This window comes from Pleurodeles waltl, chromosome 1_1 (genome assembly GCF_031143425.1).
Source record: "Pleurodeles waltl isolate 20211129_DDA chromosome 1_1, aPleWal1.hap1.20221129, whole genome shotgun sequence".
In the NCBI taxonomy this organism is placed as follows: Eukaryota; Metazoa; Chordata; class Amphibia; order Caudata; family Salamandridae; genus Pleurodeles; species Pleurodeles waltl.
This window is the reverse complement of record NC_090436.1, coordinates 87,736,878-88,025,235: the sequence shown is the minus strand read 5'-3', so window position 1 is coordinate 88,025,235 and position 288,358 is coordinate 87,736,878. Positions and strand designations below refer to the sequence as shown.

The following is a 288,358-nucleotide window of genomic DNA, read 5'->3' as shown; positions in this document are numbered from 1 at the left end:
CTCTCCTTGAAGGAGGTCAAACCCAGAGAACAAAACCATCATTTGATTCACATAATCTCATCTTTGAACTTGATCCCTGTAATGGGAATGGCAAAGTTTGTCTTGTCTATAGAAACGTCAAAAAAGGTAAATTATGTTTCAATGGATCTCAAATTCTTAACAGTGTAAGTGTAAACGTAGTGCCAAGAGTGTTGTATTTGGGACAACACCCAGAATGAGAATGTCTGAACTTGTGCATACTGAGTGGGTTTACACTTGTTCATCGTAAGTAGGTAAATGGGGTCAGTTTAAATGTGGCACTGCTAGACTCATTGGATATTTCCTTTCATTCTTTTGACCACACTTAGTGTGCTGTTCCGATCCACTGTCAATGGACCAATTTTCGATGGTTGAAAACAGATCCTCTTTACTAACATTTCCTAATCCGCTATTCTTCATTCCATCAAAATTGACTACCCATCCTCCACCACATTAAATGTCCACTTTAAAGGTTCAGAGGGTGGTGGGTATTCAAGGAATGCGTGCCATGTGTTCCTCGCTGCTTTTAACAATCTACCATACTATAATGATTGTTTATGTAGAATATTGTATGTTTGTTGGCCCACAACCAAAGTGAACATACTGTTGGTAAACAGCTTCCATGTGTGTGCAGTCTCCTGTCAAATCGCCCCCTGCCCCTCCCATCACACACACCATTTCACTAGTCTCCCTTTTCCTTTTTCTTGCCTGTATCGTGAAACCTAAATTCCTGGACAACCAATGATTACAATTCCTTACTTATTGGCTTACCCAAAATCTAGCTATTGTCCCTGTAAATTCAGCACAGACAAAACCTAACTGGTATCTGGAAGAAGAATATCAGAACATATCACCACAGTCCTGATCACTCTCACTTAAACTCTGATTAAAATTTGAAGCTTATCCAAGTGGGTCTGTATAGTTTATAAGATTCTACACGCCATGGGAACAATTTGCCGAGGCTCGGAAATTGGTGATCTGAGATTCTTACTCAGTATAGAGTGCCAACACCATTTGAGTATGAACGCTGTTTTCAGAAAATATAAAATACTAAAGCAGTTATTAGGAATTTCACTTACTTATAAACAAGAAAAAAAATCCTTATATTTTATCTTAAAAAATAACTTAAACATCACTTTAAAGTTTGACTTATGACAAGATCACGTATTTGGTATGGAATGTATTATTGAACCTGAAAAGTCTGTAAAAATGTATAAAAATTGATATCCTTTGTGTGTGCCTTGATTAGTTTGTTTGTTTATGTGGAATCTTATTTTATTCCCCTACACTAAACTGTAAAATTGTATATATTCATATTTTAAGTAAGCTCTGTGAAACCAGCTCTACTTTGTGAAGCTGCCCTACTGGGCTTGGTCCATGCTATATATAAAAAGGCAAAATAAATTGTCTCTGGAATCTTTATGCTCTAAATCTATTATAAACTTTCAGAAAATCTCCTTCTAAATACATATATATATCGTCTGTGAAGAATGTCCAGTATATTAACTGAATGAAAGGTTAATTCAGCATATCACTTATTCACTGCTGTTTCGTTTCATGTGTAAGGTTCAGTGTTCATCTGAAAGTCATTATGTGTATCTGACCTAGTTCTAGAAACTTAGAAGATAATGATCATGGCCGTGCACTGTAGGTAAAGGATAATGCTGAATTCTATTGAACAGGGGTTCCCATAGAAAACCTTTTTACACAGTGCAGGTAAATACATGTATTACAGCACGTGGTCTCGCCGGGCCACAAAATGTCCGCTCCTTAGAGGGTTCTGCAGGCCGGCAGCACTAATCCTACATAATCCACGCATACAGAAAGCATCGGATTTGCAGCGTGCATATCACCTGTTTTACTTTCACTAATGACCGAGCTGACAAAAATCTCTGGAATGCACTTCTTAGTTTAAAGAAGACATTTATTATTACTTCACCACGAGGTTCCTAAAAAAATGAAGGCGATTAGTAGGTTGAAAAAACACACATTCACAGCAATGAAAGGAAAATCTATCAAAATGATTCTCATCTGCAAAGTACATAGCAAATATAAGTGATTATATTATAGCATAATTGCACAGCAAAGGATAAAGTAAAAATTCATCACCGTAGGGCTTGCCAAGCTCTTCATCGTTCTCATGCCAGCAAGAAGATGACCCCTGTTCAACTGCGAGAAAGAGATCCTCACCCTCATGGGAAAATGTCAGGCTTTTGACGTCCAATCCTGACCGAGGTCTCGGAAATTCCCTCGCTACTGAGCAGGGCCACCTCTTTTATAGTTTAAACAACCATGGAAAGAGCCTTCTGAAAGGCCCTCCCCTCTCAGATGGAAATATTCAAACATGCTGGCTACTGTAGGTCAGAGTTGGAAGAAAAATTTTGAAAACTGGCCAGCATTTCAAGGCTCTCCTTCCAAGGCCGCAACGTTCCCTGCACTGAAGAAAACAAAAAACATGTAGGTTTTTATCATAAGCTGTTCGTGTTCGGTGAGAGAAATACAGAGAAACAAGCTTAGTTTACCATGTGGAAAAACACAGCTCAACTGCAATGTCTAATGCCACGATAAAGCCAATAGGCAGCTAAACCGAATACAAAATGTAATCTGCAACTGGTGAACACTGAACAACTAATATGCACAGTGGTGCAACACAAAGTCAGTGGTCAAACACATCTATTTTTACTACATCACCTTGCACTAAATCGATGCACAACAATTTGACAAGTCGACGCCGCCCGCCGGTGTCTACAGGGGCCGCTGGGCCAGACTTTGGAGAGGTGACCAGCTGCTGGTGCGGCTTGTGGCGGCGCCTCATTGTCAAGGTCCAAGGTGCAACTTCCCGGCCCGAGCAGCTGTCAGCGTTCCCGAGCCGAAATAGGAGGGAGAAAGTGAGAGAGCGACCGCGTGGCAGCCCTCGGAGCACTGTTGCATGGGAGATCAGACCGGTGACCGGATGGGAGGCCTGCACTCGGCTGTGCTGTGAGGATCAGGCCGGTGGCTGTGAATGAGGCCTGCGCTCCCCTGTACACCAGGCATGGGTACGCTTGGTGGACCTGAGTATAGCGGAGCAGGAGCCATCCAGTACGTTGGGGGCGGGGGAGAGGCCCGGGGGCATCTGGGCAGATTGGTGCTACCCTTACAACAGACCCTGGTGATAGATTGGCAGGACATTATATGTGCTGAGGAGGGGATAGGAGGAACACATGCTAGATTTGGTATTACTCCCCCACCCAACGCCCCCAGGGCCCATCTTCGACTTGGGACAGCGTTGAGGGCCTGATCATGCCCCCTGCCATGGATGAGGAGGAGGAGGCAGGGAGAGGGTGGCTCCTTGGGCTACGACATCTGGGCCAGTTGACTGGGGCCCTCACCTGGCAAACAAAACATCTCCTTGAATTGGCAAATCTGTGGTAACAGACCCCTTCCTTATTTTCTGCCTGGGCTTCCCGTGCCATCTGAGACCATGGGCAAGACAGACCCTAAGCAGGCAAAACTCACATTTGAGGGCAAAAAGCGCATCCGTCATATGGAGGGTGAGAGATCCCATGGAGCAACTATGAACCCGCAGATAGAGGAGGACCCTGGCGAGTTTGATCTAAAGGAAATACTCCTTGATGTGAAAACCATTCTCAAACCTATAAATGACAAGTTGGACCTCCTGACTGCTCGCCTCGACCAGGTCAATCAACGTGTGGATACACATGAGTCCAGATTTTACTGCCTGGAAACCCGAATATCTGACATTGCCGATCAACATTCTGAATCCAAAGAGCATCTTTTAAAAATGGACAACATACTTGACATCATAAAAGCCAAGAATGAAGATTTAGAGGCCAGATCCCGTTGAAACAACCTCCGTATCACAGGTGTGCTGGAGTCCACTTCAATATCCAAAATGGAGGACTTTATTGAGAATATGTTACGCAGCCTGTTCGGCAAAGACCTATCTCCAGGGGCGCCAGCCAGACTGATAATCGCCAAACTCCTGAACTACCAGGATAGGGACACAGTTTTGTGTTTGGCTCCTAAAAAAGGCCCATTGCAGCACCATGGAAGTGTCATTTCCTTCTTTCCTGATTTCACACAGAATGTACAGGCTGCCTGCCTCAAAATCCTACCTGTGAAGAAACTTTTGCAGAAAGCCGAAATATCGTATGCAATGTTGTATCCTGCCAAGCTCAGAATTTCTGTTGAAGGAAAATCAAATTTTTTCACGGATGCCAGGTCAGTCCTGAAGTTTGTTAAACTTGCCGCCAAGAAACGCTGTCCAATGGGGCGATCGACTGGGGCTGCCGTGCGCACCTCCCTAAGTGACAATGACTGAGCCACTCACGTGGTCTTCCACTTCTTAGTGGTCTTCGAGTGTACCATGTCAATATTACCTTTGCACTGCATTTCACAAGGGCCTCAGATCTGGCGGCCGGCCACCCAGCACCTGCCTGGACCAGTCCCCAAAGTCACTTTCCCCAAGGGATGTTTCCCATACTTGTCTCCTTTATGCTGGGTTGGGAACGTTGGGGAGGAAGAAAGGTCCTTCATCTCAACCGCGTTTGGGGGTTGGTGTGGATGTTGGTGGGTCGGGATGTTTGTTGCTCAGTCCGGCATTATGACTGTTTGCTTAGGTTTTTTCTGCTGAGGTGCGTGATTATGCACTTTCCATACACGACTTATGACACCACATTGCAATACATGTATGAGGGACCCAGGGCCCACAAGATAGTACGCGCCACATTGATATGACCACCCTGAAGTGCCTGACCTGGAATGTACGCGGCCTTAATGATGCTAGAAAGGCTTGCCTCATGCATTCTTATTTAAAGAGACACAAAATCGACATTTGTTTCTTACAAGAAACGCACCTGGCTGATCCCAAATCCCACTGCCTGAAATCTAGAGGCTGGGACGCAGCTTACTCCTCAACATACTCACATTATGTCAGGGGGTCACAATACTATTATGCAGACGTCTAGCCTTGCAAATAACTCAAACAATACTCAACTCTGGCAGATATGTACTCCTGGCAGGTTCCTTAGGAAGACACCCCGTAATATTGGCGGCCGTATACGGAGCAAATGTGGACGATGCTAAATTTTACACCACACTATGGTCAAAGATACGCGGGCCCTTATCTGAGGTGGTGACTATAACATTATCCTGGAGGACCGACGGGATAGATCGGGTGGGTCCCGGGATCATCACCCACATGCCTCAAAAATGTTACACACGATTGTGACTGATAACCAGCTGCTAGACATCTGGAGACTTACACATCAACATGTACTCGAAGGTACATGCATTTTCACGTACCACGGATCGTGGTCCGGTATAGATTTTTGGATAGTATCCCCAGAGGCAAGGTCATGGCCGATTGCCGTTACATACCATCCTCATACCCTTTTAGACATGCACCAGTCTTGTTTGAGCTCCAGCTCCTCCACTCCACACCTCTCCCTTTCTCTTGGTGCCTACCTTCAGGAGCACTGTGAGAAGCTGTGTTCTGGGTAGATATCCAAAAGGAGAATGTTTTTTTTTTTTTCCCACAATGTAAACTCAGTCAAATCACCCTACATATTTTGGGAGGCCTTTAAGGTGGTAATAAGAGGAGCATGTATAGCTAAGCAGACTGGGGTTCTAAAATCCATCTGTACGTCACTGGCCAACCTCGAACGTGAGATCCGTGCCCTTGAGACTTGCTATTTTCAATCAAAGAATCTGTTGGCAGATATTAACTCCAAATTAACAGAATTCCAAGAAAAGGCCTCCTGAGAGGCTCAGTACCTACACAAGTATACTCAAGCGCGTAGATGTAGTGAGGGAGACCAGCCGGGCAGAACTCTGGTGAGATTACTACGCCCTATCCCAACCTCCTCCCATATAGCTGAACTTATTGACTCTTATAACAACTTAGTAACTACCACTCCGGCGATAATACAAGTCTTCTCCACATTCTTTGCTAAATTATACCAGGAAACCTCAGTGTTGGATGGACCAGAACTCACCAAAAACTTTGATACATTACAACTAGTGTGGTTGGATCGCGTTCACCGTACTTACCTTTAGGCCCCTATTACAACCGTGGAGATAACTCAGGTAGTTGCTGAGTTCACAGGTAATAACGGCTGGGCGCAAACGGTCTCGCCACTTCTTTCTATAAAGAGTATGCCCCTCTGCTGGCCCCTCACCTCCTGGCCATGCACCAGGCTTCTTTAGGTATAGGTTGCCTCCCCGCCTCACTACGTGAAGCAGTGATAGCCACCTTAATCAAATCGGACAAACCAGCATCACACTGCAACTCCTACCAGCCGCTCTCCTTCATCAACATAGATAATAAAATATACGCTAAGGTGCTAGCTAACTGATTACTATCACTCTTATCAAAAATCATTAGGCCTGATCAGGCTGGTTTTATACCAGGTAGGTCTACCTTCCATAATCTCTGCACTATCTTTGCTATAATGCATCATTTGGCTCCACACATTCAGGCAACAGCTGCTTTACTAGATGCCACGAAGGCGTTTGATACACTAGAATGGTCCTACCATTCTCCCTTCTAGCAAGAATAGGCCTTAGTCCCATATTCATAAAACAGATGCGTCTACTATACACCCTCCTACTGGAAAGAGTGCGTACAAATGGGACTGTCTCAGATCCCTTCTCAATTACTCTGGGGACGAGACAGGAATGTCCGCTGTTGCCCCTTTTATTCACCATCGCGATGGAACTATTAGCGGCATGCTTTCGGCAACACCACGCAAACGGGGAAATTGGCCTCACCTCCAGTGCCCTGGTGATCTCATTGTACGCTGACGATACAGTGTTTTATACCCGTGACCCACAAGACAATCTGACCCCATAATACAAGAGGTGATCCGATTTGGATGCTATTCAGCTGTTCAGATAAACTGGGGGAAATCTGTGCTATTTCCCCTTACAGATGAGGCTCTTCCTTTTCCCTCTGAGTTTCCCTTTCAATGGGCCGTAGAGCCGGTCCGCTATCTTGGCATTTGGCTGAGCCGAGATATCAAAACTTTGTGGCAAACAAACTACAGTAGGGCTATTACCTGGTTAGAGAACAGGATACCATTATGGTCCCGCTTCCTGCTATCCCTCACAGGCTACATTTCTATAGCAAAGATGGTGGTCCTTCCCAAATTCCTCTGTCTTTTCCTCCACATCCCCCTTCCCCTGTCACCTTCTTCAAATGTTTAAAATCCAATCTGAGCACCCTAGTCTGGGCGTGCAAGCAATCACGGGCCTCCTGGGAACTTCTTACTTTACTGCCGGCAATGGGGGGGGGGAGGTGGAGGGGACTTGGGGGCGCCAGAAATGACTCTTTATGCTTACTGTGCACAAGCGCAACATCTGCACTTTTCGGTGCACCCTACCCCATTTCAACCACATACCTCTATTGAAGCGGATAGAGCAGCACCGTATTCCCTCAGAACGTCATTATTTAGCCCTTATAAGACACCCAGAGCTGAAATTGACATGGTTTGTAAGTTGGGCATGGGAGGGGTTGTGCAGGTGAGCCAGACTGTCCCTACTACATGCGCCATCCATCTCACTGTTTGAGAATCCAACAATCCCACCCCTTCAGGAACCCGGCACCAGGGCCTGCGCTATTAAACATAACATTTCTCTCTTCGCAGATTTATACACTGATGGTCAATTCACTGCACAATTACCTGAGGTACAGGGCCCATGCCACACCCCGTTAGACACATTGATGTACTACCAACTTAGGGCAACGAGTCACACCTTACACCACACTTTCCCAACTGCACTGCCCACACTGCCATCACTAGAGATCGTTCTTTCGTCCTTGTCCTCTAGGCGTCTGATCGCTCATCTTATTACCTTCCCCAGGCTTCTGCCCCGCCTTTCACACCTGGTACCCGTGCCAGATGGGATGAAGACCTCTCCATAACACTCTCTGATGAACAATGGGGCTATTGCTGTGGTCAACTGGAACACCTCTCCCACAACCACAGATTCCACCTCATAAACTTTAAATAGCTTCACCCCTCTACCGATAACCCCTACAATGATTTTACACTGGGTTTAGCCCCAGATGCAAGGTGCATTAGATGCGGAGATGTGCAAGCCTCCTTCCTGCACTTAGCGTGGCTCTGCCCGCCAATAATAACGTTTTGGGAGGAGGTTTGCAGATTTACACACAAAATAACTGGACAGTGCCCCGCCAGGACGCCATTGGTGGTACTACTGGACCACATAACTCAAGTACTTGTTGAGAGAAGACACGTTACAGCGATGTTACTCCTGTTAGCAAAAAGGAGAGTGACCAGGGACTGGGGAAGGTGCCCAGCCCCTACAGTCACCGCCTGGTTACAAGATGCCAAATATTGCCAAGAACAATTAGATGCGTGCGGAGACCTGCTGCCTTCATGCTCCCGACCCAGAGATATATGGTTCCCCCTCCCCTCCAATCTTATCTATACTCGGAACAGACCGATTTCTCCCATCACTACGACAGGTAATACCACATCTCAGACAGTGGAACAAGCAACCGTGTAACCAACATCGCCAACTAACCCCTGTAATAACACCCTAGATAGTGAATGCCACCCACAAGCCGACTTTTGGCCATTTCTGGAAGACACAAACTAAGCACAGCTATTTGTCTCCTAAACTCTGCCTTATAAAACAATGACAATGATACCAGGTTAACGGCCCACCAATGGGACCTTATGTGACATGTTGTACCTGATGATGCATGTATGGAACTGTATTGGGTGTCGGCAAGAAAGCTTGGTGTTCACTGAATGCACCTCATAATTGTAACTGTTTCTTATGCAAAATCAATAAATAAAAATATATATTTTTAAATACACGTATTACCTGCATTGGCAATCAAAATATTTTAATCAGGCAGCAACCATGCATCAGGTGCCAATTTATCAGAGACAGTGTTTCTTAATTAAGAAGTCTTATTCCTACTGTAAGAGACCTTCCTCTTCCTAATAGAGTAGACCAGATTCATGGAGCAATAGAAGATCAGGACCATATCCTAGCATAATGTCCTTGCATATAAAGTTTGCTGCTACCTTGCAGTAACAATCAATGTTCACATTTCTTCAATGATGGATCTATTGGATCAAAAAAGAGTGCCCTCCTGCAGCATATTCATGCTGGTAATTATTTTCTTGTTTTCTAATTGAAGGGGTAGTGTCACTGGACACAGAGATCTGGTTTCTGGACAGAGCTCTCTACTGGCATTTTCTTACAGAAACCTTCACTGCCTACTACAGGCTTCTCATCACCCACTTGGGCCTTCCTCAGTGGCAGTACGCCTTCACAAGCTATGGAGTTAGCCCACAGGCAAAGGTAAGCCACTCAATATATTTATTTGTTGTAGTAAAAATGTAGCTTGCAGCATATGTTTTGGAATTGAATTTAAATTCTGAGAGTAAAAGTAGGTTAGTAAACCTGCTTTTATGAACAATAAATCTGGTACTGCTTAATTCAATCAATCAGGATTTGTAAAGTGTGGCTAACCGCCCAACAGGGTATCTTGGTGCTTGCAGGTCCCGTAGGCTCACTTAAAACATAGCAACACAACCAAATGCATGGCTCTCTGACCAACTTTGGCCTAAAACTTTGTGATTCATAACATTAATCCAAAAGTATTTCTTTCAACCCCATAAATACTGGAGATCTCTAAGATATGACTGAAGTGTGCTCTCTCACACAATGTGACACGCGTCATCATTGGCCACCTCATCCCACCCTGGTAAGATGATACTACCAGGGCAGACTGAACCTCAGGTGGGGCTATCCTGAGGGAGTTCTTGGACATTTTCTAGTTGAACAGGTCCAGATATCAGTAAAAATATCTAAGGATAAACCACGGACAGTACCCTGCAGTATCCTTAAGATGATTAAAAATTCCTACGAAGAGGAATTACCGTCGTGGTTCAATGTATTCAGTCCAATATAAATTTAGAGGTGTCCTTTGTTCCCTCTGTCTGGGGATCAGCATACATTCAATAACCTCAAGTGTTGCTTATTGAGGAATGCTTGTATATAAAGCCTTCACATCCAGTGTTAGCAGTAGCTCCCTATCTGGGTCAAAGGGTATCCCCCCAACTTGACTTGTTCTTAGAACTTTCTGAAGTGACTGTATGGGTAATAGGGGACAGGAGGTGAGAGAAAAGAAACGCTCCGCAAGTATCTCAACCTGCTGACCTCAGGAGCACAGGCTGATGGAAGGCGTGTGACAAGGACCCTTGGTCTGCAGTAGACTGACTATTAACCTCTGTTATCTTATAAGTCAAGGTACCATTAATCTATATTCTGGTGTACAACAGGATACAATGTCTTATGAGTTACAATAGAATGACTTGCTGGGAAGGTGGAAGCAGAGAGGCCATGACTAGCCCTCAACGACCAAATTCGAATGTCTGACTCCAACAGTAGAGATGCCAGGATGACTTGGAGTGTTTGATGTTGGAGCAAAAATTCCAAACATATAGCAAGGACACCTCAGTATCTGTGGAGAAAAGGGTTCACCTGAGCTGCCCTAACCACCTGAGAGAACCAAAGGGGAGCAACAAATGGTGCAAACTATGCATCTAGAGTAGAGAACCTATCCGCCATCTGTTGCCAGGCAAGATGTAAAGTTTTGACTGTCGCTCAAATCTTCCAGCTCTAACTGATCCGTAAGTGTCTGAAACCTCCCAGTTTCTTCTAGAATATTTGGTATTTTCCAGAATGTTCTGGCTCTTTGCACTCTATTTGGCTTTGACCCTGCCCCTGGGCTGTCTGACGGTCTCTAAGGCTGGCCTGAAGCAAACTTCTATTGTTGCGTCTGAGAAATGTGACCACATTCCTGCAGCATTAGACACCATTCCCAGAGAACATGAACGCCTGGATTCCTGATAGTTTATGACCTAAAAAAAAGCTATAATCCACTGCCACCAGTCAGGGCATACTCAGAGAGTGGTCAGTGGGCCCTACTCCTTTTAAATGACAGGTGGGAGAAACCAGTGGAGCTTCTCCCCATTTACCAAGTGTCTTCCTGAGAAGTGCCATATTTGCTGTTTGAAGACCAAAAACTGTGAAAAAGCAAAAATCTCGGAAAATATACTGAGACACATGACAATGATGGCACATGTGCTTTGCTGTTTCTGGATAGTCATTCCCTGCACATCAAATGTGAAAGCAGAAAGGAAGGTTCATGTTAGGTGTATTCTATTTCTACTTGTAGGATATTTGTCCTTTCTGCAGGGTCACTCTGGAGTTTCTCCTTTTGATGCCCTAGATTGTTTTACTGGCCTGCTAAACAGTCATAACGTGCCTGTGCACTCCCTTTTCAACATGATAAAACTGGCATACCTCTGATTAGCAAATTTAATTTACCTGTAAGTTCCTAGTATCTGGTACTAAGGGTACCCAGGGCCTGTAAGTTAAAAGGCATTAGTGGACTGCAGTACCCATTGTGCCACCTGCTACAGTGAAAGGGCAAATGTGACTGCCGTCCTACTATTTGTAGCCTAGCTGTTGCAGTGCCTAAGTGCAAATTCAACCTGTAAAAATAATCCCTTTGACAGGTCAAAACTTTCCTGTGGGAAAGTACCCTCTTTCTTGGCATGGACACCCCCATTTTCTGCCTGTTGTCAGTGTGTTATTCTGTATTTACTGGGAGCCTGCTAACCAGGACTCCAGTGACTATGCTCTCTCCCTTCTAACTTGGTAACTTAGTTACTTACACCCCACTTCTGATGGATACAACTACCTGTGGATTCCTCATCTACTGAATTCTCCCAATGTGCCAGCATTCAATGGAAATTTTCTTCCCAGCTCTGCACGTCGATGAGGACGTCACAATTGCCTGACTCCCACAAGACACCGTCTGATGCATTGAGGCAATAAGAGGTCCTCACCATCGTGCTGACGTCAGTTCCCTTTTTTCCGTGCCTTCGAGTAACGGTTTTTCTTCAGTCTCTAGGGAGCAACTGTTGCTTTGGTTGATACTTTGTTAAAAACATGTCTCCTCCACAGAAATCCGGTTTTAAACCCTGTAGGGAATGCGGGGGCCGTATGTCGGTTACGGATCCGCACAATGATTGCTTGTGGTGTCTCAGCTCCGAGCATGATGTGGAGGAGTGCGGTTCATGTCAACGAATGAACCCTAAGGCGCTGAAAGAGTGTGAAGGGAACCTGTTCTTGGCAAAGTCCAAGAAAAAGGAAAAGCGGCGGCATCGGAGATCGTCATCAAAATCTTCGAGGAGCCATAGGAAGCGACACCGTCATGGCTTCTGGCGCCGACACGAGTCACAATGTCAGTTGGAGCAGGGCCGGTCTCGATCCAAGTCTCCTTCAGGTCGGCGTCGAAAGTCCTGGGAGGTCAGCCCGACAGTGACACCTCAGCCACAGAGCCCTGCGGATTCACCGGCACCGTCGGTGTATGAAGTTGAGCCTCGCCAGAGCCCTTACGTCTCGCCGGCTTTTTCAGAGGCAAACCCTTCTCCGGCGCCACAGGAGTATACAGAGCCGGGGGCCGCAAGGATATCCAGCGCCGACGCCGCAGTATCCTAAGTTCCCGGCTCCAGGAGCAGATCCGGCGGCGTTCTTGAACGCGATGTTTACAATTTTTGCCTCCATGGTTCCTGGCGGTGCACCGGCTTGTCCCTCAGGCTCTTTGGCATTTGATTTGGACATTCCAGCTCCGTGCAGACCGACGCCTTTCATGCCTTTCTGTCCGATTGGAGGTGCAGGTCCGGCACCGATGTCATCGCCGAGAAGACCTGCGACGCCTGTGGCACCTGTGACTCTGGTGGCGCCGTCTGCTTCCCCACGGCTTCAGTCGACGCCGGTAAAGACGGCCCGCCTGTCTACGGCGCCGACGGATCTGGTGTCGGGCGAATCTGAAGATCACCGTCAACCGAGGTCGGCGATGTCAGCTAATTCCTTGTCGACGCCGAGGATAGAGGCCAGGTTGCGTTCAAGGAGAAAGGCCCTGAGACTGTTGGAGGAACAGGAATACAGAAGGCAACTCCTGGAAGGAGGGATCGAGGAGTCCCTGGGAGATTTCCAGGGCTTGGACTCCGCTAGTGGGCTGGACACTTCCCCAGAGTGGGATTTGGCATCTCCTGGGGAGTACACTGAGGAGGCTGCCTCGTTTCACTCGGTGGTTAGGAAGGCAGCAGACCTTTTAGATCTCCCGCTGCCTGCTTCTGAGGTAAAGACTAATATCCTCACAGAGGTTTTGCATCCGCTCCTCCCCTTTAATGAGGCCCTTACAGATCCCATCGTGGAAGTTTGGAAGAAGCTGGTGTCTTCATCTGTGGTGAATCAAGCTCTGGCCAGAAGATACAGGGTGGCTCCTAGGGATCCAAGTTTCCTATCCAAGCATCCGACTCCGGAGAGTCTGGTGGTGCAGGCCTCGTGTTCTGGATCCTTCCCTGGGGCCCCGTCGGACAGAGAGTCCAAAAAGATGGAACAGTCGGCGAAGAAAACCTTTTTGTCTTGCAGTATGGCCTTGAAGTCGCCCAACGCAACCTGTGTCTTGGGCAGGTACATCTATACCTTGATGGACGCGGCCAAGGCTGCGCAGTCTGATTTGCCTCAGGACGTGATGGGTCTTCTGGTGGATGCGCAGGCAGCGGTGACTCAGATCATCCAGACAGGACTGGATACTTCCGACTCAGTAGCCAGGGCAGTGGTACCTCAATAGCAACCTGGAGGCATGCCTGGTTGAGGTCGTCTGGTTTTTCAGCTGATGTACAATCGACCCTGTTAGACTTGCCCTTTGATGGGGACAAGCTGTTTGGCACGAAGGCTGACTCTGCCCTGGAACGATTCAAGGAAAGCAGGGCTACCGCTAAGTCGCTGGGCTTGCAGGCTTCTTCCACCACCCCGTTTAGATCCTTTAGGAGGTTCAAGGGGTTTGGGTGTGGTTCTTCCTTTCGGGATAGACTCCAGCCAGCAGGCCAGCAATCTACTACTCTCCCCTATAGGACCTATAGAGGGCTGGGTAGGGTTAGGACGAGAGGGGCCACCCAGCAGCACCCTGCCTCTTCCTCTTCCTCCGGAGGGGTGCAAAAGGGGAAGCAGCCTTAGTCCTCTATCCATTCCATCACATTCTTCTCCTGTAGGGGGAAGGCTAACTCGTTTTCTCCGTATGTGGGAGTCGGTCACATCGGACTCCTGGGTCATCAACATTGTGGGGAAAGGGTATGCCCTTCCCTTTCGGGAGTTTCCCCCTCCCAGCCCTCCCCGTTCATCCTTCTGTGCGGAAGACCATCTCCTGTTGTTGCAGCAGGAGGTTCTAGTCCTTTTATCAAAAGTTGCAGTGGAGTTGGTTCCAGAGCAGGAGAGGGGTCAGGGTTGTTATTCAAGATATTTCCTGATCCCCAAGAAGGATGGTCAGTTGAGACCTATCCTGGACCTGAGGGTTTTGAATTGGTTCCTCAAACAGGAGAAATTCAAGATGCTGACCCTAGCGCAGGTGCTTTTGGCGTTGAACGAAGGAGATTGGATGGTGTCTGTCGACTTGCAGGATGCTTACTTTCATATCCCCATTCTCAAGTTGCACAGGAAGTATCCCCGGTTTGTGGTGGGGTTGCAACACTACCAGCTTGCGGTCCTTCCTTTTGGTCTTACTTCCGCACCTCAAGTCTTCACGAAGGTGATGGCGGTGGTTGCAGCAAGTCTCAGGAGGAAGGGAATAGCGGTATTCCCTTACCTGGACGATTGGTTGATCAAAGCCAAATCTCCAGAGCTCGTGCTGCATCATCTGCGGATGACAACCCAGTTGTTGTTTGATCTGGGGTTTTCGGTGAACGTGCCCATATCTCACCTGGAGCACTCTCAACGCCTCCTGTTCATAGGGGCAGTACTGGACACGACATTGAATCGGGCCTTTCCTCTGCCTCAGCGGATTCAGGACATTCAGTTGTTGATTCCAATGTTTCAAAGTCGAGCGGCAGTTCTGGTCCTCAAGGTCCTTCGTCTGTCTCGGTCTGCTTGCTTCATGCATTCTGTTGGTCACTCATGCACACTGGCACATGAGGGCTCTCAGTGGTGCCTCCGCAGGCAGTGGTTTCAACACAAAGGGGATCTCGAGGAGTCGATAAAGATCCCCAGAGACACTGCAGCGGATCTACGATGGTGGGCTGCGGGCGGCAACCTTTCCCAAGGATGGCCGTTTTCGCTACCTCCTCCAATGGCCACGGTGATAACGGATTGTAGTAAGTTGGCTCTGTATGTACTATTTCAAAGTAAGAAATAGCATGCACAGAGTCCAAGGGTTCCCCTTAGAGGTAAGATAGTGGCAAAAAGAGATAATTCTAATGCTCTATTTTGTGGTAGTGTGGTCGAGCAGTAGGCTTATCAGAGGGTAGTGTTATACATTTGTTGTACACACACAGGCAATAAATGAGGAACACACACTCAAAGACAATTCCAGGCCAATAGATTTTTATATAGAAAAATATATTTTCTTAGTTTATTTTAAGAACCACAGGTTCAAGATTTACAATCAATACTGCAAATGAAAGGTACTTCACTTAGGTATCATAGGAACTTTGAATCAGCAAAATAGCATGTACAGTTTTGGCAAAAATGGCAATAAGCTATTTTAAAACTAGACACAGTGCAAATTTCAACAGTTCCTGGGGGAGGTAAGTATTTGTTAGTTTTGCAGGTAAGTAAACCACCTACAGGGTTCAAAGATTGGTCCAAAGTAGCCCACCGTTGGGGGTTCAGGGCAACCCCAAAGTTACCACACCAGCAGCTCAGGGCCGGTCAGGTGCAGAGGTCAAAGTGGTGCCCAAGACGCATAGACTTCAATGGAGAAGGGGGTGCCCCGGTTCCAGTCTGCCAGCAGGTAAGTACCCGCGACTTCGGAGGGCAGACCAGGGGGGTTTTGTAGGGCACCGGGGGACACACAAGTCAGCACAGAAAGTACACCCTCAGCGGCACGGGGGTGGCCGGGTGCAGAGTGCAAACAGGCGTCGAGTTCGCAATAGGTTTCAATGGGAGACCCAGGGGTCTCTTCAGCGAAGCAGGCAGGCAAGGGGGGTGCTCCTTTGGGTAGCCACCACCTGGGCAAGGGAGAGGACCACCTGGGGGTCACTCCTGCACTGGAGGTTGGTTCCTTCAGGTCCTGGGGGCTGGGGGTGCAGTGTCTTTACCAGGCGTCGGGTTCTTGGAAGCAGGCAGTCGCGGTCAGGGGGAGCCTCTGGATTCCCTCTGCAGGCGTCGCTGGGGGGCTCAGGGGAGTCAACTCTGGCTACTCACAGGGTCGCAGTCACCGGGGAGTCCTCCCTGTAGTGTTGGTTCTCCGCAGGTTGGGGCGGGGGCGTCGGGTGCAGAGTGGAAAGTCTCACGCTTCCGGCGGGAAACTCGTTGTCTTTAAAAGTTGCTTCTTTGTTGCAAAGTTGCAGTCTTTGTGGAACAGGGCCGCTGTCCTCGGGAGTTCTTGGTCCTTTTAGATGGAGGGTAGTCCTCTGAGGCTTCAGAGGTCGCTGGACCCTGGGGGACGCGTTGCTGTTGCAGTTTTTCTTAAAGTGGGGAGACAGGCCAGTAGGGCTGGGGCCAAAGCAGTTGGTGTCTCCTTCTTCTCTGCAGGGCTTCAGGTCAGCAGTCCTTCTTCGTCTTCAGGTTGCAGGAATCTATCTTCCCCGGTTCTGGGAGCCCCTAAATACTCAATTTAGGGGTGTGTTTAGGTCTGGGGGGTTAGTAGCCAATGGCTACTAGCCCTGAGGGTGGCTACACCCTCTTTGTGCCTCCTCCCTGAGGGGAGGGGGGCACATCCCTAATCCTATTGGGGGAATCCTCCATCTGCAAGATGGAGGATTTCTAAAAGTCGGAGTCACCTCAGCTCAGGACACCTTACTGGCCAGTGACTCCTCCTTGTTTTTCTCATTATCTCCTCCGGCCTTGCCGCCAAAAGTGGGGCTGTGGCCGGAGGGGGCGGGCATCTCCACTAGCTGGGATGCCCTGTGGCACCATAACAAAGGGCGTGAGCCTTTGAGGCTCACCTTCAGGTGTTACAATTCCTGCAGGGGGAGGTGAGAAGCACCTCCACCCAGTACAGGCTTTGTTCCTGGCCACAGAGTGACAAAGGCACTCTCTCCATGTGGCCAGCAACATGTCTGGTGTGTGGCAGGCTGGTAAAACTAGTCAGCCCACACTGGAAGTCGGGTATGTTTTCAGGGGGCATCTCAAAGATGCCCTCTGGATGTATTTCACAATAAAATGTACACTGGCATCAGTGTGCATTTATTGTGCTGAGAAGTTTGATACCAAACTTCCCAGTTTTCAGTGTAGCCATTATGGTGCTGTGGAGTTCGTGTTTGACAGACTCCCAGACCATATACTCTTATGGCTACCCTGCACTTACAATGTCTAAAGTTTTACTTAGACACTGTAGGGGCATAGTGCTCATGCACTTATGCCCTCACCTATGGTATAGTGCACCCTGCCTTAGGGCTGTAAGGCCTGCTAGAGGGGTGACTTATCTATGCCATGGGCATTGTGAGGTTGGCATGGCACCCTGAGGGGAGTGCCATGTCGACTTAGTCATTTTCTCCCCACCAGCACACACAAGCTGGTAAGCAGTGTGTCTGTGCTGAGTGAGGGGTCCCCAGGGTGGCATAAGACATGCTGCAGTCCTTAGAGACCTTCCCTGGCATCAGGACCCTTGGTACCAGGGGTACCAGTTACAAGGGACTTACCTGGATGCCAGGGTGTGCCAATTGTGGAGACAAAGGTACAGTTTTAGGGAAAGATCACTGGTGCTGGGGCCTGGTTAGCAGGCCTCAGCACACTTTCAAATCATAACTTGGCATCAGCAAAGGCAAAAAGTCAGGGGGTAACCATGCCAAGGAGGTATTTCCTTACACGGATGCTTGCACTCTAGGGTGGGGAGCTCATCTGGGGGACCTGGAGATCAAAGGTCATTGGTCTCCAGTGGAACAGATGTTTCACATCAATCTGTTGGAATTGCGGGCGATACGTCTGTCTCTCAAGGTCTTCCTCCCCTCCCTTTGCGGTCAGTCGGTCCAGGTCCTGACAGACAACACTACAGCGATGTGGTATATAAACAAGCAGGGAGGAGTAGGGTCGTACCTTCTCTGCAGAGAGGCTCTGCGGCTCTGGTCCTGGGCTCAGGACCATCGGATTTGTTTGGTAGTAAACCATCTGGCCGGAGTTCTGAACGTACGTGCGGACAATCTCAGTCGGCACTTCTCGGCTGATCATGAGTGGCGTCTCCATCCGGACCTGATCCTTTACATCTTCTGGATGTGGGGGTTTCCTCAGGTGGACCTGTTTGCCACTCGGGAGAACGCGCACTGCCCATCGTTCTGCAGCCTCCAGTATCCGGTGCAAGGAGCGTTGGGGGATGCGTTTCAGATGTCCTGGTTCGCCCAGTTGCTTTATGCGTTTCCCCCCATACCCTTGATCCCTCGGGTTCTGAGGAAGATTTGTCGAGACCGGGCCCAAGTTATCTTGATAGCTCCGGATTGGCCAAGAAGGGTGTGGTATACAGCTCTTCTCCCACTCTCACTGTGCCCTCCGCTCCGTCTTCCTCACAGGGCAGACCTCCTCCCGCAGTCGCAGGGGCAGGTTCTATACCCCCACCTCCAGAGTCTGCACCTTCATGCCTGGAGATTGAACAGGGCAATCTGAGTTCCTTTTCTCTCCCACCAGAAGTGGTGGACGTTATTTTATCGGCCAGGCGACACTCCACCAAATCTATCTATGCTAGCAGGTGGGCTAAATTTGTGACTTGGTGTGGGGAGAAGCAAATTGATCCCTTGCGTGCCCACTTGTCTGACATTTTAATATTTGAGTTATCCTTAGCGCAGGGGGGGTTGTGCAGTTGCGACTGTTAAAGGCTACTTGTCGGCACTGTCGGCCTTTCTGTGTCTTCCTAACCAACCCTCTTTAATTAAGTCCCCTATAGTTTTGAGGTTCTTAAGGGGCCTAACTAATAGGTTTCCTCCCACTCCCTTTATTATGCCTCAGTGGGATTTAAATTTAGTGCTAACATTTCTGATGGGTTCGCTGTTTGAACCGATGCATTCATGCCCCTTAAGGTTGTTGGTATTGAAAATAGTTTTCTGGTTGCCATTACAACTGCTAGGCGGGTGAGTGAACTTCAGGCGCTTAGCGTTAAGCCCCCATTCACTTCCTTTTATGTGGACAAGGTGGTGTTGAGAACCAAGGCAGCTTTCTTGCCGAAGGTTGTTACACCCTTTCATGTAGGGCAGTCTATATCACTCTCGTCCTTCTATCCTCCTCCTCATCCATCAAAGGAGGAAGAGAGGCTGCACCGACTGGGTCCAAAAAGAGCGTTGAGCTTTTACATTGATAGGATGAAAGAGTTTCAACTGGAGGGTCAGCTCTTTGTCGGTTACGTGGGGAAGAGGAAAGGCAAGGCTGTCCACAAGAGAACACTATCCAGGTGTGTCATTCTTTGCATTAAAATCTGTTGGATTTAGAGCCCATTCCACCAGGGCTAAGTCGGCCTCTTCAGCCTTGGCTAGAGGTGTTCCAGTGGTTGACATCTGTAAGGCCGCAACTTGGGCATCCCTCCACACTTTTGCGAAGCATTATTGCTTGGATTCAGAGGTTAGGAGGGATGGCCATTTTGCACGGTCCGTGCTGCAGGATTTCTTGGTTTGACCATTCAGGCACCCACCACCGAGTGCGGTACTGCTTTGGGACTCTATTCATTAGGTGAGGAATCCACAGGTAGTTGTATCCATCAGAAGAACAAATTACTTATCTTCGGTAACGCCTTTTCTGGTGGATACACTAGCTACCTGTGGATTCCTCACGGTCCCACCTGCCTCCCCGTTGCTTGTATGGTCATACCAAGATTTCCTTGGGTGTGCATCTGTATTTTGTAGAAATGTATATATCGATGCAATTGCATATTTATATGGGTATATATATAGATATAAATATGTGTATAAATATATGTCTATTTGTGTATGGTTATTTTTAGTTGATATTTTGCGGTTGTTTTTGATTAAATGATGATCTTAAATATTTGGTTAATGTATTCATGTCAAATATATGTTGTCGGTGGTCACCTGTTCGCCTCAAAGGCACGTAAAAAATGGTGAAAACTGAAGTCAGCACGACGGCGAGGACCTCTTATTGCCTCAATGACATCAGACGGCGTCGCGTGGGAGTCAGGCAATTGTGACGTCCTCGTCGACGTGCAGAGCTGGAAAGAAAATTTCCGTTGAATGCTGGCACATTGGGAGAATTCATTAGGTGAGGAATCCACAGGTAGCTAGTGTATCCACCAGAAAAGGCGTTAACGAAGGTAAGTGACTTGTTCTTTTGGCACACTGGTGCCCCCATGTAAGTCCCTAGTATAAGGTACCCAGGGCATTGGCATGTGTAAGGCAAAGTGTCTTAACTGTATCTGTTTCTCCACGGGTAGCCAGTGGAGCCGTCTCTGGCTCCCACTGGCTGATGAGGAGCGGGGAAAATCCAAGACAAGACGGGCCGCAGCATTCTAGATAAGCTGTAATCTGTGAAGGGTAGCCTTACTAAAATTTAGCATGAGAGCGTTACAGTAATGCAATTTAGAAATAACTAAGACTAGGACGACTGTGGTTTTAAGTTCATCCTGAAGAAATTAAAAGATTTTCTTAAGCATTTTCAAAGACCAATAGCAACATTTGATTGTGTGATTAACTTGTTGCTCAAACGATCCTGTCAAATATAATGCCAAGGTTCCAGGCCGATAGGCAAGATGTTGCCCACCAGCGTGGGCTCCATAAACTAGTGTCCATCCCAAAGAAAATAATTTCCGTCTTTTCTCCATTCATTTTGAGCCAGTTATGGCTCATCCAGCTATTAATCCTGCTCATGCAGTCATAGAATCTCTCTGCCACCTCCTCCCAATTATGGTTGACAGGAATCATTAACTGAGTATCGTCCGCGTAAGACACCACTTGGAAGCCGAATGAACGAACCAATCTGGCCAGAGGTGCGACAGAAAGGCTCCGTGTAGCCCCAGCACTCCTTCCTGCGACGCACAGCCCTCTGCGTGCTTCTCCTGCAGCTTGGGGCCCTTCTCCAGTAGTGCTGCGTGGGCTCCTCTGTGACTCTTGGTTCCTCGTCCAGTGGGTCTCCTGTAGGGGCATGCCCTGCTGGTACCCGGCAGCTCCACTTTTGCTTCACTGCCACTTCTTTGCCAAGGCTTGTTGGTGGCTTTTCAACGCCACTGACCTACTTCGATCATCCATCTGGCATGGGACGTCAATTGCATCCTCCAGGAACTCTTCAACTGCTCCAGGGTTGCATTCCTGACCGTCTTCATCCTACTGTCGACCAACTACTGCATCAACAGCTGGGTGGGTAGTAGCTCCTATTCCTCCTGGACTCTTCTGTGACTTCAGGACTTGGTCCCCTTCTTCGACAGGTCTTCCTCTTCAGGAATCCACTGCTGGTTTCTTGCAATCTTGTCTGGGTGTTGCATTTTCTTAATTTTCTTCCTTTTGGGTGGTTTGGGGAAAATCTAGTAATTTACTCCATTTCTCCTGGTCACTAGGGGGCACTATGGTACTTACCTGTGGGGTTTCCTAGTGCCCCCAGCTCCCCTCTACACATTCCACTTACCTAGTTTGGGGTCCTGTGTTGGCATTCTATTTTTTTAGGGTTGAGCGCTCAAAGCGTTCTGTCTCAGTTGTAATCTCCTTATGGGCTTGTAACCACGCCCATCAGTTTGGTTGGTTCGTGGGCTTGCCTTTTAAAATTTGCTTGATATCATTAGTGAAAGGCATGCATACGTCATGCTTTTTCCGGTGTTTAGCCCTCCTCGAGTGCACCGGGCAAATACTGAAAACATGCGAGGCTTCATGTTTTCCGTATGGTTTCTGGACTACCTTTTCTCTTTATTTCGTAGGCAGCGCGATCTCTCTGGGCAGTAGTCAGGCGCTTTGCATGACATCGACCCTGCTACATGGATAATTGCACTTTTGCCGGTTACATGGATAACTGCACTTTTGCCAATACGTTTCGCTGCGAGCAAACTTCTGTTTCCTTTTGTGTGTCTGCTTCGCGCTCATGATGGCCGTCAGCTCGCTTTTGTGAAACTGTTTTACTTTCAATTTTCAGTTTGTGGCAAGAAAAGTCTGGTTTGAAGTTTACAACGCTACCCAGGGCATTGCAAATGTTTGTTAGTATATGGTCTGGGCTCCCCTTGGGGTTACATGTATCTAATTGCATTTGCACTGTTTTCTATCACTTTCTATGCCTATTTCTGATAACTAGTATACATATTTTGTGTGTTTACTCGCCTCCTATTTGAGGTTTGCTTATCTAGTGTTTTGGTACTGTGTTAATGTAATAAAGACCCCTTATTTTAGTAACACTGAGTGTTTTCTTTCATGTGTGTTAGTGCTGTGTGACTACAGTGGTATTGCATGAGCTTTGCATGTCTCCTAGATGAGCCTTAGCTGTTCATCCACAGCTACCTAATAGGGGATACCTGGACCTGTTCTAAGGTGTAAGTACCTCAGGTAGCCACCACACACCAGGCCAGCTTCCTACAATTTCTTTTAAATGTTTATGAGCCACCCCTACGTAGGCCTTACTGTCCATAAGGAAGGGCGCAGGGTATTTGAAAGTACAATATTTAGGAATTTAACTTTAAACATGTCCTTACAGTTAAAAAGCCACAAACCTGTTTTCACTCTAACAATGCTGGCTGTTCTGTAGAAAATTATTGGGTTATGTTATTACATTTAATTTCGGTTAAGAAACCGCTTAAAAAATAATTAAACAAAATCTAGCTGAATGGTGAAGTCAGATCTTTATAAATATTAGGGAAAAAGTGCTTTTAGAAAGTTACCGTTACCCTGCCTATAGCTTCTGGAGGCCCGTTTGCATTTATTGCCCACTTATGCCAATGAATAACTACCTTTTGATGAGGTGTGAACATTGCTCCTGGAGCAGAGAACAAAAGCTGTGGTGTAGGGAGGTTTTGTAGTGCCCTTAACTGGATGGCCAGTGGGCTCTGCTTAGGAACTTATTTAAATTTTATGAGGCTTCCCCTGTCACAGACAAATGATAGCTGACACCGGGATGAGGCGCTTCCTTTGTCCCCCCAGGTTGGCAGGCAGGCTCTAAGTGCTGTGAGCATCCTTTTTGACATTACAGTTTCAAATCCTGCTTGACTGTCAAATCATGCTGGACAGGTCTGCTGGGGTTTTACATATTACTCTCAGGGAACATTTCAAAGGGTAGAAACATGATGCCAAAACAATTCTTGTGTATTTCCTATGTGGCAGCTATAGACCTTGAAAAATCTATTCACCCACACCCTATGGTAGACCTATTTTTAGGCACTGCTGTCCCATCGGACGAGAGCTCAGACTGGCAAAAAACAGATGTTCTCTTCATTCAGAAAGTGAATGAGCAATAAAAAGGCCTTTAAATCTTAGTTTTATCTTGTTTTATTTGCTTTGTATTCCGAGACAGAGGTCAAATGTCAGCTTATGTGTTTTTACAAATTGCTACTTATTAAATCCTGGACTTTGGTGTTTAATTTTCCTTCTGTGACTTCAACGTTAGAGGATTTTGTATAGTCGAACTCTTGGACAATTGTGAAATGAAAGGCTATAGGAAGTCCATTTTTTTCCAAACACATAATATTTAACTAGCTTGTAAATTAACTGTACACCTATTTCAAAATATAACCGCAGTTAGGAAAGAACATGTTTTGTAAGTGTGAGAGGAACAAAGAATTTAATAGGATAAAAACAAACCAGAACACTTGACTTAGTGATGTGCAGATGAAAAAATATTTGTTGAAACCCACATTATCTTTTGTACACTATATAGTTTTATCAGGAAAACTGCGTGTCATTGGGAAAGATTGTGGTCATTTCAATGGAAAATGCACGTAAATGACTACTACTTCCTGCTTTAGTAATATATTTATTGAAAGTGTTTTTTAAGGTTGAATACGTTTTTATTGGTTTTGAAGCTTATAACTATAAGCCAAACCCCAAAACCTCCCCCAACGAAACCTGACCCCTCCCATTTCCTCCTGCAACCTCTATCCCCACCCCTTTTCCAACCACCCTCCCACCCCTGTTCCACAGTGTCCAGTGTAGGTCCACAGCTTCCTGGACATCAATAAGCCACAGTGTCTCTCAGGTCATCTGTTGCATGGTGGTCTTCCGGTACTCGCAAAGATCTATAACAATCATCAGTGTTCGAGTAATAAAGAATTCATAGGCCCCTTAGCCGTTTTGGGCATGTAAGTTCCCTGAAGTCAGATAGGAAATAGTTCATCAAGGGACCCCATTGTTTGTTAAAGTCCTTCCATTCCGTGCCTCGTTAGCCAGTTTTTCAATCCCTCCATTTTGAAAATGAGGGTATAGCGTCTTGATCCCTCACCAACAACATTGTTTGCTTGGCAGCCAGCTGCAGTGAAGTTATGAGATGCTTCCTTCTGACTCCTAAAGGGTATGTGTGATCATCTGTTCAGCCCAGCAGTATAGCCTCTGGTCATTGTGTCAGCTCTAAGCCCGTAATCTGGTGAATCTTCCACAAGACTCCCTCCCAAAATAGCCTAAGCTTCGGACAGGACTGCAGACTGTGTGTCAGTGATGTCTCCTCCCCTCAGCTCCTCCTGCACCCAGCACTTCGTTCCCTTGTTATCCAGGCCAGGCATTATGGGCTGTTATGCCACCAATAGAGAGCCTGAGTGTCGCTTCCCTCCCCACCGTGTGTGTGGTTCCTTGGGTGGCGCGTTGATGTATCTCCTGCCACTGATCTGTGTCTAGGGTGAAGTTTGATTCCCTTTCCCATGCTTTTTAGAAGGCATGTTTGTCTTAGTTGTGTTGTGTGTTTAGCATACGATTAACCCGGGAGATCACATGGATGTTTTTGGGGATTGTAATAAGGTATTTCTCAAAGGGTATGGGTGGTCTAGTCACTCCCTGCTGCTGTCCAGATGGAGGAACCAGTGGTGTAGTTGCCAGTACCTATATCTCTCACCTTCGTGGATCCCATATTCCTCCTGAAGATCCTGAAACAGTTTGCTCTCACCCTCCTCAAACACGTCCTGTAGAGTTTTACAACCACTCTCCTGCCACACCTGATTTTGGGCCCCAAGTCTTCCCCAGAGTGAAGTCCTTGTTCCCCCAGAGGGGGGTGAAGGGTGAAGGAAAGGACGTGAGTCTCTTCCGTACCGTCCACTTATCCCAAATCTCTAATGGTGCTCTTGTTACTGGTGATTTAGGTAGAGGTTCACTGGATCCTTCTAGTCCACGGCACCTCCCACAGTGGGCCCGCAGTCAGAGTATGGTGTACCATGCACCACTATGCAGGTCTCCCTGCTGGTCCATTGGTAAATACATCGGATATGGGAGGTCACATTGGAGAGGTTGGGGGCTCCCGTCACTGGGTTGGAGTAAACTCTGTTGTCTCGACACTCTTGATTTCTTACCTTGCCAGATGTAAGTCTGCAGGCCTCCTTTAGTTCGACAAAGTAGTCTCTGAAGCCTCAGAGCGCCAGAGTTTGAAAGAGGTAGAAAGTCCTGGAAGGGATCGACATTAAGCTCCACTATCCGTCGCCGAAGTGAGAGTGGATTTTGTTTCCAATTGTTGAGGTCCAATTTCACAGATTGTTTTCAGTCTCTGGAGATTTATGTCTTTTGTTTGACACAGCCTGGGCACCAGGGCAATTTCCAGGTATTTTATATGGGCTGTGGCCCAGCATATCGGGGTGGATTGCTGTAGCTCTCCTGCTAGAGGGGTGGGCAAAGAGACATTGTTTCTTTTTTTTTTTAGGTTAATTTCAATCCCGGAGGCTGCTAGGTAATCTGTGAGTGCCGTTAAAAGCTGTGGAAGCGACCAACTGGGGTCTGTGAGCGAGGCCAAGAATGCAAACAAAGTCAGTTTGATATTCTGTGTCCCAAACTTGATATCCTGTATCTGGGTATGCATCCTAATCTTGGGGGCCAGTGGCTCCAGCGTTGGCCCTGAAGCATTCCGCCTTGTCCTTATCTAATGTGTGAAGTTTCTCATAAGGGCCCTTAATTACAGATGGTGCTGCAGATTTGTCTAGTTCTAAATAGATTGACCAGTAGCTTGCCTGGCCTTTCTCCTCATTAATAATACCTATTGTCAAGTTTTGCCAGGCATTAGGCTGTCCTGTCCGTCTTTAGTGTCCTGAGCTCGTCTTGGGTCATTAGGATTAGGTCATTAGGATTTTCCTCTAGGTCGTTTGGGAATGCATGTGCTTGTGCTCATCCTCAAGTGACTTCAAGTCGATCAAGAGCCGCTGGCACAGATCCTCCGAAGCTTTAGTAATCCAGCTGCCTCTGCTATAAAATGTCCCCTCACCACCACTTTCAGAGCATTCCATTGTGTCATTGACGTTGTGTTTAATGCAGTTATTGATATTATGAACTGTGCAGGGGTATTTGAGAAGAAAGCCCTGTACCCTCCAGGACATTGCTATCCTAGGCGGCCCCAGATGGGAAATTGCGAGTGAGTATGAGGATTGGGATGTATCAAGTTTGGTCCGGTGCGTTAGGCCTCTCTCACCTCCAGGGTACCCTCACACCCAATCCCTCCATAAGCAGTCCTCTGCCCAGAAGTGTATTACCTGCATGCAGGTCACAGTGGTGATGCCTGCACCCCAGTTGCCAGGGGGTACCTCCACAGCAGGTACATCCGAGGCAGGGAGCCCCCACTCACCTGCTGTATTTGTTCAAGCACCAGCTTAAACTCAGCCATATGGTCTTCTCTACACAGGACCCTCAGATGTATGGTGCTATGGACTGTTGTCCATATCGGGCTAGGTGGTTTCAGGGGGAGGGAGGGGGGACCGTTTGAGGTCACACTCGCTGTCTAGGTTGTCACCTGGTTGTAGGATTCTGAAGACTTGGCAGGTTTCCTTAATCTGTTTGCTCACCCCTTGATTGCCCCTCCTCTCAAACTGCAGGCAGAAGGGATACCCCAATTTGTAGCCTACCTGGTGATGAAACTTAGGCAAACATCACTAACCCTTATTCTAATAGCACAAAACTGGGTCAGACAACTGTGGTACTCCACTCTCTAGAGATGTCTGTCAGCCCTCATAAGAGGCTTCTGCTCAAGCCTCACTTTCTCACGCAGAGCTTATTTTTTGTTCCTTGAGAAAGACGGTGGCTGGACGGACGGCCCTTTGCTTGGCCAGTGTGATAGCGGAAACGTCCTGAAATATCTGGATGAAATCCCCATTTTAACTTATGGGGCCTTCCCTTCTTGCCACTTCAAGCAGGGCCTCTTTGTCCATATAGTGGCGAAAACACACAAGAATATCCAAGACAGATTGTGAATTTTGGGTTGGGATGGTCCTGTGGGCACTATCAATGCTGGGGCATTCCAGGTCATGTTCCTCTAGAAGCAGCTCTGCGAGGCCTTGAATATATTGCTTAATGTCTTTGCATTTTATCCCCCAAGGGACTCCTATAATGCAAAGGTTGGTGTTCTTGGGTCTATTTTCCAGGTCCTCTTGTTTTTTTCCTTTATTTGAATCACCTGGTCCTGTAGATTGATCAAGCGAGCTGTTTTCTGAGGTCCAGGCACGATCTTCTTGGGTGCTTTCAGGTAGTTGACTCTGTGACAGAGATAATCAAAGTTGGGGTCTGGTGGATGCCATGTCATAAACTTTGTGTCCCACTGTCTACAAAGCGTACCTGGACTGGGTCACTAAGGTCCCACCTGCCTCAGAAGCTACCAGGCGCCAGCCGTGTCTCAGTGCCACTAGCCAGTCGATGGGAGTGCCTCATGAGGGAGGGGACCAGTCCCAGGCCTGTATCAGGTTCCCCACACACAGCAGGCACCTACCTGCAAACCCCCTTACCAGTGCTCATAGTCAACATTACAGTTACGGCAAGTATATTATTTAAGGCACTAGACCCGCAGGTCTGGTAAAACACAATGATGATCTTTCGCGGCCTGCTGCTAGAAGGCCCTGCTTTGTTCTACCAGCCTTCTGTCTCGGGGTTTATTGAGGATACAGTGACTGCCTGGAACTGGATTTTAGTGTTGGGCTGCGGGAGGACATTTGGATTACCATAGTACACTCCCCACACACATCTTGAGCCCTCCAAGCCTAGGTTTAATGTGTTCAAATATGTCTGTTATCTTGAAAATGCCCAGAAGAAGGGAGGGTTGACCCTGGGAACTTTTACTCAGTTGGTTAGTGCCAGGCATAACTATGACATCTCCAGGTACCCTCTTTAGAACACTGCTGGACCTTAGGGAGATCAGAAGAGGACTGAACATGCTGTCTGTTAACTGAGAGGAGCCCTAAATGACTGGATCGGCTCCCTCTTATAGCCAGGACAAAGAAGTAGGCTCCAGGGGTGACTATGCTGGCCTCTTTACAAAGCTACAGGGACACAATATGCGGCAAGAGACCTTTTATGGCAACTGCCCAAATGACCTGGGCTGGACCCCCATGTTGGCCTCTGCTTGCCACCCTGTGAATCTAAGTGCATCCCATAAGGCCATCTGTGGCTTTGGAACTTTTCTGCTGTGGTGGACGTAGAGGTAAAATCTTTGACCAGGACAAACATAGTTGCTATGTCCAACACATATGCCATCGCAGTCACTGTCAATTTGCACCTAGGTCCCAGACTACTGCAACTGTGGACTACCGTTGGCACTTTATGCTTCTTGGCGCTATTCTTACTTAAAACCTTAAACAATCATATTTCCGATTCCCCTTATTGGATTTTTGTCATTTTTGTGTAATTCTATTTATTACATTTTACTATGTTTTTCCTAATTCGATTTGAAATGTATATTGTGTTGCATTTTAGCTTTATTACTGTTTTGGTATTGCATAAATACTTTACACAGAGCCATGTATTGGTCTAGTTCTGATTGAGGACTCAATTTACCTCGATTCTATTCAGATTTAAATATACTGGATTCAGCATATGGTAAAACACTAGGATGCATTTTATAACAAACTCAGAAAAGCACCACATCTGCTTGTTCCTATTAGTAGTGAATTCTGTAAATGTTTCTTGGGAAGCAGATGACCTCTCCCTGTTCCTCTGTACTCTTACCTTTAGAAAGCAGGGAGTGCCTAATTACCGTAATTCGGTCTGTCATAGTGTACCGTTGCTCATGCTACACAATATGTCTGATTATCTGTGCATGATTAAAACACGTTTCTTGGGCAAGTGAGAGAAACACTCTCAATGGTAGGCTTAAAAGAAAATGTGAAAATTCATGGTTGAAATTACCAGTTTTCAGCCCTGAAAACTAGAGGATGATACCCAAAGTACCTAATTTGTGGATTATATTGGGGAGAAAAAAATGCAGTAGATTTAGAGGTCGCCTAGTTAATAACTGCCACATTTTAAGATGAGGAATTTATGTTGCATCTTAAAGACTAAAATGTGGATCCTCAACTGCGTGAAAATGATTTGATTTGTTGATTTCAACTTCTATCTTGCTTTCTGCTTTTCAGCAATGGTTTAACATGTACAAGCCACTCACCTTCAACCCAGCTTTGCTTACAGAGGAGACAGATACCTTTGTGAATAAGCTTGATACTAACAAGGTTTTCAGAAGCAAGAACAAAACACCTGTCACCAAGAAGAAGTTACCTGCCCAGCCAACAGCCTCCCCAAAAAGTCATGGGAACACGGGTACTGTCAAGAACACATCTGTTTCAAGCAATACTGGAAGGAAATAGCAGATGCCTCTTTTGTCCAGCCCAGCTAGAGGAAAGTCTGACCCCTGAATTCTTTACACGATTTCAAAACACTGCGCTGCAGATGTGAACAGAGTTATGTTGGTGATCACAAATGTTTTAAAAAGCAGTTGACCTGCCTTGTGGCATCCTTGCATGAAATCTGTGGTTATCACTGGTCATCCACAGGGCCAGATCCATGCTAAATTTTCATCAATTTCATGCAATTGATCTAAATGTGAATCATTTGGATAGTCGGCGGATTTCTTGAACCTCTGACATAGGCTTTCATGGACCTACTTTCACAACGTCTGACTTACATTACAGGAATATGGAGGTACACCGTTTAATTTACTCGATTGGCACATCATCTAGTGTAAATGCTGGATGTTGAGACCCGTAAAACATTTTGGTACTCTTAAAGGCATTTTACTATTTCCATGATTGTAGCGTGTGCGTTGTAAGTAGTTCTTCTAGTCTTAATGCTGTGATGGTATCACTAATAGAGCTAGAATTGCGAACGTGAGGCCGTGTAAAGACTTAATATCGATCTTTTAACAATGTTTTAAACGTTTTGAAGTTATGTAAGATGTTTACAGATTACTCAAATAATGGTCAGAGTATGATTTACTTCCTAAATGATTACAAGAGCTTTAAAACATGATTGTTACTTATTATTTTGATCTTAGCAAAAATGGTGCTTCCAGATGTAGGTGTTGCTGCGCATCATTCCTTTTAATCTACAGAACATATAAATCCCTCAGCACCACCTCCTAAAGGGAGTAGCTGTCTGAATTTTAGTCTTCCTATAAACTGATGTTAAAGCCTGAGTGTTCAGAATTCGTTTTATGAACAATGAGTATTGCTGCAGGATAAAATGCCTAAGTTCAGACTTTTTCAGGCAAACTTGTTTGGGGTCAGGATGAAATATCTAGGATCTGATTTACAGAAGGGTGCTTAATGGGAAATCTGCCCAAATTATAGAATCAGTGAACCTGCAAATTGGTGTGTTGAGTTAAGACAACTGCCACACTCCTAACAAGCAGCTACAATATGCAGAATGAAACAAAGGCAGGTCCAGAGCGCAAAATTTAAACAAAGGCTACTGCTGTCGGAAAACTAAATTTTCTCTAGCCAAACTATAAATTAGGTGATAAGTCTGTTCATGCTAGTAGCTTAGAGTACCTGATTAAAGTGCCTGCTGTATGTCTGAAGGATCAAATGTTGGCAAAATAAATTACTGATGTCAGTACTCGATTGGCCTTGTATGCTATATCGTTAGACATATGCTTTGCTATCACACTGTATTAAAAGGAAGCATTGTTGAGCCCAATCAGCATTTGATTTGATAGGTTTGGCTTCACGCATTATAAGCTGATGTGCATGAACAAACATGGAAGGACATGTACAATTTTCGTAAGCAGCCTCTGAAATTCCAGATGAAACCTCCACATTCTCACATTATGGTGGTTTTTAGTTAATTTGATAAAACACCTGTATTTAATATTTCTATTTGAACTAGCCTCAGGGCTGACTTTGAGTATTTCAGATCTGCTTCTGTGCTCAGCTATAGTGGCAAAAAAGACATCACTTGGTAATGAACTAAAGACCAACTGTGACCAATGATGGTCCGAGATAGCTGGTTTCAGGCTTGGTTTTCAGGATGACCACTGCTAATGAGTTCCACTTAGATTAACTGCATGTACATTTATTTTATATGGCTATTCAGATAATCATCCATGTATCCAATCCTTATGGACATTTCTTAAGAGATATTTACTATAGATTACTGCACATGTTTTATTGAGAGAGTTCTGGGCATGATGACTGATTGCATAGTAAACGTTATAAATTGATAAGTACTTTCAGACAACACTAAAAACGAAAATGGTTACTCACTTGTAAAACTTTATTCATCTGCAAGTTGCCTCTTGGTACTATTTAACTTTTATTTTCAGGGTTGTTTTCAAATTAGAGTACTAAAAGTCCTTTATCTTGAACTAGAAAAGAGGCGGTGTATGGCACCGGTTGCTTAGTCTCCGTTTAAGCAGTTTTAGAAACCAAACACTTCAACAGAAGAAAAGGCACCTCTCACAGCGCTGAAAGACTTTGAATTCTGTGACATTGAAGATCAAAGGCCTTCCATTGATGTCAGTTTCCATATTGAAATATTACATTTTTCTGACAATTGTTGACAGTGATCCTAAAAAAAAACTGCTGACCATTTTTTGTTCAAGAATTGTATGGAAATCTTAAACGGAAATGTGAATTTTATTTCTTTATAAGCTATCTCCTATTCTCATGTGTCAAAATACAATTGTAGGTTTGCACTTACTATTGGACTAACTTTATTTGCATTGACCTTTACAAGCCTTCAGAAGGAGCACATCAAACACCAGCAATGATGAGTGCAAATTATATCATGGTTTCTCTACAATGGTTGGAAAATGAGTGGGTCACTTGCATAAAAGGTTGAACGGATCAATTCAAGTTTTCATGATACTCGTATGAAATTGTTTTTCTGAGTAGATCCATTTTTGTAGATAAAAGTTACAATGTCTCTTTAAGTACGTAGGTTATGATTAGAACTCATGTTGCTGGTTCCATACACGTCATTTTAGTCACTACAGAAAATATCCATTTTAAAACTAAATGCAATCCTAGAGTAAAAAGCAACCAAGAGATCTCAAGAAATGAGAAGTGATGAAGTCTGCTACAGCTTTTGAAACCTATCTTTATCTGTATATTTAAATATATATATTTGATTTAGAGTTTTAAATGTATTTATTTATTTATTTATTTATGTGCAGGTGTATTATATAGTGCTAAGAAAAAACAAAAAAACAAACTGGCTGAAGGTGACGGTGTGAACTTCGCACATCTATACAAGCTAGTTGCTTTTGAAAATAGGTTAGAGGGGAAAAATTAATGGTATCATAGTTTCTGTGGATGATTGTTAGGGTCAGGAAGGGCAGTAGTATGAGTGTTCATTAGATTTCATTGATCTGTTTGAACCTGGTAATGAGAAGAAACATTTAAAATGAGTAAGCCTTGGGGGATGGGGAAGAGGGTTGGTATTCTGATTTCCATCAAGTGTCCACTTACACTCCAGTTCTACATGCCATTGAGTCTTTGGTTGACTTGGCAGCATAGTTAGGGGGTAGTGTTAAGCCAATTTAAAGATCAGTGTTCTGAGATTAGTGTGGGAAGCACTCGTCCACAGTATTAACACCCCTTTCTTGAATGCCTGAACTTCTTGAAGTTGTATTGCAGAACCTATCTTAATAGTGTACATAATCTGTGAGTTTCATTTTGTTTACTTGGGAGGTTTCAGAAAACATCCTGATATTACTTTAATGTGTTCTGACCACACAATGTAATGGCATATTATTTCATGATGTGTACCCATGTTGAAGAATGATGTGTGATAACCCAGTACCCTGGATATCCTAGTATCCCTAAAATGTTAGGGTCAGGTAAAAAGTACCAAGAAAGGCATATAGTCCTTTGGAAATGATCAACCAGTGCTTCAATTGTATTTTGGTGCACAGGGCAGGTGATGGTGTTTAATTTTCTTAATTTATAATGTATCTCAGTGCCTCATTAAGATTGGCCACCTTCTCCCCATTCTAATGACAATAGTTCAGTGTCTGAAATGGTGTTCTGTAATACCACCACCAACACTCTCCAGTGGCTACACTATCTCATTCAGTTTATTCCTTTGCAAATTGCATGGTTCCAGTGAAAATAGAGGTAATGTTATACATACACTTGCAGGTATCATCACATGCCACTAATGTAGCTGATCTGATCTGTTGTAATTGCTGTGACAAATAAATTCTGAGTTGAAAAAGAGATCCTAGAAATATTAGGGACCACATCACTCTGAAAGGGGAAAGTCTTGCATATATATTCATTACATAGATGAGTGACACGTGCATTGCACTGCCTTTTTTCAATCATTGAACATAGACCTTTTGGAAGAAAATCCTGAAATGGGTTAGAAAAGGATGTTGGCTGCCGTGTGGCTTTAAAATAATCTTTCTCTGTGTGATTAATTGATACCTTTTAATTAAATCTCAAAACGAGTGCTAACATGGAACAGTATATTATTCGTTTTTAAGATCTAAATGGATGCTATTTGTAAATTGTTTGCATATCATGAAAGTGACCCTGCATAGTCGTGTGAGTTGTGTGTTCACATATGCAAGAATCATTTTTTCACTTAGATGCCACTTACAAACTACATACAAGCGAAATATATTTGTAGAATCCATCTCACGTCCATGAGATAGCAAGTTGTAAACATTGACAACGAAGATCAGGAGATGCTAGAGACTAGTAGGGGCTGTAGTGTTTCTGTTTTATGAGAAATGCAAACTGGGTCAGACAGAGTGTTCTGCCAGTAAGTGCATGTGTAACTATATGAAAAATGCAAACTGCTTAGGGTCAGAGTGTTCTGCCAGTAAGTGCATGTGTAACTATATGACAAATGCAAACTGCTTAGGGTCAGTGTTCTGCCAGTAAGTACTTGTGTAACTATATTGCAAAATCAGAAGGAGGATGGATCAGAGATCTACAGCTACTGATTTATCATCGAATTGCATCATCTTGTTATTTTGATCATGAACAATAAAATACGATTTACCTTTAAAAGTGCTAGTTTTTCCTTGTAAATATGTATATTGTGAATAGATCCGACATTCTGCCACTATCAACAATGTATCTTTCAAAGGTCTTCCATTCTTTGCTTTGATGTCACAACAGTGAGAAACTAAATTGGATTATTACTGCTTTGTGTTCATAATACTCCTAAAGAAAACAAATCGAACTGGATATTGCATCCTTATAGCAAAGAGAGCTTCCCCACATCCGGCAAAAACATTGCATTAGACCTCAAACAAAGGCCAAATATACCCTAATCGTATACACAAAAAACCCACGTTGTTTTTATATTGATGAAGTTATTTTAAACTTCAGACTAATGAAATAAAAATATCATAATTGTTATTCAAGTGTATGCACAATAAATAACTGAAGGTTTCATAAAAATGGAAATAAATATATTATCCGTTACAAACATTGCTCAGTGTTTTTTTTTTTACCTTTAATAAAAAAGAAAATTATGTTTGTGATGATATCTTTGTACGGACCCACGTGTCAGAGTGTAGTTTTGGTAGCTCTCCACAGTGGGGGCATGTTTTTCATCTCTGAGTTAAGGTGATGTTGGAGGCGGTACATTCTGGTTGGCTGAGGCGTGGCCCTAGCCAGTCAGAGCCTACCACTCCTGCCAGGGATGGGTGATTACACTCACTGTATAACCTGCTGTCACCTTCGGGTAGCTTGGCACAGGGCAGACAGGCTTATCACAGGGGCAATGTGTAAAGCATTGACACTGGTCTTCCCCACAGCAAATACACTGAGCTTCACAAAAGAGACTTCACACAAGGTGTATGTAAATAAAGTTTGTATTCAACACACACATTAGTTAATACAACATGAACATCATGTAAATCAAGGCATTAATCACATTTAGAAATGTCACTAGCTGCACTAGGCCTAATTTTGTTATACAATATTATCAGTATGTACACATGAGAAAAATAATACACTCCCTCCCAGCAAACTAAAGCGGGGCCAAAACTTTGTCAGCACGGGACCCACCCCAGCGATTATCCCAGTTCAATATTACACAGTTATAGGGTGCATCCCGGTTCACAACGATACCAGCAATGTGTACATACAGAGAATTGCAGCACTTTTAAATAGCACCGCAACCTAGGCTGCACAGGTAAAAACAAATATCCATTGTGATAGTCCTCTGATAAAGAAACAAAATGTATGGACACACTCCCACTACCTCCGCACAGACACGCGGTGCCACGGATATCAGGCAGGTTAGTATAACACACTCGCACACATTCGCTCCCAGTATTCTAATGTGATGCAGTGATATCTGGCAGGTTAGTGGTCACTGAGCTCACAGACGCCCCTGGGTCCAAACATTCCTCCACCCTCCAACCAGTTCCTACTGGCTAAACGGCCCACCCCTCCCCCCCCCCCACGAGCTGAAAATGAGAGCACCCTTTCCCTGGATTCTAGGTCGCTCGCAGACGGAGTTACAATTATTCAGGATTCTGGGGCGAAGGTGGGGGGAGGAGAAAGAGATACAGGCTGATCAGGCAACAGTCAACAAATGGAGGTTTGGCCACCACTTGAGAAGTTAATTCAGGGGTCTCTGCACTGTGCCTTCCGGAGGGTCACTTTGGGACACACTCTGTTCACAGTGGTGCCAAGCCAGGCACTCCAGTACACATGTAGTTACCAATTCCGTGCCTCCCTGGAAGGAGGCACATCGTCTGGTGTGCGATGGCCTAAGGTGCACCAGACAATTATGATCACACACAAAGAGTTATCAATGCCATACCACCCTGAAATGAGGCACACCGTCTGGTGCCTGATGACTTGAGTCACACCAAACAAATCCGGACATGCACAAAGAGTTATCAATACCATACATCCCTGGAATGAGGCACAGCGTCTGGTGCGCAAAGACTTGAGTCTCACCAAACAAATCCAGACACAGACGAAGAGTTATCAATGCAATTCCTCCCTGAAATGAGACACAGCGTCTTTGTGTGTGATGACTTGAGTCGCAGCAGACAAGTGCGGCCTCCAGGTGCAATACTTAGTTCCACGCCCACACCGCTTCTTCCAGGTGACGTCCAGCAGAGGATGTAGGTACTTAAGATTGCACTTCTTTCCAGATGACACAGGTAGAAGGTGTAGCTCCCTTGCGGAAGGTCTTTGATGTCCCTGAGACCTCCACCAGAGAATGGGGGCAAGCCAACAAGCATTTGGAGAGCACACTTCAGGGTGCCACACGGCAGCAACCAGTTTGCCCAAGCCAGCCACAATGCAGTAAGGGTGCCCGGTTCCATCCTAGGGCAGTAATTACTCCTGGTGCACAACAGATACTTCTGGCAGTGTGCACCACGTGATCTAGGGTCACTATCCCACGTTCCTGCAGTGTATCACCACTTTGCTGCAGTGTGGCACCAGTAGTTATACTGTAGTGTGCCTTTGAAGTTGGGGTAGGTTCAGAGGGTTCCCCTTTGAACCACAGATGTCGCCCCAGAATTTCAGTCCTGTCTTTCATGAGGCTGTGGAAGGCAGATCTCAATCTTTAGTAGGGCTATGATCTACCTCCAAGAGGCCAAGTGTCAGAACCTCTGCCTCATATAAATCCAGCCAGGCCCCCAAATGGCAGAGGCCTTTGTTTCAGTAGTGTGCCCATGTTTTTTAGCTGTTGCTGGGGAATGCACAGATGTGCTCCTCCATCCCCCAGTGTGGATTGGAGTTGAATTAAAAAGCACACAAAGAGTTTTAGGGCAGAGAAACACCCACTTTTTAAAGTGGCATTTTACCATGATTATTGACAAAGCCACTTTAACCAAAGAAAGGGATTTGTCAGGACGAACCCAGTGATAGTAATCAATAGGAGACTGCTCTGCTGCAATCCACTGTAGCAGCTAGGAGTTACTGTAACACTTCATCCATGTTTACCTACGGGCAGAGCAGCTCTCCTATGCAGTAAAAACACACATGGCTATTCTTCACTCTCTGGGCATATGGACCCTTGGGCACATACAAGCCTGCATTGGCCGGCTGGACACGTGGCTAAAAGCACCATAGGTGCAAGTGAGTACTCAGCCCTGCTAATGCATGCGGATACATGTTTAAACCACCAGTGGTACTGGTGCTCACACACAGACCAGCTCTACTTCCCAACATACGTGGGAAGGTCGTGTGCACATTCACATTGTACTTGCAGTGGAAAGTGCTCAGGGCCCTAAGGCCACTACGAGGCAATCAGCAAAACTGACTACAAAAAGCAAAAAAGTTTGGGGAAACACCACCTCAGTGTGTCAGGTCTAACAGGTGACATCATAGGTAACTCATGTTTTAATTTTGTTGACTGTGATGTCAGCAAAAGCGCGCCATGAAAAATTTAGTTTTTGAAGAGCTATTTCTTATCCATTCTGTAAGTTCTAAAGCAGGGTTTCAGGTTAGTCAAAGTCACATGATATCACATCTCAGTTAGACCTAATTGTTTAAATCAATCACGGATTCCAAATGTGATTTGTGTACTGGAAACTTTTGAATTTTTGCCTTTATTGTCATTGTTTTTTCATTTAATAAAATAAAGATTCTAAGCCACATTTGAATGTTAACAAGGGGAGTTACATGATATTTCTGTTTTAAAATATAGTTCTTCGTTTGAAGCTGTGATTAAATCCACAACAAGTGTCAGTGACCATGGAAAATAATTCAATTTAAGAGTATGTATATAAGGATTGCTTTATTGTATTATATATGAAAAACAAGGTACAGTCTATTTTCTTTATAGAATTTTAAAACACAACAGCTTTATAAGCTGTATGACAACACAGCATTATGGGGGGGCAGACCAGCCAAGATGGTGGGCGCGACGCCCTAGAGTTTCCATCTCCTGCCCGACAGTCGGCATCTATCCGTGCCCGCGCACCGGCTGAGAGGTTACACATCTATGCCAGAAATCCCCTAGGGGCCCCCGTTCGCACGCCGGCATCATGTGCTTCATCCTGATGATGCTGGAAGGCGACTGACCCGGGGACCACATGGGAGCCAGTGGCATGGCAGAGGCTTACTGCCTCTAGAATGAGCTGCAGCTGTAGAACAGGCAATCATCTATACTGAGGCACTGCGCTACTGCAGGGGCTGTGAAAAACCCGGGGGCCCTGAGCCACGACGGAGGCAGGGAAATCGGTCCAGCTCCCATGGAGGGTGGTCCACTTCAATGCGGCTGGGTGAGGAGCTGTGCAGAGGATCCTGAACAATTGACAACAGTAAGAACAAGAGTCAGACCCACCATTGAGGGGCGTCCGTCCCCCTGGCGGGGACGCCTGGGGACCACTGCACACCCAGTTGGACAGACCCTGACTGAATCCCAGCTTGGGGAGTGCGAAGGCCTGAGGGCTCGATCGAAGCAGCTGAAGGTGGCTAACTGGGGCAGTGTAGTGTAGGCGATGGCCGGCACTGCACTAAATAAATAATGGAGGCAGAGTCCTGACTTGTTGTTATGCTGGCCTGACCGGAGGCAGATGCAATAATGCTGCGGGTAGACACGGATTGTTCCTCTGTCTACTGCGGCTCCGCTGCGTCACGTCTCACGGCCCTCCAAGCCTTTTATTACCCGGGTCACATGACCACAGATTAAACCAATACACACACCCTTTGCAGGGTGAAACCCCACGAGGTGCGGAGGAGGAACACCTCCCCTCCAGCACCAAACATTGTTGGTAGTGCCAGGCGCACAGTTTCATCACTGGCGTGACACTACATTCCTCCTAAAAATTGAAAAACAAACAAATGGGCACACCACAGAATATCACATATTAAACATCCACCATATGGTCACGAAGTTTGACTGAGGGGGCAGGATTACGGCGCAATTGTACCTGGTATTCTCGGCTCGCCCTGTGCTTACAGACGAACCTGACACAGGGGATGACGTATCATCTGACACAGGCACAGGCATAACACCAACTCCACTCTCGACAGCGCTCCTCAGAGTCCTCGCCGGTGGTAACTGATGATAGGTCGTCATTGGATGCGTGAACATTCGCATCCACTTGAGACCCTTCTGGACAGTTACATTTCTTGAATAAAGACACATTCCTGGTCACCACATCATTTCCTCTTCGAGCCACCACCAACAACCCACGTCGCTTAACAACCCTCCATGGCACAGGATCGAAAGGCATGCGGAGTTTGCTGCCTGAATTGGTGACCTTGAGCAGTACCTGATCTCCCACTTTCAGATCTGACGGCCTGGCCCTCTGACAAAGGCTTGCCCATCGGTTGGTGGCAAATCGGCATTCCTGGACTTGAACAGGATCAATAGGATTGGGAACCCATGTCCTATGATGAGGTATGGAGTCCACAACCGGCCTCCCAAACACAATATGCCCTGGCGCCTTACCAGTTGTGGAATGGGGAGTTTGACGATAATTTCTCAAGAAAGAATATATAGCATATTCACTCGCCTGGCCACTGGCATGAGCGATGCGTAACACCTTATTTAGCGTACGCATAAAGCGTTCAACTTCACCATTTGCCTGAGGCCACCTCGGTGTGATCCTTCGGTGGCGAACACCAGACTTTTCAAAATAATCAGACAGCTCCTTGCTCTGAAACGGAGGCCCATTGTCAGCCTTGATCTCCGATATGAGGCCATGAGTAGCCATTATCTTTTCCAGACGAGGGATTACCACTTCCACAGAAAGATAGGAGATCACTTCCACTTCGGGATATTTGGAAAAGTCATCAATAAGAACCAACCTGTTTCGTCCATCCAGAAGACTACCGAAGTCCAGGCTGGCAGAAGTCCACGGAGAGGTTGGTGCGGGTTCAGTTTCCACAGGAGCGGATTGGTTTGACTCTCCTGACGCTTGACACTACTCACAGGTTTTTACCACTTCTTCCACCTGTTCATCCATGAGTGGGAACCACACTTTGGACCTTAACCGGTTCTTCGTTTTCACCATGCCTTGGTGTACGTTGTGAGCCAATTGTATCATGCGGGATGTGAGCAGCGACGGGATTACCAATCGGCATCCTCGGAGGAGGCACCCCTCAGCATCTACTGTCAATTCATCCCTCACATGGTACAAGCTCCCCAAAATCCGTTTCGACAAAGAATTCAAGGTGGGAATCTGTTTTTTTACCAAAAACCACTGATTACTCCGGATGGCTCGGAATACCTTTTGGAGACAGCCATCACTGGCTGTGGCTTGAACAATTTCAGCTACGGAGAGAGTTCTCGGCCAGGATCAGTCAGCAATCAACCTGACATATTCTTCTGTTTCCTCGGCGTCGTTGATCTTGTGATCAGAGGCAGCTCTGGGGTGTCTGGACACTCGCGGTGTTGGGAAGGCGTATGTCCACAGATATGCAGACTTGTCCGGGTTGCTTTGGCTTGCGCGCAACCACTATGGGCGATAGCCAGGGGGTCGGTCCTGTCACCCTCTCGATTATGCCAGCCTTCTCCAATTGTTCCAATTCCTTTTCTACTTGGGGCCTGAGGTGGAATGCTATTCTTCTGTGCCGGAGGGCCACTGGTTGGACGGTCTCATCAATATGCAGCCTCACCTCCAGTCTCCACAGCTCTGTCTTTGAAACAGTACCGCACCCAATCCTTTTGGGCCCGCGTCCACTGCGACCTTGGTATCCTTCTGTGGGTCAAAGTACCTTAACGTGGTGTCACTTGAAAGAGCACTCTTGACAGCCTCAAAAGCTTCCTGCTGAGCCGAACCCCACACCCAGGGCTCCGATGACTTTGTCAGAATTCGAAGTGGTTGTGTTGGATAAACCAGCCACAATAGTTAACCCTCCCTAAAAAACTGCTAACTTCAGTCACACAGGTCGGGGAGGAGCATCCTTAACATCTTTTACCTTCGTAGGGTCAGGAGCTACACCAGCAGCGGAAAAGACATAGCCAAAAAACTGAATGTGGTCCGTTAAGAATTCACACTTCTGGCGATGGAGTGTGAGACCCGACTCTTGAATACTCTGTAAGACTTTGCGGAGCCGAGAGTGATGCTCCACAACAGTGGAGGCATGAATCAAAATATCGTCACTTACATTAATCGTGCCAGGCAGATCCCTCAAAAGTTCTTGTATGGTGTTTTGAAACACCTCCGCTGCGCTTGATACTCCAAAACTCAAACATCAGTACCTCCTCAAACCGACATGGGTGGAGAAGGTTGTTATATACCTCGATTCCTTCGAAAGAACCAACTGGTGATATCCTGAACGTAAATCCAACTTGCAAAACCAACATGACCCACTCAGCTCCGCTATTCTGTCATCTATGGTGGGTGTTTGATGTCTCTCCCTTTCGATCGCGGTGTTGGGAAGGCGTATGTCCACAGATATGCAGACTTGTCCGGGTTGCTTTGGCTTGCGCGCAACCACTATGGGCGATAGCCAGGGGGTCGGTCCTGTCACCCTCTCGATTATGCCAGCCTTCTCCAATTGTTCCAATTCCTTTTCTACTTGGGGCCTGAGGTGGAATGCTATTCTTCTGTGCCGGAGGGCCACTGGTTGGACGGTCTCATCAATATGCAGCCTCACCTCCTTGCCCTTGAGGCAACCAATCCCCTCAAATACCCCAGGATACTGGGCTAAGAGTTCTGTCACCGCCTCCTGATGTATCCCAAACGCAAAAGTGACAACCCCCAGGTCCTCCGCCGTCGTGCAGAATAATAGCATTCCATGTCCATCTTCGGCTACATAGATTTTAGCACTAATTGGGTGAGACTCGTGTGCTACTGTTGCATGAAACATACCCTTTAGTGCTAACGGGGTATTCTGTCCATAGGCATACACTCTGACTTTTGTATTCGTGTTGGTAACGGGCTCATTTTCTTATATTCACTGGCAGCGAGAATATTTATAGATGCCCCTGTGTCGACAACAGCAAGAATGTCATGAGTATCCACCATTATCTGGCATCTAGGTAACCTTTTTGATGACTGGGCTGTGTTCCCAATAGTAAACAGCGAATGAATGACATGCTCCTCAGCCTCATAGTCATCCATGTCACTCCCTTGTTCTGACTTACTGGTTGTGATATTTACTGCTGCTGTTCTAGTGCGTGGTTTACCTGATCGGCATACTCTCACGAAATGACTGAGCTTCCCACACCCTGCACACTTCTTTCCTCTTGCTGGGCATTCCGTCGGTCGGTGTGGTGTGCCACCACAATACCCAAATTGTCTTGGCTGTTGTCTTGGCATGTGCAGCTTTGTCTTTGTTGTGAGTGCAGCCACCTCATTCAACGCCTCTTCTTTGATGGGTCTCTGCAGCGCTGCCTCCATGTGAGACGCCCTCGCCTTTGACAACTCCTTGGTGCGTCCCATCATAAGAATGTCAGCTAACGACCTCCCTGATTCCTCCAGGATTCGCTCACAAAGTTTTATAGATGCACACCCCTGTATTACCTGCCCTCGTATTTCTTCCGCTTCATCTGTGAATCGACAGATACTGGCCAGGTCGCGCAGCCGCAAATGGAACGAGTCAATGGATTCCTCCGGTTGTTGTCTTGCTTGTCTAAAAACGAAACGCTCATAGTCCGTGTTAGCAATTGGTTCAAAGTGTCTGTTCAGAGCAGCTATCAGGGTGTGATGTGTTTTGGGGGCGTCTTCTTGAAGATTCTTGGATATATTATAAATGTCCTTTCCCCCCAGATGAATGATCATTGCCCTCTTCTGATCGTCCTCCACCTTTGTTGCCTCAAAAAACAACATGACTCTTGCCACCCAGTCTCTCCATTATGGGGCTTGCGCTGACTGGGCTCCTTCCTCCACAAACGGTTCTATGGGTGGTATGACAGACATGATGGACGACAGGGGGGCGTGGCTGTAAGTGTAACGTGGACCTGTGGCATTATCGCAGGGCAGTCTTTACTGGGGCAGGATCTCCAGGCAAAATGTTTTTTTTTTTTTTTTTTTAGAAAACCACCTTCAGGTTGGTTGGATCAGCACTCACTCAAATGGGTCCTTCTCCTCAGGCACGGAGAGAGTGTGTTACCCTGTGTTGATCTGGGCTGGGGCAGCTCAGTTTGCTGGCACCAGGGGCTTTAGGAGTTTTCCTGCCCAAAGCATGTGTGCTGTGTCACATCCCAGCAGTCACACAATGCCCAGCATTCAACCAAAAGCAATAGTCTTGTACTCACTGCCACTTTCTTTTGGAAAAACAACTCCAGGTAGAGCCTTCTTGTGCTTCTCAGAGCATGTGGTGTGCACTTGGCTGCCTGCCAACTGGCCTGAACACTCCTATTTCACCCGGAGCGAGGCCACGGCAATTTCACTGTTGCCAGGCAACAGTACACAGTCACAAAGGCTCCCCTCGGCACGAGCACCGTATGCGCTGCGGCTGGCACGGGGTAGAGCACGTTGCAAGGGTTCTGGACCCTCGTCACCAAAAATGTAGTGTTGGCGACGGCTGGCACTACACTAAATAAATAATGGAGGCAGAGTCCTGACTTGTTGTTATGCTGGCCTGACCGGAGGCGGATACAATAATGCCACGGGTAGACACGGATTGTTCCTCTGTCTACCGCTGCTCCGCTGCATCACTTCTCACGGCCCTTCAAGCCTTTTATTACCCGGGTCGCATGACCACGGGTTAAACCAATACACACACCCTTCGCAGGGTGAAACACCACGAGGTGCGGAGGAGGAACAACTCCCCTCCAGCACCAAACATTATTGGTAGGGCCGGGCGCACAGTTTCATCACTGGCGCAACACTACAGGGCAGCAGCCGCAGATTGCGGCCAGCGCGGGGTTGGTGATCTGGCCTTCTCCCCCCTTCACAATCCAGCGGGGATAAAAGACTCAAGTGAGTCCTCTAGGCATATGGAACCTCTTCAGCAGCACTCTTAGCCTGCGACGGTGATCCCTGAGGTGCCAGGTGAGCGGTGACAAGGCCAGGGTATGCCACCTCACCTTCACAGTTCTGTACCCCTACAAACGTACCTTTAATTGGCCTACCCCGTGACAGAGACTACTACACTGCAGGAGAACTGCGAATCTGGACCCGCCATTCACTCCTCCAGGTGGGTGACTTTTTTGCGGAGGGCGTTCTCCTCCCGTTTGAGCAATTGACGGAAGAGAGTGGACTCCCGCTGGGCCAGTTTCTTCTTCACAGGCAGCTCCATCACACATGCGGTATCCTGCGGGGTCTCCAGTGTGGGGAGCCTGAGACACACCCAGTACTTCAGGCAATATTAAACATGGGGCCCGGCTGTCACCTTGCCACCAGGCTATACAAGCCCTTCCAAGAACTGACTGTCCCGTCACTTGCCACACTCCGTCATTAATGGGAGGATGAGTTCAGGAAGCTACTGGATGACAAAGAGTTGGAACTAGGGCTCTAATTTCCGAAAACAAGTCTCCCGTAACTCACGATTCAAGAACATGCAGCTCTTGATACTTCAAAAGGCCTACCTAACCCCCGCCTAACTACACTGCTACTTCCCAGACACACAATTTGCATGTCCCCGCTGCCAGGCCCCAGATGCAGAGCTTATTATACACATGCTATGGTCATGCCCGGCCTTCCAGCATTACTGGAGCGCATTCACACCACGCTACGGGAGATCCCAGAACTCCCAGATATATACACTGAGAATGCATGCTCCCTTATGTACAAGCGCAAAAAAGTAGCATATAGGCTGAGGACGCGCTTTGCAGCCCTGGCCCTGTTACTTGCCAAACGCGCAGTCACATTACATTGGCGCTCACCTTTGACCCCCTCAATAGAGGCATGGAGGGGGGCGCAAATGGGGCGCGGCGGAAGAGGAGGTCCTTAGATATGAGGAGGCCTGCAGGATATGCCGACGACCTATATCTCCACAGTGGGTTGCCCTCCACTCACATTTCCGACAAACGGGCGATAAAGATGACCTGCCCCCATGAGGAGTCCATTTACCCCACCTACAACAATGGCCTCCCTCCCCCAGGACGGGCGCTCCACATCGTGAAACCTCTCAATTCAATGTCAGGACCGGAGGCTCCGATTATGCTTCCCTTTCTTTACTACATATAAACAGCAGCCAATCAGATACAATGAAAGAAAAAGCAATAAACTACAAATCCCATGAACCCCAGATCGTAAGTCACATGGGCCAATCCCCAACCATTTAGCCCTTCAATAGTCCTTGCCACCATCTTAATCTCCTCTTTCTTTGCTGCTCGGCAGCCAGTTAAGTAAAATATTTTTTTCCTCCTATGATGCATGCTTAGCTGAGTGATTCTGTGTGTACGGCTCTGTTTCGTCCTGGTTGCCAAGGACACCGGTTGGCGGGCTGTCGGCACCGCATTGTTTTCCCGTTGCTTGTTTCCGTGGCAACGGTGTTGCTGACGACGCCGGCTCCCGGGCCGTCAGCAACGCGGGTTGCCAGGATCGCGCACCGCGCTCGGGCTCATTTTCTCATTTTTTAATTTTCTTGTCAAGGGAGCGCTCCGGCCTCGCGAGGCTGCGACAGCTGTCGCGTGCCTCTCAGCCTGTGGAGTGGGAGCGGGGAGCGGCCGCCATTTTAGGTTGGCCGCTAAGCCCCATTCTAGTCCTTCGGGACTCTGGCACTCGCGCGCATGCGCATTTCAACCCGCGCGTCTTTTGAACGCGAATTCTAAAGGGAAGACTACGATCCCTCATCTCGTAGTGGCTGGCAGCATTGTTTTGGGTGTAATTATACCCTTATAATATATTTCCAGTGTGCCACTGAGCTCCCTACGCCCTGGGGCATCAGAGTGTGTCCAGGGTCTTATAAATATTGCATAGGCTCTGCCTAGAGTGTTTGCAGGCGCCTCCCTCCACGCTTGATTTCGTTTTGCGCCTGCTGGGTTGCACTCCCCCCTTTATACAGATCACAGACTGTTGCCCTGTTGAAGAGTTACCATATAGTCTGCGCTATGGCGAATTATGATGCCTATGAGGAAGAGTTTGGACATGAGAACCCCTCTTCCTTGGAGGAGAGTCTGGTGGAGGCGTTGGACTCCAATGTCCAGCTCTCGATAAACAAGGCGGTAGCCAAAGCCCTCGGCCCTCTGACGTCTCACCTTAAGGGTTTCGCGCGCCAGCAGGGCTGGTTGCCATCTATAGCAGCTCCGGCAGAGACCCCCTCGCAACCGGCTAAGCCTTCAAAAGCGAAAGCTAAAACCAAGAAGTGGCCGCACTCGGAGGCCCTCGAACGGCTGTCAGCCACAGTTTTGGAGGAACATGGCTACAGCAACTCCCGCGCCCAAGAAGCTACCTCTGATAACTCAGAATGGGCCGGTTCCGACTCCTCTCAGGAGGTTTCGGATAGTGATTGGGAGGATAAACCCAGCCCCAGCAAAAGGAAGCATTCAGACCAGGGTTCTTCCCCCCAGGCGCCTCTCAAATTACTAACATTCGACCCAACGGAGATAGTGCACCCCCGTTCCGCCAACTGGACGCCCCTCCCAGAAGTGGCTAGTTATGTCCAGTCACACCTCCGTCAAAGTTTTGACAAGGACGTCAGATTGAGGCTGAGGTCGGAGTGCCCTAGACCTGATCTGGAGGGCAAGGTCTCCGACACACCAGAGGTGGACCCCACCATGGTGAATTTCTTAAAGAAGTGGGCCAAGGACCCCAAGAAAGGTCTGGACAGGGCCTGGCGGTCCTGTCAGGATAGATTATTGGATATTTCTGGCCCTTTGACCAAGATCCTGGAGATGGGAGTCCAGGCTAAGGAGGCCGGGGTGACAGTGGACCCGGATGTCCTCATTGGATGGGCGCAGCGTGCCGTCTGCCAGCTAGGCAACTCCAATGTGGCGATTTCTACAGAGAGAAGGCGCTCCATCCTCATGCGGATCGACCCTAAGCTCAACGACCTTGCATCTTCTGAGGCGGGTCCAGTGGCACAGGGTCTCCTTTTTGGTGGGCCGTTTGTAAAGGACTTAGCCAAGTTTGCGGCGACGTACACCACCTTAGACAAGGCTCACTTGTCTCTAAAGAAGGTTTTCCGTAACCACCTTTTTGGCAGGGCCGGACGATATAGAGCCCGTTCGTCAGGCCGCAGAGTATACCAGGGCTCCCAAAGGGACAGTTTTAATCAGTCCAGAGGAGGTTGGCAAGAGCAAGAAGCCGATCAAACCTTCTATCCCACCAGGAATCGTGGGGGTCGCCAACGATTCCGCAGAGGTTACGGCAGGGAACAGCAACGGAACAACCCTGAATCAGGATATTCCGGTGAGTCTCATTCCTTTATCAGGGGTGATTTTGGGGGGAAGGATCGGAAGGTTTATTCAGAACTGAAAGTTGCTGACTCAAGACTCTTGGGTTCTCGAGTCAGTCAGGGGGTACAAGTTGGAGTTCTACAGCTCCCCTATTCAGACATCCCCTCCTCAAGAGCTATTTTTTTCCCAACAAGATAAAATCTGCATATCAGAGGAAATTTCTGTTCTCAAGCAAAAAGGCGCCATTTGTGTGTCTTCTCCTCACCCCGGGGGATTCATCAGTTCTATCTTTCTTGTCAACAAAAGAGGAGGCGGTTCTCGCCTAGTGCTCAACCTAAAGACCTTCAATTCTTGGATTTTCTATCGGCATTTCAAGATGGAAGGCATTCATCTTCTTCGAGACCTATTGCAGGAGGGGGACTGGATGGTCCGACTGGATCTGAAGGACGCATACCTTTCAGTCCCTATCTTCGCTCCCCACCGGCGGTTCCTTCAGTTTTACTGGCTCGGTCAATGTTACGAGTACAAGGTCCTTCCTTTTGGCCTCTCCTCGGCTCCGTGGTGTTTCACCAAGCTGATGAGACCAGTGGTAGAGGCTCTTCGAGCTCGCAGCGTCAGGTTGATCATCTACCTCGACGATATCCTCATTTTGGCCCAGGATCCTCAGACTGTCTCCATCCACTTATCCTGGATGATTCATCTTCTGCAGGATCTGGGTTTCATCATCAACCAACCGAAATCCTGCCTGGTTCCCTCCCAACAGATGGAATTTTTGGGGTTCTGGATAGATACGGTGTTGTGCCAATTGATTCTTCCGCCGCAAAAAGTTCACTCTATAAAGAAGGAGTTGAGAGCGTCACTGCAAGGCCAGACAATATCATTGAGAACAGTAGCTCGGATTGTGGGCCTTCTAGCCTCTTCCATCCAGGCCATTTTTCCGGGTCCCCTCCACTACAGAGCCCTCCAATGCCTCAAAATACAACACCTCCAGAGGGGGTTGGGTTACTCGGATCTGACCCACCTCTCATCGGAAGCCAGGCTAGAGATTAATTGGTGGTTAGCCCACATGGAAGCCTGGAACGGCAGGGCGATTTTTGGCAACGCCCCGGATATTCTCTTGGAATCGGATGCCAGCAGGTGGGGTTGGGGGGCCAGATGCGGGTCCCTCTCGACAGGCGGCCGTTGGTCGGAGCAGGAGCTTCAGCTCCACATCAACTGCCTGGAGCTTCTAGCGGGCTCCTTTGCGGTCAAGAGCCTATCCCCGTCCAAGACGGACTGCTGCATTTTACTGCGGATGGATAACATCTCAGCAGTCAGGTATGTCAACAAGCTGGGAGGTACGAGGTCCCGGATGTTGGCGGAGATTGCGAAAGACTTTTGGCACTTTTGTCTGCAGCACCGGATATCGCTCGTAGCAGAGTATCTACCGGGCTCAAAAAACGCGGTGGCGGATTGGTACTCTCGTCACCTTCAGGATTTCAGCGATTGGAGATTACACCCGCAGGTGTTCTCCTTCCTCAATCGCAGATGGGGCCCATGTTCAGTAGACCTCTTTGCATCGCAGCTCAATCGTCAGCTTCCAAAGTTTTTCAGCTGGCGTCCGGATCCAGAGGCTTTGGCGACGGATGCGTTCCTGCAGGACTGGTCGACTCTCCTGGGCTATGCCTTTCCCCCTTTCAGCATGATTCCCAGGGTTCTGGCTCAGTCGAGACGCCAGTTGGCCGAGATTGTTCTAGTCACTCCGCTATGGAGGGCTCAGCCCTGGTTCCCCATGGCGTTAAGCATGTCATGCGAGATTCCGCTCTTAATTCCAGGCAAGCACAATCTTCTTCTCGACCCGGCGAATCTTGCACATCCCTTGATCACATCAGGCCAAATGAGGTTAGTAGCTTGGAGGGTTTCCGGGAACGTTGGAATTTGCCAGGCATTTCGGCACAGGCTTCGAACTACATTGAACAGGCCTGGGCGCCTAGCACTCACAAGCGATATGCCTCCGCATGGCGGAAGTGGGTTTCTTGGTGCAACGAACGGGATGCAAATCCCTCTCGAGCAGATGTCTCTCTGGTAGTCAATTTTCTAGCCTCTTTGGCAGATTCCGGTTTGTCTTACAGGTCAGTAAATAACTACAGATCAGCGATTTCAGCAGGCCATTTGCAGGTTAGTGGTAAAGAGATTGGGGAAGACCCCTTGGTGTGCAAGTTAATGAGAGGCATTAGGTTTTCCAGACCTCCCCTGGCCGGGTATTCGTCCTTGTGGGATGTGAACATTGTGCTTCGTCTCTTGCTCTCTTGGCCTCATAATGAGTATCTATCCCGTAAGCAATTATCGGCTAAACTAACCATGCTTTTATGCCTCATTTCTTGTAAAAGGGTATCGGATGTTCGAGATCTAGAGGTCAGAGGTAGAACTTTTTCTCCTGAAGGAGTTAGTTTTTCCATATCCCGCAGAACCAAGACTAACATCAGATCAGTGTCTTATCCGGCTTTTCCTTCTGACAAGAAACTTTGTGTGGTAGAGTGTATCAAAGCATATGAGGCAGCTACCAGTGAATTCCGAGTGGAACCTGAGGGACAATTGCTCATCGCTCTCCGTAAACCTTTTGGGCCAGTGTCATCGGCTACCCTGGCTAGATGGATGCGATGGTTGCTATCTGAGGCAGGAATTGACACCTCAATTTTTGGTGCTCATTCAGTGAGAGGTGCTATGGCGTCAAAATCATTTGATTTGGGATCTCGCCTGGAGGATATCATGAAGGCAGCGGACTGGTCTTCGGAGTCCACATTCAAGTCCTTTTATTATAAACCGATTGTGGATGTAGCGTCGGTTGTGGTGGCACAGCTTTGAACAAGCATAATCGGAGCCTCCGGTCCTGACATAGAATAAAAAAAATTTGAGCTAACGCGATAAGAATTTTCAATTCTATTAAGGACACGGAGGCAAGGATTATCCCACCCGGAGTATGGCATTACTGCGTAAGGTATAAGTACGCTGTTTTCAATAGTTTTATTGTGTCAAGACTAATTCCCATCCCTTAATGTTTGCCTTTTTCTCATGTTATGGATACAGATTTTATGGCTATGGTTCTTCTCCTAGGTAACGACCAGAAGCAAGCTTGAATTGGAGTTTTGATTCCACGTGGTTTGCCATCTTGCAAAGTCTTCTTCCGAAGATCTTCGTCCTGTCCAGGGAAGTTTCCGAGTTCTGGGCATTGTTGTTACCATCGGCATTGTTCGATCAGTTGGATTTATGAACTTTTTGGCTTTTGACTTTTACTTCAACCTCTGCAAAGAAAGAGGAGATTAAGATGGTGGCAAGGACTATTGAAGGGCTAAATGGTTGGGGATTGGCCCATGTGACTTACGATCTGGGGTTCATGGGATTTGTAGTTTATTGCTTTTTCTTTCATTGTATCTGATTGGCTGCTGTTTATATGTAGTAAAGAAAGGGAAGCATAATCCTCGCCTCCGTGTCCTTAATAGAATTGAAAATTCTTATCGCGTCAGCTAGAAAATTTTTGATCCTTCATTCTTGGCCCCCTAGATAGCGCAGTCCCCTCCCCGTGACGCTAGACCCCCCGTCCTGTTCTGTACTCACTACCAATTGCATTGCAGATGTCGACATGTACTGCCACATCCGCCCCCTTTCCCACCTGTTTACCCATAGTTCATCACAGACGCTGTAGGAATGCCAACAGTTCACACGGATAACAGGCACTGAGCGCCAGTGCTTAGTTTGTGCTTGTTGTTTCCGGTGCGGGGCACCAGCACTTATTTTTGAGGGCCGGAACTTATTTTTCGGCCTCAAGGATGTACTGCGAGCAAAAGACACATATGGGAAAGACGGAGGAAGAGACAAACGAAAAAGCGTCACAACCGTAGAAAGCAGGGAGCTGAAAGGGCAGGGAGTGGCTGTAAATAGATTGAAGAGGCCAGAGATGGCTTCAGGATTAGGCTGCTTTAGTATTCCGTGTTCGCACATGTAAATGCAGCAGCTGTGTGTTTCAGAGGAGGGCTATGTACACCGGCACGTTTTTATTTACAAATTTAACACTGCTGAGCTCCCGTCTACAGGGCAAGCAACTTGTCCCAGAATACCAGAGGTCCGATCTGATTGTTAATGAGGGTAACTCTATGCAGATCTCTTTTACGTATCATTGTACCATGATTGTACTGTTGCTTTGTTTAAGAATGAAAACCCAATAAAAACGAATTTAAAATGACAAAACTGAATTATTAAAAGAAAAAAGGAAATGTCCACACACTGCTGTCTATTCATTATCAGGTTCTAGAAACCCAATTCCATGGCCAATTAATAGGCGGATTTTCTCATTGGAAGAGATGAAACTGCAAGATTTACGAACAATATCCGCGAAAACTTCAAATATGTTAGAGCTGTGCACGTGGCATCCAGGGTTGAGGTCTTGTCCAGGGTTGAGCCGATGGACAGTAAAGTAACAATATATTACATCGGGGAGCGGCTGTCACTCGATATTGTGCCTTCTGCAGGAAAGCTCAGACAATGTTCTTTTGAGCTCCTGAGAAAGAAATGTCTGGTTCATCTGCCAGAAGAGCAGAACATTGCAGCAATGGGTCAGCTACTGCATTGAATGGATGTTGTGCACTATGATCGATGGCATTTTCGCTGATCACATGTGCACCTGAAAAGAAGTGCACTTTATAGGCCGGTGCTGCTAGTCCACTCTTATCTTTTTTTAAATATTTTTTACTTGTGCCGTATGGTTATGTATTGCATATGTTTGGCACAAAATTATTTGCTTATGGTGGGGAAAAAGGTGGAGGAAGTGTTGGGGAAAATGGATGCCAGTCTTGGAGTTTGACAAGTGTCCGACCTCTAACGTGTATATTGCAAAGAATGGCACCAACTTTTAGCAACATTTAGGGGGTGCTGTCGTAAGGACCACTTGGACCCAAGTTGGTAACCCCCGTTTTACCTTCTTTTTAAATCTCATATTTTATTTGTTTTAGTAAAACTGCTTTTAGCAATAATTTTCACATATTTTTATCAGCTTGCTTTTATTCTAGGAATACGAGCTGCTTGTTTAGTTAGCCCTTGCACAACATGTAATCAGTACTTTCTGTCCAAGGCTAAGAACACTACACACAAGTTTGTATTGCCCGTTCAGGAGACGGCTTCCAACACCTAGCATCAGCATTGCAGCAGGACTGTACTCCCAACACAGTATGGTTTATAATAAAAACAGTGCACTGACTTGTAAGGGACAGAGGGCATTCCGGCCATGACCATCCTGGTGCGCATGCTGGGAGACATGAAGCTAGCAGATGCTAATCTATCAGCCTCCCAGAATACCAGAGGTACGATCTGATTGACATCTAGACCATAGACCAACTCCTGACACTGTGTCCAGGTATGAGGTTGGGGCTAATCCCTTATATCAGGTCAGGCAGAAGCGTACGCCTGCTATGCTGTCAGTGTAGATTTAGGATTAGGAAGGAACCTCCAGAACAACATACAACATGGTTGGATTGTTTATATGCTTTACCATGTTTGTAATGCTGATTACTTAGTTTTGTTTCATACGCCTAATTATCGCAGCTCACTCTACATACGCCAGATTGCTTCAATAAATGTATTGAAAACTTATATTGCATCTTTGTCTGTCTCGCCTTGACATGGGTAATATCACAAAAGGGTAAGATCTGTTTCCACTGCTTCACTGGGGAGTCAGAGTGTCATGTTCAGGTTGCCGTATTTACCTTCCACCCCGATAGGTGTGGGGGTTCGGGTGAAGTACCGTGAGCTAGCCAGGAATTTGGCCACCAGATACTGATGGTGTGGATGGACTCAGTCTCTCACATTTTGAAGTTCTGCTGTCCTAAATACGCAGTCTTATTATCTGAGTAGGAAGTGTATAACAGTGGAACAACCAAGGGGATCTTGAAAGGATTTTGGATCCCAACCATCTTGACATGGTTGTTTCAAGACCAAAAAATGTCATTGTCTGTTAATCTGGTATATGAAAACGAATAAATGAGTTTCCCCAAATTTTCTCTAGTGACTTAGGTAAACCTAAAAGTTTTCAACACCATATCATTTTAAAAGGTGGGTCTCGAGGGGTGTGATTTGACCATGGTAAAAGGTGGCCGCTTGAGCGCTCTGCTCCGTGCAGCTGGAGGGCCCCGAGAGGCAGTGGGAGGGCTGTTGAGACCACAGAAGCGGGCAGTGATTGTCATGCCCCTGCAGCTGTGTCCTGAGATGACGTCTAGGCCCCTGCTGAGGTACCCAAGAACAAGGGGCTCTAACGCATTGGCAGTCCCACCAAGTATGGCGCAGCCGGGCCTCTGGTCATGCCTGGAACCGTGGGCTGTGATCACAGAAGGGGCCGCACCTTGAACAGAAGAGCTCTCCCTAGGCCTGTGCCCCTGCCAACAACCATTCACTGCTGAGGGGCCACACCCGCCACCTGCCTGGTTGCCCTGCTCACCCCTTGGCCTACCCGACTGGAGGGACTAATTACAAGGAGGCCCACTGCCTGCTTACTTAGGGGCTTGCCATCTTGCTGTTCTCACCTCCGGGATGCTTCCCCCCCACCCACGCATCACTGGAGGCCACCCCTGCATCATAGGCCATTCTCACAAGACTGTACTGCTACGTGGCTACTATACTTTGTGCTCCTATGGCCCCTTACGCTGGTGTGGTCCTGGTTGTTGTAGTGTGGCTCTCCTTCTCCCCCGGACCCTGGCCATCGTGCAACACCTCTCCCCCACCACTAGCCACACAGACTCACTCTGGCTCTGGGGGCATGTAAAATACTCTGCCTTCCTTACTGCTGTCACACCACCCTGAGGGTCACACACCCCCTGCTGGTGGCTCGGGCTTGCATGCTGCCAGGAGGCTGACCTACACACTCTACTCACCTGCAGTGGTGATGGGATACCCGAGACCGGGAGGCACCTGGCGGCTTTCCCACCTCTGGAGAGGCCTGCACTTGATCATCCGTCTGTCTTACCAGCTGACACCACGCACCTGACGCACAGTGACGGCCTGCTATCGTCATGGCCCCGGCCCAACCCCCTACCCACTTGGGGGCTTGTGATATGCACTCTCCTGCAACCTTGCCCCAGTGATGCCCTCTGGCAAGCCCTCCTCAAAGTCCTTCCACCAGCTGCTCTTCTCAGAGTCCGACCCACATCATCGACCATGGCTAGGTCCTGTGCACCAGGATGCGCCGGAGCGGCAATGCCCTATTATAGCCTGCTTCTTCAGTTATGAACAGGTGCACAAATCTTGACTGTGGCCCTGACCCACAGCCCATACGACTATCAAGGTCACACAATACACATAGCTGCCGATTTCTCAAGGGAGACCAATGACCGGAGGAAGGCATTCCCGGTTCTTCAACTTTGGCTCTGCAAAATGGACTTCAAATTTGGCCTGTTTGAACCTGCTCGGATGTGGATCACGAAGGTCCAAGGATTTCTATGACCCAGATGCCCAAGGCCTTTTCTTGGATGTATTGCAGAACAATTCATTGACCCCGCTGCAGCGGACTCAGAGACTGCCTCCCCCCCACCGCCAGCTTGCCTCACCCACAAAAGAGGCAGAGATGTGAAGAGGCCTGCCAGATCACAGGACAACAGGAACATGGCCCTCAAGGTGGTGGCAGACTTCACGAATGACCATTGCCAGGATAAAACAAGGTCTCCATTGAAATGCCATCACCCAGATGGCTGAAATGTATTCTTCGGTGTGGTGACTACTGCCCCCTTGCACCGACTACAGAGGGTCAGACCCTGTACTGTTAAGCCTCGTAAGGCTGAGTATACTATACTGTTAGAAGTTTGTAATTGTATTACATTTCCATGCAATGGTTTCCTCACCTGTATGTTTAACGCATGCCTTTATATTTCTGCATCTTACCATGCTCTTTTTGTACAGACTTTTTCATATCTATGAGTATGCATGCCTCCATATTGTTATACGTTATAGCACTCTAATGATGTTCTTCACTGTTCCTTGATGTTCTATACTGTTATATGCTGGTCCTGACTACCTGCAATGTTTTGTTTTGCCCCCGGCTGTTGATGCTGTATGCTCGTCCGGCTCCCATGGGCTGGTCACCCTCTGGCAAAAGGGCCCTCCCTTCTTCCCCTCTCACCCATGGGATGACATGCCCTGGCGTGCCTGGCTCTCCAGATACCTAAACACGACCCCTCCTACCCGGCCTCCCATTGTCATGACTTCCTTTTGACAACTTTGTTCCCTGCCTTTCCCCTTGGGGCACACGGCGTGCTAGCGCTTCAAGCCTAGACCTGCGGTTCACAGCTTCTGGCCCTCTCTAGGGTGCAACCTCGGCTCCGAGCCAAAATACCACCTCTCCCTTGCCTCCCCTCCTTACCCCCCTCCATTGAACTGACCACCCCTTAAGTCGGTCACTTCCCCATTCTCTTCGCCTGTAGGGCCCCCATACTCGCTCATCCTCCCTGCCCTCTTTCCACCTCCTCTTACTGACTCACTCTACCCCCTCCCCTCTACATACTCCTCCCTCACCCCCCCTGCAAATTCTGTTAACCCCTCCCCGTTGGATGATACACTACACCCATATTGATGGCATCTCGCACCCTTGAACTTCCTTCTTCTTTGCATGTGGCATCCTAGAACGTCCATGGCCTGATGCATTATATCAAACTCCAGAATGTGCTCTCCTACTTACACACAAATTGGGTAGACGTGCCCTGCTACAGTAGAGCCACCTCTCCCAGCTGGAGTCCGAAAAAATGTGTTGTGACTGGGTGGGGAAGGTGATCTATAGTAGCTGCCCGCTGTCGGAGGCGGCAGATCATGGCCCCACCAGGAAATGTGGAGTGGCAGTCCTCATTCGTAGGTTCATAGGTCCCTCCCTGCTGCCATCCTTAAGTCTTGGTAGGGCCTGTCCGGTCACTACGCTCTCGCCAAACTGAAGGTGGGTAAAAAGACGATCTGTGTAGGTTCTGTTTATGCCCCAACTGGTATGAAGAGGCCCTTTTTGCTCCAACTTACCCACCTGGTCACAGAGATTGGAGCTTCCCACTTCCTTCTAGGGTGGGGACTGGAACCTGGCACAGGACGTGGCACTGATACCCCTTGGACGTAGCCAGTAATGCAGATAGGGCCATCCTAGCGGCCTGAAGGGCATATTTATACTTGTTTTGCGCCAAATTTGCCTCATTTACTTTTACGCAAATTCAGCGCAAAACGAACTCCATATTTATACTTTGACCCTAGACCCGTCTAGCGCCAAATTTATGGAGTTAAAGTCATTTTTTGGATGTGGAAACCTACTTTGCATCAATGAAATGCAAAGTAGGCATTCCCGTGCAAAAAAATTACTCTGTGGCCTTAGTGCCATATTTACTCCCTTATGCTAAAATCACGCAGGGGAGGAAGGTAGGGGTCAAAAAATGGTGCAAAGCTTGCTTTGCACCATTTTTTAATGCTTGGGTCAGGGCAGGCGTTAGGGGACCTCTGTGCCTATTTCCATGGTGTTCCACCATGGAATAAGCCCACAGGTGCCCGCCCCAGGGACACCCACACCAGAGATGCAAAGTAGGCACTCCCGTGCATAAAATGAGTCTGTGGTTATAGTGCCATATTTATCCCCCTGTGCTAAAATCACGCACGGGAGGGAGGAGGGGTCAAAAAATGGTGTAAAGCTTGCTTTGCACCATTTTTTAACGTCTGGGTCAGGGACGGTGTTTGGGGACCTGTGGGCCCATTTACATGGTGTTCCGCCATGGAATAAGCCCACAGGTGCCCACCCCAGGGACAACCCCACCCACACCAGAGGGACAGCGGAGGATGGGGGACCACATCCCAGGTAAGTATAGGTAACTACAGGTAAGGTTTTTTGTTGTTGTTTATTTTAAGTGCCATTGAGGGCCCTGAGATGGGCCCCCTTCCATGGCACTGGGTGTAGTGGCCATGCCCAGGGGACCCTGGTCCCCTGAGCTGGCCATTGGGGTGGTCGGCATGACTCCTGTCTTTTCTAAGACAGGAGTCATGTGGTATGGATGGTTTTGTGTCAGAAAATGACTCTAGGCAGGTTAGAGTCATTTTTTTTTACTCTAACCTCCCTAACGTTAATTTTTGGTGCAAAACCCCCTTCTTCCATACCGCCAGCCCCACCCGACTAATGTAATTTGTTTTTATGCTAGCCTACCCTTTGCACCGGCTTGCACCATTCCATAAATATGGTGCCCGGCTGGTGCACAGAAATGGTGCAAGTCGGTGCTACACTTTTTGGTGCAAAACTGCGTTAGTGCAGTTCTGCACCAAAAAGTATAAATCAGGGCTTACTCGCTGATCATGGCATGGTGGACCACTCGCGCCTTGTGCTTCCGGAAGACCAGGAGTACACCTTTCTATCCCTGGTTCATGGAACCCAGTCCAGGCTAGATTCGTTTTTGGTTTCCCACTATGTAGTGGCTCTTGTCTGAGACTCCCGGATACTGGAGGTGGTGATCTCATACCAATACCCAGTTCTGCCTTGTCTCGCCAGGCAGGAAGCTGTGGTGCCTGAATGTGTCACAATACTGCACACCACCGGACTAGTCCCAGCTCGGGTTGCACATCTCCGCATACCTGGAGGACAACAGGGTGATATGGACGACAGCCAAGGCAACCATTCGGGCCGCCTGGAAAAAGCCTGAATGGACTTCAATGCTCTGTTCACATCCAAAGCCAAATATGCCCTTCAGAGGCTTAAAGGCCACCACTATGAACAGGGCAAAAAGGTGAGAAGTCTTCTTGCTGCCCAAGTTCAACAGTAGGAGGCAGCACATGCCATTCCCGCTATACGGTCTTCAGATGGCACAATATGTACTTACCCACAAGAGATTGTTATCGAACTTGCAGGTTTTTACCGGACCCTCTAGACACCAGAACAAGTGGTTGAACCAGAATGTTTGGAGGCCTTCTTTGCCGGTGTCTGCCTCCCTAGCTTCTGCAAGACCAGTTGGGAACAGCTTGCTGGGGAGATAAGCAAAAATGAAATTGCGCAAGCCATCTCTGACCTCCCTTATAATAAGGCCCCCTGGGAGGATGGCTTCCCCGTGGAGTTTTACATGTGGGCGGGTGGCAAAGTTGTTGATTACCCGAACGATGCCCTCTGCGAGGCGGATCAGTCGGGATCCCTAGGTGCAATCTCCAATAGGGTGGTGATAGCGGTCCTCCCCAAACCGGGGAGAGACCTCCTACTTTGTAGGAGCTACAGGCCCATATCCCACCTCAACAGGGACATTAAGATACTATCAAGCGTCCTGGTAGCTCACCTCCGCAAGGTGATCCCTTCCCTGATTCAACACACACAGGTGAAATTTGTCCCTGGCCGCTCCTCCAGGAACCATCTCCTCACCCTTGCCCATGCCTTATGCATGGCCAGAGACCAACAGACTGAAGCCCTCACCCTCTCACTGGACACTGAGGAGTTCAACTGGATTGACTGTGATACCTTTTCACAACCCTGCAACTCTTTGGCCTGGGGGCTAGCTTCATAGCTAAAATATGCCTGGATTATGACTCCCCTACTTCCCAGGTGAACTGTGGTGGCTTCATAATGGACCTCTTTCCACTTCGCAGAGGGAGCCAGCAGGGATGCTTGCTGTCACCCCTGCTATTCCTCTTGGGTATGGAGCCCCTCGCAGCCTCCCTACGCTAATCCCCACTTATATCTATGGTCTCTGTCCCACGAGGCGACTACAAGGTGTACTTCCATGCAGATGACATATTTCTCACCATCATGGACCTCCCCCTCTCTCTCCCGACATTGATGGGTATCATTGATGACTTTGCGGCACTGTCAGGCTACAGAGTAAACTGGGACAAAATCCAGACGTTGCCCTTATTATGCATAACCACTGTTGCAGTGATATTTGAGTACCCCTTTCTTTGGAAGCCTTCACAACTCAAGTACCTGGGATACTTATCAACATGGTGGCTGACAGTGTTGGCCATCTGATCACCCGAAGGAAACTAGACTTTGAAAAATAGTCACACCTTAGGCCGTCACTGTCTGGAAGGGTCCAGGTCGTGCGGATGGTGACGCTGTCTAGATTTACCTATCTTTTTTGCATGATTGCCCTGCTGGCCCCACTATCCATGCTTCAGTCTGTGGATAATTGTATCTACTTCTTGTTTGGGGCAAGGCTCACCCACGCCTCACTCAGACCAAACTCCTTGCGCATCGCTCGAGCAGGAAACTGGTCCTCCCTTCAGTTGAACACTATGCCCTGGCTCTTCATCTCTCCCAACTGGCCTATATGTTCCCCAGGGCGCCTGACCTGCCGCAATGGACAATAACAGAGTGGATGGTTCTGTCCTCCCGGCAGGGATTCTCCCACCTATACAACCGGGACCTACCTGCCCACCCTCTAATAATCCGGTTCTGCAGGCTATGACAAAATCTTGAAGGTGGGCCCATTGCCCATTTGGAGTGGATCCCCTCCTTCACAAACACGTGTCCCATGTAGCGGAACACCAGCCTGCGTATAGGAGGTATTCCTCCAGACATGGACACCCTTCTTGCAGAACCCCACGGGACCACCGGTTACACCCCCTCCGTCCCCATCACCATGATATGCATTTTTTTTCTGCCTTCCCCTCCCGTCCCACCTTTGTTGTCCCCACATCCCTCCTCTTCTCTCTCCCTTATTCCTTCCTGGCTTACCCGCCCCTCACTCTCCTGTCCTCCCCACCCCGCCCCCTCCCCTGGGCACTCCCCGAACTCACTTCTGCCGTGCCTCAAAGCACCCCCTCTTCTACTGGCAAATTGAACTGCGTAGGGCCTCAGCTGCGGGGGTCCAGGCCTGTTTGTATGAGTCTAAACCACTTTTGGGCATAAGCGAAGCAGCCCCCCCACTAATGGTGCGTTGTAAACCTATTGTCAGTTCCTTATTCTTTGTCATGCCTCCTATATGTCCGTACCCTTCCTATGTACTCCAGCTCTTTTGAAATGTCAATAAAGAATTGTGAAACAAGAATAGATAGGGCTCAACCAGTGATGCATAAGATATGCGAAGTGCCTATGAGTTTGCATGAGGGACAAATTAGAAGTCGAAAAATTGTGCAATCCAGGGATTATTGAACCAAATGAGGGTTTGGGGTGTCTTGCTTCTGTAGTTCTTGTACACAATTTGGACAAGTCTCTGAGACTTTACGTTGATTTTCGAGACTTGAATTCTAATGTTTGGGTTGATTGCCAACCATTACCCAACATTAAGATGCTAGCCACTCTTAACGGGGCAATGTTGTTCATGCCCCTAATTTGTCTGCTGTTTACCATCAAGTAAAACTGTGTGAAGATTCTAGACATCTTGTGTGAGAGCAGAGGGAGCTTATCATTATGTTTGAATGCCGTTCCAAACGTTAATGAATAATTTGTTTAAAGATGTAGAAGGCGTTGTCTATTTCCAGTATGACATTTTATTAATATATGGAAAAGGTGTGTATTAACATGATGCAAGTGTAAGAAAAGTACTAGAAATCATCAGTACTAGCAGTCTTAGCAGTCTTATAAGGATAAGGTGTAATTGTATGCAACACAGGATGGATTATCTTGGTCATTTTGTGTAAGGGAATGGTATGGAGTCCAAAGTCAAAATTGTGGAAGCCATTGAAAAAACACCCAGACTGGTCAACAAGGATCAATTAAGATCATTCTTGGGTCTTGTTGACCACTATGCGATTATTATTTGGAACTTTGCTAGTAAAACCTCATGTTTACATGAGCTCATGAAGAAGAATGTTAAATATAAGTGGAATGAAGAGTGTGATGAGGTTTTTGATTTGATCAAACGTGAAATTGTAGCTGCTAAAACTCTTAAACCTTTTAACACCAATGATACAAGCCTCATTTCTACTGATGCTAGTAATCGGGGATTGGGTGCAGTGTCAATGCAGAAAAGAAACAATGGATGAGAAGAGATAGTGACTTTTGCTTCTAGAGATTTACGTGATGCGGAGTCTACTTATTCTACGATTGAAAAAAGAAGTGCTTGCCTTGTGGTGATATACCCAATATTTTAAAAACATTGTTTGGGGGAATCAGTCATCCTGGGAATTGATCATAAACCACTAATGGATTTTTTCAGCACGAGGGGTGGTGAAGGAGCCAATCGCCAACTTGATAGGTGGCAGTATAGATTTCAGGAATTCCAATGCACTCTAGAATATGTTGCTGGTGCCGAAACGTTGCTGCCAATTGTTTGTCCCAATTACTCTTACGTGAGGAAAATGTAGCACTTGCTGATCTTGAGATGATGTGTATGACAAGCTTTGTGAATGCAATTATGGAAGGAGTGTATTCTGAGGAAGAATAGATGCAAGCTATACAGGATGATAGTGATGCGCCAATGGTCATTAACTATTCATCTCAGGGGTGGCTAGATATTAGATTATTGCTAAAAAGAGTTGCAGATGAACTGTCATTTGTGGAGGGTGTGTTGCCTAGAGTTATATTATTAGTGGTTCCCAATTGGTCCGCAATAAAGTGCTAAAATTAGTGCATGAGGGGCATGTAGGCAACGTGCCATTAAACGGACATTGAGGGAAGATTTCTAGTGGCCTGATGTTGTTGAGGAAGTAGAACACTTTGTCAGAGTGATAAAACTCAAGTAACATTTCCCTGCCCCAGAGCCTCAGTTACATGTCGTAATTTGCCATGGCATAAATTGGCCCTGGATGGTTTGGGACCTTTTAGAGTTTTAAGGGGTGGACCTCAATTTGTTATTGTATTGATTGACTATTTCTCCAACTGACCCAAAATAAAATTTGTGGATAATGTTAATTCAAGCGTTGTCATAGAGTTTCTTCAAGAAGTATTTTTGGGAGAAGGGTATCCCAAAGAGCTTGTAACTGAATATGGTACCAATATAGTTTCCAGAGAAATGCAGGAATTTCTGAAGTATGTCGGGGTAAAACATGTTAAAACTTCCTTTTACCATCCTCTTAGCAGTGGATTAGTAGAAAAGGTAAACCGCATAATCAAGAAACAGTTACATCTAGAGTTGGCTAATCGGTTGTGATGGAAGTCGGTTGCAATGGATATGCTGTGGGCCATGAGAACCACACACATTAGTACAGGCTTTTCATCCTTTACCCCATTGAAAGGAAGGATTGCAGGTTCCAAATTGAATAAAGAATGGATGAAAAAGTGAGTGCGTGGATGATAACAAATTTGCTGTGTTTGTCAGTGTCAGGAAAAAATATTGCTGGGCGGAAAATGAATCGATCACTTAATGTTAAGGTGGGAGACTGGGTTAGGACTAAAAAAATCTGGTCATATCCAGAAAGGACTTTCACTTTTCTAGGCTCCAGTTCAGGTCAAAGACATTAATGATCTTGTGGTAGTCCTAGAGAATGTTAAGGTCTGAATGGAATAAATCTAGTCCGTATCAGTCATTCCATGTTCAGTGTCAAGGTGTGTATGCTCTAAATTTGGGATGAATATAGGTGAATCCAAACATTCCTGTAGATGGGAAAATATTGATGGATCTCACAGATCTAGACCCATTCCAGTGAAATATAAGGATTTTGTCATGTACTTGTGACATATATTAAACATTTTCACCAAATTGCTTGTGCATGTTTTTTCATCAGTGTGTGTAAAGTTGGGAAAATGTCAGCAAAGTTGAGAAAATAAATATTTACATGTCTTTATTTGAAGTTATTATATCCACTGCATATTTGTGTTTTTGCTCAGTATATTTTGAATGTGAAGTTGTTATATTACCTAGTGGCAATCGCCACGAGGTAGTTATAGGTAGGACCTAGTTTCTATAGAAAAAGCAGTTTTTCGCTTACCTTTATCTTTGGTGCCGCTTGACGAATCTTCACAAAAATGTCCCCAAAAAACCGTCATGTCACGTGAGCTGCTGTCTGGAAAGTTTCAGGGTGATCCGTGAAGCGGGAGGTGAAATTTAGAGTGTTTCCAATGTTAATTCCCATAGGAAAAATTAAACAGCAATAGCGCCAAAACAACAATTACACCTAATTTGTCAGAAAGGTAGCTTTTGGTCCACAAAGAGCCTTTTTTGTTATTTGGTGAAAATCTGTTCAGTAGTTTTTGAGAAATTGAAGGAAATCCAGATTTGTATATATTGGAACACAAAGGATTCACGACCCCTCCTGATCTTGTGCTGAGATCTCATTGGCTGACAACACTTCAACAAGGAATTGTTGTCAGCCATGTTGGGACCCGGCGTCAGCCGAGTCCCACAAAGAAAGAATAAAAAAACAAAAGGGGCCAGGGTACGGACACCCTGACCTCATAGCTCTGGTCCTAGGGTTCCAAAGGGCCCCCTCCATGGCTAAAAAGCCTTTCTTTTTTTTGGATGTGGGGGGTCACACACACCCCCGTAGCCCTGGGGACCACCACCTCCCTAGGACTATAGTAAAAAAGTGAAGGGGTCTGTTTTGGACTCCCAGGCCCAGGGACCACCATGCTCCTCATGGCTTCTCCTGTATTGGAGGGGGGCTACATGCCCCCCCGAGGAGCCACTAATGGCCCTGGGGGCCGCCACCTCCAGGGCTGGCTCCTGCTATGTCCTGGGTGCCCAGCCCTGGGACATAGGTGTTTGCTGTGGCTTGGCTGCAGCTTTAACAGCTGCAGCCAAGTCACAGAAAACGAAGCCTGCTTTCTGACAGCAGGACCTGTTAAACAGGTCCTGCTGTCAGAAAGTGGAGTTCTCATCTCTGTTCCCTGCACACAAATATGAGTGCAAGGAACAGAGATAAAAGCATTGCTCCAGCAACCACCAAGCTGATACTTAAAGTAGCTCCTTGGTTGCTGGTGCAATGGGACTGTGTGGGAGGCCTTGAGGCTCCCCCTGCTGTCCCAGATATCCCGTAAAGGGGGCTATATATATACATATAGATATATCTCAAGTGTGAAGGTTACAGACCTTCACACTGAGCGTTGAGGGTTCGAGTCCAGGTGTATCCCAGGTCATTTCCCTTCTTTATTATTTTTTTTTTTTTAAGTGCAAATGTTTAAGTCTCATACTGAAGGATGATCTTACTCTCTTCAAATGACAAATACATTTTTCTTTTCAAATTGTGCAGAAATATCTCATTCTAAGTATATCATACATCAAAACCTGGAAAACTCTATCTCTCTCACTCGCGCCCTCGCCATGCACTGCAAATTACCCCACAAATTATGGCACTCATGACATCTTTGATAACATCATTGATAATATCAATGTAATATTTGCTGTAACATCTTTTATGAAAAAACTGCATGGGGGTGTGAGTTGTAGTTACCTTAAGGCATGAGTTATAGTTACTTGAAGTAACTAACTATAACTGATGAATCACTATGGTTTCAAACATTTAGAATCTGAGCCTAACTTCCCTGTAACCTTTGTTTTTTTAAGTGAATTTATATATATACATATATATTTTTAATAACATAATTTGTAATTGCACTTCATTTGTTTCTTTTGTTGCATAGCAAAGGGTGTGTGTTGGGTCTGGGTTTTAGAATGTGGCAGTTACAGCCTGGACCAGGGGACTGACAGTTGTGTACAAATAAACTCCTGCACTTACCTTTTGTGGTAGTGTCATCATTCCATCAAGGATTATCCCATGTATGAAGATTACAACAACACAAGATTGTGTTCCCATTGCCCAGGTCTAATTGTAAAAGGGAAGATGGAGGATGCTGAGAAGTTACAGGTGAGTGTAGAGATGTACACATTTGGCTAGAAGCTCCAATGACTCCTTACACACAAGTTTTTTTTTTCTCTTGATAGGATGTTCAGGAAACTCCATGTTCACCGCCACCCCCCAAGCAGTCAAAGGTACTTTGTTTTCTAGTAAGGGTATACCTGCACTGCAGCCTGTGCAGCGTAAGCCCTCAAAAACAAAATCAGTTTTAAAGTGTTGGTAGTGGCAAGGTTCACAAAGGGGAAAATGCCTTGAGTCAGAAAATGATAATGGGGAGATACTAGCAGAGACTGAAAATTATGTTTCTATGTTGTTTCTGTAATTTGGAAGTGCCAGTCATTCCTGATAAAGTGATGTGGGTAGCCTTACAGACAGTAGTTTCCAGTCAAGCCAAAACTTGTTTGAAGAAAATCTAGGTTCCAGTTAAGATGACCAATCTAGGTTAGTGGTAGGAGACTTGACTACAAGAGGATAGGTGATGGTTTTGGCAGTATCTCCTTGTTATTTCCCCTAGAAAAGTAGGACCCTACCATAGATTAGAGATATGAAATATGATTGATGGAGTGCAGGTAAAAACAACTATTTAAGAGTTTTTGTAGCAATTTGTAGACTAAAAAGGCATGCCTCCTCTTGAACTGTAATTCTTGTGTTGACAGTCCTGACTCCCAAATCCACTATGTTAAGTTTTGTGCAGAAATTGACATTTTTGGGTTCAGGAGAATGAGCTACTAGCATCTACAGTAAGGCTTCCCTAAAAAGAAAAGCTCCAACCACATGCAGTCCATGGCTTTTGTGAACATCGCACCCCAGCCACCAATACAAAAATGATTGTCTTTTATGAAGTTGTTTGTGTGGCTCCCAAATCTTCAATTCATGAACAACAAATGTCTCACTGCTGCCAAACTTCTACCAACTTCGACAAACCAACATGGTCAGTTTTACCCAAGGATGTTTGTCTTTGGGATCAAACCTATCGATAGCCTAGTTACAATTTAAATGAGCCTTCATCAGTCATACTTTTTAGGTTGAGTGTAAGCGTACGGCCTCTTGTATACTTTTATTATACTTTTCTTGTGTGGGCTTAAAGCCATTTCATTTGTTTGTTTCAGTGTCATTTAAAAATCCTTGCTTGTGGTCAGTTATGCCTCTTTGTCCCTCCTTTTACTCTTTGGGAGCAGGGACTAACTGCTGTATGATTACGCTTCGTCACGTTTATCTGTTCTTTGGGGGAATTATTTTCTTGGTTTCCTGCTCGTGTTCGGCAAAGCTTCCATTTTTATTTGAAGAGCATTCTTGCTTTCAGTTAATGTAGCCATGTTGTTCCTGCTTACATTTCACATGCTTTACTTAATCTAGCATTCTGTATAAGTGTTTGCTTTTTACAGGATGTTGCTGGGTGAGGGCAGGCGTTAAGGGACCTGTAGGCTCACTTCCATGGTCTCTGACCATGGAAGGAGTCCAGAGGTTCCCTGCCTCCAGGGACACCTCCTGCCACCCTTGCCCACCCCTGGAGGACACCCATGGATGGGGGGACCCATCCCAGGTAAGTACAGGTAAGTTGAGGTAAGCATTTTGTTTTTTAAAGGTGCATAGGGGGGCCTAATTTGGGCCCCCATACATGCCACTGTGCCCAATGACCATGCCCAGGGGACAGAAGTCCCCTGGGCATGGCCATTGTGCAAGGGGGCATGACTCCTGTCTTTGCTAAGACAGGAGTCATTTCAATGGGGGTTGTGCGTCAAAAAATGGCGCAAGTCCGGTTTGAGGCATGATGTTTGCCTCAAACCTGACTTGCACCATTTTTTGACGCACAACCCTCATTTTTCCCTATGTCGGCGCTGCCTGGTTTGAGTCATTATTTTTTACTCTGACCAGTCTGCAGCGCCGGCTAACGTCATTCCTTAGATAAGGCGCCCGCATGGCGCGTAGGAATGGCGTTAGCCGGTGGTCAAATATTTGCTGCAAACCAGCGCCGGCGCTGGTTTGCATCAAAAAGTATAAACATGGACCTTAGTGCTTCTGTAAAGCACTTCGATGCCTGCTGGTCAAGTTTGCACTATGTAAAACTGCAAAATAACCACAGTGATTTTGGAGAAGATTTTAAGCCATAAGTCATCCAGTACCAAGAATTCACATAGATGCCGAGCTTGAAGTCACTTTAAAATGTATACCCTGTCATCCTTTGTGGCATGGAAAGGTGCTTTCAGTCGGGTATTGTGCGGTGTCTGTCGGATTTCACCAGGAATTTTTACACACAGGCAAAAAGATGTTCCACACATTCTCTCTCTCTGTTTGGAAAGACTTAAAAAATATTGGTCATTTCACAAAGTAATATGCTTTATCCCACTTAGTACACCTACAAATCCACATTGCAAGTCACTGACAATGTACAGGCACATCCCTCCAAATTTGTTTACATGAGCTCATGAAGAAGAATGTTAAATATAAGTGGAATGAAGAGTGTGATGAGGTTTTTGATTTGATCAAACGTGAAATTGTAGCTGCTAAAACTCTTAAACCTTTTAACACCAATGATACAAGCCTCATTTCTACTGATGCTAGTAATCGGGGATTGGGTGCAGTTTCAATGCAGAAAAGAAACAATGGATGAGAAGAGATAGTGACGTTTGCTTCTAGAGATTTACGTGATGCAGAGTCTACTTATTCTACGATTGAAAAAAGAAGTGCTTGCCTTGTGGTGATATACCCAATATTTTAAAAACATTGTTTGGGGGAATCAGTCATCCTGGGAATTGATCATAAACCACTAATGGATTTGTTCAGCACGAGGGGTGGTGAAGGAGCCAATCGCCAACTTGATAGGTGGCAGTATAGATTTCAGGAATTCCAATGCACTCTAGAATATGTTGCTGGTGCCGAAACGTTGCTGCCAATTGTTTGTCCCAATTACTCTTACGTGAGGAAAATGTAGCACTTGCTGATCTTGAGATGATGTGTATGACAAGCTTCGTGAATGCAATTATGGAAGGAGTGTATTCTGAGGAAGAATAGATGCAAGCTATACAGGATAATAGTGATGCGCAAATGGTCATTAACTATTCATCTCAGGGGTGGCTAGATATTAGATTATTGCTAAAAAGAGTTGCAGATGAACTGTCATTTGTGGAGGGTGTGTTGCCTAGAGTTATATTATTAGTGGTTCCCAATTGGTCCGCAATAAAGTGCTAAAATTAGTGCATGAGGGACATGTAGGCAACGTGCCATTAAACGGAGATTGAGGGAAGATTTCTAGTGGCCTGATGTTGTTGAGGAAGTAGAACACTTTGTCAGAGTGATAAAACTCAAGTAACATTTCCCTGCCCCAGAGCCTCAGTTACATGTCGTAATTTGCCATGGCATAAATTGGCCCTGGATGGTTTGGGACCTTTTAGAGTTTTAAGGGGTGGACCTCAATTTGTTATTGTATTGATTGACTATTTCTCAAACTGGCCCAAAATAAAATTTGTGGATAATGTTAATTCAAGCGTTGTCATAGAGTTTCTTCAAGAAGTATTTTTGGGAGAAGGGTATCCCAAAGAGCTTGTAACTGAATATGGTACCAATATAGTTTCCAGAGAAATGCAGGAATTTCTGAAGTATGTCGGGGTAAAACATGTTAAAACTTCCTTGTACCATCCTCTTAGCAGTGGATTAGTAGCAAAGGTAAACCGCATAATCAAGAAACAGTTACATCTAGAGTTGGCTAATCGGTTGTGATGGAAGTCGGTTGCAATGGATATGCTGTGGGCCATGAGAACCACACACATTAGTACAGGCTTTTCATCCTTTACCCCATTGAAAGGAAGGATTGCAGGTTCCAAATTGAATAAAGAATGGATGAAAAAGTGAGTGCGTGGATGATAACAAATTTGCTGGGTTTGTCAGTGTTAGGAAAAAATATTGCTGGGCGGAAAATGAATCGATCACTTAATGTTAAGGTGGGAGACTGGGTTAGGACTAAAAAATCTGGTCATATCCAGAAAGGACTTTCACTTTTCTAGGCTCCAGTTCATTTCAAAGACATTAATGATCTTGTAGTAGCCCTAGAGAATGTTAAGGTCTGAATGGAATAAATCTAGTCCGTATCAGTCATTCCATGTTCAGTGTCAAGGTGTGTACGCTCTAAATTTGGGATGAATATAGGTGAATCCAAACATTCCTGTAGATGGGAAAATATTGATGGATCTCACAGATCTAGACCCATTCCAGTGAAATATAAGGATTTTGTCATGTACTTGTGACATATATTAAACATTTTCACCAAATTGCTTGTGCATGTTTTTTCATCAGTGTGTGTAAAGTTGGGAAAATGTCAGCAAAGTTGAGAAAAATAAATATTTACATGTCTTTATTTGAAGTTATTATATCCACTGCATATTTGTGTTTTTGCTCAGTATATTTTGAATGTGAAGTTGTTATATTACCTAGTGGCAATCGCCACGAGGTAGTTATAGGTAGGACCTAGTTTCTATAGAAAAAGCAGTTTTTCGCTTACCTTTATCTTTGGTGCCGCTTGACGAATCTTCACAAAAATGTCCCCAAAAAACCGTCATGTCACGTGAGCTGCTGTCTGGAAAGTTTCAGGGTGATCCGTGAAGCGGGAGGTGAAATTTAGAGTGTTTCCAATGTTAATTCCCATAGGAAAAATTAAACAGCAATAGCGCCAAAACAACAATTACACCTAATTTGTCAGAAAGGTAGCTTTTGGTCCACAAAGAGCCTTTTTTGTTATTTGGTGAAAATCTGTTCAGTAGTTTTTGAGAAATTGAAGGAAATCCAGATTTGTATATATTGGAACACAAAGGATTCACGACCCCTCCTGATCTTGTGCTGAGATCTCATTGGCTGACAACACTTCAACAAGGAATTGTTGTCAGCCATGTTGGGACCCGGCGTCAGCCGAGTCCCACAAAGAAAGAATAAAAAAACAAAAGGGGCCAGGGTACGGACACCCTGACCTCATAGCTCTGGTCCTAGGGTTCCAAAGGGCCCCCTCCATGGCTAAAAAGCCTTTCTTTTTTTTGGATGTGGGGGGTCACACACACCCCCGTAGCCCTGGGGACCACCACCTCCCTAGGACTATAGTAAAAAAGTGAAGGGGTCTGTTTTGGACTCCCAGGCCCAGGGACCACCATGCTCCTCATGGCTTCTCCTGTATTGGAGCGGGGCTACATGCCCCCCCGAGGAGCCACTAATGGCCCTGGGGGCCGCCACCTCCAGGGCTGGCTCCTGCTATGTCCTGGGTGCCCAGCCCTGGGACATAGGTGTTTGCTGTGGCTTGGCTGCAGCTTTAACAGCTGCAGCCAAGTCACAGAAAACGAAGCCTGCTTTCTGACAGCAGGACCTGTTAAACAGGTCCTGCTGTCAGAAAGTGGAGTTCTCATCTCTGTTCCCTGCACACAAATATGAGTGCAAGGAACAGAGATAAAAGCATTGCTCCAGCAACCACCAAGCTGATACTTAAAGTAGCTCCTTGGTTGCTGGTGCAATGGGACTGTGTGGGAGGCCTTGAGGCTCCCCCTGCTGTCCCAGATAGCCCGTAAAGGGGGCTATATATATATACATATAGATATATCTCAAGTGTGAAGGTTACAGACCTTCACACTGAGCGTTGAGGGTTCGAGTCCAGGTGTATCCCAGGTCATTTCCCTTCTTTATTATTATTTTTTTTTTAAGTGCAAATGTTTAAGTCTCATACTGAAGGATGATCTTACTCTCTTCAAATGACAAATACATTTTTCTTTTCAAATTGTGCAGAAATATCTCATTCTAAGTATATCATACATCAAAACCTGGAAAACTCTATCTCTCTCACTCGCGCTCTCGCCATGCACTGCTAATTACCCCACAAATTATGGCACTCATGACATCTTTGATAACATCATTGATAATATCAATGTAATATTTGCTGTAACATCTTTTATGAAAAAACTGCATGGGGGTGTGAGTTTTAGTTACCTTAAGGCATGAGTTATAGTTACTTGAAGTAACTAACTATAACTGATGAATCACTATGGTTTCAAACATTTAGAATCTGAGCCTAACTTCCCTGTAACCTTTGTTTTTTTAAGTGAATTTATATATATACATATATATTTTTAATAACATAATTTGTAATTGCACTTCATGTGTTTCTTTTGTTGCATAGCAAAGGGTGTGTGTTGGGTCTGGGTTTTAGAATGTGGCAGTTACAGCCTGGACCAGGGGACTGACAGTTGTGTACAAATAAACTCCTGCACTTACCTTTTGTGGTAGTGTCATCATTCCATCAAGGATTATCCCATGTATGAAGATTACAACAACACAAGATTGTGTTCCCATTGCCCAGGTCTAATTGTAAAAGGGAAGATGGAGGATGCTGAGAAGTTACAGGTGAGTGTAGAGATGTACACATTTGGCTAGAAGCTCCAATGACTCCTTACACACAAGTTTTTTTTTTCTCTTGATAGGTTGTTCAGGAAACTCCAGGTTCACCCCGACCCCCCAAGCAGTCAAAGGTACTTTGTTTTCTAGTAAGGGTATACCTGCACTGCAGCCTGTGCAGCGTAAGCCCTCAAAAACAAAATCAGTTTTAAAGTGTTGGTAGTGGCAAGGTTCACAAAGGGGAAAATGCCTTGAGTCCGAAAATAATAATGGGGAGATACTAGCAGAGACTGAAAATTATGTTTCTATGTTGTTTCTGTAATTTGGAAGTGCCGGTCATCCTGATAAAGTGATGTGGGTAGCCTTACAGACAGTAGTTTCCAGTCAAGCCAAAAGTTGTTTGAAGAAAATCTAGGTTCCAGTTAAGATGACCAATCTAGGTTAGTGGTAGGAGACTTGACTACAAGAGGATAGGTGATGGTTTTGGCAGTATCTCCTTGTTATTTCCCCTAGAAAAGTAGGACCCTACCATAGATTAGAGATATGAAATATGATTGATGGAGTACAGGTAAAAACAACTATTTAAGAGTTTTTGTAGCAATTTGTAGACTAAAAAGGCATGCCTCCTCTTGAACTGTAATTCTTGTGTTGACAGTCCTGACTCCCAAATCCACTATGTTAAGTTTTGTGCAGAAATTGACATTTTTGGGTTCAGGAGAATGAGCTACTAGCATCTACAGTAAGGCTTCCCTAAAAAGAAAAGCTCCAACCACATGCAGTCCATGGCTTTTGTGAACATCGCACCCCAGCCACCAATACAAAAATGATTGTCTTTTATGAAGTTGTTTGTGTGGCTCCCAAATCTTCAATTCATGAACAACAAATGTCTCACTGCTGCCAAACTTCTACCAACTTCGACAAACCAACATGGTCAGTTTTACCCAAGGATGTTTGTCTTTGGGATCAAACCTATCGATAGCCTAGTTACAATTTAAATGAGCCTTCATCAGTCATACTTTTTAGGTTGAGCGTAAGCGTACGGCCTCTTGTATACTTTTATTATACTTTCCTTGTGTGGGCTTAAAGCCATTTCATTTGTTTATTTCAGTGTCATTTAAAAATCCTTGCTTGTGGTCAGTTATGCCTCTTTGTCCCTCCTTTTTCTCTTTGGGAGCAGGGACTAACTGCTGTATGATTACGCTTCGTCACGTTTATCTGTTCTTTGGGGGAATTATTGGTTTCCTGCTCGTGTTCGGCAAAGCTTCCATTTTTATTTGAAGAGCATTCTTGCTTTCAGTTAATGTAGCCATGTTGTTCCTGCTTACATTTCACATGCTTTACTTAATCTAGCATTCTGTATAAGTGTTTGCTTTTTACAGGATGTTGCTGGGTGAGGGCAGGCGTTAAGGGACCTGTAGGCTCACTTCCATGGTCTCTGACCATGGAAGGAGTCCAGAGGTTCCCTGCCCCCAGGGACACCTCCTGCCACCCTTGCCCACCCCTGGAGGACACCCATGGATGGGGGGACCCATCCCAGGTAAGTACAGGTAAGTTGAGGTAAGCATTTTTTTTTTTAAAGTGGCATGGGGGGCCTAATTTGGGCCCCCATACATGCCACTGTGCCCAATGACCATGCCCAGGGGACAGAAGTCCCCTGGGCATGGCCATTGTGCAAGGGGGCATGACTCCTGTCTTTGCTAAGACAGGAGTCATTTCAATGGGGGTTGTGTGTCAAACAATGGCGCAAGTCTGGTTTGAGGCATGATGTTTGCCTCAAACCTGACTTGCACCATTTTTTGACGCACAACCCTCATTTTTCCCTATGTCGGCGCTGCCTGGTTTGAGTCATTTTTTTTTACTCTGACCAGTCTGCAGCGCAGGCTAACGTCATTCCTTAAATAAGGCGCCCGCATGGCGCGTAGGAATGGGGTTAGCCGGTGGTAAAATATTTGCTGCAAACCAGCGCCGGCGCTGGTTTGCATCAAAAAGTATAAACATGGACCTTAGTGCTTCTGTAAAGCACTTCGATGCCTGCTGGTCAAGTTTGCACTATGTAAAACTGCAAAATAACCACAGTGATTTTGGAGAAGATTTTAAGCCATAAGTCATCCAGTACCAAGAATTCACATAGATGCCGAGCTTGAAGTCACTTTAAAATGTATACCCTGTCATCCTTTGTGGCATGGAAAGGTGCTTTCAGTCGGGTATTGTGCGGTGTCTGTCGGATTTCACCAGGAATTTTTACACACAGGCAAAAAGATGTTCCACACATTCTCTCTCTCTGTTTGGAAAGACTTACAAAATATTGGTCATTTCACAAAGTAATATGCTTTATCCCACTTACTACACCTACAAATCCACATTGCCAGTCACTGACAATGTACAGGCACATCCCTCCAAATTCTTAATGTGTTTACATCTAATATTCACGCATAGTGATGTGTGTTTTCAATACTAGTAACACAGCAGCAGCTCACTAATATTACTGCAAATAACCTCAGTGACAGCCTCCTTTTTCTCATATGTGAGGTTCTATTTTGGTCTTAAAGAGCCTTTTTTATGGGTCCTGCATGAAACAAACACAACATTTCTCTGAAAATGTCAGTAACAGTCCCTCACACATCACCCACATTAAAAATAAATTACAAGAAAAAGGTACTAAAAACAATCTAAGAATTGTTCAAGGTCATCAGGGCAAGATTCTGCACAAATGGAAGTGCTTCAGTTAAATGAAGGACCACTGGCATTATGTGGCAGAGAGGACCAAATTATGCAGCAGTGTTGACCAATTTATGTTGCAAGAAAAGTCCAGTGATTCATTTACAATACCAATAGCTCTAACTCAAGCTGAGGCAAGACCTATTGCATTGCAAATGTTTCTTTATACTTGTGTTTTGTAAATAAAATGGCTTAATGGTGAGGGAAAATGTACAGCTACCTACAATAGATGTAAGCTGTTTAACACATTTTTTATATCAAATTCAAATCACAGCATTATATATTGGGTATACAGAACATATAGTAAATGAAGAATTCGAACAAGTATTTTTTTGTAAATGTGTAGTTGAATTCATGTCAGCAATAGTCCTATTCCTTTATTAACAGCCGACATGTGTTTCGTCACTAATTGTGACTTTTTCAAGGCATAGACATGTAGTCTGATGCACCCAGTCTTAATGTAGCTTCTTCATATATGTGAAGGCTGCATCGACTGCTCAATAGTAGCTTAAAGTCACTCCGTGGAGTCCATATATCATGTCTTCTAAGGTGTAACTAAGGTAAATAAATTCCAAAGCTTCCTGTTAAGAATAGGAGCAGACATTCATGGGACCTTGATAAGCCCATAATAAAGTATTAACCGCTAGCTATCCGCGTTCTCAAAGTCCATGCCTTTCAGGATGGACAGACTTTAGATGTATTTTCATAGTCCTACACACCCTCACTCTGCATGCTATACACATTATCCCATCTCACACCACTCCCAGTCCATTTGACACAGACGGGAAAGGGAATAAGCTACATCTCTCACAAAGCATCACCTAGAAAATTTGTTTTAGGGAATAGAGGTGCTGGAGTGCAGAGAGGGGGAATTTGGTAGTGAGAGAGAGTACTTACCGGTCTTCACTCTGCCTGAAATTCCAGCGATACCTTCAGTGTGCACTATGGACAACAACTTATCTTTCTAGAGCACTAGATTGAGGGGCCTAGAAGACCTAGTACTAGTTGCTAGGGCCTCTTGGTGTGCCATGGAAGGGGGGGGACTTACTTTTCCCCATAGGCCAATCCACCTCTTGTGCATGTCCTCTTTCGATAGCTTGCTGCGGGATACAGCATTCACTTATCCACGATTTTGGATCATATTTCTTTTCTCTGGCTCATGGATATTGCATAGACCTGTGCTTCAAATAACTAATCATAGTTATTTCCTCTACGATCAAAGTTGGCTCATTTTCTGAGACGCTGGGTTGTCATTTTCAAGATTTTCACCCAGAAGCTCGAAGCTGCTGCATTTTGTGAGTGGAAAATAGTTTGTGTGATATAAGGTATGCGTTTTGTAGTAGGATCTGCAGGTTTTGCTGAAGAATTGATTTTGAGCCCTTGTGTTTTGGTGGAGGTGTCTCCTCTCAGAAACCCCATCCACCATTGCTGTTCTCTGTCGCAAGTGTCCCGCTATCCCACTTTAGCAATGGACAACTCTAAATATGGCAGATTACTGTCTGCCACACCAACCCTAACAGAGGGCTGCCCATCGACACAGGACAGTGAACCAATGAAGGAGGACTGAAGGACAGCCAGTGATCCTTCCAATGTCATGACGGATGGCAGTCTGTCTGCCGAAATCCTAAATCCGGTTGATGGATAACCGCTGGCCTGACATATGGATCAGTCCTGCCTTGACGCAGGAACAATGGGCCATACACTAAACTCTAGATTTGATTAGTTGGAAAGAACAAAACGCAATTATTGAAATGAGATACGGGTGAAGTATCCGAGATGTAGCGATCAGGCGCGAAGCACAAAATTAGTTGGGATTCGTTTTGTAGAACAAAGCAATTTTTGCAAGGTATCTTTATAAGAATAATCTGCTAGCTGTGATTATCAACAACTAAGAAGGGACAGCAGCGACACTGGGAAATTTTGTGTCAGATCAGTACCTATTTCTTGCGCTATTTCGTGGCTCCTACTTTGTTTAATTTATATATGGAACTACTGAAAGACTGTCTAGAAAAAGTGTTTAAAAAGTAGAAGATGAGAATGAAAAGTTATTCAACTTCTTCCCTGAAGCTCCAAAAGTCCCTATACATTTAGTAAAGTCTTTGTAGACACCAACGAGCGTGTTCAGGTTGTGAAAATGCTTTCACAACTCACCGTCAAGTCCACGGGCAAATTTCCTTGTAGCCACTAGTTTGTTGGTTTCCTTACAGATGGACACAATTGCCCCTATCCCCAGGATCTTTCACGCTCACCTGGCTCACGAGAAGAGTTCCAGCTGTTGAGGGGGACCCCATTTGTCTCTCTGAGTCTGCAAGGAGCTAGCTTCCGTAGCCCCTTGAGAAGTTTTGACGTGCAGGGTAAAGCTAGAGACACCATTCCACATTTTGTAACAGGCGATGGGAGTTCTTCCGGCACGCCAAAGGTCGTACTGTTTGCTGCCTTGTCCAGCTCCCTCTGAATGATGTTAAGGGTTAATGTTGTGTTAGTAAGCATCCTGTCATATTCATTGTGTGGTCAGTTGAATAATTCATATGCCACTTCTGAAATTGTAGGTAATTGAATGAGCATCCACACGTTGCTGGTTCCTTAATAGTTTTGTGCCTGCTGAAGCTGGCCATATTTGTGATCTACAGTAAAGTTTTTAAAGCTTACTTTGGCTTTGCGCACTCAAAGATTTACTCATCTATGATTGATGATGACTACTCTGCATATTAACCTAAAGTTTTCACAATATCTCCCCTACGTTTTTCTACAGTTTGACCCAGTCCTGTCCTACAAAGTTGCCTCAACGTACAAACAACACCACAGAGCCTTGGGCTACATTTTCCCAAACTAACTGCTCTGAGCATTGCTTAACTTACTCACTGTCTCCCATGTCCTCCAAATACACCCCACTCAACACCTCAGAGGATCAAAGTGAAAAGCCTACCCCTTCTAGACACATGCGCACCCAAACTTGGGTATAATGGCTCATCTGTGTCTAAAGTATGGCTCGGGAGTGGGATGGGCTTATAGGAAAACTATTGTACAAAGAAGGTTTTGAGGTTTGTCAGTTAGCCACCTCTCACCAGAATGAATGAGGTGTGGAAAACAGCATTTGAGGGGAAATGACACAAAAATATAAATGTCCTACAAATGAAAGATTCATAGATACCCAGGCAACCTTATCACCAGATGGCAAGTCAGAAATAATTACACAATCAAATGTTGGCATATAATAATGCTGCCAGTGAGTGCATTTTTTTAAATGTAATATTAACAGTGGTGGCCGCCGCCCATCTCAAGGGGTGGTTAGGATGCCGGGGGGGAAGGGGAACAGATAATTAAAAAAACACTTATCCCTCCCACCAGAGCCGCCGTCTCCTGCTGCCTCGCTCCTCTGCTGTTCTGGTGTCCCAGCATTCACAGCCTGAGAGCAGCATGAGAGCAGCGTCAGGATAGGTCTGAGCGGCTTGGTCTGCCGCTCAGACACTGCCCTGGGGTCTTTGCAGTTTTTTTCCAGCCTGGCTGTTCAACACAGCTAAGTGGAAGAAAACTAAGTGCGCATGTACGCACTTAGTTGCCCTCCATTCTTCCTCCGCCCTCCCATGGCCCAGCCCCGCCCCTTCCTTCACATGCTGGCTGAGCCAGCAGCAGAAAACTGAAACGATAATGATGTATCATTTTAGTTTTTCTGCTGCTGGCTCTTAACTGAATATTAACCACAACATGAATGAGTATGAGGCAGTGGCATGAACATCTACATTGCACCTGGTTATCCCAAATCTCCAAGGTCATTGGCGAGTACCATGCTGACTCAACAATGCCCACATTAAGGGGTAATACTTAAGGACTCCCTGAAGAGTAGACTCTACTTCAGTTAATTCATCAGAACATTGTGATACAACCTAAGGTATGGAACAGGGATCGGACTGGGCTCAGAAGTTATAAAAGCCGTCTCCTTTGTTTGTTATAAATATACATTTGGAAAGGACGTACAAAAAAACTCCTTGTTCAGACTTGTGTATGCTAACATTCCATTGACTACTATAGCAGCTAGTGAGGGAAACACACAGAAGATGATCTAACCCTTCACTGCCCTAGTTCTACTTATCCTGTAGCAGCCAAAAGGGATGATCTGGAGAAAAGATATCAAACTGTTTTTAAGATCGTTCATTCGTGTGACCTGTGAGCACACCAACTCTTCTGAACTTTTTTTTATTGTCTGTAGTAGTCTACGGCCTTAAATGGTGGCAATATGGTTTTAAGCGTCCATTACATAATAATGCTTGGAAAAAAATGATTAAAAGATGCAGGCCCATATTTATATTTTTTTAGCGCCGCATTTGCGTCGTTTTGTGACGCAAAATCGGCGCAAACTTACAAAACACAATTGTATTTTGTTCGTTTGCGCCGATTTAGCGTAAAAAAACAACGCACATGCGACGCTAAAAAAGTACAAATATTGGCCGCAATTTCTCTGAAGCTGATGGTATAAGCACCATGATTAGGGACAGGTCCAAACAGATTGACAAGCTTGTTTCAAATACCTACGGCATACATTGAGGAATTATTAATCCCTCTTAACACGTATAAGCATACACAGAAGACATGTCCCTGCAGGAAGATCGGCTTCTCTCGCTGGCTGTGGGTGACACTGTTGGCTTGCATAGCACTTGATCTATCAGCAGCAGACGGTATTGTAGACCATGAAAGAATGGTATGAACCCTGGGCTCTTTAGCAAGCTGTGAGTGTATCAGTTTTTTTTCAAAAGAGTTTCATTAAAAAAAATTGCAACATAATCTTAATTGGATTTAACACATATGATATGTTAAATATCTCATGGCTCACATTACACTAGCCTCTTTTTTCATATGTGTTTCAGACAGGGGATGTGATCCTACCATTTGGTTTGAATATTAGTCTGTACTGGGGTAGGTGCTTGAGGTCAGCTGCATGTCACCCAACCAATCCTCATTATGCCACACATAAGGCATTTAGCAGGCTAGCTCTGTAGGTCCAGTGTTGGACTCTCTAATGCCATTATTGTCACACCCCAGGCTTGAAGTGAACACCTGAAGTTCCATTGTGGAGTGATGCCACAACTGTTCCTCTTTCCTTATAAAGAATGCACTGTGCCTGATAACCAATGAGCTTGTTCTACCTCTATTGGTGCTGTGCCTTAGGCTAAGCTTGTGATTCCTCCAGCTGGTCCCATTGAAGCACCAGCTAATTCGACCTATTTGCAATACAGACTGAGCATCTACATTGTTAATGCTCCTCTTCTTACAGGTCAAAAGCAACGGGAAGTGCTCAGAAACAAATAAAACATTACATTTTTATATCTGATTAGAGGAAAAGAAGAAGTCCCGTACAGGTTGCATAATCCAAGATCTAATCACCAAATTAGGCCAAATCTGAAATGTACCTGTCAGGAAATAACACAGGTTATGGATCAAATGTGATGGCCATGTGACACAATATAAACACACATAAATTACCTTGATTCCCTCTTATAGAGTTTCTTCTTATTAGGATTAGATACAACATAAATACCTTGCATTTTCTAGAGGTCAACCCCCATTCTATTCCAAGAGGTGTATAGCGAGCCCTTCTTCTTCAATGTTTTTAAGATCTGAGCATTGTCTAGGATGTCGAGGAGGACTTTCTATTCTCCTCTAGTACTCACACTTGCATTCATACTTAAAACAGTCTTAACAAGGTCAATGCAAAGTATGAGATAAAATAGAATTCAGCTTAATTCGTTAGTTTATCACCTACAAACACAGACATCGTAAAAAAGTCAGAACATTGAATTTAACATAGTCACAATCTTTATTTAAAGCCTCGACTATACAATTTTTAGTAGGCATATAAAACTTTTGAGTTAAATGATCAGTTAACACCTGTACATCCACAGTTTTATTCTGTAAGAATAACACAAACATATTCCATTCTTATTTTGTGTCATCACTAATGCTTGGGAAATGATGTGAAAAAACAACCGGAAATACTTGAATGTTTTTTTCGACTTTCCTCATTAACTAAGGTTGTTCAATATCTTGACTATTTCTAAGGTAAACCACTGAAAATCTGTGTTCAATATCCCTAATCCAGCTGAAGCAGTGACTGCCCTGGAGGCACGCCTGAATTGAAGGTGCAAAGAGTTAAATCTCCGGTTCTCCAGCTGAGTGGTACAACAAGTAATTACATCACAATGTAATTAGGGACTTTCAAAGTGACAGTCATTTCAGTGCAATTGGCTTGAGTAGCCACCTATGCAATTAATAATACTTTAAGTTAATGGGTACGATTCACGTAGAAACTTAAAGAAGTTAGGAACCTAAATATCCTCTTGTAATGTGCCTATTGTACCGACTTTAGGGTAGTTGAACACCTACTCCTGCCAAGGTTTGGTTCAAGTAAGTAAAGCGGGGGTGCATTTTTCTACCTAAAAAATGTTTTCCATGTAGAAAAGCCCTTTCCTCACTTGTCCATTGAAATATGTACAACCTACATGCACTTTGCTTTCAGGATGGGAATGGCCATGCAAAACGTGTGTGAACAGCCACAAGTTCCACAAAGTCCCAGCTTACTGGTAGTTCCCTGGGAGCATACATTGTTTCATCCTAAATCTACACTTGTTACTGCATATATTCCACTGTTGGCAGCAAGTAGAACTCTCAATTGGAAAACTTGTCAAACTGTATTTTCCTACCTATTATATTGGAATATGAGTGTAATCTGGGGAAGAGAGTGGTGTTGTGTGGGCTGAGCATGTGCAAGCTACAGCAGAAGAATTTAATAATTTTTATTTTATATAGTAGCCACTTTTTTGCTTTACATTATTTGAAAGGCGCAAGCTGGCATGTGGCATCCTTGTTGTCTGCTATTGCTGTTAAATTGTTAATAGAGCTCACTAAAAGGGTGATCCCAATATAAAAGTCAATGTCCTTCCAAATTAATCAGATTCTAAAGTGCATGAATGTGTCTTCAGAGGAGCACAGCAATATTGAAAATAGACTGGGGGCCAGATGTACGACCTTTTTGTTTTGCAACTCGCAACTTGCAATCAGTTTGCGAGTCGCAAAACAAAATCTACAACAGTGTTAACCAGTTTGCGATTCCCAAATGGGTAGCAAGAACCTGTGTCATGCGGCAGGTCACAATTTGCAACCGATTTAGGATTGGCTGCATTCACGGGGATGGTGGCTTGCTGGGGTCAGCAGACCACCATGTCTGTGACTGCTTTTCAGTAAAGCCGTATTTTTTTTTTATTCCAGCCCGTTTTTCTTAAAGAAAAATGGGCTGCAGCATTTCAAAAATGAAAATTGAAAGTTTTGTTTTCATTTTTGCAGAGTATGCAGTGGTCTGTAGGACCACGGCCTGATCTGACAAAACATTTTCGCTACCATTCCTGTTTGCGAATGGGTTAGCACCAATTTGAAATTGGTGTTACCTGGGTTGTTTTGCAACCGCAGTCACGGTCACAAAACAATCATACATCCCCCTGAAAGTTGTAATTAGGAAGGGACGCCCCTTCCTAACTGAGAGTCGCAATCCCTATTTTGTGAGTCAGTAACTGGATACCGACACTCACAATAGGGATCGTACATTGTACAAGGCTATTTTGTGGTCACAAACTGCAATTTTTGCCTTTTGCAACCGCAAAAAGTGCATCATACATCTGGCCCTAAATTACATGTTGAGGTATGAGGAGTATGCCAGTGAAATGGCTTCTGTGTATTTTCCAATAGCATTATTCCTGAATGTCAGTATGTGGGCATTTTCAAAAACGTGACAAACATTATTAACATTATTATTATTGTTACCACAATGTGAATTGGTTTTGTTGCGTTCATACAAGGGGATGACGGCTGCTCCCTTTCAGCCCTGCCAGTTTGCTAACTTGAACTCATGCTTACATGTTTCTTGGTGTTTTTTTATGTGAATTAATCATAGACCCCTCTATGCTAAATGCTTCTGCACAAAAGTTGAATGCAATCATGGCAACATGAAATCCCATTTGTTGGTAGGAGGAATGAATACCGAAGGGTGCATAAGGGGATGACCGGGAGTCAGAATTCCAACCCTCCTAGCTCCTCTCATAGCGCTTACTATTAAGAGAAGGCTGGATATCTCTGCTCTGGTGAAGTTATTAGCACCTTTCATACCATGAATGTGCTGGAAATATTTGATGAATATCAAGGTCAGGTCTACATCTTAACCAGATACTGGATCCTTCCTCATTAATCATTAATGATTGTGATATATGATCTCAGTGTGTGTGTGTGTGTGTGTGTGTGTGTGTGTGTATATATATATATATATATATATATATAATCTCAATGTATGTATGGACGTACATAGACAGATAGACATTACACAGTGGTAGTCTCCAATGTGTAGTTATAGTTAGGTCAGAACTTCCATAGGAAGAACGTTTTTTGTTTTGCTATTAACTTTGGTGCGGCTTAACAAGTCTCCATGAAGCTTTCTAAACAAAAAAAAAGGTAGTCTGCCTAAACTCCTTCCTGGTAAGTTTTGTAGTGATTTGTCAAGCGGGAGCCAAAAAAGAGGGATCCAGAACGTTGGTTTCCCATGGTAATTCCCATAGGAAACATCTGTTGCGGATACGGAAAAAACAGCTGAACGAAATGATAGAAAATTTGGCAAACTCAGAAAGATTTAGTACTCAGGGTGGCCATGAAGGGTTTAGATGAGTGTCCTGCATTACTGACAATTCAAAAATGTGGGCCTCTGATCAGTCTAAGGAGCCTTTTCTCTCTTTAACAATTTCAGTCCTGTGGGACTGGTACTTGTGTACCAAGAGATCTGATTGGCTGGCCTCAACTCAGACAAAGATGTGTGGCCCCCATTACAGGAGTCGGGTACTTAGTCCCTGTGTCCTGAAATTGAAAAAAAAAAAAAAATATATATATATATATATATATTTATTTTTCTTTTTTTCTTTTTTATAGGGAACATCCTGACCCCTTGGCACTTATGGGTGGGGTGTCAGAGGAAACCCCCAGGGGTCAAAACCTCAACAAAAAAAAATCATACTTCTGTATTCTCACTAACTCCATCAGGCTCCCCATGAAGTACTGTGGTATTCCTGTAGGAGCTGCATCTTAAGGTTCATCCCCATGGTACCGCAGTATCCCACAAGGTTCTATGGAGATTTGAAATGCCATCAATGATGTCATTTAACATGTCATGAGTGATGTAACATTCGATGTGATAAGCACTACACGGTGAGCCGATACTCCTTGTTGTTTGCACTCACTATATGGAAAATAAACTTGAAGCAACAGCAATACCTGGAGACCATTCATTCTTGGTCGAAAGGGGAAAAATGAGGATTTACATATATATGATTTGTTTAGTTTTCCTTGAAGAAATAAGATAAATCTACAGACCCTCAATATCGCCTGTACAGTTTACATGCTGCCATTGAACTAATCCACTTGTCCCTCTTTTTAATCACACACATTGCCTCTGTTAACAGAGAATTTCCTGGATAAAAAGACCAATTTATGAAAATGTCCAAACCATGTACACATTGATGAAGTCACTGCATTCATTTACATTTTTAGGATAACATAAAGAAAGCACAGAACAGGACATGTGTGGAAACATACTGCCTGGTGACTGTCATGCTAGCTGATGTGATTGGAAATTCTGGTGTTGCCATCTCCTCACTCCAGATGTTGGTTTTGCTTGAAAATGTCTAATTTTGGTTCTAGTATCCCATATTTATTTCAATGGAATAAGCAACTTTCTCTGCACCACCTTGTGAATCGAGTGTTTTCTGTCCTAGACAGAAATTTGGGAGTCACAATCACACGTATGAATCAAGACAATTTGGAATTAGTTTCCATATTCATGTTCAAAGATGTGAATTGTGTCATTAGTCCATTTCCACAAAGAGCTTCCCTGATTGTTTTGAGGAAACTGCACATGTCACAAAGGTTGACACATAATATCAGTGTTGTGACTATCCTTGGTCTCTGGACATTTTGATTCTTTAGATGCTTCAGGCGGGTGATGTAATTCTATGAAGAGTGTGTAGATTAATGCACCTGTGACACTTCCCACCATTGGGGCTACCACTGGGACCCACCACCAGTTATTACCAGCCCTAGGAAGAAAAAAGACACAAATTTAATTACCATTATCTAGTCCAAGCAATGTTCTATTCTAATCAATCTCACAATTAACCAAAACAATTGCATTAATATATAGCATAGGGTAAATTTGACAGCAGCTGCTCTTGTGCTATTACATTTCATGCAGCTCAGGGTAGTTACAAAATTCATATTTTATTTGTGGAACTGGCCTTTCCAAGATAGTCTACCGACAACTTTCATTCCCTGTTGCACTTCTGCGATTTGATTAATTTTGTTACAGTCAATAGAGTATGACATGTAGCAAAATGATTGATTCAGTCTCCAAAGCTGGCATGTATAACATTTTAACAAATTTAAAATGCCCATAGGCAAGCATACATATATAAAACATAATTAATATTAAGAACAATTAATAGTTTTTTGGTAGACAAAAAAAATTGAAAAGTGATTTTCCAACAGGATTTCAATATTTCCCTTTGACAAACCCCTGGAAAACACTTCTAACTTTTGATCAGTTGCTCCCTTCTTGTTTTATTATAGACAATTTTGTGTGCATGAGAGGGCACGTACAACTGGTCCCAATGAATAATTTGTATTGCGCTTCCCTTTACCTTGAGTTGTGTCTTCTTCTGGGGCACTACATGTTCAGTACAGCAGTACATATTTCTCCTGCACCATAATTTTGTCAAGTTCAAATGACAACCTTGACTTTGAGTCTTCATTGTGTAAAATCTATATGCTTTATTGAAACTAAATTTCATGCCTTATTTTTAATACGTTTATTTTTTTAAACATTGTTTCTTCTGAGATCCCCTGTACCACAATGCATTTCGAGCTCCTTTCCTTCCTCATGAGTAAAACATTAAGGCTAATTGGTATAGACAAAACAAAACAATGTGTAAGAGTCATCATTTCAAACCCCCATATGCAGGTCTGGATCTTTTAGGATTTATAGATCTTAAATATTCCATTTTGTCATTAATCATTCCTTCATCTTCTGCTCCACCTAAAATGATCTTAAGTGCTTTTTCAAAATTCGCTGTTGGGTTGCAGTTCAATTCCATGTTTGTGTTGTCAATGTGGTTAAAATGATGAAAGTTAACACATGAAAATGATTTGGAGTAAAGGATATAGGCCCATATTTATACTTTTTGCCGCAAAACTGCACAAACGCAGTTTTGTGGCAAAAAGTATAGCGCTGGCTTGCGTCATTCCATAGTGCCAGGCGGGCGCCAAATTTATTGAATCCCGCAAGCAGGTGCTAAGGGTGGGGTAACATCTAGAAAAATTACGATTGCCTGGTGGGGGTGGGGGTACGGGGGAAGGGGGTTTTGCCTTATAACATGAGGCTAGGCTGGTTAGAGGCAAAAAAATTCTGTTAACCAGCCTAGCGTCATTTCCTGATGCAAAACCATCCATACCACATGACTCCTGTCTTATGAAAGACAGGAGTCATGCCCACCACCCCAATGGCCAACACAGGGTACATGTGTCCCTTGAGCATGGCCATTGCACCCAGTGCTATGCAGGGGGTCCCATTTCAGGGCCCCCAATGGCACTTCAATAATTTTTTTAAGACACTTACCTATACTGACCCTCTTAACTGGGATGGGGTCCCCCATCCTCTGGTGTCCCTCTGGTGTGGGGGCTTGGGGTGGGCACCTGTGGGTTCATTCCATGGTGTTTGACCATGGAAATGGGTCCACAGGTCCCCTAACGCCTGCTCTGACCCAGGCGTTAAATAGTGGCGTTAAGTGGCGCTAAGCAGGCTTAGCGCCATTATTTAGGCCTGCCTCCCACCTGTGCACCTTTTTTGCATGGGTGGATGAATAAGGTGCTAGAGGCTTTGAGTCATTTTTTGGATGGGAATGCCTACCTTGCATCTCATTGACGCAAGGTGGTTTCACACATCCCAAAAATTCTGTTAACGCCTATATTTTGACGCTAGACGGGTCTAGCGTCAAAATATCAATATGGAGTTAAGTTTGCGCCGAATTTGCGTACAACAAAATGACGCAAATTTGACGCAAACATAGTATAAATATGCCGCATAGTTTTTACACAACAAGGGCTTTGAGTCAAGGTTGTCATTTGAATATTTGTATTTAAACTTGAAACAATTATGGTATGAGGGAAATAAGTACTGCTGTACTGAAAATGTAGTGCACCAGAGGGAGACACAAACCAGACCAACAGGATCTCAAGACTGAATTCAGGACCCCTTAATCCCAGAAACCCAGAAGCCAATTTCTAAATGTGAATTCCTGGTAAAAAGTTAGCTTGCATACACCTCTGTTAGTTTATTCACTGCAAAAGCCTACTTTCTGAATATCTACCACAACAGAGTACAGACTCAGCTTGATTGCCATCTTTAACTAACAGACTTTACTTTTGGGTTTCTTCATATCCCTTGAATACACAAATTATCAAAACCTCCGCTGGAAGATTATTACTCTTTTTGTATTCTGTGGACCACATCTCACAGTTTATCAGACACAGGCATTAAAACCATCAAAGCACTCTGCATCATCATCATCATCATCTGTCAACGTGGCATTTCCGTGGAATTATGAACACCACCTTAATCAGGACAATACGATAAAAACAGTAAATTGATCTGTATTGTCAACCAACTAATGTACTTCTATTTCTATTTCTACTTCTATTTCCTTTATCCTTTTCAAGCACCCGTTAGGTTCTCTGTCCTGCCTTCTATGTAGTTGCAAGGAATACTTTTGTTTGATAGAAAATGCTTGCTCTCAGATTCCTTATTTTAGTAGCAACAGGTCCTTCTTTTTAATTTGGAGCCAGATTTGGCCAGATCGCTGTTGGATGCCCGTATCGGTAATAGGGATGGTCCATACTGATGGAGTTTAGGGATTGAAAACCTGCCTCCATAACAATAGGAGAAGACTCCAAGGCTGTCTAGGAGGAATGCACAAAGCCCACTGTCACCCATGCCCAGTAATGTGACCCATAAAAAAGGCTGCAGGCACCAAATGGCTAAAGCAAGAGTGGCATTTTCAGAATTGCAATTTAAAATCCAACTTCACCATAAGTTATGATTTGAAATTTCAAATCGAGGGAGAACAAACTTGAAGTGGCTACCTTTGGAATTTGGAAATTGCACTTATAAAAATGTAAAAAGGTAATCTCAGTGTCATCCTATAGGAGAAGTAGGCCTTGTAGTAGTGAAAAATGAATTTAAACTACAGGACATGCATAACATAAAAGCACATGCAACTTTTTAAACACACTGCACCCTGCTCTTTTTGCTGTCCAGGGACTCCCTAAGGGGTATTAGCAGGCCAGTTTGGGCCTGGCAAAAGGATTATTATGCCAGGCTGAAATGGCAGGTAACACTGCACACACACAGGCTGCAATGGAAGGCATGGGGCATTTTAAAGTGCTACTTAAGAGGCCCACTAGTAGCATTTATGTAAGAGGCCCCAAGTAAATGTAGTAGCACTTTACTATGGACTTATATGCCAGTTGGGAATAAACCAATCTAACAGGTTTAGAGGAGAGAGCATATTCATTTTAGCACTGGTTAGCACTGGTTAGCTGTGGTAAATTGCACAGAGTCCTGAGGCCAACAAAAACGAATTCATCAGAAATAGGAGGAGGAAGGCAAAACAATTGGGGATGACCCTATAGAAAGTGTCAAGTCCAATAAGAACAAAAAATGTAATCCAGAGCATATTCTAAAAGTGTGCATTTGTAGATAAAAGAATTAATCTTGGCAGGAGTGTTGTTGAAAAATGACTGCTGGAATATTTTGGCACGCATATCTCCTGAATGGATCAACCGATTTCACATTTATTTAGCAGTCAGTTCTCTATAAAACACACTATTTTCCATATGGAACACTATTGTATATCTGAATTGTGCTAAAGCACCAGTGTAAAGAATTCACGGCCCTAGCTAGAGTCACATTTTTTAAATGAAGAAATATATCTGAAAGGGACCATGGTTCGAATAATAATGACCTCATTGCAGGTATATATACTTGCATAAGAGAGTGGTGGTATGACTGAGGGGATAAGTTATTCACGTAATGTTTTGCACCTCTATAAGTGCTATTGCAGTATGTAAATGGTGAGATTCCAACCTAACTGGGAGTTAGTGGGACATGCACATTTATGAAGTGTTTGTTATTTGGGGACTGTCTGTATGGAATGAAACAATGGAGAGAGGTTTTAAGTTAGCTAAGGGAGATAGTGTTCCAAACCACAAGGAGGATCACATACAGTCTGGTAGAAATGTATTTTTGCCAAAAACAAAAACTGAGGCCCAGATTTACAAGCGGCCTGTGTCACCGATGCGTCATTTATTTTGACGCATTGGCGGCGCAGGCTGCTGACACATTTCTGCAAGGCCTCGCAAAGCCACTTTACGTGGCTTTGCATGGCCTTGTAGATATGGAGTAAGGCAAATTAAGTCGCTGTGTTGCCTTACTTTGCATCGGGGAGGCGTTTCCATGGGAGTTCCCTGCAACATAGGCACCCTTGCACCATGGTGCAAGGGTGCCTGCATTGGTGCACAGCAGCCATTTGTTGCCAGCACAGTGCAAAAGGACAGGAATGCACTGTACCTCATAGATACTGCGCATTCCTGCCCCTGTGTTTTGGCACAGGCCAGCGCAGAAAGACGGCTTGGGGAGCTGCCCTGCACCAAAACAGTGTAAATTTGCCCCTGAGAGACTAACATGTCTTGATGCTTATGCTAGAAGAAGCTTGACTGCTCGATGTGAAACCATAGGCAAACATTTTGTTATAACAGGAACAAGCTCAATCCTTGGAGTCCCTCATGTTGGCCTTCAGAGATGGGCATCCCCCTTCCTAAGAAATCAGTAAAAAGCCTTGGGGTCTTCATCGACGAGAATTTCTCTATGAAGCCCCAGCTAGAAGTGGTAACCTCTTCCTGTTTCTTTCATCTTAGAAGAATCAGGAAAATTAGTACATTCCTCATCGCATAGGCCCTGATTCAAGTAGTCATGGCCCTAGTCATCTTCAGAGTTGACTACACTAGTTCTCTTCATGTAGGGCTTAATTGTAGGCTCTAAGTGGCCCAGAATCGAGCAGCCAGATTAATTTTTCATCAACCCAGACACTGCCACATTGCCCTCCTGATGAGGAAATTGCCCTGGCTTCCTGTAGAACAGAGGACTGTCTTTAATACGGGCTGGATTATTTTTAAAAACCTCAGTGGAATAGTCCAACTTTCATATCAGAGCAAATTCAAAAATATACTCCTAGTCGAGACCTAATATCTATCCACATTAATTTTATCAATATTTTGAAATTCCAAAAGAAGAAAATGGCAGGATCCAGATTCTCAGTTCTGGCCCCTCTCATCTGGACTGTCCTACCTCCTGAGATAAGATCCACCCATAGTTACCTGAGATTCAAGCAACTATTAAAAACATGGCTCTTCAAACAAGCATATCATTAAGCTTTGCTGAGTAGTACACAATACTCCTGTTAGCCTAGCACCAAGAAACCGCTCCGGTGCATTTGCGCATTAAAAATTTCAGTAACATAACAAAATAACACTATCTTAGTATTCTGCAGGAACCAAGTTCTCAAAATTCTTTAAAAGTCCAGACTTCCCTTTGCAAGCCACAGTCTGACAAAGATGGATATATATTGTTTTTATGATGGAAAAAGTCAGCCGTATCTCCATTCTGGGCACATTCTTTCACCTTATTTAGGTTTGTTTTTTTTATTTTTGACTACTTGTACTAAATGATGTCTCTGATTACATTATTTTTGCATATACAGTGGTTAGGCCAATGACCCATAACTTTAAATTATCTTTGGTAATTTAATCACCATTCATTCAGAGTGTTTAAGTTTAGTCCTTGGTGAACCATTGTTTTATATCCCTACTTACCCACGTTCCCTTAACATAATGGACTGCTCTTGTTTCTTAGGAGCCTAACCGTGTCCAAAGCACATTATATATTATTAATAATACTAATAAACCTACTACTAACAATAGACATTTATAGAGTGCAATGTTCACCTTACAGGCATTCTGGCTCTATGTCACCCTTGCTGGATCAGCAACAAACAGGACCTACCCATCCTTACTTAGAAACCATCTTTCCTGACTAGTTCTAGATATAAAACTGACTACTCTCTAGCCAGGTTTTTAGACCCTTCCTGAAGTAACTGAGGTTCATGCTGGCTCTGAGGGGATCTGGAAGCTGGGAGCTCGTTCCATAGTTGAGCTGCCCCCACCTCAAAGGTCCTGCCACCAGACCTCACTTTCCGGAATTTCAGGACACATAACAGGTTGGCAGAAGATGAATGTAAGTTCCTCTTTGGCCTGTAGAGCCTACATTTTCTTTGTATCAAAATGGGTCCTGTTCCATGTAAGGACTTATAAAACACACACATTGATTTAAAGACAATTCTTTCTTTCACTGGGAGCCAGAGTAACTCTCTAAGAGAGCCTGGTGATGAAGCATATCTGGATTTGTCCAGTGCAAGTTTTGCAGTCATGGATTGCACTCTATATAATCTTTTAAGTATGTAGTCGTGTGCGCCCATTAGGAGTGCATTAATCACTTCTGCTAAGGATAGTACACTGAACCACTAACTTTGTTGCTGGCTGTGGCAACAATGGTTTGATTTTCCTAAGATTCTGCAGTAATCCGAAACAGGTAGCTTCAATTTTATTAGTGTGTGTCTCCATGAAGAGCCTATCACCCACATATGCTCCTAGGCCAGAATTTATTCAGGAGTGTATAAGGCTCTTTAGAGGGTGAGCAACATAAACATTCAGTTTTCTCCCCATTGAACATTAATGAGTGCTTCTTCTGCCAGCTTGCCATCTCTTTTAGGCATTTATGGACCCCCTCCACTGATGTGTGCCTGTTTTTACCCAGTGACAAAATTAATTGTGTGTCACCAGCATAGTTTACAAAGCTGGCACCATATGATCCTATGAGAATCAGTAGTGGGTGCAAATGTATATTAAAAAGGATAGAACTCAACGCTGATCCCTGAGGTACATTGTGTTACAGTTTTCTTAAAATCTGAGTAGAACGGGTTGTTGAATTTGGTGGTTGACAGTGTCAAACGCGTCGGACAGATCTAAAAATATCAAGACCTCTGTTTGACATCTGTCTGCCATCTCCTGCAACTCATCCATGATGAGAATCAAAGCCAAATAGTTTGATAATTTCTTGCTGACATATTTCTTTACTATTGTTACTGGGTAAGGAAGTTGTGATATTGGACAGTAGTTGCTGAGATCATTTGAATCTGCTGTTGGCTTCCTCAACAGTGGGTAATTAAGGCTTTCTTTCATGCCTGTGGCACTATGCCTGCAAATCTTTAATAGGCTCAGGTATAACTCATTCGCCCATTCATTCCAAATTCTAGATGGTATCAGGTCCAGTAAGGAGCCTGAGGAAATAGTCAAGGCCAATTACTGAATTTCCTCCTTGCTCATTGGCTCCATACTTTCTAGTTTAGTGGCCACTAAATCTGTTTTTTCCACCCTGATGGTCTCCTTACCTTTAGAAGTCTATCCAATGTGTCTATATTAATGTCCTCTAAGACTATCTCAATTTTCTTGATAAAGAAGTTTGACAAATTATTGCACAGTTCTTGTGAATGTTTTAATGTTTATTTAATACATTCTGGGTTTGCTGGATCCCTTACTATGCCAAAATCTTTCTCGGCCTATTCAATGCTTCTACAATAGTTTTTGTGTAATAGTTTTCTTTAGCCTTTCTTATTTCATTTTTATAGTTATTCAGTGCATTTTTAGTTGTACCCTATCGTCTTCTGGGTATACCTTCTGCCACTGTCCCAAGTTCCTTACATTTAATTTTAATCTCTTTTAGAGTTTCTGTATACCAGGTGCTGATGGTTTGTGCTGCTATGTCACTTTTATATAGGTATGATTGTGTCTAGAGTTCATTTAATTGATTCCTGTAAATAATATAATTGTCATCTACTGCTGCCCTTTCATGATAGCATGCCTTTGTTTCAAACATCTTCTCTTCCTTATGGTTCTTTAGTTTGTACCATGCTCTACCCTGTGCTACCTTTCTTGACAGTCTCTCTTCCACAATTGTTTTTGTTCTTTTTATTTTGAAAGCTATGAGTGCATGATTTGACCAGCTTAATTGGATCACGTCCCTAACTAGAATTACATTTTTTGAGGCAAATAGTAAATCAAGGGTATGTCTCCCTTGGTGTGTTGGGACACTAATAAGTTGTCCTATTCCTATATTTTTGCATGAATGTAAACGTTCTCTACACTGGGAAAGTGTACTATCTTCTGCTCAAACAATGAAGTCGCTTAGCACAAAGAAGTCAGAGTGTGTTAGGGCGAGAGTAGTGACAATTTTCAGTAATGATTCTATGAAATTGTTTATAGACCCTGGAGGTGGGCAGCACAGGACTCCTGAGAATGCCTTTCCACTCCTTTCTTTTAGGGAGAAGCCCAGCATTTCTACCCCCAGTATTTTGTCCACTTGTATGATGGTTATATCCCATTTTTCTTTAGAAATAACTGCTACTCCTCCTCCCCTTTTATCAGCTCTCGGTTGGTGAATAGCTTTAAAACCCAGGGGGCAAGATGTTCTCAGATCGACACTGGAGTCTGGAGGAATCCAGGTTTCTGTAAAGAAGATGATATCCCATTCATTTGATTCCAAAAGGATATTAAGCTCTCCTATATTGCTATAGTTCTGAGAGGTTGTGATTTCCTCCTTGTGCTCAGGGTTCCCTTCTCTAATCCTTTCCTTAGTACCAGCTGATCTAAGCTGTTTTAATTTCTTACCTAAGTATGTGATCCTTACTGGTTGCCTCAGCCCCTCTGTGCCAAAACCTGCAGCATGACTGGTGCTGTGCACAGTTGGTGCACAGACAGGCGTAGATGGGCTTGCCTTTTGGTGCACCTTTGACATGTCATTGTAGCGCCTGCTGTGCGGCTGCACAAGCTTCCTCTTTTTATTGTCCCTCCTTTCATTTAAACAACTAGACCGCTCACTATTCTGTGAACTGCTTGCAAGGTCGTTTCAACATTTACAGCTTTCAGAAAAAAAGTTTATTTTTTTTGATGATGCAACTTCTTTCTTGTTCAAGAACTGCAGTCCACCTATTAGAGTCTAAGAAAAAGTCTCCTAAGTGTCAAGAGTGTCATTGTGATGCTGGACTCACCAAGAATAACAAAGTAATCCTCTACATAAGTATCAGGTCATCTCTATTGTATTTCTTTCATAGGTCTGTAGAGTGCAGTGGCGGCTCCACCGCTATGGCAGAGGAGCATCGCCCCCCGCCAGCAGCAACCGCTGCAAATCCTTTTATATACCTTTATTATCCTTTTATTGCTAAAGTGGTAGGGCTTTGGGGATGACGGGGTGAGGGGAGTGCATTGTGCACTCACTTCAGTACATATGTGTTTGACCGGCCGCCTTGGGCCGGCCAAACACACATGCGCACTGTGCTCTTTGCAGCCCTGCTCTGTGTTGCGGGCTGGAGACAGCAGGCACAGGCTCCCAGTCTGCCTGGCAGCGCCCTGGCTGGGTGCGCCCAGGCAATCCTAACGCTGCTCTGAACAGGATTGGCCGCAGGGTAGGCTGGGAGCCTGTGCCTGCCTGCTGAGGAGATGGAGGAGTGGCGGTGCGAAGCAGAGGTAAGTTTTTTAAAATATATTTTTTAATGTTCCCCCCAGCCCCTGCACGCCGCCCCACCCCCTGTCATCCCCATGAGCCATGACTGGTAGAGTGGTTGTTCAAATGTAATCACAGGTATTTTCCGTGGACTCAAAAATGCTACTTCATTCCTAACAACATTCATGGGATGATATAGCATAGCAACTGAGGTTGAATTATCTTGAAACAGACAGAGGTTTTGTGGTTGTATGGGTGTTTTTTCTTGATTCCAGTCAGAGTGGAAAGCAGACAGCGTTGCACAAGTATTTGTCTAGCCATCACTCTCTTTCTTTTCAATCAAATCAGAAACATGTCTGCCCCAATTATGCCCATCAACAAATGTTTTATCTGCCAATTCTTTTGAAGCATATTCAAGATCAGGGAGTTTTGGAAGTACTAATAAACAGCTTGTAGGCAATGTCATCATCTTCCTAGAAGAACAACTGCTAATTTCTGCTGAATTCCTTGTCAGCATAATTGAAGAATGAAATTCAATTTTTTTTTAACTATTGCTTTTTCACTTTATGCACTGGGGTTGTGATTAACACAAGTGTTTGCAAAGACAACAGTTTTTAAGGTGTGAGTGATTACAGCACCAATATCATGAAAACAAGCCACAGTCGAGTTCCCTGGGTTAGTGGAGAATGAACACTGAACGTATTTAGGGCCAGATTTATGGAAAGTGGCACTGCACAGAGTGCAGCGCCTCTTTCCCTGCACCCCTTAGCACCCCCCTACCGCCACCATGTGTGCGCTGTATTTACAATACGGCGCACCATGGCGCAGGGTAGGGGGCAATAGTGTCAGTTTTTATGATGCTATTGATGTACTCTGCAGGAGTAGTGCCAAAATATTGGATGTACAGCATACCGTTTTGAAATCCGTCCTGTGATTCAGACGAGTTGTTAATGGCGAAGAGTAACTGTATGTTGTCTGCATAGTTGTTAACTCTGACATTCATTTGTTTTAAAGAATGAACTAGAGGGCAGATATATAGGTTAAACAGGTGTGAGGGCAAGAAGGATCCTTTGGGTACTCTGCAACTCAAGTGAACCCTGGATAAGCTAAAGGAAGTCAACCGAATCAACTATAGAGAGGATGACAGCTTCAGTGCAGGGGGCTGGCCAGAAGCCCGATTGGTGAGAGTCAAGGAAATTGGAATCCTCTAAAAGGAGCAGAGATGACGAGCGACATGAGCCCCTACAACCTTTGCTAGATAAGGAAGCAAGGAGATAGGATGGTAGTTTTTCAGGACAAGTGGATCTTTGCCTGTTTTTTTTAGGAATGGTACGACAATGGCCTCTTTGCTTAGCTAGGAACAATGCCTTGGCTGATTGATGAGTTAAGAAGGGATATAACCGGGTCTGAGAATGCAGAAAACACTGTATTTAGTATTTGGGCGGGAATGGGGGGTAGGGTGCAAACATCCTTGGGAGATCCGGACTCCACCTTAGTCAGCAAGTCCACAAGTCAATCTTTGCTGATAGCAGAGAAGCTGGAGAGGGTCATACGACTTCTGTCACCTGAGGGGACACAATTGAGCGATATGCAGTAAGGTATGCTATCTTTTATCAGATTGATTTTATCAATGGAAAAAGAGCTGAGGGCATCACATAAATCCTGAGTAGGTATTACAGGTTATGTCACTCTATCTGGGTTTGATAGTTTGGAGACAATTTTAAATATCTCCTTGGATTTATTCTCTGAGTTAAGTATTTTATTAGTGAAAAATGTGGACTTAGCATGCACAACTATTTTCTTATACTTTTTTAGGAGATGCATATAGGCTTCCTTTTTACCCAGATGAGTAATTATTTCACCATTTAGGTTCAGCCGGGGAAATTCTAGTTTGGCTGATTTCAGTTCCCCAGAGAACCATTCGGACGATTCCTGGTGTCTGTCCTATTTAGCTTTGCTGAGGGGGGCATGTGAATTGCTGGCTTCTGTTAGCCACTCAGTGTTTGCTTCCTCCTGTCTGGTGATGCACATCATGATCCCAGTGTTCACATGAATATCTTAGATGGACCTGAAATTGTAAAAATCATTACACTACACAAGACCAATATCTTTCTGACTACTCTATGAAATTCATTGCCTACATACAAAATCAGATTTGTAAACCCAGTCAACACCAAATAAATATCATCTTTGATATCTATAAAACAGACAGCTTGAAGTCCTCTGTGCAAGCTAAAAAAGGCAAAGTAGCTCATAGAAACGTCAAGCTGGCAAAAACAATGCCTAGGAAGCAACCTGAATTCCTAATAGATCAGTTGTTCTTAATGTTTTCACTTAATCATTACTGGAACTCAGGGACCCCTATTGAATACTTATTGGAATCTGGAGACCCACTGAGTCATTTCTGGAAGCAGAGTACACTGGTCTGAGCATTTTTTATGATTTGAGCCGCATAACAATACACAGGGACTTCTCATCGTCTATCCTGTATTCTGTTTGATGCACCTGCACTACTCCAACAAATCAATCTGAGAATAACAACTTAATTTTTAGCCTCTAATTTCAAATTCCTTCACTTGTCAAAAACATTTTTGGCATTGTCACTTGAACATTTCTTTTTTATTTATTTTCACTTCATAAATCTGTTAATATTATTTAATCTTCTAGGCAGTTGTAGACCCTTGAGTAGGCTTCGTGGACCCCCAGGGATCCCCAGACCACAGGTTAAGAACCAGTGTACTACATAATCGAAAGAAATAAGAGCCTTTTGATATACTGGCTACACAATTAGCATCAGTGACATATCATGGTAAAGCTGTAGTTGCACAAGAGGAACGACTAAGATGCTCATACTCAAGTGCTGAAACTACAACAGAGTCACTGCAACCCTGCACCCAAAAAGAAACTAAAACAAACGTTTCTTCATGCGGCAGAATGCAGAAAGAGCTTTCCATATGTACTGTAGACAGATTTTTTGTGTAGGCTTTGTGTTTGGCAAACAAACTGAACTGTGAACAACAATAGGTTGCATCTCATATGGGCAATATTTCCATTTTCTTGACATACGTGGTATGGCTGAGGCTTTACCAATGAGTGTTGCACAGCCCTACCAGCCTTTCAAGATCTGCCAAAAGTGACCCCGCATTAAAGTTTTCAGGTACAGATAAAATACCTTCCTGGACAACTTATATTAATTACCCAGAAGTGACACCGGCCATTTTACCCTTGTCATCCTTGTGTTTATAGAAAGGAGAACAAGTGTGAGTAAGGCCAATCTTTTGTTATTTAAACAGAAAACAGGGATTTAGATAACATCTCTCCAACTTTGGACACCTGTCAACTGCATGTGCAGAGTAGCCTACCACATGGACATATGTGGGACCAGGCTCTTCATAACTCACATCAGCTCATCGACTTAAATATCTTTGGTTAGACCCGAGATACAGAGGTTTTGCCACGGTAACCACAATGGACCACTCAACCATCTGCAGATGGCAAGTCAGGAGAACTGATCACGCATAAGTAAAAGTGGATGTGTTTGAAGTGCAAATGTGCAAAGGCTGATTTATTCTGCAGTGCTCTTTGTTTCTGTCGTGGTTGCAAACTTCACCATTTTTTATTTGTTGAACATACTTTTTAAATGTTCTATTGAAATAAACCTTTAAGTTTTAAACTTAATCAATTTCATTGCTCTATTAAAACCTAAAGTTTACCATAAACAGAAAGTAAAAAAGAAAGAGAAATCAACTCAATATTCCATAGTTACCTTGGCTTTTATTATGGAAAATACTTACCATATCTAATTTACTTTCAAGTATTACTGTAATTAGGAGGGTTTCTTGATATTTGAATGTAGGTATGCTGAAACTCCCTACTTCTGTCATTTTACTTTGTATTATAATGGGCTTATTGTTTAAAACAAAAAAATTTCCAATGTTATTAAGAATTTACGAAATCCTGCAAAAATGTTGCTAAATCGTTATTTTTAAAGAATATATATATATTTTTTTTTTAAAGAAGACGACGTGATATTCATTGATCTATTCCAAAGTTATATGTGAAAAATAAATTCCACATATAACTTCGGCCACAAGCAGCCATTTTCCCAAGTGGCTGCTTGTGGCCCTTTGTGCCAGTTATTTGGGCATAAACAACAATTCTGCAAATCTCAGCTAAACAATTGTGCAATTCAGGCTAATAGTGGGACCTATCCTCTGGATTAAAAGGTTCACTTTATAGCAATATTTATTCCAACTCTTAAATTATATTAGCTGAAAGTTCAAAGCTCACCAAAAGACTTCCAGTCCCCAGCCTGCTATTGCAGTGAAGATCCTCGGCGGAAGGTCTCTGGCTGGGTTGATAGCATATCCTGAATTCATCCCCATAGCCATGCCAATTAGTACCACCAGGATTCCAACAAGAAGAGCTTGAGTTCCATTCAAGGCCGGGTTGTTCCTCTGGTCATTGATAGCCATAATACACAGCAAGAGTGCTGCAGTTCCAATCACCTAGAGAAGCAAAACCAACAGGTTACAATAGAATATTTCAAGACATGAAATCACACTGATCATGTTTTTTTAAATCTTTTAGGCTAACAGAGTAATGTATCTTCCTCAAACATATGTAACACGTACAGAAAAACCTCCCAGAAGTTCTAACCCATGATATTTTTTAGGGTCAAGCCTGCGAGTGCAAGTGCTAGCGCACGAGTCTCGCTTGCGAGACTCTGTTGTGTTCCGTAAAGGGCCTGGAGCCCGCCTGATGCTCACCATTTGTTGTCTTACGTGTCACTCTTCTTTACAGCCTTGTAATTTGTCAAGGCATGCCTGGCATCATTTCCTTTCCTCTGTGTGGAGCAGGGATCAAGCACTAATTGATGCAATTTAATTAGAGCACGTGCGCTGCTCTCGACGTGATCGAGGTGCTGTTTGTTGTTTTTAATTTCAAGTGTTCCGCAAACAGACGGTTTACTTTCTATTATTTTGCCAAGTCATCTTTCCTCAGTTTCTTCTCATGTTTTCTTTTCTTTTTGCTCGTGGGCGCTGTTGTCGAAAGATGACAATTAATTTGTTTGAAATATGGGAGACCTATCAATCAATCAATCTATCAGGAATTTGTAAAGCGCACTACTCACCTGTGAGGGTCTCAAGGCGCTGAGGGGGGGGAAGGATGCTGCTACTGCTCAAACAGCCAGGTCTTGAGAACCTATTGCATTGCAAATGCTTGTTTTTTTTGTTACAGGCCTCTTGTTAGTCATGACCAAGGACAGTGTAGCATGGTGCATTGCATTTAGGTTTATGGTGCAAGGCCTGGTCATGGCTGCAAGCACAATCTAAACATCCTTGTAGGAACAGTAAATGACGTGCAGGTTTGCAACCAGGTTCTGGATTGTGTGGTATTCTTTATAAAACTGCAGAGGGTAGGAGGATCATACAGACAAGGGACTCCAAAGTGACTTATGAACAATTCCTATAATGTTCATGATGAAGGTAAATTGAGAAAGCTGCCATTACCCATAGAGCACATCATAGAGAGGACATACTTTTCAGTATACCTAGCTGTTTGTATTAACAATTGTGAATTCCTTTATTGTACTTGCTTACAGCACACTAAAGCCTCAGAAAAGCACATGTACACATGTTTGAAATGCACTGCCATCTTGTTATCCCATGTTGTACAATGTTCGATTAAGCATAGTTTCATTCTGAAGCTAACACAACCAAGCGAGAACTGCAGATTTAGTGAGCTCAGACTTTTTTCCATAGCATGTTATATCTCTTCCTCGTAGTCTTCTCGCATTCTTTCCACAAGCAGAGCCCAGCAGCTGCTCCTTAGTGTCTACCTGAAGTTACTGTTTGATCATGTGTCCTTTCCTCTGCTTCTTGCATTGGAAAAAAATTATATAAATGTAACGCTGAAATGTATAGAATTTATCATGAGATGCTCCAACTAATTAGAAGGTGGAACGCTGGTCAATTGAAATGGCAATTGATACTTAAAATAGTTTTCATGCTTTCTGGCTAGTTTTGCATTAACCCCGCCTTCAGGTATATATCCTAGTATGTGCCAGATGTAATGCCCCATCCCCGGTATGGATTAAACCCTCATCGACTGACTGCCTTACCAGGCCATACCATTCCCTCAACCCACACCTCTCCTGAAACGTGCCACAGGCTTGAATGCATTGGCTCTGTTACTGGATAGCTGCACCAGAGACAGCTTATATACTCCTTATCCCCGTTATTGCTAAGATTTCTTTAATCAGCCTTTTTTGCAAAGTGTAGGAAAGTCCTCCTTTTTGCCCTGGTCACCCCCACACTTTTTGGATAGGTGCTGGTGGTTACTGACTCTTGGCTGTGCCCTGGGTACTGCTTACCAGTCCCAGGGCCAGTGCTCTGTGTAAAGTGGATATGCAAATTAGGCTAATTATAATTGGCAAAGTTAACCTACCTATAAGTCCCTAGTATATGGTAGGGCATGGAGGTTTAGGGACCCCAACATAGGTAGTGCCCCCATAGGTGCACTGACGAGGTGCCCAGTGTCATTTTAAAGGCAGGCCTACCTTGCTGGCTGCTTTTAAATTAAAGTTACATGCAAATTCGACTTTGGAATTAAAAGTAGTTCCAAAGTCTTAAACTACCTTATTTTTACATATAAGTCACCCCTAAGGTGTGCCCTATGTGCCCCTAGGGCTAGGTGCCATGTAACTATAAGCAGGGAACTTATAAAAATAGTTTAATAAGCCCTGATGAGGTAAAACAGCCAAATTTGTTTCCCCCTCATTGTAGTGAATGGACTCCATAGGCTAGAATGGGGAGACTTTATTTTAATTTTAAAAGTCCCCTTAAATGACAGATACCAAGTGTTTGGTATCAAATTAATTGTTATAATAAATCCCACAACTTCCAGTTGTTGGATTTAATATAACTTGTTCAGGTAAAGAGTTTTAAACTTTACCTAAAACGTTGCCAGCTTCATCCCTGCAGTGTTTTTGCTGCTGTGCTCTGATTGGCCAGCCTCTGTCAGCCTGGCCAGGATGCCTTGATGAGGTGTGAAGTGGCCTGGCTTCACACAAAGAGATGTGCCTGTGTGTGGAGATCTCCCCTCAGCAGATGGTGAAGCAGGAAGGGGGAGGGCTGCCTAACTGGTCTTCAAAGGCAGAGAAGGACACTTGGAGCAACCCAGCAATATCCCCACATCCTGCAAACCCAGACAGTTTTTTTTGCCCCCTTGATTAGATTAGGAGAGGGCAGGAGAGGGGTGTGTTTAGGATTTTTAGCCACACCAGTGTGTGGGCTCAGCCAGATGTAACCTCCAAAAATCACTTTCAGCCATGATGGATTTTTGAGGAATGTTGCCTCCTGGGATTGATTTTTGCCACACTTCCCAGGAAGTGGTCATCACAGGGGGAAGGACCCTGCACCTGATTGGAGAACCAAGACCCCCCTGGTTTTCACCCAGGAGCAAGGATAAAACTGGCAGACCTGCACCCACACCTCAGATCCCCATCAGATTCCAACACGGAAGAACCACAGGAGAAGAAGGACTGCCCTGCTGGACTCCTGGCCTGCACCTCGACCCTGCACTCTGAAGGACTGCACCAGCTGCACACTTGGGCTTCACCACAAGAAGGATTTTGCCTGGCTTCAACTGGTTCAAGAAGGGACTCCCTGTTTGCTACAGGTGAAAAATTGCTAACCAGAGTCCCCTGCACCAACTCCTGAAGAAACCAACCAGCTGACCACTGTCCAGTGGCCAAAAAGGAGTTTGCGCCAGGTGCATTCTGGGAGTTGTAGTCCACACCCCCAAGGATCATCTGAGAGTCTCTGGAGCCTTGGGGTGAGCTGTGGACCCCAAAAGAACCGTAAAGGAACATCTGGGAGAAGATCCAGAAGTTTGGAGCAGTTTGGAGAACTTTTGGAGAAGAGTTCCAGGAGGTTGGATTGGACTGGCAGGTTCCTCCCGCTGAAGAAAATCTTCAGAAAAACGACTATGTCCGAAGGTAAACTTTTGAAAGGGGCCTCCCGCGGGCTGTAGCCGAGCCGGGCTCCATCGCCGTTGGCCTTAAACTTTGACTTTGCCCCGGTCGAGATGCGACCAGATGACCAGATTGGCGCTTTTTGTTTCTAGGCGCTAGAAAACAATAATTCTTTAAAAGTTCATATCTCCGGTTCCCCTTATCCGATTTTATTCATTTTTGTGACATTTTAAAGATAAGAATATAATCTATTTTTATAAATTGTTTTTGGAATTTTAAACTGTTTCCTGTGTTTTATTTAATTACTGTTTTGTGATATTTGAATGCTTTACACTCCGTCTCCTAAGTTAAGCCTTGTCGCTCGTTGCCAAACTATAAAGGGTTGAGCTGGGTTTAATTAACTGAGACCTAACTGGACCTAAGTGGAGGTTAGTGGCCTATTGCTCAGTGTAGGTACTTACCTGCCCTTACCAATAACCCATTTTTCAACACAAACATACTCAGAAATGACTCAACTTCATGCTTGCACAAACGTGTATGTGGAGGGTAAGGAGTATGTCCAAGATAACCCTCGTTGTATTGCACTTACTATGAATCCATGGGGCAGATGGCAAAACAAGGCTCAAGATCAGCTGGGAAGCACGTGCAAGTGACAACCCAAGATCAGCTGTGCAGCAGGTACAAGTGACAACCCAAGATCAGCTGTGCAGCACGTGCAAGTGACAACCAAGATCAGCTGTGCAGCACGTGCAAGTGACAACCCAAGATCAGGTGTGCAGCACGTGCAAGTGACAACCCAAGATCAGCTGCAAGTAACAACTTAAGATCAGCTGTGCAGCAGGTGCAAGTGACAATCCAAGATCAGCTGTGCAGCAGGTGCAGGTGAGAGCCCAGATCAGCTGTGCAGCAGGTACAAGTGACAACCCAAGATCAGCTGTGCAGCACGTGCAAGTGACAACCAGGATCAGCTGTGCAGCACGTGCATGTGACAACCCAAGATCAGGTGTGCAGCACGTGCAAGTGACAACCCAAGATCAGCTGCAAGTAACAACTTCAGATCAGCTGTGCAGCAGGTGCAAGTGACAATCCAAGATCAGCTGTGCAGCAGGTACAGGTGAGAGCCCAGATCAGCTGTGCAGCAGGTGCAAGTGACAACCCAAGATCAGCTGTGCAGCAAGTGCAAGTGACAACCCAAGATCAGCTGTGCAGCAGGTACAAGTGACAACCCAAGATCAGCTGTGCAGCACATGCAAGTGACAACGCAAGATCAGCTGTGCAGCATGTGCAAGCGACAACCCAAGATCAGCTGTGCAGCAGGTACAAGTGACAACCCAAGATCTGCTGTGCAGCACGTGCAAGTGACAACCAAGATCAGTTGTGCAGCAGGTGCAAGTGACAACCCAAGATCAGCTGTGCAGCACGTGCAAGTGACAACCAAAGAACAGCTGCAAGTGACAACCCAAGATCAGCTGTGCAGCATGTGCAAGTGACAACCCAAGATCAGCTGTGCAGCAGGTGCAAGTGACAGCCAAGATCAGTTGTGCAGCAAGTGCAAGTGACAACCCAAGATCAGCTGTGCAGCAGGTGCAAGTGACAACCACTAAGAAAATCGAATTCCTATATCGGTGTTGTTGAATGCTGTTCACCTTGCATGTGAATTAAAAAGATATTTCATAGTCATCTCAATCGGTTAGTTAGTGTCAACCTTGTACCCACGTCTCAACCCTGGCCCCTTTTCTACTCTGCGGATGATATGTGCTGATATGTGTAGAAACTGACCTTACAGCTAACTCTCTTCTGCTTTCTCTGATTGGAGAAATTGATGGCTAAATGCTAGGTAGATAGACAAAGTTGGACCTCCTTCGTGAGTATTCAAATTTTTTTTTCGTGACTACTCTTGCCCGAGAAATAAGTTAAAACGAGTGCATTAAAAGGTAGGTGCACCGTGTTTCTGGAATTTCCCTGTAAATCAGTAGTGTGTAGGAAGAGGGCTTTCTTCATTTGGACTTTTTTTTCCATGTAGACGTTATAGCACAACTGCAATGTATACCAGCAGGAGGTGTCATTCAAATCTGTTATTTTCGTATTTTTTGTGTGACAGGCTATGCACCTTTGTGAATCGCTAGCAAAGGTGAACTCTGTGAGACTCATGGGCATAGGCCTGCAATTTGCAAACAAATTGTTTTCTTTGTAAAGCGTATATAATAATATACCCATATCCTGGATGCAACGCACATCTTCACTAAGACTTATTGGCTCTATATCAGGCAGTTTTACTGGCCTTCCCTTGTTTAAAATCCATGTTCACCATCTGAATCCTTAGCTGTCAAGTGTACCTATGTCCGGTGTGACATATTTCGACAGTCCTTATATTTTAGTCAATAGCATTTTATATTCTTGTGTAGTTTTCTCTTTTATCCTTAGAGGTACGGATGTAAAAACACCCAGAGTGCTGTCGCCTAAAAAGCCATGAGTGGCTGATTATGCGATGCATGACAAGAGGACAACAAAAAAAAAACAAGCATTTGCAATGCAACGGGTCTCACATTTGCTCGAGTTAGAGTTATTCGCGTTTTAAACTCCTAACTGGACTTTTCTTGCCACATAAACTGAAAAGTAAAACAGTTTCAGATAAGCGAGCCCATAGCCACCATAAAGTGTGACAGAGACACACAAAAGGAAACAGTAGTTTGCTTGCAGTGAAACCGATTGGCAAAAGTGCAATTAGCCATGTAACAGGGTCGATGTCATGCAAAGCGCTCGACTACTGCCCAGCAGGATCGCACTGCCTGCAAAATAAAGAGAAAAAGTAGTCCAGAAACCATACGGAAAACATGGAGCCTTGTATGTTTTCAGTAGTTGCCCGGTGCGCTCGAGGAGGGCTAAACACCGGAAAAGGCATGACGTAGGCATGGCTTTCACTAATGAAATCAAGCTGATTTTAAAAGGCAAGCCCACGAACCATGGGCGAGCTTAAAAGCCCACAGATTATGTGCTCGACCCTATACAGTAACAACCAGTATTTATGTTGGGGAGCTAGCCAGTCCATCAAATGTGTGCCCACCATGCAACCTTGGACAGGAACCAGCCATATGCAGTGCAGTCTTTTTCCTGCTCCAATAGGAGTTGGGCCTCATCAGTAGAGTACAGCTTGAGCTCTATGGCACAGTGAGCACAGGACCACGTCTGGCCATACCCATCACACTTAGGGCTTCGCACTGAGGACAACAAAAATGTGATGGTTGGATTACTTGAAAAAAATCCACCCACTGGTAACTACTCTGGGCTCTGATCCAGCCCATCCCTTCTTTGCTCACCTTGCTACCTGGACTAGTTTGCGACACAAAGTCATATCTAGTTGCTGGGATGAATCCAAGCAATCCACCCACCTCTTTTTTGTTTTCCTTCGGTGCAGGGCGTGAGAGGTTACTGTATTAAATACCCTACCACCTCTTCAGGCCTTGGATAGTGCATAACATGCGCCTTTGAATCTTTGGCATTTTGGGAAACAATGTATACAAGTTTCCAAATGAGTATAAACTGTATTTATTTTGGGTAAAAAGTGTCAAACGCCTGCCTGGCAGGTTCAGTGTCGTTATTTTTAGAATATATAGGTTTTAAAAGTGTTAAATGTGTGAGCTGGACCAGTGTTCAGAAAATAATTGACAGGGGTATGGTAAGGTCTGGGGACAGTGCCAAGGGCGAGCTATGTGTATGGGCGCGCACCTTTAGCGAGGGAGAGTCTATCCTGTGAAAGTGCCTGCATTAGATCAGATACTTCCGGCTACTATATTGCCACAAATAGCATGCATTACGTGTAGACCAGTGGTTCCCAACATGTGGTCCGGGGACCCCTGGGGGTCCCCGAAGCCCCCTCATGGGGTCCGCGACTGCTTAGAAAATGTAATAATTGTAACAGATTAGGCCCCCAGCTTTCAGTAATTACTTAGTGGGGGGTCCCCGGATTCCAATAATGATTCAGTGGGCGTCCCCAGGTTCCAGTAATGGTAAAGTGGGGGTCCACAGAAGTCAAAAGATTGGGAACCACTGGTGTAGACTGTTCAGATAAAGCTTTGTTATGCGTAGATAGGATCAGTTGTAAAACAATGTGTTATATTCAGTGTGTGGTTTACATTCAGTGGAGCCTGAGGCCTCTACCCGCTCACACTGCATGCCACCAGGATGGACCAGGTCAGGGTGCTGATGGAGACATGCTACAAGAATGTGCTGTTCAGGGGGCTCCGTGTCCTACCTGTTACTGTCGCCGACACAAGGGTATCCAGCAGACTGCTTGAACACTGGGGTGCGAGAATGGTGCTTGCAAAGTTCTCTTCCTACACTGACTTTTTTGGTGGTATGAACAGACCGTGCGGCTAGAGGTGCAATGCCTGGAGTGGGGGGAGCGGGAAGTCCTAACACCTGTTTGTCTGTGTATCGGCCCTGGTTATAAGAACACACACAGCGTCTTGGATGCTCCTCCCAAGCACTTAGCTCTTTGAGAAAGTCAAATCAAGCCACTGGGAGTCCACGGATCCCGACACGGCCACAACAGCAGCTGAAAGGTTTGTTACTAAGGATGCTTGAGTAGTACGACCACCTCAGCACTTGTAATTAATGTACTGAGGCCCAACCTCCGGCTTAGCATTGACCTGGAGATGAGAGCCTGAGCTCTTCGTGCGGTGCATGTAACGTGTGGCATGCGCGTGTTGTCAGGGGCGTCATAGAGGGTGCTTGTTACAGAGCTTTGCTTAAACAAACAAGATCCCTCAGCATCAGCAGTGATACATATGGTTCTGTATACCTAAGGTGAAATGCCCAGGACCCATTTCTGTGTTCCAACCAGTTGAAGCGTCCATCATTACTTTACAATGTGTCTGACAAAGTGCCACTCTTATGTTTACAAGCATATCTCTGACGCAGTAGGTCTTGTGTTTTAAGATAATTCCCAATCGCTGTTGTACACATAGGGTCTGCTATGCATTGGGTGGTAACAGAAAATCCTCAGATTTCTAGACAAACTGCAAAATCCAGAAAATAATTTACTGGCAGCATTTCCTTCAAAACGCTTGCCCTTTGGCCAGCTCGAGTTGGATATTATCTTGACAGCACAAACTGGAAAAGGGCCTTATCAGACATCAGGGATATTTAAACTGAGAGGGACATGCAGTAATGTACTTGACATTTAAAGCTATTCTACCTCTGAGGCATTAAAAAGATATCTACATCATCCAGTTCACCCACTGGAAAAAACAAGACAACCAAACAAGCTCGAATGTGATCACTAGAGTAATAAGCATTTGGTACAGCTGCCTGCATCGCTCACCTGGTCCACAAACCCGCCTCCCAGAGACAGGTACGGTTCAGGGTAGGTGGAAAAGATGCTTGCCGTGGCACATGGCCCTGTCACTGTAAGGTTTCCTCCACAGTAGTTAATCAGTGCCTCTGAAAAAGAAGTAAATAAACACAACTTATACCACCTCACTGCTTTTACAGTCAGTGATTGGTTGGCTTGCATTGAGCTGAGACACCTAATACTAAACTGAGCCCTGAGCAGCTGTGCAGACTTTCACCCAGCCAGATCAGCAGAGATGCACTAATCATTAACATGTCCCATCCAGTTACCTTTAAGAGTCCGGTTCTTGGTGTGCAGTGTCCAGTTGTATTATGAAAAGCCCTGCCTACACTTTCAGCAGAGAGGCCAATGACTCACTGGGCCCAGAATGGATCCCACTTAGCGTAGTGATCTACTGTGAAATCTCTAATGCCTCTTGTTGTGACCCAGCACCTTTACCAAAGTCTAAAGTTACCCTGACAAATGCACGCAGCAGTCTGAAGATGTTGCTGCGCGGATTCATTATGCAATATTTTTCTACAGCAGTGAAATAAAACACTGAGGCCCTTATTTATACTTTTTTAGCACCGCATTTGCGCGCTTTTTTACACTAAAACGGCGCAAACTTACAAAATACAATTCTATTTTGCACGTTTGCGCCATTTTTGCGTCAAAAAATGACCCAAACGCGGCGCTACAAAAGTATAAATATGGGCCCGAGGCCCTGATTTATGCTTTTTTTAGTGCCGCATTTGCGTAATTTTTTGATGCAAAAGTGGCGCAAACTTACAAAATTCAATTATATTTTGTAAGATTGCGCCACTTTTGTGTCAAAAAAAGTATAAATCAGACCCTGAATTGCCACCAGATTCTGTCCTTCCTGCAGAGGCAACGGGTTCCGGCTAGCACCTGCTACTGTGCTTTGAACGAGTACGAACAGAGGCAATTGTTGGGACTCACTGGGGGGCTTTTTAAGTCTTGTCTGGATACATCATTAGTCTGCTTGGTTCATCTTTTTACTCCTAAATGGTCTGAATCTAGATGCTGTCTACTTCCCTCATTTGCACCACTAAATATCTTAGGCCACTGGCCACCTTGCATCTAAATATTTCTTCCCGCATTAGGGTACCCCTAAATAGTCTTCTTAATGTATATTTAATACCCTTACCCCAGGTGCCTAATGCATAAACAAACCTGAGGTACTTTGACTTTACACTAGTCTCACCTAGAGTGCTCCATCCGCTGTCACTGCTCTAATCAACATTCCGGTCATTCAAGCTTCCAGCAGGACATCACTACTAGCATCTTTCTCCCCCCTTTTATCTTGCTTTCCCTAAAACCTCTGGTCTCCTCCCAGTCACACAACCTCACCTTCTTTCACTTGCAATCACCATTCTTTGAAATCAGCCACCACCCACCACATGCACACTTCAAGAGTCGTTTGTGGGACGCCCACACTGGCTGAAACAAGGCACCATTCCTCGCTGACCACTTCCAGATAATGTCCCCTTTGCACATCACTCTCTTTCAATAATTCCCCTAGTTAAAGGCCATATTATCACTCTGCATCACTCCAGGCCACTTGACTCTCTCACTCTTATCATCATCCTCGGAGCCTTTGACCTACGTCTGAGGGACCATTCTCAGAAGATGCTCCTCTCCCAGTTCCACTCTGATCAGACTCTTAACAACGCGCACTCTGCAGCCACACATGACTAAGGGAAACATCTGGACCAAGTATTCATCTGCAACACACTGTTTAACTCTCTTCCCAGCACTGACCCTTCTCTTTTTGAGCATCTGGTCGTGCATATTCTGATCAGAATCCTTGCCGTCCTCTCTCCGTTTATGTATGTATGCACATATGTATGCATGTATGTACATATGTATGCATGCATGTACTTAAGTGTGCTGTATTTGTATATTAACCCAAGGCAAGAGTCAGCAGAGCGCTGTACAGGAACACAGGCAGAGACAGGCTCAATAAAGGATGGAAGGGGTAGCTGGGTTCTGAGAGCAGAAGGGGACTGTTACTGCATTGTGTTGTAACACGGGGTTGGGGTCCTGATGGTTACCGCAGTGTTTATTTGGTAACAGAATAAGCGTCAGTGCCGAAGCTCTGCTCAGAGGCTTTGCAACTAAATGTTGGTGTGCTGAATACCAAGGCTGCGTATACCCAAATCCACCTCATGCATCTTTAATTCACTACCAGACACTTCCTGCCCCTTCATCTCACTTTTGGAGGTTACTGCTTTCACCCTTTGTGACAGGTTTTCTATCTTTCTCTTCCCCCCTCTTTCTGCTTTCTGTGTTTTTTTCTCCCTGTAAATGTCTGAATTGGAAAAATAAATCTTGGTCCCAAAAATAAGCGCTGGTTGTCCCCAGTGGCAACCTCCGGCTCAAATTAAGCACAGGGATCTTGTTCCACATCCTGGATAAAAGAAAACACATCTCAGACACCTTGCATCTCTTCTAAGCAAAGTCCACAACAATCTCACACCCTGCAACAATCTATATCGTTTGACCACTTCACTAATGTTGTGAAGCAAACATTTGATTCACAATATCTTTTGCACCCTTTCTCTCTCGCACATTTACCCTGTATCTAAAACAAACAACCCTCAGGCATCCAAAGTAGGCTGTTTTGAGCTATCTTTGCCCCCTAGAGAATAACAAATCAACTTAAGTTAAAATCATATTGTCTTACTCCATTCGTACTCGCAAATACTCCTTTCCAATATCAACACCCTATGCATGCATATCCCACACTCTTACCTGTCAGCTATCAATTTTGCTACTTCTCAAAAATCACTACCACTAGAGCAATTTATGCCTGACTATTCACTGTCTCTGACCCCTTGATCACACTCTACACTCACACATAACACCACTTCACCTGTGCAACTTATCTATAGGTGATATCCAAATCCCTCAGGCACTCCTTCTAAACTTGTTCTATGTTTAAGTACTTTATTCACCCAGTGCTCAATTTGTGAATAAAAAGGTGGCGGTGCCCAAAGCCCTCCTCTTAAACACGTGGCTGCTGCAATTAAATGTGCGAACATGGAATACTGAGGTGGCGTAATCCTGAAGCCCTCTTGGGCCGCTTCAATCCATATAAAGCCACTCCCTGCCCCTTCAGCTCACTCTTGCACCTTTCTATTTTCTCCTTTTGTGACGCTTTTTCGTTTTTCCCTTCATCCGTCTTTCCCATATGTGTCTTTTGCTCGCAGCAAATGCTTGAGGCCGAAGAATAAACCCCGGCCCTCAAAAATAAGTGCCGGTGCTCAGCACCGGAAACAACAAACACAAATTAAGCACTGTATTCCCCACTCCCTTCTATCTAACATCTATCCTTCTTGTTTCAAATCAGCGCAAATCCTACCTCTTCTTAAATAAAAAACTTAAAACCCAGCCCTCCTTTGCCTTCCTATTATTACTCCCTATCGCAATGTCCTTATTTCTCAAAAAATTTCAATCGCTTGTTTGTAGAGCCTTTCAAAATACCTTACAACTAACAACCTGCTCAATCTCCTTTAGTTTGGTTTGTGTTATTCTCAACAGAAAAAGCTCTCATAGAACTTATACACTCCTCGCGCTTATGTCCTTATACACCATCACCTTTCTGCAGCTTCATATCTTCATATCTTACATGCTTCCCGCAAACCCTCAGCATCACCAGTCCCACCCTAACTTGGTTCTCTGTCTACCTCTCTGAGTACCATTTTGCTGATGCTTGGGACACCAAGCTATAGTCACCCACATCTCTACCTGTTGGTGTCCTTCAAGAATCAATTCTGGCCGCTTTTTTTGTCTCTTGACATCATTCCACTTAGTGACACCATCTACTCTTTTACTTTTTATTGTCCCCTGTCCACTGATGACAGACATTACTTTCTCTAATTTCCATCTCTTTCCAACATCCATGAACACATATGTGTTGCGCTATTCTTTGCCTCTGTACCACTCCACTGCTCCCCTGCTGAAGTTGTCTGAAACTGAGATCCTGTATGTTTCTTCCTTGTATACCATCACCTAAATTAACCCACTACCCCCGAATAACTACCCTTTTGTCTTCTCTTCTATAAGCCTTGGTGTTCTATTTAGCCTACCTATGCACCTGGACTCTTTTATCACCATCACAACCCCGTCACCGCACTATCAAGTTATAAATATATGAAAGATACATCCCTTCATTCCATTCCACAGAGCCAAAGCACTGATTAACTCAGTGGTACTTAAGATGCTTAGATGACTGGAACAGGTAGTAGGACTTCCCCACTACACTTCACTCCCACTGGATAAGGGTCCCACCCGTGCCACCAGAACTCTACACAGCTTATCAAGGTACTAGCCTACTTCTGCTTATTGTCACCAAGTCGGACGCCTTTCTTCCAAAAACAGGACACTGCAAACAGCTTACATGAGTATTCAATGCATATCTCCAAAGTACCTTTGCAACTCTATAACAGCCACTCCTGCAATCTAAGAGCTAAAATCTCACAGCATCCAAACTTCGAAGCTCTGCATCTAGATTCCAATAAATTCATCTTCCAGACCCCTCCACTGGAACACTAGTAGTCCGAACATGTTCCTCACTCCAGGACTCAAAGTAGGCCCAAAGGGCCATCTCCAGGTACTGGTCTCATCACCAAGCAACAGTGCACCCTTCAGTAATTGTAAATGTGTATATTATTGCCTGTAAGTAGCAGTAGATTTAGACATGCCTGTCTATTGCCTTTCTCCACTTTCCATCTGCAGATTGCTTCACCTTTGCTCATTGTCACAACTCAAGTTTTGTTTTATGCTTTCTACCATATCAACCCATCCTCGTTTGTCCTATGTACCACAGGTATTCTGGTGCACTACATTTGTGACAAAAAAAAGCAGGCCAGGTATCTCATTTGAAGGTTACGTAGGCATTTCACACATTTAACAACCAATTTATAGGCAGACAACTGTACCATAATAGAGAGAGAATATCACTGCAGCAGCAAGGAACGAGCCCACACACTGTGCTAGTGCATACACTGGCAGCTTCCTCCAAGGCAGGTTTCCAAGGATGCAGTTTGTTAGGGATACAGAAGTATTCATATGCGCTCCTGAAAAGACAGAACAATATAATAGTTTATATTGACTCCTGGTGGCCATCAGACCTAGTACCCACACCCACTCCCTCCAACAGCGTAAGAAACCTCAGAATCATCATTGACAACAAGCTCACCATGAAATCACAGATCAGCGCTGTCTCCTCCGCCTGCTTCCTCACTTTATGCTTGCTACGCAAGATCTTCAAGTGGCTACCTCTACACACGAGATGCACAGGGACACAGGCCCTCATCACTATTTAACTGGACTACGGCAACGCCCTCTGTGTAGGAATCGCTATGCACCTCCTACAGAGACTTCAGACCATACAGAAAGCCGCAGCCAAACTCATTCTTAGCCTTCCCGATGAACTTACACCGCACCCTACCTCAGGCAACTCCACTGGCTCCCTGTACAGAAGAGATGCCATTTCAACCTGCTGACCATGCACAGAAGGCTCTACACAAACAAGGACCCGCATACATTAACCACTGCCTGAACTTCCACCAACCGTTGAGAAGACTACACTCTGCTTCCCTTTCACTTGCCCATACTCCCTGCATCTACCGCAGCAGAAGTGGAGGATGCTCCTTCTCTCACGTTGCAGCTAAAACATGGAAACCCTCCCCACACACCTCCGGACAATCACCTCACTTCTGGAATTCCGAAGGGCCCTCAAGACCGGGCTGTTTGAATAAGCCTCCAGGACCTGCAAGTGCCCGGATCGGGTCATTAGCTGTGCTTTATAAATCCTGATTGATTGATTGATTGATTAATTGATACAACACACCTTGCACAGGAAAGTGAGTTAGCATTGTTGCTGAGTTAATATATTTATTTTAATCTCAAGGGGCAAGTAATGGAACTCGCTGAACTGAAAATAGTTTCCTGCTCTTTTCAGGATTGCTTCTCACATCATTTCTAGAGAATTGCTCTTAGGGTTTCACTAAAAGTCTATGAAATTCTTAAGTAAAGGAAAGGGAAACTCTATGCTAGGATTCTTGTGGGAGAGTCTTATAGGACTGCTGCAAGAATGTTTGTAAGAAATAGCACTAATTGTTGGTTACAGTATTGTTCTATAAAATATTAGCAAAACAAAATTTTATATAAATGTATAGGATGCTTTTATTTAGGACCTGGGGTGCTTTTTACTTCATATAAATGTTGAATGTAATTTATTTTTAGAAATGACTGTGGTTTCCTGTCATAGACTGCACACTGCTAGTACCTGCAATGCTTTGTATATAAATCAACCATTCAACCATTCTCTGTGTGACCTCTCCATCACAATCATGCATACCTGAAAACTTTCTAACTTAGCCTCAAGGCACCATATAATGTCTGAGGTTCTGACTGTACTCTCAGTACTAATCGGTTGCCTTGTTCCTAGTAACTGGCATCCAAGAGGCAATAAACAGAGCTGGTTGTGCAGTTCTTCCCTAATTATCTGATGCACACATTTCAGCACTTTTAATCATAGCTGCAGAAGCAATTAAGAAAGCATCATTATTGTTTCCACCAAATGACATCTCAGACTCAGTCTCGTTAGACCCCCGATTCTTACACTGGGATGCCCAGTATACAGAAAGGGTTTTCCAGTAGTTTAGTACCCAGTAGGACCCATCTTTTAGAAGATTCCCTCTCCATTGTGAATGTAGGCCAACAACATGTGCTCAAGCAAATGCCTTCCGTGACTTTCAACCCCCATCAGGGACAGCTGAGCATCTCTTTTACAATCACAGAATAGAGGGGTCATATGTACTAACATTAGGGATACCGATTTCCTAATTGCGATTCAGTATTCCTAATGTATGAAAATCCTTTGAGTTTCATTAGCGATTCCTAGTGGGTCGCTAATAGGCCTACCTGATGTATAATAATAAGGTGGGTTGCAATTTGTGACCCATTAGGAATCGCTGCCATCACAGGGACGGTAACGTGCTGGGGTTAGCAGACTACCATGTCTGTGATTGCTTTTTAATAAACCATTTTTTTAATGCAGCCCGTTTTCCTTAAAGCAAAACGGAATGCGTATAGAAAGAAAAAAATAATCTTTGTTGTTTCATTTTTAAGAGTAGGACTACTGCTGTGGTACCACTGTCTGCTCTTAAAAGATATATTTTTTTACATTCTCAAAGGGGAAGGGGTTGCATAGGGACATCTTCCCCTTTGGAAATGGTTTACTATCAGGTTTAAACTGGAGGTAAAGTATTACTGTTTTGCAACCGGAATTCGGATTTGAAACAGTAATACATATCATACCAATTCGGTATTTGGAAGGGACACCCTAAAGACGCCCCTTCCATATACCGAATCGCAAATGCAAAATGTGATACGGTAACAAGTTACTGAATCGAATTTTCTATTTTGTACATAAAAAAAAAAGCATTTTTCCAGCCGCAAATGACTGACTCTGCAAACCAGGCCATTTGCGACCAGAAAAATGCTGTGAAGATCTGGCCAAAAGTCTTTTTGGGAGTAGAAAAGTGTGAGCAGCAAACCTAATAGGGATGTCATTCTTTAGTTGGCACACTTGCCAAGGCAGTTAAGATGGCAATGCCAAGCCATTCAAGGTCAGCCTTTAGAGGTTCAAGGGCTGATTCTTTGTGGCCCAGTGTTTCCACACCTGAAATTACCAGGTGCAGGAACACTGGCCCAGTGTTAATGGATGTGGTTCTGCATCGGATTCCGGGGAAGGGGCTGCGGGCACCGTCTGCCCCCACCAGGCTCCTTCCTCTGTGTTGGAGAATGGAACACTCCTCCAAGCTACAGTAGAGTTCACCCTGGCCCCACGGCCCACATTACCCCCTCTGCTCCACTTTACCACCGGTTTAGAGCAACCTGCTTATAGCATAGAGAGAAGAAAAGTTTCCAGAATTGGGAATAACGATTTGGAAAAAGACCTGGTCCCATGTTATTCCATACATATGGGAATCCGGCTTGTAGTTACATGATGCAAGGGTGCAACTACAATCTGGAAGCGGCAAATTCAGCACTGTGCAACTTGTAATAAGGCTCTCAGTCGTCTATATTCTTTAAATACAAACTATTTCAATTTTTTAAGCAGTAGTTTTACACCTAGTTTGGTAGTAAAGGTCAGCACAAATTTGGAATAAAACTCCCAGAACCTCAAGAGCAAAAGTGATATCTCTCAGTCTTTGACTTCACCTCCTTAGCAGTGTCAGAATGCAGCCCAGGATGCTGCTTCAACTGAAGCTCCTTGCAAGAGAGTGACTGATTTTGTAAAACTTTTCTTGTTTCAATTACTTAAAAATATTACAATTAACAAACAACTGGGTAACAATTTATTATTTTAAATGTACATAATTAATAAATACAAATATGAAAAGGTTTAAGATTTTAAAAACAAAAGTATCTTTAACAGTGGAAGTTATTAATTATTAATAAAATGTAGTCTTTAGAAGTGGTGGTGTTAATTAGCCGTCGTCTCTTTATTGAGCCCTAATTTTCAGTTCCTTGAGAGCTTGAATGGTATGTTTACATATTTGCCAAACCAAGCTAAACGGGTCGGGCTGTTAGTTCTCAGACAATAGCTCAAGGCTTCTTGGCAGGTTGAAATTCCTTGTTTTAGAAACATTGACTTTAATAAGGAGTGGCATACTGCTAGAAATTCTGGGCAGCAACATAAGAGATGTAGCATGGTTTCTCTCCCATAGTCACAGAGCCTACATGTTTTTGGGCAGGACCAGCTTGACTAATTGGTTCTATTCTCGTGGATCGGCAGATCCCCTAGTCTTGCTTGAAGTATTAGGTTTCTCAAGTTTCTGCTTACGGCCTCCATTAGGTAGGGCTGCACCTTTGTCCCTTCATACAAGTTAGGAGTTACATGAGCAAAGGCAGCGTTATGAATCTTCTCCAGGTCTGCCTTTTCAAGAGGGCCTGCACCTGTTAGTTAAGAATTGATTTAGTAGCCTGCTGCCTAACAGGGAGGGTAGTTATTGTTTTCAGGTTAACATTTAGGTCATTGGCTGCCCAAGAGTTAGTTGATCTAAAATCTCCTGAAGGGCCTTCTTTAAGGTTCCTGTATTGGCTTGAGCAATTGTGCAGTATTATTTAATATTATTATACTTTACAATCAAGGTTTAGGGTAATCACTCCAAACTCAAGATGTAGCAGGATCACCATGTATGGTTTGGTCAGTTTAAGATTCTCCAATTTGTAGTGGACTGTAGTTTGTCAAGGGGTGGTAGTAATTTTGCTTGCAATGCTCTTATAATGGTTTCTGCCGTTGGCTTGCGTAAATGTTTGCATAGTTTACAAAGTGCAAATATCACTTGTGTACTTTGGTCTTATCGTTTCCATGAACCATACACTGAGATAATTATATTTAACAATGTGGTTACTTTTTAGTTGGCCTAGCCTCCAGGACTGTCTAGATTTATTATTATATTTTCCAGAAAGCATGACCTTTGTCTTTCCAACACTGGCCACAAGTTTATTATTTTCATTATAGATATCTAGCCGTGCATGCTGCATGCCTACTTTAGTATGATCCAGGATGAACAAGTCATCCTCATACTCAAGTATGGGTAGTCTATGTGAGCCAATCCCAGGTGGCATTGATTTTGGCTTCGATATGGCTTGGCCTAGGTCTGCTGTGTAGAGGTTGAACAACATGGGAGCTAGTGCACATCCTTGTTTCAGACCTCAAGTTGTTGATATATGAGTGGTGGCCATATTCCTGTTTCCTAGCTTGGACCGTGCAATGTGTCTGAATACAAGGGAATGATAGCCTTTAATTAAGTCCCATTTTGAGAGCTGGAACCAGAGTTTGTTTCGATGCATTCCGTCAAATGCTGCAGACTAGTCTATAAAGCAAGCAAAAAGGGGAGGGTGGAAATGCAGGGAAATGCTGAAGACCAGGTAAGACAGGGTCGCCCTTTTCTTTATCTATGGTAGATGACTTTTGCCTAAAGCCCGTTTGATAATAAGGGATTATATTTTCACCTGGGGTTCATTCCTCTGAATCTCACAGTAAGATTTTCGCATGGGCATTTGCCTCAACGTTTTATAGAGCAATAAGATTGTAACTTGATGGATCAGTGTTCGTGCCTATTTTTATGAATGAGATGCAGAATGGGTTCTCTCCAGGAGTGTGGGACTTGAGTGGTTTGGAAACACTGATGGTAGAGCCTAGTGAGAATATTGGCACAGAAACCTATGTCTGCTTTAAATAAAGAGCCAAGAAGACCATTAGGCCCTGGTGCCCCGTTCTCTCTGGTGGTTTTCAGTACCATACGGACAGATGTTTTGTTGAACAGTTTGGCTTCACTTTTATATTGGTTCGTATGTTGTTGTTTTTTTTAAATCTCTTTCTTGCTTTATATGTACAACGTGTACAACTGACATCTGACTTGAGCTACATTAAGCATGTCTACGCTGGTCAAGCAGAGGTACAGTATTGAGAAGGGAGGGTAAGTAAGGAAAGGAGTTCCGAATCCCATGACAGTTGATTACAATGTAAAACATCTGTGTATAAACAACCCCAACATTACAACATATTGCACAATACTAGAACGTATACAGCAGGTAAGTACATTTCAATGAGTAGTATATGTGGAATGTCTCTGATAATCTGCGTCCAGTCTGGTGAGGGTGTTGGTGGCACTTAGCTTCTGTGTCTGGGTATTAAGCCATAGGCCTTTCCTAAGACGCTGTGTAGGGGCTGTGCTCACCTTCTGAAATAAGGCATCTTGCTTCTCTGTGGGCCTCTAGTACCCAGAACGCCGTCCCAGGCCTAGAGAATTGCCAGTTTGTACCCAGTTTACTAATTTAACTCGGCTAGATGTGCTTGGTTAATCTAACTAATATGTACTGGTCTGCTATGTCTAGCTCAGGGGGGATGAATATCATTTTTGGCCTCAATTCTGACTATAAAATTATTCAAGAGGCCCAGTCCTATAATCGTCACACCCCTGTCATTGAGAGAATGAAGTGCCTGTGCCTCAGCCCTAGTCCACTGCAACAGGTCGCCCGCGATCCCACTTGCTTTGTGTGGAGGCTCCTGTGGAGAGTACAATACAACAAGGATATAATATGTTTGGGACCTAGGCCTAATAATACATTGTGCAATATGGGTGAAGTTATAGGTTCTGCGTCTCTGCTTCACCAAGTATTGTGTATAAGTTGTTTTAATGCGCAGTAGGTTAGGAACCACCCTGGGCCTATGTCATAAGTGTCTTCTAAGTCCGTATACATCATAATGGTGCAGTCTTTAAAAAGATCACCAATGGTATGTATTCCCAGTGCTAACCACGGTTCTAAGGTGTGGTGTCTGTGTAGCTTCCTTGCACCCTGAATATCAAGCAATGGAATCTTGGGCGAGTAAGTTGGAACTGAGTCCCCTCCGCACCAGCACATGCAGGCTACTTCGATCAGGTTGTTTCCACACGGAGGAGGGAGTGTATGTTCCTGTAACCATGTCAGTAAATCTGTCCTTCCTAGACTGTCTTGTACCATCAATGTCTCCATATTGGGGGAGTTCTGTAGCCAGGTTAGCGGCCATTGTAGTTGCGCTGCCGCATAATATAACTCATAATTCGGCATGCCTAGGCCCCCTCCATGAGCGGGTGATGTATTTCAGTGAGCGCAACTCACCAACGTCCATTCCCTCAAATTAGTTCTAGCATCAAGCCATTAAGGGTCCTGAAGAATGAGCGAGGTGTTACTAACAGGAGTGCGGTGAAATAATATAGCAGTCTAGGGAGTATTATCATTTTCCAAATTGCTACCCGTCCCAGGGGTGACAGTGGAAATGTGCTCCAAAACACAAAAGATCCTCGGATCAAGTGAACCGCTTATCCCAAATTGCCCTCAATTAGGTCCTCCTTAGTATGATATATTTGGATGCCAAGATACTTAAAAGTAACACAGCACCATGGTAGTCTATGTGCCGGGAGAGTGGGCCGCAAGCATTCCGACACTGGGATTAACGGGAACAAGCAAGATTTTGACCAATTCACGTGCAGGCTGGATAGATCCCCAAATAAATCTAGTAATTGCAAGAGGTCTGGAAGTGACAACGCACACCTATGTAAATATATTATTGAATCGTCGGCATAGAGAGATACTATATGTTGTTTGCCTAAGTTGGGTATCCCCCATTGTTGCACCCATAGTCTAAGTTGAGCCGCTAGAGGCTCAATCGCTATCGAAAATAACAGTGGCGATAGGGGGCACCCTTGTCTGGTGCCACGGCAGATGGGGATACTATCAGACATGACCTGGCCTGTCTTTACGCGGGCTATAGGATTAGAGTACAAAATACCAATCCAACTTAAAAATCCCTGACCAAAGCCCATGTTGCACAGTGCATCCTTTAAGAAAGGCCCCCAAGGGTGTCAAAGGCTTTCTCAATATCCAAAGACACCACAACTCTATTGTGTCCCCCCTCTGGAGTGTCAGTCATTAAGCCCAGGAGTCTCCTAATGTTTAAGAAAGTGTTCCGTCCAGGGATGAAACCTGATTGATCTTCATGTATCAAGTGTGCCATCAATGGGAGCAACCGATTTGCAAGGACCTTGCCCAATGTAGGAAGGCAGCCTCTTTCTAGCCTTGTTACCCCCACTTTTGGCCTGTTTGTGAGTATATGTCAGGGTGTTTTTACTGTCTCACTGAGATCCTGCTAGCCAGGACCCCAGTGCTCATAGTGGAAACCCTATTTTGTCAGTGTGTTTGATATGTGTCACTGGGATCCTGCTAGCCAGGACCCCAGTGCTCAAAGTTTGTGGCCTATATGTGTTCCCTGTGTGGTGCCTAACTGTATCACTGAGGCTCTGCTAACCAGAACCTCAGTGTTTATGCTCTCTCTGCTTTTAAAATTGTCACTGCAGGCTAGTGACCATTTTTACCAATTCTGATTGGCACACTGGAACACCCTTATAATTCCCTAGTATATGGTACCTAGGTACCCAGAGTATTGGGGTTCCAGGAGATCCCTATGGGCTGCAGCATTTCTTTTGTCACCCATAGGGAGCTCAGACAATTCTTACACAGGACTGCCACTGCAGCCTGAGTGAAATAACGTCCACGTTATTTCACAGCCATTTTACACTGCATTTAAGTAACTTATAAGTCACCTATATGTCCAACCCTCACTAAGTGAAGGTTAGGTGCAAAGTTACTAATTGTTCAGGGCAATTTCCCCGGACTTTGTGAGTGTGGGGACACCATTACACACGTGCACTACATATAGGTCAATACCTATGTGTAGCTTCACAATGGTAACTCCGAACATGGCCATGTAACATGTCTAAGATCATGGAATTGTCCCCCCAAGCCAAATATGGTATTGGAGTGCCAATCCCATGCATCCCCGGGGCTCCAGCATGGACCCAGGGTACTGCCAAACTAGCTCTCTGGGTTTTTTTATGCAGCTACCGCTGCTGCCAACCCTCAGACTGGTTTCTGCCCCCCTGGGGCTTGGGCAGCCCAGTCCCAGGAAGGCAGAACAAAGGATTTCCTCTGAGAGAGGGTGTTACACCCTCTCCCTTTGGAAATAGGTGTTAAGGGCCTGAGAGGAGTAGACTTTCCTGACCTCTGGAAATGCTGGACACAGATGGTGCCCTCCTTGCATAAACCAGTCTACACCGGTTCAGGGATCCCTCAGCCCCTGCTCTGGCACGAAACTGAACAAAGGAAAGGGGAGTGACCACTCCCCTGTCCATCACCACCCCAGCGGTGGTGCCCAGAGCTCCTCCAGTGTGTCCCAGACCTCTGTCATCTTGAATACAGAGATGTGAGAGCACAATAGAGACCTCTGAGTGGCCAGTGCCAGCAGGTGACGTCAGAGACCCCTCCTGATAGGCTCTTACCTGGTTAGGTAGCCAATCCTCCTCTGAGGGCTATTTAGGGTCTCTCCTGTGGGTTTCTCTTCAGATAACGAATGCAAGAGCTCACCAGAGTTCTGCCAAGGATCGACCGCTGACTTCTCCAGGATGCCTGCAAAACCGCAACAAAGTAGCAAGAAGACTACCAGCAACATTGTAGCTCCTAATCCTGCCGGCTTTCTCCACTGTTTCCTGGTGGTGCATGCTCTGAGGGCTGTCTGCCTTCACCCTGCACTGGAAGCCAAGAAGAAATCTCCAGTGGGTCGACGGAATCTTCCCCCTGCTAACGCAGGCACCAAACTTCTGCATCACCGGTCCTCTGGGCCCCCTCTCACCTTGACAAGCGTGGTCCCTGGAACACAGGTGCTGGGTCCACGTGACCCCAACAGTCTAGTGGTCCTTCTGTCCAAATTTGGTGGAGGTAAGTCCTTGCCTCCCCACGCCAGACAGTAATCCTGTGTACTGCGTGATCCTCAGCTGCTAGGGCTTCTCAAATCATTAAATCAAATCATTAACATTTATAAAGCGCGCTACTCACCAGTGCGGGTCTCAAGGCGCTAGGGGGAAGGGGTTACTGCTGCTCGAAGAGCCAGGTCTTGAGTAGTCTCCGGAATGCGGGGTGGTCCTGGGTGGTCCTGAGGATGGTGGGGAGGGTGTTCCAAGTCTTGGCCGCCAGGTAGGAGAAGGACCTCCCACCCGCCGTGGAGCGGCGGATGCGAGGGACGGCGGCGAGAGCGAGGCTGGTGGAGCGGAGAAGACGGGTGGGAGTGTAGAAGCTGAGGCGACGGTTGAGGTATTCTGGTCCCTTGTTGTGGAGGGCTTTGTGTGCGTGGGTGAGGAGACGGAAGGTGATCCTTTGGCTGACGGGAAGCCAGTGCAGGTGTCTCAGGTGTGCGGAGATGTGGCTGTTGCGGGGTATGTTGAGGATGAGGCGGGCGGAGGCGTTTTGAATTCGTTGCAGACGTTTCTGGAGTTTAGCGGTGGTTCCTGCATATAGGGTGTTGCCGTAGTCCAGGCGGCTCGTGACGAGGGCGTGGGTCACGGTCTTTCTGGTGTCGGCGGGGATCCAACGGAAGATCTTTCGGAGCATGCGGAGGGTGAGGAAGCAGGAGGATGATACAGCGTTGACTTGTTTGGTCATGGTGAGAAGTGGGTCCAAGATGAAGCCGAGGTTGCGTGCGTGGTCTGAGGGGGACGGTGCGGTGCCAAGGGCCGTGGGCCACCAGGAGTCGTCCCAGGCGGTCGGGGTGTTACCGAGGATGAGGACTTCCGTTTTGTCTGAGTTCAGTTTCAGACGGCTGAGTTTCATCCAATCTGCGACGTCTTTCATTCCATCTTGCAGGTTGGTCTTGGCGCTGGTGGGGTCCTAGGTGAGGGAAAGTATCAGTTGAGTGGCTTCTGTGCACTTTTGCAAGACTTCCTTCATGCACAGCACAGCCCAGGTCCCCCGCACTCCATCCTGCATTGCCCAACTCACTGAGTTGACCTCTGACTTCATGGGACCCTCTCTTGTTGTGCTGAGACGACCGCCGTGCTCAGATTTCTTGAATGCCTGTTCAGGTGCTTCTGCGGGTGCTGCCCGCTTCTGCCTGCTTCTGCGTGGGCTCTCTCTGTTGCTGAGCGCCCCCTCTGTCTCCTCCTCCTCCTGATGCTTCCTGGGCCCTGGCAGCACCCAAAACCTTCAACCACGACTCTTGCAGCTAGCAAGGCTTGTTTGCAGTCTTTCTGCGTGGAAACAACTCTGCATTCTCCAGCACGCCGTGGGACATCTTTTGACCAAAGGAGAAGTTCCTGGCACCTTCCATTGTTGCAGAATCTTTGGCTTCTTACACCCAGAGGCAGCTCTTTTGCACCTTAGTGGGCTCCTGCCCCCCCCCCCCCCCCCCCCCCCGGACACTTGCGTGACTCTTGGACTTGGTCCCCTTTCTTTGCAGGTCCTCAGGTCCAGGAATCCGTCTTCAGTGCTTTGCAGTCAGTTGTTGTCTTTGCAGAACCCCCTATCTCGACTTTACTGTCTCTCTGGTAACTTTACTCCTACTTTTCAGGGTCTTGGGGTGGGGCATCTTGGACACCCTGAGTGTTTTCTTACACTCCCAGTGACCCTCTACACACTACGCCTGTGGTCCATTCGTGGTTCGCATTCCACTTTTGGAGTATATGGTTTGTGTTGCCCCAGGCCTGTATTCTCCTATTGCATTCTATTGTGTTCTACAGTGTTTGCACTACTTTTCTAAGTGTTTTGCTTACCTGATTTTGGTTTGTGTGTATATTTTGTGTATATTACTTACCTCCTAAGGGAGTATATCCTCTGAGATACTTTTGGCATATTGTCACTAAAATAAAGTACCTTTATTTTTAGTAACTCTGAGTATTGTGTTTTCTTATAATATAGTGCTATATGACATAAGTGATATAGTAGGAGCTTTGCATGTCTCCTAGTTCAGCCTAAGCTGCTCTGCTTTAGCTACCTCTATCAGCCTAAGCTGCTAGAACACTACTAATCTACTAATAAGGGATAACTGGACCTGGCACAAGGTGTAAGTACCACTAGGTACCCACTATAAGCCAGGCCAGCCTCCTACACCCAACAACTTACAGTCCAAATTAAGCAATGATAGGGGTCTACAGGATCGCACATCCAGGGGGTCGCGGCCTGATTTGGGTAGGACCACTATTAGCGCTTTGTGTTGAGAGCCTGTAAATTGCCCCCGCAGTTTTGCTTCACGCAACGCCTCCAAGAGTGGTTTAGCTAAGTGTGTGGAAAACGTATCATAATATTCCACTGGTAACCCGTCCGTATGGTTTTTTTTATTGCGAGATAATTGACGCAGTGCTGTTCAGATCACGTCAATCTCTATTGGTTCATCTAATTCCGTCTTTTGTATTGGAGTAAGTTGAGTGAGGGGGAGGGCATTGAATAAATCTGCTAATTGAGTAGCTGGGGTCTCAGGCCCTGCCGCATAAAGCGTACTGTAGTAGTGCTGAAATGGCATCATTTATAGCTACTTGAGAATTGACTACAGTTCCTGAGTCAAGCCTTATGGCACCTATAGGGGTGCGTTGGTGCTCTCCTTGAGTTAGCCACGCCAGCAGACTACCAGGACTACCAGGACGGTCACCCTCCACATGTAACCTAGAGAGGTAATGTCAGTAATCGTATGTGCACAAGTGCTTGTCAACCTCTCTGTATTGTGCACGTGGTTCGCGAAGAGCATTGAGGTCTAGTGTGCCCCGTGCTGCTTCACATTCAACGCTGTGCAGTTCTGTTCCCAGTGAGGTAATTTGTCTTACCAGAGTGCATCTTATTCCCCCAGTGACCGCGAGGCAGTGGCTCCGTACAACTGCCTTGTGAGCATCCCACTCCACTGCAGGTGATGTGGCGGTCCCTTCATTTAACTCAAAGTATTTGGAGATACAATCAATCAGTTCTTGATGGAATGGAGGATCCACCAACATACATGCCAAGTAGGTATGCAGACGTGCAGTCTGCCCCAGTGAAAGCTGACCTGCAGTGGGCAGTGGTCTGATAGCATTCTGGCTAAATAGTCTGCCTCCAAAGCATCGTGGGCCAGACCTGCCGGGCCTAGAAGCAAGTTTGTACGGATATGTAGCCTATGTACTAGGGAATAGAAGAAATATTCCCGGTCCTGAAGGTGGAGTAGATGCCATATATCATGGAGTCCCCTTTCGGTCATCCAGTTGAAAAAGTCGTGCAATCTTGTCCTGCTGGGAGCGCCTGCCAGTGGTGAGTGAGATCTGTCCGTGTCTACGTTTGGTAGACAGGTAAAGTCGCCCCCACCATTTGCAAATAGCCGTGGGGTCTTGGAAGAGTGTGGGTGTGATTGACATAAACAAAATTCCCTTTGCTTAGAGTTGGGGGCATATAATCCAGCTTTGGACAGTGATTTACTATCTATGGTGCCCTCCAACAGCACATATCTGCCCTCCTTGTCTACTGTGTAACATTCTATAGCACAGGGAACCTCAGAAGCCAACCACATTACCACCCCTTTGATGAATGCTGATGTTATCGTACTGCATGCTTGTCCCAGCCATTTAGTTTTAATGCTATGCAAGTCCCTATCTGTGAGATGCGTTTCCTGCAGGATCACTATGTGTACCTTGTGGCGTTTTAGGAAAGCGTGTATCTGAAGGCGTTTAATGGGTTTGACCATACCTCGTACTTTCCACGTTAACATGTTGTAACTGTCAATCTTCATTTTTACATGAATATGTGTTTCGATGTGTGTGCTTGTGTCTTATGGTCTACTGTTATTGCCACAGTGGGAATCAGTATACAGATTAAGTCTCTATCTGCTTTCCAAAGTACCCATCCCTTTCTGTCACTTGTCGTCAGTGTCAAAAACCATGTAAAAACATAAAACTTATCAACAGTATTTAACCCTTCAGGGCGTCGGCCAACAGGGCCGTAGCCACCCCTTAGCATGTAATTGCAACATTCGCTATAGATAGTAATAGATTGACAAATGTCCGTTCGGGAATCCATGTGAGGGAGGGCGTAGGCATACTGAGTAGATGTCATATCCGTTTTGGCCCAGTTCAAGTACTGTTGGTCCCTCCCCACCCCAGTTTCCTGTGTTCGCCAGTTAGTTACACATGCTACTTGAGTACCAAAGTCCCATGGAGACTTCGTGCAAGCGGTCAATTATGCTCAGCTGGTTGGAGATCTGAGCCTCTCTCAATGTGGCATTGAGTCTAGGACCTGAGCACAGGTATCCATGCGTCCGAAGTCAAGTTCACTACTGCTCACAGCCTGGAATTGGAATGCCGTCTCTAAAAGTTGAAGTATAGTATTAGAGGTCATCTGCTGTGCGCGGAGTAATATCAGGACCTAGTATAGAGGGAATTGTGGACCTGCTTGAATGGCCCATCGACGAATCAGAGTCCGATGTTTTGTCCTCGCAGACGGTAGCATACAGATTCGATGTAAGTTGGGTTGCCTCGATTAGTGCCTGTGGTTGGCCCTCTGCTGCTTGAGCCTTGGATGGGCGCGTCCTGGCTCCAGATCTCGTCTTGCGCCGGGGTTGGGGTGTCAGCCAGTCTCCAGCTATAGGATCCTCACGATGCCGTATAACCATGCCCTTGGCATGTAGCCACGTCCGTGCATCTTCAGGTGAAGGGAAAATGTGGGTTTTCCCCTCGTCCACCACCCGCCGTTGTGCTGGGAACAACAATGAGTAGCTGATGCTGTGTTCGCGGAGAAGCTGTTTGACTTTTATATATGAATTTCGCTTGCATTGTACTTTCATCGTGTAGTCAGGATAAGCTGTGATGGTGGTGTTTTCAAAGCCCTGTGTCCGGAAACTCTGAAGGAACAGATCACGATCCGGGACATTGCGGAGATGGGCTATTAGTGGCCGAGGCGAAGCTCCGGGTTGTGGCGGCCTGCCCGGAATCTGGTGTGCAAGTTCTATTGAGAAGTAGGGCGGTACTCCATTCATCAACACTGTAGCCTTTAACCATTGTTTGAGGAAAAGTTCGGCATTGGGTGTCTCTGCGTGCTCCGGAAACCCCAGAAAGCAAATGTTATTTCTTCGTGAGCGTCCCTCCGCCCCCTCTGCTCTGCGTTGCAGGGAGGAGACCTCTGATGTTAGTGGCGTCAGCTGTGTCTGAAGGTCCTTAAGTGCTGGTTATACCGTTGTCAGAGAAGTTTGCATTTTCAGTCACTCTTTCGGCTAATTTGCGGTGATCTACGCGGAGCAGGTTGACCTCCTGTATCACGGAATCGATTTTTACCTCCAAGGTCGCTTTAGTGTCCAATACTGCCTGTAGGAGCTTGTCGAATTGGGAGGAGTGAGCCTGTAGTGTTGCGTGCATTTGTCGGACGGTTATTGCACTATCCTTAGTGGTTGCGGACAGGAGCGGCATTGTTCCCTCAGTGGGTGGTGGCAACCGAGCTGCCTTTGGTTTTACCATGGATGCAACTAATTGAGGTGCTTCAACCCCGGGCACGCAGCCCTCCAGCCCCCGGCACTCAGCAATAAGGTATTAATTGTGAAGTCCTGGGTGATTCTAAGAGCAGCAGGTTGAACCCCCGTGTAGAGCTGTTCCCCTGCCGCTCAGTTCTTCTGTCCAGGGGGATTACACAGGCCCGAGTGCCCTGAGTTCCCGATAGCTGGGCCTTTCTGTTGCGCAATCTCAATATCCTGGGGAGCCTGCACTGTGTCTCGGTTGGGCACCGCACAGCAGGCCCAATGGCAGGGCAGTACTCCTCCGGGTGCATCTTTACCAGCCTAGCCCAGTGCCCCACTCAACCGATGGGGTCAGAGGGCCGCCCTAACCATCTCTCATTAACTGTAGATAGTTCTCCCAGTTCCAAGCAGTGCGTGGCGGCCTTCCACCAACAGCGCCCCACGCCCTCTATGCGTATAAGCTGGGTAACTACAGAGGAATTTGTAGGCCTTCGAAGGGCCCCCCTGTCCCCAAGGGGAGGTCTGCCGCCCTGGATGCACGCTCACCTCGGTCTTGGCCCCTCTGGCCACAGCAGCTCAGCTAATGTGCGCACCTGCACACAATGGCATACAGCACTGCCTCCCTCTTCCTCGGATTGGTATGGTGCCTCCCGCTCACCACCAGTTCTGTCTAACGCTGCCTCTGGCACCACCGCTTCCGGCAGTTCCAGCTTCCTCAGCCCGCAGGTTGCGAGCCGGCGATTGAATCTGCGGTGCTCCGTCCTCCAGCTGCCCACTCCTCACTCATATAGACCACGGTCGGGACCCTTCTCCTGCTCCGCCTCTGCCCGTGCGGGCCTCACGCTCGCCGGGTGCACAGTCTGTCACCGGAGAGTGGATCGGGTTTGTTCAGGGCAGCTCTGTTTGCCCGGGTCCCTCAGGACATAATTTCCAGCATTTTGGGGGTCTGGGTGGGGCTCTTCTGCAGGATATTTTCTGGGCCTGAAACAGAGCTATTCAGCAAGCGTCCACTCCGGTTGCCATCTTAGCCATGCCCCCCCATATGTTGGTTATCTGAATTCTTGCCCCCACATGGATCAATCCCATTCAAACAGGTTAAACTACATTTCCCTGTAGTTCAGTTTCAACAGTGATTTTAGGAGCTGTGTCAGCTGAGTTGGGTAGCTTGCCCTCACTTCCATGGTGCTCAGTGTTCAAGGTAACAGTCTCCCATGTTCTGAAACCCTGCAAAGCTTTTTCATTATATAGTCAACAGATGTATTCGGTCCACTTTGCCATGGAGACTCTTTTCCCCCTTATATAGACTTTGTTATTGATTATTAAATTGAGATATTGCCAACATTTTGCTTGATTATTACTGCTTAAAAACGAGTATATATTTAGCCTCTCAGCTTTCATCTATTTGGTCTTTGCTAACCAGAGTAAACTGTTTTGCGCTTTCCTTATAGAACTTAATCATTGCACAACCTTATGGTTTTTATCTTTATAGTATACATTATTGTCTGATCTTAAAGCTGTATTGCTTTTCTGTATGTCAGCCATATACCAAGGTTTTTTATCAGTGGCCAAATGTTTTTAGGAGCTCTCCCTTTTAAAACCTTTTACAATGAATCAACAGTTTCGTCCCAAGTTGACTAAAGAGTTGTGCCTAAGGCAGAGTTGCTCCAGCTGTTTATCCAGCAAGTCATTAGTTTTCAGTTATTGACCCGAGTTAGGCCGATCTTATTCCACTTAAGCCTTCATATTAATTCTTCTCCCTTCTTCTCCCTGTGAAGAGCCCATTGTGTTTGTCTATTCCACCACCTGGGTCTCTAGCTGAAGCCACATTTTTTATGCAAAGTGGTCACTTTCAGCTTGGTCCATGACCGTGTCATCCTTGTACAAGTCGTACATACCTCTACTCACAAATGCATAGTCCAGCGTTGAGCTGTCCCTAACTGTTTGTAGAGGTTTGCCATGCAGGCTTATTGGCGACTGGAGTCCTTGCACAGAAGTAGCATTGTACATGTCAAGGCAGCCATTCATTTTTCTTACAAGGTTGTCCGAAAGTATTGATTGTAAGACAGTTGGTTGTTGTTGCCCTAGATTGGTCAAGCTGAAGTCTCCTGTTAATATAGCCTGGAAGGATGAATATCTACAAAGGAGTTCATAGAGAGCCTCACAAAAGGCATCTACTTTTAATTTTGTATTGGTCCTGTGTAGATTTAAATAGACATTAATCAATAAGATGGTTTCTATCCTTTCTCATATACAACACCCGTTAATTGTTATTACTTGTAGCAAGAGGGAAATTCTCTGTTTTGAGTTCCATTAGTTCCACCTTCAGAGTGGTGAAGTGCTAAACTGACAAACTCCTGACCAAAATGAACAGTTTTTATAGCTGGTTTCTGTACTTCGTAAAACCCTGCCATTGGGACTGGTTCAACTGCTCGTGTTTCCGCAAGAATCTAATGTCATCACTGGTTATGAACTTATAAGCTTCTGATTGTGCGAGTTTGCGCTATAGACCTACTTTGTTCCAAGAGTTACTGATAACTCTGATTTATGGGGCATGACCCTCTTTTTGTATTTATGGTTTACGTTGGCAGTAGCCCTGGATTCTAAGGTTCCACCAAGTTTCTGAAGCTATGCGCTCTCTCTTGTTTTGGAGATGATGTAAGGAATGTGCTTGAGGCCTGGCCATTAGCGTCGATGCTTTCCAGCTCAATCTTGAGTTTTTAGGGGAGACTGTTCAGTGACCACTGTACACTTATCTGTTGGTCTATACAGAAGCTAATCTGTGTTTGCACGTAACTATGCACCTTAGGGTCTGGTGCACTGTTTGCACCCTTCAATATACTCATGGGTGAGCTCTCTATTAGGTCTGATACCCTAAGCACTGTTTGAGATGTGGGCAAATTTCTTCGATTCAACTACACAAATTTCGATATTCCACTGTTCGAATATTGATCTTTCACTGAGCACTTCTGCCATATGCACTGTAGTTCAGGAGAGTGTGCTTTATGTGAAAATGTTGTATGAAGTTACAGGAGAGGGCGATTAGAGTCATGAGTGAAAACGTTTGAAGGACAATGGATAATCTGTCCAGGTAGGAAAGGTGGCACAAACAAAAATAAGGCTACAGAGAGGAAACAACAATTCCCCAATTAAAACCACAGGTAGAAGCTGCTGGAAGCACCAGGCAGAGGTGAGTGCTCAAGAGAATCACCAGGTTTGAATTAGCACACAGAAGTATTAAATTAGTGGATCTGCGGTTTAGTTGAAGAGCCAGGTCTTGAGGTGCTTCCTGAATTGCGCAGCGATGGTGATCGCTTGCGGTGCAGAGGCAGGGAGTTCCAGGTCTTTGCAGCGAGGTAGGAGAAGGATCTTTCTTCATCTGTGGTCTTGCGGATCCGTGGGATGGTGGCCAGGGCCAGTTGGGCGGAGAGGAGATGTCTGGTGGGAGTGTAGAAGGAGAGGCGGTGGTTGAGGTATGCAGGTCCGGTGTTGTGGAGGGCTTTGTAGGCATGCATGAGAAGCTTGAAGGTAATTCTTTTGTTGATAGGTAGCCAGTGAAGGTCTCAGGTGGCCAGTGATGTGGCTGAGGCATGGGATGTTCAGCATGAGTCTGGCGAAGGCGTTCTGGATGTTCTGCAGTTTCTTTAGGAGTTTCTGGGTGGTGCCGACATAGAGTGCGTTGCCGTAGTCGAGTCTGCTGCTGATGAGCACATGAATGACCGTTTTACTGGACTCAGTGGGAATCCACTTGAAGATATTATGAAGTAGGCGGAGCGTGTGGAAGCAGGAGGATGAAACAGTATTGATTTGGTGGGTCATTGAGAGCGAGGAGTCCAAGATGATGTGGAGGTTTTGTGTGTGGTCCGTGGGTCGGAGGGGGGGGTGTTCCTAGTGCCACAGGCCACCAGGTGTCATCCCAGGCGGAGGGGGTGGAGCCCAGAATGAGGACTTCGGACTTGTCTGAGTTAAGCTTGAGGCAGCTGCCCTTCATCCAATTGATGACTGCCTTCATCCGGTTGTGGAAGTTGCTCTTGGCGGCTGTGGGTTCATCTGTGAGGGAGAGAATCAGCTGGGTGTCGTCGGTATAAGAGACGATGTTGAGTCCGTGGATTTTGACGGTGGCTGCAAGGGGGGCCATGTAGATGTTGAAGAGGTTGAGGCTTAGGGAGGATCTATGAGGCACTCCTCAGGTGATCTCTGTGGGGTCTGAGTTGAACAGTGGAAGTATGACTCTCTGGGTTCAGCCGGTGAGGAAGGAGCGGATCCATTCTAGGGCTTTGTCGTGAATGCTGGTGTCGTGGAGTCTTGCCCAGAGGGTGTGGTGGGAGACAGTATCGAAGGCAGCTGGGAGGTCCAAGAGGATGAGGGCAGCAGTTTCGCCTCAGTTGAGGAGGGTGCGGATGTCGTCTGTAGCGGCAAGGAGAGTGGTCTCAGTGCTGTGGTTGCTTCTGAGGCACAATTGGGAGAGGTCCAGGATGTGGTTTGTTTCTATGAACTCAGCGAGTTGGGCGTTGATAGCTTTATGGATGACTTAGGCTGAGAAGGGGAGCAGCAAGATGGGTCTATAATTCTTGAGGTCCATCAGCAGAGGGTTTCTTCAGCAGGGGATTGATCTCTGTGTGCTTCCAATCTTCCGGAAAGGTGGCGTACTCGATGGAGCAGTTGATGGTGCGGCAGAGTTCGGGTGCGATGGTAGTACTGGCTCTGTTGAAGATGTGGTGAAGGCAGGGATCCGAGAGTCTCCGGAGTGGATGCTCTTCATGATCTTGAGGGTGTCTTCAGAGATGAGGGTGGTCCAGCTAGGCATGGTCTGCTGGAGTCTGGAGCCATTGGGTGGTTGCGGGTGGGGTGGGTGGTTCTTGGGTTGAGAAACTGTCATAGGTTTCCTTGATCTTGCGGTGGAAGAAGGTGGCAAGGTGGTCGCAGAGGTTTTGAGAAAGGGGAATTCGGCGAAGAATTCTTTGCTGTTGTGTGCGTTGGTGTTGATGCGTTTGTGTATGGCTGCTTTCTTTATTGTTCTGATGAGGTGGTGGTGTGCGGTGACAGCAGATTTGAAGGCTGTGTAGTCTACCACGATCCTGCTGCTCCTCCATCTTTTCTCGAGCCGTCTGCAGGTGTGCTTGGATTCTTGGAGGGCGAGGGAGAACCAGCTGGCTTTCTTGAAGGGCTGCTTGTCTGAGGGTTTCCTGGGGGGAGCCAGTGTGTTGGCGCAGTCAGAGATCGAGTGGTGGAGGTTGGGTGCTGAGGTGTTGGCATCCGTGTATGTTGGTGGTGGGGTTTTGCTGAGGGAGGTGGTGAGTTGGTCTTCAGTGACCTTGTTCCAGCTTCTGCAATGATCGCGATGGGCGTGGTGGCATACAGTGGGTTTGGTGAAGGAGAAGTGGACTCAGTGGGGGTCAGTCCAGTGTGGCTTGGAGGTGTTTCTGAAGGAGATGTTGGTGCGTGTGGAGAAGATATTGGAGATGATTGTAATGAAGTCCATTCCAGCAGATCTCCTGACCCTCAAACTGAGGAAAACAGTGGTGTGGTTATCTTGTTATTGGAAGCAGTGCTTAGCAGTGAGATGGATAAAGAAGTGTGAGAGATAGGCACCCAGTCTATGGTTTTTAGTAAGGTGGCAGCTTTTAGCAGCTCTGCAGGTCCCTTTTTGGTATTACGTATGTTCATAGTCCACTTAGCTGGTTACTGTGCTGGGTTGTCCATTCTGAGATATTTTGTTTAATGTTTATGGTCCTAAGCAGGTGTAGGTTAAAGGGAGAAGTGGTGGGGAGATCTGCTGGGATGGACTTTATTTAATATCCTCCCATAACTGATTGTCATTGGAGATGCCAAGAAGTGACCATAGTATGTAGCTAGTTGGGACCTGCAGTTGTGGACTGAATTAGAGTTCTTCAGTTATTCGATGCCTGTTAAGAGGGTAATGGGTGATTTATTGCCATGGACTAGTACACTACTGAGTGATGGATAGACCCTTAGCAGTTTTGTCTTATGTCAATGTAAGAGAGCAAAGCAGTAAAGGGAATTGTTAGGCAGTCTGTATGAACTACAATTGACTGTCTGATTGCTGAGTGTTATGATATTAGTTTTAGTGTGGGTTATGTATTGTATTGTGATTGCATTACATAGCACTTACTGCCCCTGACGAAGGATTGCAGTGCTTAATGCTGGGCAGCCCACTGCTCCAGGTGCCAGTGCTGGTGTTTTTGTAGTTATTGTTGGTTATTAGGATTAGTCTTGTGCTCTACCAGAGCCATTTCATGCCTTTATTCCAGCCTCTATGTGGAAACTGGAGTAAAGTATATTGGAAATTCAGTGTGACATTTAGTGGGAGAGGGTGGTATGGGAATTGTATGCATTGGTTGGTTTTAGTCATCATAATCAGACTTAACTCTGAGTTGTGAACTTTTACAAATTCTGATCGAAAGTCATCTTCCGTTATGTTAACCTTTCAGCCTTTTTACTCATCTGTATTTTCCAGGTCCAAGATTCAAGTGGACCAACATAATATGCAGCTAAGAACAATTTAATCAGTTACATTTTCAGTCTTACTCACCTGAAACTCCACCCGCCACAAGTATGCCCATCGTCACACCAAATCCAAAGGACAAATTAATACTTAAATACTGCCCAAATTCCTTTCTTCCAAGAACAACCTGGGCAACCGAACCCAAGCCGAAACTCTGAAAAAAAAACAAATGTAACAATTACTGGTGCTAAAAGCAGAGGTTAAATAGTTACCTTTGTCCTTCCTTGGAGTACAGAAAGAGATAATGATATGGAGTCATATTACTTGCTCCTTTTTAGGTTTAGTCTAGAAGCAGCTTAAGCTATCTAGCCAGCCCAATGGATTCATAATTAGGTCTGACCTAAAGACAGCTTTACCTGTTTGACCAACTCCGTATTCAACAAGTCATAAATAAAAACACATATATATATATACATATCTAGAGGACCTTTGGGTCACCCCTCTTCACCTATTGGTCTGTTAAATTGTCATTTACTGTTTGCTTCTTCCAACCTTGCATATAGCAAGGGGCAGTGGGCCAGCTCACTTCAACTATTGTCTCTCTTCCAATGTGAGTGAATGCATTTTGCCTGACCACGCGGACATCTGGCTAAAAACAGTGCTATGGTTGGAGGGTCAACCTCTTCTTTAATTTTGGTTTGTTATCATTTTTATTTTTTTACTTTTAAACTTGTCATTGCAATTTCAAAAAAAGAAATTGCATGCTTGCTAAAATCATGCCTATCGGTTTTGACAATGGTTGTCTTTCTTGCATTCACTTAAAATTTGTATTTTAAGTTTTTACCATACCCGGGGAGAATAAATGTAGGAGGGAAGTCAAAGACAACCACAGTTATGCAGTGGGCAAAGGTCATTTTAAGGAATGTGAGATACTTTATGGCAATACAGGAAAATGAAAAATGATAGTTTAAGGTCCTCCAAAATCCTTCAGAAAAGTGAGTCTGAGAAAACTCCATAAGCTATGAAAGCACAAACCTGCTGCCCTTGCTGTTTCTGAATCGGAAACGACATTGCATCATTCTGTCTATTTCCACCCTTGATCCATGCAGTACGGAAATAGAGTTACTTCCAAATATAGAGTTGTGTCGGTAGTAAGCAGTGGGATTAAGTGTGGGTAGTTCAAAGTGCACACCCAAGTGACAGCTAAACTAGTTGCAAGGAGTTTATGAAGAGCTGTAGGCAATCATACAAACTGGAGGTCCTGATTTATGTGCAGGCAGGTCGCAAAGGGTAGGTGAAAACTGTTTTTTTAAACCTGACAGTCACTTGGCGATGCGACATGTGAACTAATAGATCATGTCCCAAAATGTCCACTTGCAGCATCTTAACAAATGACCTGCCTAATAAATATTAATTAAGCAGGTTCTATTCATTAAGCACGTTGCAATTTGCGACCTCCCCTGTCGGTGGCTGCAAATGTATTCATGGGGGTCTGCGAGGAGCAGCGAACCACCATCCTTGTATTTTTTAAATGGAAAACATTTTGTAAAGCAGCCAAGTTCTACTTTAAAAAATGCATTGGGGAATAGATTCGGGCAGGGGGGAGCAAGCAGTAGTCCCAGTCCCATTTGGGCAATATTTGGATACAATTTAAGATGACAGTGATTTGTATCTAACATACAGATATGCAAATATCCATGGAGTACTACACTAATTATGTGTGAGTGTGGGGAGGGGCAATGATCACGAGAGACAACGCCCCCCGTGGGCCTTCATGCCCCCGCCCTACCTCAAAACAGGCAGCTGCATGTATGGTCCATGCCATGCCATTTTTCAAAAGTTAGAAACAAAGGCGTTTAATGCTAACCAGAGAACTAGCGTTCAATTTGTGCAGAGAGATCAAACTGCATAAACAGGCCTTGTGGGTATGCCCCCTGTTTACTTTTGCAAAGTGGTTCAAGAACAGTATCAGCAAAGCCTTAAGCAGTGTTTTTTGAAGTCATCTGAGGTCCACTGTAGTTGTAAGTCTGGATTTATATGTTTGTACTGTAGTAATAAACGAGTGAGAGTGTTTACTAGCATGCTTTTTTGAAATAGCAGTTTTCATTGGACTCGCTTCATTGGCATGGCATGTGTGCATATTCACTAAGAACACATTTACAGTACAGCTGGGGGTATGAAACAAAATCTAAAAATAAATCTCGATAGGCCACATTAGCATTAAGAAAATGACGCTAATATGGTGAAAGGAGGCGCTAGGGGCTCTTAAGTATGCCCCTTACTTTTTAAAAACATATTACTTAAGGAGGGGGTACATTTACAGCAAGGGGATGCTTCCCACCTCCTTAGGGCTCCTTATTTTATTTTTTTTCAGGACTCTGGGACTAGGCCCTGAATACTTTAGGAGACTTTAGGTCACTTTTTGACACTCTTGAAACTTGCCATGCCAAACACAAATCGGAGAAAAAGTTCCAGTCATACCTGAGTTTGGCCATAACCCAATATTTAATAAGCAGCCTCCATGACATAGCTAAGTAAAACCATAACAACCTTAATTTAACCAATGTCCATTAATAGCTCTGATGTGCTTGCAGTACCTTCAACAATCTCTGAGCATAACCTCTCTCTGATGTCTAATCTACAATCTATTCATAAAATATGGATTCTGTTTGCATTCAGGGTCCACTGTAAACTCTAGCTCGCTGACAGCAGCTGCAACTATTTATGAGAATAATCCCATCCTCTTCTTTAAACAACAGCCCAGTCATAAAAGTTTAGCATTCTAATTGCAAATTGCACTTATTGTTAGCTTTGCCTTATTAGCAGAGCTCTGATATCTGCAGGTTTTTAAGTAGGCAAAGCTGTTTTATCTAAAATTATGTATTCTTAGTGCATATTTAAGTAATCGTTTTACTCAGACAAATAAACAGTATAGACAAGTATTTCTCTTCCTGTTTTCAATAACCCTTTCTCTGAAAACATAGCTTTCATGCTAAGTGCACGCAAATAAACTTACGTAATGTATTTTCATATTATTACCCAATGGTGATCCTCACTGAGTAGCTGTAGTTAGGGCCATGTTTCCACTGGAAATTGATTTTTTGGTTTGCTGCTAATTTTGGTGCCATTTGCTGAATCTTCGCAAAACTTTCCAAAAACAAAAGTCCTATCCACCACAGCCTTTTCTTGAAAAGATTTGGGGTGATCTTTTAAGCGGAATGATGAGAAAAAGGGGGGGTTTCCAAAACCTGTTTTTCCATGCTATTTTCTGTAGGAAAATTAAACACAACCTCATTCAAAATGGCCGAGAAGAAGTACACCAAATGTGACAGAAAACTAGATCTTGGATTAGAAAGCGTGTTCTGTGTGATTTGGTGTAAATCCGTTCTGTCATTTTGGAGAAATTAGGGCCTTTTTTTATTGCACCACGGATCTGCTGAGGATTCATGGATCTATGGCTCTAACAAAAAAAATCAGGCTCCCTCCCTTTTTTAATCTGAGCCCCCAGGGGTGGGCCAGGGCCTGAGCGATTGTCAGATTTATTTTTCACAGGAAAAGGACCTCCTTCCTGAGCCTTTTCAGGCCACTTAGATCCCACCCTCTTGGGTCATATATCATTAAAAGGGGTGGGGATACACAGACCCACATTTTGAGCCTTCATTAGACACCAGGGACCCCATTCTGTTGGAGCACTTTAATTAAAAGTGGGGAAGGACATGTGGCCCCCCTCTCTGAGCCTTAATTAATCCCAGGGAACCTAATCTCCTTGGGTAGCTATACTTAATTAAGGGATGGGGCATGCGCCCCTCCTTTCCTGGCCTCTTAAAGATCCTAGGTTCCCCATCCCCCGGGGTGAAAAGCTTCATTTTGGGTGGAGAGGCATGTGGCTCATGTCCTCCAGTCGGTCACCGGACGCGGACACCACATGCCCCAAGCCCTACTTGAGCAGAGTCCCTGGGACCCCTTCCTCATGGGATAATGCAGTTCCCTACCTGGGATACTGCAGACATCCTCTGCCCGCACCCTTCTAGGCAGGGAACACAACTTAGGTCCTGCCCAGCCTGTAGCAAATAAAAATGCTACTCCCGCCTGGGTAGGAGCAAAGTGGCTTAGCTGGCTCCTGCCAGCACCACAAATGGTTCTCATGACAGTTGGATCTCCCAATTGTTGTGAGGACCATTTGGATCCAAGTTGTTTCCCCTGTCTTTAGCTTCATTTTAAATTTCATATTTTATGCGTTTTAGCTGCACTGCTTCTAGCAGTGACATTTGACACACATTTCTCGCATGATATTCATCTAGGAATATGTGATACGAGTTGCTTGTTTAGTTAGCCTTTGCTCGACATATAATCAGTACTTTCCGTTCAAGGCTAGGAACACTGTACAAAGATCCTAGCTCTTGTGTTGCTTGTTCAGGAAACAGCTTCTAACACCTAGCCACAGCACTGCATCAGAGCTGTGCTTCCAATACAGTATTGGTTTATTATAGAAAGGGTCCACTGACCAGAAGGGGCAGAGGGCACTCCAGCTGCTACCGTCCTGGGTTGATTGCTGTGTTCGACATGCAGATCTACTGGCGCTAATCTACCGGCTCCAGAGAGGATTTCCATCACTACCTTCAGGTATGGGGCCAGGGCTAGTCCCTTAGATCGGCCCAGGGAGAAAAATACCCCGCTATGCTCTCAAAGTAGTCTTAGGATTGTGTAGGACACTCTAGCATCTCTAGATCTTCTGGAACACATTTATCATAGTTGGATTATACATTGCCTTCACCCTCTTTATTATGCTGGTTACTTTACCTTGTTTCCTCTGCCTGATTATCACAGCTCATTCACTTTATACAAGATTACATGCCTTTCATTAAAAATATTTAAACCTCGGTTCATGTAGCTTTTGCATCTTCGCCTGGGCATGCATGAATGATCCAGAGAAAGAGTGAGATCTGTTTCCATGACTTCCTTGGGGAGTTAGAGTGTCATGTTGAAGTTGCCATAATCACCTTCCGCCCCACTAGGGTTAAAGGTTCATGTGAGGCACTGTACGCTAGTCAGGAACTGGACCGTCAGTTTCCAATGGTGTGGACGGACTTTGGGACTGATTTAGATATTAGTGGATGGGTTGCTCTGTCAAAATGATGATGGATATCTCGTCCGCAGAAATCTAAATTCCATTATGTCCTATGGGATGTAGGTTTCAGTGGACGGGATATCCGTCACCATTGTGACAGAGTAACCCGTCCACCAATATCTAAATCAGGCCCTTAGTCTCTCACATTCTGATGTCTGCCGTCCTAAATAGGCAGTCTTGTTATCTTAATGTAGGAACCATTTAACACAACAATTTGGCAAAATATGGGTGCCACGGAATGGCACTGGGGCATCCACTCTAAAGAAAGAATGCTGTCTCCCATCGGCACCCAGTATGGGCAATGGCTGTGGAGGCAGCAGGGCTGCTGGGTCTTGGTGCTCTCTCTTCGGGCCCTCAAGTTATAAAAACAAAAAAACAAGTGTTGGCCCCCCTCCAAAAAAGGACCCAAATAATTGTCAAAAAGGCCAAATAAAAGAATAATAAATGAGCAGCATGAGTTGCTCATTTATTATTCATCACTCTGACAAGGAGTGCCCCCATGATTCCCTAGAGCTTTTCAAAATGATTTTCTTTCTTCCTGGTCATACCCCTAGAAGAAAGGCTCCACCAATCATTTGTTTAACTTTGTGGGCGGCTGTAAGGTGTGCAGAAGCACCCCCAGCAACATTAAAAAACATAGGGCCTGATTACAACTTTGGAGGAGGTGTTAATCCGTCCCAAATGTGACGGATATACCACCAGCCGTATTACGAGTTCCCTAGGATATAATGGACTCGTAATACGGCTGGTGGTATATCCGTCACATTTGGGACGGATTAACCCCTTCCTCCAAAGTTGTAATCAGGCCCATAGTAATTCTCATGGGACATTGCATCCACAACCCCAGAAGAGTTTACCATGTTTTTTTTTAAAGCACTGAATACTCTTCAGCTAAAGTGGAGGGCCGTTTTGTGGTTTGTTCAATAGCTGCACATGGTGGCCTGAAAGATGTCGAAAGAAGACTTAAAGACATGTTTAATTTTTTTGGGACAAAAAAATGCTTTATTAAAAATAACTTGAGTCAATATTACTAAATATTGCAAGGTGTGAAATTATGATATATACATTTAATTATAGTTAGTGGTGGCTTTTTGACAAAGCCGATAGGCCTGCTTTATGTATGTTGATGTGATGATAAAGCCAATGCCACTATTATGTTGGTATTTTGAGCCTTTGAGTATTTCTGCCTTACTTGTTTATTCCTCCCAGACAGCCACACAATAGAGGGATTAGGTGTGCCTGGATGGGCCATCAACAGGCAGGATGGGGAGGAGGAGCTGGGCACAGCCTCACTTGCAAATGAATAGGCTGTGCTCTGCCTTCACACAAAGAACTTGCCACCCCTGCATTTTTCTTCCAGCCAGCTTAGAGCCAGGACAGGGGAAGCAGGAAACCTCAAGCACTTCAAAGGGATTCTCGAGAAACTACTTTAAAAAAGGCACCAGGTATAACAAAAATAGGACCCTCAGTACTTCAGTTCAATTTCTTGACCTGTGGAAGGACTCTCCGAGAGCTGCCTGCTGCTGTGGCCTGCTGTACACACAACAAGACTGCTTTGCTGCACCTGGAAGGACTGGTTTGCTGCTTGGAGAATACCTTGTCCTCTCAGAAGTCTGCCTTTGAGCCCTGTTCCACTCCTTGAATCTTGGACTACCAGAGTGATGCCAGGGACTAGTTGGCTGGCTTCCGGATCACAGCCTTACAAAGGCTCCAACCATCTTGAACCCACACCTGGAGACAGACTGAGTGAGTCTTAACCCTGAAGTGGTGGCCCCCGAGTCCTGGAACCTTGATGCTAAAGGTGCCTATACAGCCAAAATTTAAAACTTGGGACTTAGAACATTTTTGGCTAAGAACCGCTCTGAGAACCAAGAGGTGACCGAGATCAACTTGCTTGTCTATCTGCCCAAGGTGCATCCCAGGTCAGCCTAATTTCGCAGCAGCTCCCGCAGCAGTGAATCAGGTTCAGCGGTCCTTCGCCAAAGGGGTATCCGGCCTCGAGGAACTCTCATCAGCTACAGCCTCCAGCTTTGCCCTGCTGAAGATTTTTGTCCTCCAAGAAAGAGACTAAATATGAACGAAGAAATCTTCACCAGAGCTTCACTCAGCACCTCCCTGACGACTATACCTCCTCTTCAGACACCACCTGCAGCCTTGCCCTCCTGAACTTCTACCTTCTCAGTTAATTTTTGTCAAAATTGTATCTAAGTCTGAAGGTAAGCGCCAACTGGGCCCAATCCACTCTGTATCTGACTTGCACTCCATGCGATTGCCGCTTTGATCTTTTAGGCCCTAGTTTTTACCTTAAACTTTAGAAATTCATAACTCAGATTCTATCTACTGATTGGACATTTGTCATTTTAATGTAAAATGATTGAATAAAATATACTCTATTTTTCTAAACTGGTGTGGAATTTTCTTGTGTTGTGTTTTCACTTTATTACTATTTGTGTGCTGCATAAATATAGACAATCTGTGCTACTGTATTTAGTAGGAACTTGGAAAACCGTATCATGTGGGCAGGTGACTCATAGGGCAAATAAGATAGAATATTTAGAGCCCACTGTACTAAGTTGGCAAAATGTACAAGAAGTGTATATATGGCTAGTCAGTTAGAATCAAATAATGTATGCATACAGGCATTTAACAGTTTTGAGCACACTATGAGTAAATCCATGTTTTCTTCACAGGTAAACAATTGCAGCTTTTTGTTTTTTCAGTAGAATCACCGATGCCCATACAATGCCAGTGCCAACACATGTTTCGTCAAGGCTGTTTGCATTGAAGCTGACTTCTTCAGGGCTAGCAGTCCTGTCTTATATACATGACACGTGTTCATGTATCTTTGATATGGGTATCCTTATTATCTCAATCTTGTAAGCACAAACTTAATCATTCCTTAATCTGGTATGTTAGTTCCTGGGATAGTCCTCCCTTAGCCACATGGCGTCTAGCCAGTAAATAATTGTGTGGGAATTTATGCCATGTCCAACTTCTCAGGAGAACATTTTGATAGTTGTATACACTTAAAAATGACCACACATCACAGACATTTAAAATGAAGGTACTGTAATGGACGTCATTTGATAATGGTGTAATGGCCTGTGAGTATGTCCATGATGACACGGCTGGAGCCTCAATATATATAAGGAAGCTTCAATAATTGAAAGGGAGAATTGTCTAGTGGCCTTTAGTTGGCTATGAAGTCAACCTTGACAATTTTGCCCGATGTCGAGTGTTACTTTAGTCTCTGGCCCAAGAAGCATTACATTAAAGGGGATCTAAAGCTAGAAAGCAACCTCGTTTGACAAAGAGATTCTCTTCAATAGGCACATACATCAAGTATTATCAAGCAAGACCAGGAGACTTGAATTGTGCCTTAACTATTATTATCATGGTCTTGTAAAGCATGCAGCTACCCAAACAGGGTTTCCTGGGGCTGAGCTATAGAAACAGTAATAACCAGATACCAATCTAAAATAACCATGTCTTCAAGTTTTTGTGAAAGGCAAGTAGTGTTGAGCAATTTCTTAAGGCATCTGGGAGAGAGTTCCAGAGCTTCGGACCCAGGACTGAAAAGGAGCGCCTGCCCATCCCGGCCAGATGACCAAGACACTATAGCTAGAGCCCTATTCTGTGATCTCAGTGAACGAGCTGGCTGATAGGGCAACACCAGCTCCTAAATGTAGTGAGGGCCAGATCCAGCTCTAGTTCTGAAAACATAGCACAATACATTAAATTGAATGTGCTTTGTGACCTGAGCCAATGAAGCTCTTAAAGGAGATGGGCAACTGAAGCCTGCTTTGGGAGGTGGAACAAAGTCTTGATGCCGCATTCTAAGCTGTTTGGAGGTGGCGGCTAGACACTTGATCTATTCCTAAATAGAGGATGTTGCTGTAATCCAATCTGAACAAGATTAGGGTTTGGATTACTGTATTTTGGGCTGACAGGAGAATCATCCAGATGATCTTTTTCAGCCTCTTGAGCACAGCGAAGCACATAGAGGTCAGCTTCATCACCTGAGGCTTTCTTGATTTTCATCCAGTACAAAGACCAAGTTCTTAACCTTAGAAGACAAGGTAGGAAGAGGCCCAAGAGAAGCAGGCCAGTGTTGGGCCCCCAAAGGTGAGGATTCTTACCGAAGATCATCACCTCCATCTTATGCCATCATATTTGAGAGAGTTGTTACTCATCCAAGTGGCGATTAGCCTCAAGCCCGGTTAGGAATGGAGGGACTTTGGCCCTTTGCAGATGAGAAGGAAAAGATGATTTGAGTGTCATCTGCATAGGAAAAAAGGGTCAAGCCACAACTCTCCACTACTTCTGCTAATGGACAAATGTAGATGTTAAATAACAGTGAACTAAGCCCTGTGGGACACCAGATGTTAGAGAATTGAGTTTCTGACACTGCGTTAGCCAAAAAACCCTGAAATGTCTGATTATACAAGAATGAAATTAGGCAGGCCAGTTCAGCTCCTTCAAGTCCCAAAGCTGCCAACCTCTCAATCAGGCTATATTGGGATATAGTATCAAATGCCACTCTAAGATCAAGTAAAATGAGAGCCGCTGTTCATCATCACCCGTACTACGCCACAACCTACAGCTTGACTGTGAAGGATGTCAAAAATGTTGGGTCTCCACATGAGATGTTAGCAAGGCTTTTACATGTTTCCTCAAAATCTTGGAGAGACAGACCAGCAAAAAAATAGGACAGAAACTCAATCAGATGTTCAGGTCTAAGTCTGGTTTCTTTAGGAGTGTGAGAACCATAGAGTGCTTCCAGCTAGCGGGGTCAAAGCCCTCATGAAGGGAGGAGTTAGGAAGGTTCAACACTACCTGTAGCAGTTCTGAGTCTACAATAACGGGTGTAGAAGATGGTAAGGAATCTAGCAGCGAGCCAGATTTAATAGAGAGTACAATGACCAAGAAGGTGGAGATATCTAACAGGGGCCACACCTTTAATGTAGAGGAGGGGTTTATCAAGGGCATGTAACTATTAAACTCAATGTAAGTGGGGTTAACGTCACAGCCCAGAGCAACAGGATCCAACACAGTTGCTTTGCCATTAGAGTCCTTAGCCAGCTGCAAGTGAATATCAGCTACCTTCTTAGTGAAAAAACTGAGTCAACTCCTCGCACTGAGATTGCAAGAGCGGAGGAACAGTGAACGTCTGACTAGGATCTGAAAGCTCTTTTACCACATTAAAAAGCATCTTATGACAATATTGGTCCTTGATAATTATGCCAGAGTAGAATATAGTGTGCGCTTTCCTATAGATCCCATGATAGCCTACTACCAAAATTAACCTTGGAGGTTAAACAAGCCAAGCAATGCCTGAAGAACGGAATTAAATGTAAGAATAAATATGAATATTGGTACAGTTGGGAGAAAATGCAAATGATTATTGCCGGTAATAAACATACTAAGTTCTGGATATTGGTGAACGTGTGTTGTGTGGATGGACCTAAAGGTACGAAGGAAGTGGGTGCAGGACTGAACAAACTGATGAAGCATATCTCAGCATTGTATTGTAAAGCAAAGGATGAAAGCCCATTCGTTTGTGGAACCATATTTTGTTATTCACATTGTATTCTAAATATCAGCATTGAAATTAAATGTTTTAATGACACTGATTCTGAAGGCTGATCAACTGATATTATTAAAGTTGAAGGTATGTAAGGGGTTAATCTATTACATTATCTTTTAGGCATAGTTTTGAAATTAGAGATGGTCCCTGATAGTATGAGGGGTGCCAAAATAAGTCTTGTTTTTAAGGAGGAGTTTTATTGATGTTATCATTAAAAAGGAATACTATTATAGAAGTAATTTATTGAAAATTGCATTTACAAGCCAGTTGGTCAGGAGCACTCCAACAAGTTCTAACTTGGATTTTCTTCAACGGTTGTCTGACAGCATATGAGGGAAATAAATATCGTCAGGACCGAATATAGTGTCAAAAATAATGAGGACCAAAATATCGAGAAGGGAAAACCAATGAGGTAAGTATAGATTTACTATTCTTAGCCTTGAAGATATATATATCGTCAATGTACAAATATGCGGAGTTAAATATAACCACGGTTTGCTTACCCATAGAAATTTAACTTCATAATATTTTTGTCCTGGACATCCCTGATTCAATATTTTGGTCCACACAATATTTTTCTCCAATATTTTGTGCAAACACATTCTCAGACTTGCCTGCTCCTGCTATTGTTATTGCAGAAGGATAAGAGCAGTATTCAGAAAGACCACAGTGGCACCATAATATATAAATGCACCATTCTGTTAAACTGGGTGAAAACGCTAGATGCTGAATGGTCCAGGAGTCTATAAAAGGAGCAGCCGTATTTACAAATCTGCCATGTGGCGTAGCTTGGTCTGTAAGAGTGAGGGGGTGTGAGCTTCAGGTTTCAGGACAATCACAGTGGCACTTAATGTTAAAATACATTATACCACAAGCAGAGCATGTGAGAGGGGCTTAAGGGGCAGTGGAAAGGGAGAGGAATGCGGATTGGTAGGGGTACTAAGTGAGGGAAACCACAATATTTTGTAAAGTAACTGAATTTTTGAAGACTTTCAAAACACAGAAAGGGAGACAGGCCGTTTGCATTTTTGTATGTAAGCATGTATGTAATCTGTATGTAAACATTTTTGGTGAAACCTCACCTCACCATACCCGACTAAATGCACCTGTACACAACTATTTACCATAAAATACATTTATTAGTGGGGGTGTAACACCCCAAACACCCCCCTTAAGCTACGCCTCTGCTGCCATCAAAAAGCCGTCAAGGCATCGTCTTTGCTGACTGACTTAAATGCTGTAGCATTAAAACCTTCCTACCCATGTGTTATTTTGTGTGATTTATGGGAAATGCAATAAAGAGCACATAGATATTAAAAAATGCAAAAACAAATGTCAATTGTCTTTACTCTGTTCCTGTCACATATAAATTGTGACATTTAGCCCCTCATTGCGAGTCTGGTGGTCCTAGGACCGCCATACTCGCAGAGGCGATCGGACTGCTGCCAAAGGAGCGGTCCAGTCTCCACATTATGACCCTGTCGGAGCCACCACGGTCCGACCGCCGGCACGCCAGGTTGCCGCCAGTTGACAGCCTGGTGAATCCAGCGGTTTTAATCCACCAGGGCAGCGCTGCAAGCAGCACTGCCCTGGGGATTACGACTTACCTCTCTGCCAGCTTTTGCATGGAGGTCCTACAGCCATGCAAAGACTGGCAGAGACGGGATGCCAGGGGCCCCATGGGGGCCTCTGCACTGCCCATGCAGTTGGCATTGCACCGCCCCCCAAACTCTTAATAAGGGCCTTAGTGTGTCCTGAACATGAAACCGGAGTGCCAGTTAAACCCAATGGTTTCTTTTAAAGGCTTAGAAGGGCCCTATAAGGAAGTAGGGATGCGGAACGGACAAATGTGGAGCTGTATTTGAAAACGAGGGAAAATGTATTCAGTGTTTTCTGAATTCAGGTCAGTTGTCCATTTGCAAAGCTGAATTGCCTTTTTAGCCTGTATTATTAACAATTTATGTAGACAGTTAAAGAATGTTATTTATTTTTGTAAACCTATATTTGATTTTACACCTGAATAAACTACTGTCCTACTGCTATTTGCACAAAAAAAATCAAATAAAGCTGGGAGCCCTTAATATAACGATAAATAGGATGACAAGATCCCTATATAATTCATGATGTAAGACTACACAGCTCACCCATTTGTGAATAATGACATGCACAGCAACACAGAGCTTGCCTTTAGTCACCAGTATGTCATTTCTTGGTCAGGGGCCCCTTCAAGCATTCTGAACATTCGCAAAATGTGTACAATTGTGCTTTTTAGGTCATAGCCTACCAGAAAGCACAGCTGTATGGTCACGAAAGTACATCTTAGGGACATTCTGAAAACGTCTCTAGGAATGCCCATTGCTTACCATTGGCTTTGTGGTTTGTTATTCACATTTGTTTGCTTTCTAGTTCCTGGCTTTATTTGTTTCAGGCTGTCCAGCATGTCCCTCCTTTTGAAGCATAGCCTGTTTACCCCTTCAAGCATGCTCAACATTCGCTCCTGTGGATTTAATTCAGAGAATGCCACATAGTGCCACCCTGAATACCGTGTGGATGGGTTTTGGGAAAAGATAAGTAATCGCGAACAACAGCCGCTATTGCAGGAGATGTTGTGCCCATTACTCAGTGTATTCTGAAATGCATGAATGGATTTTACTGTCATCAAGCATTAGGTTTCCAAGGAAAGGACTGGGCCTGAAACACGGAGCCAGGAGTGCCAGCTGCAATAAATCAGATTGAGATAGCATGGTGACTAGTAGGTTATTCCTTGCACTTTGCTCAATTTGTGTTTCCAGTTCATATCTTTTGCTTACATGAAATCGTGCCTAGGACTTTGCCCTATGTAGGCGCTTCTGAATGGCAACCATGTGACTTTGTTGCCTTTTCTTTGTTAGATATCATTTAGTGAAAAAATAGGCTTTCTCCATCTTCACGTTTGACTGGCCATATTTTTTATGCGTGTATTATTTGAATGAGTCGCTTGGAAAGGGTGCAGGAAGTCAGGGGATCAACAATGTGAAATAGCATGGAATATGCCACCCATCCCAGGCCTTATCCCATTTCTTAGGGCAGCCCCTACTTTGATACACAACTTGTTCTGCCACGCAACACCAATCTAGATCTGCTTCCCAGTCTTTAACACAAGGAGTTATGGCTGTTCCCCAGACCCTCGCTATGTTACGTTTAACCACCACAGTGGCTACCACCAGCCAAATCTTCTTGTACCGGTCCAGCTCTCTTCCCCAGTTATGTTCAGGAGATGCCACTGTGCCATCAGGATGTCACAGTGTCCTTTACTCGGGATCTGCATGCCGCTGAACAAAAGGCCCACCTTCCGGCGTCACCAACTCAGACAGCTATTATAGCACAGAGTTATGGTGAAGCCAGTCAGGGGGAAGGGAATTTGGGTAGGGAACAGCAGGGAGAGAGACCTGAAAAGAAAAGGTTAGAACAATATGCATTTACTTATTCCTAGAAATACAGCTTATTAATAGACTCTTGACTAAATGCGTCTCCGAGATATCAGATGGAGACACCTTTTGGAAGTGAGGGCAAAGCCCCTTCTTTGTAACATGGAACAAGAATAAATTACGACCTCAGAAACAAGAGATGGTAAGAGTTTTGGACTATGATTACACTCAGAATATCAATCCTATAACATCTCTACATTCACAACATAAACTTTTGATCATGACCTAGAAAATCTCAAAGAAGTAAATATGCTTTTCACATCTTAAGCTTCTCAAAGAACAATGAAAACTATAATTTGCTTATCTCCAAAGAATACTTTTACATTCACATCCATAAAGACCAAAAGGTTTTTGGTCATTGAACTTGAAGCGCTTTACTTATCACACCAGGAAGCGCTTTTACTTGTCTTGCCTTAAAGCGCTATGCTCATTATACTAAGAGGGGGCTTTTACTCAAGTGGCCTAGATCACTTTGATTGTTGAGCCAAGAACCTTTTACTCCTGTGAATTGAAGCGCTTTCATTGTTGAGCCAAGAGCGCTTTACACCTGTGAACTGAAGCGCTTGAATTGTCGTGCCAAGAACACTTTACATCTATGAACTGAAGCGCTGGAATTGTCGTGCCAAGAGCGCTTTACATCTATGAACTGAAGCGCTGGAATTGCCGTGCCATGAGTGCTTTACATCTGTGAACTGAAGCGCTTGGATTGCTGTCCCAAGAGCACTTTACATCTGTGAACTGAAGCGCTTGAATTATTGTGCCAAGGGCGCTTTACATCTGAGAACTGAAGCGATTGAATTGTCATGCCAAAAGCGCTTTTCACCTGTGCTCGGAAATGCCTTTGATCGTTGCGCCAAGGCCGCTGTACTTTAGAAACTGAAGATTCTTTGCTCGTTATGCTAAGGGGTGCTTTACCTTTTGGAAATAACAACTTCCTCCAAACTTGGGTTCAGCAAGGCCTTACCGCTACGAGTACGACCTACTTGTTTTTTAATGTAGCATGGAAACAAGGATACTTCGGTTGGATGACACTCTGCCATTCATGAACTCTGTTCTTCTCCAGAGAAACCCCCACGAGGTCTGGCTGCATCGAAGTCTTCAAAATAGTGGGCAGCGTGTTTGGGTGTGGCTGGGCTTTATAGGCCTGCAATACCCCAAGATGGCTGCTGCCTCTAAAAACATGGGAGTTGTAGTCCCTTCATTGAATAGCACAGATAACTGCATCTTGTCCGCCAATGTCCTGATCCTGCAGCTCTATGAGTTTTTCCACAGGGCAGACTATGCTGATGGTCACCTTTGGAACAAGAGGGGATGACAAGTGGTGCGCATAAAGCGCCGCAGAGTCGCGCAGCGCAGCATCGGGCGAGGCCTGGACCGCGTCTGGCCTTATTCCTGACACAGGAGTACAGTCAAACCAGTAACCTGAGCCATTATTTGTGTCACTTCCTTCCAATGATGCTGTACCACTGGCTAACCCCATATTATGTGAAAACAGTTTCCATCTTGACAGGAGCCCCTAAGACACTAGGCCATCTCACACTGTCACAGTTTATGCAGAAGTGTTCTAGAGTAGTAGGACCTATGAAGTATCCACAACTGAAACAGGCAAAACTGGGCTCGTCTCACCACCTCCCTAGGGCTCTGTATTGCCTCAGCCCAATCATCGTTCTCGATCGGCCCAATATCTCTGTCCCACATCTTTCTCAGAGCCTGTAGCGGGTCAGGGGAGTTGTTGTTCATTAGCTTTTTGTAGATGAGAGCGATAGCTTTGTCAGTTATGGGGTCTAACAACAGGCGGTCATCCAATGGAGCCACCTCAGGCAGTTGCTCCCCCTCTGAGATATGCTGTTGGAGAGCATGTTGCAACTATAAGTATTGGTAACGTTCAGACTCTGGCAACTCGTACTGCTGCTGTAGTTCCTCAAACTTAAACATGGCCGGACCCCACCAGACGTCGCCCAAGTGTTCTATGCCTAATATAGTCCATCTTTTAAAGCCCTGAAGGTCGCCCATCTCCCTCAGGAAGTCACTGTCCCACAAGGGTGTTCTGTCCTTTAGCTTCTTGCCCCACCCTAAGTGTCTTGCGGCTTCTTGCTAAATGCTCACCACTGTCTGGGTATGTGTCGGTAAGGCTTGGCCCTACCTTCTCCAGTAGAGGACCTGCAGGTATCCCCTACTTCCCATCACTTCTTGGTCCACATGGAGGGCTGGTTCCGAGTGGTCGGCAAACACCGATTCGTTGACCACTACTACTTGCGCTGCCCAGTAGTACCTGAGGATGTCTGGGACCACCAGGCCCCCATCCTATACTCCTCTCTGGAGTTTACAGAGCGCAATCCGCGAACTGCCCCGTCACACAGCAACTGTCGTATCTCATGGTCAGTTTTCTTTTTAAAAAGTCCGATGGGACTTTATAGTGATTGTTTGATAGGATGTACAGTAGTCACGAGAAGGTCATCATTTAAAAAAAGGCTGCTATGCCCTTCAGCGACATAGGTAGTGTCCTTCAATGAGCAGCATTCCCATGGAGGTGTTGCAGCTGTGGGTGTAAATTGGATTCTAAAAACTCTATGGGATATCGTGTAATACGTATGCCAAGGTGTTGAAATCCTTTCTGTACAACTGGAGCCGTACTGCCCAGCAGGAGTCTAGAAGTTCCTCCCATCAGCAGGAATACAAAGGACTTGTCCCAGTTAATCTGGTATCTGGAGGATGCCCAAAAATATAAAAGCTAGGTAAAATTCTGTCCAGTGTGTGGAGGGGATGGGAGGCGTAGAGTAAAATGTTACCAGATTAGGAGTTACTCTCCTCCCAGTCACCATACATACCCACTCCGCAAATGAGAGGGTCCTGTCGTATCCAAGTTGCCAGGGGCTCAAGTGCTAGTGCAAAAATCATGGGGGATAAAGGGCATCCCTGTTGGGCACCTTTATGAAGAGCGAAGGCCCGGGACAGAGCACAGTTGACTTGTATTCTTGCCATTGTCCTCCTGTATAGGAGCCGGACACAACTGCAAAATCTAAGGTCAAAACCCAGTTTCTCTAGTGCTGCGAGAAGGTAGCCACATTCAATACTGGCAAATGCCATTTTTGCACCCAGTGACAGGACAGCTTGTTCGGATCCCGGTGCCGCTGTAGTGTGTAGCACTCCGTATAACTGTCACAAGTTCAGCTGGGTCCCCCTATGCGGCATAAAGCCCAGTTGGTGGACCACTGTTGTTATGACCCTCTGCAATCTGGTCACCAATGCCTTCGCAAATACCTTAGCCTCTATGTTTAGTAACAACATGGGCCTGTATGAGCTGCATTGCTCAAGAAGCTTGCCCTTGTTTGGAATAACCATAATTGTTGCAGTCCTTTGATCTAATGGCAGAGATCCCTCTTTCTGGGCCGCTTGGAACATGTCTAGCATATGGATTACCACCTTGTCTGTCATTTATTTAAACAGTTTTATTGGCAGGCCATTTGGTCCCTCCGCTTTCCCTGATTGCAAATCTCAGATGGCCCTGGCTATTTCTTTGACTGTCAAGTCTTGTTCTAGAGTGGTCCTGTTTTCGGGTGACAACGTTGGGATAAGGAAATCCAGGAGGAGGCACAGTGCAGTCCTCCTCAGACCAGGAAGTCCTGGTGCTGTATACCTCCTCATAGTAGTTAGCAAATGTTTCAGCTATCACAGTACTGGTGGTCATTTGGAGCACTCCCACAGCATCTCGGACCTCCAGGTCCCAGTTTTGTCCCCAGTCCCTCCTGTCTAGCCGTGCTAGCAACTTGATGGCTTTATCCCCAATGTCATATAATCATCACTGACTCTCTAATGCATGGGTTTGTACCCTGTTCTCTACCAGGTCACGCAGCTCACGCTGCTTAAATTTGAGCTGAGGGCTTAACTGAGGGCTACTCTCCACCTCCCTTAGGGCTCAGGTTTCTAATTTGTCAATCTCTTGCTGTAGGGTCTCAGGGCCCATTTTCTGGTCTTTGTTTTTGGCTCCAATCAGGGTTTGAGCATGACTGCTCATAACCGCCTTGAAGGCCTCCCAGAGTATGCCTGCTGAGTCTACAGTACCCTTGTTTTCTTTGTAGTAGTGGTCAGTTCGTTCCCTTAATTTATCTCTTAGGGCTCTACCGTTTACATGCCAGGTGTCCTCCTGACGAGCAGTATAGAGTCTCTAACAGGACACTGAAGGGTTACCTCCACTGGAGAGTGGTCTGATATTCTATGGGGTTTGTGTACCGCATCTTTGAATTTGCCTGTGTGAAGGTGTTGTATGAAGATGTAATCAAGTCGGGAGTAGCTCTCATGCTGCTGACAGACAAGTGAATTGCCTAGTTTGAAATGTGTGTACAGCACAAGTCCACCAATCCAAGTGTGTCTATGAAAGCTCCTAGGGAGCTAGACTCGCCTGTAGCAGATGAGCTGGTCTCCCTGACCATAATGGTGTCCATCATTGCATTCATGTCTCCCACAGGAGAAATATCCCAGGCGGCATCTCCAATAGCATGGCTCTGAGTGCTGGAAGAGTTTCCACATAGTCTAGGCGGTACGTAGGCAGAGTAAAGGTTGAGGGTATGGTCCTCCCAGTGTCCAGTCTGTGTCAAAGACCTGCCATGTGGATCGCTTCAGGTTCCGCGGGGAATAAGGGTAGTGACTTTTTAACGAGGATGCCCACCCTTTTAGAGTCTGTTGTGCAGCCCGCATGTGCCAGAATGATATACCCCAACTGGCTGAGTGCTTTATACTCCACTCTATGACACTCCAAAACACTTGATGACACTCCTCTCTATGCCACTTCATTCTAGGCTAATCCATGACAATCTATTACCCTCTACTCTATGACTCTCCACTCAATGACCCTCCACTCTACTCCACTCGATGACAAACCACGACTATACTCCAAAACACTCCACTTAACAACATCCACTTTACACCACTCAACTCCACTCTATGCCACTCTACGCCACTCCACTGTATGACACTCCACTCAGTGCAACTCCCTCTATGCCACTTCACACCACCTTGCTCCACTCTGCATCACCCCGCTCTGCTCCTCTCCACTCTACAACACACTACTCCACTCTGTTCCACTGCTCCACTATATGCCACTCTCCATTCTACTCTCCTACAGCACTCCACTCTGCGCCACTCTAATCCACTCTATGCCCCACTGTACTCCACTCTACTCCACTATATTCCACGACATTCCATCCACTCTACTCCACTTTACTCCACAACACTCCACGCCACTCTACTCCATGACACTCAGCTCTACTTCACAACAATATACTCTGACACTTCACTCCTGGACACTCCACTCTAATCCACAACACTCTACGACACTCCACTCTACTCTGACACTCTATTCTAATCCACAACATTCTGCTCTACTCTACTCTATGACACTCTACTCCCCAACATTCTACTTCACTCCACAATACTCTACTTCACCCCCACAATACTCCACTCTATGACAATCCACTCCACTCTAAGACACTCCACTCTTTGACACTCCACTCCACTCTACGACACTCCACTCTATGCCTCTCCACTCTAAGATGCTCCAATCTATGGAACTCAACTCTATGCCACTCCACTCTATGCCACTCCACAGCACTCACCTCTATGCCACTCCACTCTACACCACTCCACAGCACTCCACTCTGTGCCACTCCATGACGCTCTAAGCCACGGCACTCTATGGCACTCTAACCCAGCCTACCACAGTCCTCTCCACTCCATGCCACTAACTATTAGCTTTTCTGAAAAGCAAAATGACTAGAACACATTGGCAAAGACAAAAGCTCTTGCATACCCGAGACCTATTGACTTTGGTAATACTTGCTAACCTGTATGTAATCTGTATTGTAGTACCCCCGTTTCACACATACAGGCACCTGTGCATATACAGACATTATGTGCATGTGCAGACACACATAATCAAGTAATATATGGAAATACAGATGCAGTCAGACAGCACCAATATTGTCACTTTCAGACATAGATGGATGGATGGATGTTTAATAGATGCATAGATGAATTTATGACTGTAGGTTTATACATGTATTTGTAGATGGATGGCTGTGAGGACTGTAGGAGGCTGGACTGGCTTGTAGTGAGTACCAAGGGGTACTTACACCTTGCACCAGGCCCAGTTATCCCTTATTAGTGTATAGGGTGTCTAGCAGCTTAGGCTGATAGATAATGGTAGCTTAGCAGAGCAGCTTAGGCTGAACTAGGAGACGAGTGAAGCTCCTACAGTACCACTAGTGTCATATGCACAATATCATAAGAAAACACAATACACAGATATACTAAAAATAAAGGTACTTTATTTTTATGACAATATGCCAAAAGTATCTCAGTGAGTACCCTCAGTATGAGGATAACAAATATATACAAGATATATGTACACAATACCAAAATATGCAGTAATAGTGTTAGAAATCAGTGCAAACAATGTATAGTTACAATAGGATGCAATGGGGACACATAGGGATAGGGGCAACACAAACCATATACTCCAAAAGTGGAATGCGAACCACGAATGGACCCCAAACCTATGTGACCTTGTAGAGGGTCGCTGGGACTGTAAGAAAACAGTTAGGGTTAGAAAAATAGCCCACCCCAAGACCCTGAAAAGTGAGTGCAAAGTGCACTAAAGTTCCCCAAAGGACATAGAAGTCGTGATAGGGGAATTCTGCAGGAAAGACACAAATCAGCAATGCAACAACGATGGATTTCCAAACGAGGGTACCTGTGGAACAAGGGGACCAAGTCCAAAAGTCACAAGCAAGTCAGAGATGGGCAGATGCCCAGGAAACGCCAGCTGTGGGTGCAAAGAAGCTGCTACTGGACAGTAGAAGCTGAAGATTCTGCAGGAACGACAAGGGCTAGGAACTTCCCCTTTGGAGGACGGATCCCTCACGCCGTGGAGAGTCGTGCAGAAGTATTTTCCTGAAGAAAGACCGCCAACAAGCCTTGGTAGCTGCAAATCGTGCGGTTAGGGTTTTTGGATGCTGCTGTGGCCCAGGAGGGACCAGGATGTCGCCAATTGCGTCTGGGGATAGAGGGGGCATCGAGCAAGACAAGGAGCCCTCTCGGAAGCAGGCAGCACCCGCAGAAGTGCCAGAACAGACACTACGAAGTGGAGTGAAACGGTGCTCACCCGAAGTCACACAAAGGAGTCCCACGTCGCCGGAGGACAACTTAGGAGGTCGTTCAATGCAGGTTAGAGTGCCGTGGACCCAGGCTGGACTGTGCACAAAGGATTTCCGCCGGAAGTGCACGGAGGCCGGAGTAGCTGCAAAAGTCGCGGTTCCCAGCAATGCAGTCTGGCGTGGGGATGCAAGGACTTACCTCCACCAAACTTGGACTGAAGAGTCACTGGACTGTGGGAGTCACTTGGACAGAGTTGCTGGATTCAAGGGACCTCGCTCGTCGTGCTGAGAGGAGACCCAGGGTACCGGTGATGCAGTTCTTTGGTGCCTGCGGTTGCAGGGGGACGATTCCGTCGACCCACGGGAGATTTCTTCGGAGCTTCTAGTGCAGAGAGGAGGCAGACTACCCCCACAGCATGCACCACCAGGAAAGCAGTCGAGAAGGCGGCAGGATCAGCGTTACAGAGTTGCAGTAGTCGTCTTTGCTACTTTTTTGCAGTTTTGCAGGCTTCCAGCGCAGTCAGCAGTCGATTCCTTGGCAGAAGGAGAAGAGAGAGATGCAGAGGAACTCGGATGAGCTCTTGCATTCGTTATCTAAGGAATCCCCAAAGACAGACACCCTAAATAGCCAGAAAAGAGGGTTTGGCTACTTAGGAGAGAGGATAGGCTAGCAACACCTGAAGGAGCCTATCAGAAGGAGTCTCTGACGTCACCTGCTGGCACTGGCCACTCAGAGCAGTCCAGTGTGCCAGCAGCACCTCTGTTTCCAAGATGGCAGAGGTCTGGAGCACACTGGAGGAGCTCTGGGCACCTCCCAGGGGAGGTGCAGGTCAGGGGAGTGGTCACTCCCCTTTCCTTTGTCCAGTTTCGCGCCAGAGCAGGGCTGAGGGGTCCCTGAACCGGTGTAGACTGGCTTATGCAGAAATGGGCACCATCTGTGCCCATGAAAGCATTTCCAGAGGCTGGGGGAGGCTACTCCTCCCCTGCCTTCACACCATTTTCCAGAGGAAGTCCTTTGTTCTGCCATCAAGGGCCAAGCCTGGCTGGACCCCAGGAGGGCAGAAACATGTCTGAGGGGTTGGCAGCAGCAGCAGCTGCAGTGAAACCCCGGGAAAGGCAGTTTGGCAGTGCCAGGGTCTGTGCTAGAGACTCGTGGGATCATGGGATTGCACCAACAATGCCAGGATGGCATAGAGGGGGCAATTCCATGATCTTAGACATGTTACATGGCCATATTCGGAGTTACCATTGTGAAGCTACATATAGGTAGTGACCTATATGTAGTGCACGCGTGTAATGGTGTCCCCGCACTCACAAAGTCCGGGGAATTGGCCCTGAACAATGTGGGGGCACCTTGGCTAGTGCCAGGGTGCCCACACACTAAGTAACTTAGCACCCAACCTTTACCAGGTAAAGGTTAGACATATAGGTGACTTATAAGTTACTTAAGTGCAGTGTAAAATGGCTGTGAAATAACATGGACGTTATTTCACTCAGGCTGCAGTGGCAGGCCTGTGTAAGAATTGTCAGAGCTCCCTATGGGTGGCAAAAGAAATGCTGCAGCCCATAGGGATCTCCTGTAACCCCAATACCCTGGGTACCTCAGTACCATATACTAGGGAATTCTAAGGGTGTTCCAGTAAGCCAATGTAAATTGGTAAAATTGGTCACTAGCCTGTTAGTGACAATTTGAAAGAAATGAGAGAGCATAACCACTGAGGTTCTGATTAGCAGAGCCTCAGTGAGACAGTTAGTCATAACACAGGTAACACATTCAGGCACACTTATGAGCACTGGGGCCCTGGCTGGCAGGGTCCCAGTGACACATACAACTAAAACAACATATATACAGTGAAAAATGGGGGTAACATGCCAGGCAAGATGGTACTTTCCTACAAGGACGAACAATGGTGTAAGTGTGAATAGATGGATGGAAGTGGTCAGATCCAAGTGTAGGTGATTGGATGAAATTGTGGTAGTGGGTGGATGGCTATAGTCATGGAAGGGGTGGATGATGGCAGTGTGGGTGTTGGGATGTATAAATCTGGATAGATGTGAGCAGATGATGTAGTTGGATCAACAGGTAAAACAGATGTGTGCATCGATTAAAGTTATTAGTTAACGAATGGGTGAACATATGACTAGGTTTGTGAACAGAAGAGTGCTTGAGTGTAGGTAGATGGTTGCATAGATTAATTTATGAGGTTTTGTTTGGATGAATACATAGGGCGGCTGAACAGACAAATGCATGCGTGCCCTGAATAAATTCATGGATGTGAAAGGATGGAGTGGTTAATGGATGAGTGTAGGTAAGTGTCAGTAAATTTGTTAATGGATGGATGACTAGGCACGTGGGTGTGGTATGTGGCCCTGTGGATGAATGCATGAGGTTGGCTGGATGAACAAACTTATTTAGGGTCTTACCTGATTCCAATATATGACCAGCACATTAAACACAGATCTAAACCACCCTCTTAACAGTATTATACCATGAGGTTTGCTGTACATATATAATCTTAATCCTTGCAGACTGGCAGTCCCATTTGGGAAGATGTGCATCACAGAGTAACTTCCAACCCAAGAACTAGCTTTTGCAAAGGGATATGGGTTCCCATACCAAGTAGAAGTTGCGGAATGGGGAGGTGGAACCGCAGTGCCTAGCCCTGGCTGCGGTAGACAATGATATTACATCTATGAGTATGCTTGACAATATCAGACTTGTTTAATTAACATAGTATCTACATCCAGGATATTAGCCAACACAATCTTAGAACTGTATGTGGAAGATGAACTTAGGCAAGCAGGGAGGGGCGAAGCGTAACCCAGAAGGTAACCCTCTCAACTTCTTGCATCGGCCTTTTTCACTGCATCATGTACCGGCCCATAATAAATACTATTATTAGTTGTTTTTAGGTCTGTCTGGGCAGCGCAGCTGTATGGAAGACATACTGTCACCAATTTTTTCAAATATGCATTGATTGGGCTTTGGCTCCACCCGGAAGGGGTGGATCCCTGCTCTCTCACTTCATGCTACTGGCCATTTGGTGTGTCAGTCTGATTTCCAAGAAGTGCCTCCATGGGAATGCATGAGAGAGCCACTGTCCTACCTCTAAAAAGTACACTCAGAGTAAGATAATGTAACTGTATACATCTATAATGTTCAACATTCCTTTATTAGGTTTTGTGGCTGTGACAATGAGATCTACTGTTGTGTCATGTTCAGTTCCATAAGGGCCATTGTACTGATTCTAGCAAAATGTTCAATAAAACAATTGAAACAAAAAAGTATACTCAACCATCATGCTGTTCTGTTAAGTTCAGTTCTTTATCTTCTATATATGTTCTATACAGACAACAATGCTTTTTGCTACTGTTTCTCAAGCACTGGCAAAGACAAATGGCAGGCTCCACTGCCATAAACACCATTTATTCATGCAGCGTATTTAAAAAACATTTATAAATAGCTGTGTTTACATGCTTTGGCACATTCAGGCCAGTCTTGTAGGCTTTGCCAAGGCTTGCTCGTCCTGCTTCCAGTCTAGTATTTTAGGTCCCAGGTGCTAAGACATGGCATCCAACACCAGCCTGCTAGTCACTGTTTCATCCCTGCCCAAGTGGATTCTCTGACTTTAATAACGAGGATCCTTCAAAAATGCACCTCCCAAGTCTACTATAGCTGGGGGCCAAACGCGGCGGAGCATTACTCACAAGGTCAGAGTGAGAACAGCAAACACAGGGCGCCAGACAGAAAAGCCAAGACCAAATAAGATAAGCAGACCCAGAGGACAGAGTGAGAAAGTATACTTGTGGAACAGCAGGCCAATCACGGACACCCCTCGAGAGGGTAGAAATGGTACAGTCCCAAATATGCAGACTCACCTGGTTCAATACTGGGCGCATGTAAGACTCTTGTGATCAGCAGAGACGTAACTTTTGACTCAACAAAAATATATGTTGATTAAGGGCGGTGGAAAACCCATCTCAGTAATAACTGGAATGCGCTATCTGAGAATCTCAGAGGTGTTGCAGGACACTGGTGCAGTGCTTAATTTGTAAATAGAAACGTGCCAATGCCCAAAGCTCTCCCCAAAAAACACGCGGCTGCTGCATTTAAATGTGTGAGCACAAAATCATGAGACAGAGTAATCCTAAAGTCACCTCGGGCCTCTTTAATCAATTTACAGCCACGCTGTCCCTTTAGCTCACTCTTGCAGCTTTCTGCTTTCTCCCTTTGTGACGCGTTTTCGTTTTTCCCTTCCTACGTTTTTCCCATGTGTGTGTAGTGCGCGCAGTAAATGCGTGAGGCAGAAAAATAAGAGCAGGACCTCAACAATAAAGGCCGGAAACCACCGGCTCAAATTAAGTCCTTTACCTGCCATTAATAGAGGCCTGTCAAACCTTTACGTTTTAAACAGCTCTATCCAGAAGTCAACAGCTCTTTGGTGTCATGTTACAGTTTTACGCGCTATAAAAACTAGCTGGTTTGTTCAAATGATTCACGTCTACACTAAAATATAAATCCATTTGAAGCGGCTTTTAAATCTACCATGGGTCAGCGCTGTATTAGACTGTACATTTTGATTTTGTTTCCTTTTATAGGAAAATGTGGCACCTTGAATTCTGTCGGTCTCACAGGGTAAAATCCAGTTAAGTTCCCGTTTTGGGAGTTTACCTTGAATGCAGATCTGCATGTTTTTTTGCACAAGCATTCCTTTGCGAGTTAAAAATAAATATTCAGTTAGGTTTCCCAAAGTGACCAATTTTTGGGTCGGCGCTGTAGTGTCGGCGCCTTCCGACACTATATTGAAATGACGACGCGGCACACACAGTTACTGGGTTTAATGTATCGTGGCCGGGGGCGGTCTGGCAGCGAGTATTCAGACGGACACGACTGCCTGCGTTGCTCCGTATCGCCTGCCTCGCCTCCCACGGACACGCCTTTTATTTTATACTAGCCCTGATGACATCAGGGCAAACCAACAGTAGCGGTGCAAACGTGGGGGGAAAACACATGGGGAAAGGAATCATAAAACCCCTTCCACACCCAATAATAGTAGTGTCCGAGTACCAGTTTCGTCCCTGATACACGACACTACATTCATCCAAAAAATCAAACAAAAGAACAACACACACACATATGAGTCATCCATCAATGAGATGGTCACGCAGTCTTATAGAAGGAGTCGGGTTGCTGCGCAAATTGTATTCCATAGCACCTGACCTTCCGAGGACAGGGCTCTGACTGAGGTCTCTACAGGAGACATCATCTTGGACAGGGGTCAGCCCTATACTGTCCGAGACAGGCAAACAGGGATCACCACCAGTGTCTCCATCATGTAGGGACTCCACATAGTCATTCATAATTGGGGAGCCTGGGTCTTGAGCGCCACTGGCCGGAGGATAGAATTTCTTGAATAGATATTTTACGGGTGACGACAACAGCTCCCCGCTGCGCCACGACAGAGGATTCATTCCGACGGACAGTCCAAGGAACCGTACCAAAAGGCATTCGGAATTTACTGCCAGACAATAGTTCCTTCAGCAGCACTTTATCACCAGCCTTGAGGTCGGAACTCACAGCTCGTCTCCTGCGGCTTGCATAGTTGTTTGTTGGCGACCGTCGCTCGAGGACTTGATCACGGTTTATAGTTGGTGGGCCCTAGGACCGGTGATGTGGGATGGAGTCAACCACTGATCATCCGAAAACCACATGTCCAGGAGCTCGGTTGGTAGTGGAATGAGGGGTGTGGCGATAGTTACGTAAAAATGAATAAATGGCATAGTCGCTGGATTGACCACTAGTATGAGCGATGAGTATCAGTTTGTTTAGGGTTCTCATAAAACGCTCCACTTCCCTATTGGCTTGGGGCCACCGGGGCATAATCCGACGATGTTGAATGCCAGTGTTCTTAAAGTACTCTGCTACTTTTTTACTCTGAAAGGGCGGGCCATTGTCGGTTTTAACCTCAGTGATGAGACCATGGGCGGCTACAATTTTCTCCATACGAGATATCACCATTTCAGCTGTTGCAGCAGGTATGATCTCCACCTCTGGATACTTGGAGAAGTCGTCGATCACAACCATAGTGTGGCGACCATCTGGGTGGCTCCCAAAATTGAGACTGCCCGACACACATGGTGCATCAGGGCTGGGTTCAGTCTCAACTGGGACTGGGCGACTAAGCTCTCCAGAAGCTTGCCACCACACGCAGGATCTTACCACTTCCTCCACTTGCTCATCAATGAGAGGAAACCATACTTTAGTTCTCAGTTGGCTCTTTGTCTTGACCATGCGCTGATGTCCATGGTGAGCCAGCTGCACCACTCTTGCCGTGAGAGACGACGGTACGACCAACCTGCATCATCTGAGCAGACATCCATCCGCGTCCATGGTAAGTTCATCTCGAACATTGTACAAACTTCAGAGAATGCGCTGAGAATCAGAATTTAGACTTGGCAGTTGTTTCTTCACAACATACCATTGGTTGGTTCGGATAGCAGCTAACGCCTTTTGGAGGCACTCGTCACTTGCTGTAGCTTCAACTATCTCACTGACTGAGAGAGGCAACGGTCTTGATCATTCCGAGACATACTTGACGTATTCCTCCGCTCCTGGGCATCACATACTTCTTTGTCTGAAGTTGCTCGCGGGTGTCTGGATAGATAATTTGCTGGATTTTCAGACCCAGGGCGACACTCCAACGACACCTGTAGTCCTGTAATTGGAGCATCTACTTCTCTATCTGGGAGGAGGTTTTGACGCAGTGCCATTGAGCAACGGTAACAAGGGTTTGTGCTCAGTCGTTACCACGAAGGGGCGTCCATAGATGTAAATGTGAAAATGTCTACAACCCCAATGCACAGTGATTGCTTCTTTTTCTATTTGAGAATATCTTTGTTCAGTCTCAGTTAATGATCTGCTTGCATATGCTACTGGGGACCAGTTCCCGCTATCTTGTTCCTGGAATAACAAAGCACCTAGTCCTTTTGGACCCGCATCAACTGCGACCTTGCTCTCTTTACTGGGGTCAAAGTACCTCAGGGTGTTATCACTGAACAAAGCATCCTTGATGACTTCGAACGCTGTCTGTTGAGCCGAGCCCCAAGTCAATGGCTCAAATACTTTTGTCAGATTCTGGAGTGGCTGGGTGAGAGTTGATAAGTCCTTGATGAATCGGCCACAGTAATTCACCATTCCCAAGAAGCTTCTAACCTCAGTTACGCACGTGGGCGGAGGTGCATCTTTGGCGTCACACACTTTTGCTGGGTCAGGTGCAATGCCATTGGCCGAGAATATGTATTCAAAAATCTGTATTTTGCTTCTCAAGAATTCATATTTCCGGCAATGCAACGTCAGTCCAGACTCTTGGATTCTCTGCAATACGCCTCTGTGGCGGTAATTATGTTCTGCAATAGTAGGTGCATGTATCAGAATGTCGTCACTGACATTGAGTGTCCCTGGCAGATCAGCTAATAGTTCATGTATTACGTTTTGAAAGACTTTAGCATCACTGGAGATTCCAAAATGTAAGCGTTTGTACCTCCTCAGCCCTACATGGGAGGAAAAAGTTGTGATGTATTTTGACTCTTTTGACAACTCCAGTTGATGGTACCCTGATCGTAGGTCAAGTTTTGAAAACCAGCACGAACCGCTAAGTTCACCAATGATGTCGTCGATCATAGGTGTCAAATGCTGTTCACATTTAATGGCGGCGTTAGGGAGGCGCATATCCACACAGATGTGGACTTCGCCAGGTTGCTTGGGTTTGCGGGCGACCACAATAGACGAAAACCACGGAGTGGGTCCTGTCACTCCCTCTATAATGCCCGCTTTCTCAAGAAGGTGATCTAGCTCTTTCTCTACTTGGGGTCGTAGGTGAAGCGCGATGCATCTGTGGCGAAGGGTGACAGGTTGCACAGTCTTGTCGATATGTAGTTGCACCTCTTTGGTCTTCAATCAACCAATCTCTTCAAATACTCCTCGGTACTGGTTCAGAAGCTCTGTTATCGACTCCTGGTGTATACTGAGTGCGAAAGTGACAACCCCCCAGTCTTCAGCAGCTTTGCAGCCTAGTATCATTCCGCGTCCTTCTTCTGTCACGTAAACCTTAGCTAGGATTGTCTTAGATTCATGGGTAATGGTAGTGTTGAACACTCCTTACAGGGCAAGTGGCGTGTTCTGTCCATAGGCATATACTTTGACTTTAGCTCTGGTCAGTATTGGAACCGGGGTCATTTTGCAGTGTTAGTCTGCAGCTAAAATGTTGATTGAGGCTCCTGTGTCAACCACTGCCAGAACCTCATGGGTGCCTAACTGGACTTGGCATTTCAGTAACTTTGTCGATATATGAGAAGCGTTTCCAACAGTGAATATTGAATGAACCACGTGCACGTCAGCTTCATCATCATCCATGTCACTACCGTGTTCAGACTGGCTTGTCGTCACGTTGATGGAAGCCTTTCCGGTCCGAGTTTTGCTTGACCTACATACTTTTACAAAGTGGTTTAGCTTCCCACAGCCAGCACACTTCTTACCCCTAGCCGGACATTTGGACGGTCTGTGTGAGGGTCCGCCACAATACCCACATTGCTTTGTCAGTGGTTTGTTTGCGCGGTATCTTGTCTTGTTTGTGGCTGGAGCTACTGTGTTGGAGGCTTCTTCCTTTATTGGTCTCAGTACGGTTGCTTCCATATGAGACGCTCGGACCTTGGATAACTCTCTTGTGCATCCCATTTGGATAATGTCGGGTAGGGACCTTCCTGGCTCCTCCAGGATACGTTCTCTAAGTTTTATTGACGAACACCCTTGAACAATTTGCCCTCTTATCTCTTCCGATTCGTCGGCGAATCTGCACGTACTGGCTAGATCTCTCAGCTTCATGTGGAAAGAGTCTATTGATTCTTCTGCTTGTTGGCGGGCTTGCCTAAAAACAAACAGCTCATAGTCCGTATTGGCCATGGGCTCGAAATTTCTATTTAGAGCGGCAATTAAAGTGGTGTGTATTTTGGGGGCATCTTCAATGAGGTTTTTAGATACTTTGTAGATGTCTTTTCCTCCTAAATGTAAAATCAAGGCGCGCTTCTGAGCATCTTCTACCTTGGTGGTCTCAAAATATAGTAGGACCCTCTCCACCCACTCTTTCCACTTAGGGGCCTGGGCAGATGGGGCCCCATCCACGATGAAAGGCTCAACGGGTGGTATGGTCGACATGACAGCAGTAATTAGGTATACTTATAGTGTTCTGATACAGTCTTGGAACCGAACCACTATCTCTGGCATTCACTGGACTGCTATCAGCACAGACAGCCCTGGTGCTGAGCAGTGCAGGTGCAAAGTCACTGCTAGTGGCACTCACCGGGCATCTTCAGACACAGATAGGCGTGATGCTGGGCTGGGAGGTGGGCCCTAAGTTGAGCCGTCATGCTGTGGGCAGGAATCTGCGCAGATGCCCCTTCACAGTGATGAGGAGTAGCTAGGGGCCAGCTGCAGCAGAGAAACCGGCCTCATTCAGAGGCCGCTGGGGGCACAACACACCAGGAGCAATGCGAGGGCTGAGCAGGATGTGGTGGGCGGGGCCGCTGATATAGGCTGCGCTGACATCAGCATGTTTGGGCCGAACACGCACAAGTTGCCTGTCACCAAAATAGAGAATCGCGGAACCTCCGCGATCCTCAGCAGCAGCAGGGATCCTTCAGCGACGGCATGGCAGGCAGACAACGCCTCTGCGCCACGGCCCACATGGCATGAGCACCGCAACGGAAAGCAGCCGCCACGGGGCAGGAGAGGGCGGTAAGTCGCACCACACACCCTCATCGTCAATGTAATGTCAGTGCCTTCCGACACTATATTGAAATGACGATGCAGCACACACAGTTACTGGGTTTAATGTATCGTGGCCGGGGGTGGTCTGGCAGCTAGTATTCAGTCGGACACGACCGCCTGCGTTGCTCCGTATCGCCGGCCTCGCCTCCCTTGGACACGCCTTTTATTTTTATACTAGCCCTGACGACATCAGGGCAAACCAACAGTAGCGGTGTAAACGTGGTGGGAAAACACATGGGGCAAGGAATAATGAAACCCCTTCCACACCCAACATTAGTAGTGTTCGAGTACCAGTTGCATCACTGGTAGCAGACACTACAGGTGCCATAAACTGCTTAGGAGCTTGAAGGTGATACTGTGCTGAAAACAAGCCATTATCCCGTGCCTTTCTCCCACCGGCACTCGACTTTGTAGGCCTTGATCTATGGAGTTCACATGTAGAGCGAGTGCCACCCACATGTGGAGCTCTGTAAACATGCCTCAGGTCTGTCACTGCAGTGTCTGTGTGGGCAGTTTGGAACTGCCAGTTCGACCTGGCTAGTGCATCCACTTGCCAGGCCCAAACCTTCCCTTTTACTACATGTAGGGCAGCCTTAAAGTAGGCCCAAGGCAGCCCCATTGGCAGGATGCATTGTATATAAAAAAAAATGAAATGATATTGAAATACTGCCAAATTTGTTTTTCTTTATTATAAGGTCTATCTCTCCAATAGGTTAACATGGAAATTGCCTTGAAATATCTTTCACATGTAATTTCTCATTGGGAGCATATAAAGATATGGAAATTGGGGTCCCTGAAGTCACAATTTAAAAATACATCTTTTGGTAAAGATGGTTTAATTGGTTTTTAGATTGTAAGTTTGAAAATGCCACTGGCAGACAGCTGCAGGGGACTCTGGTCAGAGTTAAAAAGGGTTAATAGAGCCTTATTACTTTCTGCAGTTTCCAGGGATGTTGCAGACTGTTCGGGTCCGTGGAGGGCACTCTTTTTGAAGGTATTATCTTTTTCTCCAGCTTTTACCCATCCAGTCTACTCCAGAGGTATACATCCTCCCATACATCTTAACAAGATACTCTGCACCCTGTACCTTCTCTCTGTTTTTAGGTCTAACATTAGCCAACACCTTCGGTTTTTGGTAATTTAAAAAAAATTAAAATAAACTTAATATAAGTAGTTTACCTACCGCAACTTACATCATGGCCAGTGGGTCAGCAAACATGAGCCTTTAGTTACTGCCTCTGTGACTGATGGAATTCTGTCCATGCCCGGTGTTGTTACCCACTGACAAAGTAGTCCCTTTCAGCGCCAGGGACTTGTGGGTCAGTGTGGACTTTCACTTAGAATTTTCCACTTACTTTAACTTTTGCAAGGACTTCCCTGGCCCTGCTACCAACCCCTCCTGTCACTTGTAGTGCGTCGCCTCCCATTTGCTGAATGTGGTGGCCATGTTTAAAAATGTTTTTTATCATTCCAAAACTGGCTGCACTTGCAGTCACATCTGAGTGCATGCACATGCAACAGCAGCCATCTTAAAATTCTTCAAATGGGATTTCAACCCACTCTAAATGGCCGACCGTGTATGCATGTGCACATGCCTACATGTGCAAGGATGTCCTTCTTCGACTGTTTTTTAAACACTTATTACAAAAACAGTCATAGGCAGTCACCAATTGTACATATGTTTGAGCTCAAGAGCTCTAATTATTAAAATGTATTTAATTACATACAAATCACTCCAAGAATAAAAAGCAAATCCAATAGGCTTGCAGCTTATCCCAGACGTATCATCTTTGCTAATGCTTGTTCTCCGTCTTATTATGTCCTTGCAAACCCTACGTATGCCAGTGACACAAAAGGCCACAATTTGTAATGAAATACATGTAACAACACACACCCTTTTGTTCCATTCCAGGACATTTCTTCTCTATGTATTTTGCCTTGTTGGCTGATCCAAACTATGAATGACCCTTGCAATAAAGCAGAGTGGTGACTCAAAGACCCTCTTTATGGATTGGAGCAGTGTTAATCCATGATCAGGTTTTATCAGATTTTAATGCTCCTTGCTGGACCAGTTTCTCTGTAAAGCATTCTAAATGACAATTTCACTTTAGACATGTAGAAGCCATTTGGTTCTAGAAGAATGACAGACAGGGAAGGCTCTAAACTTAAAGGTTTATTTTCAGATTATAAATCACACATAAAGCAAGTAATATTGTCAAAATAAATTAATTGATAAATCAGAGTGCAGCGCTCAGCCAAAGTACAGAATCAATCAAAGAACTCAGGTCAGCAAAATGCAAATAGGAGAGCAATCCGGCATGGATAGACCCCTCCAAGGTTTGTAAGAAAAGGCTCCTTGGACATCCAAAAGGAGCATAGTTTTAATGGTTTCTGGACAATTAATTTCATATATTCAGTACAGTTGTACACGGTTCCCACAGAATCCCACAGTAGAAACCAATCAAAATGAAACAGTGGCAATAAAATAAATTTCAAAAGTCTCTCATAATTCCACAACATGGAGACTCTCACGGACACTGCCCGTATTAGTGCCAACACAGCTAGGTAAAACCCTAAACCTGTATAATTCTGCTAAAACTGCATTGTTTGTTGCCTTGCCTGTGAAAAATACATTCAAACGTTTTTTTACTGAGGTATGAAAATACAGGCTTTCCATGTAATAAGGAACATTGGCAGCAAACGTCACAAACAAAACTGGGTATGAGGCCTACAATTGCTATGTGAGCTAGAGTTCGATTTTCATTAGCGTTTATTTTTCGAAAAACAAAGTTAACACATACATGAATGGCCCTGGGTACAGGACAAAAAGAGAGCGCTTGCTGAACACAAGCTATTGTATGAGACACCTCATGTTGGCAGTTGTTTGTGTGTTTGTGCAGCATGGAGCAGTTACAATCGTGAGGCTTTTTAGTTAGTAATATGTACACTCTGTATGTGCACATGCGACTGGAAGACTTCCTCCTGGACATCGCCAATGGCAATTACACACACACACACACACACACGCACACGCCATAGGATTTTGCATTGATATTGTCAGGAAGAAGAAGTTGGGGGTATCTTATGGAATCACAGGGGAAGGCTTACAATAATTAAAATGTGGTCTGTTGCAGTACTTAGATGTCTCAAAAAAGGGAACCATGCATTTCAGATGAATTCTGATGAACTAGTGCTACAACTGGGGTTCACACCAACTGGGCAAGTTCATTAACAAGAACAAGGAGCAGAGTACGCATGGCCATGAGTCCAATAATGCTGAACACAAGTTAAGGTACTAAGCTGCACACAGAACAGGGACTGCCCACTCTCATGAGGCAGCCATCTTGGGAAGGAACATGAGCAATTAAAGTGACAATGCTAGTGTTTCTGCAATGTACGGTTATGAGGATGTGGAAGAAGAGGATTCTGGGTTCTCTTCAGAGGACTGGCATACACCATAGATATTGCTGTTTATTACAACTGGCTGCATAGTATGGGAAGTTCATCTTCAGCCTCAACACATTGCAACAATATCTATAGCATCTTACCAAAAGTAATGTGACAATGTCGTGAATGTTGGAGCATGAATGAGTTCTTCTACCCATTAATGATGCAACCAACACACATCCCTGCAAGTGTATCTCAGTCCTGCTATGCAGCATTGCCCTCCCAGGCCAGAAATGGCCCTACACACAGCTCTGTCAAGGAACATCAATCTTGACCTGCAGCAACCTTGGACCCTATGTTACTTGCATCAACACACTTTCATCCACACACAGGTTAGTAAATGCAGCTTAATACTGACTTGCAGAACTCCAACGGTCGGAGGACTCCTGTTGTAGTAATGAGACTGTTGGATTGTGGGCAGCACCATCACCGAGTATGGGGACTGAGTCTGATACTGCACTGCGTGACAGCTGTCGGCCTAAACTTTCCGGCTAGCTAGCAGCACCTCATCTGTACCAAAGGTAGAAGTGATTTGGTGCTGCCTAATGCATGACACTCAGACTCCTCAGGGAAGTAGTGGTAGAACAGATCGTACCACTTCCTCTCAGTTATACAAGTCTTATACATGCAAAGACAAACTGAATCAGGATTTGGTTCAATAGGTTCTATTGAAGCAACTGCATTCCATGTAAAAATGCATGAATTGCGATGATGAGGATGATGAAACGCAACACTATTACCACAGTGACCAGGAAAGTGAAACACAAGAAGTATCCCACGATATTGTCACCATAGTGTATCTAATATCCCTACCTATACTAAGGCCCTCATTACAACCCTGGCGGTCGGTGATAAAGTGGCGGTAATACCGCCAACAGGCTGGCGGTAAAGAAAATGGGATCACGACCACGGCGGAAACCGCCAACATAGACAGCCACTTTAACACACCGACCGCCAGGGCGGTAGCAACAAACACCGCGGCAGTCACCGCCAACAGACAGGCGGAAGACAATGCACCGCCGTATTACAAGGCAGCAATCTGCCAGCTTTTCCGGGGCAGTACCAACGACATCAAAAGCACGGCGGAAACAGTACCCAGAAGGGGAACCACTCACCTTTCAACATTCAACGAAGAACCAGGACGCCATGGAGCCCGAACTGCAGGTCCTCCCCATGCTGGTGTATCTGTAATACACCAGGAATTTCAAAGAAGGCGGCGGCGACGACCACGGTGAGTACTGCACCTAGCACACAGGGGAGGGGGGGAGGAAAAAGAGAGTGACACACACATGCAACACGCAACACCCCCACTCACAACACCATACGCACAAACACATGCAGCAACATTACAGTTACACCCCGTAACCCCTGGTAGAACACCATGACAAAAGGAATTGAGTCAAATCTGTGATATTTAGAAAATGCATAGAAAGTTAACGACTGTAAACAACAGTTTATACAAATATTTGCAATATGTACAGAGGGCCGTACACAGTCCATTGCAAATGTCCTTGCACCAGTGGCCCAAAAAATCATGGGTGAAGCCCACACTTGACTCCTGTCTCAAAACGGAGAGAACACTGCAGGGGCATCAGGTCGAAAAAACACAGGCACCAAATGGGGAAGGGTAGGTGGGGCACCTCAGCTGGAAGATGGTACTACGCCACTGCTCCTGGAGGGGGCAACATACCCACAAAGATGTCCTGGGGAGTGCAAAGCCACATTCTCTCAAGTCTCTCAAGTGGGTGGTTTGCCCATTGCTTGAGCCTGGGGAGTGCAAATTCACAGTCTCTCAAGTCTCTCAAGTGGGTGATTTGCCCACTGCTTGCTCCTGGGGAGTGCAAAGCCACAGTCTCTCAAGTCTCTCAAGTAGGTGGTTTGCCCACTGCTTGCTCCTGGGGAGTACAAAGCCACAGTCTCTCAAGTCTCTCAAGTGGGTGGTTTGCCCACTGCTTGCTCCTGGGGAGTGCAAAGCCACAGTCTCTCAAGTGGATGGTTTCTTCCACTGGTTCTGGAGCGGGCTTTGTGCCCAGTCTGCTTCATCCTGCCAAGGTGGGGCTGAGTGGATGCATCTCTCCATTGGTTCTGGAGGGGGGCTTTGTGCGCAGTCTGCTTCATCCTGCCAAGGTGGGGCTGAGTGGATGCACTCTCCACTGGTTCTGGAGGGGGCCCTGTGCCCAGTGAAGCTGCACCGGGTGTGGCAGTTCCCATTCCCTCATCTGGGTGTCTGAGGAATGAGATGTGCAGGGAACAGGTAGCATGATACTCCATGGAGGCAGAGCCAGACTCCATCCTGCGGTGACTTAGGCTGCAAACTGCTGGTAGTGCCAGTGCTGGTGGTCGTGCTTCAAGCGGTGGGTGCAGGTTCCAGGCCGTCTCCTGCAGCCTCGGACGGCTGCCCACTGGGGATGCTGCTGATGTCCGATGTAGTGGCACCGGCTGGGCATGTGGCGGTGCATATGGCGGTGCAGGTGGCGCTGCCTGTGGCAGCGTCTGTGGCGGAGATGCTGCTGGTGCTGCCCATGGTGCAGGTGCTGGTAGTAGTGGAGGGAGACACCAAGCCGTCTCCAGCAGCCTCGGATGGCTGCCCACTGGGGATGATGCTGTTGACTGTCGTTGTGGCAGCAGTGGTGTAGGGGGCGGTGCAGGTGGCGGTGCTTACCGCGGTACAGGTTGCTGGCCTGTCAGGACTAATGGTGGTCACCAGTCCCTCACCTGGAGGCTTCGAGCCCTGAAGTGCCTTGCCTTTGCTTATCTTCCCTTCCCCACCTTGGTAGACGCTGCTGGGACCTTGGCACTGTCCTCTTGTTTTTTGGATGAGGCCTTGCTGGGTGGGTCGTGCGTCTTGTCTGTGCTGCATGCTGGCCCCTTCTTAACCTTGGCAGGTGGCGGAATCGGCTGGTCTTTTGCATTGGTAGGTGGCATACTGCCAGCCCTGATGGGTGCCCCCTTCGATCCCCTCGGACTTGCAGCAACCACAGCGGACACCGACTTGGTGGCTGAGGTGCTGGCCTGGGATCTTGACATCCTGGCCCTAGGGGAAGGACGGGGGGCGTAGGGAAGAGGTCAATGTTAGCCAGGAAAGGTTTTTTAGACACACTGGGACGGGAAAATGGAGGGGGTGTGGGAGTGGAGGAAGAGTTAGTGGTTGTAGGAGGTGTACGTCTGCTGAGTTTGGGTGAAGGTGCATGGGCTGGAGGCTGTTGTGAGGTGGATGGCTGTTGAGTGGGTGTGTGCCTGTGTTTGTGTACTTTGGGAGGAGGGCTGACAGACACACTGGGAGAGGACACAGGGGACCTGTGCATGGTTGTGGGGGTGGTGATTGCTTGTGAGTGGTGCGTTGTGATGGGCGTGCTGGTGATGGAGGTAGTGGGTGAAGATGTAGTGCATGCAGGTGTGAGTGGAGACGCTACTGGGAGGGAGGTGGACGAAGAGGAGGAGGGGGACACAGTGGAGGAAGTGGATGTTGGTATGTTTGCATGGGTATGGTGCTTGTGTGAGTGCCTGTGTGATGATGTGTGGTGCTTATGTTTTCCTGAGCCACCTTTGTGTGTTGATGTGTGTGCATGCTGGTCTGAAGGTGTGCTTGGGATAGGGTGAGGTAGAGGGTAATGGGTCGGGGTAGTGGAAGTTGAAGGGGGGAAGCTGGACACAGGGTCAATGGCTGCCATCAGTGCTGAGGCCAGAGCCTGAAATGCTCTCTGTTGGGCCAGCATGCCAGAATGAATGCCCTTCAGGTATGCATTTGTTTGTTGCAAATGCCTCTCAACACCCTGGATGGCATTCAGAATGGTTGACTGCCCAACAGTGAGAGATCTCAGGAGGTCAACAGTTTCCTCAATGAGGGCAGCAGGGCTGACTGGGGCAGGGCCTGAGATGCCTGGGGAGAAGATGCCCACCCTCCTGGGTGAGTGGGCACGGGAAAAACCCTGAGGGGCTGCTGGGAGGGCGGTGCTGGTAGGGGGGTGGTGGCTGTACTTGTTGTTGGTCTGCCACCGCCAGGGAGCTTCCATTGGAGGAGGAATCGCTGTCACTGGTATCCCCTCCTGTCCCCGTTGTGGAGCTCCCCTCGCCCTTGGTCCCACTGGTGCCTTCACCCTCAGTGGATTCGCCCTCATGGGCCATGTGGGATGCAGCTCCCTCCATTGCCGGTGCCTCTGCTCCTCCGCCAGATGATGCTAATGCACACAAGGACAGGGTGACAAAACAAAAAGGGGGGGAGGGACAGAGGATACACTTGGTCAATGGCAGCAAACACAACTACCGTTGGCATACACAACACACAGTGATCTGCCCTATACACTAGGCCATGCCCAACCAGTCAATGAGGTAGTCACCAGCCCATGGTGTACAATGCCTAACGCCCGCATCTGCACACCTGACACCCACAGGACCCTGCCCAGTAGTAGTTGGCCATTTGTACCATTGGGTAGGAGTGCTTCAGAGCCTGCACACAAGGGACTTACCCTGACATGATCGCCCTGGCCTAGGGGCACCCACAGCCCACATCCCCCACCCAGCTAGCTCCTAAAGTGCGCAAAGTCATCTTTCAGAATTTGTACTCACCCCCTTGTGGCTGCTGTTTTGCCCTCAAGCGCCCATCCAACTCCGGATAGGCCACCGCCGGATGCGGAACATCAGGGGGGTCATTGTGCGAAGGACACCCCTTTAACGCTGGGAGGCCAGCCCCAGCTGGGCCTCCGCCGTCTTCTTGGTCCAGCGGCTCAGGTCCTCCCATCTTTTGCAGCAGTGGGTGCCCCGCCTGTGATAGACCCCCAGGGTCCACACCTCCCTGGCGATGGCACGCCAAATACCCTCTTTCTGGTGGGCGCTGACCTAGAGGAAAAGGACATCGGAAAATGTAATTACTCACCCGTCTGGACCGGCATACTCAGTGCATCCCAGTTCCCAGCCATGCCCTGATGCACATACACTGACTACCTCTCATGCAGCACTCATGCCAGGCACCTCAGCACCCCCCAACATGTGGCTTACATACACACCACTCAAAACATGCATTGCCCACACATCTTGCTCTCAGTGAACTCACCTGTTTGTCTGGAGGACCGTAGAGTAACGTGTAGTGAGGTAGGATCCCATCCACCAGTTTCTCCAACTCCTCTGCAGTGAAGGCAGGGGCCATTTCCCCAGACACTGTAGCCACTGTCGCTTCCACACTCAGGTCACAGCAGCACTTGCAGTGTAGGTCCTCTCCTGTTGAAGGTCAGGTAGCAAGTGAGTGAATAGCTAGAAAATGGAGGTGACGTCCGCGGCGGTGCGTACCGTCAACGCCGGCGTATATCGCCATTGGCTCCTGGGACCCATAGGGCCCAATGAAAACCAATGCGATGTTGCACGGCAGACATCGTCCACCTACCGTGACGCAGCAGAACGCCAGCGCACTTACCTTATTTCCCCTTGATCCTCCTCGCAGGTCAGGCAGCCACCATTTCAGGGGGGCACATGGAATGACACCTAGCTGCATCACAGCACATATTGGCACATCTACTGACTCTCGACTTCACACACTGCTTCTGTGACATACATTCCAAAACAGTTGTGCCATCTATGTGGAAATATGACCTTCTGCTCACTGTTCTCCTCCATAGGCTACAACCGCTGAGGCAGATGATGAGATGGCGGCATCCTCCGGTGTACAGACCCCTGGTGGACCTGGCGACAATGGAGGACAGACACATTATCATCACATACAGACTTGATCGTGCCACAATCCAAGAACTGTGTGCCCAATTGGAGCCAGGCCTGATGTCAGCTATCCGTCAGCCCACAGGAATCCCCCCTCTAGTGCAGGTCCTGTCAGTGCTCCATTTCCTGGCAAGTGGTTCCTTTCAAACAACAGTGGCCATGGCATCAGGGATGTCTCAGCCAATGTTCTCCAACGTGTTGACCAGATTGTTGTCTGCCCTGCTGAAACACATGCCCAGCTACATCGTATTCCCCCAGGTGGAGGATTTGGCCACATTGAAAGCTGACTTCTATGCCCTGGGACATATCCCCAACATCATTGGTGCCATTGATGGTACACATGTGGCATTTGTCACCTCGCAGAAATGAACAGGTCTACAGGAATAGAAAAAGCTATAATTCGATGAATGTGCAAATTGTGTGTTTGGCATACCAGTACATCTCCCATGTGTATGCCAAATATCCTGGCTAGGTGCATGATGCCTATGTCTTGAGTAATAGCAGCATCCCTTATGTGATGGGGCAACTCCAGAGGCACAGGGTGTGGCTATTAGGTGAGCCCAAGGTCCCCACACAGTATAAGTTGGGGTCTGAGTATGGGGTTGTCCCTAAGGGTTAGTGTGTGTCTAATAGTTGTCCCTTGATATTTACAGGTGACTCTGGTTACCCCAATCTCTCATTGCTACTGACCCCTGTGAGGAATCCCAGGACAAGGGCAGAGGAACGTTACAATGAGGCACATGGGCGTACAAGGAGGATTATTGAGAGGACCTCCGGCCTGTACTACTCACCCAAGAAGGAGTGCCAGATCATCGTGGCATGCTGTATGTTGCACAACCTGGCCTTGAGATGCCAGGTGCCTTTTCTGCAGGAGGATGGGCCTGGAGATGGTCTTGTGGCAGTGGTGGAGCCTGTGGACAGTGAGGGAGAGGAGGCAGATGAAGAAGATGTGGACAACAGACAAACATTATACATCAGTTCTTCCAGTGACACACATGTAAGAGACTGTAACTCAACTTCACATTTCAGTACACTTTGGACATTGTACATGGCAGCCTCTTACCCTCTGTCTATGGACACTGACTGTTCCCTTTGGATTCCCTTTTTTCAGATCTGTGTACCCCATTCTGGCTCCTGCTATATGTACTGCTGCCTTCAACTGAATCCTGTGGTATAATTCACAGAACATAGACTTTGCAATGCTTTGGGAATGTTGTAAGAATATATCTTTCCAATCAGAACACTGACTCCAGTATGGTTTATATTTCAAGGGTGTTTATTTTTTGTGCTAAATAGTATGGGGTAAGTGCAAGGGGCTGGGGTGATGGTGGAGGACGGTCCAGGGTAGAGTCCAGTCTCTTGGTATCACAGGTGTATTGTCCAGTAGGGCATAGGAAAGGGAGTAATTGCAGTTCAAAGTGGACAGGGTGACAGAGTGGGATATAAGGGTGACAATCAGGAGAGCCCTATTTCCTGGTGGGGGTCTTGGCAATGTTCTCTGTCCTGTGCCTGGATTGCAGGGACCGTTTGCGGGGTGGTTCTCCTTCTGCAGGGAGTGGGGTGCTGGTGGCCTTTTGGTACTGTGGCGGGCCTCCTGTCCACTAGCGCCGGCGGAGGTGGAAGGCTGTTCCTCAGTTTGGCTAGTGTCAGGGGCCCTTTGTTGTGCCACTGCCTCCCTCATGGTCTTGCCCATGTCAGCCAGCACCCCTGCAATGGTGACCAGGATGGTGTAGATTTTTGTGAGGTCCTCCCTGATCCCCAGGTACTGTAACTCCTGCAGCCGCTGGGTCTCCTGTAACTTGGCCAGTACCATGCCCATGGTCTCCTGGGAATGGTGGTATGCTCCCATGGTGTTTGAGAGTGCCTCTTAGAGGGTCGGTTCCCTGGGCCTGTCTTTCCCCCTGTCGCACAGCAGTCCTCCCAGCTTCCTTGTTGTCCTGTGCCTCTGTCCCCTGAACCGTGTGCCCACTGCCATTGACCCCAGGTCCCTGATCGTCCTGGGTTTGTGGGGTTGCCTAGGGTCCCTGTAGTGGTGGACACACTGCTGATTGACGTGTCCTGGGAACAGAGGTAAGGGCCCGCTGGATGGGTGCTGTGGTGCTGTTTCCTGAGGGGGGAGGCTCTGTGGTGGTTTGGGACTGTGGCAGGGCAACCGACTGTCCAGAGGTCCCTGATAGGCCAGGTTGGTCATCGTGATCCAGGCCTGCAGAGCTGCTGTCATCATTGCTGGCCTCTTCTGGAGGGGGGCTGGATGTAGCTGACACCTCCTCTCCGGTGACCTTGGGTAGGAGTCCTGTTGGGATGCAAATGCATTGTTATTGTATCTGTGTGTGGCATCTTGTGCAATGGGTGTGTTTCCCTGTATATTTGTGCTTTCCCTGTCGCCTTGGCCTTGTGTGACTGATGATTATGTGGGCTGGGTGAGTCTCTCTAGTGTGCATGCTGTGGTGATGGGTGTCCATGCAGGTCTGTGATGGGTGTCCATGCATTGTTGTTGCATGCAGGGCTTGGTATTGGGATGGGTGGGTTGTGATAGTGGAATATATGTGAGTTGGTGGAGAGATGGGAGTGAGGGAAAGTGTGGGGGTATGTGATGGCATGCAGGTAGGGTGGGGATATAATGGCAAAGATTTGACTTACCAGAGTCCAGTCCTCCTGCTACTCCTGCGAGGCCCTCAGGATGCATGATTGCCAAGAGTTGCTCCTTCCATGTTGTTAGTTGTGGGGGAGGAGGTCCACTGCCAGTCTTCTTTACAGCAATCTGGTGTCTTGAAACCACGGAACGCACCTTCCCCCGTAGGTCATTCCAACTCTTCCTGAAGTCATCCCTGGTTCTTGGGTGCTGTCCCACGGCGTTGACCCTGTCAACGATTCTCCGCCATAGCTCCATCTTCCTTGCAATGGACGTCTACTGCACCTGTGATCCGAATAGCTGTGGCTCTACCCGGATGATTTCCTCCACCATGACCCTTAGCTCCTCCTCAGAAAACCTGGGGTGTCTTTGGGGTGCCATGGATGTGGTGTGAGTGATATATATGTGGATGTTCGAGGTGATGTGTGGGGTGATTTGTTGGGGTGTATACTGTGATGTGCGTGGATGGTGTATGGGTGATGGTGTTCTGTGCCTCTGATTGAGTGGGTGCTCTTTGCTTGTCTCTCTGTGCTTGGTCTCTTTTTTTTCATTGTAAGGGGTTGTGGGTAATGTGGGTGTGTGTTTTATAGTGGCATGAGTGTGAGGGTGTGGTATGTGTATGTGTGTCAGGTGTGTGTAATTTGAATTGCCCAATGTGGTGTGGTTTTGTAAGTGTGTGTGTATTTTGAGCGTGGTGGTGTGTACCGCCAATGGTTTACCGTGGTTAAAAGACCGCCACGTTGATTCGTGGGTCGTGATACTGTGGGAGTATTCCTGTTGGCGTAACGGTGTGGCTTTTGCTATCGCCAGTTTATCACTGACCTTTGGTGTGACTGACTTGTGTGGGTGTCTGCATTGTGGCAGCATTCTCTGTGTGGGTCATAATACCCGTGGCGGATTACTGCTGCGGTCACAGTATCTTGGCAGCCGTTGGCACGGCGGTAAGTGGCATTTACTGCCAGGGTTATAACGAGGGCCTAAGTTTCTACATGAGAGCAGATAGAAGTGCTATCCCTAATCTGCCAATTTAGTCCCAGGAAGGAAGCCCAATCCCCATACCTGTGTTAGAGGTAAAGAAGAGGTCTGTTAGTCTGCTGGGAGTCCTCCCATGTAGACAAAGAGGAAGCATGAGGTTTCAGCAGAAACTGCACCAATGCGAAGCATGAGATGGCATGCTGACTGGAATGTCTCCTCTGATTTATTTTGGGCAGCATGCTGTTTTAGAATTAAACATGTTCTTCTGAGAACAGCCCTGATCTGATAATGCGTCTTTTCTGTGTAAGGTAGACATTGAACGCTCTGGACCGTCAAAACGCAGTAAACTATCATGTGCAGTCTTGCAGTGAGCGCAGGATGAAATTTTGTGCAGAGAAATTAATAACAAAATTCTGTGTAGAAGGGCAGAATATAAAAATAATAAATCATTACCACCAAAACTGAAGCCTTGCTAACATAATGAGAGGAATAAAATGACAAGTGACTAGGTGGGGGGTGCAGGCCTCAGACCCAAGCTAAAATAAATGCCCCTACATAAATGCTAATATAACCTCAGAACACAACTGCTTAGTATGTTTATCTCACTCTGACCCGCCTTGCCTCACTTAGTCTCACTCATTCTCATTTAGTCCCAGTCATTCTTGCTCACTCTGACTAACTTTGGCTCAGTCTCACTGATTCACACTCAGTCTCACTGATTCGCACTCTCAGTCTCACTAATTCTCTAACTCACTCAGACTCTAATTCACTCAGTCTGAGTCTATCTCAGTCTTACACACAGTAACCCTCGGTTGCACTCACTGTCATTCATTCTCACTCGTCCTGTCACTCACTCCTTCACTGACTCCCTCTCTCTTTCACTCACACACACCAACACATGCTCACACATACACACGCTGTCTCACACAGATACACACTGTCACTCATATCCAGGCAGCATTTAAAAGAATTTTTATTACCTTCCTGCATGCACAGGTCCCATTTGGACTCCTGCTGTTCCATTTCCTCTCTCTGCAGCCTGCAGCGCAGAACGAAACAAATCTCGGGCCTTTGCTGTTGCAAATTCAAGGTTTAGGTCCAGATGTAGCAAAGGTTTTTACCCATTCTGTGTCTATGGGAAAAAGTGTTTGTACATATGGCCCTTCATTCTCTGCATTTTCACCGCACCCTTTCCCAGCTCAGTGACGAGTTGGGAATGGGTGAGGTGACCCGGTGATTGTTGTGTAGCTTTAGCCTGCAGTGCCTGTGTCTACCTCAAGCAGTGACGCTTTAGCACGTCAGACATGGGGAAGCACTGAGGCTGCCAGGACCCTGAGGGCAGGGCTGGGGCAATCTCTCTGGTGCACACACTTTCATGCACCGGTGCCAGCCGTCAGGCCGGGTCACTGGCTGCCTCAGGCTGTCGCTGGACCCCAAGTAGGTTGGCATTTCTTTTAATTATACCAACAGTAAATAATAACAGTGTATATTATTCACTGTTCATATTATATAAACGGCCTATAAAAAAAAGGAGGGCGTAGCCCTTGAGCACTTAAGGGAGAGCTGCCACTGTGGACATTTGACATAGATAAAATACTTTGCTATAGAAGAGTGAGACCCATAGTCACCTATTGCTTGTAATTGCTAACTTTTGAAAAAGATTAGGTGGGCTAGCGGGAGAGCAAAGTGTGACTGAAATGGAAAAAAGACTGGAACTAGATCTTATTAAGAGAGGTGGAGAGATTACCTAGCTCAGTCTTTCTTCTTTATTCGGGCAGACTGACATCATCATCATACATAGGCTACAATAGTGGTAGTGTTAGGACCAGGAGTTACTTTAAAATGAATCTGCAAATGTGGGGTCACAGATTAATTTTCTGCCATAAAAACAGACTTTGGAAGAATTAATTTGATCCATATATGGTTCAGTAAAGTGGTTTCCTTGTTACTGTCATTATTTATGCAACACCAAATGGTGCATCCCTAAGGGCATAAACCTTGGCCATCTTTAATAAAAGTTGTCAGATCAGATGTATCTTCATCAGGATGCTTTTAATAGCCTTGTGATCCATTGCGTTCCACAGACCTGGTAGTCTCTGCAAAGTGTGGCCACACTGTGATCGCCGGCTATATACTGGCTATAGTTTTACTTTTAAATATGCTGGGCATTCACTATGGACTGCCTTTTGACTAAAACAAGAATGTTAAATTTTACTGTGGCTGAAATTGGCAACTTTAGTCTTCTAATCACAATTTATTTGTCCATTCTGCCGCTTCTGTAAACCAGCCGCAGCCTGGTCTAGGCAGCCCTCTTACTGAGTATTGCAGGAGTTGGTGCTACTGAGAACCAAGGTCATGACCAACACCGCCCCCGGCTGAGCTGTTTGAAGTGGTAAGATGACAGCTGCAGTTGGAAGGTGCTTGCCTTCAAAACATTCAGAATACACTTGTTCATTGTGATAAATCATGCAAACCATTCCTCTGCATTTTTTTAGTGTGGCCTCCAATGATTTTGGCCAAAGAAACAATAAGAATTATGCCCCACCGAGGCCCATTACTAATGCTTCTTTTTTCAACACATTCAGAGACAGTCGGCCATATTGGATCCAAATTTGTATTTCCAGCAAGCGCTCCGTAATGTGACTATTTCCTCTCCCCACCATACCACCAGCTATGTGCCATCTGTGTGCATCGGGAAATAAACCAGGTTCTCCCTCAATAACTGTATCTTTGGTACAGGTAGATGTGTAAAGTGGAGGGAGAGATGAATCATCACTGTGGGATCACACAATTGACCTGTGTTACACATTGTTCCAACTGGACAAGGGCTATACCCTTAAACGGCGAGGGATATTTTTATGTAATTTAGGAGGAAGAAAAATATTTAAAATGAAATTCCTATGTGTTTTACATAGAAGGTAAAACAGTGGTAAAAAATAAAGTCTTGTATTTGTTTCATGGCCAAGTGTTTTATTGGAATTATGGAATCTGGACATCTGTTTTCTAAGTAGAGTCTCTACATGCATTGTAGATTACTATTATTTTTGGTATTACTTTGGAAGAAAAATATTCACTCGATCTTCTCTACACTACAAATTAGTTTGCTGAATGTTATCAAGAGTCATCAAGTTGTGGTATAAGCAGGATATCTGTGCATGCACATTCTTAATGTGGAATGCCTATATTGAAGTTTCATTGATCGAAAATTACCAGATTAATATTAATAATCCTGCCTTAAATAGCAATTAATAGTCCTTAATTCACTCCTTATTAGCAATCCCAGATTGCCAGATATTGGAACTAAGCTAGAGAGATATTCATTTTTTTCCCTTTTGTCTCATGTCTTTGTTCTATGCCCAGGGTCCATGCTATGCTTGCACCTTTTCACATCAATAACATTGTCGGGCCTGCTACCCAATTCGCAGCCCCTGCTGAATCAGCGAGAGAGAGAGTGAGAGAGAGAGAGAGAGAGAGAGAGAGAGAGAGAGAGAGAGTTTTTTCTTGTTACAAGCTAGGTAACTCAGCGTTTCATCCTAGCAAAGTGGGTAGAACACCTGTTATTTAGAGTACTAACAGTTTGCAAAGGTGTATGAATTGCTGTATAAGAGTTACAACCCAAACTCCCAATAGTAAATAATACTTCATTCTACATACTGGCTTGCCCATTTGTGTGCAAACTGGGGTCCAGTGTTTGTGGGGTATGGAAGGACACTGGGTCTGAGCCTGTGTTTTTGAGAAGGGGTGATTGTATGATACCACGTACAATATCAGGTAGAGGACAGTGGTTATTTTGCAGGGGAGAGGGGAGTATGACATGATCTTACTTATGAGGTGTATGGGATCCTTAGTAAGACCAGAGCGGCCTGGCACCGGCATGTAGGTACTCCCCTCGGTATTCCCTTTGGAGTGAGTGTGACTACAAGGGAAAAAAAAAAACCGTCACTAGCCAGACCAGAGGCCATCCGCCCCCGACTCCGGGGTATTATAGACCTACCACACCATGAACTACCTGTTCAGGTGTCGCGTGGGCTCTCATTATCCTAAATGAGACTACTGGATTTCTAGGCAGCAGGATCGATAACGGTGTGGGGGACTGAGTCTGACCCACGTGTAAGGAACTCTGTCACCCTAAATCCGGTTGTTGCTCCGGCTAACTAGCAGTGCCTCATTTCTCCCACGGGGAAGAAATGATTGGGCAGCCGAGCGCATGACATCTCTGGAACTTCTCAGGGAAGTCGTGGTCACTCAGATCCAAACCAACTCTCTCATTCACAATATGGTCTCATATACAAATGACAAAGACAGTATAAGTTTTATATAATGTTTTAATAAAACGACTGTATTTTAGATATTAAGGCGTGAGCCGCAATAACCAGAACAATACAACATAGTAGGATGGATATAGTAACCAGGAGAGTAAAACATAGAAATAAAGCTATCATAATTCCTAACCGTTTCTACTCTCCCTCTGCTTGTTCTATTTAGAGCACAGCATGTTAAGCTTTCAGCTTGCCTTTCTGTATCACTAGGGAGACGGATACACTCATACCTGAGCAAAGGCCTGTGATCTTGGTTCAGCATCTGCAACGAGGCAGTCAGCATCAAGTTGTGGTTCCCTGGTCGGAATCTCCCTCTTGCGTGTACTGGGACAAGGAAGTGATTTTATAACTAACATGTCAACGTGATCACAAAATGTCCCTACGCAGGAATGCCAAGTCTAAACTCTTACCACGTCTATCGGCAATGTACCAGACTGTATCCTTGACTGAAGCACAGAGTAAATATGTTATGGAGAACTCCAGTGCTGAAGTATACAAAACAGTGTCATATGAATAAAAAACAACACCGTAGAACTGGCTATTTGAAAAATAACAGTACGAAGCCTAATAAAAAGCATGTAGAGCAAAATGCACAAAGGCCTAAAGCCTGAAGCTAAAGCGCAATGAATACGTAAAACTAACCACACTACACAGGTAGGCCATTTATTATTCACTTTGAGCACTTCACCTATTGCTTGTGCTCTGACCCTGGCGAATGCCCCTGACCTACCAGCACTTTGTGAGGGCAGAAACATGTTGGTCTTATGTATTTCTTTTTAGACTCTAAGAGACATTACCCTCGAATGAGCCTCCTCCCCTGTTCTTAACCTTATCAACATGCACCCCCATTAAAACTAATTAGTAGCAACCGGTGACATGTATGGTAATTTTATTTTCACCCCTTCTGGATCTCTGTAAATTATCCAGTCAGTCTAATTTCAGCACTCCCTCTGGTTCCTTTAACCAAGAGGTTGAGTGCGCCCAAGTAGTATCATCTTACTTGGGTGGGGCTAGGTGGTCAAATGATGAAGCAAGACACTATTATGTGTGTGAGACCACCTAGTCCGTAAGGGAACTTCCCCCCCTCCCCCTGTAGAACAACATAGTACCCCGTTGCTGGGACACTTTTCACCCATGCCTTCCCCGTTTTATAGCTTAAGGCGACCTAACTGACACCGCCTACTGAGGGAACACTGACCCAATTCTACCCTCAGTCTCTACTACCCCACACCTTTAGTGATTATATATCCTTAGTAAGACACCATGCTCAGGGCTGTGGTGTTTTTAGAGAGTGTGGCATGGAAGGACTCCAAATGTGTCACACTGGGTTTTACTGGGGGTAAGAGGGAGTTGTTAAAGTGTAATGGCACGTTTGACTCTGTGGTTTTTTAGGTTTATGACTGGATGGAAGGTAAGTGGTTGTAATTTATTTTGGGGGGGAGAGAGGTTTAGGCCAACCAGACGTACATTTTTGGGGGCAAGGAGACAGGAAAATCAGGTATGGGACGTTTTGGGATTTGGGTTAGCATTTGCAAAGCATCCAGGTATGGGGCCCTTGTTATAGCGTGGAAAGATAGAAGGACAACTGACTATTAGGATGCGTTTGGAGATGGGAAGTGGTAAGACATGCAGGTATGGAGTGGTATGGGCACAAATGTGTTGGAGGTGTGCAGATGCTCTAGGAGTCTTTGCTGTGTGTGATATTGTGGCCAGGTATTAGCTTCCCTGGGAGCTGGGGACAAGGGTGCAGGCATCCTCAGTGTGGACAGAGCCAGGTGTTATCTGTGTGGTCTTGGCTTTAGAATGTTACCACAAAGCATTGTACACAAAATCTGCTTCTGTTTTTAGAGTAAACATGATTATTTAAACATTGAAAATTCTTAGCTGGTATAGTTAGCATCATCTTAAAGGCTGAAACTACTCAGAATGAATACATGTGAATAAAATCAAGAGCTACAAAAATACAGAAAACACAAGGAGCCACAACATTTTACATGTTTTTGTTTCTGTGCTGCAGACGTTTCTTATCACACACACACACACACACACGCACACACAGATTCTCTCTCTTACCTGCCTATGTTCTGTTCGTTGAAATTCAGACCACAAAAATAAAGAATTAAGCAAACAAAAAAACTCATATCAACTTCACCTAGGTTGGCGTCCACTGGCCAACCATGTGAGAAAAAAACACATTAGGCTTTTATCTGTATGTGACTTGTATAAACGGTGAATTGTGTGCCTGCTTTCAATTAAGGATTCATTTTTTAAATTCAATTGTGGAACTAATACCTCATTAACAGGCTTTATCGCACACCTTTCCAGGTGATATGCTTTTAGTTGACTTACAGCAGCTGCCTGAATCAATAGTTCATTTTGCCGAAGAGAGGTGGGTGTAGATTTGGTTTAAAGAACTGCCTGTCATAACTCACGGGCCAGAATTTCACAACCGACTGCATTTCAACATTTAAGAAATGTTTCATAACTGAGGCTGTTTTCTGGGTCACCCAGCTCTGCGAGGTAAGCGTCCGGACCACTCCCTGCAACTGGGAAAAGTTTTTATGGTAAAATGTTATTCTTTTGAGTGTTTCAGATACACTCGATATTTAAAACATGTTTACTTTATCATTACTCCTTTGCTCTGGCAGGGTTTAAAGGGCACAGCTCAGGTATTTACATGAAAGTAGCGCATAGGTCCCGATGCGCCACTTTTCTTGCGCCCCCTACCGCCACCTAGCAACACCATGGTTGCTCTGTATTTACAATACGGTGCACCATGGCGGTCGTTAGCACTATAGCATCAACATTTTTGAATGGTTACCACCATCCTCATAGGTGTTGGTAAAAAAACAAATGTTTTGTGATCGAATTTCTTACATAGCACTGAAATTTGTGTTTTCTACATTTGAAAAGACATTTTTCATATGCCTCAGCACGACTCATCCTTAACCTCCCTCGCCACGAACACATCTCAGCCCACCTCAGAGACCTCCACTGGCTCCCCGTCGGCAAAAGGATCATCTTCAACCTCCTGATCCACGCTCACAAGGCTCTCCACGACGCCGGACCTGCCTACCTGAACGAGCGTCTCAACTTCCACGTCCTGACACGCCAGCTCCGCTCTGCCAACCTCACCTTCGCCACTGTCCCCCGCGTCCACTGTACCACAGCCGGTGGCAGATCCTTCTCCCACCTTGCCACCAAAACCTGGAACTCCCTCCCCGTCAACCTATGTCTGACCCAGGACCTCCTGACCTTCAGGAAGCATCTCAAAACCTGGCTCTTTGAGCAGTAGCACCCTTCCCCCCCCACAGCACCTTGAGACCCTACCGGGTGAGTAGCATGCTTACCAAATAACTGATTGTTTGATTGATTTTTGCGGTCAGAAAGGGCCTGATTCCTGATTTTGTACATATGGCACTCAGTTTCACGTCTTATTAGACATTGACTAATGTGTGCCTGCACTATCTTAAATTAATTAATGGGATTCAGTCTTGTCGATGGAGGATGGTATACTCTTTCATACTTTAACTAGCCCCCACCTGTGCACCCCAACACACAAATTACTTAATATGAGTTACTGCTTGGACATTTGACGTCTGGCTCCATTTAGAACAATGCATGATGCAGTCTCTTTGCTTCACTGCCCTTAAGAGAAGTGGTTCTTAGCCCGTGGTCTGAGGACCCCTGGTGGTACGTGAGGCCTACTCAGGGGGTCTGTGCCTATTTTACAAAATAAGATAGTATTAAAATGAATAAATTAAAAGTAATAAAGTAAATACAAAGAAAGAAGAAAACTGGAAATGTGAAAACTTTCTCTGTATTTGATTGTGAATTAAAAAGAAAACAGTATTTGAGCATTTTTGATGTTTACTTGTTTCTATGTTTTTGTGTATTGTTTTAAGATTCAAATCACAGAAATTGCTGAGGTCACGGGTACCCGGCTTCAGTGGAGGTCTTCAGATTCCAGTAATGATTTGTTAGGGGTCCACAGAAATCAAAAGATTAAGAACCGGTGCTTTACAGCATCCCGCCATCCTAGTGCCAAAAAGTAACAGAGTGCCTTCAAAGTGGACTGAGATGAACTGGTTTGTGGAGGGTGGAGTTTGATGGGAAGGGCAAACACATCAGCCTCAAGTATTTAAAAAAAGGGTCTGTTCTCCGCATACTGGATTTTTAATTGCAAAGGGGTTTGAGAAGATTTCTGTAAACAAAACAGAAGAACCAAATCACAATGTTGTAATGATGATAGCTGGAAAATTGAGGAAGGATTGAGCTATCATCATTGGTGAATGGCATGTCAATTTCATATTTTAAAACTTCCATGCCTGATCCTCTGGCCCTTACGGAGGAGAGTTCTGTGCCTGCTGCAAATGGACTTTCTGTCACCTGACAGGGAAACAGTGGAAGAGCTGTTCCTCCTTCTTACCTTTTGACAAAAAAGGGGGAGCTGGCTTCCTAGCCTGGATCCAGATGATATTTGGACCTGCATCTGCTGGCAAGCCTGCCACTTTCTTCTTTCTCAGTTCCTGAGAGATCAGGAACTGAGACGGTCCTTGAACCAGAGGGAGCTGTTGATGAGAGATGAACTGCACAGCAAGAACTGTCTTCGTTAGACCAGCCATGAAAAACTACATATGAAATTGGTTTTGGAAAGCCATTATTGTGATTTGTGCGTTTTCCACTATAGAATGGGCATTTTTCCTGGAAATTGCTGTTTCTACACTTATTTCTGTTTCTATAGGGATATCCAAAATTTGGCCTGTTTTGAGGGGAGAAACAGTGGCAGGTTTTACCAGTCAAAATACATCCTCAGAAAACTGAAGTGCGGTTCTACCACATGCAGAATTATTGCACATGTCAAAGTCACAGCTCACCAGAAACTTCTGTTCCTGGCCCAATAGGAAATTACAACCGACTCTCAGTCAGACCTTGAGATTTATTTACCCTGCCTTTACCTTTTTTGAATCTTTGAACTTGCCGTTACTTCCACGTCATGCCAAAGGCCCATTCAAAAAGTCAGTTGTTGGACTCGGGTTGGCCTGCAGCCTCTGGAATACCCTCCTTCTGGATCATACCTCCTGGTCACAGAACCTGCTACTTCAACAACTTTGAGCTGGACGTTTGACATTTTTGAGGTGGATGTACCACAAGATATCTCAACCACACATGTGCTCTACCTCACCTCCATGGGCATTTGTATAGTACTTCATCACAATATCTGATGCCATCAACCACCTACCACTGTTGTGCAAAAAGCAGAATTTAGTAGGGGTGTCAGTCAGAAAGCTGGGTTCAGTTGCAGTGTTAGTAACTGACACCAAATGCCAATTACCTAGTCGGTTGTAAAGGTTTCAAAACCAGGCAGAGCGAATAGCCACTAAACTGAAGAAGTGGCAACAGCTCTCCCCTGAATACTATGAGCGATGTAGCAATGGCTTGTAAATGCCTGTATCAGGCAGATTTCAGTTTCAGTGTTTGACGATTGCTGAACATACCTAAAATGTGCTTTTATGACAATCTCTTTCTTTTCAGTCTTCCTGTCAAGCTGTTTTAATGATGTTAAGGGGAAAAAACTAATCTATAGGCAGTAGGCGTCTGGCAGTAATTGATTTTTCACATTACTAAGTACACTGAAAGATGATCTCAGTGCATAGTTGCTTGGCAAAACCTAAACTGTGCAGATGCCTAAAAAACTTAAAAGGTTTTATTTTTGGGTGTGACCCTGTAATCTGCTGTAAGAGGCTCAAAGGGGAAGGTGACCATAGCCGTTTGTACATTTCATGGCTGCACCCCCACAAAACCATTGCCAGATAGATCAAAGAGTTCCTTAAAACATCCTAGTGTCATCTTTGAATAGTCTGGACCCAGCTCTTCAAAAAGGGCTGGCTGCTGCAAAGATCCTCTGCCCCAGTCTGCAGGATGAAGGGTTGAGTTTCCAAGCTAATTTCATGAAACATAAGAATGTATTGGCTAACTTCCACCAACATGTGGGAATGGAATGGAGCAAACAGTTAGAAATAGGTGTATCTTTACACCGTGAACACCAGTGGGACCTCCCTTTATCACACACCTCAAGGAGAACCAATGCAAGTCTCTCTAAGGTTGGCAGCAAATATGAGTGACAATGAAGCCCACGAATGGTAAGCAATGGGTGGGCTGAAAGCCACTTGTTGTATACGGTATCTCTCACAAGCAAGATCGCATGCTCTGTTGCAGGCGAGTCCTAAAATATGATATTCATACATACGTAGCGTGACTTTGATCAGCTCTCTTCATCTATTTCTCTCTTTAAGATTCAGCCATATTTTTTTCCACCCACCATAGCATGCTTCATGGAACAATGGTTCAACCCACTTCCGCAATTGGCTGTCTTGTACAGTGAGTGACAGCATTCTTCCTCACATGTGCAAATATGCCTGGAAAGAAGTCCCAGAACTACTGGGTCAGTAATTAGTTTTTCTTAGATTCTTTACTCTTTTTTATTTTGTAGTCATACTTTTTATGTTGATTAAAACTAAAAAGGGGTTCTGCACCTGATTCATGTACACCTGCCTTCTAGGAAGCACCCACAGTGTGGTTTTCCATTAAAATTATATGCTATGGTTAATTCTTTTTAAATTTAAAAATTGTGTTGCAAGCACAATGTTGGCAGTGCCATGCTTCCTTTTTTCTTGCTTCCACAGAAAAATTAAAAATGAAATCATCTGACCAGCTTGCCAGGATCCGTACTATAGGCTTTGTCAGAGTTGTTTTTGAACGTATATTTAGCATTGTTACAGGCACATCTAAGATCCACAATTTAAATGCAAATGATATTGAAAAAAAATCAGGGATTTTCTTAAGGCTCTCATTTAGAGGAGCACCTGCCAAAAATGCAGGTACACCGTCCACCCTCTTCTTTTATCTCCTGCACATTTAGAGAACCGTGGAGTGCAGAGTCTCCATTTGTAGGAAGCACCATTTCGACAGTGCAGATGGTTGTGGAAATGTCATCAGCGCAGTGCTTAATTTGTGAAATAGTAAGTGCCAGGGTGCTTGTCAAGAGGCCACTGCAGCTTGTACCACCCATTTCCTCAGCCAATGCTGCCAAGAACTTTACCACTAGAACTACTAAACATCACACTTCTACAAGTGTGCTGAATAAGTCTAACACAGGGCACCCAACGCTGTAAGAATGGATTCTGCTGCGCGTGTTAGTCATTTTTATTGTAAACTGAATTACAAAACAACTTTTGTTGTGCTCATTTCAAAATTAGACAGTGTCATCATGTGGGAACCCATCACAATTGCAGGTCCTGACAATAAAGTGCCAGTGCTGAGCCCTGGAAACCACTGACCCAAACTAAGCACTGTGCCTGAGGCCTTTCTTTTATACACAGTTGTGCCTTTGAAGTGGGGAAAAGCTTCTAGAGGCATGCCTTTGAAGTGCACAGGTGTCCTGCCTTCCCTACAATGGCTCCAGACTAACTACAGGGGGTATGCAGGCATTTATATGGAAACAGGACACTGCCTATTCAAGTATAAGTGTGGCTGGGCCCAGCTCCTTCCTCCCATCTTGCCAGTGATGGCCTAACCAGTTGCACCTAAGCTCTGATTGTGTGTTACTATCTAAGAGGAATATACAAAGCCCAAATGCAAGCTACACTCATTTTTGTGGCCAGAGACAGGCTACAGGCACCAAATGGTTAAGGAAAGAAAATGCCAACTCTCTAAAAGTGGCATTTTCAGTAATAAGGCAACTCTGATGTTATTGTATGGGAATATAGGAGTTGCAGTAGTGAAAAAATAATTTTAGCGTTTTTCACTACCAGGACATGTACAACTTTTTAGGGGTGCATGTCCTACTTTTTAATAAACTATACCCTGCCCTTGCAGCTGTCCAGGGCCTACCTTAGGGGTGACCAATATGTACTGAAAAGGAAAGTTTGGGCCTGGCAAAAGGTTTATTTTGCCAGGTCAAAAGGACTGTTTAAAACTGTACACACAGGCACAGCAATGGCAGGCCTGGGGCATGTTTAAAGGGCTACGTAAATGGGTGGCACAATCAGTGCTGCAGGCCCTCTAGTAGCATTTAATTTACAGACCCTGGGCACATGTAGTGCACTTTACTAGGGACATATAAATAAATGAAATATGCCAATGGGGTATAAGCCAATGTTACCATGTTTTAAGCAGCGGGCACAAGCACTTTAGCACTGGTTAGCAGTGGTAAAGTGTGCGAGTCATAACACCAGTGAAAACGAAGTCAGCAAAAACAGGAGGTCAGAAGGCAAAACGTTAGGGGAAAATCACACCAAGGATGCCAGGTCTAACAACTTTCAATTGGGAGCAGGTAGGAGAATTGTGTTTGGTGTCTAAAGAATTGCAATTTAAAAATATTTTTTATGGTAAAGTTGGATCCTAAGTCACAATTCTAAAAATGCCACTTTTAAAAAGTTGGCATTTTCTTTTCCCAACCATTTGGTGCTTGCAGTCTGTATCCTAGGTCACATGACTGGGTGTAGCTGGCATTTGGTCTTTGTATATTACTCCCAAACAGTGAGACAAAGGGGGAATAGGTCTTGTCAGGATGGGCTATCTCTGTCAGGATGAGTGGGAGGAGCTGTTACCTACCACACTTACACATCACAAAGATTCTGCATCAGCACACCCACAAAGCGTTTCACACTAGCCTTTTGTGGCCCCAGACAAGCTGTGGCCAGGCAGTGAGGAAGGAAATCCCAGACACCTTAGGGGATGGAAAATTTCAAAAGCTTTTCTCACTTCAATGCTGATGCCAAGGATAAGTAGTGGCCCCTCAGACTCAACTCTTAAGTACACATCTAGACCCGAGGAAGTCTCAGAAGAAGTTCTGCTGTGCTGCTCTGGTGCAAAAGGGACTGCTACTTTGCTGCTCTGCTGCCTGAGTGAGAAGGACTGGACCTGCATCTCAACCCAGGCCCACAAGAGTGGCTCCAATAGCTAGGTGGCTGGTGTTCTGATCAGAGCTTCAGGAAAAGAATAGGCACAAACCCTCTTGAACCCTGGACTCTCCCTGCTGTGAGCTCTAACCACCCAGGTGGTGTCTCCCCAGTGCCGGACCCTTGGAAGTGGGGATAAAGGTGCTTTGCCAGCCAACCTGTGGTCTCCATCAGACCTGGCACGAAGCAATATGAAGTGATGCGGAGCCCCGCAAAGCATTGCCGCACAGGTGCCAGCCTCATTGGAATCAACACAGAGTGACGCAAAACTCCTCAAAGCCGCTCTGCACAACTGCCAGCTTCATTGGAACCTACGCAGAGCGACTTAAAGCCCTGCCGAGCTTTGCCGTACAGCTCACTGGATCCAAAGCAGAGTGAGCTTCATTGGAACAGATGCTGTGAAACCTCTCAAAGCAACACTGTGCAGACCGCGTACCAAGGACATAAGGTACTTTGGAGGTCATTTTGACCCTGGCGGTCCGAGACCGCCAGGGCTAAAATGACAGAAGCACCGCCAACAGGCTGGCGGTGCTTCCTGCCCTATTTCGACCGTGGCAGAAGCGCACGGTCGCACCGCCGGGGCCGGCGGTTTCCCGCCGTTTTAGCCCCGGCGGTGATAATCCTCCAGGGCAGCGCTGCAAGCAGCGCTGCCCTGGGGATTATGACACCCCTACCGCCAGGAAGAGGCTGGTGGTAAGGGGTGTCCTGGGGCCCCCTAACAGGGCCCCGGCCAGCTTTTCACTGTCTGCTTAGCAGACAGTGAAAAGCGCGATGGGTGCAACTGCACCCGTCGTACGGCCGCAACACCGCCGGCTCCATTAGGAGCCGGCTCCTATGTTGCGGCCTCATCCCCTCTGGGCCGGCGGGCGCAAACTGGGTTTGCGCCCGCCGGCCCAGCGGGAATGTCATAATGGGGGCCGCGTGAGTGCGGCCGCATTGGTGGCCGCACGCCGGTTACCGCCTGGCGGGCGGCGGTAGCCGCCCGCCAAGGTCGTAATGACTCCCTTTGTTTAGTGAGCCTAATGGGCCTAACTTGGTCCCTGTATCCGGCTCATGCTCCATCATGGTCAGCTTGAACTTGTGACTTTGGCCCTGTCTGGTGTGACAAGATAACCACAGTTGGTGCTTTGTGCTTTTAAGCACTCATTTTACCTAAACCTTTTGCATATCTCTGTATCTACTGGTTGGGTTTTTGTTGTTTTGATGTCAACTAATATATTCAATTTTACTCCATTTTTCTAAATTGCTATGAGATATTTCTTGTGTTGTGTTTTCACTTTGTTTCTGTTTGTGTGCTGCAAAAATACATTACACAATACCACTAAGTTAAGCCTGACTGCATTTGTGCCAATCTACCAGCGCGTTCAGCACAAGTTAATTTGGAAGTTGCTTGGTTTTCATCCTGACAAGAATTGGGGTTGCTGCTTGAGTAGAGTTTCACCCCCTCAGCTAGTACCCCAGTTTGCTAAACCTGTGTTAAAACTGTACAGAATCGTGTTGCAGTGGTTTATTTCATACAAACTGTTTCAACATTGAATGTCGTTATGTATTTCTAGCATTTTTGGGTTATTTGGTAAAAGTGCTAAATTTCAGATGACTGTTAACTCCTGCTCCTAAGCGCTGCGCAGAGCAGACAACAACATGTGTCAACAAATAACATTCTATTGGGGAACAGCACACCAGGACAGATGCAAATCTTATTTCTTCCTGCCCCCACCTCCTTCCCCTGTATAACAGCATGCTCCTTCAGAGCTTTAGTTTTCAGAGATCTGAGGATTGCACATGTTCTTCTACAAACATCTACCAAAACCTCTCTCACTGTATTCATTACAGTAAATCTGGTTCCAGTAGCAGAAAAAAACCAATGTTTCCTCTGGATGGTTTCAGTAAATAATCATCTGTTTGATAGGATGGGTCTTTCTACTAATTTAGTTCTGTAAAGAAAATAGGCTACTCACCAGCACTCTCTGAGAAAAACCCACACTATCACTTGTAATCTAAAATCAGTTGTAAAAACAGCAGAAAAACATTTACAAATCCAACAACTGTATCATAACCCATATAAATATTAAATACTCTTTCATGTACTTGCAAAAAACTTTTTTTGTCTTTTTATTTTTGGGTTTTTTAATGGAAATCCAGCGTGCTTAAAGTTCAGGTAGTTACTAGTGATATCTCATTAGCAATACAGGATATGGTGCAACAAGGCCACACAGTTCTGGTACAGAAATAGAAAATCAAAGGGCTACATGCATCATCGTACAATTAAAGGCAGTTCATAGGAGATCATCTTCATCGTCATCAGAAACCTTGTCCAACAACAATAGTCCTCCTAAGCTGGACTCACTGCAAGGCAACTGCTGAACAAACTTTTTTTGAGAATTCGATCTGTCTGTTCTATTTTACGAACAAAGATGGGACCTTTGAATGGTCCACCATGTGTGGTATTTAAACACAGATTAGGTATGTGGGGGCGGTGGTCCACTAGTCCCTCCATACCCACCCACCCATAGACATCAGTGACTGGTGTGGCTCTCACCGATACAGGTAATTCTTATCTCGAATCATGGCCCCATACATTTCTTGACAGTGATTCTTTCTCCGTCCACAGGTTGGCCAACTTCCTTTGGGCCAGTGAACTCCCTCTCGCCCCATGCTCTCTTGGGCCAAGTATGCCACTGACTCTATATTGGATTGTTCTACACCAAACGTGGCACCCTAGAATCCTCTATTTCTAGATGTCTAGTTCAGAAGTAAAAAAACAATTTTGTCGCCAACCACATTCCAAGATTTTGTATCCACACTTAGTAGTCACAAGATCTGAGAATTAGCGAGTGCCAGTTATTCTTCAGTGAACTGAGAAGCTCATTTTAACTTGTGGTATAGAGTCAAGGGACATTGTGACTAAAATCTTAAATTAATTCAGTAATATACCAGGCTGACCAAGCTACTAAAAGAACATAGAAAAATGAAGCCTCAGTTAAATTGTCAGAATGGACTTTAGACCAAATAAATTTTTTTCTCTGCTCAGACATTGATTTAATGAAGGGTCACCTGAAATCAGTGCAGAAAAAGTGACAGAGTAATCATTTAGAGCCAGCGAAAGAGAAAGAAGTTTTCCGATATTCATCGAAAGAAAAGTTTAAGTCAAGATGTAAATCAATGTACACTGGAGAGCGTAGAGCAGTTGGCTTTCTGTTCAAGTCCTAAAGTGCAACAAGGGCTAAGAATACCCTTTCGCTTATCTCCCTACAGAGATGGTTCCTCATGGAAACAAATTACAAGGAAACCAACTGTTTAGTCATCCATGGTGAGCCCAGTGCTTAATTTGAGACGGTTGTTGCCACTGGGGGCCACTGGCACTCATTTATGGGAACCAGTGATTTTTTTCTGCATCTGATGTTTCCTGAGAACAAGAGAGGGAACAACAAACAAAGCAGAAAGACGGAAGACTAGAAAGATTTAAAAAATGTTGCAAAGGTAGAAAGCGGCAACCTGCAGAAGTGAGATAAAGGGGCAGGGAGTGTGTGGTAGTGGATTAGAGCGGCATGAGGTAGATTTAAGAATAAGCAGCCTTGGTATTCGGAGGGCAGTATTTAATTGTACATGCCGCTGGCTTTTGAGCAGAGCTTTGGGCAGCAGCGCTCATTATTTTAAAAATTCAGCACTGCTCAAACACCACCACTTCAGTACACTTCTGGACATGTGGATACTCTGCCAGGAAGATGGTCTGCTGTGCTGGTACAAGAACTGCCACTCTGCTGGACTGCTGCTCTGAATGAACTGCTGCCTGCTGCCCTCTTGCCTGGGTGAAAAGGACTGTACCTGCATCTCTTGAACCCAGAGTGACTCCAAGGGCTGGTTGACTGGCCTCCTGATCTGAAGCCTCAGTGACATAACAGGCTTCCAACCACCTTTCATCTGCACCTGGACCCAGTCATCTGTGAGTCTACCTTGCCAAGTGGTGCCACCCCATTCCTGGGCCCATGGAAGTTGGTGTAAGCTGCTCTGCCAGTCTGTGGTTCCAGCAGAACTGACATGTCTTTCCTGCTGCGTGGCACAACCCCAAGCAGAACCAATGCATCTCCTCTGCTGCGTGGATTGGACTGCTGCAAAGACTTGCAACACTGCGGCAGCCGGCATCACAATTGAAACTGCCACTGTACAACGCATCCTCAGTGCAGGCCCTTGCATCTCTCATCGACGGCTGCCTCAACAATAATGACGGGCCCCGCATCGAAGCTTGCAGCTCTTCAGAACTGATGCATTCCCCTAACTGCACACCGCATCCTCGACGCTGGACTTCACTTCGCAAGCCATGTCAATGGGATCCTCGAAGATGATGCAACAGGACCTCGATTCACATCCTCGCTGCATCTCGGAACCGATCCATCGCCTCGGCTGCCCAACGCATCTTCAATTTGGATTCATTGAGTGCTCTGCAAACCAGGATTAAAGGTACTTTCATTCAGCTGGCCTAACGGGATCCCTGTAGCCCACCCACACGCCATTGTGGGCAGCCTGAACTTGTGGTTTTGTCCCATTCTGTTGCGACCAGATATCCCCAGTTGATGTTACGCCTTTTGGTGCTATTTTCCCTAAGAACTTTAAATTTAAATCTCTCTGGTTCTACTAATTGGGTTTTGTTGTTTGGTCTAGTTTTATTCATTAAATTGAGCTCTATTTTTCTAACCTGGTGTGGAATCCGTTTAGTTTGGTGTTTTCACTGTTTTAGTGTTTGAAGTGTTGCACAAATACTTAACACATTGTCTCTCAGTTAAGCCTGACTCCTCCGTGACACACTGCCAGGGGCCTGAGCACGGCTAATTCGGGGTGTGTTTGTGCCTTACCCTGACTGATACTGTGGTTGCTGCTGGACTAGAGCTCACGCCCCAGTCAACTTGTAGCCCAATTTTAACAAAAATTATCACTTATTAAATGTAATAAAGTAACCCAATAGTCTATGAGAGAGGCAGACCTTGCAGTAGTGAACATCAAACCAAAGGGTATTTCACTACCAAGAAAGTAAAAGTTAAAAGTACGTCATACTTTTTAAATACACTGCACCCTGCTCTATGTGCTGTTTAGGCCCTAATGTAGCGGTGACTCATACGCATTAAAAAGGAAGGAATAGACCTGGCAAAAAGTTTATTTTGCCAGGTCAAAATGTCAATTTAAAACTGCACACAAAGGCTCTCCAAAGGCAGACCTGAGACATGTTTATAAAGGAAAAACTTAAGTGGGTGGCACAATCAGTGCTGCAGGCCCACTAGTAGCATTTAGTTCAAAGCCCCAATGCACAGGTAGTACCACTTTAATAGGGACTTACAAGTAAATTAAATTTGACATTTGGATGTAAGCCAAATTGCACAATGTTTAAGGGAGAGAGCGGAAGCAATCTAGTTATGATTGGTAGTGGTAAAGTGTGTAGAGTCCTAAGGCCAGCCAAACCAGTCAGCAAAAACAGGAGGAATGAAGGCAAAATATTGGGGAAAACAACGCCAAGGATTTCAGTTCCAACAACCAGTACTGACACCAAAAAAAAATACGAACACATTGTCTTTGACTCAAATACCCAGAGAGAGTGGGCAGATTTAATAAGCTTTTTCACAAATGTAAGTTACATTTGTTCTTGGCACAACTCAGAACTTTTTCATGCATATGTATGAAATGATTTCCAAATTGTGAAATAAATGTAAATTCATGCCTGTAGGCTGAATCTGTGTTTATGTAGCATCTAGCACCATTTGTTCACAAGGCACATGTGCTTCTGATCTTGGTTGAAATCATTAGACTTCCTCAAGGGGGTGTCAGGGGAGTTGTTAGAAAAGTGCAATGCAAATGAGAAGACCCATGAATCTTTAACCATGTGGGGGCTTCTCAATGTGCACCAGTGAAGGACACTCGATGGAGACCCTATGTAACAAGCCGGATTAATCTCTAGATTGCTGAGAGACTCTTTCAACCCTGTTTTAGTAGACTTAATATATGCACCCAGTTTTTGGAAATCACTCTCTGCGGAGCCGCAGGATGAAGCTGGGTTTATATACGGAGATTTCTATGCGACTTTCTCACACTGTGGTAGACATTTCATAATCCCTTGGATCTTAGTCCATGGCCCCTGAGTTGATACTTGCCCAGTTTGAGATTGAGCCTGGGTTCTTGATCCTCTTGCTTTAATTCATTGGATTCCCCCCTGAGGAAGGTGGCTCCTGAAAGGTGCGGTTTCCACCGAAACGTGCGTTGGCGCAGAACACTGGACTCAGAAGCGTGCAGCACTAAGCTGAATGTTATAATGAGGCTTTGATTTGTCGCAGTATTTTTTGTATGTTTCAGCAGAATCAATCATAGTGACATCAAAGGAATAGCCTTTAAAATGTATGAGAAAATAGTAGGAGAAACGTATGATGGGACAATAGCAACTTAACAGACTTCTGTCTATAAGATATATACATATTGTGCGGTACATTGTTGATTTACTCAAAGAAAAGAGTACTAGTCCAATGATAGGATTGAGACCTTAAGAGATATCTCGGATGGAAGTTTTTTTTAGGGTTAAAGAGTGAAACTGTTGTATGTTGATGGTATGTGTGGTGTAGGAAGTTGGCTCTGTATATACTATCTTAAAGGGAGAGATAGTGTGCACAGAGTCCAAGGGTTCCCCTTAGAGATTGATAGTGGCAAAATTAGATAATTCTAATGCTCTATTTTGTGGTAGTGTGGTCGAGCAGTAGGCTTATCAGAGGGTAGTGATAAGCATTTGTTTTACACACACAGGCAATAAACGAGGAACACACACTCAAAGACAACTCCAGGCCAATAGTTTTTATATAAAAAAATATATATTTTCTTAATTTATCTTAGAACCACAAGATTCAAGATTTGAAGTAAATACATAAAATGCAAGGTACTCCACACAGGTAAGTAAGGAACTTTGAAGTAGAGCAGCAACATACACAGTTTTAGTTAAAATGGCAATAAACTTTTTAAAAGTGGACACAGTGCAAAAATCAACAGTTCCTGGGGGAGGTAAGTATTGGTTAGTTTTTCAGGTAAGTAAGACACTCACAAGTTCAGTTTCCTGGGCATAGGCAGCCCACCGTTGGGGGTTTAAGGCAACCCCAAAGTCACCGCACCAGCAATACAGGGCTGATCAGGTGCAGAGGTCAAAGGAGGGCCCAAAACACATAGGCGCCTATGGAGAACAGGGGTGCTCCGGGTCCAGTCTGCCAACAGGTAAGTACCTGTGTCTTCGGAGGGCTGACCAGGGGGGTTTTGTAGAGCACTGGGGGGGACACAAACAGGCACACAAAACACACCCTCAGCGGCACAGCAGCGGCCGGGTGCAGTGTGCTTAGCAGGCGTTGGGTTTTCAATAGAAGTCAAAGGATGGACCTGCGGGTCACTCTAGCGGTGCAGGCAGGGCACAGGGGGGCTTCTCGGGCCAGCCACCGACTGGGCTAGGGAGAGGGTCGCCTGATGGTCACTCCTGCACTGGAGTTCGGTTCCTTTTGGTCCTGGGGGCTGTGGGTGCAGTGCTTGGTCCAGGCGTCGGGTTCTTTGTTCTAGGCAGTCGCGGTCCGGGGGAGCCTCTGGATCCTCTCTGCATGCGTCGCTGTCAGGGTGCAGGGGGGTCTTTTCAGGTTACTCATAAGGTCGCAGTCGCCTGGGAGTCCTCTCTGCAGTGTTAGTTCTCTGGAGCTCCAGCTAGGGGCGTCGAGTGCAGAGTGTCTGGTTGTGGCAGGCTGGCAGAAACTGATCAGCCTAGCACCAGGAGTTGGACTGGTATTCAGGGTGCATCTCTAAGATGCCCTCTGGGTGCATTTTACAATAAATCCCACACTGGCATCAGTGTGCATTTATTGTGCTGAGAAGTTTGATATCAAACTTCCCAGATTTCAGTGTAGCCATTATGGAACTGTGGAGTTTGTGTTTGACAAACTCCCAGACCATATACTCTTTATGGCTACCCTGCACTTACAATGTCTGAGGCAGAGGTCTTCAAACTGGGGGGTGGGCCCCCCTAGGGGGGCCTCGAGTGATACCATGGGGGCCCCAGACTCTGGCCAAAATAAATATTATACAGATAACAGGCTTTTTTTAAATCAGAAGCATGTTATTCCAGTTTTAAAAAGGTAACAGTACTTAACTGCAATGTTTAAATAGGTTTAGACATATTTAAACATTGCCATGTTTATAAAATAATTGTGAAAAATTCTAAGGGGGGCCCAATGATTTTTATTTTTCAACTGGGGGGCGCAGCATTAAAAAGTTTGGAGACCTCTGGTCTAAGGTTTTGCTTAGACACTGTAGGGGCATAGTGCTCATGCACATATGCCCTCACCTGTGGTATAGAGCACCCTGACTTAGGGCTGTAAGGAGGCCTGCTACAGGGGTGACTTACCTATGCCACAGGCAGTGTGAGGTGGGCATGGCACTCTGAGGGGAGTGCCATGTCGACTTAGTCATTTTCTCCCCACCAGCACACACAATCTGTAAGGCAGTGTGCATGTGCTGAGTGAGGGGTCCCCAGGGTGGAATAAGACATGCTGCAGCCCTTAGAGACCTTCCCTGGCATCAGGGCCCTTGGTACCAGGTTTACCATTTACAAGGGACTTATCCGGGTGCCAGGGCTGTGCCAATTGTGTGAACAAAGGTACAGTTCAGGTAAAGAACACTGGTGCTGGGCCCTGGTTAGCAGGGTCCCAGCACACTTTCAATCATAACTGCCATCAACAAAAGGCAAAAAGTCAGGGGGTAACCATGCCAAGGAGGCATTTCCTTACATGTGGTATGCTTGGTATAACTTATTGGTCTATTGATGTTTGAATGGTGATGTGCAAGATACCCACCAAGAGAGAAAAAAGAGCATCTAACTTTTTGTAATGTTATTTTGATTAACAGTGTTCCTTAATGTGATTATATTTTTGAATTCAAATATATGCAATTGATTGAGAGTCTGGGCAATATTATACAAGTAAAATTATCCAACATCTTGATATCATTTTGAAATTTTATACTGCTGTTAGGTTGATCCAACCTTATTTGGTATCAATGGAAGCAAGGAGTTACCCCATATTTAAGAAATAGATGGAGTTAGCAGTTGTTGTCTTTTCAACGATGTGGGGGATTCACTAACAGTTTGCAATACCTTTCTTACACTTCTAGACTTTTATATGAGAGCATAATGCATTTGGGATGTTTTAGGGCCTGATTTAGAGTTTGGCAGATGGGTTAGTCCATCACAAATGTTACAGAGTAACCCGTCCGCCATATTACAAGTACCATTGTATATAAAGCTATTGTACTACGGTGGATGGTATATCTCTCACGTTTGTGACAGAGTAACCCATCGTCTGAATCATTATTCTGGAACCAACACAGTGAGCACATGGCTTGCCCATGTTCAGGCCAGGGCCACCACAAGGGGGAGCAGCAAGGACTATTTGCACTAGGTCCCACCCTTTTTAGGACGTAGATCACTGACAGAATATCGGAAACACAAATATTGTGTGGACATAATATTGTGCCAAAGATATCAAGGACCAAAATATTGAGAAGGTAAGTGCAAATAGATATAGACTATTCTTATGCAGCAGCTGCCGAATAATGCAAGAGGAGGGGCAGGGGACAGAGAAGTGGCAAAAAAAGAAAAATAAATAATAACTTCTCTTGCCTCTATCCCTGCCGCCTGGCGCTCTTCTTCTTCAGGTGTCCCAGCATTCACTGCTGGGACAGCATCACGGGCTCCCCAGCAATCCTGGTGCGGCTTTCATGCACAACCTTGCATGAAAGCAGCGCCAGGATTGGTCTGAGCAGCAATAACTGCCGCACAGACACAGCCCTGGGGTCTGTGCAGTTTCTCCAGCCCAGCTGTATAACACAGGTGGGCTGGAGAAACCTAAGTGTGCATGTGTGTTTGGCCGGCCTCAGACGGCCGGCCAAACACAGATGTGCACTTAGGTGCGCTCTCCCATCCTCCATCCTCCCACCTCCCGCGACCCAGCCCCGCCCCTCCCTGCACTGCTGGCTGTGCTAGAAAAATAAAACGATCTATTGTTTTATTTTTCTGCTGCTGGCACAGCCAGTGGGGCGACGCTCCATTGCCACAGCGAAGGAGCCGCCCCAGTTTTTAAGTCCACAGTAAATATAAATATGGACTATTCTTAAGTCCACATCTACGTACCTTGATGATATATACTGTCAAGGTACCTATATGTGGAGTTAAATATAGTAAAACTTTGCTTGCCTATAGAAAGTTACCTTCACAATACTTTTGTCTGCGATATTTTTGACACAATATTTTGCCAACACTATAATTTTTCACCAATATTTTGTCTGCACACCCACGTCCCCACACTGCCGCTCCTTAATCGATTTAGATAAGCACAAAAGAAGCATTTTCAAAGTAAGTTCTTGATAAGGCAGGAAACTTTAGAAGCTGCTAAGTATCTCCTTAAAACTAAAGAGGGGTCCCGACTTCAATTTTGTGACCTTAGACACACAATAGCGCCTGAGAAGGCTGTTCCGATCAGCTTTCTGCTGGGTTTAGTGTGGGTGTTGTATGCAGGGGACACTGGGGGGCCTCCTTGAGACCTGAACCAGTGGTGGAATATCCTGTGGGGAGTGAGCCACACAGACCCCCTTCTGATGGCGCGACGCCACTCTGGCCCCGTCTGCCGCACGTCCGTTGTCGCCTGGCCTTCTTACCTTCAGTCTTAATAGGAATGGGATTAATTTGTACCCCAACAAGAGTGTTATGAAAATTAAGATGTGGCTGATCACAGGAGTTAGTGGCCCCATTGGAATGACTAGATCGGTGGTAAATATGTGGATCGGGAGTTACTCACCCAAGGACTTTTCCTGCTGAAAGCAGGCGAGGTCTCTGGGTAAAGACTATTGTTGTCCTACGGAGGAGTAGATTTCTTCCGCCTGGTAGACAGGGAATCGCTCTCATGGCCACATTACCACTGCCACGGTTTTTGCCATGATATAAGCCCCTCTGTTACAGAAGGGGGGGGTGAGTTACTCAGTCGTACCAGGGTTTTTTAAAAAGCACCTGTCCTTAAGGTGCCATCATATATGAGGGATTTCGAAGGAAACCGGTACTTCCGAAACTTTTTCTCCCAGTAATTCTAATTTTTGCGTAACGACGCTCCGCGTATCATAATGTTGTTTTTAAATGGCACTACAGTGATTATAATATGTAGACACTGGCTTTTTACCAGCAGTCGACGCCTCATTTCGTAATCAGTGGTTTATCTGAGTCTGTCTGTGTTCCTTGCGCCCGCGTCAGCAGTGAAAGTGTACTCTCACGGGTGAACTTTGCGCACCTCTGTGAGCATTCCGCTCTCTTCTGGGCGACCATCCACAAGGATCGTACGTGGTTTTAGTCCCATCCCATCAAAGGCATGCGGAAACTTGAGGAACAACCTCTGCGAGTGGGTAAGGTTGCCAAATCGCTCCATTTCCACACGCACCATGCCTCCAGCGCTAAGTTTTCATTTAAGGAAACGATGCACTCTGGGAGTTGTAGTCTTTGGAACTAATTGGACTAGCGCGCAGTGAGTTGTGAGTGGAAAGCCCAATGCTGGAAAGATTTTGTAACGTTGACATGACGGCAAAGTTTCTGATAATTCCAGCGGTAGATCGAAGAATACTTCTCGAGAGGAATTCTTTCTCTACTCGACGGGCACCGCCCCAAACCCTTAAAGCTTGGAGGGGCTGCATTATATATACTGATTGCACCACTGCTGATGTAATTTAGCGCGTAGATTTACACTACTTGGCAAGGGACAAGATGACATTTGCACAGCCTGATCAATGCAAACATGGGATTTAGCTCAGTTGGTTGGTTGATTGACGTGGCGGTGCAAACGTCAGTGCATTTTTTCAGCTATGTATATGTTGGTGTAAAATTGCATTAGAAGTAAATTGCACTTGAACCAGTGCAATCTATGTCCAGAAATGTTATTGCAAGTCAGATTACACGAACACCGAAATCTTACTGCAAAATTGCACCAGGCGATGCAATGTAGCTATTACGGAAACTATAGCGTAAAACAGCACCAATACAATGTGCCTCAACTATTCATAATAGCCTTATGCTAGCCAAGAAGGCTGCTTCCAAGAAGTTCTGAGAGGTCATGCAAGCATCCAGTTATGTTACCTTAAACGATCCAAGCAAATTCAATTCACATTCCAATAGCATTTAAACTCACACACACAGTGGCGTAGCATGGGGGGTGCAGGGGGGCCGGCCGCACAGGGCGCAACATCTGGGGGGGGTGGCGCGCTCGCACTCGCGAGTGCTAAAATCCACGGGTTAGGGGGCGCAAATTACTTGCCTTGCCCCGGGTGCTGACAACCCACTCTACGCCACTGCACACACATTCTTAGTCTCAATGAGAAAAAAACAATATCCCTGGCCTCACAAAACTAACCTGTTCATAAACACTTATTGGTTGCACTTTCTTTTCATATACTTAAAGCTGCCAAGGTTAACATGTTTATAATTTTAGTGTAATTATGAGTGACATTTCAGTGACTAAAAGTGACACTTTTTTAGAAGCAAACTCAAGCAATGAAGACAAGAGAACCATATAAATATCATAATATAGCGAGAATCCTATACCTCCCCTTGTGCACCAGCGTCTTTGATAAACACTACTTGGAGCTCACATAGCAAAATGAGAAATTGGAACTAGAAGGATTTACCACACTTCAAGACATGGTTCTTTTGCATGACAATCTCAGACTTTGAGGTAATGCGGGAAAATTACCGAAATGCGGTATTCTAACGCGAGATGCGTGGCACTTGGCAGGGCTGTATACTTTTCGACTGAAATCCCAGCAATTTGACCGCATGCCTGTGTAACTCAAACATTAATAATTACACAAAACATACAACCTAACCGCGATAAGGCAGCAGGCACGGTCAAGGTTGAAAAAAACACCTCAGCCACAGGCAGAAAGGGAAGCTCTTCCTTACCATCATGACAAATGTGGACAGCATCTCGGCCATCGCCTCCCTGACCGTCTGGTTCTTGATCCGTAGACATTTCCTTACTTTTGCGCGCATGGTACCTGCTGCCGTCATCGCGCGGCGAGGGCTCGGGTTTCCTTGGCGGGTCGTCGGCTGCAGAGGAAGGAAGTTACACTTTGACACTTGCGTATGACAGCTCTGACTGTCCCTGGTTAAAGGCTAACAACACGTGCCCCTACCTCAGGGCTCTCCTTCCAAGACAAGCATTGTGAATATGTCTCAGATCTGGGCTGCTGCGCTCTTCCGTTGTCCGCTTCAACAGCTCCAAGGTCCACTCTGGGTTTGATCCTCAATCATAAGAGAGCGAGGGACATAAAAGGGGGGTGTGTTGGAGAACTCCTCGGTCATCTCTGATAGTGAAAAGGCAACCACGTGCGCTCCCAATGACTATCGTGGACTACGGCTCCGTTCCCTGGAAACCGCGAGCAAGTTCTTATCAGTGTTTACACCTTCAGCTCACGGATGGCTTCAGCAGACCACGCGTTATTATGCGCTGGGGAGGAACGGGCTCGACCCTTAAGCGTACTTAGATTCAGGGTGTGAGCATCGGGGGGTCCAGGTTGCAGGAGTCCAGAGATGTTTCCGGTAGATGCTTGAGGGACTGCGTGTGCTCGGGAAGTCACCACGCCTGAGGATCCCAGTGGGACTGAACAGAGTGACTGTACCTCGGATGTTTATGCTAAGGAAGGTTTTGGGATAGGTGTGTTCACCTGGAGGTGCCGAAAGCAGTGCCTCATTCGTGGATCAGTGCATGTTTCTTGTTAATGACTTGGCCACCAGCCTGGTTTGCATCCATGTATGTACTCCAGAGCCTCTCCCACGAGCAGAGCCTTTGATAGCCCGAAGGATTGGCTGGTGTCCCTGCAGAACACAAGTGTAAAGATTGCCTTCCGTATCAGAGTACGCTAAATGGGTTTTCTAACTTTCCAAAGTTCAGGCAGAACTATTGAAAACATGTCACTCCTGTCTCGGATGGATGTTTTTTTTGTGGTGTCAGCATAACCCACCGAAGAGCTCCTTTTTTGCGATACACTTTCTTTTACTGTACACTGAAAAATAGGTTGAAGCGCAGGATGTATCCTACAGTTATCCACGGACCACAGCAGGATTGCCGGCCTGCAGGCGAGGTGCGGCAGCAGCCAATTAGAATGGTGCAAGGAGTTACAAAGTGGTGCAATGCATGCATTGCGCCACTTTGTAAATCTGGGGCCAGATGTAGGAAAGCATTTGCGAGTCCCGCATTTTCCTATGCAGAAATGCATTCTGCGAGTCGGGACGAATCGCAAAATGCATTTCAGAATCGCAAATAGGAAGGGGTGTTCCCTTCCTATTTGCGATTCGGAGTGGTATGCAATACCATTTGCGACCGCATATGCGGTCGCAAATGGTGTCGCAGTTACCATCCACTTGAAGTGGATGGTAACCCACTCGCAAATTGGAAGGGGTCCCCATGGGACCCCTTCCTCTTTGTGAATGGAGCCAAAACTATTTTTTCAGGGCAGGTAGTGGTCCAAGGGACCACTACCTGCCCTGAAAAAATACCGAAACTAAAGGTTTCGTTTTTTTTTTTAAGTGCAGCTCGTTTTCCTTTAAGGAAAACGGGCTACACTTAAAAAAAAAAAAAACTGCTTTATTTAAAAGCAGTCACGAACATGGAGGTCTGCTGACTACAGCAGGCCTCCATGTTTGCGAGTGCCCATAGTCGGTATGGGGCCGCAATTTGCGACCCACCTCATTAATATTAATGAGGTGGGTCTCTGCGACCCCATACCGACTCGCAGACGGTGTCTGAGACACCGTTCTGCATTGCAAATTGCGACTTGCAATTTGCGAGTCAGAAGGACTCGCAAATTGCAAGTCGCAATTTGCAATTTTCCTACATCTGGTCCCAGGTGCGGCGATTTTGGCCTCGTTGGGCCACATTAGCATAGAAAAATGACGGTAAAGTGGCGCAAGGAGGCGCTCTGCCCTCTTAAATCTGGCCCTTAATCTTTTAGACCATATGTGGCATCAGAATACACCTTATTCTTGCACTGTGATGCCTCCTTTCCATAAGACCACAGCAGTGTTTTACCCTTTTCCACCAGCTTTTGTTTTTGCTATTTACTAACTTCACAATGTGTTTAATGAAGCAGTTCACTCACTCAACAATTCCATTATCCATTTGGATGATGTAACAGTAAATGTAAGGTTGATTCCTGAAAAAACAATGAATCCATCATCAAGATTGCACTTGGGAAGGTTTCCCTCAAAATACCTCATATAAAAACTCATTTACAGATTTGGCATCCACTTAGCCTACAATTTAATCTAAATCCTATTAGAAAACAACTCCACTAGGACTACGATATGCTTGCTTGAACAATCTTCTCACATAACAGGTGCCTTTAGGTGAAGCGCAACTCCCTCCCAAGGTACGTTAGGACTCCCTTTAGAGCTTAAATGTGGCCTCAAAGATTTCTCTGACTTGTATGCTTTCTAACAATCAGTGCAACATCTTACAGATCTTTCAGTTTCTAAATCCACTCTGGGCTACCAATAAAGTCCTTAACTCATTTGTGTGTGCAATACCTTTACATCCTTCATGATAATCCTTGTGTGGGTGGAATTACTTTTACTCTTCTCACTAAAAATTGTCCGTCATCACCAAAATTCACCTCTCACCTCCCAATGTGCCCTTAGCACTTATATCCACATACCTACAATACACGTTCCAATGAAGACAGACCAGCCCATCAAAACGGGAACAGCATCACTAACAAGGAATGGAACACTGCCTTCAACACCCACCAGCCTAACACAGGATCAGCCTTGTAAAAGTCATCAAGAATTTCAGCAAATTGGATCACCTCATGGTGACTCTCTGACCACCTCAAGCATACTAATACAACAAGATGTAGACCCCAAGTCAATTGCTACATAGAGGAACTCAGACAGATGAAACACCATTGCCAAAAACTGGAGCTCAAAAGGGGAATGAGCCACAGCAATGCACACTGAAGCATGTTTAAATCCACCTTGAGACACTACTAACAAATTATCCTGAGCACTAAACATTACACTTTGGCAGATCACATTGATTCAAGCACCAACAAAAGCAAAGAAATCTTCATCATTGGGCAAGAGTTAATCTCACCAGCAACTGCCTCAAACTTGATCACCCCTAGCAGACCACTGCAACAAACTCTCTTGATTCTTCAGTGTAGGAAAGTACCATCTTGCCTGGCATGTTACCCCCATTTTTCACTGTATATATGTTGTTTTAGTTGTATGTGTCACTGGGACCCTGGTAACCCAGGGCTCCAGTGCTCATAAGTGTGCCTGAATGTGTTACCTGTGTAGTGACTAACTGTCTCACTGAGGCTCTGCTAACCAGAACCTCAGTGGTTATGCTCTCTCATTTCTTTCCAAATTGTCACTGACAGGCTAGTGACCATTTTTACCAATTTACATTGGCTTACTGGAACACCCTTATAATTCCCTAGTATATGGTACTGAGGTACCCAGGGTATTGGGGTTCCAGGAGATCCCTATGGGCTGCAGCATTTCTTTTGCCACCCATAGGGAGCTCTGACAATTCTTACACAGGCCTGCCACTGCAGCCTGAGTGAAATAACGTCCACGTTATTTCACAGCCATTTTACACTGCACTTAAGTAACTTATAAGTCACCTATATGTCTAACCTTTACCTGGTAAAGGTTAGGTGCAAAGTTACTTAGTGTGAGGGCACCCTGGCACTAGCCAAGGTGCCCCCACATTGTTCAGAGCCAATTCCCTGAACTTTGTGAGTGCGGGGACACCATTACACGCGTGCACTACATATAGGTCACTACCTATATGTAGCTTCACAATGGTAACTCCGAATATGGCCATGTAACATGTCTATGATCATGGAATTGCCCCCTCTATGCCATCCTGGCATAGTTGGCACAATCCCATGATCCCAGTGGTCTGTAGCACAGACCCTGGTACTGCCAAACTGCCCTTCCTGGGGTTTCACTGCAGCTGCTGCTGCTGCCAACCCCTCAGACAGGCATCTGCCCTCCTGGGGTCCAGCCAGGCCTGGCCCAGGATGGCAGAACAAAGAACTTCCTCTGAGAGAGGGTGTGACACCCTCTCCCTTTGGAAAATGGTGTGAAGGCAGGGGAGGAGTAGCCTCCCCCAGCCTCTGGAAATGCTTTCTTGGGCACAGATGTGCCCAATTCTGCATAAGCCAGTCTACACCGGTTCAGGGACCCCTTAGCCCCTGCTCTGGCGCGAAACTGGACAAAGGAAAGGGGAGTGACCACTCCCCTGACCTGCACCTCCCCTGGGAGGTGTCCAGAGCTCCTCCAGTGTGCTCCAGACCTCTGCCATCTTGGAAACAGAGGTGCTGCTGGCACACTGGACTGCTCTGAGTGGCCAGTGCCACCAGGTGACGTCAGAGACTCCTGCTGATAGGCTCCTTCAGGTGTTAGTAGCCTATCCTCTCTCCTAGGTAGCCAAACCCTCTTTTCTGGCTATTTAGGGTCTCTGTCTCTGGGGAAACTTTAGATAACGAATGCAAGAGCTCATCCGAGTTCCTCTGCATCTCTCTCTTCACCTTCTGATAAGGAACCGACTGCTGACCGCGCTGGAAGCCTGCAAACCTGCAACATAGTAGCAAAGACGACTACTGCAACTCTGTAACGCTGATCCTGCCGCCTTCTCGACTGTTTTCCTGCTTGTGCATGCTGTGGGGGTAGTCTGCCTCCTCTCTGCACCAGAAGCTCAGAAGAAATCTCCCGTGGGTCGACGGAATCTTCCCCCTGCAACCGCAGGCACCAAAAAGCTGCATTACCGGTCCCTTGGGTCTCCTCTCAGCACGACGAGCGGGGTCCCTTGAATCCAGCGACTCCGTCCAAGTGACCCCCACAGTCCAGTGACTCTTCAGCCCAAGTTTGGTGGAGGTAAGTCCTTGCCTCACCTCGCTGGGCTGGATTGCTGGGAACCGCGACTTTGCAGCTACTCCGGCCCCTGTGCACTTCCGGCGGAAATCCTTTGTGCACAGCCAAGCCTGGGTCCACGGCACTCTAACCTGCATTGCACGACTTTCTAAGTTGGTCTCCGGCGACGTGGGACTCCTTTGTGCAACTTCGGCGAGCACCGTTTCACACATCCTCGTAGTGCCTGTTTCTGGCACTTCTCTGGGTGCTACCTGCTTCAGTGAGGGCTCTTTGTCTTGCTCGACGTCCCCTCTCTCTTCAGGTCCAATTTGCGACCTCCTGGTCCCTCCTGGGCCCCGGCAGCGTCCAAAAACGCCAAACGCACGATTTGCGACTAGCAAGGCTTGTTGGCGTCCTTTTGGCGGGAAAACACTTCTGCATGACTCTCCAAGGCGAGAGAAATCCGTCCACCAAAGGGGAAGTCTCTAGCCCTTTTCGTTCCTGCAGAAACCTCAGCTTCTTCTGTCCAGTAGAAGCTTCTTTGCACCCGCAGCTGGCATTTCCTGGGCATCTGCCCATCTCCGACTTGCTTGTGACTTTTGGACTTGGTCCCCTTGTTCCACAGGTACCCTAGATTGGAAATCCACAGTTGTTGCATTGCTGGTTTGTGTCTTTCCTGCATTATTCCTCTAACACGACTACTTTGTCCTTAGGGGAACTTTAGTGCACTTTGCACTCACTTTTCAGGGTCTTGGGGAGGGTTATTTTTCTAACTCTCACTATTTTCTAATAGTCTCAGCGACCCTCTACAAGGTCACATAGGTTTGGGGTCCATTCGTGGTTCGCATTCCACTTTTGGAGTATATGGTTTGTGTTGCCCCTATCCCTATGTTTCCCCATTGCATCCTATTGTAACTATACATTGTTTGCACTGTTTTCTAAGACTATACTGCATATTTTTGCTATTGTGTATATATATCTTGTGTATATTTCCTATCCTCTCACTGAGGGTACACTCTGAGATACTTTGGCATATTGTCATAAAAATAAAGTACCTTTATTTTTAGTATAACTGTGTATTGTGTTTTCTTATGATATTGTGCATATGACACTAGGTGGTACTGTGGTAGCTTCACACGTCTCCTAGTTCAGCCTAAGCTGCTCTGCTAAGCTACCATTATCTATCAGCCTAAGCTGCTAGACACCCTATACACTAATAAGGGATAACTGGGCCTGGTGCAAGGTGCAAGTACCCCTTGGTACTCACTACAAGCCAGTCCAGCCTCCTACATTCAGGACCAAAATAATTTTCAGCAACTTCAACTCAGAACCAGACTCAACAGACCTCACCGAGAACCAATGCTAACCATATGCCGGACATCACCTAAGAAGAAAATGCTGCCACCATGAAGTCCATCCACTTAGAGGCCCCATTGTACCCCTTACCCCAACACACCTACTCCAGAAGACTGCAACCCAACAGACCGATGTCACACCCATTCTGAATGCCTCCACCTCTTCTGTGACCTTTCCAGATGATTAGAAACACATAACTGTCCTCTCATGGCTGAAGAAACCCTTTGCGGACCCTCCAACATGAACTCCTTATAGACTGATGTCTCTGCTACCATTCCTAGCCAAAGCCTTGGGGAAAATCATCAACATATGCCTCACCGAATACCTCAATAATCACCAACTCCTCAACTCCACTCAATCTGGTTTCATATTCAACGACAGCACAGTAACTGACCTCATCACCACCACGGATGACATTTGGATGACTCTGGACGGAGGAGACACTGTAGCTCTCATCCTCCTGGATCTCTCCTGCAGTGTTTGACACAGTCTCCCACCCCATCCTCAACCAACGCCTCCTAAGACATCAGAATCCAAGAACAAGCACTCCAGTGGATCTGTCCTTTCCTGATTAGAAGGGCCATGTCAGTCAGCCTGGCACAGTAACCTCAGACACCCGTAACCCCACCTGTGGAGTTCTGCCAGGATCCTCTCTGAGCCCGACCCTCTTCAACGCATATGTGATCTCTCTAGCCAGCATCATTTGCTCTCACAAAATCAACATGCTCTCCTAAGCAGACAACACACAACTCATTCTCTTCCTCACAGACAAGACGCCTAGTACATGGATCAGTTTCAATGACTGCATGACTGAAATTGTCCACTGAATGAAGACTAACTGTCTGAAGCTAAACACTAACAAGATTGAATTTGTGATCTTCGCGAAGAGCACCTCACTCTAGAACTCCACCTGGTGGTCAATAATGCTAGGACCATCCCTACCCTCCACACCAGGAGCCTCAGCATCATCAGAGACAAAAAACTCAACATGACTGCCGAAGTCAATGTCATCACTGCCTCATCATGCCATACCCAGAATCGCTGAGGAAGATTTTCAAATGGCTCCCAATCAGCACCTAGAAAACCAAACACACAATCTTGTCACAAGCAAACTGGAAACAGGAAAACACTCTTTTAACATCCCATTCCACACTCACATCACACTACACCTGAAGGTGCTCTACTGGCTCCCTAGTCACAAACGAGCACAACTCCTCATCCACACTTTCAGGACACTTCATAACACTGACCTTGCATACCTCAGCAAAAGCATCTGCTTTCACAACCTTCCAGACACCTCTGCTCATCCGAACTCCTATGCACTGCTTGAATTCCACAAGAAGCTGAAGGCCTGGCTTTTTGAGTTGTCCCACTGGGCCCTGGGTGTGCCTAGACTCACACCTGCTCAGCACCAGGATACCCTGCTGGGTAATAGTGCGCTCTTGAAATCTACATAAGATAAGATAAGATAAGATAACATAGCATAACATAACATAACATAACATAACTATTCTTGACTATACTCCTCACCTTTTTGAACACTTCATCCTGCTCATAGGCAATCTCAGTCCTCAGAAATACAAGCAATACTGAACTCATTCTGCATTTCATCATCATTTTCCAGTATAGGTTAAGCCTTCCTACTGAGAAAATTTGTGGTCACATTCTTTGCTTCTGAAACATATTACAGCTCATGCAGGAAGACCTGAAGGCAAATAGATTGCCTTAAAATCCTTGCTGGCGCTCCGAGCAGACCCTCCGTAGTCAATCATTTTGTCAATAGCTAATGATCATTTCTGAATGTGAGTTTTCTGCCGCTAATATGCCAACAGCAGTGTTCAAGGGCCCATACACAGGCTAACGTCTCCATTCTATTAATGAATGCTTCTCCTCTGTTAGAGATACTGAGCTGGAAGCATATGCAATTATAATCTTCATCCTTGCATTATTAGTCTGAGCTAGCATCACTCCCAATCCTTTACTACTGGCATCCATTATAACAAACGTATTGAGCTTAGGGTCAAACCCTGTAGATTTGGTCTGCTACAAATTGCAAAGTTTGTCTCCTCAAACGTGGTCTAGTTACTGAACAAGATCCTCAAGTGGTGTGTTCTTTTCAGAATTCTTTTCAACACATTTAGAGAAGAGCTCTGCAATCTTAAAACAACCTCAGGTATTTCTTGGACTAGGGAGAAGATGCTTTTTTGATACCTTCTATGAACTCCTCCTTTGGTCTGATTGCCCTATTACTGATTTTGTGACAAACAGTTAACATGTTGCTCAGCAAATTTGCACTTGTTCCCTTCAGTGGGCCAACCTTCTTCTCAAACACCTTTCTCAGTCACACATATTGCCCCTTTGTCATGGTCAATTACCAGGATATTATCCTGGAAATACATCACACCCAAAATATCACCTAATAATTCCATAGTAAGCTTGAAACACAGTTGCAGAAGATATTATTCCAAAAAGATACAATGGAACTGGGAACACCTGAAGAATGTGACAAAAGCAGATAAATGCTGGCTCTCTGAGTGCAAAACTATCTGCTGATATGCAGAGGATAAATATAAGATGGGAAGAACCTAAAATTCCTAGTTAAAGAAAGTATCTGATCAATTTAGTCCACTACAATACTAACATTAGGGTATCTGAAGGTGACACAAAGTAGGATTTTCGCATTGGCCCGGCATGCCTCGATCAACAGAGAAATCCACTCTGACACCATGACAGGCTCAATGATACGGGCCTCTTGCTATTGTTTCAGCTCCTGTTTCACATTATAATGAAAGGAATAGTTCTAGCTTCACAAACCTTAGGTGTTGCATGAGATTCGAGTCTTATCTGATTGGATACTCTGATTCCTCCCAACCACATGCTACAAGGACTTGTTCTATGCTACTTGAATCAAGGGCAATTGGAATGCTGTTTGGTCCTTCCATCCTAAGACTAAGGGGCCATCTCTGGCCACATAAACGTATAAATAATCTCTGTGTTTTGTAATTTGAACACTAGCGATCTGAATCCTAAAATACCATACTGTCACCGGTATAACTTCCAGGACTAATGTCTGATGTCTCTAAGGTTTGTTCAATTTTGTGCGCACATTTTTCTTCCTAGATCCTCCATGAAACAATTGAGTACTGAGAACCAGAACCTGCCACAACTTGTAGAGGCATCTCCCAAATGTCAACCAACATAAAGGTTTGTTTTTCTCTCTCTTGTGTCGACATTTAGTACAACCTCTTTTCAGGGTTTAGCCAATTTAGACACTGAATCACTTTTACACTGCCAAGAACTAGAATCATTCTCCCCAACACAAGTCACCTTGTTTTTCTCACTTGCCATCTATAAATACAAGCAAAATGTTCAGCATTGTGACATCCAAGACACTTGGCACTGTGTGCGGGACATTTGACAAATTTGGCTGAAAGCTGGGTAGTAACACAGTGATCACAAGATTGACTGAACCCTTTGGTTTCTGTGGACAATCCTTTACTGTTTTCCTTTTCAACAAGCAATATTAGGGTGGTGGCCATCCTGTAATGGGGATGCAACATGTATGAGGATTTTGAATGTGAGTGCATATACAAATATGCAACCGTTTGTACAAAGGTAGGTGCATCAATTATGCTAAGCTGTTTACAGATGAAAAACAGTAAAATCAATTTTGAATAAAAACATTTATGTTATTTTAATGTAGGAATCAAGATTCTATTTCAGGAACTTAAGGATATGGCACATAGTTATTTTGCACTGCAGTCTGGAACTGTTTGCTGCCTGTAACAAGTGAGTATGGTTTTAAAGCATGTTACATAAATGTTTTATTCACTCATGAAAATATGTTGTATTTTAATGTTCATGATCCTCATTTTGATGATTTTTGAGGGTTAGGCTCTTTTTGGGCTTCTTATGGAAGTCCTTGTGCTAGCTTTATGCTTCGTTTTAAGGGTGTTGTGCTTACTTAGTATTTCAAACCTGGCAACACAGAAGCAGCCGACAAGCAGCTGCAAACAGGGAATTAAGCTAAATAGGTGGGATCTGGACCTCAGATGTAGGGACACGTACAGTAGGCAATTGGTGAATGGGGGCAAAGTGCTTTGGTATGCTTGCAGGAGGTAAATTAAGTGAGATACAGTCAAAAGGCTTCTGTGGAATGGAGAAGTGAAAACAGGGAATGGGTAAGTAATGCATTTGAAAGAGTTCAATCTGCTGCCTGTGTATAAATCATGCATGGCAATATACCTAATTCAAGCAAGAGACTCACGATTTTTTAAGCAAAAATTGCTTTATTTCGGCTGTCTCCAACCTGAAATTGCTTTTCCTTCAATAGAAATCAATGAGAGAAATACATCTCCCAATTATTATTTTTTTAAATCCCCCCTTACCTCTTCTAAAATGTTGCCATGCATGATAAACACACTTGTTCATAGTATTTACTTAGCAGAGTGGGTTTCAGGCATATATGCTTATTGGCTGCATATCATATCTTAAAAGGCTTCTTCAGCCACACTAACATTTTAGCCTCCTTCACAATGCATTCTATGAATGGTAGTTATGATTTTAACATGCTAAGCAGTATTTTAAGTGGGCAAGGCCCTGTCTCTACTGAGCCTTCATCTCTGTACTTGACACAACATTCTCAGCAAAAGAAAAATCTGGGTAACAAGACTGGACTAAATTCATTGTCGATGTGATCTGGGGGAAGGAAGGAGTGGGACCAGTCGGAGAAGGATGATGAGAAGTAGAAAAAAAGAATACGGACAGAAGGTGGACCACCAGGCGGGCTAAGCAGCCAGAGGCACGAGGACAAGTAAAACTAGCCCCAGGGAAACCTAATCTATGATCACCAGTGTTACCAATGGCAGAGGGAACCAGAACAAATAGATGATAGGGAACATGACGAAGAAACTAGGGAAGTTAGGGGTACCAGGACGAGGGTGAGAATGATCAGGATGTCCTGGAGTATATGGAAAAGGGGGATCTGGAGTCAGTGGACAAGGGCCCGAAGAAACGGAAGCACCAAGGGTAGGAAGAACATAAGGCCCTAGAGCATAATGAATGACAACAAGGTTCTGAGAGCACCGCCCAGGACCAGAGGAACGAGGATGACCAGGGCCAGGAGTAGCAGGCCTAGGTAGAGAGACCAAAGAGGACCAGTCCCAGGAGACCATTGGAAAAAAAGAATCAGGCACAGGAGGGCCAAGACCGAAAGCATCAGAACAAGGAGGCTCAAGGGGGCCAGAAGCGAATGGATCAGTACTAGGAAGACCACAATCAGAATGGACCTGAGCTAGCAGATTCTGGAAAGCCTAGATTACAATGACCAGGGGGGATATAAAGTACCAGGAAGTCTAGGCCAGGTGGGACCAGAATCATAAAATCCATTGGGGCCAGATTCAGGGGATCCTAAACCAGCATTACAAGGACTACATGAGCCAGGGTGGCCTGCAACATGGAAACTAGGAGGACCTGTGCCAGTAGGATGAGGAAGACCCTAGGAGGACCATTACTAGGAGGACCACGATAGAGAGGACCAGGATCAGATTGAAAAGCACAAGGTTTCTAGGGAAACCAGGACAAGTCGGACTAAGAAGGGGCAGGATGACAGGGTCTAGAAGGGATAGGGAAACCAAGTTCATTGGGATCAGCACCAGAAAACTCAATACATGAGGACCAAACAAAGATGTACCCGAACTAAGACCAGGACTACATGGACAAAGAGAACCAGAAGCAGGCAGACTAGGAACAGGCAAGCACCTGGAGATAAACCAGGGGTGCAGGATCGAAAGGACTGATGGATGAGAATTAGGGTTGAGGGGGGTGTAATGGAGGGGATTAGCAGTGATACAGTCCACTAGTAGACTTTTTAGCTGAAGGGTCTTTATTTTCTTTATGATACTGTCTTTTCCATGAAAAACAAAAGAATTTGTTAAGTGCTTCTCTTATTAAACAGTCTTCACATTTCCTTTGTAGTGGGCACGAAGGAGGTTCGCTTGGACTGTCCTGGACTGATCCTGTGCCGTGGAGTCTACGAATGGCTGTTCCTTGTGAAGCCACATTCCTCCTGGAGCTGGCTGGGCTGCTCTGTGGTATTCTCTGCCTGGGGCTTCTCTGGATGGCTTTGTCTGCTCGCTCGGCGAGTTCTTCAGTTTTTCTGTGCTCCACTCGTCTCGTCTCCAATGTCGTTCGGGTCCCGCGTCTTCTCCTCCTGGTTCCATTGCGTCTTCTTGGTCCCGCTTTCCACCTCCACTGAGATGCTTGCGTCTCTCACTTTCTCCTTTTCTTCCTGTGCGGTTCGTGCCATGAGGTCATGACTCCGGAAGTGCACCATGTTTTGAGCGGAGCAGTTGTCTTCTGTGCCCCCGGGTCACTTCCTCATAGTTTCTAGGCTCGCGCCGCGGTCCGATTCGGAGGTCGGCCCGCGCAGGGGGTGAAAAAGGTTCAGGACCGGGAGCTTGTGAAACACAGACACAGGATACAAAGGCTCAGGCAGGAGTACATGGACATGATGATCAGACAGACCAAGAAGTACAGGGTCAGTAGGTTCTAAGGCTAGCATGCAAAGCTATGAGGTCAAGGAGCAGAAGGACTAAGGCAATGAGGAACCAGACCAGGTTGAAGCGGACTGTGAAGATCAGGACCAGGAGGCAATGGCCAGTAATACCAGGAAACCAGGATAAGCAAGGCAGGTACTAGGAAGACCAAACATACTAGTGCCAAGGGTATCCAGAAGACCAGAGCAAGACGGACTAGGTGAACTAAAAGGATCCTGACCATGCCAGGGCTAAGAGAACCATGAAAATTGAGTTCTGTGGGACCAGGGCTTAGATTACCAAGCAAGTCCAAGGGGACTAGACAGTGGTGGCCCAGGACCAAATGGTTTGGGAGGCTCAGGAATTTATTAAGAGGGCCAAAATCAATGACTAAATACCAGTAGGGCTAACAAGACAAGGAAAAGATCTAGGAAGACAAAGACATCCCAAACTAGGAGCACAAAGACTAAGAAGTAAAGGACACAAGAAGCCAGTTGGACAAGGAACTACAGTACTAGCGCTAGGGGATTCAGGGCGAGAAGATCCAGGACAAGGGCCAAGAGTACCAGCAAGGAAAGCCAAATAGACCACAACCGGGTGAACCAAGAAGGGCCAAGATGACCAAAAGGCAAGGTTTGTGATAACAAGCACAATGGGACAAGAAGGACCAGGGAGACCGGGACCAAGGAGACCAAGGCTAGGATGGTTGGTGAGCCAGATCCATTCTAACTAATCCCAGATGAAACCAAACTATAAGCACCGGGACCAAGAGGATCAAGACATTTAGGCATATAGGGGGTCATTGCCACCTCGGCGGTCTTTTTTCAAGACCGCCGAGGGACCGCCGTGCAGAAGACCGCCTGTGCAGGCGGTTTGCTGCTCTGCCTATTATGACCGTTGGCAGCTCTCCGTCCCTTTACGGACGGAGAGCCGCCAACAGCCATACTGGCGGGAGGGGGAGAAGTGGAGGTTGCTCCACCTCCACCGCCACGCCAACAGAACACCGCCCAGCGAATCACGTCCTGTGATTCGCCGTGGCGGTGTTCTGTTGGCGGTGTGGTGTCGGCAGAGCTGCCCCCATGGCTCCCGTCCCCTCCCGGAGGATCGACGGAACAGGTAAGTCGATCGTCCGTTAGGGGAGGGGTGGGGGGGTGTTGTGTGTTGTGTGCATGCATGGGGGTGTGCGTGTGTGTATGTAGAGGGGGTGTGTGAGTGCGTGTATGCTTGCGGGGTGTTGTGTGTATGGGAATGAGTGCGTGTATGTCTGTGGGTATGTCTGTATGGATGTGTGCGTGTATGTTTGAATGTGGGTGTGCTTGTCTGACTGTGTGTATGGATGTAGGCATGTATGTCGGGGTGTGTGCGTGTGTGTGTTGGTGGTGCCTGCATGCGTGTCGGTGTGTGTGTTATGTGATGTTGGGGGTCGGGGTGGGGAGGGGTGCCCTGCCACCTTTGGGGGGTGGCAGGGGTGGTGGGGGGTGCAGGGGAGGGAGTCGGGGTGGGGGTAGGGGAGACCCCTATAGTGCTTACCCCCATGGATTTCATGGCGGTTCAAACTGCTGGAAATCCACGGCGGTATGCTGGGTCAAAATACCGCCGGCGGTATAGTGATTGCCGCCTGGCGGGCGGAACGGAGTACCGGCGGATGACCATGGCGGTAACCGCCATGGTCATAATTCCCCAAGGTAAGACCGCCAGCCTGTTGGCGGTCTTACCGCCAGTTCTCCGCCATCCGCCAGGGTCGTAATGACCCCCATAATCTTGAGAAAGACAAGGCTTGTGAAAAGCAAGAATAGCACAACCATGGCCAGGAGTGACAGTGAAGTGAGACCAGAAACACAGGCAACCAGAGCCAGAAATAGTAAGTAGAAAACATTTCTAAGAGGACCAGGAAACGAAGCCTGGGGGGCCAGGAAGATCAGGGCAAAGAAAAGCAAGACCTTGAGTACCAGGATCAAGAGGACGAGGATGAAGAGGAAAAGGAGGATCAGGATGAGTAAGATCAGGACTGGGATGACAACACCCTGGAGGTCCACGCCACAGGGCTAGGAACAAGATGACGAAGAAGATGGGGAACAGAATGGTCAGCACCAAGATGACCAGAACAAGGAGGAATATGATGAGCTTGTGTAGACTTACGAGGCCATAGAGTAGGAGGATCAGGACCAGATCCTGGAAGACTAATAAGAATAGGACTATGACCATAGGTCCAGAGCCCAGAGTACCAGGTGGAGCTGGGAGGCCAGGACCTGGGGTAGTAGGACTAGGGTGAGGAAGATCAGGAGAACCAGAACAGCCAGAGCGAGGAAGACTAAGTTGTCTGGGCACAGATATCTATTCAGGAGCACCAGGACCAAAATGATGAGGCTCAAAAGTACCCAGACAAACAGAGCCAGAACCAAGAGAGCCCAGATCATTGGGTGCAGTGCCAGAAGGACCATGAGGACAAGGCCTAGTGCCAGGAGGGCAATGATAATTCAAACCAGGAAGAGGAGGCCAAAGAGGGCCAGGACAAAATATGCCAGGAGACCGAGGGGAGCAGCAGAACCAGGAACTGATGTATTAGGAATCAGGTGAGCAGGATCAGAAGGACCACGTCAAACGGATGATGGTCAAAAAGACCAGGAAAGAAAGGGCAGAGCTAAGCGAAGGGGGCCTGAAAGGATGATGATGGCCAGGATGACCAGACACAAGAGTAGTATGCATACAGAAACACAAAAAAGGAGCAGAAACAAAAGGATCAGGTCTAGGGGGCACAAAACACTGAAGAGAACACAGACCAGAATAGGAAAACTACTGCTATGTAAAGCAGACTGATAGTGAGGAAGACTGTGAGAGCAGGACCTGAAGAATCATGAGAAGATGGCCAGGCTACTACAACCAGCACAATTAGAGCTAAGAGGACCAGGATAAGGAGGACCATCAGGACCTCAAGTAAGGGGAAAAGGAAGCTCAAGTCTCAGGGCTCCAGGAGTGCCATTACTGGCATACTAGGACCAGGACAAATAGGGCCTGGCCAAGGAAGAAAATGAAGACCAAGATAACAGTCATGGTCACTAAGCCAGGTGGCTAAGACGAGGGTGACTTGAACAAGGAGGATTAGGACAAAATGGACAAGTTAGTCTAGCTTTACAATGAGCAGGAGGGCCAGGGCTGAGAGTATCATGACATGTTGGAGGAGGTTTCAGGGAACTAGTAAGGTCAGCAGCAGGTGGACTAGGGCAAATAAGACAAGGGACCAGATGGAGGAGGATTAAGAGGACTAGAAGGAACAAAATAACCAGGACCAGCTACAGGCCTAGGAGGACCATACAGGCTGTAACTAAGGGGACCAGAACCTGACTTTTTAGGTGGAGAGGGAGGACTAGAAACTGAGGTATTAGGATGAGGCTGGTGAGCATCAGGGGAATCAGGACAACCAGAGCCACAAGGATGAATGCGGTGAGTCCAGGACCAAAATGACCAGGCCCAGCCGAAGAGGACCTTAAAAGGAAGACCAAGACACTGTGGAGCACAAAGACCAGGAAAAGAAGTATCAAGATGAACCAAACTAAGAAGACTAGGAATACCAGCCCTAGGAGAACCAGAACAACAGGGCTTTGTAGACAGGGATCCAGCAGGATCACAATGTGGATCAGAAGCACAAGAGGCCCATGAAGTTCTAAAACAAGGATGAGACAGGAGCAGGGCCAGGAAAACCAATGTGATACGGTTTCTACGATTTTAGCAGGACTGTGTATTATGTCAAAAAAACTTCACAATATATAGACCCTAGGCCTGATTTAGATATTGGAGGACGAGTTACTCTGAAACAATGATGACGAATATCCAGTCTGCCAAAATCTAAATCTTATTATATGCTATGGGATTTAGATTTCTGCAGACAGGATATCCGTCACCATTGTGATGGAGTAACTCATCCACCAATCTCTAAAACAGGACCTTAGTCTACTTATATCATCATTAAATGTTGGTTTGTTTTGGTTAGCTCACAGTCCACATCTAAAATCCCTAACCTGGCCAGGGTGATAGATGCTGTTGGTAACCTTGAAAATGCCCAATCCGATTCCCATTGAATTAGTGGAAACAAATTTACCCTTTCATTCATTACTTTTGCATGACCAAAGTTCAACAAGATATGTAAATACAATTTCAAATATTTATTGAAGACATTTTATTCTTGTAAATAAAACATGAGCTGCAATTATTACACAGATGAGACACAATATTGTAATAAGCATTATAATGATGGTGAAAAATGCAAACAATTCAACCATGTTAATTCTTCCAAATGTTACTAAAGTTACTAATGTTACTCCTATATGTCACTAGTAACAATTCAGTAGAGAGAGCATAGCGGAAGGACCCATCTGCCAGACCTAGTGGGATGATTTAACCCCATACCTTGGTATTATGTGTCAAGAAACTGGCCGCAGTGCATTCACGAATGTACCTGTCTAAGGTGGTCATTCTGACTTGGGCTGTCTTTTCCTCAGACCGCCGAAGCCGCGGGCGCCAGAAGACTGCATTATTACAAGTACTGAAGGATTTCTGCCACAATTTGGACGGAAATCCTCCAGGAGTCGTGCTGGCGGTCGGAGGCACAGAGTCGGTTCCACCTCCGGCCCGCCCCACCCCACCAAAAGGTGTCCACCAGGGAGAAGCACCTAGTCATAAGAGGTAAGTATCCTCAGCAAGGGGAGGGGGTTGGGGTGTGTGAATGGATGTGTGTGAGTGTGTGTATGCGTGCCATGAATGGGGTGAGGGAGGGGGAGTGTTTGTTCATGCATGCTTGTGTGTCTGTATGTAAATGTGGTGATGGTGATGCGTGTGTGGCTAAATGTGAATGCTGGGTTTGGGTGCATGTGTGCATGCATGTAGACAGGGGTGGGGGTTGTGTGTGTATGTATGTTGGGGAAAGGAAGGGATGGGGGATGGAGTGTGTATTTGTGTCAATGGGAGTGAATGTAGTGATTGCGTGTATGAGTGGGGGTGTTGTGCGTGTATGACTTTGGTGGGGTGTTGCGTGTGTGTGGGCGTGAGTGTAAGGGTGTTGTGGGTGTGAGTGAGTGAGTGTCAGGGAGTGCGTGTCTGTGGGTGCGTGTGTGTGTATGCAGGGGGTAGGTGGTAAGTATAGGGATTAGGGGGTAGGGAGTAAGTAAGTGTATGTGGGGGTGGTAGGCTCATTACTGGGAGCAGGGGGTGGGGGCTACTAGCGGGGTCGGGGAGGTGTGGGTGGGAATGCTGTAAGGGAAGAGGGGTAGGGGAGCTCTTGGGTAGATGGGGGATGGGGAGTCCTCTACCGGTGACAGGAATGCAAATTCCTGTCACTGGTAGCCTTTCCACCAGGGATTTCGTGGCGGTGCTACCACCATGAAACCCCTGGTGGAAAGGGGACTCGTGATACTGCCGGCGGTATTGAGTGAATTGCCGGGTCGGAGATGCTGATCTCTGGCCCACCGGTCCAACTGCCCTGGTGGTAAGCAGAGGAAAGTGGCAGTTTGGCACAGGCCAAATTGCTACACTCGTATAGTGGCGGTCTTCACTGCTGGCCTGTCGGAGGTGAGACTGCCACCGTCGGCCTGGCAGTCAGAATGACCACCTAAGTATGTTGGACTTTCTTCCTTCTCAGGATGAAGGTTGGGGTCAGCAGGGCTGCATCTCAGTCACTTTGCACAGCGGTTCTATGATAACCTCAGCTTGAAGTGCTCCTCTCACCAAACCTAGATTGGATGCTATCTATATAACAAAACACTAGCCTAATCTCACTGTGCCAGAGGTTCAGAACAAAATCTTTAGTTTGTCTTCAGGGTCTTTAGTTTTTCTAGGGAGAAAGACTTGTCTCCTATGAACACAGAAAATATAACAAGGGCATTGCGCTCTGATTTACAACCCTGGAGCTCAATGTGCAGACTACAGGGCGACAATGCCTACCAAGAATAAATGAGTATGTGTCATATTCTTGTGTTGAAGAAACACATGTAAAAATCCCAATTAAAAAAAGATGTCAAGTTAAAAAGGAAAAATAAAATAGAGACTAAACACAGGCCCTACAACACCCTTCCCTAGGTCAGATGGAGACTAATCTAGCCCTAAATAAGTATAAAAATCCATATGTCACATAATAATAATACTTTATTAACATAAGCATACATAGAAAGCCATAAAAAATGACACATTTAAAGAAAACATGTAAACTACTAAAAACAATTTTTTTTTAAAAGCAATAAGCCAATTTAAAGAGCCTTTAAGGCACCAAAATTGAAGGATGGCATTTCCAAAATGTTCACAACATCCTGTTCCACAGTGTCATTAAGGCCCAGGTAGGGACCTGAATCCACAGCCAACAGTTCAACAAACGCCTGAAGAACAAGATCCAAGGAACAAATATGGTCATTACGAGCTCATACAGAAGAAGCCAAAGGCAACAGTGTCAGGAGTGCAGCCGCAGAAGAGGAGCCAGATGCCAAAAGACCTGGGACCTGATTCTCTAAGGTAAACTTAGACCAAAAGTCCAAGGGCCAGATGTAGGAAAGGAATTGCAACTCGCAAACGGCAAAAACTGCCGTTTGCGAGTTGCAAATCACATTTTCCTATGCAGAAATGCATTCTGCGAGTCGGACCGACTCGCAAAATGCATTTCAGAATCGCAAATAGGAAGGGGTGTTCCCTTCCTATTTGCGATTCCTAGTGGTATGCAATACCATTTGCGACCGCATATGCGGTCGCAAATGGTGTTGCATTTACCATCCACTTCAAGTGGATGGTAACCCACTCGCAAATTGGAAGGGGTCCCCATGGGACCCCTTCCAGTTTGTGACTGGACCCAAAAACATTTTTTCAGGGCAGGGAGTGGTCCAAGGGACCACTCCCTGCCCTGAAAAAATACCGAAACTAAAGGTTTCGGTTTTCTTTTTAAGTGCAGCTCGTTTTCCTTTAAGGAAAACGGGCTACACTTAAAAAAAAAAACTGCTTTATTTAAAGCAGTCACGAACACGGAGGTCTGCTGACTACAGCAGGCCTCCATGTTTGCGAGTGCCCATAGTCGGTATGGGGCCGCAATTTGCGACCCACCTCATGAATATTCATGAGGTGGGTCATTGCGACCCCATACCGACTTGCAGACGGTGTCTGAGACACCGTTCTGCATAACATTTTGCGACTTGCAAACAGCGAGTCGCAATGACTCGCTATTTGCAAGTCGCAAAATGTTATTTTGCTACATCTGGCCCCAAGTTTGCGACTTTCAGTATTCACAAAGGTAACTTATGAGTAGTATCTTCACATCTGCACTTTAGGGGGGAATCTCCGCACTTGAGATGGAAGCTCCACCTGAGTGCAGATATTCCACTCAACACCTGGAGTGGAATCTCTGCACTCAGAGCAAAATCTCTGCACTTAAAGTCGATTTTTGCTCCGAGTGCAGAGATTCCACCCTGCGTGTGGGAATTTTGCCTTGAATGCAGACTTAAAGATACTACTCGCAACTTATATTTGTGAATACCGAAAAGTAGTAAAGTTAGAATTTTGGTCTAAACCTAGACCAAGAGTTTAACTTTACCTTTGTGAATCAGTCCCCTGGAGCTGAAGGATGAGTCGCATTGGCAAAAGTGGCTCACAATAGGCATCTTGCATCAAAGGGAGCATCATCACAGGACACCATTGTAGATGCAACTGTAAAGGATGTACCAGCAGATTCATATCTGTAGACTGCGACATTTGCATATCAATGCATAAGTCTAGTGGGCACTCGAAAGAGCACCGCAGACAGTGAAACACAGGCTGCACTCTCTGAAACCACATGGGCTGGAAGGACAAAGACCAGTTCTTGTTCAGTTCCAGTAACTAAGACACTCCAGAGCACTTTATCATGCATTTAGAACACATAACGTCTTGTGTGCCAATTCCATCACCGTTTGGTCTGGTTGGTCTGGTTTGTGGGGCAACAAAAATAGAACCAAAATAGGAAACAGGAGGAATAATACAATCGGATGCCTCCAAATTGTGACAATTGAGTGCGCAAAAAAACAATTGCCCTTCTGAGAAAGAAAGGACTCCTTGGAGATCAAAAGTTTCTCAGGCAGATGTTAATGTCACATCTTTTTGAAACAATAAGGTTTTCAGTTGGCTTAGTCTACAACAGTTGAGTTAAGAAATAGGGACTATCGGTCACAAAGTAACTTCCCTGGTTGAATGTGTAGGAGGGTTTAAGATATTCATACAAGTCAAAACCTTGGACGCAGTGACTACATAAGGGATACCTGTGTGTCAGTCCACAGTAGCTCTTATAATTTAAAATCAAGTAGCTTCCATTAGAAAGTACAGAAATACTGACTTTATCAATAGTGTAGGAACTCCCTTGAAGTAACATGTTCCATTAACCATGGATGCATTACAAACATCATGAAGTGTTATCTCTTTACAGGTGAATAAGTGACCCAAAGACGTTCCACATTCATTTTGACTAACAAAAACCTCTTTGCCTCCATGCACACATCTGTATACAAAAGGGAGAAACCAAGCCTCATGTAAAAAATGTGTGCCTATCACGTTATATCTGCTTAATTGAAAATGTTTTAGACATGATCTGAAAGGAAGTGTAAAAATTATGAGGCAATTAAAACCGTGAATGAGCCAGAGAGCAGGCTGAGTTGCAGCTAGAGTGAAATCAGTTTTTCCAAATATTCTATGCTAAGCATAGTGTAGGTCTCACACTTTTTCACCATTTCTTGTTTCATATGAGACAAATTATAAGGCAACAACAATTCAGTTGAATTCAAATAATTCCATGGCACTCGGCTTGATTTTATAACCTGCTATGTTCAACTCAATTGCAAAATCAATCTAAACTAACTCTGGCCATGTTGAAGCATAGACATGTCATTTTGTATATCAAATGCAGATGAAACAATATTATTCAATAAATAGATGCGAGTTGACAATGTAGTCATGCCATTATTGCATTACCAAAAGCTTTTTCCAATTGTTCCCCATCAATTCATCTTAACTGTCAAGCAGCTTCTTGTTGAGAAACTGTGAAATTTCATTATAGGTGGCATATAAAACACATTTAGAACGAGGCGATCTTAGAGCCAACAGAAATTCTTGTAAGTCCATATCATCTGAAAGAAGAGATATGTGTTTCTTAACTGCGGACAAGTTGGAATGTTTTAACAATTGTGGGTGTATTTTCCAACGCTATAGGTAGTAACCACTCTAGAGTGCTGTGGCTGAATAAATGGCCTGCTCTAAACCCTTTGGAAGAGTTTAAAAAATGGAAATTGCAGCAACTAGTATAAACTGGCACAGTAACAACTCATCTGAACCAGAAAGTAAAGAATCGTATATTCTATTTTGGACTATTGCGTTAGGTTGTCGTCTGTGAAATTAATGTACTGTTGCCAAATGTCGAATCATGCAACAGAGGAAAAGCTAGGCATATTTAGAACATATTTACATTTTTAGCATTGGCTAAACTGAAGACATGTAGTCTGTTGTACTGTTTTATTTAAAAAAATAATTTGTCAAGAGATACGACAAGCCCTACATAAGTATTAGTGCCCTGGACCTGCCAGTGTTGTATACCCCAAACAGATTTAAGATGAATGTCGTCTTTGCAATAGTCATAAACCTGTAAGGCTAAATGTGAAATAAAGAAGTCAAAGTAAATCAATTTGTGTGAGGATATTTTTCTTAGGTGAGGAAGATATAAGCCTATGTTAAAATGAGATTGGGTCTGTAGAGACATGTCCAGAAAAATAATGGAATTTCTTTAAAAGTTTTACAACTACCTATAGTTGGTGGCAAGCAGTGTTCACCCATGTGTAAGTAAAAACAGCATGTAGAGTATTAGCTCTGTGTAAAACGTGATGTGCATAATGATGGTAGCAAAACCTTTCACCATAATTTGCAGAATTCAAATTCAAATCCTTATTTCCAAAAAATGTGTATAATTCTAGTTCAGATATCATACTAGAAACAATCACAACATCCCATTCATCTGACATGGCACCAGGGGTAATAAAATAATCCATAGCAATTTTAAAGGCATACGGAATTTGCAATGTCTCTCTAGGACCAAAAATGTCACACTAGACCTTTTATCAAACAGTACCATCATGGACAGGGAATGTAGTAATGTTCATAAAGTTAAGTATCTTCAGACCTTATGTAAAGAAGATTGGGGTACAAACACTTCAGCTATCAGTTCTGGAGAAGAGTGATCTGGAAGATAGTGTCCATTTAGCAAAAGAAAAAAAAAGTAGCAAATCCAATCTAGAGGAAGAAAAACTAATGAAAGAAAAATCCAAAGGTAGGACCATAGAGGTACTAGATAATTCTGTTTCAACCAAAGGAAAAGTGCACGTGCACCATACAAGGAGGTATGCGGAGAGTTTGGAGAAAAGTCATAAACATCAACAAAGTAACCAGAGGCATTCTATGTAAAAATAGGAACCTCAATAGGCAAAAGAGAGCAGGTAGGCACCCCCAAAAGCAGTTGATAGTATACAATCCCATTGCAGCAGTAAAAAAACTATAAACTCACATTAGATGCGTATCCTGTATTAGCATTAGTAACAGGCACAATTGAAAGTTTGGCATCTGAACTCTCCAGCCAGGGAGTAGAAAGATCAGGACTACTTAGGACATACAGAGGGATTTCTTGCAGGGTAGGGAGAGGAGACAAGGAACTACCCAGATTCCCTCGAGGCCTACAGTGGAGAACTGGTCACATGACGTAACTTGATCAAATCAATTGAAACTTGTAATTTCTGTTTACAACTAGGAAGCGGTAACAAAATCACAGTTCGAGTAACTTGAACAGCCAAAACAGGTACTGGTGCACAATAGGATAGACCAAACTATCTTTTGTTTGCAATCTTCTCCCAGCTTAGATCCCCAACTTTAGTAATACAGCCATAAATCGCTAGTTGCTTCTTCACTTCATCAGTGGCAGAATGTTTAGAAGATAAATTTGAGGAAGTCTTGTAATTAATGTATGACTGCAAAATGTTCTTTGATTACAAAGGGCGCAGCTGTAACCACTGTGTCAGGGTTATCAAGAACTGCAATGTACATTTGGACCACAGATAATACTTTGTAGGGAATCCAACCACTTAAAGATCATCTAGGCAGATTACTCAATGCTCTCTGGACTCCATACAGGTGATTGATCCAACTATGACCTGAACATAATATTCTATCTGTGAAGGACTGCTTTAAGTCACGTGTTTTCCATTCCACTATCAAATTTCCCTTAGGATGATAGGGACGGAATAATGCAAAGCAACACTCAGGGTGCCCATAGTATACTGGCAAGCCTTAGAGGCGAAAGCCGATCTCTGGTCTGAGTGGAATGCTGCCATTGCACATGTACTGATGAAGACCTGCAAATCTTAATGACAGTGTGAGCGCCAGCCAATCGCCGTGGCCACACCCATAGAAAGCCAAAGCAGTGACTGCAGCCATGATGTTATCATCAATTCTCTATCCTGTAAACATGTAATTGCAGCTATTAACACAGTCTGAACAGCTGCCTTAGCAGTCTTATCAGCCAACAAATTCTCTGAAACGTGTATACCAACACGATGATGACTCTGTGTGAATCACATGAGCCCATGGCAAAGCATCTTTCAGAGCTGCCACAATTCCCCATAGACGTTTAAGCTTGATAGTGTTACCTTTAGAATCTCTGAATACATTTCAGTGCCAGTAAGGTATATTATCATTAAAGGACTGGACGCAGTAATAGCAATTACCCACTATGAGTGTGGGAAATTCTGGATCCATGTTCTGTAGTGTCAGAACCAAAGTTTTCAATTGAGTCAGCTCAGTGGTACAGTCATCCAAAGTTCCTGCATACTTTTATCTGCCTGAAAAACACCATCCTTTATGACACCTTTTACTGCAGCACATTCAGCGGAGGACTTATGTTTAGTACCAACTGGTGACTGGGCTGAACCATTAATATATATTATAAGTATACTGATCTAGAGGCAACATTTCACTAGACATGGGGTACTCTTGTTTGTGTTTGAGAAATTCCTATGTTCTCAGAGTAGGGTCAAAAAGAAAGTCTACATCATTGTCTGTTGAGGAAGTGGCCCACTGGATCCTTCTTGGATGTAAGGCTTTCGTGTTAGGAATGCTGGCCTTGGGACAGCCTCCAAAGCTGGAACAGGAGCCACCACAAATATGCATTTCCCCTTAGCCAATGGAAGTTACTTCAGAACAGTTGTTTGAACTGCAGTCAGTTTTTTTTCTTTCAATGCAAAATGCTTTTCCACATTGGAATATACATGTGATTTATAAGCAATCGGTACAGTTTCACCTTCATTAAAGGTGATGTACATTTAACCACTGGAACCTGCAATTATGGGGATCACTAAATTAGTAATGTTAACATGACTATGTAAGTGTTTAGACTCAAGCATGTCTGTTCATAATGTTCTGAGAATAGTAGTATGTACAGTAGTCCAATGATGAATAGAAAAATCAGGACAAATTAAATTGTACAACGGTTTAACCTGTTGCACATAATCTGGTATGTATGGTCTACCAGAATTTTGAAAGCCTAAAAGCAAATGAAGCTTTTTTAAGGTATTCAGTGGTTGCAAAAGTGTATACGTTTGCAACCACTAATGACTTCTGCCTTCATTTGACGCATCGTACTCTAGAAAAGGGACCCTGAGAAAAGCAAGTTTGGATTTTTGAAAATGTATTTTACACCCATAGTCAGTGAATCCTAGAATTATACAATTCACCTGGGCCAAATGAGAGTTTAAATCATAATCTGTAAGATGAATGTCATCAGTGTAATACACCACTTTTGAGTCAATTTCTTGTGAAATTGATGTCTCTCGGCAGCAAACAGACCTGGACTGTACTTATGCTCTAGTGGGTGACGACAGAACCTCTTTTGAATACTTAATGGAGTGAAAGTGGTCACATCCCTGATTTAAGTTGGTTGTAGGTGCTATATTTTGACAGAAAAAACCATTGGAAATGTCCAATGTATTTTTGTATTTTTTATGAACAATAGTAATTATTAAAGTTGAGCTGTGCGAATTTTGTACAGCAAAAGTCCGTGTGTGACTGTTTACATGTCTAGAATCTAAGACTATACTGTAGGAATGACCAGGCTTAATCACAGTAAGTAACGGATGATTCATATGTGTACTACAACGCTCAATTACACCTTGATATTCTAATTATGATAGAATCTATCTATCTATCTAACAGGGCATTTAACTTGATGTTTAATAGGGTATTGTTGTTACACTTGTGGGCTGGACATTATAGGTATAACATGATAAGGTGAGTCCTTATCCCAACCTGCCTGATTATGATATAATGCAGGGGCCTGTGCACATTCTTCTTTAACTTCTATAGGAGCAAGAACAGAAACAGAAAAGGAAGGTACTGTTACATTTATCCCTTGTTGGATTTTTCTAACATACTCAGGCGTTCAATCTACCTCATCCAAGTGAATGTCACATTCATTAGTCAAATTCTGCCTAATTACACAGACTATAATGTTTTTTGGAAGACTTCAGTTGCAGAGATCCAGCCAGTGTTTTGTTTTAATTTTTATCTTTGTCCCAGTGCTTTGTAGAAGACCCAGGTGTCTGCTTGGTACCATCTGAATCAGATTTGCCTTTAAGTTGTGACTTAATAGGCCCAGTTCACAAGCTAACATGACTTATAAATGGATAGGTTTCAGAAATGTCGGTAGCTCATGTTCCTGATCCACAACAGGAACGGACGCAAGATGTTGGCATATCACCAAATAAGCTGCCTTCGTTTTGATATTACTTAACATTATTAAGGACATTGTGGTGAAGTTGCCAATGAGTTTCATCATCAAATCCAGAGCAGAGGCCACCCGTGTCCATTTTGAATTTGCTTCAACACTTCAGGCAAAACAGCAATTGATGGAGCACCATGAGAAAGGGTATATATGGCAGCAAATACACTCACCCTTGTATCACAATCCTCAACAGGGGGGAACCATACCAAGTGGTAGACACATAGGGGGTTATTCCAACTTTGGAGGAGGTGTTAATCCGTCCCAAAAGTGATGGTAAAGTGACGGATATACCACCAGCCGTATTACGAGTTCCATAGGATATAATGGACTCGTAATACGGCTGGTGGTAAATCCGTCACTTTCCGTCACTTTTGGGACGGATTAACACCTGCTCCAAAGTTGGAATAACCCCCATAATGATAATTCAAAATTTACCTTGGGGTCCCATCTGAAGAAACAACGCTTCAAGCTGATTTGTTTTTTGTGCATTCCAAAATGGAATTTCATCCTGTTTGGCAGGTATTTTACCCATAATGGCATTAATAGCAACTGTACTACTTACAGGCACAGCTATCTGTGTCTGCCGAGCTTGAAAAGCACTAGTTAATGTACGAATAATGGGCTGTACAGTCTAACCACATGGTTTAAAAGAGCAAGAGTATCATGCGGATTTTATGATTGTGCACTTGGATATGGCGTATAGCCTGCCAAGACTGGCCAGGTTGCCCCCTTATTAGAGGACCAAGCTTGGCATTTTGAAGTGTATGTGGAAGGGCACCTTGGAACCAATTATGATGTTTTTAATAAGTTAATGGTATTTCTGAATATTCAAAAGGTTTATATGCAGCTGAAACTGCAGCCTCAGTGTATGTGGGAAATGTTTGTGAGTTGGTCTCTACTGCAGGAAAATGAACCCAGGAGTAAAAAACGTTACATTTATACACTTCGCATGCCTCAACCCTGATGGTAACATCTGCACCGCCATAGGCAAGCCCTTCTGGAGACCCATTAAATAGGTACCAAACTTAGAATGTTGGTGGTGCCATGCTGTACGAATTTAGTAGAACCGTGTATTATGTCAACAAAGCTTCACAATATAGGGACTTAGGGCCTGATTTAGATCTTGGTAGAATTAGTCCTGCCATTGAATTTTCCATTGGATAATCAGACCGCTGACTAGGGGGTCTGTCCCCCCCCATCATGAACCCCATCGTACAAGTCCTTCCTTTGCTGCTGCTACTTGACCATGACACAAATCAACCCCTTCATCGCTGGAATCGAAGGTAAGTGTTTTTTTACCTGTTACCACCTGAATTGTCTGTTTACATTAGCCCTGGATTCATGCATTTCTAAGTCACACCTATAAGCAATAGTTTAATGCTGTGCAATGCATACGTGTGTTATGTGGTTGTTTCAGAAATTTAAAGAAACACACATGTATATTCTATTTATATCTACAAATTTGGCGCAACCTGCCTTCATGCTAATGGACACCTACACAAAAGTCACATAAATTCCAAATTCAGCATGTGTCCAAACAGGTGTGTGTAATAGTTTACTGAAAACTATCAGATCAGATACATATGCATTAAACATTATTAGAGCAACATAAATTCAATCAAATGTAGAAATTGCATTAGACAAGTTAAAAAAGTTGGTTTACAAGAAATGTAAAATCAATCTTACTCCTCAACTTAAAACATCTCATATATGTCAATGTCCTATTTCACCCTGTCTAGTGCATTTTCTCGATATCATTAAATTGTAATTCACTCTAAATTGTTTAATGTGTAAAGCATATGTGTTTATTTTTATCACTGATCCGTTTACAATAAACACACCTGTATTAACAAGTTAAAAAAATTAAAACGTTTAATTTTGGTGTAAGTGTCCATTATCATGATGAATGCTTGCAGCAAAATGACCATGTCATTACAAATGTTTATCACTAATGTATGTACAGTATAGATATGTTATTAAAAACCTTTTTTGTTCACTTTCATAATTGAAAGTAAGTTCATGTTACTTACATTTTCATAATTAATATTGTTACTAATCAAGGATTTGTAAAGAGAAAATAATGTCAGGACAAACAGTGTGAAAAGAATAATAATTTACTTTTAAATGAAACAGCTTCTCTCTCAGTTTTATTAACTTCAAAATAAAGTATGTACAAAACAAATGATGCACAGCATAAAATCATGCCTTTGTGGCCTAGAACATATGTCCTAATTACACGGCCAATGGACAACTTCCTCAGGATGGATCATCTGGTGGGCAGAGCAGGCACTTCAGGGATTCTTCTGGGGATGGGGTGGGTTTGGGTTTTACAGGGGTCATGGAGAGGTAGGAGGTGAATCTCAGAGGAGGGGAACTGTTAGGAAGGGTGGGAGATGTTTGGGATTGGAAGGTAGAGGGAGCTGGATTGGGTGCGGGGTGTGTGCCTTTATGTTTAGGGGTTGCACGTAGGTCTGGTTAATGTTTTGATGTCTTTTGTTTTGTAGGTATGTGGCATTAAGGTGAGAGTGTTTGGTTGGTGTGATTGCAGTGCATGTGTCAGTATGTTTTGCAAATGCTCGTGGGTCTGATGTATGCTTGGATGTGTGTGGTGTAGCAAGTGTTTGGTGTTCGGATAAGTTTGTGCGTTTGGGTGTTGTTTTGCGTGTAGGTGTGGTTTTCTGTTAGTATATTTGTTTGGAGTAGTGTGCTGTTGAGGTGGTTAAGGTGACTGTGTTGCCTGTGGGTGTGCTGGTAGTTATGGGCGTGCTGGTGGTTGTGGTGCTTGGGGGTGTGCTGGTGCTTTTGGATGTCATGGTGGCTGTGGGTGTGGTGGTGATTGTGGCTGTGGTGCCTGTGGGTGCAGGGTCAATAGTGTGTGTATGTTTTTTGGGTGTCTGCTTGTGTTTCTTGGTGTGTTTGTGTGTGCTGCTTGTATCTTTTGGAGTGGGAGCATGCAAAGAAGTGAGTATGTTTGGCATTGCGGTCGGAGTTGGAATTTGGGATGAGGAAGGGACAGGAGTTGGGGAACAGATTGGGCTGGGAGGGGGGCTGCGGTCAGTGCAGAGGCTATTTTAGCAAGCAATCTCTGCATGCCAGATATTGAACTATGAATGGCATCCAGAAATGCAACCATTTGTTGCATTTGGGAACTAAGGGCCAGATGTAGCAATTTCCGATTTTGCGAATCGGAAATTGCAAGTCGGTGGGACTCGCAATTTCCGATTCGCAAAATCAGATGCAGTACGGTGTCTCAGACACCGACTGTGAGTCGCTATGGGGTCACAAAGACCCACCTCATTAATTTTAATGAGGTGGGTCGCATTTTGCGACCCCATAGCGAGTCCCTGCACTCACAGGGATGGTGGCTTGCTGAAGACAGCAGACCTCCATGTCTGTGACTGCTTTTTAAATAAAGCAGTTTTTTATTTTTATTTTGCAGCCCGTTTTCCTTAAAGGAAAACGAGTTGCAAAATAAAAAAATTAACAAATCCTTTTGGTTTCGGTTTTTCAGAGTAGGCAGTGGTCCATTGGACCACTGCCTGCCCTGAAAAGTCCTTATTGGCAACATTCACAAACATTTGCGAATGGGTTACCACCAGTGTGACACTGGTGGTAACTGTGAATTGCTTTGCGACCGCATTCGCGGTCACAAAGCAATTTTGCATAGCGATGCGAGTCGCAAATAGGAATGGAACACCCCTTCCTATTTGCGAGTCGCATTCACAATTTGCGAGTCGGTACTGACTCGCAAATTGTGAATGTGCATCGCAAAAAGCATTTTGAATGGCGCAAACTGCGATTTTTGCAGTTTGCACCATGCAAAATGCTTTCTACATCTGGCCCCTAGTCCCAAGATGCCATTGACAATTGCTGTCTAGCTTACAAAGAGTCAATAGCCTCTTCACTGAGCGTAGCCAGGGGGACAAGGGTGGGGGGGAGGTGCCTCCAGCAAAAGAGGCCCTAGCCCATATAGGACACGGGGTTCATAGGGCATATGAACCCAGTTAGAGGAAGAAGACTGCAGCCTCAAGTGTCTAGACCATTTCTAGGCCTTGTCATCATGGAAGAAAAGGATAATACAAAAAAATCAGATTGAATAGGCAAACTATTCTTGATTTATGTCATCAGCTAGAGCCAGATCTGCTGCTTCACTATAGAAGTCCCACATCAATAACACCATTAGTCAAACTCTTGGCAATACTACATTTTGTGGCCACAGATTCATTCCAATATACTGTGCCAGTATCTGGTGGCATTTCAGCCGAAATCTAAATCCCATTATGTCCTATGGGATTTAGATTGCGATGTGACGGAGTAACCCGTCCACCAATATTTAAATCAGACCCTAAGTCTACTTATATCATCAGTAAATGCTGGTTTGTTTTTGCTAGCTCACAGTGCCACATCTAAATCACTAACCTGACTAGGGTGATAGATGTTCTTCTTGGTAACCTTAAAAATGACCACTCAGATTCCCAAGGAATAAGAGGAAACAGTTCTCCCCTTTCATTCATTACTTTTTCATGCCCAAGGTGTCAACAAGAACGGATATGAAAATACATTTACATACAGATATTTGTTGTTATTCTTGTAAAAAAAAGCACGAGCTGAGATTATTTCAGCAGATGAGACACTTTATTGTAATAAGCATTATTAAGATAGTGAAAAATACAAACAATTCTACCATGTTAATTGTTCCTAATGTTACTAATGCTACTCCTATCTCTCACTAGTACCTATACACTAGAGAGACTATAGCAGGTGTACCCACCTGCCACACATGTTAGGATGATCTAACCCCCATACCTTAGTATTATGTGTCAGGAAGCCAGCTACAGTGCGTTCAGAAATGCACCCATCTAAGTGTGTAGGACTATCTTCCTTCTCAGGATGAAGGTCAGGGTCAGCAGGGCTGCATCTCAGTCACAGCACACAGTGGTTCTGTGATGACGTCAGCATGAAGTGCTTTTCTCACAGAGCCTAGCATGAATTCTGATTACAGAACAAAACAGTAGCCTTATCGCACTGTGCCAGAGGTGATGAACAGTGCTTTTAGTTTATCTAGGGAGAAAGAGATATGTTCTACGAAAACAGAAAATAAAAGAAGGGCGTTGCATTCTGATTGTAAGTCCCTGGAACTCAATGTACAGACCACAGGGTGACAAGGCCTACCAAGAATACATGTGTATATGTCATATTCTCGTGTTAAAGACAAGCATGTAAAAATCACCATTAAGAAAGATGTCAAATTGAAAAAGAAATCTAAAATGGAGACTAAATGCAGACCCTCAAAACACCAGGGTGAGGAAGGACTACAACCAGGAGCACCAGATTCAGGAAACTAGTACCAGGGTGATGAGAACTAGATAGACCACGGCCAGGATGGGGATCAGGAGGTCCAAAACAGCCAAAAAAAGAAGAAACTGGAGGAGGACTATGAGGAGAATCAATTTTTAAAGGCATAGAAGGACCTGTAAGAGAAGGAAGAAGACCAGGTAAAGGAGAACACCTTTGTTAGTCTAGGTCATCCCTCTCATACATGGTTCTTATGCAGCCAACCACTAGAAATCCCCACCTTGACACCCCACAAATAGAACTAGTAAGTATTTGCTGAAAAATCAAAGCATGCAACGTGAATAAAAAGCTGGGACTGTTACACTCTGACCCCTGAGTGATAGAAGAGTTGTCAGATGCTGCACATTAGTCTGAGGGTGTATCTGAGGGCATAGGGAACGAAACTTGCCTGAGACGTTTAAAGGTAGATGGGTGAAAATGAGTGTAGTGTTGAAGCACGGTAGAAAGGGTTTGAGAAATCCAGATGGCAGAAGTCAGGAAAAATGGTTAATGGCTAACATAGGGGTAAAGGGGCTACGACAATCATCAAAGTGGAGCTTAAAATCATAAGAAAACTTTGATGAGCAGAAGAGGGGGTGATGGATGCTCCAGATAGATAATCTCAGATGGCCCAAAGAGGGATTCTGTGCGACCCCAGATCATGCGTGTGTATGTGTGGTGGTTATGTAGCTAGTGTACAGTAGTAAGACTCCTTGTGTGATGGATGTCTAAGTGCATTAGTCAACGTGATGCATTTTGCATGAGGAAATGGAGAGCAGATTCAGCTACACTACACAGTACCCATTTATTGACTCAGTCCCTGTGGATGGAGGGTGGAGACCAAGAACTGAAGTGAGGAAGAAAAGGTTACCCAAAGAGTAAGGTCCTATTTAGCAAAGGGCTGCTGATTAGTTCTTCATAAGTGACGACATAGGGTATATTGTAGGAGTAAAGTGTAGGTCATAGGTTTCTCTTGTTAAAGGTGCCAAAGTTTATTAGTGAGCAAACCTTTTGTCTGAGCCTGATGACTGCTCAGGAAGGGGCATGACAGCCGGGTGCTGAAATCTCAAGATTCATTGTGTCCTTATTCTAGGCACTGTTTCTTGAAGCCAGTACTGTTGCTACTGCTGTGAGAGCTATCACCTAGTACAAAGGTTGTGTCTGAGCTAAAGCCAAAAAAATATATTTAATAGGAAATCAGCCCAAATCAGTTCTGAAACCTCAGTAGAGGATCCACATCCCTTGTCTGGAAAATGAGTATTAAAATGGAACTGTGAAATGATTGATCCATGGGTCACGAGAATGGAGGTAACAAAATGTCTGTTCATTCGGTATTTTATTTCTTAAAATATTTGTAATAAAGCCAATAAATAAAGATCTCTGTGAATTTCTTTTCTTCTATGGACTTGATGCCTATATGTCTTTCTATGACTTACAGGGAAAATTTATTCATATTCCAATGGCATTCAGTTCAACTAGTTATAGCCCCATTCCTTTGCTTATGGCTCCTTGACAGAATACTTCCACCAATGGCCAAAGTAGTAGAGCTGTTGAAGGAAGGGCTTCTACCCTCTACCCTATTTAGAGTAAAATCTGGCTGTAAGAGACAGGAAAAGATATTGGGCCTCATTCTGACCCTGGCGGACGGCGGAGGCCGTCCGCCAGGGTACCGCCGCTGAATGACCGCACCGCGGTCAAAAGACCGCGGCGGCCATTCAGACATTTCCTCTGGGCCGGCGGGCGCTCTCCAAAAGAGCGCCCGCCGGCCCAGACGAAATGCCCCTGCAACGAGGACGCCGGCTCAGAATTGAGCCGGCGTAGTTGCAGGGGTGCGACGGGTGCAGTTGCACCCGTCGCGTATTTCAGTGTCTGCTTAGCAGACACTGAAATACTTTTCGGGGCCCTCTTACGGGGGCCCCTGCCGTGCCCATGCCATTGGCATGGGCACGGCAGGGGCCCCCAGGGGCCCCGCGGCACCCCCTACCGCCATCCTGTTCCTGGCGGGCGAACCGCCATCCTGTTCCTGGCGGGAGACCCGTGTCTACAGACCCACCGGACAACTCTAAATCTGGTGAACAGAGGTCTTTCAGGATGGTGGAGATATTGTCATCCTAATGGAGCTAACATCGTCCTTGAAAAAATCAGGGCCATCGTTTTTTTTTCCTTAGGTCATGAACTTGTAATGAAGCCTCTCAATTATGCTGTGTTGGTCACTTTGGAAGTAGGCAATGCAATTGCTTCCATTTTGATAACATCCCCTAAATAATAGATGGTTGTTTGTCACTGGGACAAAAAAAAATAACAAGTGGGATACATAGGGGAAAATCGTACCCACTAATCATAAAAACAAAAACACATAGCAGGGAATTATGGTGCTCACGTTGTCGTCGCCATCTTGCGGGGACCTGCCTGTCCCCATAGCTTTACCAGAAATCTGGGGATTGTGTTTGAAAATTCTTTGTGTTTCAAGTCCTAAGTAAATTCCATCACCAAAGCCTACTATTGGATTCCCAAAACCTTGAAGAAAATGTTCCCTTACCTACAGAAGGAGCTTAGAATTTCTGTGCCTCTTGCCTCAGTGATCTCTAAACTGGAATACTGTAACGCGCTGGTGCTAAGCATTGATAAAGGCTTGCTCGACAAATTGTGTCACTCTTTACTTGTTGCTGCTTAGCGCTTTGATGCTACGGCTAGAATGCGCTCTACAAATACAAATATAAATGGTGTAATGGACTGGCTTTGCATGCTAGATCTGTCAAAAGAACCTGGAAACATTCAAACATTTCTGATCTTTAGACCTACAAGTTAGTGCCTGCATCTAAACAAGCTTTAGCACTAAAGGTCTCATTTCACGAAATCGCAGGGTTTCTGTATTGCAAATGGGAGGGTTCATGAGGGGGGTTTCCTACCTCCTCTTTTCAATTCGGAAGGAACTTATTGATAGTTTATGACTATAACTGCTGTTGCAAACCACTGATGAGCTAACAACCCCAGAATTCAGCCAGTAACTAATTTGCAAATGGGAAGGGGGCAGTTAGGACCCATTTCTCTTTGGGAATTAGGCAGCATCGGGAGTGGTGGGGGAAGAATTTTTTTAACCAGCAGTGGTTCCTTTAAGGAACATGGCTGCTGTGAAAACAATGTTTTCCATTTTGGATTGCAGGCATAGAGAGGATGGCCTGCTGTCCCATGCAGGCCACCATCTCTGTGATTACAGCCAATCACAGAGAGTTGCAAAATACTATTCCAGTTGCAAAACATATTTGGGGAATTCACAACCACTTTTTTGAAATTACATCCTACAGCAGGACCCCAGGTTACATAAGGAGATGGATGCCAATTGTTTTCACTCCTTGTTTGCAGTTTTCCCTGGTGTAAGTAAACAGTGACATTTTCCTGTTGTTTGTGTGGCTGTCTGCTGTGGTGCTGAAACACTTTGCAAAATGGGAGTGCAGCTATGAATGTTACATCACTGAAGTCATAGGGATTGTGAAAACATCCAAATGTCAAACAAAAAACAAGTGTACGCACCAATTCAGCAGGATAATGCCAAGGGTGTGATATGTAGCTGGTGGTGCATTTTGAAGCACTCGTGTGTTAATGCGTTGTCATTTACAGACAGCATATTTTCTGTCGTAATGGCCACTAAATTTACTGTTTTTTTTATTAAACTATAAGTCCACAAAAGATAATGTGTGGAAATTGTGCTTTTAGTAAAGATTTAACATTTGAGCATAACCAAGCAAAGTGTCTTGCTTTATTTTGATCTTATTAAAATGTTTGTTTCCAGCATGCTTTAAAAGTACAAAATAGTGCTTCACGTGTGCTTTTCTATTTACTGATATATTTTGAAATATGTGTATAGTTCATTTATGGGTATTTATGTGATGTTGTGTCTTAAAAAAATGACATACGACAGCCTTTCCTTTCACTCTCTGTACCCTAGCAAGATTGTCTCCTATGTCCTTGCTTTTCACTCAGAGGAAGAAAAGTAGAAACCAGTTTCATTTTCAAAATAATAAGCAGCAGAATGTCAGAAGACATAACCTGACATTTGACCTTTGTTTTTAAACGTACAGCAAATGTGACAAGATGAGCACAAAATGTATATGCATTGGTATAGCTCATTCACCTTCTGGCCTCCAGCATGATTATTTTGAGGGGGTTTTGCAGCACACCCTGTGCCGCTACTTTCAGCGACTATGACCATCCACCAAACTGTGCCGAATTTCTACTATTTAGCCAGCGGCTGGGTCAATAGTGACATTTTCTGCTCTTTTTGTGGTTGCTGAATCTCTAATATTTAGCTAACGGCTCAGCAAATAGCGAAGGCCAAACAGTGAAGAGTCTCTACCATTTAGCCAGCGGCAGAGTAACTAGTGATGTTTTTCTGCTGTTTGCACAGCTGCCGGGTGAACAGTGCAGAATCTGTACTATTTAGCCATCAGAAGCGTAAATAGTGAACTTTTTCTGCAATTTGCCAGCTGAACTGCGTAGAATCTCTACTTACTAACCACCGGCCAAGTAAACAATGATGTTGTTCTGCTGTCTGCACAGTCACCAGCTGAACAGTGCAGAATATGTACTATTTAGCTAGTGGCTGCATAAATAGCAACATTTTTCTGCTATTTGCACAGCCCCCATCCGAACAGTGCAAAGTCTGTACTATTTAGCCAGCAGCTGTATAAATAGTGAGGGTTTTCTGCTATTTGCTTGGCTGCCAGCCGAACTGTGCAGAATCTCTACTGATGAGCCAGGTAAACAGTGAAGTGTTTGAGCTGACAGCATAGTGGCCAGCGGAACACTGAAGAATCTCTACCATTTGTCAGTGGGCGAGTAAATAGCAAAGTTTTTCTGCTAATTGCATGGCTGCCGGCCAAACAGTCCACAATCTTTATCATTTGGCAAACGACCAGGTGAATAGTGAAGTTTCTCTGCTATTTGTACGCCCATCATCCAAACAGTGCAGAATTTTTCTTATTTAGTCCACGGCTGGGTAAATAGTGAATTAAAATTTCTCTGCTATTTTTAAGGCCACTGGTGAAATAGTGAATATTTCTACTATTTCGCCAGTGGCTCAGTATATATCAGAGAAAATCTACTATTTACCAGACGGCGGGCAAATAGCTGTTACCTTAAAAATATTCTTTCTATTCAAACTAGGTTCACCACGTACTGGAAATGTTGTCTTGGAGGAGCTGAGTTTGGGGATTGTGATGATAACGTGGTGATACACAACTGTGCCCACAAAGTTAAAAATAAAGCAGGCGAATAATTCACTACACACAGAATGCCTCCTTTTTAACCTGAAGATATAGATTTTAGTATGCTGCTTGTATATACATGTTTTCTTCCTATTAAACATGAAAATTACAGTTTGCCTGCTGTCTATGAACAGATTTCCCATTTTGCTCAAATTCTCAGCCATTAACATTTTTCCTCATTTTCCCAGCGCCCTTCTATTTGCCCTACACGTGTTTTCTGTGTGGAGTGCGGTGGTTTAGTTGCCACACGTGTTTTCTGTGTGGAGTGCGGTGGTTTAGTTGCCAAGCAACCAATGTCATCCTCACAGGTATGACGTCTGTTGTTCGGTGTGGCTTTGAAGAAAGACGTCACCGGACCCATTGCCGGTTGCTTTGTAGTGTGACACACTAGAAAGGAGAACATTGAAGCAGTATAAAGTTCATTGTGAGCGCTTGAGGAGAGCAGTGACGTACAAGTTTGGACCGTTGGTTCATGCATAATTGTGTATAGTTTGTTCAAAGTAATTCAAAATGATTAGTATACCACCAAATGAGATTCAATTCCATCCAGAAATGTGGTGAAAGACAGATTAGTCAATCATCCTCTGGTATCTTAATGGTGGGGTTGTGAAGGGTCTTTGTCAAGGTAATATGCAGAATCTATTGTATGAGGTGATTTTAGAATGTTATACATAGAACAAGGTTGGAGTTTCTTGGAATATGTTTGCAAGTCAGTTAGCTGCTGGCTAGTGTAGTGGATGGGGTATTTCTGCTGAACCTAAAAAACGTCTTCACATCTCAGTCTTCCTGCGTTGGTGTCCAACTTCATCACATTGGCGACGAGCTGGAGAAGATTTTTTTGTGAACCAACCCATTTGTGAAGAGGATTTTATCAGTATATTGAAGAGTCGGACAGGAAACATCTCAACAAGTTTATATCCCTTATGCCGGAGTTTACTTAAGGTACTATGATTGTGCTTGCCTCCTGAGTGCCAGGCAGTTTTGGGGACTGTCCACTAATTTCACTTTGTCGCACTTTAAATTGCCACAGACGCACTTTGTTTACCGTTATAATGTGCAGCCCGACAGCGCGTGGGCCTCCCATGATTTCATACAAGTGCTGGAATGTCTGCGCGTGTTCCTGACTGCGTGTGAGCACCTTGTGCAGCAAAGTCATTTTTCTATCACCTGGAACATTTCCACGCGTACTCGGTCGGATCACGCTTGTCGGATCACCCTGCTCCATTCTCGCACTGTGTACGCCTCGAGCTATTAAGTCATTGTCTTAATCGCTGCCAGCGTACGTGACGTCCCTATGTTCACGCACAAGTTTACAACGTCAGGAGACATCTAAAGATGGAGCACATGCTGGGACCACCGTATTGAGGGAAGTGTTTCAGGCAGAGAATTATATTACTCTGGATCAGTGGCACGCTAATTTCAGAAGTATATAACCAGCAGCTATTATCGCTTCTGCAGTAAAGATATCATTTCCAGGGTTTGTTATTTTTTATTTTATTTCCCTTTTTGTTATTTTCTAACTTTGAAGCGGATTCTCAGGTGCTTGACCGAGCCCTGGTGCCCTTGACTTCTTATACACTTATGTTCTCATGAGCTACTGAATTCCTATGACTTTGCTGTGTTCGTTATGCACGGTTTTTACATTATTGGTTTATGTATTATTCAGGGAATCTTAGTTCTGTTTGACTGTGTATGTGTGTAACAGCTTGTGCTCATTTACTGTTAAGATGCAAATTATCACCCCACCACCGTTCTTCTTACCCTCCCCATGGGAACCTTACATTTGGTAGTCTAAATGTAAGAAGGAGTTCTGACACTATGCTTGAGTTTGTGGAGCATCTTTGAACGAAGAGAGAAAGCCTCTCTGCTCCTTTACTGCCTAGGCCCTGAAGGCCAGGAGATTTTCCAACATCTCCCTGATCTTGAGGGGAGTGAAGCGGGAAGTTTAAGTGAGTTCAAAGTGTGCATAACAAACCTAGACAGACACTATCTTCCGAAAGCAGTACCGCTTTGGGAAAAAAGTCCAGTGTTACTTCCAACTCTCTCATTTCCAATCCTAGGAAACTTTTTAAAGGCAAATGTTTTAGGTGTGGTACATTGGGACACCTAGCGAATGACAAGTCTTGCCTGCAATGTTGGCCAACTGTCGTATTTGCAGCAAAGTAGGACACTTTGCCAAATACTGTAAATCTCAACAAAAAACTGAGAGTGAAAGAAGTCATGTTTGATGATGAAAGTGAACTTGAGTATGATGATCTTCACTGCAGAGAAGTGATGCTTCAAGTTGGACAACATAAGTGCAAAAGCCCAATTGATGGCATCAAAGTGAATGGTCAAGAGATTGATATGCAGTTTGATTCTGGGGCAGATTTATTTGACTCCCAAAGATTTTTATTTTAAAAAAATTGAAGGGAAAATTTGAGTTATTTACACTGGGTAATAAAGCTTACGGTAGTCAGCCAATAAAATGACTCAGGTACTTCATAGGTGATCTTTAGTATGTGGGGCATTTGCTAGCAGGGAAGATCTACATCTCGTGCAAGGGTGACAGCATCATTAGCTGGTTTCATCAAAAAAGACCTTAATGTTATCTTAGATCCCAACAGTGAACCTTGTATTGTATTGAGAGATATATCAGCTGTGGGAAAGTTGATGTTAGACAGAAAGGTAGAGGTGAAGGTTAATGCCTTAAGCAAAGAAGGAGAGAGTGGTATGATTCATGTTTTGTTCCATAAGTTTAAAGATGTTTTAGTGAAAATCTAGAATGTCTGGCAAATTATACACACAAGATAGTACTCAAGGAGAAGGCTTCTCCAGTGGTATGTAAACTGCGAGAAGTACAGCTGGCTTTGAGACAGTCAATGATCTCTGTACTCAATAGGTTGAAAGGGAAAGGTATGATAGTGGAAACAGAAGCAACTGAATGGCTTACACCTGTAATTGTTGCACGTAAAGGCTTCTGGGACTGTAAGACTTTGTGCGGACCTAAGAGCTCTGAACACGGCTGTGGTCGCAGACAGGTATCCCCTTCCTAACATAGCGGACATGTTTGCCAAACTCAGTGGTGCAGTGGTGTTCTCCACTTTGGATCTCAAAGCAGCGTATCATCAAATCAAACTTGATAGTGATTCCCCTGACTTAACATCTTTTAACACTCCTTTTGGATTGTTTAAATTCACAGGTTTACCATTTGACTTTCATTTGACCGCCTCTGTTTTCCAAAGAGCAATGGAAGATGTTCTGGGAGATATACCTGGTGTTAAAATGACCAGGACAACCAATTTTGATCTATGTCTCTATGCAGGAATAACTGCAGGTTGAGGTCAGTCCTAGAAAGCTTTAAAGAGAGGGGCTTCACATTAAGAGAAGCCAAATGTAAGTATAATCCCTCCGAGATTAATCACCTGGGACATAAGCTAACTGGGGATGGTGTCAGACCCAAAGAACAATCGGTAAGAACTATTGAGAACCTTCCTGTCCCAAAGTGCAGGGATGATTTGGTCACCTTCTAAGGGATGGTCGAGTACTATAACAAATTTGTACCAGGATTTGCCAGTCACACTCATGTATTGAGAGCTCTTCTAAAGAAAGGAGTGAAGTTCTTGTGGTCACCTGAAAGTGAACTACATTTTGAGGATATGAAGGGTGCTTTGAGCAGTGCTCCTTCCTTGCAGAGTTTTGAGGCCGTGAGGCAGCCCATTCTTGTCACTGATGCCATCTCCAAAGGATCAATCGTCAAGGTAGTCAAACAAGTTAAGGGTGGTGAAGAGGAGATCATCATGTTCATGTCCAGAGCTTTGGTTGGCTCTAAAAATAGATACTTAGTTATTGAAAGAAAAGCACTGTGTATTTATTGGACCATTAATGGACTGAAAACGTTTCTCTTGGGTGGTGACTTTGTGGTTATATCTGATCACAAACCTCTCAAAGATGTTTTTTGCAAGAAGAATTCAGATACCATTTCATCCAGAATTTGCAAATGTGTTGTTGCCTTACAGGATTATAATTTTAAAAGAAAACAGGTTAGCTGATTGTCTTTCATGCCTAGTTTCAGTGCAGGCAGAATCTCAAGCTGAGGTGAAGGCGACCCGTGGGGCTTGGAGGAATTCAAGGTCTGTGAAGTCACTGAAGGTATAGTCAGTGAAGAGATGGGGAAGAGCCTATTGAAAGGTGATGTCATATTGCAGGAAGTGACCAAGGTGGTCAGTAAGGGCTGGGGCACTAAAGGAGGTGTGAGTGAGGATGGTCTTAAATACTGGAATGTGGCAGAGACATTATCTGTGAGTGATGGGTTTCTGTGGAGGAGCACAAAACTGGTTCCCCCCGTCTTGGTCAGAGAAAAACTCATCCATTTGGGCCATCAGGGAATTTCCAAAACTAAAGAAAAAAATCAGATCAAATTTTTGGTGGCCCGGGATTGATGTGCAGGTGGAAAGAGTGTATAGAGTGTAGGGCAAGTGATAAGGGATGCAAAACCAGAATACAACCTATGGTGCTGAGAGGCCCCAGAGAGAGTTTTGCAAGATGTGGCATTGGACATTCTAGGGCCAGACACTAGTAGATCAGGTCATTCCTATGGACTGTTCTTGGTTGACACATTTTTGCGGTGGCCGTAAGTACATACTACACAGAGCAGAGAAACAAACAATGCAATTAGGTTCCTTGATGAAATTTTTATCAGAGAAGAGATTCCTGAGTGTATCTTGACGGACAATGGGGTACAGCTAGTGTCCTAAGAGATGGAGAATTGTTTGTCAAAAAAGGGGATTAGGCACAAAAAATATTCCCTTTACCATCCTGAAACCAATGGGATGGTAGAGAGGTTTAACAGAGTGTTGAAGGAGTCCATCCAGATTGCTAAAATGAAGATTAGGGATTGGAAGAGTGAGATCCTTGAGAGAGTGAGAATATACCTCCATTCGATCTTGGGAAAATAACCTTTTGACTTGTTCAGAGGCAGGATACCCAATACTTTAATGTATCCAGCTTGGATGATCTGTAAGAATGTGGGAGGGCCCTCAGACAGTGAAGTGTGGAAGGATACTCAGAGGGAAAAGGTTTGGGAAAGGAAGCAAAACTTCGATGTGATACATGCCACTTCCAAGACTGATGTAAAGGTGGATGACTGGGTGAGAGCAAAGTACCCTCAGAGGTGTGGCGTGTCTAAGTTTTCTACTCCATTTAGGGTTGTCAAATTGTTTCACTACTCTGTGGAGCCTGATGGTAACCATATCTGGAACTTAGGCACAATTTCTGTTGTATGCTCTGATTCTTTAAGTTATGCAAGTTCTAACGGTGATAAATTTGAAATGAGAAATAGTAAACGAATAACTGTCCCTCCCAAATTCATGAAAGACTATATAGGAAACTGATTATTTGCTATGAATTTTGTATATGCTCTTTGCAGCATTCATTCCTTTATTCTGCACGGATTCAGGTAAAGCTATAATGTGTCTTACACCTATGTTCTTCATTGTTTTATTTATGTTCGTATTTTATATTTTATTTTTGAGACATCAACAGGCATGCACATATATGAACAATGGGGGTAAATGTGTGATATCTTAAAACTGGGGTTGTGAAGGGTCGCTGCCAAGTTAATATGCAGAATCTATTGTATGAGGTGATTTTAGAATGTTATACTTTGATTAAGGTTGAGGTTCCTTGGAATGTGTTTGACAAGTCAGTTAGCTGCTGGCTGGTGTAGTGGATGGGTCATTTCCTGTATACTCATGAACCTAAATAAACCTTTTCACACCTCAATCTTCCTGCATTGGTGTCCAACTTCATCAAAATGCTTTTAACACAGCACAAGTACCTTCATGTTGACTGGGTTCTTTGCAGAAATTCCAGTGGAGCAACAATAGCACCCGCATCCCCCGCTGTGCAGGACGGCGCATCACTCCCCTGAGCCCCTACGCTGAAAGCTCCTGAGTGGGTGCATGGACACGTTGTATTTTGCAGGGGGCCTCCATATACTTTGCAGAGGGCCCCTTCAAGTTTGGTTACGCCACTGTTTGTGTTCTCTGCAGTCCAGCACTGCTGTGACCGGCTCTCACAGAGCACAGCCAGAGCAGCCTGGAATTCCTTTAAGCTGTAGCAACACTAAGTTTTGAGTCCTGTTACCCACCGTTGCTACAGCACAGCAGTGAATTAACAAATTTCGAATCAGACATTCACACTAATGACACTCTGTGAGAGCCATAAATAACATTAAGATTACATTTACTGGATTTACTGGAGACTGTGTGAACCTTTCTGCCCACCTTGAGGACACCAGACACGTGGGATTTAAATGGTGTGGGATACCTGGTCAAGTGTGTGAAGTGGAGCTGGGGCAGCGAGAGTTCATTAAAGCCAAAGAACCAACTGCCATCTCTTGGTTGCATGCAAACAAGAATACAACTTATCTCATGAAGGGTGAAATAGTGGAGTAAAGTCAATACAATTTCAATACAATTAAAATACATTATTTAGCATCAAAAAAATATAAATAAAAAAAAAACACAAAAATAGCTGTACTGAGATGAAAATAACACATGACTTGGTGGAGGCAAAATGTGGAGGAGAAAATTGCAGAAATTTCAAAATAGGAACGAGTAACTGACACAATCCAAAAATAGTTGCAAATATTTGCAAATTCCAACCCATTAATGAAAGTGCTCAGTCCTGAGTCCTATAAAAGTTAAAAAAAATAAGGAGGCAGGGTAGGGGTACCCTCACCCTCTAGACCTGGTGGTGGGATCAAAAAAGTGTTTCTTAAGTTTTGTCGCAAATTCACAAAGGATCTGTGAATCTGCAGCAAAATGTAAAGTAAGGAAAAAAAGCACTGGCTCCTGTGCTTGTTTATTAAGACCCCCCACGGAGTGGGCCGGGGTCCAAGGGGAACAGGCGTTTATTTTTTGGGAGAGGTGCTCCTGGGGCCTAACAAGGCTAGGCAAAGAGGGCCACGTGCCCCCCCCCCCCCCTTGAAATAGTGAAGGTCCTGGGGATAAAGTCCCCCGGGCCTAATGAGGCTTTGGGAGTGGGACCTCGTGGCCCCCTCCCCTGTAAAATATATATGACCCTGGGGGGGTGTTCCCAGGGCCATAATAGGTTTAGGAAAGCCGGCCACATAGCTCTTCTCCCCTTTAAAAAACACAGGCCCAGGGGGTTAGGGTCCCTGGGGCCAGGACCTGTGGCCAACCCCTGCCACACGACTGGAGGACATGCAAATTGTGGGGTTGGCTTCAGGGCCTGGCTGCAACCCCCTGACGTGCATGGCTGAAGGGTCTGTGCAATGTGGGATTGGCTGTCTTCAGGGCCAAAGGCCGTGCGCAGTGTGGGGTTGTCTGCTGGCCAGGCCCAGCATCCTACTATGAGCTACACACGGCCAAAGGCCGTGTGCGGTGGGGTGGGAGGGAGTTGAATTTACATGTGGTTATTAAATATTAATTTACATTACAAAAAACATAGAAATTCACTGAAAAAACACAGGTTAAAGTTACTCTAAAAACTATAAAAACCACTGAAATTCACAAGTTATAGTTAGGACAGGTAACTATAACCCACACCCAAGGTAGTAGTCAGAAAAATAAAGTACCCCCCACTTTGAGCCACATGGAAAGAAATGTCCTAGCGATCACAACACTTTCTATTAAGGAGCCAGTGGGCATTGTTCCCCAGAGGAAAAAGCTTCAGAATGATGCATTTCACACCGTGATTTGAATAGAAAGTGGCCAAAAACAGCACTACCAGTATTGACTGCTTTCTTTGAATTATTCTTTCCTTTTTTCTCTCCATTTTTCTTTCCTTCTTTCTATTTCTTTCTTTCCTTCCTTTTCTTTCCCCTGTCATTCTGTTTTTCCATCTTTCTTTTGTTCTGTCCATTCTTCTTTCAGGTGTCTCTGGAGCTTCCTGTCCTTCTTTATATTCATGTTTAATTTTCCTTCCTACTTTCCATATTTCCTTTCCTTAGTCCTATTCTCCCATTCTTGTTCCTTCCTTTCTTCTTATCATCCTCCTGTCCTTCCTTTGCCTCTTCTCTTATCCATCTTTCTTCTTAAATTCCTCCCATTCCTCCCATTCTTTATTTTATTTCCTTTTACCGCCCTTCCAGCTGTCTCTCATTTCTACTTCCCATTATTTCATTTTATTTACAGCTTTCCTTTCTTTCGCTTCTCCCATTTTTAGGTCAAGCGTAATCGTTCGACCTCATATATACTTTTAGTATACTCACTGTGGGCTTAAAGCTACTTCATCAGTTAGCTTAAGTGTCATCTAAAAATCCTTGCTTGCTTGTGGTCAGTCATGACTCTTTGTCCTTCCTTCTTCTGTGTGGGAGCAGAGACCAACTACTGTAAAATTACGTTTTGTCCTGTTTATCTGGTTTGTAGGGGACTTTATTTTACTTAATTTCCTGCACGTGTCCAAGGAAGCTGCCCTTTTCATTTTGCAGAGCATTCTAGCTCTGAGTTTAGCTTAGCTGTAAACAAAGCTATAAATCAGGCTGTTATCTTGGTCACATTTTTACTTTGTGGGTTCTCTGCGCCCTCTCTCAGTTGCCTGGCTCCCGCCCTTCCTTGGTGTGTGCCTGCCTGCGATCCGGTGCAGACAGCAAGGGAGGAGCACTTGTTCATTGATGGTAGTGTGAATGCTGTACTGTTGGGCTAGATGTTTTAAACAAAACAATAAACTAACCCCAATTAATTGTGAAGTCTCCAGGTTTTTTTAAGAATTCCGTTTCATAAAGGTGAGTATCTTCCTGCATGTAGATTCCTCAGTGAGAGTGAATGGAGCCCCCTACTTCTTCTCGTCATCTTCAAATAAAGTTTCTATTTTAGAGATGGGTGTGTGCAGTTTACCGTGGCTTACAGCCGTTTCTCAGTGGAAGAAATGAAGGGACACTTTGCTGCCTACATTTTGCTAACTTTTAATCCCCAACTTGGGGGGGAGGGGCTTCCTATGCTACATTGCTACTACCGATGATGGTCACAAATCCATATTACACAAGGGGAGGTTGTTAATTTGGTGTAAATCACAGTCCACTTAACACAGAGCTTTTCTGAGATGTGCTCATGACAACTTTGGAGGGATCCGAAATGCACAGAAGCACAGCAAATAATTTGCTGAGTCTCTTTCTGAGCTTGTTTGCAAGAGAAAAAAACACTGGCTGAAATGTAGCTTTTGTCTTTCATTTTCTTTGAGCAATCCTGATCTTCAGCCAAGCATGCTGGGAATTGTAGTTTCACCTTTTCTGCTACAAGAAGTATGTGCATACTTGTCCAGATATGCTCAATGCTAGTGACAGAAAAAGCAGGACTTCAAAAATTGCACATGAACCAAGACACTTGCGGCGCCATACAAGTCAACCCTGTATTGTATGCATGTTATGCACTCTAAGAGGCGGTGCTGGGGTGTGAAGGGTATTTGGGCGCTCTCACCGGGGACTGTTGAGTGTTTGCTCCAAAATGTAATATTTCTATTTGGAAAATGTTCCCTGTTATAAAATATTTGTCAACAGTTTGATGTCCTTACGCCTTTTCTGTGCATCGCCTATTACTGTTTTTACTTTTCATATGTAGGTTGCCTACACAAGCAGTAGATGCCATTTTGTGCATTCTCGGTTTTTGAAAGATGTATTCTGCATGGGACATGTATGATAAAGTATAGAACATATGCCACTTTTGTGAGGGTAAGCATGCTTCGCTGTTAGTGCGCACCATTGCTGCCCGTTGGCGTGGCAGTTAGACCTCGCTGGCTTGTGATGCCATGGAGTTGTTAACCCTTTCTCTGCTGCTTCTTCTTAAGCCTTTCCGTGTAGCAGGATGTGAGACCCTCATGATGCATAAGTAGCTAGTTGGCAGCTTGCATTTAGTAAGTGATGTCAAACCCATGGTAGCCTGTGAGAAATCTGATGGGAGGGGGATTGTATCGAAGGAGGGAATGTCCTGTTTACTGCTGGATGCTCTATGTGGATGCTTTAGCCCCCCTCAGTTTATGACAATAGTAGCTTTTCTTTGTAACATAAAATACAACAGTCTGCGGACAACCTTAACTTTCAAACGCCAAGCTGGGCTTTCTGGGAGCAAGCAGTACAACCAGTGCATGTTCTTGTAAATAAGTAGTGAAATGTAAATGAAAAACCTTTTGTTCAGCCCTTGCATGAATTTCTAAGGCTTAAATTGGCAAACAAGCAGTGTTGTATCTTAACCGCTTAATGCACCGTTCTTTCAAGTGTACTGCCATTTAAAGGAGGTAAATGGCAGTGCTTTAGTTATATGCTTTAGTTATATGTAGGGCCACTGAAAATATGTGGCAAATTTATGAGGCAGGGTTGACCAATTTATGTGGCAAGAAAAGTCCAGTTATGAATTTACAATGCCAATAGCTCTAACTCAAGCTAATACGAGACCCATTGCATTGCAAATGCTTGTTATTTCTTAGTTTCTTGTGCAAATGCTCTGGCCTGTTGAAATCTCTTTTAACCATGCCCACTCTTGCTATTCATTCTTTGTTGTGCTTGTCTTAAATGCTTCATTTTTATTGGTGCATTTTGTGAAATGTCCCTCTTTTGTGTGCTGGGTTCCCTCTCAGGCAATTCACCAAGTGAACATTTTTGTTGGCCATCACACTACTTCACGCTTCCTCCTGTTACAGCGTGTGATGGCCCCTCCTCTGGTTTGGGCTGGCCTTTCATCTCAGCCATGATCCTTTCTAGACATTCACGCAGGGAGCCAATAACTCTCACTAACGGCGGCCGTGGCACTTTGAATTGACTTGCTTCTGTCAACTGTTTTACTTTTCACTTTCAATTTATGTGGCAAGAAAAGTCCAGTTAGGAATTTACAACACTGATAGCTCTAACTCGAGCAAACACAAGACCAATTGCATTGCAAATACTTGTTTATTCTTGCTACCCCTTTTTCGGTTTCTTTTTTCCCCATTCCATTTTCTTCCCCTGTCATTCCTTCTCTCCTTTAAAATTCTTCTTCTGTACATACGTTTCATCCTACTTCCTTTTAACTTTCCTCCTTTCTCTTATTTGCATTCTTCTTTCCTTCCTTCAGGCTATTTCATTGTATTTCCCTCTAACCAGTGCTTGAAATGGAAAAATTAAAGTGCAGGTACTCTGTGCCAGAGTACCTGCTTATTTCCGAGAAGTGCCTGTACTCTCCAATTAAAAGTATTACGTTTTTCCTGAGATGTGCCGGTACTCTCCCTCTCAAAATAAAAAAGTGCCGGTACTCAGTACCGGACAGTACCGGCCCATTTAAAGCACTGCCTCTAACGTATTCTTTCTTTCATCTTAAAAACGTTTTTCCTATTCTGTCACAATTTTAAGCTTTTTTTTATTTCCTCCACACCAACAAGATCCCACAATTGTACCACTGTAATTAATTCTTCTAGCATGTATAAGTCTTTCCTTCTGCTTTGCAATGACTTGCAAGCCAGAGATGAAAGTTAGGAAGGGCTGTAAAACAATTTGATCTGTCTGAGGCACCCTGCTTAAGCTGGCAAAGAGGAGTCTTTGTTATGCCCCTGCTCATGCCCTAAGGTTCTATAACTCTTGCCCTCACCATGCGCTGCTAATTACTCCACATATTACACCTTCTATGACATCATTGATGTTATCACTGCAATAATTACTGTGAAATTATTGATAAGTAAACTGTGCATGTCAGGGGGGGGTGAGCTATTGTTACCTTAGGGCACAAGTTATAATTTCTTGAGATAACTATAACTGGTGGTTTCCAGTCTTTTTTAGAGTTTAAAACGTTATATTCTTACTGAACACTTCACCTATTACTTTAACCTTTGTTTTTTCAATGAATATATATATATGTAAAATTTGTTTGCGAAAAGAGAGATGTGACATACTCCGTGAAGTATAACTGTCTTTATTTGAAGAAAACCACAACTGCACTGATGAGTTTCAACACTTGCCATCTTTTTCACGGTTGGTGAGTCCTTCAACTATGTTGCATTATATACACCCGTCCAGATAACCCGTAATGAGGCATTAAGGCCCTTATAGTACAGATACAAAACACTCAAAATTAATAACACTATAATATAAGGTAAAACAGCATACAGTGTTGGATTTGTGTTATACATGTTCCAAACCGGATAGAAGTTGACAACAGTTTTATTCTCCTGTCATGATTGCTTTATGAAAATTGTAGGTGCCTGTGACAAAATGCACTCTGCATATCCGATTTAAAGCTGTCGCAGACACTTAAATTTGTAGTGAGCCGCATCAACAACAGTATTTGAAATAATGTTCAGTCCATTTTCAGCAGCCCACCTTCACATCACCTCTCATGTGACAGACGGTCCAGATCGATCCCTCACAACTTTCAAGGCAAGTAATGGTAAGGGCAACAAGCCATAAGGATCACCCTACTCTTAAAGCATCGCCATAATAAACAAAAACATTAAGCTCAGACCATGAACAAAAACAATAATAGATCATAAACAGAATAGAGATAAACACATACAGACAGACCTAGAAACCGATGAAGAAGATACTGTAGGTGAAATTGGTTCTCAGAAAAAACTGCAGTGTATGAAAATATAAAGAGGCCTAAATTCTGTAATAAGATTTGCATTTGCCGAGGCAGCAAGCTTTTACAGAAGATAATAAAAAGTGCAAACAAATGCTCTCTCTTTATTCCTTATTCTTTCTCCAATTTTGTATAAATGATGCCCTGTTCTTCAAACTCCAAAGCGAATTCAATCACCCAAGCATTGTTTTGTCATTATGAGTGTCCCATGGTAAAGGACACTTCTTGTGGAAATTCCCCTGTTTGGTTCTCAAAAGGCCAAGAAGGGTATTTGGTCAGAACCAGATTCTCCAGGGACAATCCACACTTCTGCCTGAGATAAATATAAGAACCAACATTTTGAAGTCCCGTAAGAAACAATCTACATCTGCTCCATTGAAAGGAATCAATAACGTGGAGCAACCTTTAACAAAATTAACGCAGGTCCTGTATATACATTTAGTTTTTTTCTGTCTTTGTTCCACCTTCGGTCTCTTTTTATTGAGCTCTTAATTTTATTCCTTCACTTCATTTTCCTCCCCTTCTTTTCCTTTTCCTCCAATGCTGCCCCCTAAGCCTCTCATCCCGCACTCTTTTACTCTTAGTTTCTGTCTCTTGCTCTCTTTTCATCTCCAAAATCTACATACTCCTTCCACTAGTGGTGTCTGGGGCTTTTACTCTCTCTTTTGCTTTCATCTCTTCAACCCTCCCCGGTCCTCTGCCAACTTGATCCTCCAGGGCATGCAAGTGTGTGAGGGAGAACGTTGAAGTCCTCCTCATGTAGTGCCATCCCCCTTCGGATCTGTTGGGGCCAAGAGGGTCATGGGGCCATAGCCCCTTTCTTTTACTCTCTCCTACACCCCCCCCCCAAGTCGTGTGTGAACATTATATTAGAAAAATAATCACTTTGTTAGTTTAACAGTGCCTCCAGTGTGTTGCTCCCCTCTCGCCCCTGGCTGGACTTCATATAATGCCCCTGATGTTTTAACAATTTCTTCAATGGTTTGAGTTCTATGATGCTATCAAGTGGACTGCACATAATGCTTCCTGGTGTTTAAAGAGTGTCACTGATGTGTTGCGCCTCTGTCAGTTCTGGGTGTCTTCCATGAATACTCCTTGGTGGTGTAACCCTGCCTCCAGTGGTTTTGCTCCTCAGATGCTACTGAGTGAAATCCGAATACCACAATCAACCCTCTGGCATGAGGTTAATTCTGCATTGCATGCCGGAGTTTTCAGACACTTCTAGTGTTAGAAGTGAAACGACACGGCTACTCGAAATGAAACAGAAGACTGGCTAAAGATGGCACATGTGGCCTGTGGCACATGTGGCAGCAATGAAAACTTGCAGGGCCCCTCCTGCAATGCCTTAACCCACCCCCAACCTCCCCCGCACAAATCGATGTCTCTTGGCAGTAGTTTCCGATGGGGATTATTCAATCAATCAATCAATCAATAATATTTATACAGCACGCTACTCACCCGTGAGGGTCTCAAGGCGCTGGGGGGGGGTCACTGCTGCTCAAAGAGCCAGGTCTTGAGCTGCCTTCGTAGGTGAGGTGGTCCTGGGTGGTCCTGAGGTGGGCGGGGAGGGAATTCCACATCTTGGCTGCCAGGTAGGAGAAGGGGCTGCCAGGTAGGAGAAGGGGCTGCCAGGTATTGTGGCTAACTCAGGAATAGTTTTCAATTTAGCTAGGTGTAGTGCACCGGAATGAGGTCTTGCATTTTGTGCTACATTTTGGTGTTAAAAATAAAGGTTATTTTTATGAAGGGGGATGCCACTGCCAGGTTTTACCCGTGCTCTTTTGGTGCTGCAAATGTGCACCAGATCTGGATGAGAATCATTTCAGCAGAACCATGGTGCACTCCCTTCCTGAGATAATGAAATGGAAAAAAGGGACAGAGAAACGGATTCCACTGAGAGAAAACTTTAGAAATTATATATTTTTACCAGCGCTGCCCATCACGCCCCTCAGGCTGCTGCAATGATGTCACCAGCCTTCCTCCTTTTTGTACCAGGCCCAGGCGGAAGCCTGAAAGCAGTGCTTAATTTGTAAATAAAAAGGAGCTGGTGCCCAAAGCCCTCCTCTTAAACACGCAGCTGCTGCATTTAAATGTGCGAACAGGGAATACTGAGGCGGTGTAATCCCGAAGCCATCTCGGGCCTCTTCAATCAATTCCCTGGCCCTTCAGCTCACTCCTGCAGCTTTCTGCTTTCTCCCTTTGTGACGCGTTTTTGTTTTTCTCTTCCTCCGTCTTTCCCCATATGTGTCTTTTGCTCGCAGCAAATGCTTGAGGCAGAAGAATAAGCCCCGGCCCTCAAAAATAAGTGCCAGTGCTCAGCACCGGAAACAACAAGCACAAATTAACCACTGCCTGAAAGGGAACTGTTGAACTGCACACACGTTTGTACTGAACTCCCTGTGATGACGCATTGTACGTACAAGAGCGTCAACTTAAAGGAGAAGACATCTCACCACTCGTTATAAGGTCAGTCTATAGGTCACTCAGACGGTGCAGAGGGGTCCTTCTTTCCTACAAGCCACAGTGCCAAAGGACTGGCAGCACCATTTAATGCTACGACCCTGGCACACAGCAGACTGAGATGGCTCTATAACTGTAAAGCACAAGACTGGACATTTTAGGGGGGGCACACAAAAATATAGGCTGGCCTGGCCCCTATGGGCACCCCATAGCCATGGCCCTGCACCTGGCTGTCTTTGCGGAAACATAAATATTTCCACGCTGATTTCTCTCCTCCTTGTGTTAGAAACTACCATCTTCCTGAACCACGCCTTGGTAACAATTGTATCACCTAATCTGTACACAAGGCAGCTCCCTCTGAACTGTTAATCTTTCGTAATCATTTTTATCAGTTACCGCCCAGTCACTGTATCTGATTTTTCTCGGCGTAGTGTGTTATCAACAAGTTCAGCAGTCTCTCTGTCCATGCCAACTCAAGCAACAGTCGCACTAATGCGATCAACTCATACCAACTCTCTCTACCCAAAATATTGTAGCATTCTTGTAGGAGCAACTTAACTGACCCATTATATCTCCCTTCGGAGTGATTATCAGTCTCTCACTGTGGAATCATTCAGTCAATCAATCAAGGATTTATAAAGCACGGCAAATCACCTGTGAGGGTCTCAGGGCTCAGGAGATCTACATGTTGGTTGGGGTGTTTGTCCCCTCCAGATCCCCTGGACGCTAACACTAAAAGTACCATGTCAGTGAACAGTCTCACCCCCGTTACCTTCCACCGACACTCTCGGCCACACTGTTGTGTCTTTTCCCCTCTGATCGTTTTTAGATTTTCAGACCCACAACTTTGTCATGTGATGGGCCACCTCAACTTTACTCCTGTGTTGCCCTGACAACTTCTTGCTGAAACTTTAATTTCCCCCAAAAGATATTCTAGAGAACATTGGCTTAAACCATCAGCTCTACCATTAGGAAGGTCTTGCCATTTCCAAAATGTTCACGAATTTCTTCCAATTCACGACTCTGATCAGTCTATGTGTGTCCCCACTTCAAACAGCTGGTCCGCCTTTCACTAATGTGTCGTTAGGAGTACAGGCACGAGTTTGTGACTGTACTTTGAAGAGTGCATTCACCATAGTGTGTGGGCTCAGTTAAAGGGGAGTGGTACTGTGCACCCTATTTGTAATACAGTATCAGGTAATCTGGATTGTTTAGTGTACTAACCGGCATTCAGAGAGATGCTTCTTAAATAAGGCTGGTGTGAGATTTTTCAGTATTGTGTACTACCTCAAACATGACAGATCTGTGATAAGTCCAGTCTAGATTAATTTCTTGTCTATGTTTCAATACCACAAGACTCATATGTCCTTTCCCGTAAGTAGTTGTGCCAGTGTTTCAAAGAAAGCTAGTTTCCTGAGAAACATTCCTTCGACTGATGGCCAGTTTGCCCTTCTGCCCTCCAAACCACAAATAAAGTCAACTAGAACCAGCAGTGTAGAGTTCACTGTTTAACTTGGTAGAGCTGATTCTGGTAACTCTCTTCTATCTTTTTGATCCACGGCATTAAGGTGGTGGGTGATTTTCTAACTTTTGCTGTAATTCTCTGTGGAATAACTGGTGGGGCGCATTGTTTAGGTGTGGTTCCGAACCTGTGGTCGGGGACTCTCGGGGGTCCACGAAGCTTCCTCAGGGGGTCCGTGACTGCTTAAAAAAATTAAATATTATCAACAGATTGATAGTATTTAAATAAAGTGGGTAAATGTACAATTGAACATTTTAAAATCTACTGTAAACGTCAAGGAATTTGAAATTGGAGGCAAAAATTTAAATTATTATCCTCAGATTGATTTGTGGGAGCAGTGTAGGTGCATCAAACAGAATATAGTATGAAGGTTGTGTGGCTTCAATTTAATTTAGAAAAGCTCCAACCTTCCTATTAAAATTACAGTTTGTATTTTATTATTTATATTTGTTTGCAAATTAAATAAAATGAGTTGTCATTTGTGTATGTGTTTGAAGGAATGCTTGTTTCTGTGGGCCTGATTTAAGGAAAGTGGTGCTTCACCCAGTGCAGTGCCACTTTCTTGCGCCCCTTAGCGCCCCCCTAACGCCACCATGTGTGCGGCGTATCTAGGATACGGCACACCATGACGGTAGTTGGGGAAACTAGTGTCAAAATTTTTGATGCTACTTCGGAGGTTTACAGGACTAGCATCAAAAACGTTGACGCTAATCCTGCAAAGTCCATTGTAAGCAATGGCGTACCTCCTTTTAACACCTGCTCTGAGCAGGCGGTAAAAGTCCCGAAAAAGATTACGCAAAGAAATCTCTTAGATTTCTTGGCGGCATTTTTTCAGTCCTTCTAATGGGGGAACGCCCCGTTTGCATACATTATGCCTGGCTCAGGTATAATGTAGCAAAAAGGGTTACAAAGTGGCACAATGCATGCATTGCGCCATTTTGTAAATTTGGCGCGGCAATTTTGGCCTTGTTGGGCCACATCAGCGTAAAAAAAAACAAAGCTAATGTGGCGCAAGAAGGTGCTAGAGGCTCTTAAATAAGCCCCTGTATTTTTTGTGCATTGTTTTGCGGTTCAAATTATCGACAATGTTTAGCCCGGGGTCCCCAGTGGGAGGTCTTCGAATTACCAAAGGTACTTCTGAGAGAGCATGCAGCAATTCATGGAATGCCCGAAGACTGCATATTTGCCGTGTAATCTATTAGATATTTAAGGCTTCCATTTTGCTGATGAGTTCCACTTATCCACAGCAGTCTATAATGATTTATTGGTCTGTGACTATATGGGTGGCTTCCAAACATTTGTGCATCAACTTTTATGTCATAAGAGGCGGAAAAGGAACATCACTTTTCCCGCCAATGTTTGGGATTCACAAGCGATTGCTTAGCCTAGATTTTGATTTACAATCAATATTGCAAGTTGTAAAACGCACTTGTGTAGTGCAAATTAAGACTTTTCATTTGTAAAGTGAATGTCTTTGCATAACCAAATTAATTTTGCCAAACTGGTCCAAGCCTTGTATTATGAAATACTTAGAAGATTGACTTCCCTGCATTGGTTACCAACAGTTAGATGTGTTCAGAGATTTTAACATCTATGCAGTGAAGCAGCAGCAATAAGGAGGTTACGTTTCCATCCAAGGGCTTGCCTTCGCGAATTTGTCTGGACAAAATGTTCTACCCTCAAGGAGTTAGAGCTGGACACATGTGACAGTCCCAGGGGATACCTAACAAAATTATGTCCTGGAAAATTGGAATTGTAGGAGACTCCTGAAGATGCCCCACAGAACATCATGTACATAGTTTCTCAAACCCTCCAAATCCCACCCCAAGGGCAATGTGACCTAGTCCGTAGGACCTGGCGTGAAACAATTGTAGATGTTGTTTCTCCAATTTGAGAGAGAACTTGCGCATTAAAGAATGACAAGAAAGAAAGACCAGCTTAAGGGAAAATAACCAAGGCCGGTAATATCAATCCGCTGAAAGCTGAAGCCCCAGTGTGAGGTCCACCATCTTCTCTGGGACCATACACAATTAGGTTGGTGTTGGATAATAAACAGTTTAACAAATACTAAGCCTCATATAATTGTAGAAAAAATAATTCATAGCCTGCAATCCAAGTGAGCTCACTAGATGCCCGGTCCGATGGGTCAATGCACTAATGTATCCACTGCAGTAATGTATATGATCTCCTTATGTTAACCTTGAATCACAGTGGGTCTTCCCACCCTTTACGCCCCTAGATGTTAGTACAAATATCTCTATTGAATTCAGCAACAATAAACAATTATTGTCCGCACAGAAAACCCCTACGGGATGCACATGTGTTTTACAACTACATTATGGAATGTTATCTGCTAGAACCTTCTTGCATTCTGCACCATATAAAGCAAGAGCATTTGGGGCAGGTGCTGGTGAAAAGATTTCAAGCAGATTGGACTAAGGCCACTCACACTTCTTATGTGAATGTTTAGGCTTAATTAAATGTAAGAAGACAGAAACCAATGAAAAAATTTACAAATTGTTTACTATAGAGTTCACCATGAATATATGTTGAGCAGAACTGATGAGAAAGCTATCGGGACTGAACATCAAACTTTACAAAAAAAGAGATTGGTGTGTCATGTGAACAAGTAGACTCGACTTTCGAAATGTCTTAGAAAAAACAGTAATGCGAACCACCTCATTGATTCAGTGGCTGCTGCTACCCTATTAAAGTAGTGGGGTACATAAAAAATTACGTTCAACCCTTTAAAAATAAATGCACTTTGCTGCCACTCTTCTGCAGCCCATGTTCGGCTGCAAACACACCTGAAGTTCCTCCTGCCGTGTGCTGGTTGCTGGACAACAGCATCGGAGCCAATCCAAGCACTGCTCTCATGCTGCTTCCGAAGCTAAACAGCATGGGATGGGCAAGCACAGCACTCCATCTGATATCTGTGGGGCTCTTCCCCTTTCAGCTGTTGATTGCAGAAGCCCGTACTGCACATTTCAGGCTGGCTACTGTGAAAACGCCGGCCAATCTGACAGGCGTAGATCAGTTAACAGCTTCAGGTGGTCCCACTGAACTGCTGTGTTGCTGGGAGAGAGAGCTCTGTCGTGACCCTGATCAGGTGAGAGGAAAGCATGCAAGTGTGAGTATGTGTGATGCAGTGAGGTGGTCAGAGGGTCAACACCCCTATGGGCTACCTGCCCCTGCATTGATTTAAGAGCATAAGGCGACCCTCACAGCATCTGTGTGACCAAGATGAAGCTGACACAGTCTTCCTAATTCAGGCAGCAGAAAAGAAGAAAAAGGAGGCAGTCTATGACCTGCGGCATGGGAAGGAGGAAGATAACTCAGTGGGAGGAGTGACTGTCTGTCCCCAGCTGATGTGAGGTGGGTCAGTGGACTGAACGTGGCCACAGCAGCACCTCTCCGACTTGTTCTCTAAACCCTTAAAAGACAGATCACTGTGCTCTGGGAGCAGCATGTCTGTGAAAAACACAATGTACAGGATGCCAAACAGGGCAGAGCACCATCTGTGACAGGGTATCCAGGGTACTGGTAGTAGTCCCTGTGTCCTTCTGGTGGGCTTGGACCAGAGGCGCTGAACATTTCTACAGTCCCAAACACCCAAATTGCTGTTTATAACCACAAAAGCATTTTTTACAATGCATTAGGCCCATTTTAGGAGTCAGGACAGCTTTAAAGTCTCCTAAGATAGGTTTGCAACTCCATATGGATTAGTTATTTGGAAGGGCACCTTGGAGGAATCCCTTCCAAGTGCCAAATCTTTGTGAAACGTATCATTGTTTTCCAACTGAAATCTGGTCGCAAAACAGAAAAAATGATCGACTCCTGAGTTTGGGTGATAGGTCATTCATGAAAGGGAAGCAATGTTATTTGGACCCTTCCCACTTTGTGAATGTAAAAATAGACAACTCTCAAACAAGCATAAAGAAAAAAGAAATTATTCTGAAATGCAGCCACGTTCCTTTTTGGGAAAATGGGCTGCATTAAAAATGTACTTTATTGAAAGGCAATCTGCATGCTAGTCTGCTGATCCCAGCAGGCCACCATCCCTGTGATCGCCACTAATCGGATTGAGTCGCAGTTTGCAATCTACCTGTGAGTATGACCCACCCCAAATCACAATTTTGCAAACCTAGCTATTACTACACGTCTGGCAGTCTGTAAAATTCTTTACTGGTCACAATTCTTTTGTCAGCATTAATTGGTACATCTGGCCCCTCGCTCCTAAAGCAGTTTCCTTCTGTCTCTTGTGTACTGCACAGTTTGCTATTTGGAGTCTCGTTTGTGTCCTCCGCACTGACTATGAATGTATTCCTTGTGCACGCAGGAACACCCATGTAAAGAAGATCAATAGCCTTTCTCACTATGCGACTTATTATGCCATGGGGTTGGGCACTGACGTTATGCGGACACATGGGCCCAGATTTATCAAACTTTCACACAACACAACGCAGCAAGATACTTTACTGCTCTGCACTGTGTGAAAGGGGGAGGGCAGACATATGTTTAACATTATATGGTGCATTTCTGTCCTGTCCTTGCGCTGGCGCACAATATGCTGCCACACACCAACGCAGGCACTCTTGTGCCATGGTGCAAAGGTGCCTGCTTTGTAGGAAGGAGCTCCTTCCTGCACAAAAACAATCCTCTTAGGCATTTTCCTCTTTCTAAGTTTGCTGTAGAATGCAGCACATGTAGAAAGAGGAAAAAACAAGAATCAAAATATTTATTCTTGTTACACCGCAGCTGCATATTAACTACTTTGCCTGGAACCATTGTACTAGATGAAATCCTCCCGGTAAGATATAACTGGCCAATATGATATGGTTATTGTTCTCAGGCCAGCTAGAGCAGACCAGTGGCCCCATGCCTTGTTGGCGTTTCGCTTCTCCTCCCTTGACTGACTAGCCAGGGAGGGGATCAGAGTGGAGAGAGGACAGATACTATGAGAAGGACGGGTAGAGGGAGAAGGACACAGAAATAAAGAGTTACAAACACGAAGGAAAGGGCTGTGCAGTTTCTAAATTGAGAAGGGCTAAAGGGTTTAAGTGGCGGAGATAAAAGGAATTACGTGCAGGAAAGAGGGAAAATGCTTCTGAAGAGGAAAGAGACGGCTTGTTAGATATGTAAATGGAGGATTCCAGAGAGCTGGAGAGGAGAAATATGCTGCCATAAAACAAATTTCCAAGGGTTTGGACATGATGTACTGTCCTATAACGGGGAGTATGGAAACTTGGGGAAATCTATCATATGTAGTTGTGGTCTCCCTTTGTTACAATTATGTACCTTCTTAACACCACTCCCTCCAAAACTCTGTGCTGGGGCTTCACTTGACTATCACTTACTCGCTGGAGTAGCTCTTCATTCATTTTCAATGAGACGGTAAAGTAGAAGCTTCGGGTCTTCTCTTTCGGAAATGTGTCTAATGCACAGTTGATCAGAATCCTTTAACATCCGCAGTTATTTACGATCTGATTTGTCATCACCTTAACTTATAGGGTTCGTTTGAATCCTTTAGCCTTATAGTGCTGCCATTTTGCCTACCAAATTCAATCACTGGGATTTGTAGGTCAAGTCAACAACCCTGAAAAGACATCATTGCTAAATATAATGGACAGAGAGAGGTATTTCCAAAACATAAACACTCTTTGATTTCACCAATTTGGGGTGTAAAACATTGCTTTGTTTACTTAAACTTTTAAACAGGCAACTAAAGTAAACAGGCTAATGACTTTTTTGATCAATCTTCATTTACATTTTTCTCACAAACATCTCTACAGAAAATCCTACAACGCTTTACAAATCCATCATAATTATCAGTAATGAATACTGTAAACAGCTCAATTTGAGTTTAGTTCATCCTAACATATACCTCTCAGGTTTGAGGTGACAACATCCTATTCTGTCCTACCTAAGTTCCTTAGGATTTTAATGCCAACTTATTAAAAAGTGTAACTATTATTTATTTGTGAGAAGGCTCATTTGCACCAAGCTTTTTATATTGCCAACCTCCTTTCAATGACAAGGACATGCATCCCTTAATGGTCTTTCAACACCATCTCCCACACAGTATATTCATCCATCACTTTATAACAGTGCCTCCATGACGATCCTTTGAAACAGTAAGGAAAACAGGGAAATACCCTGTTACCTCAATGCTAATGCGAGAAGTCCATCCAGGTTGGAAGGTCCCAGAGCAATCAGAAATTACTGGGACCTAAGTGTATCAATGGGGGTCTTTCACCTCTATACCTGCATTATACATAGAGTGCACTGTACCACTTTCAAAAAGTGCACCTGGCAAAGACTGGAATAGTGCACCATGTTATTCTTTTGTGTTGTTAATGTCACCCTAAGTGGGAAGGGTATGCCCAGACATGGGTCCCGTGCTTCCCATGCCACTGGATTCAAGCTAGCCTGGCTGATGAGTGGTGAAACCCCGAAACCGGTCCCAGGATGCTTGTTTCCAGTCCAGGGAAGACCTGGCCTGACAGTTCGGGCTGGACTGTTCCCATGGGGAACAGGGTCAAGACTGATTTGCATATGGCTGGGTCCAAACTGGAATGGCATGGGCAGCAAAATAACGATGGATTAAACCCAGATCTGTGACTGGGGGAGAGTGTTTGCATTGTCAGCACTCCGTCCATCATTCTTTTGTGTTGTTAATGTTGCCCTAAGTGGGAAGGGTATGCCCAGACGTGGGTCCTGTGCTTCCCATGCCACTGGATTCAAGCTAGCCTGGCTGATGAGGGGTGAAACCCCGAAACCGGTCTCAGGATGCTTGTTTCCAGTCCAGGGAAGACCTGGCCTGGCAGTTCGGGCTGGACTGTTCCCATGGGGAACAGGGTCAAGACTGATTTGCATATGGCTGGGTCCAAACTGGAATGGCATGGGCAGCAAAAAAAACGATGGATTAAACCCAGATCTGTGACTGGGGGAGAGTGTTTGCATTGTCAGCACTCCGTCCATCATTCTTTTGTGTTGTTAATGTCGCCCTAAGTGGGAAGGGTATGCCCAGACGTGGGTCCCGTGCTTCCCATGCCACTGGATTCAAGCTAGCCTGGCTGATGAGTGGTGAAACCCCGAAACCGGTCCCAGGATGCTTGTTTCCAGTCCAGGGAAGACCTGGCCTGACAGTTCGGGCTGGACTGTTCCCATGGGGAACAGGGTCAAGACTGATTTGCATATGGCTGGGTCCAAACTGGAATGGCATGGGCAGCAAAATAACGATGGATTAAACCCAGATCTGTGACTGGGGGAGAGTGTTTGCATTGTCAGCACTCCGTCCATCATTCTTATGCCCAGACGTGGGTCCCGTGCTTCCCATGCCACTGGATTTAAGCTATCCTGGCTGATGAGGGGTGAAACCCCGAAACCGGTCCCAGGATGCTTGTTTCCAGTCCAGGGAAGACCTGGCCTGGCAGTTCGGGCTGGACTGTTCCCATGGGGAACAGGGTCAAGACTGATTTGCATATGGCTGGGTCCAAACTGGAATGGCATGGGCAGCAAAAAAACCATGGATTAAACCCAGATCTGTGACTGGGGGAGTGTGTTTGCATTGTCAACACTCCGTCCATCATTCTTTTGTGTTGTTAATGTCGCCCTAAGTGGGAAGGGTATGCCCAGACGTGGGTCCCGTGCTTCCCATGCCACTGGATTCAAGCTAGCCTGGCTGATGAGGGGTGAAACCCCGAAACCAGTCCCAGGATGCTTGTTTCCAGTCCAGGGAAGACCTGGCCTGGCAGTTCGGGCTGGACTGTTCCCATGGGGAACAGGGTCAAGACTGATTTGCATATGGCTGGGTCCAAACTGGAATGGCATGGGCAGCAAAAAAACGATGGATTAAACCTAGATCTGTGACTGGGGGAGAGAGTTTGCATTGTCAGCACTCCGTCCATCATTCTTTTGTGTTGTTGATGAATGCACTACCCAGAGTGTACCAGCGAGCTTGAGCTTGTGCCATCTCATTCAGTGAAATATAGAGCGATTACTTCCAACCAACTCCATGTTTTACGGTGCAAGAGGCAACCCGATTGCACTTTAAAGAAAGGACAAAGCTCCCCCTGCAGGCAGATGCAGTCACTCTCTGCACCCAATGTCTAGGAGGTCCACAGGACCCCTTTTACTGCCTTGAGGTGGTTACACTCAGGGGGCGAACAATCTGCACCACTTTTTGTGGCACACTTTCAGTGTGCTTCCTAAGGGTCTCTTTGCCTGTGCTCTCATGTCTGTAATAGGGCGTGGGTCAAAGGGAAAGTGATTTCCTCATTTACATGGGGCAGTGCCCCCGGGCAAATTAGGGAGCACTCTCCCCCAATTGCACTGTTGCTACATGTGCACCAGTGCTCTCAGTATTACAGAAGTTGACGCCCGGGCATCTACTGGCCTCTTCTACAATATCCTAGTGGCTGGGGACACACAAAGTGGGGGTACACACCTGTTTTGCTCCCGCGGCATTATGCATGAAATGGCCCCTTGTGCCCTGGTGGCTCAGCTCCAAAAGCTCTCACACTTTGGACCAAGTACCTCTTTCATCTTTTGACACTTATGGTAGTGAAGCGCAGCAGCCCATGGCTGACTCGGGAAGGTGCTATGGGCTAGAAACACAGATCTCAGAAATGCACAAAAAGTACTCCCTAAATCATTGTTCAACCAGTATTTTTATTTTAGAAAGTGAAAGCACTTTAATAACACTCAACTAAAAATTGTGCACACAGTTACAACTATTTACAAGACTGCAGGTAAAAGCACAAATAGGAACTCCCTCCTAAAAGGGCTTCTCAGAACAACCAGGGTATAAATCATGCACCATAAAGTAACATAGGAAAGGGCAAATAAGCCCATAAATCCAGCCTGTTCCCAATATTTTTAGAGGTTCCATGTGACAGTTTGTGCTAGCCCTGAAAATAGAGGTACCCTACATGCACCTAGTAGAGAAAACATATATAGCTATGCACTATTAAAATGCAGGCCTACTGGCTTTGTCAAGGTTTTCCACAACATAAAAGCCCTACAGCTTATGGCAATGACTTGTCCACCCTCTGACTTTCTCATGACATGAACAGTATTCATAATTTACAAACCAAACCTACTCGCGTTCACATGAGCTTTTCATCATTCACAAAGCAGGGTCTAAAGCATTTGACATGAACCTTTGCTTTACTTACTCCGATTGCCTAACAGCCACTCCTGACCCACAACGCTAGGGGTCACCATCCGCAGGATTTTCCCCGAAGCTTGTTGACCATGGGTGCCCTGGCCTTCCTAGGAACCTACTTTTCTGCCCTTGGAGCCTTGGGACCTCATTTAAAGTTTGGCAGACAGGGTACTCTTTTGCAAAGGTACAGGAGTACTCTGTCTGCCAAACCCTTGGTCATCCCTCCTCGTGAATGGATGGTCGGACATTACGCTTTCTGTGGACAAGCCCCTGTTGACTCAGTGGATGGGAAACTTCCTTTGACGGTCTGACTAAGTAGGGGCTGTCAGAGGGAGGACCTCACTCTACCTGTCGTATTGAGTGTGGGTGGTGTATTTTTTTTTTCCTGACTGTCACTACAAGTTAAAACCTGGCGGTGACGGACAGAAAAAAAAATAATGCTCCCAACCCCTGGGAGAAAACTCCTGTAGTGTGGGTCTCCTTAGTTTTTATTTTTCTTAAACAAACTTCCTCTTTGGGAGTTTGTTGCTAAAATAAAAAAATTAAAACGTGTGGGGAAAGGCTGTCAACACTGACAGGTCTCCCACCAAACCTTTTGTACAAAGAAAGGAACTGCTGTGATGGCATTCCTTTCAATGTCTGGAGGTCATCTCTAAATTCGACGGACAGCAGTCTGTCAGAATTGGGGAGGTAATGTCCTCTTCCACCCGGTACCTTCCGTCAAACTCACAATCAGGCCCTTAATCTTGTACAATTCCTCCCTGCCCAGGGGTTATTTGATTGGGTGTGCTGCTATTACATGCAGCCGCCCAACAATTGCAAAATCCTGCCAGTGCCACTGTCCCTTCAGGGCACCTACCTATAAAATGAGTACATTTCAGATTGTTTCCCTTCGGATTGACCATAGAAGGCTTTTCGTTTTTTCCTTTTAAACTCTTTCCTGTTCGTAGGACCCTCAACAGCAGGACTCTGGCGCTGAACAGCAGCTTCAAGGCTTTGAGCCAATACCGGGTACTCCATACCAATACTGCGATATTGTGCAGGGTGGTAGAGCTGGCTTTGTTGCTCCAGCCCACAATCCTTTCCTTTTGAGTGCAGAAAGTAGGTTCAGGTGATGCTCCTGGTACTGGTGGGTGGTCTTTGACCAAATGGCTAAGCTACCCAGGCCCAGGCCTAGGCGCTCTCCTGGGAGAGGGCATGCAGTCTCCTTGGGTCCCTGCCGGATGCAGGAACTGAACACCAGCTCCAACATTCCAATGATGACATCACAGGATGCTTCATCTCTGGCCGGCACTGGAACAGTCCAGTTCCACCCAACATACAGATAAATAAACCTGGAAAACCAAATGAAATCAGTAAAAACTAAAAGTGCTGCATTAAATTCAGTGAAGACTAAATAATTCTGAACCACTAGGAAGCAGACTATCTTTACTCAAGTCGAAACAGCCATTTCTATCTATTTGAACTATTGTTCTAATAGGCACGACGTGTTATTTAATTTCTAAACTTGCATCAGTCGGATTGTGGCTTTCCCTTGTAAAATCTGGACTCCCTTTCTGTGTGAACAACACATACATTTTGTATAGTGTGTCCATCCGAATTAAGGTTGTGGGCAGTTGTTTTTGCCGAAGCTGCAGGCAGTGTGAGTTTTTCACGGTGGCTGTCAGTACATCGTAGAGGTGTGCAGACTACATACACATCCAATCTTTGGCCTCTCTGCAGAGCGCGAATAGCGTTGGTCGCTTATGTACCAAATGCATTTGTGCTTCTATGTTAAAGTGTGTGAAGGGGTGCGCCACTGTGGAAATTTTGACAACACCAAAAGAAAAGAAAATGCAGTCCTTACAGGTGAGTGGTTGGTTTATATGTGTGGGAGAGATGTTGAAGTGGGGGAGATCAAAGGAATTACGTGCAGGAAAGAGGGAAAATGGTTCTGAAGAGGAAAGAGATGGCTTGTTAGATATGTAAATGGATGATTCCAGTGAGCTGGAGAGGAGAAATGGGACACTAGTATCTAACAGAATGAGAGACTGCAGAGCAAAGTAAAGCAGAGAAAATTAGTGATTGAGACCCTCTAAAGACCACTACACTTTCCACAGACCTTGATAATCATTCATTCAAAGTCTCCCTATGTTATCCTACTTATTCAGAACAAATCATTGTTGTTGTCAATTAATTTGATATTGATGACAAGCACTTGGGAAGCTAATAGGTGCAGATTGTCCCTCAGCCCGACCCTCTTTAACGTCTACATGGTTTTGCTTGCAAACATTGCCCGATCTCACAATCTCAACATCGTCTCATACGCCGATGCCACCCAGCTGATCCTCTCCCTCACCAAGGACCCCGCCATCGCCAAACCAACCTCCACGAAGGAATGAAGGCCATCGCTGAATGGATGAAGAGCAGCTGCCTGAAACTGAATTCTGACAAAACTGAGGTCCTCATCCTTGGCTCCACCCCCTCTGCCTGGGACAACTCCTGGTGGCCCGCCACACTGGGAACTGCACCGATACACATTGACCACGTATGCAACCTGGGATTCATCCTGGACTCATCACTATCAATGACCCAGGAAGTCAATGCCATCTCTTCCTCCTGCTTCAACACTCTCCGCATGCTTTGGAAGATCTACGAATGGAGTTCCAGAAAAGACTGTAACGCATACAGAACGCCTTCATATGCCTCATCCTGGACATCCCCGCCACTGCTACACCACAGCCCACCTCAGAGACCTACACTGGCTCCCCGTCAACAAGACAATCACATTCAAACTCCTCACCCACGCTCACAAGGCACTGCACAACACCGGACCAGAATACCTCAACAGACGGCTCTCCTTCTACACCCCAACCCGACAGCTTAGCTGAACTTGCCCTTGCCATGTCCCACGCATCCACAGAACAACCGCCGATGGCAGATCATTCTTCCACCTTGCCGCCAGGCGTGGAACACTCTTCCCACCCACCTGCAACAGACACAGGACCTACTTACTTTCAGGAGACAACTCAAGACATGGCTGTTCGAGCAGTAGCAGCCCCCCTCCCATCAGCGCCTTGAGACCCTCATGGGTGAGTAGTGCGCTTTACAAATGCTCTGATTGATTGATTGATTAATTTGATCTATATGTCTGGATTGAACAACAGAAATCTCACAAGGAGACCCCTATATGTTCATTAGTTGGTATGCTGTGTGAAGCACAGAATTTTGAATGACATGTTTTGACCTTAATGACATAGGAATGCAATCTTAGTTGCATTCCTGTGGGCACGTTTATTTTAGAGACCCCCCTTTTCATCCCACTTAAAAACATGCACAAGATCATTAAAGAGTGATACTAGGTTGTTTAACTATGTTTAACCATGAAAGCAAGTAATTTCATCTGAGCAATTTGGTCTAATTGTTAGAAAAACCTGTTGGTTCTGTTTCTGCAAATGTACCAAGCATGTATGTGGAGAGATGTTAGCTCAGTCTGCTCCAGTTAAATTATATAATGACAATCTAGCAGGTTCTAAAACTACTTCACTGGATCCTCCTACCTCCCTTTGCCACGCTTTTCCCTCCTAGTTTTGGACTGGGCTTGCTGTAAGGACTCATGTCAAGCATGTTTAAATCACTGCTGGCTGGCACAGTGAGGGAAGAGGCAGGGTGTTTATGATAGACCAGCACTACTGGCCCAGCCCATGCTCTATTTAATGATCTAGTTAACATTTCTGCTGCAGTTGCATCTGCATTGAGTTAGGCGCATCAACAGTATGTAGAAGGAAGGCAAAGTATGCTAAGGTGGTCCTGTCATCCATAATAGCATGACCCAGCTCTCCTGCAGCTGCACACTACACACTGACTGGAGCCAAGGACTCCGTAGCATGTGTGCTCAGATCACCTGCTCGGGCCACAAAAGTCATACTATAAACAAGCATTTGCAATGCAATGGGTCTTGCGTTTGCTCGTGTTAGAGCTGTTAACGTTGTAAACCCCTAACTGGACTTTTCTTGCCGCATAAATTGAAAATGAAAAGTAAAACAGTTGACATAAGGGGGCTGATTCAAAGTGCCACGGCTGCCATGAGCGTGAAGGAGAGACTCAAAAGGAAAAAGAAGTTTGCTTGTAGTTCAAATTATTGGCAAAAGTGTAATTATCCATGTAACAGAGTTGATGTCCAAGGCAGTAACAAAACCGCCCCAAGGAGGGTCAACATAAAGCATTTACTAATAATAACAAAGCATTTTTGAAAGGCAAGCCCATGAACGAGTGATAGTGCTGTGCGTGAGGTGGGCGTGGTTAAAAGCCCACAGATATATTACAACAGGTCAGAGTGTTTGCACGCTCGACCTAAAATGCTTATCAGCACCTGATGTGCTTCTAAGCATATAATTTTTTTAGGTTTGAGAGTAAAAAGTAAACATTGTGTGTTTTAAATGGCGATAAATAAAGCCTAATATGCAAATAGGTTAAGACCTTACCGACAGAGTTTTAAAAAGTATTTACAGTTGCTAACTAATCGCATATGTATGTAATAGTACCATAACAGAAGTGGCCAATTAAAATTAAATACCAAATTCATATGCAGCGCAAATTAAACCTGAAGGTTTTGGAGCACTTTATCTAAGCACTGATTTTGGTAATATAATAACACATTGTTTGTGCCCATAAACCTATGCTGTTAATTCACCAGGAAGCTGTAAAGTATATTTTCCGCATATAAGTTCCTATTTTTGGTTGCTATGCCATCAAATATTTTTTTTACTTTTGTGCTGCTTTGCTTTATTAGGAGGAATAAAAAATGTAGTGCCCGGCCAGGTCCTATGATGTAGGGCGGTGAATAAAGACTTGAAGCTGTAGTAAGGGTGAGGAACTAGCATTTTAGTTAATATTTATTTTGTTTTAAAGGGTAGTGCTTGTAATTTATTTTAAATGTATCTGCTTTAAAGAAGAATGCAAAGAAGGTGTACATAAAGTAGATGTAGATAAATGTGGAGGTAGGTGTAAATAGAGTTAGGGGTAGATAAAGTAGGTAATAGTAGAGGTAGGTCAAGTTAGAGAAATGTAGAGGTAGAGTTAGGGGTTTGAGTATGTAAAGCTAAATTTAGGTAGAATTAGGTTTAAGCAAAGGTAGGTGTAGGTGAAGGTAGAGGTAGGGTGCAGGAGTATATGTAGGTAGAGGTAGGTGTAAGTGTTAATAAAGGAAGATGTAAGTAAAGTTAGGTAGAGGTAGTTAGAAGTAGAGGTAGGGTTAGGTGTAGATAGAGGTAGAGGTAGAGATAGATGTAGATGTAGATAGAGGTATGGGTGGATATAGGTAGGTATGGGTGACATAGGTGTAGGTAAAGGTAGATATATATGTAGGTAGAGGTAGTGAGCAGTAAAGGTAAGTACAAATAGAGACAGGTAGAGTGAAAAGCAGGCGTAGAAAAAGGTATGTATAAATGAAAGATGAACAATTTATGGTTGTCATGAAAAATAAACTTTCTAAATGTGAGAAGGAGATTAAAACCAAAAAGAAAAGGAAGTTTCTACATGATAAAATTGATTATACAACAGGGAGGATCTTAACCTTTGGTAACAACTATAATGAAGCGCAACAGGAGTTCAGGCATTTGGCCTCTCTGCAAAAGCAAGAACTGGCAACTAGTGAGTCTAGTTCTGATAACCATTTGGAAACGGATGACACACAGGATATCAGTATATCACCCTTCACTACAGCTGAGGAATATCGTTTTTTTACAGATGAACAAAGCCCTCCATCGCAAGCCTCCAAAAAGAAGAGGAGGAGGCAGCGAAGGAGAAAGTGAACCAGGAGGGGCAGATACATCGACAAAAGGAAATATGCCGCATGGGAGGAACACTCGGCAAAACAAGAAAAACAAATGATGGGGAGGATACTCTGACTGTTGTGAATCTTTCATTTTTAAGATAAACGTTCCTTGTTACAACTAGGGCTATCGTTCTGTCCTACTGCTAGTTTTGATTATCCCGGAACCCACATTGACATGCTTCATTTTATAACGAAACTCAAGTTGCTGAAGGTATTTACCTCACAGGAGAAACAAAGATGCCATGTGTGTTCTGATAATGTGACTGAACATGACCATACTTTTGATAATATATGTATGGGAGACATTGAGGGCCTGGGCCTGTTGAGGGAGTTGGAAGTTGGGAAGAAGGATTGGATATCAGAACGGGAGTTACTCTCTAATTTGGGGATGGAAATTGATAGATCTAGTTCAAACCATTTTAGAGCAAGGTCAAAATGTAACCCTGTGACCCCCCCACCCCCCATTATTCCATTGATTGTTTCCAAGAGGTTGTCATTTTAGAACTTATGAAACTTGGTAAAAAGAGTAAGAATGAACATGCCTGCAATCTAAGCCTTAAACAGAAGAAAGCACTTGATTCCCCTGCTAACAATACATCGTTTGTTATAAAAACCTGCTGACAAAGGGTGTAATGTGTTGTTATGGGATGTGGAAAAGTATCAGGAAGAAGCAAGAAGGCAGTTGGACATGTCAGAATGTTATGAGAAGTCATCTAGAGAGGCCTACAGAGACAGGGTGACCCACATTCATGCCATATTATCTGATTGTCATGATAGGGGTATTTTGGGGGTTGCTGAATTTCAATTCCTGAAAGTAGATAAGCCAACGGCCCCCACTTTTTACATGCTACCCAAGATTCACAAGGGTAGTACGACCCCTCCGGGGAGACTGATTATAGCATGAAATAATAGCCTTTTGGAAAATGCTTGGGTCTACTTGGACTTTTTTTTATTCCCTTATGTACTGAGTCTGCCCTCGTATTGTAGGGATAGCACTGAATGTATTACCAAGATACAACATATCCCATGGAAACCTGAATATTTCCTAGTTACAATAGACATGGTACCTTTGTACACTTGTATCGCCCACGATCTAGGTGTACAGGCATGCAGGCACTTTTTTCGGGACAGACCATTATACATTTATGATCACTCCACGATGTTTTTGGAGATTGTCAAGTTCTGTTCAGAAAATAATGTTTTTGTGTTTGGCGAGCAGTGGTACAGGCAGCTTACCGGGGCTGCTGTGGGAAATTGCTTTGCGTCGAGCTATGCCTGCATCTTCATGGGTTGGTGGGAGTCACATTTTGTTTGGGGGTAAGAGATTGAGTACTGGACTAGCCATTTGGTGCTATGGATACGCTATAAAGATGACATATTTGTCATCTGGGAGGGTCCATGTGATAAGCTGTATGCCTTTTTGGATTTCATTTCTAACAATTATTTGAATTTGAAGTTTACTAACAGGATACATGAATCTGAGATTGATTTTTTTGACATTTTGATCAAAGTACAGAACAGGGTAGTATAGACTAGTCTTTTCAGGAAGAAAACTGCAGGTAATAGCATCCTACATGCCCAGAGCTATCACCCTACTAAACTTAAATGGAGCATCCCCGATGGGGACTTTTTCGTGCAAAAAGGAATTGCAGTACTGCAGCAGCCTATGAGCTGGAACAAGTTGCTTTGGCTTAGAGATTTAAAGCCGGGGTATCCCAGGGATGTCATTAAAGGGACAATCCAGAAAGTAGATGCGATTCCTAGAGAGAGCCTTTTAACAATTGGAGGTAAAAAGAAAAATATTGTGAAGAATGAAAGTAGCAATGTGATCAGGCTAATTACTACCTTTATTAATGAATCAGAGAAAGTTAGAGACATTTTGAACAAACATTTGTATTTGGTGAGATCAGATCAAGTGATTGCGAATTTAGTGACACCACATCCTACAATCACGTATAGGAAGTGCAGTTCTTTAAAGGACATTTGGTTCGTAGCCATTTCAGTAAAGAGAGCAACAGCATATGGTTACAGGAACAAAAGGGTTTCTTTAAGTGTGGAAAATGTAAAGCTTGTAGGTACAGTACAAACAGGAAAACTTATCTATTGCCTAATGGTAGAAATGCAAAGATAAATACATTTATCAATTGCAACAGTGATTATGTGATTTATGTTTCAGTTTGCCCTTGTGGTTTGAACTATGTAGGAAGTACAATCTTTCCGGTTAAAAAGAGAATTTTGGAACACTATTGAGCTATCTTGCACCATGATCCTTTGTATCCAGTGGCGAGGCATTGGCACAAGATACATTAACCTAGCACTGAAAAGATCTCTTTTTTCGGTATTGACAGGGACCCATCAAATATCAGAGGAGGAGACAGAGAAAGAACTTTGAGGAGACTGGAATCTGAGTACATAATCAAACTTGGGAGTAAGTTCACCAGATGACTGAATTTGGATGACGAGCTTCATGTACACTTGGGGTAAAAGTGGTTGTAATACCGCTCCACAGATGTACCCTCTCCTGTTATGAACTTTATTCTTAGAGATTATTCCTCTCTATACGTAATGATTATGACTTGCCACAAATTTAAGTTGATCTTAATTATTATTTTAGCATCAGTTTTTGTATAAAGGTCTACAGGTTTTGTTTTTTGGGATAATTGTGGGTTTTTGTATATATTTTCTGATTATCATTTATTTGCAGTATATATGTAATTTCTGTTGTCCTTGTTATGTCCATGGGTATACTTTTGGTCTTGTCACATATATTTTTTCTTGGTGGTAGCAAATTATGTGTTTGGATTATCTGTATCACCTGGTTTGTTATTTTGGTACCTGCCAAACATTTTAGGCATTGTGCTAATTTTGCCACTTATCTCAGGACTATTTGTCTGTATATTCTTTTCTGTTTGGAACTTTTGGTGCAGACACCACTATTATTTAGGCCACTTTGTTGACATTTGATGTTAAGCCACTGGGCTTGGGTACATACAGTGTAATGAAAAGCCAAATAGATAATGTCAGTTGGATGGCCTTATGTAAAATGCTGTGTTAGACAGATAAGCATTATTTGACTCACCTGTTATCCTTCTTTGGAAAATACGGTATATGGTGACCCATTGTTGCATATAGCACTGACTTGTTGTAACAATTGTTCAGAGGGCTACTAAGTAACAGCCTTTGAAGTATTCTTTTCATTTTATTTTATTAAGAATGCTGATTTGTCTTTAAATGTGACAATATTGTTTCCACTATGTGTGCTCTGACGAAGAGCGTGTTGGTTGATACGCGGGAGTCTTAATAAAAGTTTGTAACTGCATCATGGATTGCGGGCACTTTCTGGAGTGTATAACGAAGGAGTTTTGCTTGATAAATGAAAGTAGGTGTAGGTAGAGGTATGTGTAGGTAGAGATTGGTGTAGGTAGAGGTAGATGTAGGTAGAGGTAGTTTGTGAAATAGGTTTGTAGAAATAGAAATAGGTAGAAGTAAAGTAGGTGTAGGCAGAGGTATGTGTAGGTAGAGATTGGTGTAGGTAGAGGTAGATGTAGGTATAAGTTGAGGCAGTGATATAGGTTCGTATAAATAGTAAAAGTAGAAGTAAAGTAGATGTTGGCAGAGGTATGTATAAATAACAGTAGGTTTAGGTAAAGGTAGGTAGTAATAGAGAAAGGTCCTGTTATAAGTAGGTAGGTAGAGGTAAAGGTAGGTAGTGGTGAAAATATGTGCCGATAGAGGTAGATGTAGGTTTAGGTGGAGGTAGGTAGTAGTAGTGAAAGGTAGTAATAGAGGTAAAGTTATGTGTAGGTAGAGTTAGGTATAGGGTGGGGTACAGATAGGTGTAAGCAGGGGTATAGGTAGATGTAGGTAGAGGTAGGTAGATAGATAAAGGCAGGTGTAGGTAGAAGTGGATGTAAGCTGAGGTAGGCTGTGGTAGAGAAAGTTAGTAATAAAGTAGGTAGAGGTAAATTTAGGTAGAGGTAAAGGTATGTGTAGATATAAGCAGAGATAAGTGTAGGTACAGGTAGGGTTATGTGTAAATAAATGTATGTGTAGTTTGAAATAGAGGTAGGTGTATGTAAAAGTAGAAGTAAGCAGAGGTAGAGGTAGGTGTAGATAGGTATATTTAGAGGTAAATAGCACTAGAGGTAAAGGCAGGTGTATGTGTAGTGAGAGGTAGGTGTAGGTAGAGTTAAAAGTAGTTATAGGAAGCAGTAGGTGTAGGTAAAGGTAGGTATTAGTAAACGTAGTTAGAGGTAGAGGTAGGGTAAGGTGGAGACAGGTGTAGGTATAGGTAGAGGTATGAATAGTTAAAGGTAGGTGTGGGTGAACGTGTAGGTAGAAATAGGTGTAAGTAGAGGTAGGTATAGGAGGTAGAGGTAGTTAGAGGTAGGTATAGGTAGAGCTAGGTGTAGTTGTATGTATAGGCACAGGTATATAGGCATAGGTAGAGGTAAAAGTAGGTGTAGATAAAGGCATGTATAAATAGTAATTTTAAATTAGAGGTACATGTAGGTAGAGGTAGGTGTAAGTAGAGGTAGGTGTAGGGAGAGGTAGTTATTAGAGGTACATAGAGATAGAAATAGGTAGAAATAGGATAGATGTAGGAAGAGGTATGTATAGATAAAGGTAGGTGTAAGTGGGGTAGGTAGTAGCAAAGAAAGGTAGTATTAGAGGTAGATGGAGGTATAGGTAGGTAGAGGTACATGTATATTTTGGTAGAGTTTGGTGTAGGTAGAGGTTGGTGTAGGTGAAGGTAGGTTATAGTAGAGTAAGGTAGTCATAAAGTAGGTAGAGGTAAAGGTAGGTCGAGGTAAATGTATGTGTAGGTATAAGTATAGACTGGTGTAAGTAGATGATAGTGTAGGTGTAAATAGAGGTATGTGTAGGTAGAAGTAGGTTCAGGTCAAAGTAATAGTAGGTAGAGGTAGGTATAGGTAGAGGTAAATAACAGTAGAAGTAGGTAAGGGCATTTGTATGTGAAGGTAGAGGTAGGTGTACATAAAGGTAGAAGTAGGTATAGGTAAAAATAGTTAGGATTAGAAGTAGGTAGAGATAGGTGTAGGTAGAGGTAAGTGTAGGTATTGGGAGGTAGAGGTAGTTAGAGGTAAGTGTAAGTAGAGGTGGTTGTATGTATAGGTACAGGTAGACAGAAGTAGTGTTAGACCTGACAGCCTTAGGGTGGTCACCCCTAACGTTTTGCCTGCCTCCCTCCACTTCTTAGATACTGTGATACTGTTTTTGCTGGTTTTAAGACTCTGCACACTTTTCCACTGCTAACCAGTGCTAAACTGCATATGCTCTCTAACTTTAAACATGGTAACATTGGATCATACCCAGTTGGATTATTTAATTTACTTATAAGTCCCTAGTAAAGTGCACTATGGCATGTAGATTAAATGCTACTAGTGGGCCTGCAGCACTGATTGTGCCACCCACTTAAGTAGCTCCTTAGTGTCTCAGGCCTGCCATTGCAAGGCCTGTGTGTGACGTTCACTGCCAATTCGACTTGGCATTTAAAAGTACTTACCAAGCCTAGTCCCCTTTTTCGACTTATAAGTCACACTTAAGGTATGCCCTAGGTAACCCATAGGGTAGGGTGCTGTGTAGGCAAAAGACAGGACATGTACCTGTGTAGTTTAGATGTCCTGGTAGTGTAAAACTCCTAAATTCGTTTTTACACTGCTGTGAGGCCTGCTCCCTTCATAGGCTAACATTGGGGTTACCCGTATATATTGTTTGAGTGGTAGCTGCTGATCTGAAAGGAATAGGAAGGATATATTTATATGGCCTGAATGGTGATACAAAATCCTGCTGAGTGGTGAAGTTAGATTTAATATTACTATTTTAGAAATGCCACTTTTAGAAAGTGAGCATTTCTCTGCACTTTAATCCTTCTGTGCCTTACAATCCACGTCTGGCTGGGTTTAGTTGACAGCTCCCTTGTGCATTCACTCAGACACACCCCAAATACAGGATGCTCAGCCTCACTTGCATACATATGCATTTTGAATGTGTCTTCCTGGGATGGGAGGGTGGAGGGCCTGACAATTACATGTCAAAGGACAGTAGCCTGCCGTCACACAAAGGACTGCCACACCCCCTACTGGGAGCCTGGCAGACAGGAGTGAACTGAAAGGGGACCTTGTGCACTTCTAAACCACTCTTTGAAGTCTCCCCCACTTCAAAGGCACATTTGGGTATTTAAACAGGTCCTCTGCCTCTACCAACTCAGACACTTCCTGGAGAAGAGAACCTGAACCAGAACCTGCACCTTGCCAAGAAGGCCTGCCTGGCTGCCCAAAGGACTCACCTGACTGCCTTCTGTGAAGGACTGCTGCCTTGCTGTTGACCTGCTGCCTTGCTGCTCTCTGGCTGTGGTGAGAAGTGCTCTCCAAGGGCTTGGATAGAGCTTGCCTCCTGTTCCCTGAAGTCTAAGGACCAAAAAGACTTCCTCTCTAAAAGAAGGACTCCTTGTGCTGTGAAAATCGACGCACAGCCTGCCAGAATGACGCACAGCCTGCCCCACGGTGAAAAATTCACTGCACGCCGAACTGGAATGTCGCAGCCCGACTTCGTAACGAGAAGATCGATGCAGCACCAGCGTGGCGACCGGAAATTCGACGCACAGCCCACTGGATCGACGCACAGCCGAGCCGAGCAGGAACGACACAACCCGACTTCCAGAGAGGAATCGACGCAGCACCTGCCGTGCGGGAGAAATTTCCACGCAATGCCCACCGGATCAACTGGCGGTGAACCCCCACCTCCTCCCCACAGCTCACCACATGGGAGGAGCAAGTCTTGGCATTACTGCAGCCAGAGGGACTCACTGATGTAGCCGGGGGACAGGACACTGATAAGTCAACATGTACCACTTATATCCCCCATACCTGCATGCCATCTCACACCCTTACCCTCACTCCCATCACTCCACTCCATCCCACACACTGCAACAACGCACATGACTATCCCCAATGCCAAACCAATGCATGGACCGCCCTTCCAGCCCTGCATGGACTCCCATCACCAAAGCATACACAGCAGAGGGGTACTAACAATCCCACAATACAGCACCATACACATTCAAAGGTGGCAGGGCAACAGCAATTATAGAGGGGAAGCTAGAGATGTACAATATGTCACAGGCATGAAGCATAATACATCACTTACATCCCCGCAGGTGCCCCAGCCAATGTCAGCGGAGATGAGGTGCCACAACTATCCAGTCCCTCAACAGAAGATGCCCCCAGTGATGACAGTAACTCTGGACTTCAGGATCTTGATCAACAACATGACCCATCAGGGACCACTGGACAGTCAGGTCACCCCAGCCCACTCACAGTCCACCACAGAGCCTCCCCCATCAGTATCCAACACCACAGCACCCACCTAGCGCCCCCACACCTCTGCCCCCAGGACACGTCAATCAGCAGTGTGCCCACCTGTACAGTGACCCCAGTTCACATCTCACATCCAAGACAATTAGGGACCTGGGGTCAGTGGCAGTGGGCACACCGTTCTGGGGACAGGGGCACAGGGCAACAGTGACACTGGGAGCACCGCTATGCGCCAGGAGGAGGACAGGCCCAGGGAACTGACTCTCCAGAAGGCACTCACTAATGTCCTGGGGGCTTACCAACAATACCAGGACACGATGGGCCAGATCCTGAACAACATGCAGGAGAACAAGCGGCTGCAGGAGGAACACCATCAGGAGACTGGGGAGGACTTGCAGGCCCTCAACACCACCATGATCTCCATAGCAGGGGTGGTGGCAGACATGGCCACCATCATGAGGGAATGGACAGCACTCCAGCGGGCCCCTACCACTAGCCTGTCTATTGACCGGCCCACAACTTCCGCTGCAGTTAGTGGACAGGAGGTGCCCGCACAGGCCCTACAGGCCACCAGCACCCCTCTCCCTGCAGAAGGTGAACCACCCTGCAACCCTTCCCTGCAAGCCCGACAGAAGCCAGAGACACTTGCCAAGACAAAGACCAGCACCAGAAAATGAAACTCTCATAATTGTCCCCCTTGTGTCCCACCCTGTCACCTTGTCCACTTTGAACTGCCTTTGCTCCCCTTCCTAAGGCCCCTTGGACACTGGACCTGTGCTACAAACAGACTAGAACAATACCCTGGACTTTCCTACTCCATCACCCCATTCCATTGCACTTTTCAGTCCATTATTTGCACCACAATAAACACCCTTGAACACAATTTGACTGACACTGTTTTCTGTGTTGAAAATGTGCAATTCTGGGAACAGTCACATCTACAGGGAGTGCAGAATTATTAGGCAAGTTGTATTTTTGAGGATTAATTTTATTATTGAACAACAACCATGTTCTCAATGAACCCAAAAGACTCATTAATATCAAAACTGAATATTTTTGGAAGTAGTTTTTAGTTTGTTTTTAGTTTTAGCTATGTTAGGGGGATATCTGTGTGTGCAGGTGACTATTACTGTGCATAATTATTAGGCAACTTAACAAAAAACAAATATATACCCATTTCAATTATTTATTATTACCAGTTAAACCAATATAACATCTCAACATGTCTGACATTCAAAAACAAAACAAAAACAAATCAGTGACCAATATAGCCACCTTTCTTTGCAAGGACACTCAAAAGCCTGCCATCCATGGATTCTGTCAGTGTTTTGATCTGTTCACCATCAACATTGCGTGCAGCAGCAACCACAGCCTCCCAGACACTGTTCAGAGAGGTGTACTGTTTTCCCTCCTTGTAAATCTCACATTTGATGATGGACCACAGGTTATCAATGGGGTTCAGATCAGGTGAACAAGGAGGCCATGTCATTAGATTTCCTTCTTTTATACCCTTTCTTGCCAGCCACGCTGTGGAGTACTTGGACGCGTGTGATGGAGCATTGTCCTGCATGAAAATCATGTTTTTCTTGAAGGATGCAGACTTCTTCCTGTACCACTGCTTGAAGAAGGTGTCTACCAGGAACTGGCAGTAGGACTGGGAGTTGAGCTTGACTCCATCCTCAACCCGAAAAGGCCCCACAAGCTCATCTTTGATGATACCAGCCCAAACCAGTACTCCACCTCCACCTTGCTGGCGTCTGAGTCGGACTGGAGCTCTCTGCCCTTTACCAATCCAGCCACGGGTCCATCCATCTGGCCCATCAAGACTCACTCTCATTTCATCAGTCCATAAAACCTTAAAAAATCAGTCTTGAGATATTTCTTGGCCCAGTCTTGACGTTTCAGCTTGTGTGTCTTGTTCAGTGGTGGTCGTCTTTCAGCCTTTCTTACCTTGGCCATGTCTCTGAGTATTGCACACCTTGTGCTTTTGGGCACTCCAGTGATGTTGCAGCTCTGAAATATGGCCAAACTGGTGGCAAGTGGCATCGTGGCAGCTGCACGCTTGACTTTTCTCAGTTCATGGGCAGTTATTTTGCGCCTTGGTTTTTCCACACGCTTCTTGCGACCCTGTTGACTATTTTGAATGAAACGCTTGATTGTTCGATGATCACGCTTCAGAAGCTTTGCAATTTTAAGAGTGCTGCATCCCTCTGCAAGATATCTCACTATTTTTGACTTTTCTGAGCCTGTCAAGTCCTTCTTTTGACCCATTTTGCCAAAGGAAAGGAAGTTGCCTAATAATTATGCACACCTGATATTGGGTGGTGATGTCATTAGACCACACCCCTTCTCATTACAGAGATGCACATCACCTAATATGCTTAATTGGTAGTAGGCTTTCGAGCCTATACAGCTTGGAGTAAGACAACATGCATAAAGAGGATGATGTGGTCAAAATACTCATTTGCCTAATAATTCTGCACTCCCTGTAGTGCAAATGATCTGAACACTGTGATAGGATACAATTAATGATCTGTAACTGTCACATTACAGATCATTGTTGTCATATCACCAACATCTGGAAAATGAGAAGCCATAGGTGACAGTAATTTGAGATGCAAAGGAAGTGAATGCCTTCATGCTACAGTCACACAGATGAAATCAATAGTCAGAGCAATGATCAGTTACACTGTCTCACCTGTGTGTCACTGGAAGTATTTACGTATAACTGATGTTCTGTTGTCCACATCCTCTGCCTCCTCCTCCTCACTGTCCTCAGGGTCCACTGCTGCTAAGGGGCATCTCCAGTCTCCTCCTCCTTCAGGAAAGGCACATGTCGTCTGAGGGCCAGGTTGTGCAACATGCAACATACCACTACTATCTGGCAGACCTTTCTGGGTGAGTACCACAAGGATCCACCTGTCAGATGGAGGCGCCTGATCCTGGCCTTCAGGAGGCCGAAGCAAAGGTCCTCTCGATTCTTCTTCTTTTTTCACCCATGTACCTCATTATAACGGTCCTCAGCCCCTGTCCTGGCATTCCTCACAGGGGTCAGGAGCCCCAATAGGTTTGGGTAGCCAGAGTCACCAGCAAGTATTGAGGGACAACATTTAGCCTTACACAATGCTATGGGGATAACACCTGAAGGCATACACTGACATACAGTGGGTGGGAACTCTGGCTCACCTATTAGCCACACCTTGTGCCTCTGTAGTTGAGCCATCACATTTGGAATGCTGCTATTCCTCAGGACAAAGGCGTCATACACCGACCCAGGATACTTGGCAGTGGCGTGGTGTAGGAAGCTGGCTCTGTATATACTATCTTAAAGTGAGAGATAGTGTGCACAGAGTCGAGGGGTTCCCCAAGAGGCTTGACAGAGGCAATAATAGATAATACTAATGCTCTATTTGTGGTAGTGTGGTCGAGCAGTTAGGCTTATCAGAGGGTAGTGTTAAGCATTTGTTGTACACACACAGGCAATAAATGAGAACACACTCAATGACTTAACTCCAGGCCAATAGGTTTTTATATGGAAAAATATTATTTTCTTAATTTATTTTAGAACCACAAAATTCAAATTGCAGGTAAGTACATTCATGATAAGGTACTTCGCATAAGTATAGATAGGACTTTGAATCAAAACAGTAATGCACACAGTTTGGCATAAAATGTCAATAAGCTATTTTAAAAGTGGATACTGCAAAATGTAACAGTTCCTGGGGGAGGTAAGTGCAGGTTGGTTAATACAGTAAGTAAAGCACTTACATGTTCAGTCTCTGGGGCATAGGCAGCCCACCGTTGGGGGTTTAAGTCAACCCCAAACACCCAGCACCAGCAACACAGGGCCGGTCAGGTGCAGAGGTCAAGGAGGGGCCCAAATAACATGGGCGCCTATGGAAACAGGGGGTGCTCCGGTTCCAGTTTGCTAGCAGGTAAGTACCTGCGTCCTCGGGGAGCAGACCAGGGGGGTTTTGTAGAGCACTGGGGGGGTCCCAAGTAGGCACACAAAGCACACCCTCAGCTGCACAGGGGCGGCTGGGTGCAGTGGGTAAACAAGGCGTTGGGTTTGTAATTGAAATCAAAGGAGGGACCCAGGGGTCACTCAGACGTTGCATGCAGGGCACCGGGGGCTCCTCGGGCCAGCCACCGACTGGGCAAGGGTGAGGGCCGCCTGCTGCTCACTGCTGCACCAGTGATTGGTTCTTCACGGGCCTGGGGGCTGCGGGTGCAGTGCTTCTTCCAGGCTTCGGGTTTCTTTGTACCAGGCAGTCACGGTTAGAGGAGACCTCTGGGTTCCGTCTGAAGGGGTTGTCGCTGGAGTGCAGAGAGGTTAGCCCAGGGTGGACACGTTGTCAGAGTTGCCTGGGGATCCCCTCTGGGTCGTTGGTTTCTCTGGACACGGGCCAGGGGCGTCTGGTGCAGAGTGGTGTGGACTTACGCTTCTGGAGTGAGGTGGGAGTCCCTTTAAAGATGGTTTCTTCTTGCTGGTTTAGACAAGGCCTCTGTCCACAGGAGTTTCTTGGTCCTTTGCAGTTTCAGCGCAGTCCTCTGAGTTGGCAGAGGTTGGTAGGCCCTCAGGAAACATCGCTGTTGCAGATTCTTTGAATCAGGAGACAGGCCGGTAGGGCTGGGGCCAAAGCAGTTGTCGCCTTCCTTTTTCTCTCTGGGGTTTTCCGATCAGCAGTCCTTCTTCTTTGTGGGTCATCAGGAATCTGATTTCCTGGGTTGAGGGTCACCCCTAAATACTCAATTTAGGTGTGTGTTTAGGGCTGGAGGGCAGAAGCCAAGGGCTACTGTCCCTGAGGGTGGCTACACCCTCCTTGTGCCTCCTCCCTTTGGGGAGGGGTGCACATCCCTATTCCTATTGGGCTAAATCCTCCAAAACAAGATGAATGATTTTCTAAGGAGGGGGTCACATCAGTTCTGGTCACATTAGGGGTGGGCCTGGCTGAGGGGTGACTCCTCCTTGTTTTTCTCATTATCTCTCCAGTCTTGCTGCAAAAAGTGGGGGCTGTGTCCGGGGGGGAAGTCATCTCCACTAGCTGGAGTGCCCTGTGGCGTTGTAACACCAGGCTTGAGCCTTTGAGGCTCACCGCCAGGTGTTACAGTTCCTGCAGGGGGAGGTGTGAAGCACCTCTACCCAGGACAGGCTTTGTTCCTGGTCACTGAGTGCACAAAGGCACTCCCCCCATGTGGCCAGAAACTCATCTGGGAGTGGCAGGCTGGCAGAGACCGGTCAGTCTAGCACTAACAGTAGGGCTGGCATGCAGGGGGCATTGCTAAGATGCCCTCTGTGTTCATTTCTCAATAAATCCCACACTGGCATCAGTGTGGATTTATTGTGCTGAGAAGTTTGATACCAAACTTCTCAGTATTCAGTGTAGCCATTATGGAACTGTGGAGTTTGCATTTGACAAACTCCCAGACCATATACTCTTTATGGCTACCCTGCACTTACAATGTCTAAGAATTGGCGTACACACTGTAGGGGCATAGTGCTCATGCACCTATGTCCTCACCTGTGGTATATTGCACCCTGCCTTAGGGCTGTAACGCCTGCTAGAGGTGTGACTTACCTATGCCGCAAGCTGTGGATTGTGGGCATGGCACCCTGAGGAGAGTGCCATGTCGACTTAGTCTTTTTCTCCACACCAGCACTCACAAGCTGTGAGGCAGTGTGCATGTGCTGCGTGAGGGGTCGCCAGGGTGGCATAATACGTGCTGCAGCCCTAAGAGACCTTCCCTGGCCACAGGGCCTTTTGTACCAGGGGTTTCTTTTACAAGGGACTTATCTGTGTGCCAGGGCTGTGCCAATTGTGGAGACAAAGGTACAGTTTTAGGGAAAGAACACTGGTGCTGGGGCCTGGTTAGCAGGGTCCCAGCACACTTTCAATCAAAGCTGGCATTAACAAAAGGCAAAACGTTAGGGAGTAACCATGCCAAGAGTAGCATTTTCTTACACGTGGGAGATGTACTGGTCACCAGGCACACCATTTGCGCATTCAGTGAGTGGAAACTCTTACGATTCCTGAACAACTGTTCATTCTAGCGGGGTGGGGACAAACGCAATATGTGTTCCATCAATCGCCCTAATAATATTGGGGATATGCCCCATTGCATAGAATCCTGCCTTCACAGTGGCCAAATCTTCCACCTGGGGGAAAGCAATTTAGCTGCACATGTGTTTCACCAGGGCAGACAAAACCCTTGCCAGCACGAATGAGAACATTGCCTGTGACATTCCTGCTGCCAAGCCCACTGTCACCTGGAAAGAACCAGTTGCCAAGAAATGGAGCACTGATAGCACTTGCACAAGAGGGAGGAGATCCCAGTGGGATGACGGATAGCTGATATCAGGTCAGGTTCCAGTTGGGCACACAGCTCTGTGATTGTGGCCCTGTCCAGTCTATAAGTCAGTATAATGGTCCTGTCCTCCAGTGTAGCCAAGTCCACAAGGGGTCTGTACACAGGGGTTTGTCTTTTCCCCCCATTCATCCGCAGTGGTAGGTATCTAAGGGACACCTGAGTGAGGAGGCTGTCACAATTTGAACAATAGAACCCCCACATCAGTGTACATAGTGCATTTATGTGATGGGACAGTAGGAATGGCAAGGTATGTGCAAATCTAGGCAGTGACGCAGTTAAGTTTAATCTGATTGTTGTCCACCACCTTGAAATGGCGACAACCTGTCCTGTATGGAGGGACAGGTGGAAGTGAGGTAACTCCGCCGACGTTGGGCATCGGGCGGAAGACGGCCTTGCACCGCAGTGCAATTCCTCATTGGATAATATGGGTCTCTATGGAGTACAGTGGCCAATGGGGATCAGAGCCGGCAATGACAGTATACGCTGCCGTAGACGTGACCGCCATTTTCTATTTGAATCCTCATTTGTTTCCTGACCTTCAACAGGGGAACATCTACACTGTGTGTGCTGCTGTGACCTGTGTCTGAAACCTACCATGGCCCATGTGACCGGGGAAAGGGCCCTGACTTCACTGTGGAGGAGTTGGAGTGATTGGTGGATAGGGCCCTACCCCAGTACAGACTGCTGTATGGGTCTCCAGACCAACAGGTGAGTACACCTTGGGCACAATGCATTTGGTAAGGATGAGATGTTTGTGCAAGTATCGTGTCATCAAGGGGGAATTGTCTTGTGGTGGTGGTGGGAGGTGGGATATAAGTGTGCCAATGGTGATGGAAACGGGATTGGTGGGCCATATGTGTGACAGGCTTGATTGTATGTGTAATAGTGTCCTCCCATCTGTATCGCCTTTGCAGGTCAGCACCCATCAAAAGAAGGGATTATGGCATGCCATCACCAAGGACGTGTGGACCCTGGGGGTTTATGGCAGGCAGAGCACCCACTGTTGGAAACGGTGGGAGGACCTGAGACGCTGGGCACGGAAGACCGCAGAGGCCCAGCTGGGGATGGCCTCCCAACGAGGAAGGGGTGCCCATAGGAATGTGACCCCCCGATGGCCCGCATACTGACAGTGGCCTACCCAGAGCTGGATGGGCGCTAGAGGGCATCACAGCAGCCACAACGGGGTGAGTACAGTGGCTGTTACAACAATATTTGTTAGGTGGCATGGGATCCGGGTGGTGGGTGTCAGTTAGACGATACTGTGTGCCTTCTGTGGTGTTGGTACAGAAATTGACCTAGTGCTCCCTTTCTCTCTCCCCCCCTTTTTTCTTCTGTCATGCCATCCATGTGTGCATTAGCATCATCTGGCAGAGGAACAGGGGCACCAGCAACAGAGGGAGCTGCATCCCACAGGACTCAGGAGGCAGAGTCCACTGACGCCGAGGGAACCAGTGGGATGGAGGGCGAGGGGAGCACCACGGCAGAGACAGGAGGTGACAACACAGACTCAGATGCCTCCTCGGATGGAAGCTCCCTGGTGGTGGCAGACACCTCTGTGACCACCCCAGCTGCAGGTACAGCCGCCCCTCCCCATTTGAGCACCGCCCTCCCAGTAGCCCCTCAGCAAGTTGCCCGTGCCCACTCACCCAGAAGGGTGGGCATCTCCTTCGCCCCAGGAACCTCAGGCCCTGCCCCAGTGAGCCCTGCTGCCCTGAGTGAGGAGGCTATTGACCTCCTGAGGTCCATCTCTGTAGGGCAGTCAACCATTGTGAATGCCATCCAGGGGCTGGCATCCCAGATGCAGCAATGAAATGCATTCCTGGAGGGCATCCACAGTGGATTGGCAGCCCAAAAGAGATTGATTCAGGATCTGGCCTCCTCTGTGATGGCAGCCATTGTTCCTGTACCTACCGTTCCCCCTCCAACTACCACTTCCCAGTTCCAGTCTTCTCAACCCCAACCCATTCCATGCGCACATACCGACAAGCATGCACAGTCAAACACAG

General features: G+C 45.1%; 2 protein-coding genes across 3 annotated transcripts in view; one reads left to right on the top strand and one right to left on the bottom strand.

The window, feature by feature from the left end:
- TPGS2 (tubulin polyglutamylase complex subunit 2) overlaps positions 1 to 32,624 on the top strand; it is a 128,320-nt gene extending 95,696 nt beyond the window's left edge. For both annotated transcript variants that reach the window (XM_069218386.1, XM_069218295.1), the window contains exons 5-7: positions 13 to 126; positions 9,200 to 9,363; positions 29,501 to 32,624. In XM_069218386.1, the coding sequence (XP_069074487.1) occupies positions 13 to 126; positions 9,200 to 9,363; positions 29,501 to 29,728 (506 nt within the window). In that variant the 3' untranslated portion in view covers positions 29,729 to 32,624. The remainder of the gene's footprint in view (positions 1 to 12; positions 127 to 9,199; positions 9,364 to 29,500) is intronic.
- A 50,337-nt stretch (positions 32,625 to 82,961) lies between these two features.
- Positions 82,962 to 204,639, bottom strand: LOC138268318 (aquaporin-7-like). The gene is made up of 7 exons (XM_069217889.1): positions 204,110 to 204,639; positions 203,877 to 204,023; positions 133,775 to 133,901; positions 112,319 to 112,456; positions 107,346 to 107,464; positions 98,335 to 98,552; positions 82,962 to 84,418 (listed from the first exon to the last, which is right to left on the bottom strand). Exons 2-7 carry the CDS (start codon positions 203,982 to 203,984, stop codon positions 84,241 to 84,243), a joined length of 888 nt encoding a protein of 295 aa, XP_069073990.1. The 5' UTR covers positions 203,985 to 204,023; positions 204,110 to 204,639; the 3' UTR covers positions 82,962 to 84,240.
- Positions 204,640 to 288,358: the final 83,719 nt, after the last annotated feature.

Excerpts from the sequence above, each read along its gene's own strand:
- LOC138268318 (XM_069217889.1), bottom strand. The coding sequence starts at position 203,984 with ATGACGGCAGCAGGTACCATGCGCGCAAAAGTAAGGAAATGTCTACGG. Across the intron at positions 112,457-133,774 it reads TGTGGCGGGTGGAGTTTCAG|GAGCGCATATGAATACTTCT; the intron begins GTGAGTAAGACT and ends CTGTCTTTTCAG. Across the intron at positions 107,465-112,318 it reads GATATTCTCTCTCTATTATG|AGGCACTGATTAACTACTGT; the intron begins GTACAGTTGTCT and ends CTTCTTTTTCAG.